The sequence below is a fragment of the Phascolarctos cinereus genome, unplaced genomic scaffold, assembly GCF_003287225.1.
Source record: "Phascolarctos cinereus isolate Bilbo 61053 unplaced genomic scaffold, phaCin_HiC Scaffold_4;HRSCAF=312, whole genome shotgun sequence".
NCBI lineage: Eukaryota > Metazoa > Chordata > Mammalia > Diprotodontia > Phascolarctidae > Phascolarctos > Phascolarctos cinereus.
The window spans coordinates 711,143,310-711,431,667 of record NW_027555847.1 but is presented as its reverse complement, the minus strand read 5'-3'; the positions used below and the strand labels follow the sequence as shown (position 1 = coordinate 711,431,667).

At 45.6% G+C, this 288,358-nt stretch overlaps 4 protein-coding genes across 7 annotated transcripts in view; 2 read left to right on the top strand and 2 right to left on the bottom strand.

Moving 5' to 3' along the window:
- The window catches only part of USP30 (ubiquitin specific peptidase 30), a 30,094-nt gene extending 11,544 nt beyond the window's left edge, over window positions 1–18,550 (bottom strand). Inside the window, exons 1-6 of one of the 2 annotated variants that reach the window (XM_021007914.2) lie at window positions 18,378–18,550; window positions 13,370–13,479; window positions 7,036–7,218; window positions 5,359–5,474; window positions 1,080–1,178; window positions 261–306 (exon numbers count right to left, since the gene is read on the bottom strand). In XM_021007914.2, coding sequence (XP_020863573.1) covers window positions 261–306; window positions 1,080–1,178; window positions 5,359–5,474; window positions 7,036–7,218; window positions 13,370–13,469 — 544 coding nt within the window. In that variant the 5' untranslated portion in view covers window positions 13,470–13,479; window positions 18,378–18,550. Of the gene's footprint in view, window positions 1–260; window positions 307–1,079; window positions 1,179–5,358; window positions 5,475–7,035; window positions 7,219–13,369; window positions 13,480–18,124; window positions 18,259–18,377 lie in introns of those variants that run through there. The other variant, XM_021007913.2, reaches the window with a different exon arrangement.
- Window positions 18,551–51,229: 32,679 nt separating this feature from the next.
- SVOP (SV2 related protein) lies at window positions 51,230–104,226 on the top strand. Its single transcript, XM_021008046.2, has 16 exons — window positions 51,230–51,598; window positions 65,178–65,338; window positions 67,580–67,665; window positions 68,415–68,513; window positions 69,527–69,598; window positions 75,623–75,747; window positions 83,116–83,179; window positions 85,249–85,374; window positions 88,838–88,966; window positions 89,748–89,821; window positions 92,540–92,616; window positions 97,929–98,036; window positions 99,382–99,493; window positions 100,987–101,068; window positions 101,322–101,411; window positions 102,404–104,226. Exons 1-16 carry the CDS (start codon window positions 51,564–51,566, stop codon window positions 102,608–102,610), a joined length of 1,647 nt encoding a protein of 548 aa, XP_020863705.1. The 5' UTR covers window positions 51,230–51,563; the 3' UTR covers window positions 102,611–104,226.
- Window positions 104,227–113,734: 9,508 nt separating this feature from the next.
- DAO (D-amino acid oxidase) lies at window positions 113,735–149,716 on the bottom strand. Of its 2 annotated transcripts, none has more exons than XM_021008055.1 (11): window positions 149,560–149,716; window positions 136,827–137,022; window positions 131,994–132,108; window positions 130,042–130,118; window positions 129,466–129,531; window positions 128,106–128,160; window positions 124,627–124,731; window positions 123,643–123,725; window positions 121,050–121,167; window positions 120,077–120,175; window positions 113,735–114,821 (listed from the first exon to the last, which is right to left on the bottom strand). In XM_021008055.1, the coding sequence occupies exons 2-11, from the start codon at window positions 137,012–137,014 to the stop codon at window positions 114,690–114,692; spliced, it is 1,038 nt and encodes a 345-aa protein (XP_020863714.1). In that variant the 5' UTR covers window positions 137,015–137,022; window positions 149,560–149,716; the 3' UTR covers window positions 113,735–114,689. The 2 variants fall into 2 exon arrangements, with proteins under 2 accessions (XP_020863714.1, XP_020863715.1); XM_021008056.1 differs by having other exon boundaries at window positions 149,576–149,716.
- A 12,535-nt stretch (window positions 149,717–162,251) lies between these two features.
- On the top strand, window positions 162,252–264,933 carry SSH1 (slingshot protein phosphatase 1). Of its 2 annotated transcripts, XM_021007977.2 has the most exons (15): window positions 162,252–162,811; window positions 177,292–177,329; window positions 212,213–212,316; window positions 217,489–217,553; window positions 221,376–221,497; window positions 227,013–227,081; window positions 227,858–227,923; window positions 230,075–230,269; window positions 231,203–231,296; window positions 235,351–235,479; window positions 240,063–240,109; window positions 245,326–245,472; window positions 249,912–250,112; window positions 253,493–254,045; window positions 256,805–264,933. In XM_021007977.2, the coding sequence occupies exons 1-15, from the start codon at window positions 162,743–162,745 to the stop codon at window positions 258,077–258,079; spliced, it is 3,174 nt and encodes a 1,057-aa protein (XP_020863636.1). In that variant the 5' UTR covers window positions 162,252–162,742; the 3' UTR covers window positions 258,080–264,933. The 2 variants fall into 2 exon arrangements, with proteins under 2 accessions (XP_020863636.1, XP_020863640.1); XM_021007981.2 differs by lacking the exons at window positions 162,252–162,811; window positions 177,292–177,329 and adding an exon at window positions 205,880–206,006.
- Window positions 264,934–288,358: the final 23,425 nt, after the last annotated feature.

Sequence of the window (288,358 nt, the reverse complement as noted above, 5' to 3'; positions counted from 1 at the left end):
ATTCATCCTTCAAGGAAAATGAAAAGCCCTGTCTGAAGCATAAATAGCCCTGCTAGAGGAAAAAGGAAGAAGGTGAGCAGGTTTCAAAGTTGCCTCCAGGCTTTGAAAGTTTTCCATGCAAGACACAATGGCCAAGGTCTTTTAAGGCCTCCTAGGGGGAGCCCAGCTGGACTGCATGCCCCAGGGAGACCAGCAAATGATGTAATGATCACATCCAGAAAACATGTCTCACATGACAGACACCAAGAGAAAATTACTACCTCGTATTCGGCAGCTTATTTGCTGAAGGGTCGTTTCTGGCTGCTGCTGCAGAGGAAAAGAGAAAAAAGAGACAGACTGTCTACCTACCTTCCCACCAAAATCCCACCCCTTACCATACACTGTATAGACTCCCACACTGACATCAACAACACAAATTGGCATCAGAAAAACAAATCCCTAACTTTTAAGACAGTTTGAACTGTCTTCACTATAATTCATTTCCTTATTCATTCATCTTACAAATAATAAAATACTGACCCCCTCTCTACCCCCACTCTCCCCTCCTTTCATGGATAAGAATCCCAGCCTCCTTGCGATGCCCCCTCTACCCCGATGCTGGCAGCTGGGGATTTCCTCCCTTGAGTGTCTGTCCTTGAAGCCCACCCGCGGTCCTCAGCCGAGGGGCCCTCTGTCCACATGCCACAACACATCCCCTGGTGACGTATCAGGTTTTCATCTTTCACAGGAGCACAGAGTTAGAGCCAGGACCATGAGGAGTCACCCAGGCCACCTCATTTTTACAGATGAAGAAACCATGCCCTAGTGAAATGAAGTGACGTCCTGAAGGTCTCTGGGCCCTGTCCTCTGACTCCAACACGAATACTCTTTATACTGCATGTGAACAAGGAATTATTTTTAAAATATTCTGAGATCTCCAACTGAAGAATTTCATGCTTGGGAAAATAAATAAAAAATGTTTCTCCTCAGGCACTGGCCTTGGATGGATTAAAGCTAGATTTATTGCAACTGTGCTTCCTACAGCTTTTCCGCAGGCATTTACTACATAAAAACACGGGAAAATTGTCTTCAAGTTTTACCTCCAAAGAATGCACATCGAACAGATGCGCGACCCGAGGGTGGCGATCTCTCTCATCTTCCAGCGATGACGTGATGACGTGGAATAATTCGTGTGCGTCCTAGCCAAGAGGGAGAGGTCACTCAGGAGGGGACAGAACATGGCAGTGGCAACAACTGCTCCCCCTAACCCCACTCCAGCTGACTGTATAAAATCAACAGCAGAGTCAGGCTCAGGATGGGAGGGCCCAGAGTCCAGGCCTGGCAGCATCTCCCACACTGGCAGTCTCCAGGCCTTTGGGCTGGGGCACCTTTATCATGCGCACTCCCATTAGGTGTCTGTCTGGTTATTTACACATTGTAGACACACACTATGCTATTAGTAATTATGTGCAATGTGAAACTTGGATACAAAATGTAAATTCAAAAGGACAACTTAAAGTGGAACACAATTTGATGCTGGAGCTGACTAGGGGAGTGGCGTGATCAGACTGTGCTCTGAGAAGGTCCTGGGCCAACTGAGGAGAGGACGGAACAGGGAGGGGAGGGGCCCCAATCAGGAGGCCAGTGTGACAATGCAGGCGAGAGGTGGTGAGGGTCGGCACTAGGGGAGCGGGCACATGAGAGAAAAGAAGGGGACAAAGTCCAGAGACGTGGCGGGGGCAGAAACCACAACCCTGACATTGGTTAGATTGGTGGGATGAAGGAGAGAGAGGTGCTGTCGTACCCTGAGGGCCTGGAAGGACTGGGGGGGGGGTGTGGAGTTCAGAAAAGGAGGTGAGTTTGGGGAGGAAAGATGACACAAGGAGAGGAGGGACACAGAGAACAGCCACGCATCCCTGCTCATCCTGTGAGACTCCTTTGGTCACACCCAAAACAAAAAAGGGACATGGACTCCCAGTCCCTGCCTCGGAGGGGCACCTGCTGTACCCCCAGGACGAGCGCAGGATCTGGAGTGGCTCTGCAGGGGCAGGGGAGCACATTTCTCCAACGGTGCTTATCTAGTCGCTGCTGGGAAGGCCCCACGGCCTTGAGGGGTCATTACCTGGCCCAACAGCAAGGGCAGGTAATGGTGGGAAAGTGGGGTGGGACATAGAAGGATACAGAAGGGTGAGCCCAAAGGTCTGGGACCTCTCACACCCTCTACAGGAAATGGACAACCAACACAAAGGAAGGATTCCTCTTCACTGGAGGGCACGAAGCAGAGGCCAGAAGATCACTCGACAGGCAGGATGGAGCAGGCTCAGACTAGCTGACCTCGATGCTCCCCTCCAACTCCGAAATTTTGTGTGTCTGTGGTCTGCTGAGCGCCCACCTTGTCAAAGCCCCCCCTGCCAGGTGTCGGGGATACCAAAAAGGCCTAAGACGTGGTCCCTGCAGTCAGGAATCTAGCTGGGAATGCAGGGCAGAGGGCAGAAGGGCCTTGGATCCAGGAGACACTTAATAAATGCGTCTTGGGTTAGACTGGTTTGTAGAGGGTTAGGCAGTTTAGAACCATTCTCGTAGGCCTTCTGGTTTGGGGAGGGATCAAATTCTTTACTAGATACACTCTCCCAATGACTCATTTTGTTAAAGAGGGGTTTTTAAATTCTTGGATTAAAAGTATTTTACCACTTTACACGCGGTAAACATTTAAACATGTAAATGCTTTATTTAATAGGGTGCCTTTTAAAAAAGTATAGATGAGGGGGCAGGTAGGTGGCGCGGTGGATAGAGCACCGGCCCTGAAGTCAGGAGGACCCGAGTTCAAATCCGGCCTCAGACCAAATACTTGACACTTACTAGCTGTGTGACCCTGGGTAAGTCACTTAACTCCAACTGCCTAAAAGAAAGTGTAGATGACCCTATTTCCTACCAACAGTAAGGCAACAGCAGCCAAGCGCTTCACATCACAAAGAAGCATAAAAGTGCCGACATCTAAGAAAAGAAGGAAACAGAAAAGAGCTCTGGCCTCGTTCCTGCAGGCTTTCCAGAGAAGTGCCAATGATGCTGGGCTGGGGCGGCGGCAGGGGACAGAGCTAGGAGCCCTCCCAGCTGCCTGGCTCCGGGGGCGGGGGGGCACCCGGTGGGAGGGGCAGCAGGGCCCGGCCAGCCCTTGGGAAGCGGCAGCACGCTTGGGGCCCCCTTCACTCACTGGGGTTTGGGCAGGGGAGGGACAGTGGGACCGCCTCTGGGTATGGATGGGGACAGGCCCAAGGCCTGCCCTTGGCCAACTGCTCCAGAGTCCAGACGACCTTATGGCTTGGCTGGCGGGACCCTCCGCACCGACACTGATGGGACTTAGCACGTGATGGATAGAGAGCTGGCCTCAAAGCCAGGAGGACCTGGGTTCAAGTTCCATATCTGACACTGACTGCCTGAATGACCCTGGGCAGGTTGCCTAAACACTCGGTGTTTTAAGCAACAAAGACTAAGTCTCAGAGGGGTGCTGACCTGCACTGGTAGAGGGAATTTCCTCAACCTGGAGTTCCCTATACCAATAAAACCATCACAGGTATCTCTCTGTCCCTTTCCCTTATCAATACATATCAACTCAAAGCCTTGAAACTTTCTCAAATCCTTCTATCCAGCCTTCATCTCTCTTCTGAGCTCTGGTTCCACATCACCGGTGTCCAGCAGTCATCTCGTCCCTGCCGGCCGGTGTCTACACCTGGCCGTCCAGCAGGCATCTCATCCCAGGCTCACCACTGTCCCTTAACAGGGCTTCTAGCCTCTCTCACTGCACCCCCCACCCTCCAACTCTTGCCTTTCTCCTCCCACTCCACATCGAATCAGTTGCCATGTCTCATCGATTCTTTATTCACAATCTGTTGTGTGCATCTTCCCATTCTCTCCACTCACGGTCACCACATTTGCTCCGGCCATCACCATTTCTCATCTGGACACACCTGGCAGTCCAGCCCACCTGACCTTGCTGAAGTTCTACCTCTCATTTCCTTGCCCGGAATGCACACCATCTCCACCTCTCCCTCTCCGGATCCCTCGCTCCAGTGCCGCCTTTTACACAAGCCTTTCCTATTCACCTCAGATGCTAATGCCTCCCTCAAATTACCTTGTACTTATTTTTGTACAGACATAAATTCTGTATCCACTTCTACATGAACATGTTTCCTTGATCATAAGCTCCTCAGGGCAGGCAATCACCTCTCTGTCTCTGTGTCCTCAGTGCCTTGCAGAGCGCCGGCCCCCAGGGGACCCGGGACAAACACTTGCTGACAGACCAACTGATCTTCCCCCTCTCCAACCCCTCCCTCCAAAGAGCTGCCCAATGACCCTCTTCTGCATCTACAATCAGAGGGTGAAGTGTTTCTGCTCTTAAAAGATCAATGTTAACTTTTCTAACGCCAAACCCATTCAGTTTGACTGTGGTGAATAACTTTTCAGAATAGACTGATGTGGTTTTTTATTATTTATTGCTGTATTCTTTTTATTTCTTCTCTCTTCTGAATTCATCTTGTCCATTTTATTTAAATCTCTCTTTTTTAATTAGGTTAGCTAAAGGTTTACTAATATTGTTAGTCTATTGTTTTCCAATTTATCTATTTCTCCTCTAACTTTCAAAATTACCTCTTCCGGGTCTACACTAGGCTTCTTTGCTGACTTTCTCATTTTTAGTTCATTCATCCTTTCTTCCTCTATTCTGCTAACGGTACCTTCTCAGGGGCCTAAATTTTCCCACAAGGCTTGTTGAAGACTTCTTAAAACACAGGTCTGACCTTGTCACTGACCTGTTCAGGAGGCTTCCCTAATGGCTTCCAGGAAGAGGCACATGCTGGACCCCCGGCCTCACAGTCTGGCTCCAGCCCACCTTTCCAGACTCACCCACTCTTCCCTCCAGCCAGACTGGCCTGTGTGCTGCCCCCTGCCCATATGAGTCCACCTCTTGCTTCTGGCTGTCCCTGAGGCCAGGAACGTGATGCTCTCCTCACCTCTGTCCCCTGGCATCCCTAGCTCCATTCTAGCCTCATTTCAAAAGCTACCTCCTACACAAGGTATTTCCTGACCCCTTCAGGGTCACACACGCACACACATATACATATACACACATACACACACACACACACATACATACACATATACATACACACACACACACACGTCCCCCAGCAGAACATATGCTCCCTGACTGCTTTTGTGCAGCCCAGGCCCTAGGCTGGACAGGCTCTTCAAGAAACGCTTTCAGAACTGAGTGGAAAGCCTCTGTGGAGAGCTGGAGCTGCCCAGGACAAGCCTCTGAGCCTAAGCTGGCCTAACCATTCCTCCGGGCGGGGCAGTGCAGATGGGGCTCTCCCCACTTCTCACCTGCTCCTCGAAGGAGGAGATCTGCCACCTGTGCATCCGCAACACCTCCAACAGGCGGCCGGCATCCAGGACTTCCTCCTCCTCCTCACCACTGGCGACTTCTTGGCAAGACAAGGCTAGCAGTGAGACAGAAACGATGGGATAGGTCTGCGGTGCGGGCGAGGGGCAATCATGACGGATCAGAAGCAGAGCCGTCACCTCCGGCCTGCCGTGAGGATCGCCGGCGTTACCCACGCGCCTGAGAGCGCCGTGGCTCACCCAATCTAGCTCATAACTTCCTTAGCCACCCCAGCGGACCCAGCGTTCCCGAGCCCAAGAAGGCCCCCAAGGAGGGGTGCATCTCATCTCTCCCAGCATACCTGGCAAGGCCGAGCGCAGCAATGGGAACGCAGGTGTCCCACCCACAAATGCAGTTCTCGCTTCCGCATCGTGACCTTCCCCCTTGTGGTTTCAATATATCACAGGTCGGTGTAAGAAATTAAATGTGAATTTGGGGGGGAGTTTTGCAGAAGCCACAAGTTTAGAGACTCAGAAATGTATAAAATATATGGATAGAATTGCATAATATTGACCCAAATTTTATAATAAGGTACTATAAAGACCCCATAAAAGAAAAAAAAATTCAGACTTCTCTGGTATGAAGGGAGGGCCAGAACATTTTATGTCGATTTTCCAAATCGAAGGGGTGCCACACGCCCTCTCCCCGTCGATGTGGAAGGGATAACTATATTTGTCCAATGAATGAAGATTAATTCTCACAAGGCTACAGAGCTTTTTAAAACTGGTGTTCCCATGCTCTAAGAGAAAGATCTACACTCCAACAATACAACCTTGGGGTCCACATTGAGGCTGTATTGTGTGGAGTAAACTTGAAGAATAAAAACAACTTGTTTTGACCTCATAAAAATGACTGAACACAAGCAACCGCCCCGGCGACTTTCTGTGGCCAAGAGGATTAAGGGCGTTCACAAAGCAGGTGGTTGTTGCTGGGCGGCTTACTCCCTAGTCCCATGTGGAACCAGGACTGACAGACAGACATAAGTTGTCTAAATTCATGGGGCTGACAGGCTCAGAAGGATCTACAAGAAGGCCATGCATGGGCTGCGCCTGTCTTTGGTATTTAAGCTGCCTGATGCCGAGGACTCCTCAGCCCCATCTTCCCATGATTCCTTCATTAACGTTCACTTTAATAAAAAGTGTCTGGATAAAAGTGTCAGGAGGCAGAGGTTGTAGCAGTCACATGACCTGCTAAGGACCCCGTACCCTGATCCATGCAGGGAGGGCTTGGCAGGGATTCAAGCTCCAATCCTGCAAGAGAAGGAGAAATACCAACACTGCTAACAACGACAGGAACCTCTGCTCGGGACCCCCTTTTATTCACATTATAACTTTTATCTGCAGAGGCAGAGTGTGGAATAATGATCAGAGGGCCCGCTCTGGAGGCAAGAAGACTGAGCAATGACCAGGAGTGGGACTGTTTGTTCTCTGAAACACCACAATTATCCTTGAATCCTCTCGTAGAAGAGAACAATCTGACTCCAGGGATGTTAATCAGGTGCCTAGCCTGGGCAAGGCACATTCCATCAGGATGTTACAGCTCCCGCTACGCACCCGTGACCCTAGAACAGAAGAAATGCCTGTGCGGCAGAGCCCCTGCGTGTCCCCACGTCTCTGTACCTTTCAGGAGGTGCAGCAGGGTTAAGGATAAGTACTGGGGCTTGGCGGTCTCTCTCTGATCCGCAGGGTACTGGGCAGTGAATTCCTCCAACCACTTGATGAAAGTCGGGCAGGCGGACAGGCCTTGCAGCAAGGAGTTCATGAAACAGGTGTTTCCTAAGTTGAGGAGGCCAGGAACAAGCCCTAGAGGAAGGGACGGAGCAGAGGGTCAGCCACGACCATCTCTTCATCTTAGTTCACTCAGTGAGGTCGCTACACAGAGCCAGTCACTCGATGCACCAGGGATCGCTCTGGGAGTCCCTGAGCTAACAGAAAGCGCTCCAGGCTCGTATGCCTGGCTCCAGACTTGAGCTCGGGAGCCAAGGGCTGCTCTCACCACCAGGTCCGGCCAGACTGGCATCCAAGCAAGCCGGAGCACGGAACGGGAAATGCAGGCTTGGAGGGATCCTCTAAGCAGCCTGCTAGACATTACACGGCTCAGAGCCTAGACCATGCAAGGAGAGGAACAGCTTCACTGCATGGTCTCCAGACTCTCCTCACATCTGTCAGACAATGTTATACACAACAGCCAGAGCAACTCTGAAAGAGGAATCTGGAGGTGGTCCTACTGATGAAGACAAGGCGCAGCGAGAAAGCTACAGTAGGTATAAAAGGCTTAATGATAAAAAATGGTCTGTTGCTTACAGCTGTATTTTAGAAGAAAGGCCATCAGTTTATTTATGCCAATAAAACTGAGAATGGAGAATGTCCACTGTCAGGAAGATTTAAAAATAAAATTACTATGAACTTTAATATCAACAGACAGAAATATTTCAGTATACAAAGAACAGAAAGGAGGATCACATAGAAAATTGTTAACTTTTGTTCATGTGGTTTTTTTCAGCGAATATTAAATTTAACATGAGTTGAAAACACTTCCTTGTTTGTGTCCCATTCCGAACTTCCCTTCTGTGTATTTCTGAATGGTTCACTAATACACTTTTCTTTTTTTTTTATCACCCCCCTCTGCACCCTCCCCCCAACCTCTACCTTGTAACCAATAGCTGTAGTCATGCAAGGCAAGCAACCCCAGCTCCTTCTGCAGCTGGAGTCCATCAGCCTTGTCTCTGCTAAAAGGGGCAAAGCCCACCTCATCACCAGTCTTCTGAAGTCCTGGTGGGTCACTGAATGGACCAAAATTGTTACGTTTTTTAAGGTTATTTTCCTTTACACACTTTACTGTGGTCGATAGATTGGCACATTCCTCTTTTGTCATCTCTGTAAGTCTGACAAATTCAGACCAGTGTGAAACTGAAAACATTCTAAAGAACAGAAGATACCCTAGCATGTCGGGGGCGGGGAGGGGGCGCATTTGGGAAGGTTGGGGGGTTTTTTCCTCCCATTTTATATAGTTGAGAACCCTAGTGTATTTCAGGAAGCAAGTGGGCCCTATTGCATAAAGCTCTTGGAATTTGGCCCTGCAGTCCAGTGATGCCTCCCCTTCCTTCCCATCCCCCTTTTCCTCAGTCCTTTGTCCCACCAATCCAAGGCCACTGGCCACTTCTAATAATCTTCTCTGTCTGGCCCTGGACACTGCTTACTGTACCCTCCTCCTATATACACTGGCTGCTCTCTGTATCAGAAAAGCAACTGCTCTGCTTCTTCTTCCTTCAAGGCTCTTTCACCAGCTTCTCTTCCTGCCTCATTAAGGTGGGCATGCTCCACCAGGTTCTGGACTCAGCCTCTTCTCTTTCTACACTCTGCCCTGTGTCGATCTGACTATCAACTCTGCTGGTGACTCCAGACCTACATCTTCAACTGCGTATGGGACGCCCGCTCATGAGTCTTCCACAGGCACTAAAATTTAACACATCTAACATCTAACAAAAACATACTCCTTCGGACAACTATAGTGACAATACCATTTACTGAGGCACCCAGATTTTAAAACTTAAAACTTTATTTTCTTTGATTCTTCTTTCTCCCACCCTGCCACATCTAAATAGATATCAAGTCCTATGGGTATTACATCTAACATCTGGTCCCCTGGCTAACCAGAGTGCCTGGCCCTTATGCCTACCTGTCTTGGCTATTTCAGGAGCCACAGTTTCTAATCTGTTCTGTTAATTATTTTCATTGTGTATGGATCTTAAATGGCTGTATTTTGATGTTTCTATCTCTGAATTTATTTATAATTTCTCTGAACACAATCTGTTTTTGTAATGGTTCCAGGGTAAAGCTAAGTAACACGAATTCTTTAGTGCTCCCAATCAGAAGATGTCATATGTCTTTCAAACGCAATTTCAACTAAAGTTTAGTTCTGTATTTTCCTTTTCATTTATCTTTGTTCAATTTGTTCAGCACTGAGTGAGGAATATTCAAAGTGTCCTATAGTTACTGTATTGTTATCTTTTTGCAATTCAGTTAACTTTTCATTTATGAAGGGATGTTACGTTATTTGGCACATATACATTTAATATTGATACTGTTTCATTGATAGCTTTAAGCATGATATACTTTCTGTTTATCTCTCTTGTTTTTGCTTTGTCTGATGTTCAAATCCCACCTCAGATGCTGACTGTGAGAACTTAGACAAGTCATTTAATCTCTGCAGGCCTCAGTTTCTTCACTTTTAAAATGAGGGGATGGGACTAGATATTCTCTGAAGTTCCAGATCTATCACAATTTTTAAAAATTATATTTAGAGGGGCAGCTAGGTGGTGCAGTAGATAGAGCACCGGCCCTGAAGTCAGGAGGACCTGAGTTCAAATCCGGCCTCAGACCAAACACTTGACACATACTAGCTGTGTGACCCTGGGCAAGTCACTTAACCCCGACTGCCTAAAAAAAAAAAGAATTATATTTAGATATTACAGAAAAAAAAATAAAATCCACCCCTTTAAGTTACACAGTGCAAAATGGAAGCACCTCATTGTTTCAAAGGGGCAAAATCAAGAAAAAATGCGTAAGCACGATAAATGTACTCAAAATTATTGTAAATGATATTTCCTGATAGACTGTAGTTAAACAATACATGAAATCAGGTTATAGCAGACTTGAGAGGGGAAGAAATCAGTTTTTCCTTCCAACTTTAGCTATAAATAAATGAAGAATTTTGTTCTGGCATCTTCTGCAATTTCCTCAATATCTATGTCTTCTGTTCTTTGCCTTTCAGAGAAAACACTGCATTGTACGGCTGCTGCCTTTTGGGACGGGAACCTGGGTCGAGATCTTCCTTCATGTACACCCTATCCACGCAATCTTGAGTTGAAGGAAATCCACCTTCCCAGAAATTCTCAGGCGTGTTAGCAGACATGTAACAGAAATGGTGTCTTGAACAAGAGGCTGGTTCTTTTCTCTTTCTTCTTCTGGAATATGTGCATAACAAATTTCACATGTGCATCTGAGCAATTTTCTCCTCTCTTCTTTTTTCCACACCACCTCAGTGTGAGGGAAATTTTGCAATGTGGTCTTTCTCCCGTCATCTTTCAGATGAGACTCCACAAATGCTTTCTGTCTGACTTTATCAGGTGTATCTTTGTGACTGTTTGGCTTCTTTGCAGTACCAGCTCTAGACCTATGAGAATGTGAATACCGCTGTGCTGAGGTTCTGCAGGAGCAGATGAAGCTCCTGCTGGGCTTCTCAATCGCCTGATACAAAAGTAAAATTTTGTCCGAGCTCCTCATTTTCCTTCTGGATGACTTTTTTTCTTTTTCGGCTGGGTTTCTTACATACAGCAAATTACTGGATTTTGTCCTTCTCCCCCACCCTCCTTCTTAGCTCTAAATTTTCTTTTTTCTTATGAACTTAACATATGTCAACAACAACAAAGAACCTAAAGTGTGGCTTTGACAATTATTACATCTAAGTGACTTCCCTTCTCCGGGTACTAGGATCCTTCTCTACAAGCATTTGTATAGGGGCAGCTAAGTGGTACAGTGGATAAAGCACCAGGCCTACAGTCAGGAAGATCTGAGTTCAAATCTGGCCTCAGACACTAGCTGTGTGACCCTGGGCAAGTCAATTCACCCATTTGCCTCAGTTTCCTCATCTATAAAATGAGCTGGAGAAGGAAATGGCAAATCATGCCTGTATCTCTGCCAAGAAAACCCCAAATGGGGTCACGAAGAGTCAGACAGAACTGAAACAACTGAACAACAAAAGCACCTACTATATGCCACGCACTAGGTGCTTTCTCCCCACCCCCAATATTATCTCATTTGGCCCCCACAACAACTCTGCAAAGGAGGTGCTATTATTATCCTCCTTTTACAGTTGAGGAAACTGAGGCAAGCAGAGGTTAAGGGATTTATCAGGGTCACACAGCTAACCAGTGTCTGAAGCTGAATTTGAACTTAGGTTTTCCTGATGTCAGGCCCACAGCTCTGTGCACTGTGGCCCCTCGTAGCTGCCTTTAGATCAGATCATGGCTCTGTGTCTAACGATGGAGAAGTCTAACCTCGAGGCTGAAACCATACAGCACGGGCTAGACTCCACGGCTTCTGAGGGCCCCTCCGGCTCTCCCATTCTGTGATACAGTGACCTGACCAAGGAGAATGTTTTCCTAAGGGAATTAAGAGGCACTTTCAAGATTCAGTTCAAATGGCAGCCGCTCCCCAATTCTTCTGCTTCGCCTCCCACAACAGCCTGGGGTGCGGCTTCTCCCACACATACTGTGGGCTCCACCACTGTTTTCTAACCAAAGAGAGCTGTAGTGGACGCTGGCTGTGTCACGGTCTGGGCACGACACTCAAGGATGTTTACATCCAGAGGAGGCCACCCCGAATGACGCGGGAATGGAGGGCCATGCCATGTAAGGAATAGGGGATGGGGCCTGAGAAGGACACCCTAGGAAAGAGAAGACTTTGGGTGGAAGGATGGGGCTTTCATGCCTTCCACAATCTCAAAGACCATCATGTGGAAAAGGCCACAGGTTGCTTCACTTGTCTCCAGAGGATGGAGCTGAGGGCTGAATGGCTGAATCTGGACTTTGCTGATTACTGCGAGATCCTGGGCGAGTAAACACCCCTCTGCTTGCCTCCTTATCCATAAAATGAAGTGGATTAGGCTAGACTGCAGAATCACTGACCAAAAGCCAGGAGGGGCTCAGAGGATCTCTAGTTCAGTACTCCCATTTTACAGATGAGGAGGCCAAGGCCCAGGAAGTTAAATGACTGGCTCCAGGTAACACGAGTGACAGAGCTGGGATTTCAACTTAGCTCCAGCAAAGAGTAGAAACTAGTAGAAACTAAAGAAAAACAGAAGTAAGGCTTTCTCTCAGGGAAATCTTCCTAACAACAATCAGGGCTGTCCAAAGTCTGCGAGTGGAGGCTGGACAGAGCCCTCACCATGGAGGTCATGGAGGGCCCTCGTTCAGAGAGGTGGGAGGAGGGAGCTCATTGGAGCTTCACACACTTAGCCGAGGCCCCAGGGCAGGTCTTCAACACACTGACTGTACTTTACGGACCACTGGAGAAAGATGCCCCAGGAATGATCCAGCCACACCTTTCCCAGGAGAGATGAAAGGACACAAGAGGGAGAAGGAAGGCAGAAGGACTCTCCATGACTGTGAGAAACAGTGTGCTCACAGGAGCTCCAAAATGATGCCAACAGACAGAAAGGACAGGCAGGACTCGGGACTCCATGTGCACTGAGAACTCCGAAGTGAGGAGAGCCCTTCACTGAGGCAGAGTGGCACCTTCTCTCAGCTCAAGGGTCCTGAGAGCTGCCCGAGCATGGAGACATCCAGTGACTTGCCCAGGGTCACCAAGCCAGTCTGTGTCAAAGGAGGATTTGAACCCAGGTCTTCTTGCTATGAGATTGATTCTCTGTCCACTCTGCAACAATGCTTCCCCTGGTAGCATGGCATAGTAGAGAGTTATAAACTAGGAGTTTTTGTAAGATTATAGAATTTTTATGAAAGAGATGACATAAAACTTTGACCACTGACTGAGTCAGCCACCGAGCCCATCCCTGCACACTTCAGTAACTAATAATACGAAACATAAGCTGACAAATTAATGTGAGAAGTGGACAACTATGTCATGTGCTAGTCTCATTCAAAAGCCTGTTTCGGACTCAAGTGTAATGAGATTAACTTACACAAAAGCCTTTTTTACAAGAGGACATAAAATGCTGTAACAAGTCATTAAAAATTTACTTCCTCTTGTCAGCTCCTTCAAACAACGGGCTGGCATCCAAACTTCAAGCTCTACAGTTAAAGAGACAAGACCAACTCCCCAAGAAACAAAAAACCCAACACGTCAACTTTTTAAGATCTGCTTTCTCGCCCAGGCTGCCAGGCCAGGATCTTGCTCAGGACTACAGACAACCCCCAGGCTTGCCATCTCTTACCTTTCCGACGTTTCTTCCTCTCGGTAATGGGACCCCAGAGCACATAGATGCCTGCCGCTAGAGCCGCGGCAACCCCGCCGAGGACTCCCCAGTTCTTCATCACCTTATACCTAAGAGGGGACAGAAGGGGGCCGTCATCCACCACCACCAGACAAAGGCAAGGACGCAGCTGCCGAGGAGCCGGAGCCCACCCAGGCAGAACACACGGGCACTCAGAGGACCAAAAGCCCAAGACCAAGGCCAAAGGGTACCTCGAGAGGCTGCCTACGGGATCCCTGGGGGAAGGTGGCTTCATTAATATTGCCAGACAGGAGGAAACGGATGGGACTTATTACTGGCTTAAAAATAATACTGTATTTTGTGTGGGTTGGCTAATTGGAACCCAAGTCATATCCATAGAGCTGTTTTAATAACAGCCAGCAGGGTGCGCTTCAAGGTTCACAAAATGTTTTACAGATATTATCACACTTGATCCTCACACCAACACTGAGGTGCTAGCATTACCCCTACTTTGTAAATGAAGACACTGAGGCAAACAGAGGTAAAGTGACTTGCCCAGGGTCACACAGGTCTCCCTGACTCCAAGTCCTGTGTTCTACGCACAGCTGCCAGATTCAGAGCTGGAAGGGAGTTCTGAGGCCTAGGACGCTTACATAACATGCCCAAACACACAGAGGTGGTAAAGGGCAGAGGGGAGATTTGAACTCTGGTCCTCTGGTTCCCAATTCAGCGCCCTTTCCACTGTACAACACCGCCTATTTCAGATGTCAGCACACCAGAAATATTCCGAAAGGCTCAGAGGGGAGCGAGCATAGCTGCTCTTTCCTTGACGATGCAAATCTCTCCTTTGGCATATTAACTTTCTCAACCAGATCCGTAATACACAAGGTTCTCAAAATATTTACAGATAGAACTAGTTGATATTTTTGGGACATGGTATAAAAACTGAACCGCATTCATAGTCACCTTCAGAAAGAGAGGAGAGAGAGAGAGAGAAAGAAAACACTCAGGTAATTTAGCCAATTAAAAAAAAAACACAATAGCAGGTATCCCTGCTTAATTATTACATAAATAAAAGTATATAAGAATACCAAATTCTTAACCCCAAAATTGGGTATACAGAGAGGATGTGGGACATGACAGAGGCTCAGTAAATGAGTGGATGGCATCAGCCAATATTTCCCTTGATCGATGGCTGTTACTCAATGCCAGAGAAATCCATCTTCATTCCTAAGTGACTCTGACAGCTGTGGTCATGTCACCGGGTGACTACCAGGAGCCTCTCCAGTGAACGGGTCGCTACTGTTACTTACTTCCCCATCTGTCTGTGGTCTGGGAGTGTTTCTAACATTGGCTCACACAATACTTATTACTGAAAAGCCGCTGGTCATATCCCGGCCACACGTAACTACCCCCACACGGCGCCTTCCCCTGTGACAAAGGACAAACAGCCCAATGACACCAATCTTGGCACCTCTTCCACACATAAAAAGGGAACCTGTTTCATGTGCTCTCCTGAACCCAGATTAGGTTTTATCATGATCAAGAGTCTAGCTGCCCTGCAGGACAGTTTCACTGGCAAATGTGCTTACCAGCCCCCAAGACTGTCTAACACCCTTGGGCTGGGGGAGGGGGTATTCCCATATTCTGTACAAAAAAGAAACGTGGCGAAGGAAACTGAGGCAGAGCCAGCAGATAGGCCTGGAAGGGGCTAGGAAAGCATGACAGCCTAAGGAGAGATGGGGGTCAGCATTCATTTCCAGGGACAATTCCCGAGACAAACGACTCCTCGAGGAATTGAGAAGTGCCTCGCGACCATCATGATGACCAGTCCAGGACAGAACTTGAAAACCCGCATGCTCATCGACCATGAAGATCCATCTCATCTGCTGGGAAGGAAGCAGCAGCTGTGTCCGACACTCCTGAGGTGACCCCAGGCCTGGGATGAGAGTGCAGGGTGCCTCGGAGGGCTTGAACCAAAGCCCAACCCTGCCACTTACTGTCTCTTCCAGCCTCAGTGTCTTTATCTGCAAAATTAGGGGATGGGACTCGATGACCTTTGAGGCTCTCGGTCGGTAAACAGCAGAGCTGGGATTGGGTCTTTGTCTGGAGTCCAGATCCAGGGTTCTTTCATTACAAGTGACTTCCCTCTCTGTGACTCAATGTCACCTCCCTCACATGCAGTGCGGAAGAAATCCCCGTAGCCTGGTAAAGCTATCAAAAGTGCTGCAAGATTGGCCAGGCCTGGGCCACGCCAGGCCATGCCCTGCCTGGTCAGCCAGGTCTAGATTCAGACCAAATGTGATGTGGCTGTGCTAAGAGACACACACCAGGCTCCAGACTCATCCGATGGTGCTCCCAGGCATGAACTCTGTGTTCTGGACAAACTGGTCCTGCTCCGGCCCTGAACTGAACATGCCATCTCCCACCTCTGTGTGCTCACCTAGGTGGTGTCCACCCCCCTGCATGCCCTCTCCTCTTTCCCTCAGGTGCTAACCCCTCCTCCACCCCCAACCTCTCTGCTAGAAAGCAAGCAACTCCTGGTTGAGTCTGGATGGTGTCCTGGCACCCCTTAGCACAATGCCTGGCGATCAAACACCAACCAGCATCTATTAAGCGCCTGCTGTGTGCCAGGCAGTCTGCTAGGCCCCAGAGATACAAAGACAGACACGAAGCAGTCCCTGCCCTCCAGGAGCTGACATCTGACAGGAGGCACAAGGATGTGGACAACTCACACACATAACATTACAAACAAAGTAATCAAACACAGGCAGCATGAGGGGGAGGCACTCACTGGCTTCATGCAGAAAGAAGACAGCCAGTGGAGGTGGGAGACAGGCGAGGACAGAGAGGAGGCCCAGCTGGCAAGCTGGGCTGGGGCCGGGCCGTACAGGACGTTAGAGGCTAAAGAGCTGAGCTGACAGTTTATCCCAACAGCCATTGGAAACCCCTGGCACTGGAGCAGGGGAGTCACACGCTCGGGTTTAGTTTGGAAAGTCACTCTGGCAGCAGCATGCAGGGTGGACCGCGAGGGTGGGAGACAACAGGAAGAGTGTTCATTCAGTACTTAATGGATGTCGGCCCTTTGCCAAGTGCTAGCGATACAAAGAGGGGTGGGCAAGATGGGGCCTCCTTTCTAAAGAGGGAAGGGAGAAGTAGAAGGGAGTTAGCAGCATAGGGGCAGGGGAGGCTGGTCTCCGGTATCCCGGCCAGGTGGAGGAGGAGGGGATGGTGGCCAGAGGCCACAGATGCCTGTGCCAGGGGCGGGGAGACCAGTCAGGAGGAGACTGTGGCAATCCCCTAGGGGAGTGGGGACGAGGCTGGGCAGTGGAAGAATGCCATAGAGACCCCAACCCCCGCAGCTGATTCATCCTCTGGGAGGAGGGGGAGGAGAAAGCCCCTGGGTGTGCGGGCTCCCTGGGCAGAGCTGCCTGGGACACTGGCTGTGCCCTGGAGACCACTAGAGACCAAAGGGGAGGTTCCTGTGGTCATGCAAGTGGGGGGAGGGGAGAACAGCACCCATCTGTCCATCAGTCGGTCAGTGAACACTGATGGGGCCAAAGGCAGCCCCTCCTCAAGGGGAGATCCTGCACACTTTCCAGGCTGGCCCAGCTGACCCCTCCTCCCCAGGGCGTCTCAGCTTCCACCTGGTCCTTAGCTCAAGGGCCACCTGTGACCCACCCAGCTGGGAGTGACTCCTCTTCCGAGTATGCAGGAAGGCCAACCTGAAGCCAGGAAGAGCTGGGTTCAAGTCTGGCTGTGGGACTATGGTCAGTGAGGCCCCAGGCCTAGGTACTCCCTCCGGGGCTGGCAGCACGTCTACAACAGGCTCCTAATACGCGCTGGCTGACAGGTGAGGGCTGCCCTTCCTCGAGGCCTCCATCTCCGACATAACCCGACATTTACATGCGGTCTTCTCGATCGGAAAGGGTGCTGCCCCAGCGGGGCACCACTGTACACAGAACATCAAGCCTGGAGCCGGGAAGACCCGAGTTCAAATTCGGACTAGCTTTGTGACCTCGGGCAGGTCGCTGCACCTGTTTGCCTCAGTTTCCCCAACTCTAAAATGGGGATAATAACAGCACCACTTCAGGGGGCTATTGTGGGGGTCAAATGAGAACGCGGTATATAGTAGGTGCTGTATAAATGCTCATGCCTGCACCGCTTTCCTTTTTGTCCCAGTGCCGGCAGCTCCTATAACACCGTAGGAGCTTAATAAATGTTGGTTCAGTAAAGAGGGAGTTGCATTGAGAGTCGCTAGCGCAGCCCCCGTTGGCTGGGGGGGAGAGGACAGTGACCTGCCCAAGGTCATACATGGACTAAGTGGCACAGCCGGGATTCGATTCCAGGTCCTCTCAATCTAGCTCCGCGCGCTGCCCCGCCGGGTAACATGCCGAGCCGGGACGAGCTCCCTCCCCAAACAAGGGAATCAGGGGGCCGGGGGCGCTGGGCGAGAGCTCCCAGCGCCCCTTGCGCCCAGCCCCGCCTCCCCCAACGCGCGTTCCTGGCCCCGCCCCCTGCGCTCCGAGCTCCGCGCCCTCTGCCTCGCTCCCCTCCCAGCAACCCCCCAGCCTCCTGCGCCTGCGCACTGGGCGCCCTCTGCCCCGCCCCCCTCCCAGCGCCCCCTGCGCCCACGCGCCCGGCCACCTCTACCCTTCCCCCCGCCCCGTCCTCGAGCGGCTTCGCACCCTCACGCCCCCACCCCTCTCCCCGCGGCTGCGCCTTCGCGCCCTCTCAGGCCTCAGCCACACTGACCTGAGTGCGGCCCCGGCCCGCAGGAGGCGCCGCAGGCTCCGCTCCAGCGCCGCCGCCGCCTCCTCGGCCCCAGGGCTGAACATTGCCCCGGCCCGCTTTGGGGGGGGGGCCGCCCAGCCCCGCCCAGCCCAGCTCCCCGAGCCGCCCCCCCACCCTCGCCCCCGCCCCCGCGGGGCTCAGCTCTGTCAGCGTAGGGGAGCGGGCGCCGAGTCTGAGCCCGGGGAGGTAGGGGGGACTCGGGATAGTGACGGACCGGAAGCAGGCTTCTGCCGGAGGATGAAAGTCGAAGGACAGCAACCACCACCTTCCGGCCCCCTTTAGTCCCACCTTCCTTAGCAACGGGCACGCGCACGCGCCGGAGGGTTCGAGAGCTCGTTGCTATGAGGAGAGCGCTCAGGAGTGGGGGCGGGGAAGGCGAGACTGGAAAGCTTCTTTTGCGCAGACTCCGAGATCCTGGGCGACGTCACCACTGGGAGGAGCCCCAGAGTCTAGAACTTTAGAATTTATGTATTTCTGCTTTTCAACATTCATTTCCATAAGATTTTGAGTTTTTAGTTTTCTACCCTTCCCTCTCCTCCCCCGAGACGGCATGCAATCTGATATAGGCTCATCTTAAGCATATTTTCCCATTAGTCATGATGTAAAGAAGAATTAGAACCAGTGGAAGGAACCAGGAGAAAGAAGAAACAAAACAGAGCAACAGAAGAAAAGGAGAGTAAATGGTCTGCTTCCGTCTGCATTCAGACTCCATCAGTTCTTTTTCTGATGTGCACAGCATTTCCTATTGTGAGTCTTTTGGAGTTGTCTTAGATCCTTGCATTGCCGAGAAGAGCCAAGTCTATCAGAATCCATCCTTGCACCGCGTGGCTGTTCCTGTGCACAACATTCTCCTGGTTCTGCTCACTTCACTCAGCATCAGACCATACAAGTCTCTCCAGGTTTTTCTGAAGTCAGCCTGCTCATCATTTCTTACAGCATGATAGTGTTCCGTTACATTCACATACCACAACTTGTTCAGCTGTCCCCCAAATGATGGGCATCCTCCTTGTGTGGGATGCCACCCAGATTAAAGAACACACAGAGGTATCCAAGGAGAAACAGAAAGTTAATTTATTAATATTATATCAAACCTCGAGATTTGGGTGTCCCTCCACTAGAATACTCTGATGAAAGGAGACACAGACGGACGCAAAGGACCTGATTATATACCCTACTGGACAAATTCCCCCTTCCCACCAACTGTCCACTATTTGGCTCACAATCTCAATGTGCATAGGAACTGAAAACAAAACAATGAACACGATATACATATCTATATTTCTTAGTTTGCTGAAGTAATACCAGAGAAGCAATTAAAGATGTGCAGTCAAGCTAGACACTGTACTGTGTAGCCAGGTCACCATGACCAAAATATAGCAACAGGTGCATCAACAAAATACGCGGGGGGGGGGTTCTTCGGGAGTTTCAGGCTTGGCAAACTTTAACTACTTAACAATGGCATGGGGAGGGTACTTGGGGTTGAATTCCCATAAATCAGGTGATTTCTAATAAATTGAAACTTAGGCCTGTCAGGCTGCTATGCCTGCCTTGAGTCTAATACAATTTCTATTTATTCTTCTAAGAAGTTTTCTCGGGACCCTCATCCCACTCAGCCTTATCCCAAACCTTAATTACACTGAGGAGTCTTCACTGGGACATCCCATTCACTGCTCAATTTCCAATTCTTGGCCACCACAAAAAGAGCTGCTATGAATAATTTTGTACATGTGGGTCCTCTTCCCATTTTTATGATCTTTTTGGGATACAGCCCTAGAAGTGCTCTTGCTGGGTCAAAGAATATGCAGTTTTATCGCCCTTTGGGCATAGTTCCACATTGCTTTCCAGAATGGTTGGGTCAGTTCACAACTCCACCACAATGCATGAGTGTTCCAATTTTCCCACATGTCTAACACTGATCATTTTCCTGTTTTGTCATATTAGCCAATCCGATAGGTGTGTGTGGTACCTCAGAGTTGTTTTAATTTGCATTTCTCTAATCAATAGTGATTTAGAGCATTTTTTTCATATGACTATAGATAGTTTTAATTTCTTCATCTGAAAACTGCCTGTTCATATCCTTTGACCATTTATTAATTGGGGAAGGGCTTGTATTCTTACAAATATGACTCAGTTCTCTATATATTTTGGAAATGAGGCCTTTATCAGAGACATTGGCTGTAAAAATTGTTTCCCACTTTCTGCTTCCCTTCTAATCTTGGTTGCATTGGCTTTGTTTGTGCAAAACCTTTTCAATGTGATGTAATCAAAGCCATCCATTTGCATTTCATAATGTTCTCTAGCTCTTGTTTGGTTATGAATTCCTACCTTCTCCATAGATCTTGTGAGAGGTAAGAAATGATTGTGTTTCCATATAAGGAAAGTGAGAGAAAAAGAAGCTCAGAGGTTGTAGAACCAACTGAAAATGGATGAAACTGGTTGTTTGATTAAAGAGGCTGGAAGTAGGATAAAGGGTAAGTTTTACCTAGCGTGCCCACGCGGGATAGGCTCATTAATATTAACTTCTCCTCCCAGAAGGGAAGCAGTAGCGCAGCACTAGGTACATTTCATGTGTTAGCAGGAGGAGGAACATGTTATGAAGTGGGAGTATCAGGAAGATTGTAACCCGGAGGGACAGGGACCCATCCCGGCTCTGAAGGGAGGGACAAGAAGGCACTAACTGCACAAAAGGCTTGCTCCGGCGTCAGTCCAGGTGTGTTATCTTTTTTGGGGGTACCACTCACATACCGGATTCTGGCAAGAATTGTAAATAAATGTCTCCTTTGCTCACTTCAGTTTAAGTTTTGTTTCTTAAGGGAGGATGGAACTCTGCATGATATGTTTCTAGGGGAGCAGTGAGTTGCAGCTGCTAACCCTGCCAAGGAGTGATTGAACCACGTTTCTCACAGTCTGATAGGTAAACCAGAGTCTAGAGCTTTAGAATGTCCATCCGTCACCTGATAAAATTTAGCATTGATGGTGCTTTAAGGTTTGCAAAGCATTTTACATATGTGACCTTAACAATCACCTAGAGAGCTAGTTATTACTATTAGTTAATATTACTGTTATAGTTATTATTATCCTGTTTTAGAGATGAGGAAATTGAGGGAAACAGAGGTAAAGCGACTTTCCTGAGGTCCATTCAGTTAATGAGTGTCTGAGTCTGGATATTTGCATGCAATTCTACTGAGCCACCTAGCTTCTTTTATTTTTTGAGGAGGCCATTGGGGTTAAGTGACTTTTGCCTAGGGTCACACAGCTAGTATCAAGTATCTGAGGACAGGTTTGAACTCAGATCCTCCTGACTCTAGGGCTGGTGCTATGTCCAAGTGCACCACCTAGCTGTCCCCACCTAGCTTCCTTTAACAAAAGTCCCCTGCCCTCCAGGAGCTTACATTCTATCCCATAGAATTGAGGTGGAATATAACATTCACACACCAGCAAATACAAAAGCAAATGGAAAGTGATTTAGCTGTATGGAATGGGGTGCTAATAGAGGAACCCGGAAAGGTGACTTGTGGGAGGTGGTACCTGAGGTGAGCCTTGAACGGAGCTGGGGGTGCTGAGAGGTGGAGGTGAGGAGTATTCTAGGCATGGAAGACACATAACTTGTGCAAAGCAAGGAGTTGAGAAGAATGTTCTGTTCAGGGGAAGAGTCAGTAGGGCTATACTGGCTGAAGCTTAAAAATGAGTGGCTGGGAATAAGGGGAAATTAGCTTGGAGAGATAGACTGGAGCCAGGTTGTACAAGGCTTTAAATTCCAAACGTGGGACTTTGCATTTGATCTTAGAGAAAATAGGAAACTTCTCAAGCAGGGGAGTGAGAAGGTCAGACCTGTGTTCTAGGAATATCAATTTGGCAACTGTGAAAAGGATGGATTAGAAAAGAGAGAGACATGTGGCAAGGGGGCCATTAAGAAGGGTACTGAAATACTCCATGTGAGAGGTGATGAACTCCAACGAGGATGGTGACTTCGAGGAGGTAGAATTGACAAGAATTGGCATCCCAATGGATGTGTGGGGATGAGGGAGAGTGAAAAGTTGAGGATGATTCCTAGGTTGTTAGGGGAATTGGAAGACTGTGGTTCCTTCCAAGAAAATAAAGAAGTTAAGAGGATGGGTGGCTTTGTTGTGGTGGTTCAGTTGTGTCTGACTCTTCATGACCCCATTTGGGGTTTTCTTGGCAAAGATACCGGAGTGGTTTGCCATTTCTTTCTCCAAGCTCATTTTACAGATGAGGAAACTGAGTCAAACAGGGTGAAGTGGCTTGCCCAGGGTCACACAGCTAGTAAGTGTCTGAGGCTGGATTTGAACTCAGGAAAATGAATCTTTCTGACTCCAAGGCTGGCACTCTATGCACTGGGCAACCTAGCTGCCTATGGGTGGGTTTAGGGGGGATGATAATGAACTCTATTTTGGACGTGTTGAGTTTGAGATGAATCCAGGAGATCAGGCTATTGGAAATATAGAACTGGAGTTCAGGAGAGAGGTGAGGGCTGGCTGTTTGGATCTGGAAGTTATCTGCGTAAGGAGGATGGTGGGATCCATGGGAGCTCTTGAGATAGCCGAGATAAAATGTAGAAAGAAAAGTCGAGGGCACCTAGGACAGAACCCTGGGAGTGCACCCAGCAGGCTTCAAGAGACATAGGGAGCGGGATGTGAGCGATGACTCTGTGAAGGAGCTTGAAAACAGAGAATGTTGGAGCTGGGAGGAACCTTAGAAATGTCAGTGCTGGAAGAGCCTTTAGGATATAAAACATTAGAGACAGGAAGAATCATCAGGGTAACTCAGTGCTGTCTAGTGCTGTCTTCCAGGGTCACCTGTACTGAAGAAAGATACACAATGGCATTCTGATGCCTCTTGGGTCCATTACAAATTGATATTGTGTAATCTCAACTGGTCTCTCACTGGCAAAAGGCAATCCTTTCATGTTTCCCTAATTCCCCTCCTATGTCATGCTCCGTGGGCTGTTCCAAACCTCTTCTCCTCTCCTCAAGCCTGAGAAAATAGAAGGGTGCACTGAGCTTCCTCTTCCCTGCTCTCATCATCTCCCATTCTCTCCTTCAGTCTCTAATGAAGATGGGGTTCTTCTCCATGTCAAGTCCAACCCCTTTGTATGCAGGAGACAGATCCCTGATAACACTATTAAGTATGGCAGATAGATGGAGAAGGATTAGGATTGGGGGTAGGGATGTTGCGGCCTGAGAGGTTGAGAGGTTGTGACCCCTCAAAGACTGAAGTACAGGATGGGTCATCTGGAATGAATTCACAGACTCCAGCGTTCTTTAAGCCAAAGTGGCAAAGTTTATTGTTACGCTTTTCAGGGGGCAAGGATTCTTAAAGGATCCTGCAACCTTAGAGAGGTACAGGTAAAGTTTATATAGGATAAAATGCAATAAAACATATGTCAAATATGCTAACTAGGGGATTCAGGGTGGGATTAGGGAGTGGTTAAGGAGTGGTCAGTTCTTAAAAGAACATGCACTTCTTGTACCTACTGCATAGGCATTTTACTCAGAGTTCAGTAGGAAAAGCCCACAAGGGGGGCCACATGGAGGTGTGGTTTTAGGCCTCCTACGTCATTAAGTCAGCCAGAGTTCAGGGTAACTGAGAGTTGTCCAGTCTGCCACCAATCAATGTCTTGTTTGACAAGATAGATGTAGGGAGTTATACATATGTCTTAAGTCTAGAATACAGTTAATGAGGAGCCCAGGATGTAGATAATGAGGTAGGGCGGTAGGATAGTATAGTAGCGGGTAAGAATGTCTTTATGACCCAGTGCAAAGCCAGTTGAAACTAATAAATCCTTCAGGTGCTGTTTGGAACTGCACCAGGGGGAGAGATAAGGGTCTTGCTGGGGCCCACTCTTGAGTAATTGCTAAGCACAGGGTCCTTGGGCTGGTGAGAAATTGTCAGGGACAGTGTTTCTGAGGCTAGGGGGAAATTGGGGTCCAAGCACAAGCACCCAAACACAAGCACCCAAGCACCCCGTCAGGGGAATGATCTGATTTAGCAATTAGATTATTGGTAACTTTGGAGAGAGTAGTTTCAATTGAGTAATGGAATGAAAGCCAAGTTCAAAGAGGTGAGAAGTACATAGGAAGAGAAGTGTAGACACAGCAAATGAAGACAAATGTTTCAAGGAATTTGGCTGAGAAAGGGATAGGTTTTGGGAGTTTTGGGGTTTTTTAAGGATGAGGAAGACTTGCAAATGTTTGAATGTAGTAGGGAAGGAACCAGTTGATAGGGGAAGAGGTTGAAGGCTCCAGAGAGGAATGACTCAGTGATTGAAAATGCAGCCTTCTGGAGAATACAATAGGGACATACAGCAAGTACACACTGGGTGGGTTGGCCTCGGCAAGGAGAAGGGCTTCCTCTTTCAGAGACTGGGGTAAATGAGAGAATGGAAGATGATGCCCCGGGTTTTGAGATGAAGAGAATGAGAGAAGAGGTCATTTGTGTTGAAGAGTCTTAATTTTTTAAAAACAAAGTAAAAGGCAAATTCATAAGCTGAAAGAAAAGGAGGATGAGGTGTGGGGAGGGGAGAGAAGTTTCAGAATAGTTTCTGTCAAAAGTGAGACAGGTTATCAATTAGCAAGGAATAAAAAGCCTCCATTAATGTAGTAACCGGTTAGCACAGGTATGATTTCTAACAACTTCATTCAGCAACCCCTATGTTGGGGGAGAAGAGGTAGATGATGGGAATAACCCAAGGCTGAGGTTTGGCAAGAGAAGAGCGGGGGCAAAGGATTCAAGAGTGGAGGATGGTGGAAAGTTGAAACTGGGGAATGGATGAACAAATCATGCATAGAAATGTAATAGACTATTATTACATCATGGAACAAAAACTGGAGGAGTTTAGAGAAACATGGAAAGACTCATGAACTGACGGAGAGTGAAGTAAGCAAAACCGGGAAAGCCATTTATGCAATGACAGCAATGAAGTTAATGAATCAATCAGCTGAGTTTGTCCCAGGTGTCAACATTCCTAATTATGGCACTGCACACAAGTGACCCTGGCTTCTCAAAGACAAGATTGTGCCTGCGAAATACAAGTTCTTTCAGGTCCTACAGAGCTGGGAAAGTTTTGAGTACAAACTTGGCAATGGACTTGTATGTGTCTTGCCAGCGGACCATCTCAGAGAAGCTATCATCTGAAATTAGATCTAGACTCTCTATTATAGTGAAATCTTTGCCAACAGTTGGCTGTAACTGCTCACCAACACTCATAAAACATCAGCAGGTATGTCAGCGAGTGTAAACAAAAGAAGAAAAAAACCTCACGTGATGACAATTTTTTTCTCTGTATCTTTGTCCCATTCTTCCCCACCAGACTGACTGCTTAAGTTATTGTCTTCATTGGCTGGTGCCCACAACAAACCTGGGGTCTAGCCAGTGCAAGTACAGCTGCCACTGAATAATAGATGTTCTTATAAATAGTGATGTATTATTAATTTATAGTGAAAGTGGTGCACTGAGTGGCCATCCCTACACTGTACTGCCATACATCAGACAGAAAGAAAAATCTCCTGGATGTCAGGAGACAACAGGGTCACAGGGTCAGTATCTCTCAGGCATGGCTATTGATGTGTTAATGCAATCTAAAGCATGTACTTCTGTGTTCCTGGGGAGAGAGAAAGCAAATGAGAGCAACAAAGTGCCCAAAGAGCATTTTTGTTCTCTGTGGATTTTTTATCTTTTGGTTTTAAGATGGGATCCAGAGTTACGGCCTCAGAATGGGGCTGGGGAATTACTGAAATTTCTTGAGAAAGGAAGTAATACGTAGTTCAGCCCTTCGGAGTTGTTAAAAGAAGCAAACCAATTTTGCTAGACCTCCTCTGAGTGGGTATTGCCATGGCCAGGGAGCACAGTTGGAGTCTAGAATTCTGTCAGATTCACTTTTCTGCATAGATCTATCTGGTCATGCTTTTCTGCTCAGACATCTTCAGTGGTTCTCCTTGTTCCCCTGAGTAAATCTGAACCTCTTTTATGTGGCATTCATTGGCTCTTAGGCTCAAAGTATCATAAATTTAGAGGGAAAGGGCCTTAGAAATCTAGTCATTTTACAGATAAGGGAACTCAGTGCCTTGCTCAGGGTTTTACACCCAGTTAACAAGCTAATCTAGGGTCACAGAGCTAGATTTAGAAAGGATCTCAGAGGCCTCTGATGAGGGAAACACAGACCAGGAATTCGGAGAAATGTGAGAAGACACTGCAGTATGAAGAAAGCAAAGCAAGAATAGTTTACACAGCAAGGCTATACGGGGCAAAGTTGGGGTGTTCGTGCCGTTTGTAATCTGGCACCACCCCATAGTGCAGGGGGAGTTCACCTTGTTTGTGGCATGGTCCCTTTGGGCAGGCAGTCTGGTGAAGCCTGTGGATGGCTCAAATTATAGGGAAATATTGTTACCAAAAATTTGGTTTTAAGTTCACATGCCACCCCTACCCTCCCCACCAGCCTGAACATGGTACCTCGAAACAGTGGTGTAATTCTTTAAGATTTGCAAAGTTCTTTAATAGCAGCTCATTTGGCCCTCCCGATCATATAGAGAGGCATTATTCTCCCCATTTGACAGATGAAAAAACTGAGAGACGTTTAATATTTGCTCGGGGTCACACAGATTTTGGTGGGGATCTGAAGCAGGATTCAACCTCAGGGCTTTTTGACATTTGTCACTTCACTATGACTCGCTGCCTCTCACTCTTCCTTTCACTTGATATTCCTGCTCTCACATTGCTCTTTGCCTTGAATGCTGCACTCCAGCCAGCTGGAAAGCTCTCTGTGCCCCAAGTGTGCTCTCACACTTTCATGCCTTCCTCTTTCTCTCTTCTCTCTTTCTTCTCTCCCTCTCTTTTCTTTTCTCTTTTCTTTTCCTCTTTCCCTCTCCTCTCTTCTCTCTCTCTGTCTCTCTCTTTCTTCTCTCCCTCTCTTTTCTCTTTTCTTTTCCTCTTTCCCTCTCCTCCCTTCTCTCTCTCCGTCTCTCTCTTTCTTCTCTCCCTCTCTTTTCTTCTCTCTTTTCTTTTCCTCTTTCCCTCTCCTCTCTTCTCTCTCTCCGTCTCTCTCTTTCTTCTCTCCCTCTCTTTTCTTTTCTCTTTTCTTTTCCTCTTTCCCTCTCTCTCTTCTCTCTCTCTGTCTCTCTCTTTCTTCTCTCCCTCTCTTTTCTCTTTCTTTTCCTCTTTCCCTCTCCTCCTTCTCTCTCTCCGTCTCTCTCTTTCTTCTCTCCCTCTCTTTTCTTCTCTTTTCTTTTCCTCTTTCCCTCTCCTCTCTTCTCTCTCTCCGTCTCTCTCTTTCTTCTCTCCCTCTCTTTTCTTTTCTCTTTTCTTTTCCTCTTTCCCTCTCTCTTCTCTCTCTCCGTCTCTCTCTTTCTTCTCTCCTCTCTTTTCTTTTCTCTTTTCTTTTCCTCTTTCCCTCTCCTCTCTTCTCTCTCTCTGTCTCTCTCTTTCTTCTCTCCCTCTCTTTTCTCTTTTCTTTTCCTCTTTCCTCTCCTCCCTTCTCTCTCTCCGTCTCTCTCTTTCTTCTCTCCCTCTCTTTTCTTTCTCTTTTTTTCCTCTTTCCCTCTCCTCTTCTCTCTCTCCGTCTCTCTCTTTCTTCTCTCCTCTCTTTTCTTCTCTCTTTTCTTTTCCTCTTTCCTCTCTCTCTTCTCTCTCTCCGTCTCTCTCTTTCTTCTCTCCCTCTCTTTTCTTCTCTCTTTTCTTTTCCTCTTTCCCTCTCCTCTCTTCTCTCTCTCCGTCTCTCCCCCTCTTTCTCCATCTCTCTGTCTCTCTTTCTCTCTCATTCCTACCGTCCTTCAAAGTCAAATGCTATCTTCTCCAGCAAATCTTCTCCCTTCCCCCTCAAACCTCACACAGCACTTTGTTCTGCAGCCCTAATCCACTTGTTTTATGAACCTATCGTATCTGTTATTATTATTATTATTATTATTTTATTATTATTATTATTATTATTATACCATAAGCCCCTTAAAGGCAGGAACTTCATGTTTTAATTAAACTTTGAATCCCCACCAGCACTAGCACAGGAACCACAATCACAGCTGACCTATATAGCACTTTAGGGCTTGCAAAGGATTTTTCCATATGTTATCCCATTTTATTCATACAACAGTCTCTGTGAAGCAAGCACTACAGGGAGGCACGCTCAGGATGGTGTGGCTAGGACAGTGCCTTGGACACTCACCAGCCAGGCGATCCCTGGGCAAGGCGCTGGACCTCCCTCTGCCTCCTCTCAGGCACCCTATTCATAGGCTGAGCTCCATGGCCTTTGAGAGCCCTTCCACCTCTAGATCCACGATCCTTAGAGATCCTATAGTCCAAGCCCTATATTGTACAAATGAGAAAACTGAGGCCCAGAGAGGTGATGTCATTTGCCCAAGGTCACACAGGTGAGTAAGTGGCAACACTAGGTTCTATGACTTCACATCCAGCTCTTGTTCTTCTGTTCCATGTTACCTCCCCAGGGAAGAAAGAAGGAGCAAACAAACCGCACAATGCTTTATTTCTTAAGAGTAAGGGCTTTGGGGCAGCTAGGCGGTGCAGTGAATAGAGCACTGGCCCTGAAGTCAGGAGGACCTGAGTTCAAATCCAGCCTCAGACCAAACACTTGACACTTACTAGCTGTGTGACCCTGGGCAAGTCACTTAACCCCAATTGCCTAAAAGAAAAAAAAAGAGTAAGGGCTTCCTCTAAGGGCTACTCCAAAGGGCTTGGTAGGTCTGTCCAAGCAGGTGTGTCTGGACTGTAGTTTCCATTAGGGATAAAGCATCAGCTCTGCCTCTTCCACCACCTAAGCATGAAGAGCTTGGCCCAGGCCTGTGGGCAGACATAGGATGATTCACTGAAAGAACAGTGATCCCAAGGGTCTGGGCCTGAAAGAGGGCTTGGGGAGAGCTCAAGACGTCATCAGTTAGTTACTTTGGCAAACTCATCTCTCCAGGCTGCTCCCAAAGTTAATTTCCTAAAGTACAAATCTGCCCATGTAACCAGCTCCTCCTCCTTCTGTATTCAATAGCAACTTCCTGTTATTACTAGAGTTGAATATGAAGTCCTCTTTTTGGCATGTAAGATCTTCACAACCTGGTCACACACACACACACACACACACACACACACACACACACACACACACACACACACACACTACAATCCAGACAAACTGTCCTTATTCCTTATACAAGTCATCTCCTCACCATTGAGAAATACCATCCTGCAAGATGGAATCAGCCTTGGTACTCCCACCTCATCAGTAGCCTCTGCCCTTCTAGTTGGAGGGCGGAGCCATGAACTCTGAAACCTCCCTTTAAAGAGGAGGGCCAGAAGTTGCCCTTTCCTCATTTCCCACCTGATTACACTACCTTAAGTCGTCTATGACTTCTCCACCAAGTCCTTGGACTGATCCTTTCCTACCCTCCCTCCTTCCCCTTTCAGCTTTCTTTTTGTGAATTGTCTTCCCCTCCTAGATTGTAAGGTCCTTGGGCGCAGGGACTGCCTTTCTTTTTTGTATTTGTGTTTTCAGCTCTTAGTACAGTGCCTGGCTTAATAAATGCTTATTGACTATTTTTGACTTTGCGTTGACTATCCCCATTGCCTGAAATTTACTTCCTTCTCAACTCCATCTCTCAGAGTCCTTCAGCTTTCTTCAGGATTCTGCTCAACGGGTACCTTCTACGTGAAGCCTTTCCAGACCACTCAAGGTATCAGGACCCTCCCCTTCCCTAATGCTCTTTCTCTTTTGTATTCATTCTCTCTATACTTAATACATGTGCATATAGTTTCCCTCATAGAATACAAAGTCTTTGAGGCCACGACTATTCAACTTGGTTTTCGTATTCCAAGTCCCTACCAAAAACTCTAGTTCTTTTTCATGGGAACTGCAAAGAACTGTTGGGGTGCTTGGGTGCTTATGTTTGGGGGCTTGGACTTGGGCCCCAATTTTTCCCTAGCCTCAGAAACACTGTCCCTTGATAATCATTTAAGATCAGTTGAGACCCAATAAGGGCCAAAAACCTAAATTAATCTTTTTCTCTCTGAGTGAACTAAAAACACCCCTTCCGGTGTCAGCAAATTCCAGGACCAGCCAGAGCTGATCAGTATTCTTCCTGTTTGTTACCACTGGGCCCAGGATGTCTGGGACCAGATACTCTCTTGAATAATGGGACTTTTCTTATCTTGAGTTTCAATTGAGAACTGACCACTCCTTAACCACTCCCTAATCCCACCCTGAACCCCCTAGTTAGCATATTTGGCACATGTTTTATTGTATTTTATCCTATATAAACTTTACCTGTACCTCTCTAAGGTTGCAGGATCCTTTAAGAATCCTTGCCCTCTGAAAAGCGTAACAATAAATCTTTGCCACCTTGAATTAAAGAATGCTTGAGTCTGTGAATTCATTCCAGATGACCCATCCTGTACTCCGGTCTTTGAGGGGTCACAACCTCTCCACCTCTCAGCCCGCAACAGAACCAGGCTTTGCCTTTTCTTGTATTTGTGTATTTTGTGTTTTTAGCCTCAATTCAGGATTTTACACTTATTTATTTGTTAAATTTCATCTTGTAACTTGGGGGCCCTTCATGTTTGTTTAGCTCCTCTTGAATCTCAGTTCTGTCTCATGCTACATTGCCTAAGCAGCTTTGATAAGCATGTTGTCTAGTCATTCAAATAACTCAGCTAGCCTTTATTAGATGCTTACTATGCTAGGTACTAGATATAAAAGACACAAATGAAACATACTCCAGCCTCAAGAAACTTACATTCTATTGAGGGGCACTCCACAGATCAACTAATTAAATATAAGGAAATTTGAGGAGGAAGACAACCCTAACAAGGCAGGGGGGACGGGGACAGAAAAGGCTTCGTGAAGAAGATGGCACTTGAGATAAGCCTTGAAGAAAGTATGAGAGCGGAATTCTAGTGAAAAGAGCACTGGATTTGGGCTCAGGACAATCTGGGTCCAACAATGCCCGTTCTACTCTTTACTATATAACCTGTGCAACCCTGGGAATATTTACTTAAAATCTTTGGGCCTCAGTTTCTTATAAAATAAGGTTGGATTGGACCAAATGATCAACCTTTCTTTCTGGTCTAAATCTGTGATCAGAATGCTAAGAGGTGGGAGATAGAATGTGTAGCCAGTCAACCAGTTCAGCACTAGAAAGGACCTCAGAGGTCATCAGAATCAATCTCTACCTTTTACAGATGAGGAAACTGAGGTTAGGTGGTTTCCCCAAGGTTGTGATGCAAGTAGTAACCGTCTGAGGTAGGGATTTGAACCCAGGCCTTCATGACCCCGAGTTCAGTTCTCTATCCACTCTACCATTGCTGCCTCTTCATGAAAGGGAATAATGTGAGATAAAGCTGCAGAAAGTGAAGGGGACCACGCACCTATAGAAAAGTAGGTTGAAATCAATCCATTAATCAGTACACTTTGAGTCCATGGGAATGTATCCAGCTATGAATCTACTTAGATATGCTGTCCACTGTAGAACAATGTGGACGATAGCCCATAGTTCCAGATGATTGTCCCAAAGAGCATCAAGAAAGACTTTGTCAAATGCCTTGTTGAAAGATACCTTGAAGGTACATTAAGTCAATGGCTCTGTTCTACCCATTTAATTAACCCTCTCAACCAAGGAAATGAGCTTGTACTGGCTCTTACAGACACTGCTTTCTTTTTCTAAGTTCTGTTTAAGATTTCTTTCATGATTTTGCCAAACTTACCAGTCTGCCACTTCCAGAAGCCACCTTTCCTTTCCCTTACTTTTTTGAAAATGGAGACAACACTGGTCAATCTTCAGTCTTCTAGCTCCTCTCCTGTTTCTCTTCACCACCAGTACCATCACCACCATCATCACCATCATCATAATCAACAGTAAATAATTAGTGGACACCTGCTGTGTGTAAGGCATTGCCCTGGGTGCTGGAAGCAAGAGTCTGGCCTGAGACAAACAGGTGTGGGAATTGGACCAAGGCGTCTTCTGTTTGGGGGTATGGTCATGTGGGAAAGGAATGATGAGTTGTGTTTGGTAGGATTTGTAAATAGGTTCCTTTCCTTGGGTGGGTGGTTATTCTAGAAGTTCTGAGCCATTCTAAGCCAGATGATCTGATTCCTCTGACATAGCAGATTCCCTCTGCCAAGGCAGGACAGCCCCTTTCTGCAGTTTATATTCTTACAGGAGTGCCAGAAACACTGAGAGCTAACCAGGGTCACACAGTTAAGAGTTCTAAGAGGCAGGATTTGAACCCAGGGCTTCTTGGCTACAAGGTCAGTGCTCCATGCCCCCCAGTACAGCACACTGCTTCTCAGATTCAAAAGTACAGTAGAAATTATACAACCATAAACATGCACAAAAGCAGTCCCATAGTTGTGTGTGTGTCTATAAGCTATATATACACAAACTACTCCAAAACACCCCTATAGCCATATGTGTATGTATATGTATGCTTACAAGCTGTATAGATACACACACATATACACACATACACATATGTATACAAAAACTTGCTCCAAAACAGCCATATAGCCATATGTGTATATGTTACATATGCAAAATAGCTCTATAGCCATATATATGTATGATATTATTTTATATGTAAATGCATTATACAGATACATATATAGATATAGATATAGATATAGATATAGATATAGATATAGATATAGATATAGATATGTAGCCATATATATATATGACTACACTCATATAATTACCAAGTGTGTCTGGGCCATCTCCAGTCATCCTGACAAATATCTGGCCACTGGACCCAGATGGCTCTGGAGGAGAAAGTGAGGCTGGGAGACCTTGCACAGCCCTACCTCACTCAAATCAAAGTCAATGGCAAGTCATGTCATCACCTCCCTGATGTCATGGTCCTCTTCCAGAAGAAAAGGACAAAAAAACACAATAACCAAGTGTGTGACCCTAGGGAAGTCACTTCACTTTTCTTAGTCTCAGTTTCCACATCTGTAAAATGGCACCTACTTCCCAGATATGTTATGAGGACAAAAGGAGATATTATCTATGAAGCACTTTGGAAGCTTTAAGACACTATATAATTGTTTATTATGATTATCACTACTACTTTGCCACTGACCCCTTTGGTAGTCTAGTAAAGCCTATGGATCCCTTTTCAGAATATTTTTTTAATCCAAAATTAGAGGAAATATTAAATTTCAGTTGTCAAAAATAGAGATGTAATTTTTTTCCCATTCCAGTTCATGGCCCCCTGAAATCTGTCCACAGACTTCAAAACCCTAGAAGCTATCTATCCTCAGACATAACCTAGAAAGCAATCCACAGACCCTAGAACCACTCTTTTTTTTGGAGACTGGATCTTTCTATGCCACCTAGGCTGGAAGTGCAAGGCTACTCGTGGGTCTGACAAAATTACTGCTGTTCAGCATGGAAGTTTTCATTTTACTCCATCTGTCTAACCAGGGCAGATTCACCTCCCTTGACACAGTTGGTGGCTAACAGGTCCCAGAGGCTCACTGTGTCAGACTTAGTGGGGTCCCCAGATCAGCTTTAGCTCTATTGAAGCTCAAAACTCCAGAACTTAAGCAATCCACCACCCTCACAAGCAGGGAATATAGGTCTACACCGCCAAGCCTGGTACAAACCCTTGTTTTTACACATGTATAATCCATATCAAATTATTTGACTCTCAATAAGGGGGGACGAAATGAAGGGAGGGAGGGAGAGAACTGGGAACTCAAAGTTTTCAAACAGGAATGTTAAAAATTGTTTTTACGGGTAATTGGAAAAAATAAAATATTGAAAACTTGAAAAGAACCTCTTTTCTAAGCTCTCTTCTCCAGGATAATTCTTCAGATACCTAAAGACAGCTATCATGCCCTCACTGGGTCATTTGACAGGCATTTTAAAGTACATTTTTAAGTAACAGTGTGCCAGACCCTGAGCTAAACACTGGGAAGAAAAAGAGAAGATTCTGTGGCTCAAGGAGTTCACATCCTGTGCCTTACTCTGGGGAATGCCTAGCCTAGTGCTGAGGAGGTCTGGGATAGCTACTATTTTATACCTCATAGGAATAGCTGTGCTCATGGGGGGGGTGGGGAGGGCAGGGAGTGGGAATGAGGGGACTAGATGGTGAAGAATTTTGTCTCCATGGCTATGGCTGGAACCCGGGTCTGGTAACCTAACTGCTCTGATCACCTCACCTGCCCCTACCTCCCAGCTTCCACCCAGGGAAGGCAATCAATATTGAGAGGATGTTGAAAGGAGTAGACTAGTAAGTGGTGTTGGAGTCAAGCCCAGGATTGGCTATGGGGAGGAGGAGGAGGATCTGTCAGTCAGTCAATAAACATTGAGCACCTACTATGCATCAGTTGCTGGGGTCACAACAAGAGACAAATGACAGTCTGTCCCTCGAGGAGCTTACAGTCTAACGGAGTAGACAACACACGAACATCTCTAGACAGAAGGAATAGGAGACAATTCACAGAAGGAAGGCACCGGAATTAAACGGGATAGGGAAATGGCTTCTGGTAGAAGGTGGGCTTTTAGATGGGACTGGAAGGAAACCAGGGAGGCAGGAAGCAGAGATGAGGAGGGAGAGAATTCCAGACATGGGGACAACAGGTGAAAATGCTCAGAGTAGAGGGATGAAGAGTCATTGAGGAGCCGCCAGGAGGCCAGTGTTACTGGATGGAAGAGTACTGGGGCGGGGGCATGGGGCGTAAGAAAACTAGAAAGGAGGTGGGGGTTCCAGTAATAACAGACTTTGGCTGCCAGACAGAGGATTTTAGATTTGATCCTGGAGGCAACAGGGAATCACTGGAGTTTATTTAAGCAGAAGAGTGACATGGTCAGATCTGAGCTTTAGGAAAATCACTTTAGTGATTTAATGGAGAATGGGCTGGGGTGGGGAGACTTGAGGCAGGCAGACATCCCTCCTCAGCAGTTGTCGCAATAGTCCAGGTGTGAGGGGATGAGGACTTGCACCATTCGAGAGATGTTACAAAGATGAAATCAATGGGTTTGGGCAAGATTATTTATGGGGAGTGAGAGATAGTGAGGAGTCAAAGATGGTGCCTGTGAGCCTGAGAGGATGGTGATACCCTCAACGTTCAACCCATTTTCTCACCTTCTGATTGGACAATCACATCCCCCATGGAGTTCAAGCCTCAGCCTGAGGTCACGGCCCAAATTTTTTTATTTTTTTGAGGCAGTTGGAGTTAAATGACTTGCCTAGAGTCACACAACTAGTGAGTGTCAAGTGTTTGAGGCCACTTTTGAACTAAGGTCCTCCTGACTGCAGGGCAGGTACTCTATCCACTGCACCACCTGGCTGCCTCTATTGCCCAAACTTTGGAGACCGCTACTCTGTCCCATGTCATGACATACTTTATCAAACACTTGGCTAAAATGTAAGTAAGCTCTATCTTTAACATTCCCCTCATCTACCAGGTTGGTAACCCAAAGGACCTAACCTGCCAGGACAGTGCACCTTGGGCCACTGAGCCTAGAGGGAGAGTTACATTTAAGAAGTTGGGATGATTGCCCTTAGACATAGGAAGGACGGTGGTATCATAGATCTGTGATACCTCTTCCATCCTGCAAAACCATTCATGCCGCATTAACCATGGCAAAGATATCCACATTTTTTCATGGCTAGGAAGTGTCACTCACACACTATTGTCTGATGGTGGACATCACTGTGACTTTTGGATTCCTCGAAGGGTCACTGGTGAGTGTAAAGCTCCCTGTTTTATGCCTCACCTGATCAGAATAATCAGAGCGGTTGTCAAATCAAGTTCACCTGGTTATGTCGGTAGCCCCTCAGCTCCCTGGGGCTATCACCTAAACAAGGCTGTGCTGGAGCCAGCTCAAATTGGCTCAACAGCTGATTGTTAAATTTTCGATGTAAGCACTTACAGGAATTGGCAAAGGCTACAAATGAGGGCTTGATTCGTTGTTTGTTGTTTGTCTAGACTTAAGAAAATGAAGGGGAAAATGTTAATGATGCTAATTAAGTTAAAAGTGTGTCTTGTGCACAATTTTTTCTTTCTGGAAATCTGGGCATTAAACATTCACCAACATACCCTTGGTGCCAACTCACATTTATTACTTCTGTTACCTGCCCCTTGCATCCTACAATTTCTGAAAATGGTTTGGGGATTCATAATTAATCAGGGAATAGCTGGCAATCAGCACCCTCCCCACCTGACGTGTTTTATAGAATCTTGTGTGATTTGAAGAATTGTAGACTCGTAATTATGTTATCATTTCAGAGCAATTTTATCTTCATTTCTGATTTATCTTCAATAAAGTCTTCAGCTTGACATTTAAAACCCTCCACAATCTGGCTCCTTATGACCTTTCCAGGCTTATTTTATGATTCTCACCTTCAGGCATTCAATAGTTCAAACCAGCTGGTCTACTTGCAATTCCTGTTGCACAGTACCCTGTTTCCCATCTCCTTTTCATAGGCTACTCTCTACCTCCTCATCCCTGTCTCTTAGAGTCCTCAGCTTCCTTCAAGGGGCCACCTCTTGTTAGAGGAAGTCCTTTCTGATACCTCTAGTGATCTCTTTCTGTTCAAAATATGTCATAATTATTTAAATGTTTTATATGGAGTATTCTCCCCCTTCCTCTCTGCCTCCTGACTCCCCTGGCTTCTTTCAAGTCCTAACTAACATCTCATCTTCTACAAGAAGCCTTTCTCAACAAAGGTTAAAAATTGTTTTTCACATGTAATTGGAAAAAAAATAAAATATTAATTTTTTTTAAAAGGAGCCTTTCCCAATTCTTCTTAATGCTAGTGGCTTCTTTCTGTTGATTATTTCCAGTTTCTCCTGTCTCTGTCTTGTTTGTATATAGTTGTCTTCATGTTATTAGATTGTGAGCTCCTTGAGAGCAGGTCTTTTATCTTTCTTTGTATCCCCAGAATTTAGTGCAGGATCTGTGGCACATAGGAAGGGCTTAATAAATGTTTTTTTGACTGTTTTTCTGCCTCCTCAAATGGTAAACCTGAAGGAAGGAACTGATTTTCAGCTAATCTCTGAATTCCCAGAGCCAAGCCCAGGACCAGGCACCAAACAGACCTGCTTAATAAATAAATACTTTTTGAATGGAATTAAAGTGGCAAAAGCTCCAGAGCTTTACCTTTAAGATTCTTTTTAATCAAACTCTCTTTCAAAGCAGTTAATGAAATGGAGACTCAGAAGGTTAAGTGACTTTCTAAGGTTAAACAGGATGACCCGGGCCTAGAAATCAGGTCTCCTGAGGTTTAATGCTCTTTCTACTGCAGCACACAGACTGAAGTCTTATAAGTCAGATAATCTTTCATGTTTGTAGGTGTTCTAAAAAAGGTTGTCCACTGCTTCTCAGTCTCCTTTGCTGGCCCCTCCTGCACATCATGCCCTACAACTGTAGGTATATCCCACAGAGCTCTGTCCTGGGCCTTCTTCTCTTCTTTCTCTATATGACTTTACTTGGTGATCTCAACAGCTCCTGTGGATTGAATTAGCATCTCTATGCTGATGATTCTCAAATCTTCCTGTCCTATCCTAATCTCTCTGCTGACCTCCACTCTTGCATCTCCAACTGCCTTTCAGACATCTCTAACTGGGTATCCAGTAGACATCTTAAACTCAATATGTCCAAAATGGAACTCATTCTCTTTCCTTCTAAACCCTCCCCACTTCCAAACTCCTCTATTACTATTGAGAGCAACACCATCCTCCGAGGACCGAACTGTGCCTATGCTATCTCATTTGATCCAAATAGCATTTATTTATTAGATACCTACTATGTGCAAGGCACTGTGCTAGATGCTGGTAATCAGCAATAAAACAAAAACCAGTCCTGTTATATTCTACTGAGAAACCTTCCCTTGCTCTCTCTTCCCTCTCCAAGTAATCTTTCCCTCCTACCATTTTACTAGGGCACTTTGTCTGGATTTCTCCTTTGTATCCATCCCATCCTTTTTTGTATTATGCTTATATGTAGACAGGTACTCTCTGTCAAATGTAAACTCCCTGAGGGCAGCCAGTGTTGTTATTTTTCTGGTCGGTATGCCCAGCTCCTAAATGGGCATTATAATACCTGTACACTTAAACTCCACAAACATAGGGTCTTGCAAATGCTAGGCATTTATTTAATAGCTGCTTGGTGAATGACTAAATGCATTAGAGGCACATTGGATATCCTTTTGTAACAGGGAAGGTCTAAATACTTACATCAGAAGTTGAACAGAGAGGGGAGGAAGTCAGGAGTCTGTATAGATAAGATTCACCCAAAGCAGACCAGCTGGGGCTGTAATTCCTTCCCAAGGTTCCTGCAGTAACTCAGACCACTCAAGCTGCCTTCTGGTTTATGACACACTCCCAAGTTCTTGACAGAATTATTGGCCCTTAATTCACCCCTTCCTGTTATTTACTTTATGGCTAACTGGACAGTCTGTCTGAGGCATCATGGTTATTACTAACATGGTTTCTGTAGCTTATCTTTTTGAGCTCAGAGAGGTCCTTTTCCCCTCTGAGCCTCTCTTGAAAAGATTAACTGACACCCATTCCACGTGGCAACAAGGGATATTTGTTTCTTTTCTTTTCTTTTGTGCATTTCTTTCCTTTTTTTTTTAATTGACTTTTCTTTTTTGTCTTTTTTTGTTTTTAAATTGAATTTTCAACAAGGGGCTTAACTTCCCCTCTCAACCTCCCTTCCTGATCCAGTATCCAAGTCATAGGATTATAGGACCAAAGATTTAGAATTAAAAGATTATCTAGTTAATTTATAGATGAAGAATGGAGACTCAGCAAAGTTAAGTGGTTTTGCCCATACCTAGGTAGTGCTAAAGTTAGGTTTTAAACCTAGGTCCTTTGATCCTAAATCTAAAGTCAGAGAGAACTGATCCTGGCACAGGACACTGGTATCTTATAAATGAGAATAGATTCTGTGTGAGTATCATCCAATTATCAATGCCTGTGGGAATCTGATCCTATGAGGATGGTAGAATCAGGATGTCCCTGCAAATCCACTCTACTTGCCTCCAGAATAAAATACAAAGTCCTCTGTTTAGACTTTCAAGGCTCTACATAGCTTCAACCAAATTTACCTTTCCAGCCTCACTGGACACTACTCTTTCTCCTGAACTTTGGGGTCCAAGCAAACTGGCCTTCTCTTTGTTTTTCTCATATGATCGAGGCTTATTTGTATCCTGACTTTGGCCCCTCCTACCATCTCCTGCCTCTTTACTCTGGCCCTAGCCATTCTCCGCTCCTGAAACGCACTCTCTCCTTCCCTCTTCCTCACAGAGTCCCTTTCTTTCTCTAAGTCACAGATCCACTTTCATCTTCAACATGGTGATCCCCAGCATGAAGATCAACATTCCTGATCCCCTCAACTGCTGATGCCTGCCCTCCCAAATTTCCTCGTGTTTAACTACTTTGCATATATTTGCATTTATTCACTTCATATTTATGTGTATGTATTTTCACATGTACTCATTGTCTCCCCATTAGAATGGCAGTTCATTGGGAGTAGAGGTTGTTTCATTCTTTGCCCTTGTCTCCTTAGTGCCTAGAACAGTCCCTGGCAAGAGCAGGTACTTAACAAATATTTGTTCATTGATAAATAGGTGATTTCAATGTTGTTATAGCAGAAAGAGCATTGGATTTAGGATCCATTAGAATGTAAACTCCTTGAGGGCAGAGATTGTTTTTCATTTTTTCTTTTTGTACCCAGTGACTCCCCCTCTCTTTCGTATAGTCCAGACTGATGATTTCAACAGTGTGGAGATTCCCTCCACCAACATAAATCAGCAAAACTAATTTGTGGATTATAGATTTAAGAATTTGCTTGGGGAAACCAAAAGATAGAGTCATTTACCTAAGGTCCTATGGACCTTATGCCTTCTGCCTTGCACATACAGGTACTTAATAACTGTTGGTTGGATAGGAATTTATTGGATTGGGTTCTCTTTTCAGCTCAATTCCATAAACATTTATTAAGCACCTCCCATGTACAGAGTACTAAGTTAGGTGCTGGGGATAAAAAAACTTTAAAACACAATCCCAATCCTCGAGGAACTTATGTTCTCCTAAGGGAGTTCTTTGCTTCCATTCTGACTGATTTGATGATACTGCAGAATATGGGTCTTTGCTTGAGGGCCAGCTCTACATGGAGATGGGCATATCCATTGTTGGTCTGCTTGGAGGCAGTCAGTCAACACACCTACTGTGTGCCAGGCACTTAGCTAAGCACTGGGGATACAAAGAAAGGCAAAAGACAGTCAGTCCCTACCCTCCAATGAGGGAAGCAATATGTAAACAATTATGTACAAAAAAGGTCATAGAGAAGATAAACTGGTGATCACAGGAGGAAGGCACTGGAAAGATGAGGGGTAGGGAAGGCTTCCTGTAGAAGATGGAATTGTAGTTGAGACCTAAAGGAAGACAAGGAAGTCAAGAGGGAGGGATGCGGAGGGAAAGCATTCCAGGGACAGGGGACTGCCATGAGTGTCTTGTTCAAGGAACAGCAAGGAAGCCTGTGTTGCTGGATTGCAGAGTTGGGGGGTGGGGAGCAAAGGAGGAGAAGAATAAGGTATAAGAAACCTGGAAAAGTAGGAGGGGGGCTAGGTTATGAAGAACTTTGAATTCCAAATAGAGAGTGTTATGATCCTGATCCTGGTCCTGGAGTTTATGGGGAATAACATGGTGGGGCAGCTTGGTGGTACAGTGAATAGAGCACTGGGCTCGGAGTCAGAAAGACTTATCTTCATGAGTTCAAACCTGGACTTAGACACTTACTAGCTGTGTGACCCTGGGGAGGTCACTTAACCCTGTTTGCCTCAGTTTTTCTATATGTACAATGAGCTGGAGAAGGAAATGACAAGCCACTCCAGTATACTTGTCAAGAAAACCTTAAACAGGGTCACGAAGAGTCAAACACAACTGAAAAATGACTGAACAACAACAAAAACATGGTTGGCCCTGTGCTTTAGGAAAATCACATTAACAGCTGAGTGGAGGATGGGTTGGAGTGGGAAGATTTGAGACAGGGAGCCCAATCATCAGGGTGTTGCAATAGTCCAGGTATGAAGTGATGAGAGACTGTGCCAGGGTGTGGCAATGCCCAAGAGGGGAAGGGAGTGCAGCCGAGAGACCTTGCAAAGGTAAAATCTACAGGACTTGGCAACAGCTTGGATATGGGGGAGTAAAAGAAAGTGTGGAATCAAGAATAACACCCAGCTTCACAACCTACCTGTTAACCTTGACGGTGGTGCTCTCAGCAGCAGCAGGGAATTTAAGAAGCGGGTAGAGCATGAAGGGAAAGTTAATGAGTTTGCTTTTGGACTAAGATGTCTAAGAGCCTGGAGAAGATGTGACACTGAAGGCTAGGGCTAGATAAGCAGATCTGAGAGTCACCAGCATAAAGATAGTAACTCAATCCATGGGAGATGATGAGATCCCCAAATGAAATAGAGAAAAGGAAATAGAAGAGGGCCCAAGATAGAGCCCTGTGGGATGGCCGCAGGGTAACCTATGAACCCTTATGTGTGACCTAGACATAGATCCTGCAAAGGAGGCTGAGGAGGAGAATCAGGATAGAGCAGGGTTACAGAAAACTAGAGAGAAGAGAGTATGAAGGATAAGGGAGTGACAAACAGTGGTCAAAGTGGTCAAGAAGGATGAAGACTGAGAAAAGGCCATTGTACTTGGTAACCAAGAAGTCATTGTTAACTTTGAAGAGAGCAGTTTCAACTGAATGATAAGGACAGAAGCCAGCCTGTGGGGAGAGAGGAAAGGAAGTGGAAGCATCACTTATAGATGGCCTTGTCAAGGAGTTTAGATGCAAAAGGGAGGAAAGATATGGGATGATAGCTAGTAGGACTGGAGGGATCAAGTGACAATGTTTTTGAGGTAAGGGAGACATGAGTGTGTTTATAGGCAGTAGGGAAACAGCCAGTAGACAAGGAGAGATTGAAGATAAGTGATAGTGGGCTGACAAAGTGGACACAGTCGACTCCTGGGATTGGAGCTGCTTCTAAGATAAGTTGCTGATTGGGACTCTGAATGGACCCTTGTCAGAGAATCTGCCCTGCTCTATAGTCTACAAAAACTCTCTGTCTCTCTCTAATCTTTTCCTTCTCTCTTTCTCCTTTTTCTTCTCTCTGTTTTTGTCTTTGTCTCTCTCTTCTCCTCCTTCTCCTCCTCCTCTTCTTCCTCCCCCTCCTCTTCCTTCTTTTTTTTTTTTGATTTTTGATTGCTTATACTTCACACGGTGTCTTGGGGTTTGGGGAATATATTTTCCCCCTGCTTATTTATTATATCTTTTTTTTTCCTCTCAAAAAGCTGGGATAATGAACTCTGTCTCATGTAGTTTTCATTTGTGATTTCTTCCTTCTTTTTTGGGGGGGGTGGGTGGGCAATAGAGTTAAGTGACTTCCCCAAGGTCACACAGCTACTAAGTGTCAAGTGTCTGAAGCTGGATTTGAACTCAGGTCCTCCTGACTCCAGGACCAGTGCTCTATCCACTGCAGCTGCCTAGCGGCCCCTTCATTTGTGATTTCTTGAAGTATAATTCTGGAAAAACAGGCTTTGAAAAAGACCATTGTGATTCAAATGGAGCTACTTGACTTTGTCTTTAAACCCAAATCACTCTGGCTTTCCTCGACTAGCCAATAATAGGTTCCAGATCAAGCCTCTCTCGCTCATTATTTGGGTTTTGATTGTTCAGAGTGAGTGTAAAGAGCCATTGTTTTCTGTTCTGAACTGAAGCTCTGAGGATCTTCCCCTCCCAGATTGATTCTTCTGTGATGGCAAACTAGTCCATCTTTAATCACTGGATGGGGCATTGCCTCAGACCAACTGAGACCTGGGAAAGACCTTAGCTTTAAAAGCCCTAGGTCTCCCACTTCATCCTGGGCCATCACCAGTTGTCTTAATTTATGTCTTGTCTCTGGACTGCGAAGACTCTGGAGGAAGAGAGTGAGGCTGGTGACTTTGTACAGCCTTGCCTCACATTTAAATCCAATTTACTTGCAAGTCAAAACATCACACTGCTGATGTCATTGGTCCTCTTCAAGAATGAAGGACAAGGGACAGCTAGGTGGTGCAGCGGATAGAACACTGGCCCTGGAGTCAGGAGGACCTGAGTGCAAATCCAGCCTCAGACACTTGACACTTACTAGCTGTGTGACCCTGGGCAAGTCACTTAACCCTTTGCCTAGCAAAAAAAAAAAGAATGAAGGATGTAATGCAGAACATTATTTTACCATTTAGGTAGTAGGGTCCTTTAGGCCATGGAAAGCAGGAGCTGCTGCTTAATCTTGCCCCAGACCTCTTTCCTCCTAAATCTAAACAATAGTGAAATGTTCTCTTGCATAGCTCAGCACAGCCCGTACCTCCAACGCAAATGGATAAGAAAGCTTGCAATATAATTGCTTTAGATAATTATGTTTATACCAGAGACCAGGACACCTGGTCTGGTTTGTGTGATCTCTGACCCGTAATAATGGGGTACTCGGGTGCTTGTGCTTGTACTTGTGCCCCAATTTCTCCGTAGTCTCAGAAGCACTGTCTCTAACAACCACTCCCCAGCCCAAGGACACTGTGCCTAGCAGTTATTCATGCATGGGCCTCAGCATGACCCTTATCTCTCTCCCTGGTACAGCTACACAGAACTGGGCTGCTCAGGCCCCAGCCCTGAGATCATGTCTCTGGAAGCCTCCCAATTCCTTAGTTGTGAGAAAGCTTTCCTTTGTTGCAGTGCATTCTCACGTCAAGACAGAGGGACAGGGGTGTCCTTGACCAGCCCAAGAACTCTTACTCTTGCCAGACTTCAAAGATCCATCCCCCTCCCTGTCCTGTATACTCCCTGTACTTTCCCATCCATAGCCCCCAAAGACACCTGCATCTTTGGATTACCTCATCAATGTTCCTCGCATTTCTTTCCCATGCTCTTTTCTACATAAACCCTAGCTCGATCCCTGATGGGGGCTGCTTGATTTGGATGTGCATCCCCCTTGCAGCCACGTACTAATAAAGTCCACATCTTAAATCACGTCTGGGTCTCACTCGCTGATTTCTTGGTACAACAAAGGACAAACAACAACTGTCTCTCTCTGGCTCTGTCTTTGTATTTCAGTCTCTGTTTCTTCAAGAAGATGGACCAGCACACAGCAGACTGATTACATTCGTGATGGATATGGGAGGGGAAAATCTGCGCCTATGCATAGTTCCCTCCCTAGGGAGGAGTCTCAACCACAGTGTAGTGCTCCAAGTCTGGGGAAAAGTATAGGACTCTATAAGAAAGTAACCCACTAGAATGTCAAAAGCTTGTTCCAGCAGCACCTTTCAGGGAAGCTTCCTTTCTAGGAGAGCTGATGGATTATTTGAGTGCTTTTTGACATTATCTTTATTTGTTTATGAGATTTTGAGTGTCCTTTACATTTTATACATTTTCAATATATTGAAATTTTTTTTAAAGGCAATTGGGGTTAAGTGACTTGCTCAGGGTCACACAGTTAGTATGTGCCAAGTGTTTGGTCTGAGGCCGGATTTGAACTCATGTACTCCTGACTTCAGGGCTGGTGCTCTATCCACTGCACCGCCTAGCTGCCCCTCAATATATTGAAATTAAGGCTGTCCTATACCCCATGTGCATTTGCCATCTTGAGGGCCTTTGTAGGAGCTAAGCAACTCTAGAGACAGGAAATTTTCTTAGAGTAATTCTAGGTGGGGGCAATTAGCAAAAAAGAGAAACTTACTCTCTTGGGGTCAGCTTCCATGTTTAGACTTGAGTCTATATAAGCCCAGATGGAGTCCTAGGATTGCTGTGGGCCATGTGTTACATTTACAATGCAAAGGTACAGGATTTTGTTGGGGTGGTTTCCCCAACTCTTCTATGACTTAGTAGTTGGTCTTCAAGAATGGTTGTGCCCAAAAAATTAAATACCCTGAAGCCAATCTCATGATGATTACTTATCCATAAAATGCATCATTATATTCCAGTTTTTAAAAAGAAATTATTATAATCAAGCATTTCTATCTTCTTTCTAATAATTCCTTTAATTCATTCAATTAGTTGAATAGGAAGAAAGTCATCTTCCTACCACAACTGAGATAAATACATTATTCCATTTCCTTCTACCTTTTTTTAATGTTTAAATCATCCATTTGGCATTCACTGAGGTATGTGGTATGAGATGTGGGTAGAAATCCATTTCCTACCTGAGTACCAGCTGATTTTCCTGATACATTTGTTAAATATTGAATTCTTTTCCCAGTCCTTATTTTTATAAGTTTATCAAATATTAATTCTTCATATATATTTGGTTGGACATCTGGCATATCTCCATTCCAATTCATTGGTCTACTCTTTTGCCTTGTTCCAAATAATTTTATCACTGACTTTTAATAGATTATAAAGGCCAGCCTGTCTTTACCAGATCTCTTAATTTTTTTCTTCTCCATGCTCCTTGTAGACATCTTGTTGTTCTTGTCTATTTATTTTTCCCCATAAATTTAATTATAACATATCCAATTCTATGGTAATTGGATTAATATTGTACTAGACATGTGGAGTAATTTTGGAGTGCTGTTGTTTTTGCTATTTGTCTGACTAATCTATGAACATTGATTGTCCTGTCCTTATTTCCATCATTTTCAATTTTGGGTTGTCTTTATAGAAACCATATGCCTTCTTAATTAGGTTAATTCTCAAATATTTTGATGGTTTTAGGGTTTCTACTACACCCGTTCTTGAATGATGTCAAAGTTATTTAATATTTCATGGTCTTTTACATTTTCCCCATTACATCCTCTGACCATGGATTCGCCCATGCTATTTGCTTGATGTATAAAGTCAAAGTAATTTAATTTAATTCTTTTTTGTTTGTTTGTTTGTCTTTTAACCTGGATCTCCTTATCTTGCCCATGTTGAAAGGGCAGTCATCCTATAGGCCTTATCCCAATGCTGTTGGTAAGGATGCTTGAACCTGCTATTTTTCTTACCTGGGCCAATATGTCTTTCTTTAAGTAACCTGGTTACCGTTTGCTGTGAGGGGCTCACCATTTTGGCACTTGACTTATCATAGAGACCCAATCAGTTTTAGAACTTCTGGAGTGCAAAACTCCCAAACTCAGACTAATTCACTAACCTTAACCTCCCCAGCAGTAGGGACTACAGAGATTGACCACCACACTTGACAAAGCAATTTATTTCAACAAACACGTAATTTCTAGAACCACTTCCCAGCTTGCACAGTAGGTTTCCCCAATAAGGCTACTCTGGACCCCCAATAAGAGTCCACGTCTTTTCAGAACCACAGTTCACAAGTCCCCACCAGTGTATTAGATATTTTTTATTCAGCCAGAAGACACAATTAATTCTAAGCAAAGCATTTCATGAAATAGCATAACAAGAAAAGTAGCAATAAAAAAATTTTCCACGTCAACCTGGGGCATACTTTCCCGTAAATATACATCACCAGTGGGAAGAATGGGCACATGATCGTGGACCTTCTTACTGATTCTGGCTTCTGACTTGAACTGGAGACCTTAGCTGAGATGCCACCTCATCTCCACAAGAAGGAGAATGGGCTTTGCCATCATAGTTTTTGTATATCTCTTTTTCAAAAAGCAAAGACCTCAGTTTTCTAGTCACTGGATTCGGGAAATCCTATAGTTGTTTTTCCTCCTATTATGAGAACTGCATATTTTTTCTGAGCCTTTGTTCAAATGGGTGTTTTCTCCAGGAGGAAAATTGCTCAGTTCAGTGCTAATATCTTAGGGAGATAGAACATCTTCGGCTAACTAATGCCTTCAAGTTTAAGTTTCTTTTTTAATCTCAATTTCCTGGTCACCTTGGACAGGGTCTCAGTCAGAGACCTTATATGCACTTAAGGTTAGAAAGTCCTTGTGGCTTCCCATTTAATTTCCATTGTTAATCTCCACCCAGTCATCATTAGTTTAGTGGCTATGTTTCCAGAAAATTGCCACGGCTTCTCTGGATTATGGGTCTCCCAGTTTTTTTACCTTGAGTCTCTTTTGGTCTCCCATGCTCCCATGGTCACTCCTATTTAGGAGGGGAGAAAACATAAGAATTAACTAATTCTAGAAGATAAGATCATAATTTCCCCCCATCCCAAGTATATGTGGTTGACAACAAGACACCCTATGTCTACAGCTAGGTGACAGAGTCTATAGAACACAAGCCTGGAGTCAGGAAGACCTGAGTTCAAATGTAGCCTCAGATATTTACCAGCTATGCGGTTCTGGAAAAGTCACTTAATTTGCCTCAGTTTCCTCATCTATAATATGGGGGTAATACAGCAAGAGCCATAGAAATGTTAGCTGTTATTATATTCAGAACACTGAGTTCTTGGGAGAATTTCAATATACCTTTACTGTGGCTTCTTAAGCAAGGACTTTTTGGTGTTATGTACTTAATAATTTCTACCAAAGAGGTAGAGCTGGCCTTGGAGTTTCAGGAAGGCCAGGGTTCAGATTCTGTCTGTGACATACAGTCTATGTGACCCTGGGGAAATCACTTGACCTCTCTGGGTCCCAGGCAACCCTTAGGCTATAAGTGGCAGAGTAGCAATTGATCTAAATTGTAGAGGGATTTTTCTCACCAGGAATCCCCTAACCCAATCAAATCACAAGTCCCTAATTCAACTCACTCACTCATACTGGATGCTGAATTGTGCATTTCAGGAATATTGATGGAATTAAATAATCTCTAGTTGCTGAACCTCTATTTCTAGTATCCCCCTCGACTCACGCTTCCACCTCAATTCACTTTAAGTGGCAGCACACTGCAGTGGAATGAGAAATGTACTCGGAATCAGAACACATGGGTTTGAATCCCACTCCCTCATATTTGCTATTGAAAAGAGTGCTGAACTCACAGTCAGGAGAGGTCTGCATTCCACACCTTCACACTAGCTCTGTGACAATGGACAAGAGTCAGGCAGTCAGTCAGTGAGGCATTGAGGCAGGTCAGTGGATATAGCAGTAGGCCTGGAGTTGGGAAGACCTGAGTTCAAATCTGGCCTCAGACACTTACTAGCTGTGTGACCCTGGGCAAGTTACCTAACCCTTTTTGGCTCAGTTTCCTCATCTTTAAAATGAGCTGGAGAAAGAAATGAAAAATCACTCTAGGGTCTTTGCCAAGAAAACCTAAAATGGGGTCACAAAGAGTTGGACATGACTGAAACAACTGAACAACAATAAATTGTTAATAATCACTTTACCTCTTGAAGTATCAGCTTCCTTATCTGTAAAATGGGTATAGTAATGCATATATGTTAAATTTCACAGGATTGTTGTGAGGGAAAGGCTTTGTAAATCTTTTTTTAAAAAAGTTCCCCCTGTATTTATCCAAATGTAGCATGGAAAAGTTGTAAACTGAATTATTGCAGGGAACTCAACATGTTGAGATCAGACATCCTTTGGAATATTTGAGACTTGGAGATTACTGACCTGGCAGAGCTGTTGTGAGGCTTAATTGAAATAAGGTTCAAGAAAGCGCTTTGCAAACTTCAGTCATGATGTCAACTTTAGGCATGATGTCAACGTCAGCTATTATATAGACACACATACATATATACATATACACATGCCTATATATACACACATTTACACACATATGTGTGTGCACATATGCACCATGATACACATATGCATATACGTGTGTGTGTGTGTGTGTGTGTGTGTGTGTGTGTGTAGAAGCACTGACATCTTTCTTATGTGGCTTCAAGGTGGGTTTGCCCTCCACCAACATTTCTACTCCTGCCCGTCTATAAGCATTTTCTTTTCATCTTTACAGTTCTTTCCTTTCTTCCATTCTAGCCTTTGGTGGTGGGCTTTATGCAGTCATATCAACCTGCCTCTGGTTTTCCATTGTCTAGCTACTTTGCCCACTTGCACAAGCCAGCCCATTTCCCAGCTCCATTACGTTTCATCAGCTGTCCTCAAGGCCTGGGATGCACTCCCTCTTCAACTTTACCTGTTAGTTTCACTAGTTTTCTTCAAGACAGCTCAAATCCTCCCTTCTACAAGAAGCTTTTCTAGGTCTCCTCAGCCGTTGGCGCTTTCTGCTCTGAGATGACCTCCCAACTCTTCTGTGCACATCTTGTAGTGACCTGGCTATTTACATGCTGTCTTCTTCATTAAAACGTGAGTTCCTCAAGGACAAGGATTTTTTTTTGCCTTCTTTTGTGTCCCCGATGTTTAGCACAGTGCTTGGCACATTAGTAATTACTTAATAAATATATGTTGACTAACTGACTGACTGCCTGACTCTTGTCCATTGTCACAGAGCTAGTGTGAAGGTGTGGAATGCAGACCTCTCCTGACTGTGAGTTCAGCACTCTTTTCAATAACCCAATTTTCCTGATGGCAAGGATAGTAGAATTAGTATAAAATTGGACTTTCTTTCCTATTCCATTATATGTCCATACCCACTACTACCTCCAAAAAATTAGCATGGCTTGATAAAAAGAACCCTGGCCTTGAACTTGGTGTCAGGAAATGTCTGGGTTTGAATGCTGGCTCCAGCACTTTCTAGCTATTGATTCTTGAACATATGGTGCCAATTCTCCCCAGCCTCAGTTTCCTAATCTATAAAATGGGGATACTAATAATTACATGACCTATTGTGCGGGTCATTGTTAGGAAAATACTTTGTAAGCCTTATAGGAATGAATTATCATTGATGGCCTTTAATGAAAGAATTATGATGAAAATCATTTCACTCTAGATTTATGATCCTATGATCTTATCATTTTTTTTCTTCCTGAGCCTCAAGTTTCCTCATATGTAAAATGGAAGGTAATAAACCACTTCACTTTTTGATGTCACCTCTATAAAATGATATGGGCAAATTATATGGCTTCCAAGGTCCCTTATATCTTCAAATTTTGATACTACGATCTTAAAAGTCAAATCTACTATAGTGTGTATACGGGGGCAGGCATTTGGTTCCCCCACCCTTCTGATTTACTTGATATAATCAGTTGGAAATATGTCCCAGAGGGGGTGCTATGCCAGCAAGTGTCAGAGATGAGATTTGAACCAAAGTCTTATTTGCCTTCAGTCCAGCAGCTGCCTCAATGGTAATACTAACTCCCATAGAGCTCACATTTTTACAAAATGCTCTTTTTACCTCAGCTCTAAGAAAGAAGTAAGATAAAGATTACTAGTCTCATTTTACAGATGAGGAAACTGAGGTCCAGAGCCTTCCAGGATCTATTCCCAGTCACATAGCCTAGTCAACCACAGGGCTAGAATTTGTTTTGTTTTGGTTTTTTGGCTAGGCAATGGGGTTAAGTGACTTGCCCAGGGTCACATAGCCAGTAAGTGTTATGTGTCTGAGGTCAAATTTGAACTCAGGTCCTCCTGAATCCAGGGCTGGTGCTCTATCCACTGCACCACCTAGCTGCCCAACACAGGGCTAGAATTTGAAATCAGTTCTCCTGATGTTCAAGCCAACATTCTTTCCAAAAATATAGAAAGCCTTTCATCAAGCAAGCATTTATTAGGTCTTTAGGAAGGCCTAAGTTCAAATTCAGCCTAGACACTTATTAGCTGTATGATCATGGGTAAGTCCCTTCACATTTGTCTGCCTCAATTTCCTTAACTGTAAAATGGAGATAATAATAGCATCTACCTCGCAAGGATGTTGTGAAAATCAAATGAGATAATATTTGTAAAGCACTTAGCACATAATGGAAGCTGAATAAATCCCTTCCCTTCCTTCTTTCCTTCCTTCTTGCCTGCCTGCCTGTCTGCTAGGGACTGTACTAAACACTTGGAGATGCAAAGAAAGCCTAAACCATCCCTGCCCTCAAGAAGCTTACATTCTAATGGTATGAATAACATGGACGTAAATAACAGGGACATAAACAGGAATATACAAGATTTATACAGAGCCCTGATGCATTTGTATCGAGACGACCATTTTATGGAATACGATGCTACAGGGGAAAATCAACATTCCAAAAGCTCCAGTGTGAAAACAACGCGGGAGCAGGGGGGGCGAGGGGGAGGAGAGAAGAGGGGGTGGGAGGAGAGGAGGGGGCGGGGTAGTTGAGTGGGAGGGAATGGGCAAGTTTCTGTTAGCAGCAGAGCTATCTCCGCCCCCTCTCCATCTAGCAGCCTCCTCTTCTCTCCCCTCTCCTCTCCTCTCCAGCTGCTGCTATTGCTGCCGCTACCCTCCTCCTCCTCCCCCTCTTCCTCTTCCTCCTCCTCTTCCTCCTCCTCTTCCTCCTCCTCCTCCGCTGCTCTCCCCTCGTCCGCTTTGTCTCCAGGGTACCCTAGCTGCTTCTGGGTAGCGGTGGGGAGCTGTCCAGCAGCCCCGCTCCTGAAAACCTTCCCAAGCCCTCCATCCCCTCACCATGTAAGAGCCATGAGAACAGCGCTCCCCACCGCAGCCTTGCCATGGAGGATGATGTGTTCCAGCTGAGACAGCTGCCGTGAGTACCACAGGGGGATGTGGGGAGACAGACAGATGTGCGTGCGTTTGGAAAAAGCCAGACCGCTCCAGGAAGGCGGCATCTGGGTTGTTAATCGCACGGAACCGAAAGGAGCCCCGAGAAAATGAGTTAGGCCCCAAGGAAGCAGGCCATTTTCTCGGATGGGGAGCCCAAGTTGGGTATCTCTGACTCAGTTCAATTTCCCCCCGCTGGCAATCAGGAGATAATATGGGGAGCCCTATGGCAGGGATATTGTCTGAGGTTCTTCCCAGTCCTGGAGGGATGGATTAGCAGGCATCTGTCAGGGCTAGGGTTTAAGGAAGGTGGAGCAGCTTATTTCAAATGCTGATAGCCTCTTAAAAGCCTGGACTTTTGCCCTTAGCAGCTCTTCACCTCCACAATGAATGACTCCCAGCCTCTGAAATCTTTCTGCAAGGTCTGTCAGCAGGGAATGATAAGGATGTTTACAAACACCATCCCCCCCTTCATCGCTACCCCTTCCCACCAGGATTGCCACTAGAGAGGAAAAGATGGGGCAAAGGGCTGTTGTTTATGAAGTGTGTGAAGGGTAAGTCTGGACTCAGAGCTGATTATGCCAGGTATTATCCCTAGAAATCTGCTTTCTTTTGAATGAGTGGAGAGAAGAATTTTTAAAAACCCAGCTGCAATGAAGCCCACCTTAATCCACTGGCTAAAAAAGCAGTAGAAATCCACTGCTTAGAAGAATGATTGCTTCAGGGTAAAACAAAATTGCCCTGGAACCCTGGGGAACACTCTAAAGCAACTGGTCAAAATTGCTGCCTTTGGAAGGGACAGGAATGTGGGGTGGGGGTGTGGGATAGAGGGGATTTCCTTCCATGCAGATTTTCTAAGAGGGGAATAGAACTCCAAGGAGAAAGCAATTCTGTGGCCATTCAGCCAAATCTCAGCTTGCTGAATGAAATTCCGTTTCGACCTGTCCAAAACCATTGCTTGTTATGCCTTCTGTATGTCTTTTTTATCCATTCAGCTTTATTTTTTTTAAAAAAAATGTTTCTCTGTAGCCCTTAAGTATCCTCCAAAGCCACTTTGGGTGTGGGTGTAATTGATTGGATAGTCAGATATTTCACACAAATGCAGCTTTCCAAGGTGATGAGGAGCAATTGCATGAGGATTTCACCAAAGAGGGTCCCTTGTAATTTCTGTTTCCTCCCCAGTGTAAAATGATTACATTAGATGGGGCAGAGAAGGGAAGGAGAGGGTGGCTGTGCTGGATGTGACACGAAAGCTTTTATTAATAGAATGATGCTAATAGACATATATTTTATTGTTGAATATAGAATGATTTCATAAATAATAATCACATTGGACATTATACCAAAGATGGCCAGTTATAGCTGCCAAAGGCTGGTTGTCAGATGAGATATGAGAATACAGAAATACAAGTACCTGAGTGGAATTTATATGACTGAGTTACAGAACTATGGAGCTTGCAAAGGACCTTGGAGACCAGTTTACAGAGGAGGAAATTAAGGCCTCTAGAGAGGGGAAGTAATTTGCTTAAGGCCACACATTTACTGTGGTAAGAGCCACAACTTGAACCAATTTCTTTTGACTTTGAACCCAGTGCTTTTTCCACTCCATGTTGACTACACAAAACAAGTACTCTCTACTCTAACCAAAAGTCAATTCTAAGGGCCAATAGAAAAACAATAGCCCCAAATTAAATCCTATTTAATAAACATGGGCTCCTGGTGGCATAAGAGAATATGTCTGCCAGAAATATGCAGAATCAACATCAAATTGTAATTTTAAAACTTTGTGTTCTATAACAGATCTGACCACATTGCCCACCTCATTCAAAAACCTTCAACAGCTCTCTGTTGCCTCTAGGATAAAAAGAAATTTTCATTGGCTCCTTATTATCCCTAGGATATATATTTTTTAAAATCCCCACCCTGGCATTTAAAATTTTCCACATTCTGGCTTCCACCTGTCTTGTTAATCTTATTTTGTATTATTCACCTTCACACATTGTCCACTACAGTCAAGTTGACCTATCCGTGTAGGATATACTATGTCTAGCCTCTTTGCCTTTGCACAATCCATGAAGCATGGCTAGAATAACCTCCCTCCTCACCTTTGCCTCTTGGAATTCCTAACTTCTTTCACAGCACAGCTCTGGGGCCCCCTTCCATGTGAGGTCTTTCCCAATCCCCCACGTTGTTAGCATTCTCTGCCTCTTAAAATCACGCTGTGTTATTTTGCATACACTTTGGTTTACTTCTCAGGATACATGTTGTAGCCCTAGTGGAATGGAAGTTCCTTGAAAGCAAGGATTTTTGCCTTTTGTCTTTGTATCCCTCTCTGCCTTGCTCATAGCAGGTTTGTAAGAAATATTGGTTGAAATTGAATACAACTTTAGTTTCTAAATATTATTGGAAGGTGGCAAAGTGGATAGAGCACTGGGCTTAGCGTCAGGAAGATTAGAGAGTCCAAATCCTGCATTAGAGACATAATAGTTGTGTGGCTCTGGTTAAGTCACTTAACCTCCCAACCTCAGTTTCCTCATCTGTAAAATAGGTATAGTAATAGCACCTACTTGACAACATTATTAGGATTAAATGAGATAATATTTGTAAAACATTTTGCAAAATTTAAAGTACTATATAAAGGCTATCATTACAAAAACAAACAAATATGGAAAGCATGGGGGGGAAGTGTGGGTTTTTGTTCTGGCTCTGTTCCTCACTAGTAATGTCACACCTTAGGCAAGTCACTTTCCTTCTCTGGTCCTCAGTTTCCTTTTCTGTAAGTGAAGGAGTAAACAGGTAGGTAGCACAGTAGATAGAGCACTGGGCTCAGAATCAGGAAGACTCCTGTTCATAGTTCAAATCTGGCCTCAGACACTTACTGGCTATGTGACCCTGGGCAAGTCACTTCACCCTGTTTGCCTCAGTTTCCTCATCTGTAAAATGAACTGCAGAAAGAAATGGCTAATCACTCCAGTATCTCTGCCAAGAAAACCACAAATGGGGTCACAAAGAGTCAGACACAACTGAAACAACTAAACAACAACAAAATGAAAGGGTAGATAGTGTCTAAGGGCCCTCCCACCACCGACATTCTATGTTCTGTTTTCTAAGGTCCCTTTCAGTCCTAGCATACTGTGTTCTAAGGTGCCTTGTGGTTCTATCATTGCATATTCTAAGGAACCTGTTATCTCTGGGGTTCTGTGTTCACTCACACACACACACACACACACACACACACACACACACACACACACACATCTGGAAGGGCACACAGAAGCCATCTAGACCAACTCCTTTATTTTCCAGATAATGTAAAAAAGTCCCAGGGAGGAGAAATGAGTTGCTCACCCTCACATAGCTAGTAAGTAAGTAACAGAGTTGAGATTGGAACTCAGTTCCCCTGATGCCAAATCCTGTGCTCTTTTCCCTGTGCAATGCTGCCTCCCAAGCCTCTTCTAGTCTGAATTCAATGTTCTATGTCCTAAGGTTCCCTACAAGCATTAATGGTCTAGAAACAAAACACAAACACAATATCCACAGAACAGTCTTTTAATGATTTTCTGAAGAGTGAATAGATTTCAGCAAGTTTACAGCACTTGAGAAATTCACAGACAACTCAGGGGATGCCTCCCTTAACCAAAGAAGTTGCATGAAGTTAACTGGACATGTCCATACTGAATTAAAAAGAACTGACCATAAAAATAGAAGAGCATTTCGAAAAGCAAACAGTAAGCACGTTAATTATTTGTTGTTCAGTTGTATCTGACTCTTCCTGACCCCATTTGGGTTTTTTTTGGCAAAGATACTGGAGTGGTTTGCCATTTCCTTCTCCAGCTCACTTTACAGTTGAGGAAACTGAGGCAAACAGGCTTAAGTGACTTGCCCAGGGTCACACAGCTAGGGAGTGTCTAAGGCTGGATTTGAATTCAGGTCTTCTTGACTCCAGGCCCAACACTCTGTCCATTCTCCACCTAGCTGCCCATATTAATTATACAGGCCCTCAAAGAGTAACTGGAATATGTTCATATTGTATGTATGTGTATATGTGTATATGTGTATATATATATATATATATGTATATGTATGCACACATATAAACTATATCAAAAACTGGAATATACAAAGCTAAAAAACATATACATTTAATAAAATCAACATGATTTTGGGAATATTTGGCAGTAATTTATCCTTAAAATTCAGTTCAAAGAGCCATGCTATTCTGTGTGCCACAGTGACTCCTGACAAATACCATTTATGTCATCTCTCATGTATAGTGTAGACAGATTGCAGACTGCAGATTTCCTTGAAATGTGGTATAATGGAAATACTGCTGTATGTGGAGTCAAAAGACCTGAGTTGAAATCCCTCTCCTTAGTAATTATGTGACATTGAAGAAAGGAAATAAACATTTATCGAGTGCCTACTGTGTGCCAGTCACTGTGCTCAGGGCTTTACAGATATTATCCTTATATTATTTGTGTTATCCTTCACAAATAATATTCTCTCAACAACTCTGGGAGGTAGGTGCTATTATTTGCCCCCATTTTATAGTTGAGGAAACTGAGGCCAACAGAGCTGAGGTGACATGCTCAGGGTCACACAGCTAGTAAGTGTCTGAAGCAGGATTTTAACTCAGATCTTCCTGACTCCAGGCCAAGCACTCTATCTACTGTGCCTCCTACCTGCGTTGAGCAAGGCACTTAACCAGCAAGCATTTACTACGTGCAAGGAATGGTGGTTACAAAGACAAAAATAAAATAAGAAAAAAGTAGAAACAGGCTTTGCCCTCAAGAAGCTTACATTCTGTCAGAGCAGACAATATGTACATATCTAAGTGCAGTCTGATTCCCAAAGCCCATTCTTATGGGCTCTTTCCTAATTAGTGGAAATCAGTGCCTGAGCCTACCTGAGAGGCAGGTTAGAGTAGGTGAGAGTGGGAGAGAGGGGAGCACACAGTCCAGTTCCTTCAGTCTCTTTGGCCTCTGCAGTAGCTTTGGGAGATCACCTCACTTCAGGTTGCTGAAGGGAAAATAAGAGTCTGGGAAGAAGCCAACATGAGAGGAGTTGACTGTGTCCATTGTGTCCCTATCCCCAGCTTTCTACACCAGAGACTTTGGAGAACTTCCTTTTGAGTGACATTCAGCACTCTCTTGATTGAGCTGACTTAACTCACTCCCAATAGGAGAGCTCATTCACTCCATATTGTCTGATGTGTATTCTCCTGTGTATACCTTCTCTGATTTTTGTCTTGACAAATGGGTTTCTTTCCTAAGTGTGTGTTCATTGTGTAACTGGTATTTGATGGGAAGGGATCAAGCCTTGCATATAAAGGTTGGGTTCTCCTTACCCCATTGAGAAATCACTATCAGAAGTTTAGTTTGAACCTGAAAACCACATCCCCTAGAGTAATAATATTTAAAGGAGCAAATAAATATAATTCTAGCTAGGTTCTCTGTGTCTGTGTCTGTGTCTATGTCTGTCTGTCTGTCTATGTCTGTGTCTGTGTCTCTCTCTGTCTCTGTCTGTCTGTCCCTCTCTCTCAGAGCTTATGGCCCCAACCTCTTGCCCTCTGGAAGGAATTAAAGCTTCCCTTGGAGAAGGATGGGGGAAGAAGAGGTGAGAGAGATGTCTATTCTGCCTCTCTTCAAGCTTCAGAAGGGGAGAAATAAGACTGGAAAGGTAGAAGAGGGCCAGGTTGTGAAGAACTTTAGATGTCAAAAAGAATTTATATTTGCATCTAGAGGTAAAGCTTAGGTATGGAATATGGGATGGACGTGGTCAGGGAAGAATGTGACCTCAATTTGGAGGGAAATGTTTTGTACCAATGCTTCTTGCTATAAGTAAATCCCTTTTCCAAGAGCTACTGGAGTTCAGATGACTGATTGATAATGGGCCACATACCAGTGGGAGCTCATGAGCATCAGTAGTAGAACCCCTCAGCCTCTTGCTGTTACCCCTAAAATCCTGAGTGGAGGAGTAGTCAGCTTCCCTTTAGAGAGCCTAACCAATGAAGAGGAATGCCTTCTTTGGGGAGTGGCCTCAGAAAGGGGGTTACATCAAGGCCTGAATATCACATTTTTAGGAAGGACATTGATAAGATGGAGGATGTCTGGAAGAAGGTAACAAGGATGATGAAAGGCATCCAGATTGTGCTATTTGAGGAACAAGTGAAGGCGCTGGGTGATGGTGAGCCAGAGAGGACAATTAGGGCCATGAGATCCAGGGACTGTCCCATGGAAGATGCAATAGACTCATATTTAACCTCAGAGTCCAAAGTAGGAAAAATAGACATCACAGAGACAGAAATAAATTTAGACTTGATGTCAGAAAATGTACTAATTTTGAGAGCTATTCAAAAACAGAATCAACTGTCTTAGGAAGCAGTAATTTCCCACTCACTGAAGCTCTTCAAGCAAAGTCTAGTTGACATTTTTTCAGGGAATTCTGCTGAGGCATGGGTTGGGCTAGATGGTCTCTGAGGACATTTCCAACAGTGAGATTCCATGATTCTGAATGGAGTCAGAGGGGGAAATTCAGGAGGGCCAGAGCAGTCAAGGAGAGCTTCCAGGAGGAGGCAAGCCTGAGAAGCACAGAACAAGTATTCCCAATAAGGGAAATGTGAGCAAAAGTAGGGAGGCAAGACTAAACATGTCATGGTGGTGGTACAATGAGGTGGTCCTGATTAGAGCTGAGGAAGCATTTTAATGAAGAGAAGGGAACACGCATACTACTGTGTGCCAGTACGTCAGAGGCTGGATTTGAACTCAGGTCATCTTTTCTCTAGGTCAAGCACTCTATCCACTTCATCATCTAGCTGATAACTCACTTAATTTCTCTGGGCCTCAGTTTCCTCTTCTGTAAAATGAGGGAGTTGGACTGAAAGTCCTCTGAGGTTCTTGCCAGCTCCAGATGTATAAGCCAGTGAATGTCCCAGTGCCCCTGCCCAGCTCTCTATAAACAGATTTATTCGCTTATAATTTTATTACTTATTTATCAACAGATAATTGCCAGAGGAAATTTTTTTTTTCAACAGGGTAAACAACTTACCCCAGTAAAACCACAGGGGTGTGTAAAAAAAGAAGAAAAAACTGATCTGGGAGCTGGGGATGCAGGGATAATTGATGTAATATAGGAGAAAGAGTCCTAAGACCTGTGTTCAAATCTTAGCTTTGTCACTTGGCTTTTCTGTGCCTCAATTTCTTCATAATAATAAAAGTCAACAATAGCTAGCATTTATTTAGATATTTTTGAAGTACTTTATATATATTATTTCATTTGATCCTCACAACAACACTGTGAGATATGTGCTATTGTTATCTTCATTTTACAGATAAGGAAACTAAGTCACAGAGAGGTTAAGTGACTTGTAAAATAAGGAGGTTAGACCAAATGGCCTCTGAGGACCCTTTCAGCTCTAGATCTAGGGCCCTGAATTCCTGCTTTCAAGGAGCTTACCTTCTTCTGAGGTGTAGGGTGAGGTGGGAATAACCTATACACAGATAAATAATGGGTCATTTGATCAATGAGGTCATTTGAGGAGAGAGAGAAGGTGGAAGGTGAAAATTGAGTCACCTGTGGAAGAGGAGGGTTCTGAGGGGCAGAAATGAAGAAGGATGCTTTCCAGAAATGGGGGACAGCTCAGACAAATATGACATCAGGCAATGGGAAGCTGAGCTTAGGAAACAGCTCATGATCCAGTTGGGCTGAGATGCAGTTCAGGAAGGGCAGTAATGTGACATGAGGCTTCACAGGTAGGAGGCTCTTAACTACCCAGCTCAGGAGACCCTTTTATTGTAGGGGCAGAGATGAAAGGTCTCTGAATAGAGTATTATTGTTATTGTTCGGCTTATTCTTACCCTTCTTCTCACGACCATCCTGTGCGTATGTAAGGGTGTGAGGTGGTGACTGCACTTACTCTCCCAGGGCAAGGCCAGCTGTGTGGAACAGGGGATAAAACTTCCCTAAGACTTTTGGGACACCTTATATATACAGTGATCCCTGACACATCATGACTTTCCCCATCACAGTTTTGATATATCAAGGGTCAGCATAAGAAATTAAATGGGAATTTGGGGGAGTTTTGTGGAAGCTGCAAACCACATGTGAAGGCCAGCAGACTACATAAAAAAAGTTTAGAAACTCAGAAATGCATAAAATATATTTGTAATGTTGTATGATATCAACATACTTTATCTTTTAATACCATCATAATTCAGATTTCTTTTCTGGTACAAAGGCAGGGCCAAAACATTTTACATGGATTTTCCAGATCCTGGAGGCATTGCACCCCTAGCCCCCTCGATGTGGAAGGGATAACTATACTCTTGTCCACCAGGTAAAAGTAGCTTTGTATCTCTCGGTCATAGAACTGTCTCTTTCTAGCTTCAAGAGAAGCCCTTAGCTTTGGAGCCGGGCATGCTGACTTCCATTCTAAGCAGGGATGCCCTGCTGATGAAGGTCAAGGGGTCTGCCATGGTCCTTCTATCTTAGCCACCAAAGCTCCACAGCTGCATCCCTGCCTGTGGCCAGCCATACAAATGTCTCTAGCCTGAAGGCTTTGACTGTACCGTTGCTCAAGGGCGTCCAAATGGCTTCCCTGGCTCTGATGTACTTGATGAACCTTTCAAAAGCTCACTGCCCAGCCTGAAAGAAGTTCCCTGTGAGACTGTCTGAAGGTCATGGTCGCCAGCCTGGTTTTTTATGTAACGTTCTGCATTCATCCACCTTCTCTCACCTTTTGCTAACACTTAATGGTTTGAAAATGGCTTTCCATGCAAGATTAGTTCAGAAGAGGAAACTGAGCCCCAGAGAGGGGAAGTTGCCTAGAATCATACAGACAGAAAGTGGTAGAGGGACCAGAACTCATATCTTCCAATGCCAAGTCCTGATCCTACTTGTTCTTTGACTATGCAACTTTCAAGATGAGTTTCCTCATCTGGAAAATGAGCATAATCATACCTGATGTCCCTACCTCCCAAGAGAGTTGTGAAAATCAAATGAGATCATGTATGTGAAATTTTGGGGAAAAGTTAGTGCTCTTCAAAAAAAATTTGGAACTCAAAATTTTATTAAAAATGAATGTTGAAAATCATCTTTACGTGTAACTGGAAAAAATAAAAAACTACTAAAATTTTAAAGTTAACACTCTCTACAAATGTCAGTTATTATGATGATGATTCATTGCATTCTTTTCATATTGTTCAATGATATTTGGCCAGAAGCAGACCAGTTCAAGTTTCTCTCCTTCTATTATTTTAGATTTTATGCTCTGTGGGATAATATATGGGTGGATAAAATATCTGCTTTTTGGTAACTGGATGTTATTATTATGTTAGGATCCTAGAGATAGAACTGGAAGGTAGCTTAGAGGCCATTGGGTCCAAATCCCTCATTTTACAAATGAGGAAACTGAGGCAGAGAAGTGAATCGACTTACCTAGGATCACACAGGTAATTAAATGTCTGAAGTGGGATTTGAACCAAGGTCTTCCTGACTCCAATTCTAGCACCCTAACAACTAAGTAATGCTACCTTTCAGTATCATCATCATCACCATCATCATCATTATCAAAATCTCATTTGATGGAGTTCGGATATAAACAGTCCTGGGAAAAGCTGCTCTTCTAGATCATTCTTTTATGTTTCATGTTACACAGACTGTTACGAGATAGAAAAAAAGTTTTGTTATTACTCTTATCTTATTTGCATCTTTTTCAATAAGGTTCAGATACAAGTGGTCTTGGGAAAAGTTGACTTCTCATTCCTTTATATTAAGTAATGCAGGATGATAACACAGGTAAACTACTTCTTGGTGTTCACTACAAGTGGGAAGATGTCGATTCATCCTTTGCAGACTCAGTGAAAGCATCCTCCGCAGAACAGCAGTAGAAGACAGGAGGATGGGGATGGTGTGCATCTCAGCTTAACCATAAGATTTTGGTCTCTTCAGCCAGCTTTCTATACTTTGAGAGTGTTATTGTCACTGCTGCTGCTGCTGTTTTCCCCATGGAGCCTGGTGATTCTGTTAAGTTTAGGGGATGATGTTATTTAGGGATGTATGGGACCCAGTTCACACCAGCTCATGAGAGTCAATTATTAATTTTTCGGAGTGAGCATTTATGCCTTAGAAATCAGCAAACACTATAAATCAGGACTTGGTTTACTGTTTTGTTAATTATCCAAATGTAGGAAACTGATGAAGAAAATATTAATAATGCAACTTCAACATAAAAGTATTTCACGTACATGTTTTATTTTTCAGAGAGCCAGTTGTTAAACACCAGCAGACCTCTGAATCTTTTAAAAACATTGGCCTTGAGTTTTTATGAATCAATGTTATGTAAAGGTGATTGTGGGAAACAATCTGATCTGGAATAATGATCTGGTCTCAGCCCACTGTCTGAGTTCTCCAGGATATTATGAAGGCTGTATTTGTAGTATGTGGAGTTATAGTCTGTTAGTCAGGGAAAGGTAGATGTATAATTCTGCCATATAATTCTAACCACCAGGTCTTATCTTGCTGGATAGTTGGTAGGTGTTAAACCCTTACAGTTTACAGTGAGGTGTTGCATCATTTCCACCATTATCTTGCATAACCTACATTGATCACTAAGGACAGTTCCATAAGAATTATCCCCTAGTTTCTTATGGCAATGACCTGGTCCTGAATGGCAGTCAGAAACCCTTCCATTTCCACAGACGAATCCACACGATTCAGCTGTTCAGTCAACGTTTCTTTAGCAGTTTATTGTTGATTGAATCACTCACAGAGAGCCTTTTGACTCCACTCTTGGATATCAGTTGTTTCACTGGCCCCCATCCAGAGGTAAACCACTTTCAGTTATATTTGGAAAACCCAATGATATTTTTTATTATTGTTGTTATTGTTAGTATTATTATTACCCCCGAGATTCATCTAACATGCCAGTCCGATCCAATTCAATCCAATCTGAGAAGCATTTATTAGGCTTCTCCTTTATACAAGGTACTTTGCTAGGTTCTGGGCACACAAAAATAGAACAGAAATTGGTTCTTGCTCTCATGAAGGTTTCATTCTCCCAGGACAAAGTGGTTCCTCACAAGTACATTCTGAGAAATGTACCAAACCCAAAGATTTCTAAGCATAAGCTTTGGAAGGAAAAGGGACTTCAAAACATATATGTATGTATTTGCTCTTTTTTTTCTGTTTTGTTTTGTTTCCTCTTTCTTGTGGTTCCTCCTATTGGTTCTAATTCTTCCTTACAACATGACTAATGTGAAAATAAAACAAAACAAAACAAAAACATATATGTATGATTCTATGTGTGTTTTGCATATGGATAATAACATGCATATTGATGTTCTCATTAACCCAGTGTGTTCATACCTAACTTCTCATATAGCAATTTCAAAAGTATGGTGTGTTCATTGCACTTTTTAAGCTTGAGGAATGGTCTGCACCAGAGCCAAGCCAGGCTGGGGTGATAGGGGATCTGCCCCAGGGCGCCAAGTTTACAAATGCTGACAGCATTGGGAGTCCTTTGGGAAATTCCTCCCCCACTCTTCTCTGCTCCCTCCTGGAGAGGCCTCCCCAGTAGCGGCCTCACAGCAGAGTTCCCGGGTCTCTGTGACCCTAATAGTATAGTGTCACGCAATCATTCCCCCCAACTGAGTGCCTTTCAAGCCACTACCTTTAAATACAAAGATCTCTAGTAATGGTTCCCTGGCCACACTATTTTGAAAAATTCTCTTTGAGGAGGAGGGTGAAATCTAATGCCTAAATGCCAAAATAATACTTTGTATTTGTAGAGGATTTGCTTTTCAAAGCATTTGTACAATGATTTTCATAATTGATTCAATAGTACTATGAATTTGGAAGGATTGGATCTACCCTGTCATATGAGGATCATTTGAATGAACCGAGAATGTGTAGCCTAGAGAAGAGAAGATTTAGGGAGAAGATGGGAGCCTCCCCACGCATCTGAAGGGCTCTCGTGCAAAGAGAGCTTTTATTTGTTTCACTTGTCTGCCAAGGACAGAGAATGGGTAAAAGTTACAAAGAAGAGAATTTGAAATCGGTGTCCTAATGAACACAGTCATCTCAAAGTGGAATGGGCTGCTTTGGAAGGTGATGAGTCCTCCACCTTGCTGGTCCTCAAGCCGAGGCTTAACCACTTTGTAGAGACGACTCTCGTTCAGGTACGATTTGTACTTAAGGCAGCTAGATGGCACCATGGATAGAGTTCTGGACTTGGTGACAGGAAGACCTGAATTCAAAGACAATTGCTAATTGGGCAGCTAAGTGCACCAGCCCTGGAGTCAGGAGGACCTGAGTTCAAGTCCAGCCTCAGACCCTTACTAGCTGTGTGACCCTGGGCAAGTCACTTTACCATTTGCCTCACTTTCTTCATCTGTAAAATGAGCTGGAGAAGGAAATGGCAAACCACTCCAGTATCTTTGTCACAGAGAGTTGGACATGACTGAAATGACTCAACAACAAAAAAAAAAGGTGTGTGACCCCTGGGCAAGTCACTAGACCTCTCTCTCAGCCTCAGTTTCCTCATCTGTAAAATGAGGAAGTTTGATTTGATGGTCTCTAAGGTCTCTTCTATCTCTAAATCTGTCATCCTCCATGTGACTCTGAGGTAGTTTTGGTTCAATTCAATTCAGCATGCATTCATTAAATACCTACTATGTTCTAGGCGCTGGGGATACAAAGACCAAACAGAGATTGCAATCCCTTTTCCTCAAGGAGCTAAGCATTCATGACTCTGTGATACTCTCATTCTTATAATATAGATGAGGAAATTAAAGTGTAAAGTTAAGTGACTTCTCCAAGGTCACATTAAACAGGTTATATGTCCTGAATCAACTATTTTATTTTTAACTGGAACATAATAATAGCCATCTCTTGGGCATGCATTTATGGGCAGAAATGCCAATATCTAATTTTATCTTACTATTCTTGACAAGAATATTATGGCCAAGAGTAAATATATCATGGGATAATTTATCTAGAGCTGGAATAGACCCTCAGAGACCATCAAATCCAGTCTCTTCATTTGTCAGATGAGGAAACTGAGGCACACAGTGGTTAAGTGACTTGCCCAGGGTCACACAATTTGTAAATATCTGAGGTAGGATTTGAACTCAGGTCCTCCTGACTCCAAGTCCTGTGCCCCCATCCACTTGACTTCCCTGTGACATGCCCAAGGTTACATTGGTAGTATCAGAAATGAGATTTGAACTCTGACTTCAGAAATAATGTTCTTTCTCTTGTACCACAGTGTCTCAAGGACCTGACAAAGACACACTCTTATTTTCTAATTTTCTAGCCACTCATACTCACCCAGTTCAATTTTTTGGTCAAGTCAGCTAGCATTTATTAAGTGCCTAACTATATGCCAGGCACTGTGCTAATCACTGGGGATACAAAGAAAGAAAAAAAACCAGTCCCTGTTCTCAAGGAGCTCACAGTCTAATGGTCAACAAAAGAAAGCCTTTTATATTTAACCAGATGTGAGATTTCCACAAAGGATCTGAGTCAGGTAAACACCTCCCCACATAACCATCCCTGGTTTTCTCTAGAGTGGTCAAGTTCCGAAGAACAGGAGAGAGCTCCAGGTCTGATGATGACGCCATCTCAGGAGAACATGAAATCCAGATTGAAGGGGTCCGGTCAGAGTTAGAGGCTGTGGAATTAGAGGATGGAGCTGCAGTGCCCAAAGAGTTTGCCAATCCCACCGACGGTGAGTAGGGTAGTAATAACAACAACAACAATCACAATTTTATGGTGATTTAAGGCTTGCAAAGCACTTTACTTATATTGCCTCATTCAATCCTAACATCAACCCTACGAAGTAGGTGATATTATTATCCTCATTTTACAGATAAGGAAACTGAGGCTGAGAAAAGTTCGGCAATTTGCCCATTGTCACACAGCTAGTAAGTGAGTGAGGCGGAATTTGAACTCAGGCCTGCCTGACTCCATATTCAGTGCTCTAAAGCAACTTGGCTTTCAGAATCTATCTGCTATTTTTTTAAAAATTGAGATAAAAATTTTTTCAATGAATAAAAATGTTATCTTTTCTCCCCCAACTTTTTCCTGTATTGGAAAAAAGAAAAGAAAAACAAAACCTTTGTCACAAGTATGCACAGGCAAGCAGAAATAATTCCCATATTGGCCATCTAGCTGTTTTCTTAACGGCTGAAGTGAGATATTTATGGAGGCTGAGGCTCACTTATGGGTTAACCTTATCAAAATCTGCCCAATGCAGACATACTTGCTTCAGAGCTTACTACGTCTAGATGGGAAGGCAATGGGGACTAGAGGTGTCATTAACAGTGATTTACTGGGGTCAATTTCAGCATCTAGGGATCATGGACCAATCCCTACCAGACATCTTGTTGGGGGTTTTTTTCCTATTCAAATGATTACCGATACATTTTTTTGACATTGCCTTCATTTCCAAATGTCTTTTTTACTCTTGCCACCCCATCCGGTGATCTCTCTTTTACGGTAAAAAAAAAAAAAAACAGAAAGAGAGAAAAAAATCAGTTCAGCAAAACTAAAGAACATGTTAACCATTTCTGACAGTACATATGCTGTTTCATATCCATAGTCCCCCCCCTCCATCTCTACAAAGAATGGAAGAAGGGATGTTTTTGCATTTCTTCTTCAAGGCCAAGTTTGGTCATTACAATTACACACTGCTCAGTTTCATTTTTTTTCCTTGTTTTTTTCAATATCTATTGTTGTAGTCATGTATGTTGCTTTCTGAGCTTAGTTTCCATAAGTCTGCATCAGTTCACAAAACTTCTCCCTTGCTTCTCTGAATTCCTCACATTTATTGTTTTAGTGGGGGGGGTTGTTGTTGTTGTTGGTATTTTTGGTTTTTTGCTTAATTTGGTGAGGCAATCAGAGTTAAGTGACTTGTCCAGGGTCATGCAGTTAGTAAGTGGCAAGTGTCTGAAGTCAAATTTGAACTCAGGTCCACATGACTCCAAGGCCGGAGCTCTATCTCCTGCACCACCTAGCTGCCCACATTTATCGTTTCTTATAGCCCTGTCCCAACGATCTTGTTTTGGATAATCTTGGACTATAGTGGAACGGGGTCTGGATTATTGAAAAAAAGGAATTTGGATGGTGCTTTACAAAGCCAAGTGTACTCTAAGGGGAAAATTCTTCTTCTCCACCTAGTTCTATGAGATAACAGCAACACTAGTGGGAAAAATTAGATATCGTATATTTATATAAAGCCTGCCAATGTTGACAGTTCTGAAGAGTCAATCACATTTTATTTTACTTTTATTTTCCAAATGGTTTATTGATTCCCTCTAGGTTTTTTTTTAATCATAGTTATTTCTCAGTGTACTAGCCCCTTCACCACTTGTAACAAAGAAAAACTGTTAAGCCAAATTGACCTATGGAGAGAGCTCTGATATGTGCAGCATTCCACTTGAGTATCCCACTTCTCAAGAGGAGGGGAGCGTGTTTCATCCTGGGTTCTTTAGGTCACTGGAAATAATCTGAATTCAGTTCCCTTTTAGCATTGTTTCTATTTGCCTTATTATGGCCATCCTATACATTTTTCTCAAGGTTCTGCTGTATTCTTTCTACCTCACTTCATGCATGTCTTCCCATGTTCCTAACCTTTATTTTCCGTGGCCCGATAATATTCCATTCCACTCATATACCACAATTGGTTCAGCTATCCCCTAAATGATGGAGCGATAATATTCTCAGCAATCATTAAACCTTAATTAAGTGCCTGCTGTGTTTCTGTCACTGTGCTAAGCAGGAGGTGGCAGTTATGAAGATGACCAACCCTGAAAAGGAAGGAACATGGAGTGAACTTTATTGCATACATAAACCTCCACCATCTTCCAAATCATGTATTATGATGTTTCAATTTAACTTCACAGTGACCTTGAAATATTCTCACCCTAGGAAAACTATAGGGAAACTGACTTCTTTATCTCATTCTCAGATACTTTCATGGTGGAAGATGCGGTGGAAGCCATCGGCTTTGGGAAGTTTCAGTGGAAACTGTCTGTCCTCACTGGATTGGCATGGGCAAGTATTTGGAATGGGGCAGTCCAGTGTTTCAAAGGCAGGGTTTTTTTTTATTCTAAATTTTGCTATTATTACTTTTTTGGTTAGTTTTCAACATCTACTTTTATAAGATTTTGAATTCCAAATTTTTTTTCTCCCTCCTTCCCCTCTCCCCTCCCCAAGATGGCATGCAATCTGATACAGGCTATATGTGTACAATCACATTTAAACATATTTCCACATTAGTCATGTTATGAAAGAAGAATCAGAACAAAAGGAAAAAAACCATAAGAAAGAAAAAACAAAACAAAACAAAGAGAAAATAGTCTGCTTTGATCTGCATTCAGACTTCATAGTTCTTTCTCTAGATGTGGATAGCATTTTCCATCATAAGTCTTTTGGAATTGTCAAAAGTAGGTTTTAAGTGATCCCTACATACCATTGAGGTGTTGGGTGCTTTTTGACCAATAATGAATGAATGAAAAAGCATCTATTGTGACTACCACGTGTCTCTTTCCATGAAGAAGAACTGAGGATTTTAACTAAATAAAGCACACAATGGATGGAGCATTTCTACCCCTCTGTCATGGCATGGCTGCATGAGTAAATTTGGGAACCAGCTTCCTCATTCAGCCTGTTGACTTCCCTGAAGCATGAAGAGACAGTCTTGGAAGCTGAGGATGAGGAGGCAGAGTCAGTCGACACCAATAATCAGTGTGTCTGCCTGCTTTCCCTTTCCGTGCACTTCTCACACTTTCTCCTTCTTCTAGATGGCAGATGCAATGGAAATGATGATTCTCAGCATTTTGGCGCCCCAACTGCACTGCGAATGGAGACTCCCCAGCTGGCAGGTGGCCCTGCTCACCTCGGTAGGAGCACCGTGCATGTCTACTGTCTTCATATGGTTTAATCTGCCTACTACTCTTATGGTCCATGTGGAGTTGTCTCCATCATTCAAGCCCAGCAGAGGAGATATGAGCCTTGGCTGGGAAATCTGGTAGGGAAATCCAGGCTACAGTCTCTTCCTGCCTACCCCAGTACAACCTTCCTGTCTCTCGACCACCCACAGTGGAACCCACTTAAGAGGATGAAACTTACTTTCTTTTGCTCATCATTGAGCTCCTGCCCCAGAGTTATGGATTATAGTAGAAAAAAAAACAGTGCTGGAATTGGGGAGGCCAGAACCTGCCTGTACATGTCACCTCTGCCATTTACCTCTGTGTCCTCAAACAAGTCATTTGTCCTATGTGTGTCCTACTTTTTTTTTGTCTTGTCTCAGACATTTGCTATCTGTGTGACCCTGAACATGTCACTTAACCTCTGTTTACCTCAGTTTCCTTATCTGGAAAATAGGAAGGTAACCAGTAAGTGGATTCAGTCTTTAATGAAGCTGACTTTGCTGTGACTTAGGCCTAAATACTTCTCTTTGGATCTCACCTCCTTTCTTTGTAAAGTGAGGAAGGAGGCCTGGATCATCCTCAAGGTTTCAGCTCTGACGTTCTTTATTCCAAGGTGTCTCACACCCCAACCCCCCCACCTCTGACATTCTATGTTCTAAGTTCACCCCAAGCTCTAGTAACTTCTATTCTAAGGTTCCTCACTTCCAGCTCTGGCATTCCCTGTTCTAAGGCCCCTCACTTCCAGCTCTGACATTTCCTATTCTAAAACCCCTTGTCTAAGACTCCTGACATTCCATGTTCTATGACCCCTCCAAGCTCTAAAAAGCTCTATGAATCTAAGCAACTTCCCTAACAAATGTGGATGGAATCTTTGGAGGTTTTAATTTTAATGGCTTACTGGGGTTTTTTGCGGGGGGGGAGGGGAGTCATTCTTGGGGATCCTGAACTTATCTGTAACAGAAATTGTTTCTCACATCCTGCAGGTGGTGTTTGTGGGAATGATGTCTAGTTCCACTCTTTGGGGAAACATTTCTGACCAATATGGACGAAAGACAGTAAGTCAACTATAATCAGGATAACTTGTGTGTGGGTGTTCCCCATTTTATTCAATCAATCAATAAGCATTTATTAAGTGCCTAAGTCCTAACTATTGTGTGAAGTGCTGAGAATATAAAGAAAGGCAAGACTATTTCCTGCCCTCAGGGACCTTCCATCCAAATGGGGAAAACAACATATACCACAGGAGATACACAGAGAGTAGACAGAAGGTAACCTTGGAAGGGAGGGCACTCACAGCTGGGGAGGATTGAGAAAGTCCTGCAGAAGATGATGTTTGAGATGAATCTGGAAGAAAGACAAGGATCCCAAGGGTGGAGTTGAGGAGAGAAGAGCGTTTCAAGCGTCAGGACTGCCATTGCAAAGATGGATTGCAGAGGGAGTAGAAGGGAGTTACACGTGAGGACCCTGGAAAGATCAGAATGGGGAGGTTGGGGAGAGCTTTAAATGTCAAACACATGAGTTTATTGTGCAGGGCAGTGACATGGTCAGACCTATGCTTTAGGAAAATCTCTGTGGCAACCGGGCAGAGGATGAACTGGCATAGGGAGAGACATGAGATAATGGAGACCCATTAGGAGGCTGCTGCAGTACTCTAGGTGAGAAGAACTGAAGCCAGATGGTAACTGGGTGAGAGGAGAGAAAGGGTCAGATGAGGAGAGATAACTAGGAAGGCAGAAATGGCAAGATTTGGCAAACAAGTGACTAGATGCGGTGCAGGATAAGGATTTGGGGATCCTGCTAAGGGGATGATCCTGGAAGAATGGAAAGATGGTGCTGCCTTCAACAGAAGATAAGAGATTTTTATCTAGTGGGGGTGGAGGAATGGGGTGTCATGGTCAAATTGGAGATTAAGGAACTGGGGTCTTCTGACTCCCAATCCTGCCTTCTTTCCCCTTTTCCTGACTGCCTCTGAGTCATACAGACAGTGGCATTGTCCCAAAGTTAGTGAAACCAGCATGTGAACCCTGCTCCTCTGACGCTTAGCCCCAGACTCTCTCCTCTTCTCTTCCACCAAGCTGTTGCTAGTCCGGGATGCCTTGGAGACACCGTTCCTTGATGAATCACATGTGCTGGGAAGGGGGAGGCTGAAAAGCTTCCTCATCTCCTCCAGAGACAAGTCTCTTTCCTCCTCCTTCGCCTTCCCAGGCTGGCAGAGCGCTGCTGCCTGACACCTTCCTCCTACCTCCTGTCCCCCTTTCGGTTCAGCTGGTGACATTTGCCGGCTTGAAAGTCTGTGCCCTGGCACAGAAATCCTAATTGTCGTTCCCTGAGATGCCCCTTTCTCCATCCATCAGGGACAATTCCCTTCCTTTCGGATGTCATTCGTCCTTTCGGGAAGCTTCATTATGTTTTGGTTTTTTCAAAGAATGAATATGGGGAGGAGACATAGGCCCTGCTGAGTATTTATTCATAGGTCCCTCTTGTGACTGGGCAGGAAAGAAATAACAGTCACTAATTTGTACTATGCCTATAGTTCCTATTTCTCATCATCATTGTGAGTAAAGCACTTTATGAACTTTAAATGGCTATAGAGATATGAGCTATTGTTACTGGGACTGGAGGTAGGGAAAGTTAGGTTGGATCAGTGGAGGGTCTGGGTCGTTGAGTTATTTTTAGCGCACTTTATTTATGTTTACCTAGTAACCCTGATTGGCCTGACAAAGTGTGGCTATGTAAAAGCCCTCAGGACCCTGCCTTAATGAAGGAGCCTGCTTTAATCTTTAGGTGGAAGAGCTCTCAGAGTCCATCTAGTCCAACCAACATCCCAATAAGAATTCCACTCCTCTCCCTCCAGCATCCCTGGCCAAAGAGATCACCTAATCTTTTCTTGAAGACCTTTACTGAAGGGGAACCCACTACCTGCTAAAGTTACCCATTCCCCTTTGGGGCGGATCTTATTGTTAGGAAATACTTCCCACATCAAGACAAAATCTTCTGTGCAACTTGGGAGCCAAGAACAAGTCAGTCAAGCCATAAATATTTATTAAGCACCTGCTATATACCAGGCACTCTAATCTGTCTTTTGAATGACAAAGTATCATAAATGTAAAGCTGGAAGGTGCCCTCAGGCCCTTTGAGTTTAATCTTCTCATTTTACAGATTGGTAAACTGAGGCAGAGAATTTAAGTGACTTGCCCAAGGTCACACAGCTAGTATGTGTCTGAGATGAAATTTGAACCTGGATCTTTCTGACTCCAAATCTCCTGCCTGATCTGAGAGGCTGCCTCAAACCCTCGAAGACATCTGTCATGGCCCCCCAGAATCTTCTCTTCTCCAGAGCAAATGTTCCAGTTCTTTCAAACGATGTTCATTTCGTGCGGTTTCTAGGTCACTTGCCATCCTAGCCACTCTCTCCTGGATGCTGGCCAGCGTACCCGAGAGATAAGAATGATTTGTAATTGGCCCATCAGTTGTTTTGCGTAAAGAGGTACATTAAGAATTTGAGGATAAGAGAGTAATCTGTTCCTTTGCCATAAGCCCTGGGATCACCCATCCACCGTTTATTTCCCATGAGCAGCGCAGACATCTGTCTGGCTCCTGGTCCGATTATCACAAATTCGAACTGAGCTGGCTTTGAGAATCTCAAGCTGCTGCTGCACACAGCTTCAGAAGTGGAGCAAACTGGTAGGCCTGGCCCTCCTCTCTTTCCTTCCTCTGGTCTACCCCCCTTTTCTCCTCTCCGCCAGGATTCCTGCTCTGTCCATTGTATGGGACTAGTTTTGTTAGTGGCCTTGCTGGCCTTTCTATGTATCCCCAGAAATTAGCGCAGTGGATGGTACACAATCGGTGTTTAATAAATGCTTGTCGACTGCCCATTAACTGACAGCTGGCTCAGTAACAGACCTAGCCCACAAAAGACTTTGGGCCTAGGCCCTTCAGAATGACTTTGGTCATTCATTATTATTCTACAAGTGTGGGATGGTGGGGTGATGTTTAACAATCAGCTCTCCAGGGAAAAAAATGTAAGCAGGACCCACTTTTAACCTGTAGTACTAACTTTTGTCCATCACTTTCTTAAGCCCAAACAATCTACAAAACAATAAGTCAAGCTCTGGGCTGTTTAAATAATAAATCCAGCTGCTGATTCCTGAGGTGTAAGTGCTTGCTCTGAAAACTTAGCGCTTGGCTCCAGAACTCCCATAGCTGTGGCCAATATGGTACCCTCAGAGAGGGAAGTCTGCAGGTTTTATAGTCTTTCCTGGCAGCTCCTGAAGGGAAAATCTAAAGGGGAGAACTATAAAATGAACCACCTACTGCCACTGGCTGGTGAAGTGGATAGAGCGCCTGGCCTGGAGTCAGGAAGACCAGAGTTCAAATCCAGCCTCAGACACTGACTAGCTGTGTGACCCCGAGTAAGTCACTTCACCCTGTTTGCCTCAGTTTCTTCATCTATCAAATGAGCTGGAGAAGGAAATGACAAACCACTTCAATATCTTTGCCAAGAAAACTCCAAATGGGGACGGGAAGATTCAGACATGACTGAAAAGAACTGAATAACAACAAAGTTTTCATTAATCCTGCAATATGAATCCTGGGAAACAAGCAATCAAAGAGTAGCTTGTAATAATGGCGAATAATAATAATAGCTAACATTTATATAGTGCTTGCTATGTGCCAGACGCTGTACTAAGAGCTTTATAAATATTCCCTAATCTGATCCTCACGACCACCCTGGGAAGAAGATGCCATCATTATGCCCATTGTACAGATAGGGAAACTAAGGCAAACTTTGCTAAGCTAACTGAGCTAGGCACTGGGTATACAAAGATAGAAAAATGAAACAGGCCTTGCCCTCAGGGAGCATAGATTCTGCAGACGATGACTCCAAGTTACTTCCTTGGCTAATTACCATGTTTGTACGCCTCAAACAAGGGCTTAGAACAAGGAATATCAGGACTGGGCAGGGCCTCAGAACAGGGAATGTCAGAGATGGGAGAGACCTTAGAATATCAATGTCAGAACTCACCTTCACCCCTATTTCTCTTAAAATGTAGTACCTTCAGGATGAGTAATTGTGGTCAACAGATTTACCTAAGATCCCACAGGTAATGACAGAATCAGGTTTCAAACCCAGATCCTCGGACTCCACCTCCCCTGCTTTCTGGTAGTTAAGTGACCTGGCCAGGAGCTGGAACCTTGCTCTTCTGACTCCAGGACCAGGGCTCTCTCCACTGCACTACCCTATCTTCATAATAGATTCTCCTACTTTGCTTGGAGGGACCTTTATGTTTCTCAGGGTAAATCACCAGGACATCCATCAATGGCACACACCATGCCCCAGACCCTTACTTGGCCCTTTTTTCTCCAAACGTAATAGAAAGTTAGCTGGCTTGGCTTTCTCCTCATATTTCACTGAATTTCTGTCACGTTGCAGAGGGAATTTCTTGGTGATGCTACTGGCTCTCTCCTTGTCGTCAGAAGGCTGGCTCAGGGGATCCTGGGCAGGAAGCAAGCTTAACAGATTTCATCCTTCCCATATCAACAGGCCACGTGACTTGAATCTGTTTTTATCCCTGGCTGGCCTGGAGGGGAAAGATTGATTTGGCAGTTTCAATCTGGGCCTCGGTGGCTCAAAGTAGTCAGGGTCTCTTATCACAGAGCCCTTCTGATGTCCCCTTCCTCCACTTCCACCCAACCCCAGGCCCCTTTCATTGATTCCTCCTCATTTTTCTCTAGGATCAGGGGATTCAAAGGAATGTTCATCTTAAGACCTAATGGATCAGATTAGGAATCAGTATGGATTCCCCAACTTTGAAAATGCTTCTCCCCCTGGTAACCCCCCTTGCTAGGGGGTAAGGACCCCTTTCCTAAGCTCTCTCCAGTGTTGGGCTTGAGGAGAAACGACCCCATTTTTGGTGAGAAGATCGAAGGATCATAAATGTCCATCAGCCCATGATAATAGTAGCTAATATCTACATAATACTTTTAAGTTTTACTGTCTTTCCACCGTAAGAGGTGGCCTTCTTTTTCCCCTTTCTTTGTCATCCTTTTTTATAAGGGATGACTTTCTGAATGAGGTGGTGGGGAATGAAGGTGATGTAAAAACAAGAGATAGTCAGAAGGTGCTAAGATTCACACAGGTGCTCAAATTGTCGACAAACTTTATTACTGTTCTAAATGGAGAAGGGCAGTGTAGTACAGTGGGTGGGGAGGAAGACCTAGGTTCCACTGCCACTTCTGACACATGCTGGCTGTGTGACCCTGGGCACATCACTGAATCTCTGAATGCTCTAGGGAGCTAAGTTGAAAGGCAAGGGGGATTGGGGGATCTGCATTGATACACCTGGTATAACTGGGACATTCTTCACATGGGAAGTTCCTCATACCAGTGAAATCAGAGAGCTCATCCTTATCCCTACTCTAAAAGTGAGACCTCTGTCCAATGACCCACCAGTGGACATATTGGGCAGGGAAATGAATGGTATCAATCTTGATGGTTTGGCTACAAATGAAAAGAAGAATGAAGGACATTTTAGCCCAATAGAAGGAGGGCTCCGAGGTCTGCCTTGGAAAGGCTAAGAAAGGAATTGGCCAAATGGGTTTTCTCATACTCCCAAAAGCTACAAGAAATATTATTTCATGAGACATTTTGTCAATACACATACCCAGTTTTGAAAAATACTTGCGTAAAGACTGCCATGAAAAATAAAAGATGTCAAAAATTTTTTCAATGAGGCCTAAATATTTTGTGTCCATTATTAATGTGATATTCATTAACATTAATATTATCCTAGGAAAAGGCAGCCTGGGAGAATTACACCATATAGACATAAGAGGCCTGGACCGGCTATTAGGAGCCCTGGTCTAGTCCTGATTTTCCCTCTCTAGACCTCATTTTCCCCATCTGTCAGATGAGGACATTAGACTATGGGATCTCCTTGGGGGAAGGGGGATTCTTTGGCTAACTCATCCTAAGCTCCCTCTGCGACTCCAAAGCCAGAGCAGACTGCCTGCCAGGTGGCGTGGGGGTGCTGTTCAGTCTTGGAGTCTGACCTCCATTCTGCCTCCTCCCAATGCAGGGGCTGAAGATCAGCGTGCTATGGACACTTTACTATGGAATCCTCAGTGCTTTTGCCCCCGTGTATAGCTGGATCCTGGTCCTCAGGGGCCTCGTGGGCTTTGGGATTGGAGGAGTTCCTCAGTCGTAAGTAAATATTCATACATTCATTCATTCATTCATTCATTCATTCTCTAGAGACTCCAACACCTCTTCACAATGTGGAGGTGACCCAGGGCTCCCAAAAGGTATGTCACTGGAGTGAAAGCTGTGCGATTCTGTGCGTGTCATTCAATTTCTCTGCCTCATTTCCTCACCTATAACCAAATGATCAAAAAGCATTTATCAAGCACCTGCCACACACCAGGCAGTGTAGTAAGTGCTGGGAATATGAAGATATAGAGATGGGAAGCAAAGTTGGCCCTACCCTCAAGGAGCTTACAGTCTCCTGGGGGAGACCACATGTCCATATATAAGCACATGCAGTAAATACATATTTGTATATAAGCACACGTGTGCATGTATATAATGCAAGGTAGTTTGGAGCCGCTCCAGGGATGAGGGAAGACTTCATGTAGAGGGCGGTGCTTGCACTGAGCCTCGCAGGAAGCTCTGACTCCAAGAGACAGAGGTAAGGAGGGAGCGCATTCTAGGGGGAGGAGACTCTTCTGCTACTACTACTACTACTCCTCACTACCATTACTGCCCTTATTTTTACTATCATTACTACTGTTGCTACTACTACTTTTAATACAATTATTACTGCTAATCTCATTACCATTAATACTACTATTCTTACTACCATTACTACTACTGCCTACTATACCTCTTTCTACCATTACTACTACTGCATGCTACACCTCTTACTCCCATTATTGCTGCTACTAATCTTACTACCATTAATACTACCATTCTTTTTTTTTCTTTTTGGTAAGGCAATCAGGGTTAAGTGACTTGCCCAAGGTCACACAGCTAGTAAGTGTCAAGGATCTGAGGTCAGATTTGAACTCAAGTCCTCCTGACTCCAAGGCTGGAGCTCTATCCACTGGGCTACCTAGCTGCCCCTGATACTACAATTCTTACTACCATTACTACTATTGTTACTACTACTCCTCTTACTACCATTATTACTGCTGCTATTATATCTCTTACTACCATTATTACCACTACTGCTCTTACTACCATTACTACTACTGCTACAGCACCTAATACAACCATTATTATTGTTACTACTATTCTCACTACCATTAATTACTATCTCTTACTATCATTACTACTATTTTTTTGGGTGGGTGCTAGGCAATGGGGTTAAGTGACTTGCGCAGGGTCACACAGCTAGTAAGTGTTATGTGTCTGAATCCGGATTTGAACTCAGGTCCTCCTGAATCTAGGACCGATGCTCTATCCACTGCGCCACCTAACTGCCCCCTATCATTACTACTGTTGCTACTACTACTATTATACTACTCTCACCACAATTACTAGTAGTACTCTTACTACCATTACTACTACCAGTACTCTTACTATCATTACTACTACTTATCTCGCTACCATTATTACTGTTTCTTTAATTATTACCATTATTACTACTATTCTTACGACTGTCATTACTACTATTACCACAACTGCCATTATTACTACTAGATTTCACTACTTGTTGGTGTTGTTCAGTCCTGTCTGACTCTTTGTGACCCCATTTAGAGTTTTCTTGACAAAGGTATTGAGTGTTTTGTCATTTCTTTCTCCAGCTCATTTTACAGATGAGGAAACTGAGGCAAACAGGGTGAAGTGACTTGCCCAGGGTCATATCGCTAATAAGTGTCTGAGGCAGATTTAAACTCAGAGAGATGAGTCTTCCTGACTCCAGGAAGACTCCTGGCACTCTATCCACTGAGCCACCTCGCTGCCCATACTTTCACTACTACCACTGCTACAATTACTATTACTAATGTTACTACTTACTATTACCACCACTACTATTGCCAGTACTACCATTTTTACTACTATTATTGCTACCATTACTACTGTTACTTTGACTACTACTGCTATTACCATTGTTACTACAAGTCTTACTATCGGTACTATTATTAATGCAATCATTACTTTTAATGTTACCACTATCATTATCACTACTACTGTTACCACAATTATTACTATTACCAATACCACTATTACCATTATTACTACTTCTAATCTTACTACCAATCAATCAATAAACATTTATTAAGCATAGACTATGTGCCAGGCACCATGCTAAGCTCTGGGGACACAAAAAGAGGCAAAAGACAGTCCTTGCCCTCAAAGAGCTTACAATCTAATGGAGGAGACAACATACAAGCAAACTATATAGAAGACCAATAGGAAATAATTGGCAGAGGGAAACTGGAATTACAAGGTGTTAGGGAAGGTTCCTGGAGAAGGTGGGATTTTACTTGGGACTAAAAGAAGCCAGAGAGTTCAGTAGTCAGAATGAAGAAGGGAGAGCATTACAAGCATGGGAGAACCACTACTACTATTATTACTATGACTATTACTATCATTATTACCATTACTAGTAATTACAATCACTATTACAACTACCATAATCATTATTACTCCTTAGCGGTCTTACCACCGTTATTATTATTGCTACTTCTACAATTACTATTGCTACTAGTCTCACTACCAATACTACTACTACTTGTTACAATTCAATCATTTTTCAGTTGTGTCCAACTCTTCATGTGTGCTATTTCCTTCTCTAGCTCATTTTAAGCATGAGGAAACTGAGGCAAACAGGGTCAAGTGACTTGCCTAAGGTTTTACAGCTAGTGTCTGGGGCCAGATTTGAACCAAGGTCTTCTTGACTCCACACCCAATGTTCTATTCACTGGGCCACCTAGCTGCCCCAACGACTACTATTACTACTACTCCTATTACTATAATTACTCCCATTATTACTGCTTCTATTATTGTTACAATTACCATTACTACCACTATCATTATTACTACTACTGTTACTCTTACTACCATTGCTACAACTACTATTATTACTTCTGCTATTACTACCACCACTACCAGGTCCTACCAATCTGGAAAGGTTTCTTCCATGAACTCGATGAAGCTGGTATAGTTGTTGTTGAAGACCATGTCTAGCTTCCAGTTAAGGGAGGCTGTGGACTCAGTTGGCTATAGAGGGATGAATGGAGGGGACCTGGGGTAATAGCAGCTCCCAAAAACCATCTACTTGATTACCAAAGGGCTGCTATCTGCATTGGTGGAGAAGGTGCCCAAACCAGCAAAATCACAGAGGCTTAAGTTGTAAAGTGGAGAACTGGAGAGTTCATTCATTTCACAAATACATGCTGAGTACCAGCTAGGAGCAAGACTCGGGGCGGGGGGGGGAATTCTGAGAGGTAGAAGACTCATTTTCTGCAAAATGAGGAGAGTAATGTAGTTGATCTCTAAGCTCTAAATCCTATGATCTCATGAGATCTCTTCTGGTTAGAGTAAAAGCAGGGAAAGGTCATGAAGGAACTGAGCCTGGGAGGATTAGCAAGGATGTCCACAGAGGGCAGATGCAACCCATCCCCATCATTCTGGGCTTCTATGGTCCCAGGGAAATGAAGGCACTGGGAAATTTACCACCAGAGCATGTGGCAGTCTATGTTTCCCTCCCCTCATCCATCCTCATTCGTTATTGATCCTTCTTCTAAGGCTCTGGCTGATTGAGCATTGGACAGCGGATCCTGTCAGGGGTTAGAGTTGCCTTAAAAGCCCCTGTGACTGGAAGCCAGGGCTGGGTCTAGAGCTCAGGTCGCAAATCTTGGGACTAACTCACTCGGCTGCCATTTTGGCCTGGCTTCCTTCCCAGAGCTGGGCCATCACCCTGAATGGAATGATAAACGTTCCATTCCCAGGACTTTGTTCATTGACTACAGTGCAGCCATCCGCTAAGGGGTGACCAGACCATGAGGATGCTCCAATTTTCCTCTTGTCCTCAAGTGAGGAATAAGCAGTGTGGCAAGGCAGATCAAGAACTCACTGCTTTCGGAGCCAGGAAGACCTGGACTCGAGTCCCACTGCTGACCAAGCTGGCTGTGTGACCCTGGGCATAGCCTCTAGTCCTCACTGAGCAAGTAGGTCACTTAGGACAGGAGGCAACTTTTAAAGATTATAAATTAAAAGGAAAATAAGTAGACAGATTTGTTCATCTGGGAGCTCACTCCATCAGTGCAGCTGCTATCACTATCCCTCAAGTGAAACTGCAGAATTCAAGGCTTTAAAACTTGGAAAGAAACTTACAGATCGTCTAATCCCAATTCTCAATTTTACAAACGAGGAAACCAAGATTCCAATATGGGAAGTGACTTGTCTAAGGTCACACAGCATAAGGAACAAAACTGGGTTGAGCAGTCACATGTCAGTGCTTCTGGCCTCTACTGAGATTGTACGGGAAATGAGCCTCAAGGCTGGTTTTTCCTCTGAAGCACAATGGACCCCTCTTGCCTCCAGAATAAGATTTAAAATGGTGGTGGTGGTGGTTTCCGACTCTCTGTGATCCTTTTTGGGGTTTTCTTGGGAAAGATATTGGAGTAGTTTACTATTTCCTTCTCTAGCTATTTTACAGGAGACTGAGGCCAACAGGATTAAGCGACTAGCCCAGGGTCATACAGCTAGTAAGTGGCTGAGGCCAGATTTGAACTGAAGTCTTCCTGACTCCAAGCCCAGCGCCATGTCTACTGAGCTATCTAGCTGCCCGTTGTCTCTAGGATAAGATAAAAAATTCCTAGCCTGGTATTTAAAGCCTTTCACACTAGGGCTCCTATCTACCCTTCCAGGATTATTTCATATTACTTCCCCATCCCAGCCACATGAGCCTGCTAGCTGTCCCCCATGTCTCCATATACCCAGTGGTGATCACAGTATCTGGCACGTAGCAGGTGCCTAATGCATGTTCGTAGAATGGAATTGAGTTGACCTCAGATGACATGGCTTCCTCTTCTCAAGCAGAGTGGCCTACATGAACTCTCCAGTAAGAGCTCACTGTAGACCCAACAGTGAACATCAGGAAATTATGTCAGAATTAGCCACAGACGGCTGCTCGGTGCCTGCTAATTTCATTGCTCGTTCATCTGTCTCTCAGCATGATTGTAATCATGACAGTGCTCATCGCCAAGTGAACGCGGCTCATCTTTCTCAAGCCTCAAGCAGGGTCTAAAGCCTAAAAACAAGATTGACTTTCTCACCAGAAGCCCCGAGATGACAACTGTTAGGAGCTGCTTCCTCCCTCCCCAAAATAATTACTTATATTTGATCCTTGGGACAATAGGGAGTCCCTGGTGTTCACTGAAAAGGGGTGAGGGGAATGACGTGGTCAGAGTGAGCGTCAGAAAAATCACATTGGGAGCTGAGTGCAGGCTGGATCAGGGTGGGGAGAGAGACATAAAACAAGACTGGTTGTAGTGGAAAGACCCATAGACTTTCAGGAGACATGGGTTCAAATCCCAGCTCTGACATGTGCTACCCAGGCAACTTTGGGGACCTTTTGAAGTCTCAGTTTGCCCATATGTAAAGTGGGGATTGTAATATTTGCATTTTTCTACTTCTTAAAGTTGCTGCGCATATAACCCAGAATGCCAAGCTCTGATTTGGACTGAGCCAGGCTAATCTTGAAGAGCTCTCAAAAAAAAGTTTTTATATATACCTATATATACACACATGTATATGTATATGTGTGTACATGTATGTGTGTATGTGTGTATACATGTGTGTGTGCACGTATTTATGTGTCATTCTCTTTGGTTTATGACCCCACTCAAGGTTTTTCCTGGGAATTTCAGAGGAGGGCATGTTTTACCACAGGGAATACTACATTATATCTTTTGTCTAGATCTTCACATATGTAAAATCGTGGACTCAGTCAACATGTATGTATTATGCACCGGCTCTGTGCCAGGCACAGTACTAGGTACTGAGGGTACAAAAGAGTCTCTGCCCTCAGGAGGCTTCCATTCGATCAGGAGAGACGTTAGTGAAGGGCACCACATCCTCTGAGCCCCTTAGCTCCCCTCTCTCATCCTCTCTGATGAGGCTGAGTGCCTCAGTGGGCCTGCCAGGTCCCCTCAAGGCCCTGAGGTGTGAGGGGGTTGTCCTTCTGTTGTGTTCTCACCAATAGTAACACTAGCAATTCGGACCCAGCATCATTTAACCAATTAATACCAAGTAGCTTTTACAAAAAAGATATTTATTGAGGAGATTTCTCAATTACTCAAGAATCCGGGTGCAGACATATTCTCCCAGAGCCCCAGACCAGTTCTTCCCTGTACCATCTTAGTGCCTGGGGAGAGTGGGCTTAAATTAGAATCTATTTCAACAATGCATTGGCTCTGCCAAGCTCATTTCTGAACACAATTTGTTCACTTGTGTATGAGGCTGAGCATCTTGGCTCCTGGGCCTGTCCGCTGCTGAGCCAGGTGGTTAGACCAGGTTTGGCTGGCCGAAAACCCTGTCATGGATTCTGGCTCCCAGGCCCCTGGGGGCTCGCCACTCTGACCTTGCAAAGCTTAGAGGGTCATGGCCTTTTCTCATACTCTTTCCCCTACGAGCAGTAAGAAACGATCAATAAGAGACGAAGCACAGAGGCCAGTACAGATGGGCCCTATCAGCCCAGAGGGGGAGGGTCAAAGCCTCTCCTCACCCAGGGGTGTACAATGCATCTCTCTAACTCCAAAGGTTGTTGAAGGCTTTCTGAATGCAGCCTGGGTTTGGAGTCTGCAATCAAAAGGCCAAGGTAAGCAGACTGAAAATAATACCTGGGCACACTCAAGTTCACGTGGGGACTTCAAGAAGGGTGTGCTGCACCCACTCAGAAAAACTGAGCCTGTTGGCTAGTCTCCTGTTATAGATATACCTACAAAATGGGGACAGAGGGAGAGAGGCTGGATCTGTGATTTCACTGGCATGGGGAACTCTCATGTGAGAAAACTCCCTCCACCAATACAGGTTAGCACCTCCTCTGCAATTTAGAGTTGCTTAGAATGCTAACAGGTTAAGTGACTTGACCAGGGTCACACAGCTAGTCAGTGACAAGTGCCTGAGGCTGAATTTGAACTCAGGCCCTCCTGACTCCAGGACTGGTGCTCTATCCACTGCGCCACCTGGCTGGCCCAAATAATCCATACCTTTGAATTTTATTGTCCCTTCTAGACTATGGGTCCTTCATGATCTTAACCCTCACTTGAATGAATGAATGAATGAATGAATGAATGAATGAATGAATGAATGAATGAAGTTATTAAGTACTTTTTATGTGCCAGGCACCATGCTAACTATGGGTACCAATATGAACACAAGACCGTCCCTGTCCTCAAGAAATTTACAATCTAACAAGAGCAGAAAACACATAGAAGAGAGAGGTGGCCAGGGAAGGATCCTGTGGTCTGACGAGTCACAGGGATGCCGAACCAATCAATCTGATTGGCACTTCCTCCTGTCTATCATTAATCCATCTTTTTCTGATTTTGTTTTCCACAGGGTAACCTTGTATGCTGAGTTCCTCCCAATGAAGGCCAGAGCCAAATGCATCTTGCTGATAGAGGTATGGAGCTGCAGTCCCGAAGCCTAGCAGAGGAGAATGCTGAACACTTAGCAATCATCTTCAGGCCTCCAGATCCTTCTCCCCTTATCATCTCACTCCATCTCTCCAGCTCCAGGAGCAGTGTCCTTCCTAAGCCTAGTGACATTCCACCATGTAGTGCGAGAGGAAGGGAAGGAATGTAAACTGGAGATCAATGGGTTTTAAGAAAACTCTGCAAATCTATTCCACATTCACAAATGATCCATTATTTGGGTTGTAAAAGGATTCTTATAACCAGTGTGACTGGGTGAAAATCACTTCTTCTTGGGGCCTCAGTTTCTTCCTCTGTTAAATTTGGTTTAGATGGCTTCTGAGGTCTCTTCCAGTTCTGCATTGATTGATCTTATGAAGAAGTAGCAGGTCTGAGAGGGACGGTGCTGAGCGGCCCTAGAAAACAGTGGTGTCTGGGAGCCATGGTGGCACTGGGTAAAAAGCACTGGGTTTGGAGTTAGAGAATCTGAGTTCGAATCCTGACTCTGCCACTTATAAACAATGTGACCTTAAGTTAATGCCTCTCTCTGTCCTCAGTTTACTCATCCTAACATGAGAAGTTGGTTGAGGATCTTTCTCAGATCCTTCCAACTCCAAGGCTTTGGGTCCATGAATGAGTTATTTAATGTTTTGTGCCTTAGTTTACTTATCTGTAAAATGAGGATGTAGGATTGGATGAGCTCTAAGGCCTATGCTCCTTTCCACTCCTTTCCCCCCTTCCGATTTTATATCCAGAGCCAATGTTTCACACCTGGTCATCTTTGCTGCAGGCCTTTTGCTAACAAGAGAGTTAGCTGTCATCTTGGAACACTCATTCCAGACCCCATTGGCATGATCTCAGGCCCAATGTTGCTGAGAAATGGAGGGAGGGGTTCCCCTTCCCTATGTTCAGTCATTTTTCAGTTATATCCTACTCTTCACGAGCCCATTTGGGGTTGTTTAGTAAAAGATACTAGAATCATTTGCTATTTCCTTCTCTAGCTCTTTTTTTTTTTAACAGATGAAGAACTGAGGCAATCAGAGGTTAAGTGACTTGCCCAGGGTCACATAGCTAGGAAGTGTCTGAGGCTGAATTTGAACTCAGGTCTTCCCAACTCCAGGCCCAGTGCGCTATCCAATGAGCTGCTGAGCTCCTCTTCTCCTTCCCTATGCCCCTCATTTATTTATGTGCCCCCATAACAGCTTCAAGAAGAAAACCTAGGGACAACTTCTGCCTGGTACCTAATTAGGCAACACTGACTGCACTGTGCTGCCCATATTGTCCCCCCTGACACACTGACGTCCTGACCACAATGGTCGTCCTCTTCATTTTGGCCATCCCAACTAGCTGACTTTCCCATCTCCACCGACCTTCTTATTTGCTCTGACCCTGCTGAGCACACTGACCACTCAGTCCCACACTAGGAGTCAGCCTGTTCCCACTGACCATCTTCCCACACTGCTGTCCACACTGAGCAGGCTGACCATCCTGTTCACCCTGTCCAGACTTACCATGCTGGTAACACAGTCGACCCCATTAACTAGTGTGGTACAGTGGGTAGAGTCCTAGACTTGGGGTCAGGAAGACCAGAATTCAAATAAGTCCTCCAACATTTGTTAGCCATGTAATTATAAGCAAGTCTCCTCACCATGAAATAAAGAAAAGGGGCCTGAAATCAGAGTCCCAGGACCTGGGTTCAAATCCAAGCTCAGCTGCTTACTACCTGTGTGAACTAACACAAGTCTCTTAACCTCATTAAGTCTCAGTTTCCTAATTTGTAAAATGAAGGAAGCTGAACTACATGACCTCTAAAGTCCCTCCCAGCTCTAGCTTTATGATCCTACCACTTTTCTGGGCCTCAGTTATCTCATCTATAAATTGGGGCTAAGGACAACTATGGGCTTAAAGTCCTCTCTACCTTGTCATCAGGCAAAAAAGGGAGATTGGGTGGGGGGCACAGATGGCAGCTGTTGTCACCTGGCCCATTCATTCCTCCTTTCTTGTTCTTTCTGACCGTGCAGCCTTCTACTTACCTCTGATTTCCATTCTCCTGTGGCAGGTGTTCTGGGCCATTGGGACAGTGTTTGAGGTCGTCCTGGCCGTGTTTGTTATGCCCAGCTTGGGATGGCGTTGGCTGCTCATTCTTTCTGCTGTGCCGCTGCTCCTGTTTGCTGTCTTGTGCTTTGTAAGTACCTTTTTGGTTTTTTTAATTTAATTTTTTTTCCCCAGTCAACTAAAATCCACCTTTGGTCCCTCCTATTTGTCCCTCCCAACTTGAGAAAGAAAGAAAAACAAAATCCCTGCCACAAACCCATATAGTCGAGCAAAACGAATCCCTGAATTGGCCATGTCCTTCATTTCTGTTTCAGGAAGTGGGCAGGAAGTTTCATCACCTGGAATCACAGTTGGTCCTTACGATGGTTAAAGTTCCTGACTCTCTCCAAGTCATTTGTCTTTACAATATTGTCAGTGGATAAATCATCCCTTGGCACAGCCCACTTTACTCTGTTTCCATTCATATAAGTCTGCAGGTCCTTTTCTGAGCCCACCCAACTTTTCTTGATAACTCCTGCAGAGACAGAAAGTGGGCTGAGTGCATGAGGACACCTGAGCCCCCATCATGGAGGCACTGCCGTGCCATGGGAAAAGCCCTGGGATGGGGCAGGTAGAAGTGCTCATGGGGGGTGCCAGGACCTAGTCAAGTCACCTCTACTCCCTGCACTTCTGTAAAACAAGGGAGTTGGACCAATGTCTTGTCTATTCAACTCTATTGTTCTCCGTTCTATCTTCTAAGGTCCACCCCTCCAACTCTCAGTCAAGTCAATGAGCATTTATTAAGCACTTATTATATGCCAGTCACTGTATTGGGTCCTTGTTATACAAAGAAGTATAAAGGCTCTGACATTTCTTGTTCTAAGGCTTCTCTCAGCCCTGACATTCCCTGTTCTGAGGCTCCTCCCACCTCTGACATTCTCTGTTGTAAGGCCCCTTCCAGCTCTGACATCCCATGTTTAAGTCTCCACCCAGTTCTGACATTCCACATCCTGAGCACTGAGTAATAGAGATGGGAAGTTCCAGGGTCCAGATTAGCCTGATATTTCCTTCTCCCTCCTTATACATCCCTCTGCACCAGCTCCACTTACTGGCTAAAGATCAGACAGAAATTCAGCCCCTTGATTTGTAAATTGCTTTGGTGTTTGGCTGAAAGGCTGCAGTATTTTCTGCTGAAATGCTACTACGTCTATCTACAAGCGTTCACTTTTCATCTGCCAAACCTTTTTCAAATGAAAAAGTCCTGGGTAGGTATTAATTTCTTGGCCGAGTTAAAGAGAAAACTCAACAGAAACAAATCCTCATTGGATACCTGCCTTCCCGATACCAGAGTATCTGTTCTGCCTGTAGGCAGGCAGGCAGCAAACATTAATTAAGCACCTACTGTATTCCAATTGCTGTGCTAAGGGCTGGGACACCAAGAAAGGCAAAAACATGGTCATCTCAGTCCCTCACTCAGATTGTGAGCCTAGTTCTCAGATTACACGAGGATTCTTACAACATCATTGGAATTGTGGTCAAAAGACACCCTCCTAATGAGACATCAGAGGCAGAACTGGGAATTTTTGCACCTGGGGCAATTACCACAAACCACACAGGCTAAGCTCACTCTCGGGGGAGGGGGAGGGGGAAAAGTGGGGGAAGGGAAGACCTCATGCCAGTCTGCCATCCGGCAGCTTCCTATTTTAAGGAATTAGTCTTGCTGAACTAAATTCTATTGTTCCTATGCCACAGGACTGCCAGTGCGGTTAGAGCCCTTTAAATTCAGCGTTTCCTGCCTCCCCCTCCACCTCTGCTCCACCCCAAGTTCATCGCCCAGGGATAACAGTCTGATCTCCTTGCCTTAGTCACAGCTCCCACCATACATCATCAGCCCAAAGCAGGACCTCTATGAGCTTTTAAAAGCACGGACACCTGAGTCCAGGACTCCCGACTCGTTGGTGAATGGCGTGGGTTGTGCTACATCCAGGGCAGGCACATAGATTGTGCTGCTTAGAGCGAGTGAGGCTTGCACCTGGCATTCTGAGATAGATCTCCCATGACAGTCCTATTTGGTGTGTGGCTTAGAGACTTCCACAGCCATGTTATTTGAGAGCCCACGCCTTCCTTCTGGACTAGATGTGACAGTAACCATTATCTGGGTGCTACATTTATTCTGCTGTTCGGCTGCTTCTAGCTATGTGTCATTATTTTTCAGGAATTGTCTGCACTAGGAATAACCATATCTCACACACACACACACACACACACACACACACACACACACAGAAAGAGAGAGACAGAGAAAGAGACAGAGAGACAGACAGAGAGAGACAGAGAGAAAGAGAGAGACAGAGACAGAGAGACAGAGAGAGATAGAAAGTCTCTACTAAGTATACCCAAACTGAGTCCTGTCCAGAACTGGAAAGAATTATTAGCAAATCAATGAAACCATTTTTTATTTTTATTGTGAAGCGTAATCAATGGTCGGTTTAAGAAAGACCTATGGAATGGGGATGATAATACCACTGAGGATCTACTTCACTGGGCTGTTAGCGAGGCTCAGAGGAGACAGTATGTATAAACCCGTTTGTATACCTCAAAGGGCTATGCAAATAGCAAGTTTTAAATGATAACAAATGCATTGGTTGAATCTGGATCCAGACTTTGGCCGAGTGGAAAGACAGGGATTTATTTGAAATCAGCAGACCTGATGTTGCATCTTGGTTCTATGACTTCCTACTTCTAGAACCTTGAGCAAATTACCTAACCACTTGGGGACTTTATCTACTAAATGGGGTTCTCTGTGCGCTATGAAGATATCCTAGAAGATCCAAGGTTCAAACTCTGAAGAAATCCATTAGATTGTAAGCTCCTTGAAGGCAGGGGCAGTCTTTTGCCTCTTTTTGTATCTCCAGTGCCTGGCACATCATAGGCAGTTAATTGTTTATTGATTAATTGATTGGAAAGCCAAACATTATCATTTATATAAATAGAGCATTTTTGGCAAAAATAAATGATTCACCTTGACAATAGAAGTATAAATGAATGTACTAACTTCACTCTAATGCTTCAGATCTTGTCCCCCAACCATCACAAGTTTATTGACTCACACAGTCAGACTTCATGTAGTGTAGCCAAAGTTTTAACTCAGGATGTACTCTACTTGGCATTTTTCCTTGGTAGTCAGGTATCCGAACTCAACCAAATTAAGCACTTATAGATGCCAGATACCATGCAATGCTCTGGAAATGCAAAGATAAAAAGGAATTAGTCTCTGTCCTTAAGAAGTTTCCATGTCAAAAGAGCCTCTGAGGGCCAGCTAGGTGGCACAGTAGAGAGAGCACAGGCCCTGGAGTCAGGAAGACCTGAGTTCAAATCCAGTCCTTAGACACATGATATTTACTAGTTGTGTGACCCTAGGCAAGTCACTTAACCCCGATTGCCTCATTACAAAAAAAAAAGAGCATCTGGAAGGATTTTCAGGGACACATTGGTGGTTAGCTGGGATTGACCTGGATCTTAGACACCAGCCCCACATATTGGGGCTCAGCTGGAAGTCTGTGCCTAGTCTCCCCCTGACTCTGCTTTGGGTTTGATCTTCTCTGCCTTCCCAGTGGCTTCCTGAAAGTGCAAGGTATGATGTGCTATCTGGGAACCAGGAAAAGGCCATTGCCACCTTGAAGAGGATTGCAGCAGAGAATGGTGCACCAATGCCTCTGGGAAAATTGATCATTTCCAGACAGGTCAGTGCCCTGAATGAGCTGGTCCAGAGTGTGCTGCAGCTGAGGGGGATTGGGCGTGTTAGGGTGGAAAGACAGCTGGTTTAGGAGTCTTGAGGACCTGAGTTCAAATCCCTGTTCTGCTATTTACTACCTGTGTGACTCAGGGAATTTATGGAACCTCTCCAGACCTCAATTTCTTCATCTGTAAAATGATTAGCAGAAGTACATTCTCACTCCAAATTTGTGATCCTATTATCTCAGAATCATTTTCATGATTCAATTTTCTAGGCTCCCCAGAGGGATAAGCTTGTTCTGCCCTGTGTGTCTCAAGAACACAGGACAAGTGAGAGCCAATCCTGGCTACCTTTGCTGCCCAGTGTAGAGTTTGAAGTTTTGGAGGACAAAGGGGACCCCATGGACTGAATATTTATTTATCCCATAGGTGGTATAGGGGATAGAGCATCAAGTCTGGAATCTTCCTAAATTCAAATCTGATCTCAGACACTTACTACCTGTATGACCCTGGGCAAGTCACTTAACCCTGTTTGCCTCAGTTTCCTCATCTGTAAAATGAGCTGGAAAAGAAAATGCAAACCACTCCAGTATCTCTCCCAAACTGGGTCACAAAGAGTTGTTCAAGACTGAAAAACAATTGAAAGTGACAAAGGCTAAGTTAGGGACATTTTCTCCATGAACCTGTCCACTCCTACTGATTTTAAACAATCAACCTGTTCCCTGTTCAGACAGCAACCTTATTTTGAATTTGAGAAATGTAAACCGATTTGTCTTTGTTTTGAAACAGGAAGACCGGGGCAAAATTAGGGATCTTTTCACACCCCAATTTAGATGGACAACTTTATTGCTGTGGTTTATATGGTAAGAGATTTTTTTGTACCAATATTTTCCCCCCACATATGTTCCATATTTCTGCAAATCTACTCCATTGACCGTGTGGCACAAAAGATTTCCGTGTGTCTTGAAGACAGTCTTATTAGCAATTCCCAGGCTGCTGCAGTGTTCTCATTTCGTTAGGTGTCAGTAAATAGCCAATGCACTAGGGAGATAAGTTGGTGTAGAGGAAAGAACAATGGACCAGTCCCAGCCCTACCTCCAGCTACCTAAGTGGCTTTGGGCAAGTCTGTGACTCAGTTTCTTCATTTATAAAATGTGGGGATTGGACTCAACAGCTTCTGAGGTCCCTTCCAGCTCTAAATCTCTAATCCCTCAGTCTTGAATATTTGAATCAGTGGGGAAATTTGCTGGGAGAAAACAAATCCTCCATTTATAGTAGAAAGCACTGAATTTAGAGGGTGAGGTTGAATTCCAATTGGGGCCATTGTATTCCATGTCTTGAATACTGGAAAAGGAATTTTTGACCAAGTATGGATTGGACTAGATGATGTCTGGGGTTCCTTCTGACTCAGCTTCTGTGGTACTTGCATGACCTTGTAACTCTATAAAGACCTTTAAGTGCTCTGGGCCTCAGTTTCCTCATCTGTAAAGTGAAGGGATTGGATTAGATCACCTTCATGGTGCCTTCTGTATAGAAATCTAACCTCCTTTCTTAATCCCAATGTTTCGCTTTCGCCCTTTCTTTCCTGCTTCCTCTCTCACCAAACCTTGAAACAGGGCTATTCACACATAACCAAAAAAAAATACCGTTGCTTCTCTTTACCACTTTTTAATCACCTTTCCTCTTCCTTGCTCACTCTCTGGGAAAGGTGCTATTCACCTGTGAAATGAGCAACAAGAGGGAGAAGAGGTTGGCACCCTAAAGAAGCCAATGAATGATCAGCGCCTGAGTAATGGACAGTTTTATTCCCGTATTCAGTCATTCATAATAATCATACTACGTAGCATCTATACAGGGCCTATTATGTGCCAGGCATTGGACTAAGGGCTTTACAAATATCTCATTCGATCCGTACAACAACCCTGGGGGATAAGTACTATGATTATCATCCTCATTTTACAGTTGAAGAAACTGAGGTAGACAGAGATTAAGTGACCTGCACAAGGTCACACAGCTTATAAATGTCTAAGGTATGAGCCACTTCTGGGGGAGCCACTGTGTGGCAGGAGAATGGGAAGGAGGACAGCCCACTCTACCCTCTGATTACATCTTATTAGGACTAATTCTCACAAACTGGGCACTAAGCTCTGTTATTTCTACATGATGAGGGAGTTCGTGGAAAGAACACTGGAATCTCACCTCTAATGTTTACCTGTGTGACACATTGGCGGGTCATTTAACCTTTTGGGCCTCAGTTTCCTCATCTGTAAAATGAGGTGTTAGACTATGTGGCTTCCAGCTCTAGATCTAAGATTCAAAAAATCAGATTCCCTCAGTTGAAAGGGGCCTCAGAATCCATCTAACCTGGTCTGTACGTGACCAAGAATCCCCTCTATCATATCCCGGACACGTAGTCAGACAGCCTGTACTTGAAGACCTCCAGGGAAGGGAAGCCTGCTCCTTTCCTAGAGAGCCCATTCTGGGAGCAGCTAGGTGGTGCAGTAGATAGAACACAGGACCTGAGTTCAAATCCAGCCTCAGTCACTTAACCCCATTTGCCTCAAAAAAAAATTTTTTTTGCTTTTATATAGTTTTAATCGTTACGTTTTTCCTAACATTGGGAGGAAATTTGACTGTTGGCAACCTCCACTCAGAATAAGTCTATGTGAGAGCCTGTGACGTGCTTGAACACATCTATATGTATGCTGGGAATACCCTCTAAATTCAGCACCCTAGGGGAAAGATTCATTTGCCCTGCTCTAGTTATACTCTGGTGGTAGAGACCACCACAGTGTGGAGTCAGGGTGATAAACAGAAGATGTAGTCAGTCTCTACCCGAGAGAGGGTATTTTGACAGATAGAGTGTATGGGGTGGAGGAGGGGTGGGAAGAGGAGGAGATGAATTTCAATGCGTGAAAATGTCGTTGTCAAATGTGTACCAAGCAGAATTTGTCATCGTCAGTGGCGAAGGGTCATTGTAAATGATTTTCTAGAGATGGGAGTATTTAATAGGGACACAGAATGTGTGACTCTGGGGAAGCCCCTTCCTTTTTCCAGGCCTCAATTTTCTCATCTGTAAAATGAGAAGATTGGGCTAAATGATCTCTAACGTTCTTTCCAGTGCAGACATTATGTTTCCATCCATGTGTCAACCAATAAGCACATATTGTTACATAGCATTGTTACATAATATTTATATTATGCTGCTGCTATGTACCTGTGGACCAGGAACTTTGCTGGTTGGGAATGTAGCGGTAAAAATGAAACAATCTCTGATCGCAGGGAGCTTGAGCAAAAGAAAGCTTTTAATTTCTCCTGGGTAGCTCTGAATAATGTTTTCTGTCGTTGAGAGCAGCCTCCCCCTCTGTTCCTCTGGTTCACTTTAAGTCCTTGCCTGCACATAATGGCTTAGAACCGCCACATTAACACAATCGGCCCCGCGTGCCCTGAGAAGTCATGGGTCTCTGGAAGGTGGGTTGTGCAAGGAAATAGTGATAGTGTGTGGATGAAGGGAGGGGTGAGAAGCCTTCATCCCCAAGCCTCGTCACAGGAATCAACCATTTTCATTTGTTCCCTAACAGGTTTTCCAATGCGTTTTCATACTATGGATTAGTTTTGCTAACTACAGAGTTCTTTCAAGAAGGAGATGTCTGCAACAGTGAGTAGTAACGCTTTTTTCTTCTTATTTTCCAGAGATTTGTAGAATCTCAGAGCTGGGAGGGGCCTCAGAACAGGGAATGTCAGAGCTGGGAGGGCCTTACAGCAGGGGATGTCAGAGCTGGGAGGGGCCTCAGAAAAGGGAATGTCAGAGCTGGGAAGGCCCTTAGAACAGGGGATGTCAGAGCTGGGAGGGCCTTAGATCATAGAGCTAGTAAAGACCATAGATATCATTTAGTCCAACCATTTTACAGATGGAAAAACTGACTCAGAGAGAAGGATGTAATCTCTCACAACCATCCCCTTCTCTTCACTCACACAAACCCACCTTAGTTCAAGCCTCAATTCAAGGAACTTACATTGTATTGGTGAGGGGGTTGGGATGGGGAGGATAGGGAGAGAGGATAAAGGCTGGGCCTGTGATCTCATTGGTATAGGGAATTCCCAGGTAAAAAACTACCTCTACCAATGCAAGTCAACATCTTCTTCATAACTTGGGCTTTTAGAGAATTGCCTAGAAAATGACTTGCCCAAGGTCACAGTCAGATCAGAGATGGTACTTTGGCTCCAAAGACAAATCTCTACCCACTCTACCTGGTTGCTTCTTGTTGGGGGCGGGGAAGGGTGTTAGGAAGGAGGAAGGGACAGGATGCACAACCTGTACAAACATAATTAAATACATAGATATGAGGGACTTGGTGGATAGTGGTGTCCCTGATGAGAAAAGTGAAGTCAGAGGGCATCCAGGCACCACCTGCCTCATTTTATAGATGAAGAAAGAGGTCCCGTAAGACTCAGTGTTGTGCCCAGAGTCACACATTATTAAACAGCCAAGGTGGGATTTGAACCCAGACCTTTTAAGAACTGAAGATCCAGTGTCCTTCTCCCCGTGCCTTCCTGCTTCACTTGTGGCTGTCCAAGGTCACTACTTACACTGTCCAGAGGGCACTGGCCTTGCCTTGACCATGGCAGGGAGGGAGACTCTTCTGACCCCTGCCCTGGTGGGGACAGAACATCCTGGTCTCAAAGGCGCAGCAGCTGAAGGCCTTCCTTCCAGGCTTGGTCGGCTCAGAGGTCTAAGGGGAAAGTAGAGTGCTCAGCTGTTGAGGCTTGAAGTTAAGCCCCCCAGGCCTTGCGTCTGAGTCCTTCATCAGAGTCCCCTGCTCATCAGGGTATCAGGCCTAGTCCCAGCCTTGGGCAGAATGGGAGAAGCTTTTTCATTATGCCTCATTGCCCTCTGCCAAGCCTCTGAGACTTCATCACAGAGCGTGGGGCAGCTGTCTGGCTGAGGAATCACTGTTTAGAACAAGGATCCATGAGCTGGGGGAGGGGGTGCCTGCCATTGAAGCATGTGATTCTATGGCCAAGGAAGGATGGTGGGTGAAAGCAAGGCTGCCTGTCTTCTGTTCATGGAGCTGCAGTGGGGAAGGCATCTACTTAGTCTCAGCTCTGACCCGTGGCCCCTGGCTGAACGGAAGGAACCCATGGCCCTGGCTTCACCTATTACCCATCCAACTGATTTGTTTGAATTCTGCCAAGAAGAGACAAGTCCAAGAGACATTGCAGAAGGCCTTATTAATGGTGCATGGGCACTTGTTAGCACTGTCAAGTTAGTGGGTAGACAGCGGTAATTCCAGAGACAGTCGGGGCAGCAGGAGCAAAACCCACCTGGGGACAGGGAAGAGGAAGAAGAGCAGAGCCTGGCGGAGTCACCTCCGGGGCTTTAGGTGATGCCCAAAGGACTGGGAGGTCTCTTGGCAGCCTCTGGACCTGCTCTATCCAACTTCTCAGGGAATGTCTAAACATAATGCGTCTGCTGTCCTAGCCAGGCAGTCACCGACCCTTGGACAGGGTGGCCTGGGCAGCCCCTCTGCTTCTTGGACTCCCCACCTCCCTTCAAGGGGCAACTCAGGGGCCCCTTTCTAGGAAAGGCCTCTCCAGGCTGTAGAGCATAGATCCGGAACTAGAAGGGACCTCGAGAACCAGAATCTAGTCATCTTATAGGTGCAGAAACTGAGACTGAGAGGGTGTTATTACATATGAAATAAATGTTTATATATAAATATATCACATATGTATTTATGTATAGTCATATATTTTGATATACACATGATATTTATATATATATATCATATATTTGTATATAAATGTATCATAAACTACGTATTGTGGTTAGTACATGTGATAGTACGTATCATGTATTAAACACAAAGTGATTTGGACAAAGTTGAACAGAAACAAAGTGTCAGAGGCAGGAATTAAAAATTAAGTTTCAAGTCCCAGTGGTTACTGTTTCCCAAGATTGCTGTGTATTAACATTACATAGACTTTATATTTCCTTATATTTACATTTACTATACTGAGAGAGCTAGGTGGTACAGTGGATAAAGGGTGGGGCCTGCAGGCAAGGAGACCTGAATTCAAATGCAGTAGAAGACTCTTCCTAGCCGTGTGACCTTGGCCAAGTCACTTAAACACTATTTGCCTTAATTTTCCCATCTGTTAAATGGGGATGATAATAATACCTACCTTTCAAGGTGGTTGTGAGGATCAAATGAGATAATTATAATGTGCTTAGTACAGCGCCTGGGACATAGTAGATACTACATAACTTACCTGTTATTACTTCTCTGTATACGTGTTTCTACACACAATAGAAAGCAACCTCCTTGGGGTAGGCACTGCCCTCTTGTCTTACTTTTCTCTCAGTATCCCTAGAGCCAAGCACTTTGCTTGGCGTAAGGGCTTTTTGTTGTTATCGAGCCATTTCAATCATGTCAGACCCTTTGGGACCCCATGTGGAGTTTTCTTGGCAAAGATAGCGGAGTGGTTTGCTATTTCCTTCTCCAGCTCATTTTACAGATGAGGAAACTGAGTCAAACAGAATGAAGTGACTTGCCCAGGGTCACACAGACTAGCTAGTGTCTGAGACTGGATTTGAACTCATGAAGATAAAGAAGTCTTCCTGATTCCAAGCCCAGAGCTCTGTGCACCATAGCACCACCTAGCTGGCCTGGCATAAGGACTAGGAGCTTAATAAGGGCTTGCTGGATTAATCAGATAAGACAGTATCAAAGACATTAAGTGCTTTGGCATCCTTAAAGCTCTAGACAAGTTGCACAGTTCTCATTATCGTCACTATTTCCTTCACCTCATCTTGTTTTACAGAGTTCAGGTAGAAATGGTCCTGGTGCCATTGGCCCTCCTGCTATTTTTCTTTTATGTTTAATGTTCCAAGGACTTTTGTGAAGGATAGGGTGACTGCCTTTGTTTACATTTTCCATCTCATTTTTATTGTGGACTTAACAAACACCCAGTAAAATGGGCCATTCTTTCCTCATAGCAGAATAGGGAGTACTGTACGCTCTCTGCCGTGATCTGCAGCTTGTGTTTTCTTTTGAAGCAAATAATAAGTTCAAGAGGTAGCGTCCAAAACTGTCCTTCTCTCTGATTCCCTCTGGTTTTCCTTCTCTTCATTTTTCTGTGTTAAAAACAAAAACAAAAACTCAAAAAATGCAATTTCTACTATAACATCAATACCGGAAAAACAAACAATTAACTCTGATAAACGTGATGACCAGCCCTGATTTCAGCAGACCAATGGTGAAGAAGCTGCTCATCTCAGGACAGAAGTAAAGAACCAATATGCACAATGAGAAGCATTTTGGGGCATGGCCAACGTAGGAACTGGGTTTGCCTGACTATGCTTCCAGGATGGACAGCTAGGTGGTGCCATAGTGCATAAAGCGCTGGGCCTGCAGTCAGGAAGACTCATCTTCCTGAGTTCAGATCTGGCCCCGGACACTTACTAGCTGTGTGACCCTGGACAAGTCACTTCACCCTGTTTGCCTCAGTTTCCCCATCTGTAAAATGATCTGGAGAAAGAAATGGCAAATCACTCAGGTATCTTTGCCAAGAAAACCCCAAATGGGGTCATGAAGAGTCAGCCATGACTGAAAATGATTGAACAACAGTAACATCCTATATGTCTTCCTTTTTTCTTACTTTCTTTTTCTCCAGTTGGGGTGGAGGGAATTGGAAGGAGAGGAAATAAATGCTTGGCAATTTAAAAAAGTTTTTCAAAACAAAAATAAAAAGATGCAGCCTTTCCCAATTCCTCTTAATGTCAACGTCTTCCCTATATTGTTGGTTCTTATTAGTCTGTTTATATGTTGATTGTACATAGCTCTTTGCTCATTATCTCCTTCATTAGATTGTAAGCTCCCTGAGGGCAGGTACCGCCTTTTACCTTTCTTTGTATCCGCAGTGTTTGACAGAGTGTAATAGATATGTATGGAATAGATACTTAGTAAATGTATGTTGACTGACTGCTTCCTATTTGCCAGCACCCTGCTATTAACCCTCCCGATAGGAAAAAATATAGAAAGCCTTTGTAACAAATCTTCAGAGTCAAGTGAAACAAATTAACCAAAAGTATACAAATGGCTGTTTTTATAATTTAATAAAACCATGAGAATATAAGCTCTTCTTCTGTTAGTATCCTTGGGAGACCCAGACTACTGGACAGGATGATGGAGACAGTGTGTTCTTTGCCTGGCTCTCACATGGTTTCGATCATCTTTGTTGTCATAGTCAGTCATTTTTCAGTCGTGTCCAACTCTTTGCGACCCCATTTGGAATTTTCTTGGGAAAGATACTAGAGTGGTTTGCTATTTCCTTCTCCAGCTCATTTTACAGATGAGGAAACTGAGGCAAACAAGGTTAAGTGACTTGCCCAGGGTCACATAGCTTGTAAGTGTCTGAAGCTGGATTTGAACTCAGGTCTTCCTGACTCCAGGCCTGGTGATCCATCTGCTACACCACCTAGCCTCCCCTTTGTCTGATTCCCACATGGTTTCCTTCTCCTCTTGGGTTTCTATATTTTGGAAGGTTTTTTATTCCATGTAGTTTGGAGATTATAAGTATTTGACCTGGTGACATCTATCAGGCAGCTAGGTGTCACAGTGGATAGAGTACTAGGCTTGGAGTCAGGAAAACCTGAGTTCAAATCAGACCTCAGAAACTTAATAGCTATGTGACCCTAAACAAGTCACTTAACCTCTGCCTCAGTTTCCTCATCTATAAAATGGGGATAATAATGACCTACACCCAGGGTTGTTGTGAGGAGCAAATGAAATAATACTTGCAAAGGGCTTTGTGAACCTTAAGATGTTATCTAAATGTTAAGTAAGTTATTAATAAAATGTTGTTGATTGTTACTGAATTGAAAACAAGAGAGTAGGTAGTCCTGAAAAGTCCCAGCTAAAGCATTTTAATGTTACTTTCCTCGTCTCTCCCTTCCTCCTGCCCCAGTGTCCAGCAGAAGGAAAGCTGTGAAGGCCAAGTGTAGCCTGGCTTGCGAGTACCTGACGGAGGAGGATTACATGGACCTGCTCTTGACCACTTTATCAGAGTTTCCTGGTAAGTGACCCACCTGCTTACAGGGAGGGGGCCTAGCCAGAGACAGAGGGCCACTATCTGGCTGACCTGTGCTGGTACTACTCCCACATCCGGAACAGACATGAGCTCATTTATCTCTCACTTATCTGTGCTGATGTGAGGTGGTGCAGTGGACAGAACGCCGGGCCTCGAGCCTAAGTACAAATCTGGCCTCAGACGCTTACTAGTTGTGAGACCCTGGGCACCTAACCTCTATTTGCCTCAGTACACTGGAGAAGGAAATGGCAAACCACTCCAGTGTCTTTGCAAAGAAAACCCCACGGGGTCCCAAAGAATTGGACACAACTGAATGACTGAACAACAAGAAGAAAAGAAGCATGCAGCAGAAAGAAGGGAGATGCATAATTCAGAAGGGGGTCAGATGCTGCTACCATCCAGGGCACATGGTTGAATGTTGAAGACTTTGAATCAGAATCTTGGTTCAGGATCAGACTGTGATGAAGGGCAGAAGAACATAGATACAAAAGAATAAGGAAGGAAAACGCTAGAACTTATTCACCAAGTCTAAGCTATAGTCTTTTAGCAGGAGCTCCATCCACAAGAATTTGGGGAAAGAAAATGGCTGAGAAATACTGAAAAGGAAAGAGTTAACAAGGGGCATGACTGATTAGCCAAGCAAGGATCTGGTAAAACTGCTTTTCTCAACATTACTTTTGACTCTTAAAGACACAGTAATGATTTTTCCAGTGTCTGTGAAAGGTGTTTCAAACATGGGCTACATGGAAATTCAATGTTCTACCATGCCAGACTTAGGTCCATCATGAGCAAGTGATTGAGCAAAAACTCAGGAGGGTAGAGGGCACTCCCCTTCTGGGAGCAGATGTGGAGGGGCCCCACATCCGGAGATGAGCACAAACCAGTGCTGGGTTGTTATCTTGCTGTCTGCGGAGCATTGAAATCCAAGGGGACTTTGATAAGTGGGAAAACCAGGTTCAGGGGCCATTTCTGGCCTTGAGGTCAGGAGGGAAAATGTCAGGAGTGTGGGAAGAGAATTTTTTGTATGACTCAGCCTGTCTCCCCAAAAGCCACCATCTTTTTTATGGTGACTGCTTACCTGCCTTGTTCTGAGCTGGGAGACTGGAATGGTCCTGACTGGGGATCTTCCATAGCTCCTTCTGACTTTACCTTCTCAAGTAGGCTCTGTTTAAGGAGACCAGGATGAATTCTATAAATCTGGCATTCATAAAATGGTGCTTACAGCCAACTCAAGGGCTGGGAAGAGCCACTGATTATCTTCCCTGGTCCCCCAACACCTCCCCAAACCCCAGTTTGTCAGGCCTCAGGCTAATGGTATTCTTCTCTATAGGCATCCTTGTGACTCTGTGGATCATCGATCGCCTAGGCCGCAAGAAAACAATGGCCCTGTCCTTTTTCGTCTTCTCATTTTGTAGTCTCCTGCTGCTCATCTGTGTTGGAAGGTAGGGTCAAGGATGGATAATGGTGTAGGGGCCAGCCATCCTATCTCCTGGCCACCACGTTGGGAAAGGCACGTATGGCATGATGGATAAATTGTTGAACTCCATATCCATATCCTGCCTCTGACACTTCCTAGGCTTGTGACCACGGGTAAGTGGTTCTCTGAGCCTCAATTTCTCCATCTGTAAAATGGGAGCAATAATACCCACGCAGCCTGACTCACAGGGCCATATACAATAACATGCATAAAGAACTTTGAAAACCTAAAAGTGCACAGAAATGGCAGGTATTATTGTCATGATTACATCTGAAGGTTGATGACAAAGTTAAAGGATTTACTCAGTTAATTGATTAGCATTTATTCAGCTCCGACTATGGGCCAGGCAACTGTGCTAAAGTGCTGTGGATATAAAAAAAAAAAGGCAAAAGATAGTCTACTTTCCAGGAGCTCACAGTCTAATGAGAAAGACACCATGCAAATATGCTAGGTATGTACAAGACACACACAGGGTAAATTGGAGTTGATTTCAGAGAGAAAGCTCACAGACCTTCAGACTAGCTCAAACATCATCTCCTACGTGAGGTCTTTCCTGACACCTGCCCTGCCCCCTCCCAAAATTGTGTTTCTTTTCTATGTATCTGGACGCGTCCTAGTTTTCTACCCCTTTAGAATGAGGGCAGGGACTGAGTCATTCTTTGTATCCCTAGTTCTGTTCCTGGCACATAGTAGGTACTTAAATACTTGTTGGTTGACTGATGATACTTGCAGACACCTCCTGGTTTTCACACAAAGATCATGCCCATTGCTGGTTATTTGAGCTTCCTGCCCTGCCCGCCCTGTGGGGTCCCTGCTTGCCTGCCTCACATCCCTTCTGGCTGCTCAGCCTCCCCAGCTAAACCACACTCTGGTATTACTCGGGATACTTGAAGACAGTGATGATGCTGAGGTTAATTTAATATAACTACCATTATTTACATAATGCTTTTGAGTATTCAGAGTGCTTACCATGCATTATCTCATTTGAGCCTTGCAATGACCTTGTGAGATTGATGCCACAAGAGGGTTACATAACTCAGTTAGGGTCACACAGCTATCATCAGTGGTAGATTTGAACTCTGCTCTTCCTGACTCTGTGTCCAACACACACAAGACCACAAGTTCAGCCCTCTAATTTTCCAGGTGAGTGTCACAGATGTTAGGTGATAAGTGTCAGAGGCGAGACTCCAACTTAGCGCTTCTTTACTCCAGGTTCAGCATTCAATCTCCTTGACTTGGAGACCACCCACCACCTCTCCTTCTCCCTTTGCTCACCCCAAGGGTTACCCCCTCCCATCCCTGCTCTTTGTGAAATGGTAAGGATGACCAGAGCAGGCTTTGGGAACGGGAGATGGACCTAGAATACACAGAGCGCCATTGCTGCTTTCCAGTGTTGATGAAAGCTATTTCCCTGCCAGACCAACTCCTGACCAAGCATCTTTCTCTTTTTTTCCCTAGAAGTGTCCTCACTGTGCTTCTGTTCATCTCAAGGGCTTTCATTTCAGGAGGGTTTCAGGCTGCCTACGTTTACACTCCAGAGGTAGGAGGGTCTGGGCGAGAGGGGGGCAGCTTTGGTGAGCAGAGGGTGCGGGGGCTGGCTGCTGCCAGGCATGGAGACACAATAACTGTATTTCAATGCAATCAGTTTCCTTTGTGGTCCCATGTTTTTTATTTTCTCCATTGAAAAGCGTCATCACAAAGAGGGGTCCCTGGCCTTCACCAGACCGCCAAAGGGTATCTTTAGATAAGATCCCCTGGACAAGAGTTTAACATCTGGCTCCTCTCTTACTCAGGTTTACCCCACAGCTACCCGTGCCCTGGGACTGGGCACCTGTAGCGGCATGGCAAGGGTGGGTGCCCTCATCACTCCGTTTATTGCTCAGGTAGGTGACGTCGTGGGCGGGAAAAAGAGGAAGACAGAGGGTGGGGGATGGGACGGCAGGGGCAGGCCCTTCATCCCAAGCAAGTCTGCCCTCGTGAGAAGGCCAGGCAGAGCTCTCGATATTATTTTTTTCATGCCTAGGCCAGCCTTCACAAAACGCACCCTCAAATCCCCTTTTTAAAATAGTATTTTACATGCTGGAAAATGCTGTCCACATCCAGAGAAAGAGCTACAGTGTCTGAATGCAGGTTGAAGCACACTATTTTTCTTTTTTTTTTTTCTTTCTCATGGTTTTTCCCTTTCGTTCTAATTCATCTTTACAACATAACTAATGTGGAAATATTTTTGATATGATTGTACATGTATAGCCTATATCAGATTGCATGCTAAGTTGAGGAGGGGGGAGGGTAGGGAGGGGGAGAAAATTTAAAGCTCAAAATCTTATAAAAGTGAATGTTGATAACTAAAACAAACGAATAAATATTTTTTTAAAAATGAGTAGTATTTTGTTTTTCCCCCAATTACATGTCAAGAAAATTTTTAGCATTCATTTTTACAAGATTTAGAGTTCCAAAGTTTTCTCCCTCCATCTCTCCCCTCTGCTCTTCTGAAAATGGTAGGCAGTTTGATCTAGTTTATATATGTACTGTCAAGTAAAAAAGATTTCCACATTAGTCACAGTTGTGAAAGAAGAAACAGATTTTTAAAAAACCATGAGAACTCAAATCCACTTTTAAAGACAAGCTCTGAAGTCCGAGAGATGAAATGATGGGGCCAAGGTCATAAAAGTTCTAAGTGCTGGGGTCAGGATTCGAACTCGGTTCCTCTCATTTCAAATCCAATGCCCTTTTCTCCCGGGCTGCCTCTCCAACCACATCTGGAAAAGAGCTTTGAGCAGAAAAACATGACATCTAGATTTAGAGCATCACCATCCATAAAGGCCCAACTTCCCAAACGAGTTGTCACCAGCATCTCGTATCTCTCGCTCTGCAGGTGATGCTGGAATCGTCTGTTTACTTGACTCTGGTGGTATACAGTGGCTGCTGCCTCTTAGCTGCCCTCGCCTCCTGCTTTCTGCCAATTGAGACCAAAGGCCGTGGTCTGCAGGAGTCCAGCCACCGGGAGTGGGGTCAGGAGATGGTGGGCAAAGGCTCCCACAACATGGGTGTGACCAGGTCAAATTCTGGATCGCAAGAGTGATGGCGGCTAGAGAGGCTAGATGCCCGGGAAGACCGAGAGGGAGGAGGTGAGGGTGATTCCCAGCGGGATCGGGCTGTCACTGCCAACGTCATGGGTCGAAGTTCCAGACCTGTGGATTTGGACCGAAAGGAATTTGTGTCTTTAATACCGTTCACTCATATTCATCCAGCACCACCTCGGGGATGGCAGGGGACGCATCTGTTCTGGGGGCTGCTCTGTCTGTGTGATAGCAGGGTGAGGTTTGTTAGTAGCTGGTCATTCTCACTTGGCCCACTGCCGAGCTCCAAAGGTCCAGTGATATCATGAGCCGACCAGATGCCATTCGGATCCAGGTGTTCGACGGGAGAGCCAAAAGCCAAAAGGTCCCTGGAGGTGACCCAATCCAGGACACATTCCGCAAGGAAGAGGACTCTGCTGGATCAGCCTCCACCACCAAGCAGCCAGTTGGGTCCTGGGTCCCAGCTCAGTGGCAGTTCTCCTGGGCATCACAGACGGTCTGGGCTTCCAGAGGAAGCGCAATCCAAAGCTCTTGGGCACTAAGCAACCTCCCAGCCCTTTGTTCAGGTCCAAGCAGTGCTTCTGAAGCTGGGGATGGGAAAGGGTCAGCGTCTCTCTGCTCAGAGCTCTCCCGGCATTGCTCACTGCCCAATCACATCACCAGGTGGTATCACCATTGCTGACCTTCAGGTCAGGGCCCCGCCCCTCCCCCCGGCTCCCATATCCACACTGCATGGGGGCAGGTGTGTTTTTGTCCATTGTACCCAGGCTTGTTCCCAGCATTGACCCTTTCTCACTGGACAGGGATCAGGGATCCTTCTTATCAGAAAGCCACCTCTCACGACTGCCTCCAACTGGGCTGGGATATCAGGACAGAAAGGAGGGATGGAAGGAGGGCTCTTGCCTCTGGCTCCTGGAGAGCTCCAGGAGGGACTGGGCTGGTGACCTCCTTTCCGCCTTCTGGAAAGGCCCAATATCTTGAATTGCTGGCCCTTCTATGGGGGTCAAAGGTGGGAGAAGGAAAGGGCCCATTGAATGGCCTCTCTTTATCCAGCACCAGCCATGATGGGGGATTCCGATTTTGAGCCTGGCCAGATGTACAGAGAAATCAGAACATGTGTCCACACACATCTCAGTATTATTCCGAAAGCTGAGGTTGGGAAGCTGAGTTTTCAGGTCCTCATCCCTCAGCTCCAGTTTCTTTGCTGCCATCCCTTGCCAATGCTCATGACATCACCATCCCAGGGGTGGTCTGGGGTGCCATTCATGCCTCCTGAGGGGAATGGTGGCCCTCTTTGGTGGACAGAACATGGGAGGTCAGCGGGGAGAGCCTGCCTTTTTGCAAAGGCCAAACTCAGCTGCTTCTGGGGCCAGGAGAAGGGGACTAACTAGATTCCATGTCAGCGTCATACATCGGCCTGCAGTATTTGGTTCAAAATGTGATGTTTCCCATTGTGAAAGCAAGAGGACTGCATCAGGAGGAAGAGCATCCCCAGTTCCCATCAAAGGCCAAAGAAGCTGCTGACATGTTTTTGCTTGGAGATGTCTGTTTTCAGTAAACATTGCAAGGGAACAAAGTCTGTAAGTTCATTTATTATTAAAACATGTTGGTGATGGACCTTGGTGAGCTCTACATCTCTGACTGTCCCCTATCGTCCTCACAGTGGTCGGGGTTAATCTTACTGGAAAAGATTCTACAGCTGGGAGTCTCTTCAATGGAAAATTAATGAAAAAACGTTTAATAAGCACTTACTATGTGCCAGGCACTGTGCCAACTTTTAGCTGGGATATAAATAAAAAAGCGAAACACAATCTCTGCCCTCCGGAAGCACACATTCTAATTGGGAGAGATGACACACGCAGGCAGATTCAGCTTCAAGGTGTATAGCAAAGCCTGGGAGTCCTTAGGATGTTTCACAGTGCCTGCCCCACAGGGCAGGGAGCCTTGAGGGAACCCATCATCATCAGTGGGAGGGAGGTGGAAATGGAGCTAACGGCTGGAGTAGAATAGGGATTCTGGATTGCTCCTGTCAGGGCTGAGAATGAGGAGTAAATGTTTGGCCATTCTCCAATCTAACAATCCAAAGAGCATTTATTAAGTGCCTACTGTGTGCATGGTAACAAAAAGACTTATAAAGCAAAGCAACCCCCTCCCCCCTAAAAACAATCTTCACCTTTGGAGACTTACATTCTACTATTGGGATAGAACCATTTCTTTACTTTCATCTTTTTTTTTTTTTTGCTGGGAGGGGCAGGGAGGCAGGGTGTGAGGCAATTGGGTTTAAGTGGCTTGCCCAGGGCCACACAGCTAATAAGAGTCAAGTGTCTGAGGCCACATTTGGACTCAGGTCCTCCTGACTCCAAGGCCACTGAGTCACCTAGCTGCCCCTACTTTCATCTTTAACTTATTCTCCATGCTGAGCTTCCAATGACTTAAAAGGCCACTGGATCAGTGACTTCTAAACATATATATTGATTTCATTTCTTTAAATCAATCACCTTTATTTCAGAGTATATTGTTTCATTCCTTCTCCCTCCCCTTCCCAGATAGCCACACCTATAACAGAAAATTAAAAAAGAATGAGAAGGGGGGAAAAGTCAGTTCGACAAAACTAATCCAAAATGTTAACCAATTCTGACAACACATATGATGGTTCCACACCCACAGACCCCACCTCTACAAAGAAGGCAGGAAAGTGTTTTCTCCTTTTTTTTCTCCAGGACCTCGCTTGGATATTATAATTACAAAGTATGTAGTTTGTGTGTGTGCACGCACGGGCTGGCATATGCCAGTGGTGATTTTCTTCTTTTTCACTGGTTTTATTAAATAGATTTTTATCGATAGCTTGTTTTCACATTGCCTCTTTTAGAGAGCCACCCCTTATAAAAAGGAATCTGTTTTTAAACAAAAGAAAAAGAAGAATAGAAATGAATTCAACAAAGCAGATCAATATATCCAAAAAGGCTGCCGCTCGCTGGGGAGGGGGGTGCTCCACTCTTGTGGCCCCCACCTCTGCAAAGGAGTATAGATGAGAGGGGAAAGGTTGTCTTCTCACAGCTCTCTTTAGGACCAGACTTGTTCTTTATAGTTTCACAACATTCAATTTCCATTTTTATTTTTGTGGTGGCTGTTTTTTCCATTAATGTTGTTGTAGTCATTCTGTAAATTACTTTCCTGCATCTGCTTCTTTCTCTCTGCATCAGGTCACCTAAAATTTTCCATTTTCCTCTGCAGTCATAACCTGCCTCATTTCTTACAGCAAGGTGATATTCTACGACGTCCACGGGCAACAGCTTGTTCGTCGTTCCCCAGCTGATGGGCATCTTCTTTGTTTCCAATTACTGTTGTTGGTTAGTTGTCTTTTTAAGTCCCGTCTGATTCTTTGTGGGGTTTTCTTAGCAAAGACACTAGAGTAGTTTACCTTTTCATTCCCAGCTCATTTGACAGATGAGGAAACTGAGATAAACAGGGTTAAGTGATTTGCACCAGTAATGGTTTTCAGTCAATCAACATGCATAGACTAAGCGCCCACTAAGTGCCTGGCACTGGGCCAGGTGTTGGGGAATGAAACACTCTGCTCTCAGAGAGCTTCACTCACCTTTGCAGATGGACCTACCTGAGATGATGCATCCTTCCAGCAGCCCCAGGCTGGAATGAGGGTTGTTCTTTCCAGTCCTCTAGAAGCGAGGCAAGGGGGTTCAGCTCCTCAGATCACATTGAACCATCCCATGTCCCCCAGGTAGGATCAAAGATTGAGAAACAGAGGGGACCTCAGGGGTCACCAGTCCAGCCCTGTGATTTTATTGATGAGGCAATTCGGAGGATCAACAAGAAGGTCATGGAGGTCATGGAGATGAAAGAGACCTCAGAGGACATCTGGCCTAACCCCCTTATTTTACAAAGGAGGAAATTGAGGCCCAGAGAGGTCAAGGGACTTGCCCAATGTCATAAAAATCACCGGATCATGGATCTGGAGCTGGAGGTGACCTCAAAAGCCATTTGTTACATTTTGGAGCACAGCCAATGAAAGAATCTGCTTCATCCAACTGTACAATTTTGTTATAAGAGTTTTGTCTTTCTCCACCAGAGGATGGGAGAGTGAAGAGAGAATAAATTTTTGTTAATTGAAAAAAAAAATTAATGTAAAATAAACCATGTAGTCCAACTCTTACATTTTGCAAATGAGGAAATGGAGGCCTAGAGAGATCATGTGACTTGCCCAAGCTTATACAGGTGGTAGGTAGCAGAGCCGGGATTAGAACCCAGGTCTTCCAGCTTCAACTGGGTGCTCTGTAAGTAAGTGAAGCCACAAAGACAACTCCCAGCACAGGCAGCCAAAGACCCGGTCTAGTCAAGTCTCTCTGTGTCTCTGTCTCTCTCTCCTTCCCTCCCCTCCTCTCACTTTCTCTCTTTCTTCTTCTTCTTCTTCTTCTTCTTCTTCTTCTTCTTCTTCTTCTTCTTCTTCTTCTTCTTCTTCTTCTTCTTCTTCTCTTCCTCTTCCTCCTCCTCCTCTCTTCTCTCTCACTCTCTGTTCTTTTCTCTCTTCTCTCTCTCCCCTTCTTCCTCTCTCTCCCCTTCTTTCCCTTCTTTCCTTTCTCTCTCTTTCTTCCTTTTATCTCTCTCTTCTTTTTCTCTGTTCACTCTCTCTCTCTCTCTCTCTCTCTCTCTCTCTCTTTCTCTCTCTCTCTCTCTCTCTCCTTCTCCCCCCTCCCCCTCCCCACCTGTAGGGATGCCCAGCAGCTTGAGTTGAGGCTTGACAACATTTCTAATCATGACCGGATGATTGAGCTCTCCTAGGTAATGTGAGGCATGTGGGTTTTCCCTTTAGAATAACAGCTGGCGATAACAATACTCAGATGCATGGGTCAGCTCAAAGGCTTTCACTACACGGAAACCAGTATTTCATGGCAATGTTGCCTATGGTGGGTGATAGGGTTTTTGTGGGAGGGGAAGGGGGCAGGGATTATGGCGAGGACAAGAGAACGCTTCTTTCAGTATCCAGAGGATAAAAAGACCTCATCTATTCTTACCTCCTCATTTTACAGAGAAGGAAACAGGATGGGGGACTCCACAGTCATCTTTTTCATTATTCCACAGCACGTGGTTTTAAGCTGAAAAAAGTATAAATGGTGTTAACCAATACTGGCCCTAGATGCCAGAGGTGGCACAGTGGATAAAGTGCTGGACCTAGACTCAGAAAGACCTGAGTTCAAATCCAGCCTTGGACACTTCCTAGCTGTGTAATCCTGGACAAGTCACTGCCCACCTCAGTTTCTTCATCTGTTGCTGTTGTTTGTACTTCATTCTGGAAGAGGACTGATGACAGCACAAGTGTTATATCTTGACTTATGCACGAATTGGATTTTAGTGAGGCACAGCTGTGTAAAGTTGTCAGTTTCACTCTCTCCTCCAGTGTCATTGAAGTCTGACAGTAATAATAGTACCTCTCTCCCAGAGTTACCGTGAGGATCAAATAAGGTGATATTTATAATTGTTATTGTTCAGTCATTTCAGTCATGCTCAATTCTTTGGGACCCTATTTGGGGTTCTCTTGGCAAAGATACTGGAGTGGTTTGCCATTTCCTTCTCCAGCTCATTTTACAGATGAGGAAACTGAGGCAAACAAGGTGAAGTGACTTTGTAAACATAAAAGCCTTAGATAAATACCAGTTGTAACTATCTGAATCACAAATCGCAGTTTGGCATCTGAATAACTTCAGTGACCATCCATCCAACCCGTACTTGAACAATATTCCCCTCTAGAGAATCCCTATAAATATCTATCCAGCCTGTGCCTGAAGGCCTCCAATGAGAGAGAACTCCCTACCAGTCAAGCCAGCCCATTCCACTTTTGGACAGCTCCAATTGATAGAGATTGTTTCCTTATCCAAGACTCCATTTTTCTCTTGTCAATTTCCATTTGTTTTTCCTGGTTCTATCCTCTGAGACAAGTCAAAGAAGACCAATCCTTCTTCGATGCAACAATCCTTCAGGTACTTGAAGACAGCCACGATGTCACTCCCCCCAACCCCTAATAATTTTCTGCTTCTCCAGGCTAAACATCCCCAGTTCCTTTAACACATGGTGTGGTCTCCAGTGCCCTCATCATCCTGGCTGTCCTCCTGTAGGCACTCTCTAGTTTATCAAAGTCTTTTTAAAAACGTGGCTACCTTCCAAGGCAAGGCAAATGGATGACAGACTAGTAAGAAATCCCAGAATCCTAGAATTTAAGAATTGGAAGAGTCCTCAGTGGCTATTCAAGTGAAACCCCTATCTAAAAGAAATCCCCATAACAATATTCTTGACAAGGGGCCATCCATCCTCTACTTGAAGACCTCCATTAAGAAAGAACCAGACAAGAGCTTGTGGGAGCCAGCTGGCACAGACTTGAGAGAGCGTTTGGTGTGAGCATTTATATCTTGGGAATAGTCTTGTCAAAGGCTACAAATCAGGGTTTGATTTATCGTTTCACTGATTGTCTCAAGAAGGTGTTGGAGAAAATGTTAAAGAATACAAATTAATGTGAAACATGTGTATGATATATGTAGGGCATTCATCTCTTACCACCCCCTCATCGCACTCCACCTCACCCCACTCCCCCAGCCATTTGTTAAATATTTCCCAGCACAACCCTGGAGGGAACCCATCAGCTCTAATAGTGGCCCCTTTCTCCTTTGGACAGCTCCGAATGCTAGCAACTTTTTCCTGACTTCAACTACCCATTCTTCCTGGTTCTGCCCTCTGGGCCAAGCAGAATAAGTCTGATCTCACTTCTATTTAACAGCTTTTCAGATAGCTGAAGACAGCTATCATGCCTACCTCCTCTCCAGTCTTTTCTTTAGGCTAAACATCCCCAGATCCTTCAACTGACTTCATGCTATGCACTCAACACCCTTCACCACAAAATAAGATAATATTTGTACAGCACTTAACATAGTGCTTGGCATACAGTAGGTCCTTAATAAATCCTTCCTTCTCTTCTTCTCTCCTTTTCTCCCTTCCTTCCTTCCCTCCCCTTTCCCTCCCCTCTCTCCTTCCTCTTTTCCTTCCCTCTTTCCTTTTTTCCCTTCCTTCCCTCTCCCCTTCTTTTCCTCCCTTCTTCCTTCCTTCTTCCCTCGCTCCTTTCTTCCCTCCTTTTCCTTCTTTCCACTTTTCTTCCCTCTCTTCCTTCCTTCTCCCATTACTTCCCCCGTCCCTTCCTTCACTCTCTTCTTTCCTTCCTTCTCCCCTTCCTTTTCTCCCTTCTTCCTTCCTGATTGTCCTCCTCTAGACACTCTCTGGCTTATAAAGACCCTTCTTAAACTGTGATGCCCAGAACTACATGCAATTTCCCAGCTGTGGTCTGAGGAGAGTCCAGGACAGCAGACCTCTCACCCTCTTGTTCCTGTCAGTGATGCCTCTCTCAATGCCAGTCAGAATCACAACAGCTTTTTGAGGACTGCCATATTACTTTGCTAACCCGTAGTGAACTTGTGGTCCTCTAATACCCCCAGATCTTTCTTCTTTCTTTCTTTTTTTATTAGTTTATTTTGATTTATCAACAATCACTTCCATATGCTTTTGAGTTGAAAATTTTTCTCCCCCTTCCTCCCCCCTCCCACCCTCCCCAAGACAGCGCACAATCTGATATAGGCTTTACATTTACATACCCATTAAACATATTTTCACATTAGTGAAGTTGTAAGTAAAAATTAAAACCAATAGGAGGAACCATCAGAAAGATGAAACAAAACTCAACAGAAGGTAAAAATAAGTGATAGCAATTCGACTTCCATAGTTCTTTCTTTGGATGTGGACAGCATTTTCCATCCCGAGGCCTCTGGAAATGTCTTAGATCCTTGTAATGCTGAGAAGGGTTCAGTTTAACAATCTTAGTCATTGCATAACGTGGCTGTTATTGTGTACAAAGTCCTCTTGGTTCTGCTCACTTCACTCAGCATCAGACCATATAAGTCTTTCCAGGTTTTTCTGAAGTCAGCCTGTTCATCATTTCTTATAGCACAATAGTATTCCATTACATTCATATACCACAACTTGCTCAGCCATTCCCCAATTGATGGGCATCCTCTCAATTTCCAATTCTTTGCCACCACAAAAAGTGCTGCTATGAGTATTTTTGTACATGTGGGTCCTTTTCCCATTTGTTTGATCTCTTTGGGATATAGCCCTAGATCCTATTGCTGGATCAAAGGGTATGCACATTTTTATAGCCCTTTGGGCATAGTTCCAAATTGTTCTCCAAAATGGTTGGATCATTTCACGACTCCACCAACAATGTATTAGTGTTCCAATTTTCCCACATCTTCTCCAACATTTATCATTTTTCCTGTTTTGTCATGTTGGCCAATCTGATAGGTGTGATGTGGTACCTCAGAGTTGTTTTGATTTGCATTTCTCTAATCAATAACGATTTAGAGCATTTTTTCATATGACTATAGATGGCTTTAATTTCTTCATCTGAGAACTGTCTGTTCATATCCTTTGGCCATTTATCAATTGGGGAATGGCTTGTGTTCTTATAAGTTTGTCTTAATTCTCTATATATTTTAGAAATGAGGCCTTTATCAGAGAGACTAGTTGTAAAAATTCTTTCCCAATTTTCTCCCTTCCTTCTAATCTTAGTTGCATTGGCTTTGTTTGTGCAAAAACTTTTCAATTTAATGCAATCAAAATTATCCTTTTTGCTTTTCATAATGTTCTCTATCTCCTGTTTGGTCATGAATTCTTCTGTTCTCCATAGATCTGATAGGTAAACTATTCCTTGTTCTCCCAGTTTACTTATGGTATCAGCCTTTATATTTAAGTCATGAACCCATTTTGACTTTATTTTGGTATATGGTGTGAGATTTGGGTCTATGCCTAGTTTCTGCCATACTCTTTTCCAGTTTTCCCAGCAGTTTTTTTTTTCAAAGAGTGGGTTCTTATCCCAGAAGCTGGGGTCTTTGGGCTTATCAAATAATAGATTACTATAGTCATTGACTACTGTGTCTTGCATATTTAACCTATTCCACTGATCCACCTCCCTATTTCTTAGCCAGTACCAAGCAGTTTTGATGATTGCTGCTTTATAATACAACTTAAGACCCCAGATCTTTTTCAGACAAACTGCTGCTTAACCTGGATGAACTGATTTTTTTGAGCCCAAGTTTAAAACTTTAAATTTAAATCCAAGTTTAAGACTTAAATTGAGCTTTGTTGAATCTCATCTACTTAGATTCAGCCCAGTGTTACAGCAGGACAAGATCTTCTGGGATCCAGCATGTCATCTCAGCCTTAACTTTGAAGTAAATATAGATTAAAATTTTAAAACAATGTTTCACAATGGAACAGAACTTTGTTTGGGGAAAGGAAGACTCCCTCTTAGTTCATATTATTCATAAAAGGCAGTAGCATCAGAAAGATTTCAAAGAGCAGCTGGTTGATTGTGAAACTCAACTTTTGGGGAATAAATCAAAAAGCAGAATGACTTGTGGTATTGAACACTGGAGTGAGAAACAAAGGACATGATGGGATAGCTAGGTGGCGGAGTGGATAGAGCACTAGCTCTGGAGTCAGGAGGACCTGAGTTCAAATCCGGTCTCAGACCAGACGCTTGACACTTACTAGCTGTGTGACCCTGGGCAAGTCACTTAACCCCAGTTGCCTCACCCCCCCCAAAAAAAAAAGAAGAAGAAGAGAAAGAAAAAAAAGAAAAAAGAACCAAAGGACACGGATTTGAATCCTGGCTTTGACACTGACTACCTGTGTGATTTTGGGCAAGTCACCTAACCTCTCTGGGCCTCAGTTTTCCCACTGGTGAAATAAAGGGGAGGGGGAGTGATAGAACTAGATGATTCAAAAAAGCCTCTTCCTGCTCTTAGCCTCCTAGCATTTACACGCTGTGTTTTATGAAAAGCCTAGGTTTTGGGAAATGACTCCATAGACTCTCAGCTTACAGAAAGGTCCCAGATAGGGATGCATCCAGATTGAGTCCTCCCTGTCCTTGGACCTGGGGTGCCCATTCTTGAGGGTTTCCCATTAAGGACTAGTTAGCTAGTTCAGATTCACCTTCCCCCACATATTTGATCTTAACAAAATAAAAATTAAGTGTTTTCTCAAAATGATCAGATGTAACTGCCTCCTTCTTCTAGATGCCAGAATGTGGTTCATCCAGGCCCCTTGTGATAACTTCTGTGGTCTGTGCCCTGTGGTTACCCAATAGTGGACAGACTCGGTTCTTCACAGATGTTTTATCAGCTCATGCAAGGACTGTTACCGCAAGAAGCCATTAAGAATGTGCAGTCTCAGGGCACGACAAGACAGATCTCTCCCATAGGACCATTGGACATTTGCCCAGTGACCTGTGGGGTCAGGGGCTAAGACTAGGAGGGCAGTGGGAGAGGTAGGAAGAAATGAAAGCCTGAGGGTACAGAGGACAGATGCCAATCATCTGGGGTCAGAAAAACTGGCCTTGAGTCCTAGGTCCCCCATCAATGACTAGCACTGTGAGCTGGAGCAGTACTCAATTCCTGGGACTCCATGTCCCCATCTGTAAAATAATGGGATTAGACTAGATAATCTCTAAGGCCCCTTACAGATTTAAGATCTATGTTCTAAGTTAAGTCTAAGCTTGAACATCAAGATCATTGGATTTAGACCTTCGAGGACCTTAGAAAACATCTAGTCCAACATCTTCATTTTACAGATGAGGAAACCGAGGCCCAGAGGCTTACATACACATTTGCTGTTCTAAGCCCCTTCTCAGTCCTGACATTCCCTGTTCTAAGGCCCCTCCCAGCTCTGACATCCCCTGTTCTAAGCCCCCTCTCAGCTCTGACATCCTCTGTTCTAGGGTCCCTCCAAGCTCTGACATCCCCTGTTCTAAGCCCCTCTCAGCTCTGACATCCTCTGTTCTAGGGTCCCTCCAAGCTCTGACATTCTCTGTTCTAAGCCCCCTCCCTATTCTCACATTCTGTGATTGTATGAGGGAAGCCAATTACACCCCAGCGGTTAGCAGCAGGGCTAAGGGTTAGTGATGGCTGCAAATTACTCGCTGAGGGAGCTCCTCATCCTCAGATGCTCCCTCCTCTCTGTCGGGCCACCCAGAGGCCTCATGATAGGCAGCACCTTTTGCTCCAGGAAAGGGATCATTTCTTCAGTTTATTTTTTGGTTAAACATGCAGGATCCCATTCATCATCCCCAGTGGTGCAGGGCCAGAGAACGTTAATTCCTGATTCTCAAATAAGGAAGGTATTTAGCAAGTTAGTTTTTGTCTTGCTGAAGTGTTTCCATGTGGAACAATACTTCCAAGGGGTTGGAGTGGGGTCCAGGGGAGAGTTAGGAGGCACTGCTGGGGCTATGAGGCTGAGTTGGCTGGCTCAGGACCCCAGGAATCTAGGGCAGGGGACGGTCCTTCTCTGCCGCTGGCTCTAGTGTCTCCCCTTCCCTGCCCTCCCATTTCATTAGAGCCTGGGACTTCTGGCTCTGCCCTCCCACCAGCCCAATGTGCAATGGTCCGTAATAAGTGCCCTCACCTAGTGAAGAGGTTGGCATTCTAGAACTAGCTGTGTGACCTTCCAACAAGTCAGCTTCCCTCTAGGGGCTCAGAGGGCCTCAGCCTCCTCATCTGTAAAATGGGAGCATTGCAGAAGATGGTCTCTAGGCTCCCTTATGGCTCGAATAGCCTGTGATTCTGAGTGCCAATCCATATCCGACAGTATTTTTCATCACTTTCACCTCTCTGGCCTCAGTTTCCTTATCTGTACTAGATTGCCTTCGCACACTCCTCACCCACGAAATCTTTTGGCAGACAACCAGCCATATCTCATTTTGCCCTTCCCGATGTCCAGCAGAGAAGTCTGGTCTTCAGTGCTGAGCCCAGGGAGCCACGGAATTCTAGGGTTGTGTATTCTGTCTAGCAGGAGAGCCCTCTTCATTCCTCATTTTTCTCAGGCCTGGGCTTCTTGGCACAAAGGGCTGGAGATGGGGAGGAGGGGGGTGGGAGGAAGTCATCTGGATTCACAGGTAGATTAACTGAGTCAAGGGGAGGAGGTGGGGATGGTGGAGGATGATTGGCTTGGGAAGCTGAGATCCAGGCACCTTCAGAGGTGGGATGGAGGAATACTGGGCAGCTTCCTTTCTTCTAGAATTTGCCCAAAGAGCCTGGCAACCTCCAGGGCACAGCCCCAATGGATGGTGAGCCCATAACCACCATGGCCATAGTTATGAATGACCTGAAAGAACCAAGAGATAAGGTGATCACTGAGCCTGCTGTTGGGAGGTAGCGGAAGAGGAGAGAAAACATCTCTGGCACACAGAGATCAGTGCAGTCAGAGAGTGCCACTTACATTGGGGTGACTGACCCCAGGCAAGTTGCTGAATCTCTCTGAGCCTCAGTGGCCTCATCCGTGAAATGGGAATAGTAATAACTTGTATTTGTGCAACCTTCCATATAGTGTAGTTGTGTGAAAACATTTTAAACCAGCTTCGATAGTCTATGCTCTAAACACCCTCCCAGCCCTGAGATTCCCTGTTCCAAGGCCCCTCCCAACCCTGACATTCCATGTTCCAAGGCCTCTCTCAGCTCTGACATTCCCTGTTCTAAGGCCCCTCCCAGCCCTGACATCCCCTGTTCCAAGGCCCCTCCCAGCTCTGACATCCCCTGTTCTAAGGCCCCTCCCAGCCCTGACATGCCCTGTTCTAAGGCCCCTCCCAACCCTGACATTCCATGTTCCAAGGCCTCTCTCAGCTCTGACATTCCCTGTTCTAAGGCCCCTCCCAGCCCTGACATCCCCTGTTCCAAGGCCCCTCCCAGCTCTGACATCCCCTGTTCTAAGGCCCCTCCCAGCCCTGACATGCCCTGTTCTAAGGCCCCTCCCAACCCTGACATTCCATGTTCCAAGGTCCCTCCCAGCTCTGACATCCCCTGTTCTAAGGCCCCTCCCCGCCCTGCCATTCCCTGTTCTAAGGCCCCTCCCAGCCCTGACATTCCATGTTCCAAGGCCCCTCCCAGCCCTGACATCCCCTGTTCCAAGGCCCCTCCCAGCTCTGACATTCCATGTTCTAAGGTTCCTTCCAGCTCTTGCCTTTTTAGTTGTGGCATTCTATATGACCCAATAGATAGAGGGCTAGTTTTGAAGTCAAGAAAACATGGGTTCAAGCCTCGCTTTTGACCCACACTGACTGAGTGACCCTGGGCAAGGTCATTTAAACTCTAAGACTGTCAGCTGGGGCAGCTAGGTGGTGCAGCGGATAGAGCACCAGCCCTGGAGTCAGGAGGACCTGAGTTCAAATCCAGCCTCAGACACATAATACTTTCTAGCTGTGTGACTCTGGGCAAGTTACTTAACCCCAATTGCCTTGCAAAAAAAAAAAAAGACTGCCAGCTGCAGAGAAGGGCAGGACGATACTGGAAGAGGGTGCCTTCTCATCCCCAAGCTCCCAGGTCTCAGATGTTCTCTAATTCAGCCTAATGTGCCACTCTCTCCTGCCCTGGCATCTCCATTTCTGGGCACCTCTATCTTACTTCATGCCTTAGCTCTGAGTGTCCTGTAGCCAGCCACCTTTGATGGATTGGGGGCTGGGGGAGGGGCAGGGAGTGGATTATCCCTCTCTAAATTAATCCTGATTCCACTTAGCCTTCTTTGGAATTCTGGTGCCTTTCCAAGCATCATGACTCAGGGTCATCTCCAAGCTAAAATAGGAATAGGTTTTCAACTCAATTCACTCATACTCCATGGGGCCCCATTTCATTGCATTTATCGTCTTTTCTTACAACTAGTTTTTTACTTCTATTTTAAAAAATCATACTACACTGCTTTGGTCAAGCCCTATCTGGGACGAATGAGAAGTTTGGTGGGCCTTCTCAGGCACCTCCACAACCACTCACCCCCTGTCCTGGAGACCAGAGGCAGTTTGTTTTCATCTAGAATGGAAGCTCTCTGAGCCATCCCAACACTTTCACTTACTTGACCTTGGACAAGTCATTCCCCCCTCTCTCTGAGACTCAGTTTCCTCATATATAAAATGAGGTCATTGGACTACATGATCTTTAAAGTCCCTTCCAACTCAAAAATCCATGATAGCATCATCAGAGATTTCGAGTCTGAATCTAGCTGCCCCATTTTACAGAGGAGGAAACTGAGACTGGCAAAAGTTAAATTACTTTCCCAGGGTCACACAGCAAGTAAGTGTCTGAGATAAGATTTGAACCCAGAACTTTCTACTTTCAAGTGCAGTCAGTCAGTATGCTGAAGATGGTGGATATCAGTAGTCAGATCTGGGAACAGTCACTATAGCACAATGTCTCCCTGGGTGAACCTATGGTCCCCCTGGTACTAAAACAGGAAGAGGGCAGGATAAAGGTGGAAGAATAATGAATGAAACTCCTCTAGGGAGCCTGGGCCCCAGGGACTGGGTTCAATTGGTCAGGACAGATCCTCTCCAACCACAAAAGTAATTCAAGCAAGTGCCTCCCCCCCAAAAAAAAATCAATTCATCTAAAGACCAGTGGCTTCCTTCTACAGATGCAAAATCCCAGACACCTCAAATCTTAGCATCTCTGACTAAGAGGGACCTCTGGAGCCATCTAGGCCCACCTCCCACCGTACACAAGAATCTTCTTTATCCCTGAAGGCGACTGCCCAAAGAATCCATGCCATCCCATTTCTCCTGTTCAGTCCCTGCTTTCCCCGGGTAGTATGGTACGAAAGAGTACTGGGTTTAGTGTCAGAGGCCCTGGGTTCAAATCCTCACTCTGCTCCTTAATGCCTATATGAGCTTGGGAGCGTAACTCCGCCTCTCTGGGCCTCAGTTTCCTCTTCTGTAAAAGGAAAGAATGGGACTAGATGAGCTCAGAGTATCCCTCTCCAGGCCTCAGTTTCCTCTTTTGTAAAATGAGGGGAACTTTGAGGTCCCTTCCAGTTCAGAATCCATAATCCTATGATTCCAAAGGTCCTAGGACCCCCACGGCCTTTCTACCTTTCCATCAAAGATTTCTTTACATTACCTATGATTTGGAAAAGGAAATAAATTCATTCCCCCAAGGTGGAAAGAGCCTAGAATTTGGAGTTGAGAAGACCTGGATTCAAAATCCCAGCTCTGCTCCTGGCCTACATTTGTGACTTTGGACAAGTCACTTAGCTTATCTGGGCCTCAGTCTCCTCATCTGTAAAATGGAGACAATGATACCCATAAGACATATTGTGGCTGTTGTGAGATCATGGATGTGAAGCTCTGGGCCATGGAAATATCAGTTATTAATTTTTAGGATCCCAAATACAGGGTCAAAAGGGACCTTAGAGGCTCTCCCAGACTATTCCTTCATTTTGTGGATGAGGAAGTACTTTGCCCCAGGCCCTTCAGGTATTACGTAGCCAAGATAGAAATGAAAAGCTGAACAAAAATCCAGTCATCCCGTACACCACAGCACCTCTGAAAGTTCATGGATCTCAAACTGAATGGAACCTAAAGGCCATCTATTTCAATCCCACTTCTGTTTACAGATGAAGAAACTGAGTCTTAGGACCACTGAGTGAGTTACCCAAGGTCATACAGGTAGTGGATAGGAGAAGTGGGATTGAAACCCAGCTCTTCTGCTTCCAGGGCCAATGTTCTTTTTCCTAAGCTTTGACTGAGGCCAAAGCACGTTGGTATGGACCAGAGCTCAGGCCCCGGGCTCCTGTAGACATCAGTGGGGCTGGTTCAGAAATCTAAATCTTCATAAACTCAAGAATACCCAGGGACCATCCACCAATAGATAAGCAAAGGATATGAGCAAAAAATTCTCAAAAGAACCACAAAGTATTCACAACCATGTGAAAGAATGCTTAAAATCACTAGTAATAAAAGATATGTAACCCTGATGTTTCACCTCACACTGCAAATTGCAAAGGTATCAAGAGATGGCAACAGTCAACATTGGTGAGGTTGTAGGAAGATAGGCACACTAGCACATTGTTGGTGGAGCTGTGAATTTATCTAATCATTTTGGAAAGCAATTTGGAATTTTACAGATAAAGTGACTAAAAGGTCATAACTTTTGACCCGGAGATTCCATTACTGGGCTTCTGTATCATGGAGGCCATTGATAAGAAGCAAGTCTCCTTATTCACCAAACGTTTGTGACTACTTTTTGTGATAGCAAAGCATTAGAAACAAAGTAGATTCCCATTGACTGGAGGATGGCTAATTGTGGTACGTGAATGCAATGGAATGTTACTGTGTGGTAACAAATGATGTGACGAGCAGCTAGGGGGCTCCATAGTGCATAGAGTGCTGGGCCAGGAGTCAGGAAGACTCAATTTCCTGAGTTCAAATCTAGCCTCAGACACGTACTAGGTGGGTGACCCTGGACAAGTCACTTAACCCTGTTTGCCTCAGTTTCCTCATCTGTAAAATGAGATGGAGAAGGAAATGGCAAACCACGCCAGTGTCTCTGCCAAGAAAACCTCAAATGGGGTCACAGAGAGTCAGACATGACTGAAATGACTGAATAACAACACAAGGATGTGTGTGATGAATACAGAGAAATGTGGGAAAGATCGACAAGAACAGATGTAGAGTAATGTCAGCAGAACCAAGAAAACAATATACACAATGACCACAACAATGGGAATGGAAAGAGCAAATACACATGCACAGAAGTCAACAGTGAATGCTGCAAAATCTAAAAGAACAATTATGAAGAGAACAAGCATTTATGTAGCCCTACTATGTGCCAGGCACTATGCTAAGCACTTTACATGTCTTTCATTGTCACAACAACCCTGGGAGGGAGGGGCTGTTATGGTCCGTGTTTTAAAGTTGAGGAAAGCGAGGCAGACAGTAGTGAAATGACTTGTCACACAGTCAGGAATTATCTTTAGCTGCATTTGAACTCAGATCTTCCTGACCCTAGGCTCTATCTGCTGCCTGCCTACCACACCCCTTTGCAAGAGTGGGAGGTCTATAGGTGTTGCTCATTACACATATTTTCAGACTTTTTCAACACATTTATCTGTTTTGCTGATTTTTTCCTCCTTTTGTATTTAAAAGAATACTATATGCTACGTGGGATGGCTCTCTGGCAGGAGGAGGCAGAAGTATACTGAGGGAAATTATGGAGATGTAAAAAAAAACATGAATAAAAAACTTATTTCAATGTTTTTCTTTAAAAGAATACCCCCGGAGCAACAGAGGACCTGAGTTCAAATCTGGCCTCAGACACATAACATTTACTAGCTGTGTGACCCTAGGCAAGTCACTTAACCCCATTGCCTAGCCAAATAAATAAATAAAAGAATACCCCGGTGATCCCTTTGTTCACCACCCCTCACATTCCCATCTTATGACTTTGGGCAAGTCACCCTCCTGGGGCCTCAATTTCCCCAACTAAAGAGTCTTCTATTGCCTTCCTACTTCCCAGGGATGGATGTGAAAAGTCCTTTGGAAGGAAAAGTACTATGGGTGACAAGTGGCATTATTAATCTTCTGGCTCAGGAGACCATACCTCTGCCTTGAAGGGTCCACATGATAGCTTCTCTCTCTCCAGCCGGACTTGGGGTCGGACTGGCCGTAAACCACTCCATGTACTCACGATGTGTGCATCCTGAAATGAAATGCTTCAGTAACGGGTTTTTTCATGTTGTTGTTGTTGTTGTTATTTGGGGGAAAGGAAATGTGTGTTGTCACTTATTTCTTCCTATTTAACTTTGGGCAAGTCACTTAGCAGCTCTGAGCCTCAGTTTCCCTTTCTGTAAAATTAGAGGGTTGAACTTGATGGTTTCTAAGATTCTCTTCAGTTCCGTGATGAGAATGGCATTAAGAATAGAAATACCCCTGGGGAAGGGGAATCAGTGTGGATTGATGAGATTCGCTAGCAGGCTCATGGGAAGAGGACTCAGATACCACCTGGACTTGGGGACAGCTCTTGGTCACGACCACATTTATAACTAGGGTGGAGCAATAGGGTCTTTTCCCCAGGTGTTGAAACTTAGAGTGTGCCAAAATTGGGGGATCCTTCTTCCCTCTGTTCACCATACCCAGCTGACTCCCACATCTACCTCCCCAGTACAGGTCAGTTCTTCAGCAGAGTAAAACCCTCATTGAGTCCCAGATATACTTCCTCTCCTTGGTGACCATGCCCCAAGAGAGCTCCCCACAAAAGCTCATTTTTACAGGTGATGAAACTGAGTCCCCTGGAGGGAAAATTACTTGCCCAAGGTCATACAGGTAGTTTAATGGCAGGTACCTTTCACTACTACCCCAAACTATCCCCACCTCATTCTAGTTGCAAAAAATTCCTGATGACAGCCCTTAGCACTGCACATACATCATTGGTATGTTCCCAGCTTGAAGAAAATCAAGCTCCTTTCTCATCCCCATGAAGATTCACTCCAAGTTTTAGTGCCTTCCTGTGGCTTCAGGGGCCCCAAGGCCAGGACATCAATTTGGAAGTGGAAGGACAATTGGTCCTGCCTTACCCGAAGTGTGGGATCCAAGTGGCAGCAGCCTTCCCAAATGGCATTGTAGTCCTGGGAATCATTCTTCTCATTCCAGTTCCCCAATTGAAAGATGCCACCCAGAGTGACTGTCTGGCTCCTGGGTCAGGAGGGAGAAGGAAGTGGAATGGTGGGCTCTGAGCCCCCAATCACCTGCTCTCATCATCTCTCCTACCAACATTATCTCCATCAGCCTCATCACCACCATTCAAATTGTATTACATTTGCTAAGTATTTACTGTGCGAAGAGCATTTTGCTGGGTTCTGGAACAGACAGGATTGTTAGATGAGGCATAGCCCTTATCCTCAAGGGCTCACACTCTTTGTAGTAGGAAGACAGGACACACAGGGATAAATAGAATAGCTTTACTTCTTACTATATGAACAAAGTCCTTTCCTTGAAGACTTTCTATACGGTGAAAATCCATGTTAAGAAAACAGACCACAGGGGCAGCTAGGTGGCACAGTGGATAGAGCACCAGCCGTGAAGTCAGGAAGACCTGAGTTCAAATCCAGCCTCAGACCAAACACTTGACACGTACTAGCTGTGTGACCCTGGGCAAGTCACTTAACCCCAATTGACCCCCTCCCAAAAAGAAAAGAAAAAAATAAGAAAGAAAACAGATCATGATCTGTCCTCAGAGAGGAGATGCTTTGGGGGATTGGCATCAGGGCTAGGCTGGAACCAGCTCAAACTGGCTCACAAGTGCTGATTGTTAAATTTTTAGTGTAAGCATTTACACCGAGGAAATCATCAAGTGAGGCAAATTGGGGCTTGATTTATGTTTCATTATCGTATAGACTTAAAGTGAAGGGGAAAATGGTCATAATACAGATTAAACTCAAAAGTGTGTCATGCACACATTTTTTTTCTGGAGAGCTGGTTGTTAAACATTTATCAGCACACCTCTGCCTGGCATCATGTTTTTGCTCAGGTTTCTATAATGGAAAAGAATAGTTCATGGAATGAAAAAATGATAATTATTGTTTATTAAAGTAAAAATTTATGAGTATCCATGTGCCAAGGGACGGGCATTTATAATACCTTATAAAAGGTCCATAAGAAAGGTGCAAGTAAAGAGCTCTGTGAAGGACAAGGGGAAAATCATCATCAGCCAAAAGGAGGACTTCATGGAGGTGGAGGCATTTGAGTTGGGCTCCAAATCATGGCAAGAATGTAATGGGCAGAGAGTGAGCAGAATATCCCAGCTATAATGAGCAGTGGGAGCTGAGGAAGAGAGGTGGATAAATGTGGAACAGTGAGTCCAGCAACTTGACTGAAGTATCAAGTATATGGAAGGGAGGAGTATGAGATCTGTCTGGAAATGCAGCAAGGAGATAGAACAGTTGGGGCCTTGCATGCCTATTACCACCATCATCATCACTGGCACCACCACCCCTATGACTCCCATCACCACCAACACCATCACCACAGCTAACCCTATCGCCACTCAGTAACACCATCATCTCTACCGCCATGACCATGACTATCACCTCCACCAACACCATCACCACAGCTAACCCTATCGCCACTCAGTAACACCATCATCTCTACCGCCATGACCATGACTATCACCTCCACCAACACCATCACCACAGCTAACCCTATCGCCACTCAGTAACACCATCATCTCTACCGCCATGACCATGACTATCACCTCCACCAACACCATCACCACAGCTAACCCTATCGCCACTCAGTAACACCATCATCTCTACCGCCATGACCATGACTATCACCTCCACCAACACCATCTCCACAGCTAACCCTATCGCCACTCAGTAACACCATCATCTCTACCGCCATGACCATGACTATCACCTCCACCAACACCATCACCACAGCTAACCCTATCGCCACTCAGTAACACCACCATCTCTACCGCCATGACCATGACTATCACCTCCACCAACACCATCACCTCCATCACCACCACCACTGTGGTTATTATCATCACCATTAATGCCATCGTCACTACCAGCACCATGACTATACTGATCACTTTTACCATCAATGCCTATATCACTACCAATGCCACCAACTGTCACCCCCAATACCATCACCACCACCATTATGACTATAACAATCACTGTCACCACCACCATCACCATCACCAACACCGTCACTACCGCCATCACCATGACTATCATTGTCCATCGCCATTGCAATGGATTTGCTCATTGTTCAATCTACCCCTGTTCCAAGAGTCTGATGGGCTGGGCCTTTCTCACCAATTCTACTTGGTCCTTGAGGGGAGTAATGAATGGTAATTACCAAAAGGAAACTTCAAGCTTGAGGTCAGGAAAAGACTTCCTAACAATGAGAGCTATTCAAAAGGAATGGGCTGCCTGAAGAGAGGTGGGCTCTCACTCCTCCACTGGAGGTCAGCATGCAGAGGCTAGAGGGAAATAGCAGAAGTCCCTTCCCCCTCTGACCTTGTGTGGGTCTGGGGGGAGGGTAGGTCCAGCTGGACTGAGGTCCCCAGCCTCTGAGGACAATTCATGGAGTAGCCCCATCATAAAAGGGCATGAAGGCCTTCCTTGCCCTACCCCCACCCCCAAGTTGGTACCTTACCCTGGGATGATATATGGGGCCTTGTACATCCCAGCATCTGGATCATGAGTGACAATGAAGTGCTTCATCCAAGGGGCAAAGACCTGGACGGAACAAAAGGGAAAGATCTGTGGATGGCCATGCCCCACCCACATGCCAGGACCAGAGACTCCCTTCCTGGGCTTCTAGTAGGACTGCATTCCTTAGTCTCCAGTGCCCTGATGGGCCCAGCTTATGGAGAAGCTCACACAGGCTCCACACTCTAGAAGGTCCTGCTTCCCCGGGAGCATCCTCTCCCCAGCACTGACAATAGGCAGAAGCTTACTCTAGACCTCCTTAGATGGAAAGCTATGGCAGAGCCAGAAAAAGTCATTAGCATTTCCTTGGCAAGGACGAAAAATTCCCAAACCCTTCCCAACTCCACCTAGTAGGGTATGACCTCCCACCAGAGCCTTCACCATAATCCTATTTCTGTAGTGCTGTGAAGTTTACAAAGGGCTTTCCTTATAACAACCCAGAAAGATAGGTAATTTTTTCAGAAAAGGAGACTGAGGTTCAGAGAAGTGACCTGACAGCTTATAAATATCAGATCTCTCCACTCTGCCAATCTGCCTTCCTCATATGTCACAGCTTGTCACAAAATACGTGTATCTGTGTCCTGAGAAGTGGGATTTTCTGACCCTGAAACTATAGGTATTCATTTTTTAAACTTACCTTTGGAAGGGTCCCTTCTTGCACTCCCATGGAGTAGTACAAACCCCAGGTAGCTGCCTACCCCATGGGCCCCCAGCCTTGACTCGGTGTCCTGAACCCTAAGGTGCCAGCTTTAGCCAGCCCTCCAGCGTGGGCCCCTCCTTCCCAAGCCAGCCCTTTCTCTGGGCACCTTGATCATTCTGTTTAAAAGACTTTCCACAGAAGTCCTCAGAGGCCTTTGACCCTTGGGCTGTAGTCAAGGACATCTCCTTCACCACCACTGCCCCCCAACACCATGGTCACCAGACCCACCTTGAGGATCTGTCCCCGTGCAGGCTGCAGCAACGGGTCGGCTTGCAGCTGCCCAGCCCACACTCCAGTGCAATTGATGATGATGTCTGCCCCTTCCCTCGCCACCTGGGGACAAATGGCACATGGGGAGGGGAGAAGAGAGGGCTGCTGAGCACAGCCTCCTGAACATCCCTCTGGGGATCCGAGAAACCCCAGGAGGTAGGAGCAGAGAAGGAGGGGGGCCCAGCCCAGGCCCTGCTCCTGTGGTGTCCGCCCCCGCCCCCATCAAGGTTTGCCCCCAACCGGGAAAGGAGCATTCCTAGGAACTGGATCTGATGTTCCAGCATCCTTTAAAAAATTATTCTGAATTTAAACATTTAATGTTGTGATTAACCACTAGATCTGGCAATACCAGTTAACTGTAAGCTCTTTGAAGGCAGTGACTGTTTTCTTTATATTCTCTATGCCTGGCACACATTAGGCACTTAATAGATGCATATTTGATTGAACCAAGTTGAAATGAAGTAAAAGAGCCAGCACAAGGTTCTGTGTGTTTAATGATAAACAAAATAATCCACAAATCCTTGAGCCATGTGGGCAAGCCCCTTAGTGTAGGAGTCTCGGTTTCCTTCTCTGTAAAATAATAATAATAATAAAATGATAATAACTAGAGTTTCTATAGCATTTTAAGGTTTGCACAGTGCTTTACATATTGATTCTCCCAATAGCCCTGTGAGGGAGGTGCTATTAGTACACCCACTTTGCAAATGAGGAAACTAAAGCTCAGAGGTGAAATGATTTGCCCAAGGTCACACAGCTAAGTACTTGTCTGAGAGCAGATTTGAACTCTGGTCTTCCTGACTCCAACCTGGAAGTCTACCACTGTAACACCTGACAGTCATATCTCTGGTACCTAACTGATGGGGAGCAGCACACCACATCATGCGAGGGGCCGACCTTGGGCCCCAGGCTTGTGGAGGATGCTCCAGAGTCACTGGTGTGTCACACAGCAGAGGACTTTGTAATGTCGAATTGAGCTGCCGTTTGGTCGCTGGCACTGGGGTTAGTGCTAAGGCAGATCTGAGGGTTCCACTGGCCTCACTCTGGCTTCTTCTCCCCATTTTTGGGTGCCCGGTTTCCTTACTTTCACTGAGTTTGGAGCGGGGATGGCAGGCACGAAGCGGGGTTGGGCATGCCGTCCCTGCGCATTTGGCAATATCACCTTGGAACAAAGACAGAAGAGCCTTAAGGGGATGAGACAGAGGGCAAGACCATAGCCAGGGACCTGAAGGGCCCTTGAGTCCAGCCTACTCATTTCACAGATGAGGAAACTGAGGCCCAGGAAACTTAACTGACTTGCCCACACAGGCAATGACCGTTAAAGGTTGGATTTGAACTCAGATCCTTGGACATAAAATCAATGCTCTTTGCTTTATTCCCCAGTGGCCTCCCAAGTCACTTGGCCTTCTGAGTTGTAGCGTTCTCACTGTAAAATGGAAACTCATCGTGTTCATAACATAGGGTTGTTGTAAGGTTTAGAAGAGAGGACACTTAAAATAATCACGCAAGCTTTAAAAGCACAGTAGGATGGTATTTACTGCACTATTATCCAAAGCCACTTTGTGGTTGTTGTTCAGTGATGTCTGACTCTTCGTGACCCCGTTTGGGGTTTTCTTGGCAAAGATACTGGAGTGGTTTGCCATTTCCTTCTCCGGCTCATTTTACAAGTGAGGAAACTGAGGCCAACAGGGGAAGTGACCTGCCCAGGGTCACACAGCTAGTAAGTGTCTGAGGCTGGATTTGAACTCAGGTCTTCCTGACTCTAGGCCTGCCACTGCACCACCTAGCTGCCTCAAAGTCACTTTAAATATACAATATAATATGCAATACCCTTCCTTCGTTCTACTTTGCTATGGAAATGCTTAGGGCAGAGTTGATTGTGTGTGTGTGTGTGTGTGTGTTTGTTAAATTTAGAATAAAAAATGTAAACACTGTGTAGATGATGGTTATTATTGTCCACCGTTACATAAAAAAGGAACAGAAGCAGGACTTGAATCAGATCTTCTGATTTCAGAATCAGTATACTTGCCACTACAAGCATTTATTAAGCACCTGCTGCACTTAACATGATCCATAGTATTGCTTTATGGGTTTTTGTAAAGTCCATGGGACAGGGTTTTTGTTTTGTTTTCTTCCTGAGGCAATCAGGGTTAAGTGAGTTGCCCAGGGTCACACAGCTAGTAAGTGTCACGTATCTGAGGCAGGATTTGAACTCAGGTCCTCCTGACTTCAGGGCCAGTGCTCTATCCACTAAGCCACCTCGCTGCCCCGGGACAGGGTTTTTAAGGAAACAATTCTTTGTTTACCTCTGGGTAAAGAATATGTATGCACCCAGACAGTGTCATAAACTGGTGGCCACACAACAAGGAAAATCCATGCCTGAGTTATAAAATAGAAGAGCAGACAGGTGTAATTCTTGTTCCAATTAAAGCAAAGATCAGCCCAATGGCTTTCATTCCATTTTAATCATTGACGGGGAGCTTTTCTGACAGAATACGATGAAAAGTACCATTTCACTGACGTAGGCACTGTTTCAGAACTTTACACTGATGGATTTTTTTGTACTTTTTAATCCAAATTAGCACATTTCGATTTGTTCTTGCTGTATTTTAAGAACTTGAGCCTTTTCTCTGCCCTTCCTTAATCTAAAGACTATCGAGCATCCATTTTGGGACAATGTTGTAAACACAAATGTATGAAATAAAAGAAAGCAAACTCCCCCCCCAAAAAAAAAACCCCAAACCGCAGCCCTGTTAAGTCCTAGGGATACAAAGAAAGGCAAAAACAGTCCAACAGGCCTGTCCTCAAGGAACTCTCAGTCTAATGGGGGAGCCAGCACACACATAACTAGGCAAATACAAGATATATACACAGTAGATATTAGTCATTTAATCAACTAGTATTTATTAACACCTACTATGTGCCAGGCTTGGAGTCAGGAAGACTCATCTTCCTGAGTTCAAATCCAGACTCAGGTGCTTACTAGCTGTGTGACCCTGGACAAGTCACTTTATCATGCTTGCCTCAAAAGAAAAACAAAAAAAAAACCAAATCATGTTTGCCTCAGTTTCCCTGTCTATTAAATGAGCTGGAGAAGGAAATGGCAAACCACTCCATTATCTTTGCCAAGAAAACCCCAAATGGCGTCACAAAGAGTTGGACACGACTGAAAGATTTACTAACATGTGCCAGGTATCATGTTAATCTCTGGGGTTACAAAAAAAGACAAAGGCATCCCCTTGCCTCCCAGGAGCTTCCAGCCATAATGGAAAGTACTTAGAAGTCAGGAAAAAGGGTTACTGGAAACCAGAAGCTTCTCCTACCCTCCCCTGCCCACCTTGGAGGGTTCCCAGTGACTGGGGAAGGGAGGCAGCTAGAATTAAGAACAGCACTGGACTCCCTCCCAGCTTCAGCCAATCTATTCTTCTCCCTTGATTTACCTCCTCAAAGGACTGGACTTTTCTCAGGAAGAATTTGACTCCCCGTTCAGTTAACCTGCAAGACAAGGTTTCAGCAGGAGAAGGTGGTCAGCGAGTCAGAAGGCTGCAGCCCTGCCCAGTCTTCTTCTTCACAAGATTTAGAGTTTCAAGATCATCCGGTCTCATGCCCTTGTTTTATAAATGGAGAGACTCAGGTAGAACTTTTAAAGTCCAAGAAGCTCATTTTACAGATGGAGAAACTGAGGCTTGGGAAAGGGAAAATACAAGTAGCAAAGCCAAGGTTAGAACCTGGGTCTTTTGTCTCCAAAGTCAGAGTTCTTGCCACTGCAACACACTGACTCTCCCCAGTTCCCCAGCAGTTATAAGGGGTCTCTGGTCTCCTGTTCATCCAGCTAGTACTAGGTCATTTATAGGTTCTTCATCTTTTGGGGGGTCATGGACTCCCTTGACAGTCTGAGGAAGCCTACAGACCTCTTCTCAAAGTCATATTTTTTAAATTCATAAAATGGGATGCATAGGACTACCAAAGGAGAATGGAAATAAAAGTTCTTGAAATATGAAAAAACAATTTGCAGACCCCAGGTTAAGAACCTTGGAGGCCATGCAGTAGAGCACTGGGGAGTCTGAGGCTGTAGAATCTCTGGAGCTCAGGAGTTCTGAACTCGAGCAGGATTTAAGCCAGTCAGGCTCAGTCAGACTCAAACCGAGATCTTCCTGCCTCCAAGACAGATATTCTCCACCTCTCCATCACCCACGGCCTCTCCATTGTATCCAAGGACACCAAGACACATGAAACAATCCCTATGCCCAAGGGACTGGAAACTCCAACGTTGAAGGGGCCTTAGAGGCACCTAGTCCAACCCAGACCAGAATATCAGGTCCCACAAGTGGCCGTCCTCGATGGGTCTGAAGCCATCTAGGTCTAGTGAGGAGGAAGCAGATGCCTCCTGAGACGGCCCAGATTGAGAAGGCTCTGACTGTGCCAAGCTTAAAGCTGTCTCCTTGTAGCATCTACCCCCTGCTTCTATTTCTGCCCTTTGGATCCAGGCTGAGAAGATGGAATCATGCATGGATCCTTGAAGTACAACCCTGTATTATTACCTTTTTTTTTTTAATTTGGTGAGGCAATTGGGGTTATGTGACTTGCCCAGGGTCACACAGCTAGTAAGTGTCATGCGTCTGAGGCTGGATTTGAACTCAGGTCCTCCTGACTCCAAGGCTGGAGCTTTATCCACTGCACACCTAGCTTCCCCTACAACCCTGTATTATTGTTGGGACAATGGATGACGATCTTAAGCCTGAGGGGCTGAATTCCCCCCCCCCCAAGCCATGCCCCTGATGGGGATGAGGCAGCACTCACCTCTGGGTGAGCCAGGGCAGGTATTTATTGCCTTCCAAGATCAATGCAGTGTTGAACCATCCGTAGCTAACACAAGAGGTGAGGAGCAAAGGAATGGCATGGTTAAGAAGGAGCAGGCCCGGCAATTAATATACATTTTAAAATCATTTTACTGTCATTTACTCTGATTTCTCCTTTCTGTGCATATACATTTGAAATACAAATAGTTGCAAGCAGAGATTATCATTTTACTTTAAATTAAAGATTTTCATCCTCCTATCTCTATTTTCTCTTCCTTAAGGATTAAGAAAAAATGCACTTCATGAACTTAAATTCCTGTCCTTTTGATGTTGGAGGAGAAATCTCCCCAAGCTCCAGGCTCTCCTCAAAGTAGGCTGGAGAGAGGCCTACCTACATGTGCAAGCGGGTAGAGTGAGGCTTGGTGAGGGAGCCCACAGCAATGCTGCTCATGGCTCCAGAGGGGAAAGTACCAGCCAACAGTGCCTGCCACCGTACATCAGCATTTGGGGGGGGGGGAAACGTTCTGCTCTGCCTGAAGCAAATCCCTCCCTTGCCCAATGGTCCCATCAGTCCTACCTGTAACCAGGAAACAGCTCAAGCTCTCGGGGTGTCAGTTTCCGAAACCCCAGAACCGTGTCTTTCCAGGAGGGATCCTACAGAGGGAAAAATCATGACCCCATGAAATCCAAAGGGAGCTTCTGATTCAGACTCCTATCCACTCTGAATTCCCTGTATCAACTAACCAAAAAGCATATTGCATATGGGCTCTTGGTATGCTAAGCCGGGCCATAGGAAGAAAAGGCAAAAACAGTTCTTGCCCTAGAGAAGCTTCCATTCTACCGGAGGAGACCATGTGATCACATCTAAATGTATATACAATGTGTTCAAAATAGATACAAAGGAGCCTTGGAAGGGAGGACTCTCAGAGCTAGGGGGATCAGGGCAGGTTTCGTGAAGAAGGTGGTACCTGAACTGAGTCTGAGAGGGAGCCAGGGATTTCAAGACATGGAGGTAAAGAGAAAAACATTTCCAAGAATGTAGTGGGTACAGAGTAGGGAGCGGGTCAGTATGGTTTAATCACAAAGTTTCTAGATGGAGAGCAAAGTGTAAGACTGGAAAGGTAGAAAGGGACCACCTCACGAAGAGATCTAAATGTCAGATAGAGAAAAGCAGTCACCAGGATTCTACTTGAATATTTCCAGTAATGGGAACCTTACTACCTACCGAGGTAGCCCAACACATTTATAGACAACCCCATGAGGACCTTCTTTCTTAGTAGCTGCCCTTTCTATAATGATTTAAAGTTTACAAAGTACTTTTAATTAATTTGTCTCGTTTGAGCTTCACCACAACTTTGTGACTTTGATGCTAAGGGTATTATTGTCCCATTTTGCAGATGAGGAAGTTGAGAGCCGCTCAGAAAGGTTAAGCAAGTAGCCCAAGGTCACACAGCTATACAGTCATGGATCTAGAGCTGGAAGGGACCCAAGGAGCCATTTAGTCCATTTGGGCAAACTTAAGCCCACCAAGGTTAAGTGACTTGGCCAAGGTCACACAGGTAGAAAGTGAAAGAACTAGGATTTGAATTTCAGTCCTGTGACTCAGTTTAGTACTTTTTCCTCTCTACCACAGTAAATTTCAGAAGCAGATTTTACACCCATGTCTTTCTGGTTCCAAACCCAGCTCATACATGTTTGTAATTGTCCCTAAATCTGTGTCTTAGTATACCTTCTACTCACTGGCACTAATTCTACTTTCCAGAGCTATACAGAATACAAGCAATACTAGAATCAGAAAGACCTGAGTTCAAATCCTGAGTCAGACACTTACTAGCTTTGTGAACCCAGGCAAGTCATTCAATTGCTGTCTGCCTCAGTTTCCTCATCTGTAAAATGGAGATAATAATCACACCTCCTTCCCAGGGTTGTTGTGAAGATAAAAAGAGACAATAATTATAAAACAGCCTAATGGCTGACACATGTTAAGTGCTATATAAATGTTAGTGATTATAATGATAATATCAATATTAAAGCCCTTTGTAAGCCTTAAAGTTCTGTGTAATTGCTAGCTATTATTGTTATTTGCACCCTTCTTTCTACTCACAGCCACCACCTAGTCCAGATCCTCATCACCTCGTGAGTATGTTATTTCGCTAGTAACTGCATCCTGACTACATCACCCTCTAGCCAGAGGTGAGCAGCATGTTTCATCTTTGGTCCTCGGGAATGGCGATTGGATACTGCATTGGTCAGAGTCCCTTAGTCCTTCAGAGTTGTTTATTTCCACAATAATGTTGTCATTGTGTAAATTGCTCACTTCACTTTGCATCCATTCATAAAAGTCTTCCTAGGTTTCTCTGAAACCATCCCCTTCATCTTTTCTTACAGTACAATAGCATTCCATCACGTTTTCATGTGCTAATTTGTTCTGCCATTCCCCAGCTGATGAGTTTCCCTTTTAGTTTCTAATTCTTTGCTGTTTCCAACAAACGCTCCCTCCCTCCCAGGACAGAGGTCAAGCTGACTTACTGGGACAACTCTGGAGAAGAGGTTGTAGCCTGAGAGGAGGAATAGACCCATTTTCTTGGCTTCTGGAGAATTGATGTAGCCCAGTAGGTAGTCAAAGGTCTTTCGGTTCCAAGCCCTGTGAGTACAGAAACACACAAAGGGGTGGAAAAACCCCTGGGAGTAGTTGCCAACTCTGAGAGGGACCCTCAGTAGAGCTGTGAGCTGGCTAGGGCTTGGTCTGAGAAGGGGGAGGGCTGGAGGAGACCTTAGAAATCAGCTAGGCACGTTCAAGGGTCATTGGATCCTAGATCTGGAACTGGGAGGTAACTTGGAGGGCATTGAGTCCAACCCCTTCATTTTACAGATGGGGAAACTGAGGCCCAGCCAAATAAAGGCACTTCACTAAGATCACAGGACCCAAGATCTGGAGTCAGAGGCCATGAAGTCCAAGCTATCATGTTCCTCTTGTGGACACTTGGCTCTATCAGAATCTCTCTGCTCCCATCTTGTGTACTCCACCATAAGCTGACATCACTCACCCATGCCCAGCAGCACCCAGGGCATGTCTCCTAGAGGCAGTATGGTGCTGTGGGAGAAGAACCCGCCCTACAGCCAGAGGACCTGGGTTCAAACATTTGCTGCTTACCATCTGTGCAACATTAATTGTTTTTTTTGTTTGTTTGCTTGTTTGTTTTTTGGCTAGCCAATGGGGTTAAGTGACTTGCCCAAGTCACATAGCTAGTAAGTGTTATGTGTCTGAGGCCAGATTTGAACTCAGGTCCTCCTGGCTCCAGGGCCAGTGCTCTATCCACTGTGCCACCCAGCTGCCCCTTGTGCAACATTTATTAAGCACCTATTATGCACCAGGCAGCATTGTATTGGGTACTGGGGATAGAGACAAAGAATGAAAGATCTCCTGCCCTCAAGGAGTTTATATTCTATCGGGTATATATACTGACATGGGAGATACTGGCCCAGCATGGTGCCCTCATCGGGGAAGGTCCTGTGCTCTATGAGCAAAGCAGAATTGGAGTGGCTCAAAAGAAAAGCGAGAGGCGAAAATTGAGAGAATCCACCCCAAATGATCCCATGGACTGTTTGTGCCCGACCTGTGGTAGAGCGTTCCATGCTCAAATGGTCTGGTCAGCCACAGTCGGACACACTGTACCTTGGCTCCAACATAGTGATGCCATTTTGGTCTTCTTCAAGACCGATGGATAATCACAATATACCGATGTATCTATATAGATATATGTATATAAGTATGCATGTATATATGGATGTGCATGTACTTATGTGACTATACACAAAGTCAGTGCAAGATGATTTGGGAAGGGAGTTCACTAGTATCTGAGAGGATCAGAAAAGCCTTCATGTTGAAGGCAAGTCACAGCACAGCTCTGGGCCTCAGTTTCTTCATCTGTCAGATGAGGATGTCGGACTCGAAGGCATCTCAGCTCTGAATCTGTGAGCCAGGGGTCCTAACTCTAAATCCCTCTCTATCTCCCTCTCCTTCTTTGTTAAAATTCCCTTTCCCCTGTTCTCTCAGCTTATGTGTCACTAAAGGATAGGAACTCACTCTCACTAAAGTGTGAATGACTGATTTGGACCTTAAAGAGCTAGGTTTAGAATCCTGTTTCCACTGCTCTTTGCCTGAATGACTATCAATCCCTTAATTAACTGTACCTTAGATAATGTGGTTTACTCCTGTGAAATTCCTTTAAATAAAATGGGGATGATAAAAAGTTGGTCTGAATAGACACTGTCCTTCCACTCATTCTCAAAATATGGCCTAGAGTAGCAATTCTCAAAGGTTTTGGTTGCAGAACCCTTTACCCTCTTAAAAGCGATTGACCCCAAAGATCTTTTATATAGGTGAGTTATTTGGAGCAATACTTCTTATTGCATTAGAAATTAAAATGGATACCATTTAAAAATATGAATTTATTAATTCATTAAAAATAATATTAAACTTATTACATGTTAACATATTTTCATGAAAAGTAGCAATGTTTTCTAAAACAAAAATAATTAATGAGAAGAGTAGCATTGCTTTGCATATTTTTTGCAAATGTAATATCTGGCTTTAGTAGAAAATAGTGGAATTCTCCTATCTGCTTCCGCATTTAATCTATTGTAATATGTTTTGGTGAAGGACATAAAGAAAATTCAGGCTCCCACAGATACACAGTTGGAAAAGGGATGAGTATTTTAATAGGAAAATAGTTTCTTAGCATTATTATGAAAATAGTTTTGGGCAGCTAGTGGATGGAGCACCGGACCTGAAGTCAGGAGGACCTGAGTTCAAATTCGGCCTCAGGCCAAAAACTTGACACTTACTAGCTGTGTGACCCTGGGCAAGTCACTTAACCCCCAACTGCCTAAAAAAAATTGTTTTGATCTTGTTAATTTATTATTGCTCAGTGGCATCTGACTCTTTGTGATCCCATTTGGGGTTTTCTTGGGAAAGATGCTGGAGTTGTTTGACATTTCCTTCAGCTCATTATACAGATGAGGAAACTGAGTCAAACAGGGGTCACACAGCTAGTTTCTGAGGCTGGATTTGAACTCAGGAAGATGAGCCTTCCTGTCAAGCCTACCACTCTGTGCACTATGGCGCCACCTAGACGCCCCTTTGACCTTTAGGCCCCCTAAGTAGATCTTGGGGAATCCCCAGAAGTCTACAGACCACACTTTGAGAACCTTACACAAAATCTGAGTGCAGGGAGGTGGAGGAGAGAACTAGAATCAAGTGAGATAACAACAATGGAAATAACAAGATGAAGATGTGAATAGTAGTGTTAGGGGATAAATTGAGAAGATGGTGCTGGTTTGACTTAAAGAAAGACAAGGAGGAAAGGGCACAGGATTTGGAGTCGGGAATACCTGAGTTCAAATCTAGCCTTGGACACGTACCAGCTGTATGACCCTGAGCAAGTCACTTAATCCTTTTGCCTCAGTTTCCTCATCTGTAAAATGGAGATGCACTGGAGAAAGAAATGGCAGTCCACTCCTGCGTCTTTGCCAAGAAAACCCCAAATGGGTCATGAAGAATTGGATATGACTAAATAATAACGTGCTTTGTGTGACCTTGGGCAAATCATTTCATTTGTCTGGACCTCAGTTTCTTTATCTGTAAAGAGAAGGCGGTTGGGCTTCTAAGGCCCCTTCCATGTCTAAATCTGCAATCCTCTAAATGGAAAACAACCCTGTCACACAAATATGTATGTTTCCCATGGTAATTTGGTTGAATTTTTTTGGTGTCTGTCTCTATATATTGCTTTCCTGCCAAAAAGACAAAGTTGAGAGACACGTTTTCTATTTGGGGATTCAGGCCTATTTTGAGGTTGTCCCCATCTCTCAGAGCCCTGAGGCTCACTTGCATCAGGCTCCCTCTCTTTTGGACACATTCCTCTTTTTCTGCTTTTTTCCTAGAAACTTCTTTGCCGCTCAGCACTCGCATTTCCTTTCTTACTGACCTCTCTGGCCAATACCTAGCATTTCCTCACCTGAGATCAGAAGTGAAAAACCACTCAAATGAGTCTGAGCAAGAATCCATCTCATCAAAACTGCAAAAAATGATGACCTTTGGGCCTTTTCAAGTTGCCCTATTGAGGGGGAAACAGAGGACCCCAGGCATCCCCCATCCTGACTGGGAAGAGCTTGGGGGAGTCACAGGGTCAGTGATCTAGAGACGGAAATGCCCTTAGAGGCCACTGAATCCAACTCCTTCATTTTACAGCTGAGAAAACTGAAGCCTCAGGGAAGTTAGGTGACCTGCCTGGGGTCACCCAGCTAGTAAATGGATGAGGCAGAATTCAAACTCAGGTCTTCCTGACCTGTAGCATTAGCTATCTAATTTGGGTGTATTCAGCCCGAAAATGGGTGACCTCTCTGACTTTCACTGATGCCCATCCCTGATGTCCACTGCACCTGAGGCCCCGGTGACTGTCACCTGCCCCAGCTGAGGGCTCGGTAGAGAAGCCCTGTGTGAATCCACCCTTCTTCAACAGCTCAGGCCCTTTGTACTGGGACCTAAATCTCTTTCCCCTCATAGCCAGTCTCCTTCCCTACCCCTCCTAGCCTCATTTCATACCTTGGACTTAGAGGTTAGACACAACCCTCAGAGGTTAAGTGACTTGCCCAGGGTCACATAGCCAAATATGTGTCAGAGGCAGGATTTGAACCCAGGGCTTCTTGTCTCTGAGGTCATTGCTCTATCTGCTAGACCACACTGCCCTCATGTGAGTTAAAATTTGGCATAATAAAGGTCCATTTGTATCTTAGGATCATAGGTCCCAAGAAACCGAGAAGACACCTCAGAAATTATCTAACCCAACTCCCTCATTTTATGGAGGGAGAACCTGAAACCCAGGGATGTTAAGTGATTTACCCAGGGAAGTATCAGATGCTGGAAGGGACCTCAGACATCATCCAGCCCAACTTCCTCATTTTATAAAGAGAGAAACTGAGGCCTCTAGAGGTAAATGACTTGCCTAAGGTCATATAGATAGTAAATATGAAAAGCAGGATTTGAACATAAATTCTCTGTCTAGTTCTCTGAACTAGTGTTTTTTCCCCTATCTCTGGACAGTTCAATTCTTTTCATAAAAAAAACTTTTCCAAGTTCCCAAATAGCCAGAAAAGCTGATACATGGGCCAGCACAATGACCCCCACAGGGTCAGTAGAAATGGGCGTTGCTATTTACCGTGGCATCAGTCAGAGGAGATTTCTTGCTTTGGAATGTTCAGTGACTAAAGGCCAGATGGACATGATAAGTGCTTGCCTCTCCCAGCTAGAACCACGCCAGCTGCTGGCCCCACCCCCACCCCACCCTGGGATTCCTTGCTCACGTCTCCTGTGGTTCCTCAGAGAGGTAGGGCTGCCAGAGGCCTGCAGCCCCATCACTAGTTGTGAGTGGAGTGAAGCGGTCGGCATACACCTCGATGGACAGGGGCCGAAGGGTGTGGTGGTAACGTTCATGGATGCACAGGGCAGCGGAAAGTCCAATCACTCCTGCCCCAATTATGGCCACACGCATTGTGGAGGCTGTAGGGAGTGGAGACAAGAGGGACAGCCTCAGAAATAAGACAAAATGGGAACTGGCTACTTTCCAGCAGAAAAGAGCAGATGAGTGGGACTCGATTCCCTTCTTCAGAAACTGAGGGAGTTTGACTAAATGGCCCCATTCTATGATATAGCTCTTACACTTACTAGCTGTGTGACATTGGGCAAATCACTTCCCTTCTCAGCTTCCCCATCTGTGAAATGTGAGGGTTCCACTAGATGGCCTCTGAAGACCCTTCCATGACTAGAGGGACGTATGAGAGCAAGTCTCATAACATCTATGGGCCTCAGTTTCCTCCTCTGTAAAGTGCTGGGATTGGACAAATGACCTATGACACACCAGCTCTAGGTCATCAGCCTAGATCACCTCAGTGGATTTATCCAAATTATCCTGCATGTAGCTTGTATGTATATAGTGGTTTGCATGTTATCTCCCCAATTAGACTGTCAGCTCCTTGAGATCAGGGACCATCTCTTCCTTTCTTCGTATCTTCAGAACTTGGCACGATGCCTGGCATAGAGTACGTGCTTAATTAAATGTTTGTTGACTGACTAGCTGACCTAGTCTGGCCAACCAAAATGTTGTTACATTCCAGGTGCCACAAAATAGGAAGGTCGTTGATAAGCTGGATTGTATGGAGGAGGGCAGTCTTCAAGGTGAAGGCTCTTGAGATCATGCCGTAGGAGGATGGGGAGATGCCAAGGAGGAACTAACCTTGTTTTGCTTGGCCCCAGGAAGAGAAGAGCCAACGACAATGAATGGAAGATGCAAAAAGGCAGATTCCATTTTGATATCAGAGAAATTTTTCCTACAATGAGAGAGGTCCCAAAGTGGAATGGGCCGCTTGGGGAGGTGGAGGGTACTTCATCAATGGGGGTCTTCCAGCAAAGACTGGATGACATTCGTGAGGTATGTTAGAGAAGGAATCCTTGTTTAGGTATGAGTTGGACCAGATGGCCACCAGGCAGTCTTCTAACAGTCAATCAATCGGCATTTATTCTTAGCTCTGGGTTTGTCTTCCTCTGTAAAGCTGGTAGCTATCTGCCCTTTTCTGAAAAATCTTCACAGATGGAAATGCCATTTCCCATGTCTCTGAGCTTCACCACCTTTGGAGGAAAAAAATGGAGTTGGGAAGAAAACAAAGAAAAAAGAAAAGTTGGAGGGAAAAAAGGGAGTTTCACTAAAACTGTATTGTTCTCTAAGCCAGGTGACTCCAACTGGGTGGTCATGGTCTACTGGTAAATGTTCAAGTGTAACTCAGTGAATTGCAAAACTGGCCAGTGCCATCATACCTTGTCGGCTGGGCCAGATCAGAAACTCCTAGATCTCTCATGGGGAGGGACCCCAGAGGCCATCAAGCCCAACTACCTCATTATTTTACAGAAGAGTAAACTGAGGCTCAGAGAGTTGTGCGACTTGTCCAAGGACACACAACCAGTAAGTGTCAGAAATACAATCGGGTTTAGCACTGGAAAGGACCTTTGAGGCTAAATCCTTCATTTTACAGATGAGGAAACTGAGACCCAGAGAGTATAATTTGCCCAAGGTCATACAATTGTTTTAGGAGAGCAGACCTCCAGCGTACCTTGTCGGTCTACATCTGACCCTTTTCCTCTACCTATAGATCCATCACTTTAAATGAGACCCTCATCACCTGTCAGTTCCCTGCCCAAAGTCTCTCCTCTCTCCAGCTCATAGCTTCCAAAGTTATCTCCTTCATTGCAAAGCTGACTGGGTCATCCCTCTCCCCAATAAACTCCAGTGGTCTTCTGATGTCTCTAAAATCAAATATTAACTTCTCCCTTTAATTTTTTAATTCCCAAGTTCAAATCTGGCCTCAGACACTTTATCAGCTGTGTGACCCTGGGCAAATCACGTAAGCTTATTTGCCTCAGTTTCTTCATCTGTAAAATGATCTAGAGAAGGAAATGGAAGACCACTCCAGTATCTCAGGAGCTCCATTTAAATTTGAGGAGACTTCTGGATTTTAGGAGAGTAGCAGGCTCCCAGCTAGGTTGGAAGATGCATATTTTATTATGCACTGTGTTATTACTAGAAGTACTATTTTTTTATTATTAATTCTATGCTAAGAGTTAAAATAAGCTGTATACATCATTTGGGCATGTGTCTTCTACAGAAAGCCAAATCCATTGTGCCACAGTCACCTGACCAGCACTCACTGAAATATAGGAAGTCCCACAGACTTGCTCTAAGGCCGGGCTTCCCTCCTGACCTCTGGGAGCTCTGAACCACTTTTGATTGGCTAGATCCACGTGTAACAGCGGACTGGCCAATAAACGCAGTCCTAATACACTGAGCATGCTGGCTGGATGCAGGCTCCTCAGCCTCTTCCATGGGGAGCTGTATCAGCCACTGCACAGGGTCATGAGGTCCGGGCTTATTGGCCAAGCCTTCTTACACACAAACAGACATACCCCTTGACGAGGAATCAGGCCAGCGCTATAGAAAGAAGCAGAGCTGAAGGATGAAGTTTGCTGACTGGTCATCCTAGAAAGCATGTTTTCGAATGTTTCCATCCAGTGAGACACATTCCCCAGTGATGGTACTATCACCGCCACCTGGTGGTTAAGGTGATAGCTAACACTTCTACATCACTTTTCAGAATTCTTTACATAGATGATCTTGTTTGAACCCCAGAACCCCATGAAACAGGTTCATATAATACTAGGAGCTCCTCAGTTCTTCCCCTGGTGCAGATCACTACCCAAACATGCCTGTTGTTGTTCAGTCGTTTTTCAGTTGTGTCCGATTCTTCATGACCCTATTTGGGGTATTCTTGGCAGAGATACTGGAGTGGTTTGAGAGAAAGGAAGATGGCATGGTTCTCTTCGAGAAGAAAAAACAAACAGAAAAGCAACTGGAGTGGTTTGCCATTTCTTTGTCTAGCTCATTTTATAGATGAGGAAACGGAGGCAAACAAGGTGAAGTGACTTGCCCAGTGTCACACAACTAGTAAGTGCCTGAGGACAGGTTGAAACTCATGAAGAGTCTTCCTGCCTCCAGGCCCAGTGCTCTATGCGCTATGGCACCACCTACCTAGCTGCCCAAATGAGATAATAATTGTGTATTATGTGCCTGGCACATAGCATTGCCGTACGGTCATTCAGTCTTATCTGACTCAATAACCACGTGGACTTGTCCATGGGATTTTCTTAGCAAAGATACTAGAGTGGTTTGCCATTTCCTTCTCCAGTTCATTTTATACACAGGAACTGAGGCACACAGGGTTAAGTGACTTGTCCAGGGTCACACAGCTAGTAAGTGTCTGAGGCTGGATTTGAACTCAGATCTTCCTGACTCCAGGTCTGGTGCTCTAACCACTGTACCACCTAGCTGCCCATCCTGTATTCCTCTTGTCCTAATTGGCTCTGTGATAAATTATGAGCTGCATTTAAAGCCATTTACAATTTGGCTCCAAACTCTTTTTCTAAATTAAGCATATGTTACTCCCCAAATGGCTTACTTAAGGTTACCAGACATGTAAGTGTGCTGGAGCCAGCTCTAACTGGCTCCTAAGAGCAGATTGTTAAATTTTCTGTGACAGCATCTATCATATCACTCCGAAATTGGCAAACGCTGCAATTCAGGGCTTGATTTCGTGTTATGTTGATTGTGTAGACTTAAGAAAATCATGGGAACAATGTTACTAGTACAGATTAAAACTTAAAAGTGTATCATGTGCACGTTTCCCCCCCCAAGAGCCAGTTGTTAAACATTTAACAGCACACTCCAACCTGTGCATCCTTTACATAGGTAGCCAATTTTATGCCTCAGTGCTCTCCTTCCTCACCATCACCTTGTAGAATCACCAGCTTCCTTCAAGGCTCAGCTGAAGCTTCCTACATGGGATTTGCTGGTCTTCTCCCTACACTCCAATCCCTCAAAATTCCTTTGTATTTGCACTGTATATATCTTGTATATACTTAACTGTATACATGTTATCGACTCCCCTACCCCCACTTCCATAGCATGTGAATCCCTTGAGATATCTCATTTTTCTTCTTTATATCTGATGCCTGGCACACAGTAGGCCCTCAATAAATGTTTATTGACTTAGATCGCCATCCCCCATGCCCACAGTTCAACTGTGGGACATCAGGCTAGTCAAAGGATGCCTTCCATTGAGTAGAATCATGGCTATGTCCTACTCAGATTTGTCCTGGGGGCTTCGTTTTCCCCCGAGGAGGGAAATGCCCCAACAGCTGTCACTGACCAAAAACACCATGGGACAGCCCAATTCAACTTTCCCTCCTCTATTCTCCAAACTCTCCTCCCACAGACCCCACCTCCTGGCAGCTTGGCCAGCAGGGCCCTGAATGGGGCTTCTGTTATAGTACATTCTTTAAAAAGGTCTTTTTACCACTGGGTGGAGAGTGTGGGGGGGAAGAGGGGGCGGGGCTTGATAAAGGCTCTAGTCCACAAAAGCTGGACGCTGGACAGGCTTCCTCAGCCAAGTCTCCAGCAGAAACAACAACCCAGGAGGCTTCATCATGGTGAATTGTGAGCATGCGTGGTTAGGCTCCCTGTCCACCAGGACTCTAGGCAGACCAATCCTCCTCTCCCCCTAGACAACTCCTCTACTTGGAAGGAGCACACAGAAAACATCAACAAAGACAGAGGGAGTCAGTCAGTCAACAAACACTTATTAATTTCTTACTACATGCCAGGAACACTACTGAGTGCTGGGGATCTGAAGAAAGGCAAAAAAACAATCAGTTCATGATGAACTCTGAATGCAGATCGAAGCAGACTTTTTTAAACTCTCTTCATTTTTACTGTTTTATTTTGTCTGTGTTTTCTTTTGCAAGATGGCTAATATGGAAATCTGTTTTGCATGACTTCACATGTATAATAGATATCAAATTGTGTGCCTTCCTGAGGAGGGGAGGGATGGCAGGAAGTGGGGGAGGGGGGAAGAGAGAGAATTTGGAACTCAAAACTTTTAAAAATGATTGTTACAAAATTTTTTACATGTAATTGGGAAATATTTAACGAAATAAAAATATTTTTTAAAACTAAAAGTCAATCAACAAACATCTGTTAAATGGCTAGTATGTGCCAAGTGAAGGCAAAAGACAGTCCTGCCCTCAAGGAGCTTACATTCTAAGGTGGGGGGGGAATGATATATAAATAACTAAGTATATACAAGCTATAGACAGAGTAAATGAAGGTAGAGGCAGTTAGGAGTGACAAGCCTGGGGTCAGGAAGACTCATCTTCCTGAGTTCAAATCCAGCCTCAGACACTTACTTAGTGTGTGACCCTGGGCAAGTCATTTCACCCTGTTTGCCTCAGTTTCCTCATCTGTAAAATGAGCTGGAAAAGGACGTGGCAAACCACTTCAGTATTGCTGCTTAGAAAACTCTAAATGGGGTCACAGAGCCACACAAGACTGGAAAACAATTCAACAAGTCCAACAAAATGAAGGTAATCTGAAAGGGAAGGTTGATAGCTGAGTCAGAGCGCTGGTTTGGAGCCAAAGATCAGAGTTCTTAGGCGAGCTTTGCCACTAAGAGACTGAGTAGTGGACTTTATGATTCACTCCCCACCCCCCACCCCCCACACCCAATGTCTACATGTAAGGAAATGGTTGATCAGGGGAATTCCCACGTCAACCTAATGAGCTTTCAGCAAATAAGATACAAGTGCCTTGAGGACAGAGACTGTTTTATTTTTGCCCTGGGTCTCCCCCTTCCATATGGCACATAGCAGGTGCTTAATAATTGCTGATTCATTCATTTCAGGGTTTGAGGCTTCGTTTTGGAAGTGGTTTTCCCTGTGGAAAGCAAAACATTGGCTCTTAGGTCCATTTATGCCTTATTTACAAATGATTGATTGACCCAGCAATAGCACTTCTAGGGCTGTATCCCAAAGAGATTATAAAAACGGGAAAAGGACCCACCTGTACAAAAATATTCATAGCAGCTCTTTTTGTGGTGGCAAAGAATTGGGAATTGAGGGGGATGCCCATCCATTGGGGAATGGCTGAACAAGTTGTGATATATGATTGTGATGGAGTACTATTGTGCTAGAAGAAATGATGAGCAGAATGCTCCAAGGCTATTCCAAAGGACTCGTGATGAAAAATTCTCTCTACCTCCTGAGACAGAACAATGGAGTCTAAAAGCTGATCAAAGCAGACTTTTTTTACTTTGTTTATTTTTCTGGGGCTTCTTTTGGTCTGTGTTTTCTTTTACAACATGACTAATGTGGAAATATTTTTTCATGACTCTACATGTATAATCTACATCAAATTGTTTGCTTTCTCAAAGTGGGGGGAGGAAGGGAGAAAGGGTAAGAACTTGAAATTCAAAATTTTTTAAATTAATATTAAAATTGTTTACATGTAATTGAAAAAAAATTTAAATATATATGTATATATGTATATATATATATATGTATATATATTCTCCTGATACTATGCTATAAGAAATGATGAGCAGGATAGTTTCAAAAAAACCTGGGAAGATTTATATCAACTTTTGTAAAGTAAAGTGAGCAGAACCAGGAGACATTGTACCCAGTAACAGCAACACTGTGTGATGATCAGCTGTGATTGACTAAGTTCTTCTCAGCAATACAATGATCCAAGACAATTCCGAAGGACCCATGATGAAAAATGCTATACACCTCCAGAGAAAGAACTGGTGGAATCTGAGTGCAGATCGAAACATACTTTTAAAAACTTTTTCTTTTATCTTTTTGTGTGTTTTCTTTTATAACATGGCTAATAAAGAAAAATGTTTTGCGTGACTTCACACACATTTTGTTGTTCAGTTATTCAGTCACACCTAACTCTTCATGACCCTGTGGATTATAGCATAGCAGTCCATGAGATTTTCTTGGCAAAGTTTACTAAAGTGGTTTGTCATTTCCTTTTCCAGTGCATTAAGGCAAATAGAAGTTAAGTGATTTGTCCAGGGTCATACAGCTAGTCAGTGTCTGAGGCCAGATTTGAACTCAGTCCTCCTGACTTCAGGCCCAGAGCTCTATCCACTGAGCCCCAAGTGTATAATCAATATCATATTGCTTGCCTTCTCCATGGGTGAGACAGGGGCAAGAAGGAGGGAGAGAATTTGGAACACAAAACTTTAAAAAAATGAATGTTACATACATACATACATATATATATATATATATATATATATATATATATATACATATACACACACACACACACACACACAATTGGGAACAATTTAATGAAATAAATAAAAATTTTAAAGTTTTTTACATGGAATTGGGAAATATTTAATGAAATAGATTTTTATTTCCTGGATTTCCTTCTTATACAATAGAAAGTGATGAATTAAAGAATGAGGACATAAGGCAGGTGTCCAAGAAGCTGCAGAAAATAAATGAATTTGGACAGAGCAGGAATAGCAGCTGGAATGTTCTTCATTTCAAACTTCTGGCTAAAATCAACATAAAATGTCAAGGCTGGGGAGATGGAGTCTGCACCTCCCCAAGAAAGGTCCATGGAGGGCTTGGGAGAGGGGAGAACGATAAAATTCAGCAACCCCTTTTCTCCAAAGGTGGCATAGCAAAATAGGGTCTATTGCAGACATCAGAGCTGGAAGGGACCCTTCAGATCATCTGGTCCAGGGCTGGGAACCTTCAGCCTTGGGACCACATGTGGCCCTCTAGGTCCTCAAGTGTGTGAATTCAAACAGGTTTGAATTCCATCAAAGGGCCACACTTGAAGACCTAGAGGGAACTGTGCGGCCTTGAGGTCACAGGTTCCCCAACCCTGTTCTGGTCTAATCCCTTTATTTCTTTTTTTTTTTTAAACTTTCTCTGAAGTGAACAGTTTTGAACTTTGAAGATAAATAATCTCTATAAATTTAAAAAAACATCTGAACCTAACAAATGACAAAATTAGTTTAAACAGAGACAGATGATTGTCCATGCAACCCCAAATCTCTTTCCCGCACAGCTTGTTTTTCCTTTTAAGAACATGATAAATTTAGCATGTCACTCTTGAAACTGTTCTGCTTCTCTTCTGGTCTTCTTTCTGTTCTCTTCTGTGCATTTCTTTAGGCAGTTGGGGTTAAGTGACTCGCCCAGGGTCACACAGCTAGTGAGTGCCACATGTTTGTTCTGAGGCCAGATTTGAACTCAGGTCCTCCTGACTTCAGGGCCAGCGCTCTATCCACTGCGCCAACTAGCTGCCTCCTTCCGTGCATTTTAAAAAGCACTTCAATGACCCGCTTTTAAATTTTGGGGGGCTATCCTATTGCTGCCCCATTAGATTGTGAGCTCCTTGAGGGCAGGGACTGTCTTTTGCCTCTTTTTGTATCCCCAGGGCTTAGCATGGTGCCTGGGACATAGTAGGTACTTAATAAATGTTGATTAGTTTTTGATGATTGCTAGCCTTCCCACTTTTTTCCACCCACTATCCAAAAGAACCCCTCAGAACAAATAAATATGGATAAGAAAAACAAATTCCCACCACGTCAGAAAATGCACGTCTTGTTTGGCCTCATGAATCCATAACCTCCCTGTTAGGGGCAGCCCTGTATTTCATAGAAGAGGCAACAGAAGCTTAGACTCACAGAACTGTGACTCAGAAGTTGTCTCATCCAGCCCATATTAAACAAGGATCCTTTCTACAACAAAAGGGGTTATTGAGGTTTTAAAGAAAAATGTCCAGTGATGGGGAGCTCACTACCTCTCAAAGCCACCCTTTCTATTTATGAAAAGCTAGCATCACCAGTAAGTATTCTTTGACCTCAAACCTAAATCTGCCTCTTTGCAGCTTTCCTGCACTGCTCCTGCTTCTATGTGCTAGGGACAAGGCCAATCCCTCTTCCAGGCATAGCCCTTACAATACTTGAAGAGATTAGAACTATCTCCACATTTCTCTTATCTGCACCCCACTCTCCAGTCACACAGCTACCACCTCATTTCAGGCCTCTCTTCACCTCTCTTCTGAACTACTGTAATAGATTCCTAACGGGCCCTCCTTCTACAAGACTCCCCCTGCTCCCCTCTGCTGCAAAAGTGATTTTTTTTTCTTTTTCTGTAAGGTAATTGGAATTAAGTGACTTGCCCAGGATCATACAGCTAGTAAAGTGTCAAGTGTCTGAGGTCAGATTTGAACTCAGGTCCTCCTGGTTCCAGGGCCAGTGCTCTATCCACTATGGTGCCACCTAGCTGCCATACAATTTATATATGCCTTTATATACATTTTCTTGGCTAGACTGTAATGTCCCTGAGGTCAGGAACTGTTTGCCATTTGTATTTGTAGCCCCAGTGTCTAGCACAAGCTAGTAAATCCTTGTTCATAGATCAATTGCAATATGGCCATTCAGGGCAGAGCCCGTCACCTCCTTAGGGATAACTCTAAGAGAGCTTGAGGTAGTCCAAGATCCCACCAGTTTTGGAGCCAGCCGGGTCACCCTGAGGATTCATGCTGCCACCAAAACTCCCCCAAGTCTTTTTCCTACAAATTGCCAACTATCAATAGCTTCTTCATCTTTTATTTATAAAATTGATTTTTTGAACCCAAGGCAAGACTTTACATTTACCTCTATTAAAATTTTCAATTCAATTCAGCAAACATTTATTAAGTACTACTATGTGCCAGGCAGTGTGCTAAGTGCTGGGGGATAGGATACAAAAAGGACAGCCCTTGCCCTCAAGGAGCTTATAATCTAATGGGAAAGGCAGGAAACAACATGCAGAACTATATATATATATACATATATATATATATATATAAAATAGGAAATAATTAACAGAGGGAAGGCGCTGGAATTAAGAGGGGTTAGGAAGAGGGGGGATTTTAGTTGGGACTTAGAGGAAGCCAGGGGCAGCTAGGTGGCACCATAGTGCATAAAATGCCTAATAAGGAGTCAGGAAGACTCATCTTTCTGGGTTCAAATTCTGTCTTAAGACACTTCCTAGCTGTGTGACCCTGAGCAAGTCATTTAATCCTGTTTGCCTCAGTTTCTTCAACTGTAAAGTGAGCTGGAGAAGGAAATGGCAAACCACTCCAATGTCTTTGCCAAGAAAACCTAAATGGGGGTCATGGAGAGTCGGACAGGACTCAATAACAGCCAAAAGAAGCCAGGGAGGTCAGGAGTGGGAGTAGCGGAGGGAGAGCATTCAGGCATGGAGAAGAGCTCCAGCCCATTGCTCCAGCCTGTCAAGGAGTTCTCGGATCCCAGTTCTGCCGTCCAGAGTGTTAGCCCTCTTTCCCAGCTTTGGGCCACCTTCATACACACTCAATAAGCAAGCCTTCCATGCTTTTATCCAAGTCATTAATACAAATGCCGAACAACATGAAATCGAGGGGAACTGTCCCCTGGAGACCCCCTAAGTTAACACTGAACCCTCCATTAACTCATGATGACTCTTTGGCTCCAGCCATTCACCCAATTTGGATGGAAATCCTTCTAATTGTAATCACCTAGCACACATCTCTCTGTCTCTTCCCTAAGAACAGCATGAGAAGCTTTGTCAAATGTTTTACTAAAATCAAGGTAAACTATAGCTCCAGCACCCCCCTGGCCTGCCAGTTTTGTGTAAGATTAGTCAGAGACAACTTGCTTTTTTGATGATTCTTTTTTATTTATGTTTCCTGTTTTCTTTTTCTAAATGTTCATTGTTCGCTCATTTTTTCAGTCCTGTCCAACTCTTTGTGACCCCATTTAGGGTTTTCTTGGCAAAGATACTGAATTGTTTTGCCATTTCCTTCTCCACTCATTTTACGGATGAAGAAACTGAGGAAGACAGGACTAAGTGATTTGTCCAAGGTCACTTGACTACTAAGTGTCTAAATCCAGATTTGAACTCAAGTCTTCCTGAGTCCAGACCCAGTGCTCTAACCACTGTGCAATGTGTTCATTAGGCATACCTTTAGTAATATGTCCTTGGATTTAATTTGCATATTCCATCCTCTTCCTCACTTCTCTCTTTTTTTTTTTTGAGCTTTGGGAGAATTTTGGCCCTGCTCTCATCCTGTGGTCCCTGTCTGGGTCTCCACACTCTCTCAAAGGTCCCTGACATTGGCTCACCAATTGGAGGGTACAGTTTAATTCATGAAAGTCAGCTAAGTGTTTTCTGATAATGCCCTTATTTATCTTAGGTATCAACGTCCTATTAACTATATTTGTTCTGTGCTTTTCAGTCCTCAAGCCATTCTCCTTGGTAGAAAAAGACGGAAACAAAGCAGCTCAGCCTTCTATCTGTCCTCAGCAACTATCCCAAAGAGCAGTCCTGTGTCTTTTTAATCTTCCTCTTTTCCTCTCTACTGGCTAATACAAAAATGGAAGAAATAAACAAAAGCTCCCCACATAATTCTTTCTATTGTTCTTAGCTTTCTTGAGCAGGCACAGTGGACGGAGGGCTGGCTTGGGAGCCAGGAAGATCTGAGTTCCAATCCAGCCCCAGACCCTTGCTAGCTGAGTGCCTCAGGTCGAGTCACTTCATCTCAGCTTGCCTCAGCTTTCTCGATTATAAAATGGAGAAAATAAATAAAAGAACGTATGTAAAACACTTGGAAACCTAAATATCAGTCATTATTATTAGCACTTTTGCAGCTAGGTGGCACCATAGTGCACAGAGAGCTGGGCTTGTAATCAGGAAAACTCATTTTCCTGAGTTCAAATCTAGTCTCAGACACTTACTAGTTGTGTGACCCTGAGCAAGTCACTTCACCCTGTTTGCCTCAGTTTCCTCATCTGTAAAATGAGCTGGAGGGGGAAATGGCAAACTACTTTAGTATCTTTGCCAAGGAAACCCCAAAATAGGGTCAAAGAGAGTCAGACACAACTGAAACTAAACAACTTCAATATTATTAGCACTTTGGCTTAAATGAGAAAGTGCACCCGCGGTCATACGGAGGTTGCATTTTAGGACCATTCGGTGATTGCCAATTGGACAAGCTGATGGAGGGAACCAGCAAGAGAGACCTAGACCTGGAAGCCTCAGCAGTCATTTAATCTAGCAGGTTCATTTTACAAAAGTGACAACTGAGGCCAGAGAGAAGGACAACTTGCAAAGGCCATAAAAGTGGCTGAGCTGGCTTTATATAATCCAGTTTCTCTGCCTCCAACTCCAAGTCAGTCCTGCCTGGACCCTCTAGAGAGACCCTGCCCTAGACCCTACTCTCCTGACTGGGGACTCCCTGCCCAGGAGACCACTTAGAATAATGCCTGGCACAGCATAAGTGCTTTTCTGGCTGGCTGTCTAACTACCTCTCTCTTTCCCAATCCCATTGTTGAGATGCAAAGCACCTCAACACAATCACAAGGGCTTTCCCAAGGTCAGGAGCACAGAGCTCATAAGAGGCAGAGGTCAGTCTGAAATTCAAATCTTTCAATGCCAGGGTCTTTCCCATTTCCCTCTACCCCCACCACCTCCTTTAATCCAAGGTCTTTCCTAGAAGCCATTAGTATTGCCTGGAGATGGGCCACTCTTTCCTAGGTCAGATCCAGGAGCCTCCCATCCTTGCAGGCACTCCCCCGCCCTCCCCCACTGGTCACCACTCACCTGCTCACTTGCTCACCTGCTCTCCCGCTCTCCTGGGAACAGAAGAGATCAGAGTAATCCGTCAGTCAAGGACCTCTCCCCTGCCTTGCTCTACTGCGAGGGTCCCAGCCTGGCTTTGGAAGCCTCTCTTACCCCCTGCCAGGGCTGCCGAGGGAGGTCAAAGTCTTCCAGTGACTGCAGTGGCCCAAAGAGCCAGTCAGAAGCAGGGCAGGGGCTGTGGCTGAGGTGGAGCTGAGCTCTTTGGCCTGATTTTGGAATGAAACTGGAATTGGGCCCAGCCTTGGGAGATCTTCCTCCTCTCTCTCATCCATCCCATGAGTGGTGACTTGACATCTCTGGCTTCGTGGGGACAGCTGGCTGTCACTAAGCCATCTCCTGGCTGGCTAGTTTGATTGGGGAATGGGGTGGAGGGGGGTGTACAGGGGAAGAAAAGAGGACAGAGAGGGGGGCTGCTTCTTGAACTCCTCTTCCCAGAGTTGGAGGGGGATGGATCTCAGCTCCCAGAGCCAACACGGGCCTGGGCTCCGGGAGGCCAGAAAGCCGGGCCACAGGATACCCAGGACCGTCAGCCAGGGGCTGCTCCCTAGGAAGAGCCCGAGAAACGGCATGCCACTCTGGGACAATGGGGGGGCCCAGATCCTGTGTGCCCAGGAAGGCGCCTGACTGTGCTGAGGAAGATGTGTGGGCCTCCACTGCCGTCTCCCAGAGACACTTGCCATGGAGCTGACCTTGAGTCTGCTCTCTGGCCAGCTTTAGGCCCGACCTTACTTTGCCTTAGGTTCTGAGGCCTAGGAACACGGGGTTCTGCTGCTCTGTCTGGGGGCCTGAGCCCAGAGATAAGTCTGGGTTATTACCAATTATTCCCATTTATTTTTAAAAATACAAGCTTCCCACCCTTCTGCCCACGTACCCACAACCAAATGAGGTCAACATGTCTGCCAGATGGAAAGGCTCTCGGAGGTCATTCCCTCCAGACCACTCGATTTATTTTATTTTGTTTAAAAATAAGTTTTATTGATACTTTTTCTACTTAGATCTCCATCATTTCAGGATAGAGATCCATCTGCCATCAGCATTCCCACCTTCCCTTGTCACAGAGAAAAATAGCTATGCAAAATCAACTGACACAACTATGATTTGACAATGTATACAACATTACACACCTGTAGCCCTCCACCTTTCTGCTAAAAGGTGGGAAGTGTGCTTCCTAGGATCATAACATAACCAAAAAACATTCGTTGCCAGGTCCAACAGGACTGGAATGTTTGCTCTCTTCTTCTCATGGGGCCCCTAGCTCTGGATCTGTGCTCAAGGCCCAGGTTCACTCCTAGGAGACAGCCTGGCATCTAAAGACAGAGGTCAGGTTCTTTTTCTTAACTCTAAGACTTTACAGGCCCATGAGCCTGGGAAAAATCACTCTAAGCTTAGTTTTGATTCATGTCCAGGGTCTACCCAAAAGGGTGAGAGTACTAGATATATAACATAGATCAGATATAGGTCGGCTATTTATTTCCTCTATGCTAAATCATAAAAGACTCACAAGTGTACATTAATAAATCATTAACAATTTATAGCAGCAACTTATAACTACTCTTGTTCTCTACTGGGAGGTTGATATTAAAAACAAGAAGCATTTATAGGTCTGCTAAATAAGCATTTCACATTATATTTGGGTCCTGCAGTATCTCCCTTGAGGTCCATGCCTCCTGAGGGGTTGAGCTCATCCCCCCATCTTCTCCATTAGCATTATAATGAATGTAGGGGATACCTCCGATAGCCCACAGACTGTCTCAGCTGAAGGACTCGGAAACTCCCTACCTCTCAAAGTCCAAAGTTTGTTTTCACTGCTAGAAAACTCCATCTCAGGATCCTGTTTGGTCCCCCATCTTCAGACAAAGAAACACAAAGCTGAGGTAGCCAGGGGCTCAAAGCCCAGGCTCAGGCCCACCCGTGCAGATACCTGCCTTAGCGGCTATGTGAGCACAGTCATTTCTGGCAGGGTGCAGAGGGCAAATTGCCCCTCCCCATTCCCTCACAGGAAGTCTAGGCCAAAGAACCAAGGGAGCACCCAGGGCTTGCTACGTCACCCCAAAATGGTGATGGTGAGCCCCATGTGTCCCCAGAAGTTACCAGAGGGAGCTCAGGGTCTTTGCTCCATGGGTTGAGCTACAATCCAACCGATGGGACAAATAGTAGCCTAGATGTAGACTGGAAGGGACCTCAAAGATCATCTCCAGGGGTTCTTAACCTGGGGTCCATGAACTTTTCAGAAAAATATACTTTGGCAACTATATTTCAATATAATGGGTTTGCTTTGTAATCCTATGTATTTTATTTCATTCATTGAGCAATATTATTCTGAGAAGGGGACCATAGGCTTCACCAGACTGCCAAAGGGGTCCATAAGATTGGGGGGCACGGAAGAATAAGCATCTGTAACAGCACCTACTGTGTGCCAGGCACCATGCTAAGTGCTTTACAATTCTTATCTCTTTTGATCCTCACAACCACCCTGGGAGGTCGGTGCTATTATTATCCCTATTTTACAGATGAGGAAACCAAGGCAAACAGAAGTTAAGGTCACCCAGGTAGTAAATGTCTGAAGCTAGATTTGAACTCAGGTCCTCCTGACAGCTAGCCCAGCATTCTATCCATGGTGCAATAATAATATTATACACAGATATACAGCTGCCCCCTTGAGGACAAGGATAATTTTTTTTTTTAGTCTCTGTATCCCCAGCCCTGATCATAGTGCTTGGCACACAGTAGGTATTTAATAAATATCTGGTGAGTTGAGTTTAATTGAATTGTTCACAGAATCTCATCAGAGTTGGAAGGGACCTCAGGACACCAGCTAGTCAAACTTATGTCCTGCTATGTAACCTACCTGGGCTCATCCCACCTTTTGTGCTTTGAGATCCCCACAGAGGGACTGACCAGTGCTCCCTGAACCCCATCCTCCCCATTTGGATAGCTCTGATTGTTAGGAAGGTTTGGGTTGGTTTTTCCTGACTTCAAGCTCACCTGCTTCTTGTTATTTCCACTCACACTTTCTAAACCAAGGATGGGGAACTTGTGACCTCAAGGCCACATGTGGCCCTTTGATTTGTTCAGTGAAGTTTGGGTTCAGTCAAAGGGCCACACTTGAGGACCTAGAGGACCACATGTGGCCTCGAGGCTGCAGGTTCCCCACCCCTGCTCTAGACCTTTCCTCAGTGACCAAATAGGGCAGCCCTTCAAATACTTGAAGGCAGTTTTCTGGTCCCACCTGAGTCTTCTCAATCAATAAGTCAGCCAAGTAGCTTTTATTAAGCACCTACTGTATGCCAGGTACTGTGCTAAAAACTTTAATAACATTTTCTCATTTGATCCTTACAGCCTGGAGGGCAAGGGCTATTATTATCCTCGTAATGATTGTTTCTCTCTCATATTAATAACTAATTATTGAGTCAGGATCAAGGTTTTCCCCTTTTCTACTTCTTCATCCAGAAATCAACCCACGCAGGGAAATCTTTCTCAAAGACTATTCCTGCTCACTGTGTTTACTCAGACAAGTCTGGGAAAACGTGGATTCTCTCTTTTGTCAGACAGGTAATATGGAAATTGATAAATCTCTATGACCAAGACCTGGGTTGTCCAAGTCACGTACCCCCATGACCCTTACTAGAAGATAGCCCAGGGGCAGCTAGGTGGCACAGTGGATAGAGCACTGGCCCTGAAGTCAGGAGGACCTGAGTTCAAATCCGGCCTCAGACTAAACACTTGGTGCTTACTAGCTGTGTGACCCTGGGCAAGTAACTTAACCCCAATTACCTAAAATTTTTTTAAAAAATAAAAAAAAAGAATATAGCCCAGCCCCTTATTGTAATAGCCATTTTCTCATTAATTCTTAACCAATCAGAGCTCATTGCCACCCTCAGGAGCACCTGCCCTTCCAAGGGCATATAAATTGTGAGCCCACTGCCATGAGGGGTCTTTGGCATTTAAGAGTACCACTGAGCTCTTTTTATTAATAAACATGCTAGCCTTATTAATAAAATGATTAAATTACCCAGAAACTGTGTCTCTAGAACTTTTTAAATGCCACACAGATGAGGAAGTGAGGCAAACAGGGTGATGTGACTTGCCCAGGGTCACACGGCTAGTAAGTGCCTGGGGTCAGATTTGAACTCAGGAAGATGGGTCTTCCTGACTCTAGGTCACCTTCATCATCCATGGGTAGATCCCAGGATCCTAGATTTGGAGACCAAAGGAACCTAAGAAGCATCTATTCCAAACCCCTAATTTTACAAGAGAGCAAACTGAGGTCCAGGGAAATGAAATAACTTGCCTAAGGTTATACAGGTAGTAACTATCAGAGATAAGATAAGTCCTTGAAGGTTGAATGGAGTCCCACCAGGAGAAGACACCTCCCTCTCCCTCAGGGAGACATGAATAAGACATTAACTAACTAAATTTTTAAATAAAGGATTAGACTAGGTGCTCTCCAAGGTTCCTTCCAACCCTGATATCCCCTGCTCTGAGGCCCCGCCCAACTCTGACCTTCCCTGTTCTAAGGCCCCTCCCAGCTCTGACATTCCCTGTTATGAGGCCCCTCCCAGTTCTGACATCCCCTGTCCTGAGGCCCCTCCCAGTTCTGACATCCCCTGTTCTAAGGCCCCTCCCAGCTCTGACATTCCCTGTTCTGAGGCCCCTCCCAGTTCTGACATCCCCTGTCCTGAGGCCCCTCCCAGTTCTGACATCCCCTGTTCTGAGGCCCCTCACAGCTCTGACATTCCCTGTTCTAAGGCCTCTCTCAGCCCTGACATCCCCTGCTCTGAGGCCCCTCTCAGCTCTGATATTTCCTGTTCTAAGGCCCCTTCAAACTTCACTGATACTCTCAGTGGACCCTGTTCACCTCCACTCTGACATTCTGTGCCCTAAGACTCCTCCCAGCTTTGATAGTCTGTGTTTTAACATGTCACAAAGCTGACATCCCCTCTAATTAATCCCAGATTAGTCCCCTTTCAACTCCAGAGATCTGTTCTCCTTTCTCTTGGCCAAAATCAGGAAGAATGTTCTTACTTGGCTGAATTGGGAAGAGAAGACACATTCAAAGACAAGCCAAACAGAAGCCCGGTGAAAGGAGAGAGGGAGAGAGAGAGAGAGGGAGAGAGAGAGAGAGAGAGAGAGAGAAGAGAGAAGAGAAGGAGAGGGAGAGGGAGGGAGAGGAGAGGGAAGGGAGAGGGAGAGGGAGAGGGAGAGGAGAGGAGAGGGAGAGGGAGAGGGAGAGGAGAGGAGAGGGAGAGGGAGAGGAGAGGGAGAGGAGAGGGAGAGGGAGAGGGAGAGGAGAGGGAGGAGAGGAGAGGAGAGGAGAGGAGAGGAGAGGAGAGGAGAGAGAGGAGAGAGGAGAGGAGAGGAGAGGAGAGGAGAGGAGAGGAGAGGAGAGAGAGGAGAGGAGAGAGGAGAGGAGAGGAGAGGAGAGGAGAGGAGAGGAGAGGAGAGGAGAGGAGAGGAGAGAGAGAGAGACAAACGGAGACAGAGGCAGAGAGAGAAATACAGAGAGAGACAGAGACAGAGAAAGCAAGCACGTACCCTGGCGCTGACATTGACTCCACACCAGAGGGCCCAGGCTGCCTGGTAATTGCAGTGCCCATCAGATTCCTCCCTGGAGAAATTCCTTGGCAGGGACCGTCACCCTGATCTCCTTCCAGAAGCAGGCAGACCACTGAGATCCAAACAGCTGCTGCTTTTTCCTCACAGAAATCTGCTCCCTGCACATCTGTGTCTCTATCCTGATGAATTTCAAGTTGGGAGCCCTGACATGGCAGCAACTGGAGACAGAAGCTTGGGAGGTTTGTTAGGGAGGCAAAAGGGTCTCCCTGTGGCTGGCCCCCCTGGCAGGGCCTAGACTAAATGCCAGAACAGGCAGAGGGAGCTGATATAATAATAACAGCCGTGTTGTTAATTGTTTTTCAGTGTCTGACTCTCTGTAACCTCTTTCTGGGCTTTTCTTGGCAGAGATACTGGAGCAGTTTGCCATTTCCTTCTCCAGTTCATTTGACAGATGAGGAAACCGAGGCAAACAGTGTGAAGTGACTTGGCCAGGGTCACACAACTAAGAAGTGTCTGAGGTCACACTTGAACTCAGGTCCTCCTGACTCCAGGCTTGGTACTCTATGCACTCCAGCACCACCTAGCTGCCCAATAATAGCCATAGCTGACATTTATTTTAATTTTGTCCATTTTTATTGATATCTTTTGTTTTCACGTCACTTTTGTTTCAAAGTCTCTCTCTCCCTCTTTTTTTTTGGGGGGGGCAAGAGAATTGGGGTTAAGTGACTTGCCCAGAGTCACACAGCTGGGAAGTGTTATGTGTCTGAGGTCAGATTTGAACTCAGGTCGTCTTGACTCTAGGGCTGGTGCTCTATCCACTGCACCACCTAGCTGCCCCTACTTCTGTTTCTAAATATCTGTTCTCTCCCTATCCACAGAGCCCATCCTTGCCTAAAGATTAAAAAAGAAAAAGGGAGAAAAAATAGTATTTCAACAAAATCAATCAACACATCAATTGTATCTGACAGTATATGTAGTGTTTCACACCTGTAGTCCCCCACCTCAGCAAAGAAGGGATTGAGACATGGTTTTCTCAACTCTTCTCAGGGGCCAAACTTGGTCATTTAAATTACACAAATTGCTGGTATTTATATAGAGCACAGGGTCAGCAAATTATGGCCCACAGGCCGAATCAGCTCTTCCCTTATTTTTGTGTAGCCTATGAGTTAAGGATGCTTTTTACTTTTGTAAATAAGGTAGTCTTGTATTAACACAAAGACAGGCCTGAGCCAATTGAAATGCAAGCTGAATGAAAGCCTCCCTTGGAGAAGGGGGATGGGGTGGGGTGGGAGAGGCTGGAGGTGTTTATTTTGCCCCACTTTGAGCCACCCAAGGACAGAGTCCTCACCACCTGTGGAGCCTCAGGACCAGTGGGCCCCACCCCCACCCCCTCACTCCACAGATAGGAGCAAAGTCTCATTTTGAACTCTAGGACCTGACTCATTTATTGTTGTTCAGTCATTTCAGTTGTGTCCAATGCTTCATAACCCCATTTGGGGTTTTCTTGGGTAAAGATGCTGGAGTGGCCTGCTATTTCCTTCTCCGTCCAGTTCCTTTTACAAATGAGGAAACTAAGGTAAACAGAGTTAAGGGACTTGTCCAGGGTCACACAGCTAGGAAGTGACAAGTGTCTGAAGCTGAATTTGAATTCAGGTCCTCCTGCCTGCAGGGCCAGTGTTCTATTCACTGCACCACCTAGCTGCCCATTGTTAGCTATAATTGATATTATTAAATGAGATAATGATTGTAAAGTTCTTAGTACAGTACCTATATAGCACATAGTAAATGCTATATAAATGTTAACTTTTAATATTCAATGAGATAATTATAAAGTGCTTAGCACAGTGCCTGGCACATAGTACGTGCCATATAAATAAATGTTAGCTATTGTTATTAAATGGAATAATATTTGTAAAGTACTTAGCATCATGCCCAGCACATAGTAGATGTTATAGCAATGTGAGTTTTTATTATTATTCAATAAGATGATAATTATATAAAGGGCTTAGCAGAGTGCAGGGCATACAGTAGGCACTATATAAATGTGAACTGTTATTATTATTGTTAGTGAATAAAGGGTAAATGGAAGAAGTTGTAGGTATTACCATAAGCACACCAGAGTATTGGAGGGGCAGTGCCCTCAAGGGTTAGAAAGACTTGGGTCTGCCTTTGACCTCGCCCCTTACTAGTTGTGTGATCATATCCAAGTCCCTTTGCCTCTACCCATCTGTAATGGGGAAAATTGTACCTGATTCACAGTTATTGTGATTTTTTTTTTTAGTGAAGCAGTTGGGGTCAAGTGACTTGCCCAAGGTCACACAGCTAGGCCATGTCAAGTGTTTGGTCTGAGGCCGGATTTGAACTCAGGTCCTCCTGACTTCAGGGCCGGTGCTCTACCCACTGCGCCACCTAGTTGCCCCCCATTGTGATTCTTTTATGAGATAATCTACTTCAAGCACTTTGCAAAGCTCCAAAGCTAATATAATTTCAATTATATTATTTCCTTTAATTAATTTTTGATGAACTGAATGCCACATGCAAGTACTGGGCCAGGCACTGGAGATTCAAAGATTAAACCAAACTGCTTCATGACCTTAGTCATCAAACATTAATTTATTAAATAACTGCTATGTTCCAGGCAAGCGAAGTAGTGGGAATACAAAGACAAATAAAAAGAAAGACAGTGTTCCCCCTCACAGAGCTTCTGTTCTTTTTTTTCTGCTACAACAAAAGGAACTTTACTTAAAAATAATTTCTTTAATGTTTTAAAATTAATTTATTTTAGTTTTCAACATTCACTTCCAGAAGATTTTGAGTTCCAAATTTTTTCCCCCTTCCTCCCCAAGACGGCATGCAATCTGGTATAGGCTCTGCAAATAATATTGTACCTATTTTCACATTAGTCATGTTGTAAAGAAGAATTAGAACCAATGGGAAGAACCATGAGAAAGAAGAAAAAAAAAAGAAAGAAAAAAAAGAGCAAATAGTATGCTTCGATCTGCATTCAGACTCCATGGTTCTTTCTCTAGATGTGTACAGCATTTCCCATCACAAATCTTTTGGAGTTGACTTAGAGACTTGCATTGCTAAGAAGAGATAAGTCTATCAAAGTTAGTTATTGCACATTGTGGCTGTTACTGTGTACAATGTTTTCCTGGTTCTGCTCATTTCACTTTGCATCAGTTCACATAAGTCTTCCAAGGTTTTTCTGAAACCATTCTGCTCATCATTTCTTTGTTTTTGTTTTTGTTTTTAGGCAATTGGGGTTAAGTGACTTGCCCAGGGTCACACAGCTAGTAAGTGTCAAGTGTTTGGTCTGAGGTCGGATTTGAACTCAGGTCCTCCTGACTTCAGGGCTGGTGCTCTACCCAACTGTGCCACCCCATTTCTTTTTTTTTTAAATTAATTTATTTTTAGTTTTCAACAATCACTTTCATAAGCTTTTGAGTTTTAAATGTTCTCCCCCTCCCAGCCCACCTCCCTCCCCAAGGCAGTGTGAAATCTGATATAGGCTCTACATATACATTCTTATTAAACATATTTTCACATTAGTCATGTCGTAAAGAAGAATTAGAACCACAAGAAAGAAGAAACAAAACACAACAGAAGAAAAAAGAGAACAAATAGTATGCTTGATCTGCATTCAAACTCCATAGTTCTGTCTCTGGATGTGGATAGCATTTTCTATCACACTGCTCATCATTTCTTATAGCACAATAGTATTCCATACATTCAGATACTACAATTTGTTCAGCCATTCCCCCTAAAAATAATTTTTTTTGGCAGACTTGGGTGAATAGGGAAAAGCTCTTTAGTTGGCTATGTATAGGAATGAAAAATAGTTAATAAATAACATTAGTGTAACAGACCTCTAAACATTAACAATGCATTGGCAGACAAAGTGGACTTAACCCAAAATGAATCTTAAAGCTCTGCTAATTATTCAAGGAGTTTCCATTCTAATGAGGGAAGACTATGGTTAGTGGGGGGAAGGTGACCATGTTGGGTGGGACATGCTGGAGAAGACAAGAGAATCAGGAAGTCAGAAAGCAGAGGCAGGGAAATGAAGGTATGAATGTGTTCGGTCCGGCTCTAGGCCCTCCATAAAATGAAGGGTCTCCAGGAACTGCCCAATCGGAGGAAGAGGCCAAGGAATCTGCCATCTTGAGATGGCTGCTGGAGAATGCACAAAAGAGGGACAGGCCAGTACTTCAATGGCTGTGGGCTACCATCCATGTAGGTCTTGTCTCCAGTGGGAATCATGGAATCTCAGAGTCGGAAGAGACCTCTGAGGCTGTCTAGCCCAATATGTGTCCAAACAGGAAACTCCTCTGGCATTTCTGGCAAGTGGTCATCTTCCAACTTCTGCCTGAGGAACTCCATTGATGGGGAACTCACTACCTCCTAAGGCATCCCAGAACACAAGCCATTCACACTTTTTAAGCCTGGTCACCTCTTGTCCAGGTCCTCCCTTAAATCTGCTCCCAACATGCGAGAGGGCTTTCCTCTAACTCTCCTAGAATTACATGAAGACCAGAGCTGCACACGGGCTGTCCATCTGATAGCCAGCCCTCTCACTACATGACCTGCAGCTTCCTCTTCACTGGTATGCTCCTTGATGATGTCACCCTTTTGTGTGCTGTTGGCCATTGGCATATACTGTATCCTGTTTATGTGCACCAGGGGTTCCCATTGGCCTTTGGGGTTCTGGTTAATTTTGTTTTCTAGCTGTCACTGGATCTGGCCTCTGTCCTCTCTGGGCAGGTTTCCTCCACCCAGTTGTCAGTGGACTTCCCTTCGGTGCTTCTTAGACTATACTCATACAGGGAGATTGTCTATCCCACCCCAAGTAGAATGTGAGTGTGTGTGTGTGTGTGTGTGTGTGTGTGTGTGTGTGTGTGTTTAGCACCCCGAGATGGATTACTGCAGATGGGCACCTTCTCTGAAACCTTAGAGCCCCAGAGCTAATTGTAGAATTGATTTGAATTGAATCAAAGGTGGGTCCTCTTTGCACACTAAACCCACAGACACCTTACCTTCCTGTTCATTTCTCGTCCAAGATCTTCCTGGTGCTGGGGCTAGGCCAGGAGCAGCTGTGAGATCATGGGAAGGGCCTTAGAACATCAATGTCAGGAGTGGGAGGGACCTTAGAACAGGGGATGTCAGAGCTGGGAGGGGCCTTAGAGCGGAGTCAGAGCTGGGAGGGCCTGTTCAGAGCTGGGAGGGGCCTGAGAGCAGGGGATGTCAGAGCTGGGAGGGGCCTGAGAGCAGGGGATGTCAGAGCTGGGAGGGGCCTGAGAACAGGGGATGTCAGAGCTGGGAGGGGCCTGAGAACAGGGGATGTCAGAGCTGGGAGGGGCCTGAGAACAGGGGATGTCAGAGCTGGGAGGGGCCTGAGAACAGGGGATGTCAGAGCTGGGAGGGGCCTGAGAACAGGGCATTTCAGAGCTGGGAGGGACTTTAGCATATAGATTTCAGGGACTGGAAAAGATTTCTACCTCATAAATTTAGAGCTAGAGTCAGACTACGAATCATCCTATAGAATTCACCTGTTTTGTTGGTGTTCAGCCATGTCTAACTCTTCAACACCCCATTTTGGGTTTTCTTGGTAAAGGTACTGGAGTGGTTTGCCATTTCTTTCCTTAGCTCATTTGACAGATGAAAAAACTGAGGCAAACAGGGTAAAGTGACTTGGCCCAGGTCACACAATTAGGAAGTGCCTGAGGTTGGATTTGAACTCAGGAAGGTGAGTCTTCTTGACTCCAGGCTGGGGGGAGACTCTACCCACTGAGCTACCTAGCTGCTCAGTTAAGTCCAAACCCCTTATTTATGCAAACAGGGCCAGTGAGGTCTAAATGACTTGCCCGAAGTGACCTGAGAATACTGAATGTTCCAAAGGACCTTAGAAATCTTCTGTTCGAGGCTGACTTCAGAAAAACCTGGAAAGACTTATATGGTCTGATGCTGAGTGAAATGAGCAGAACCAAGAGGACTTTGCACACAATAACAGCCACGTTATGCAATGACTAAGATTGTTAAACTAAACCCTTCTCAGCATTATGAGGATCTAAGACATCTCCAGAGTCCTCGGGATGTTAAATGCTGTCCACATCCAAAGAAAGAACTATGGAAGTCGAATCGCCATCACTTATTTTTACCTTCTGTTGAGTTTTGTTTCATCTTTCTGATGGTTCCTCCTATTGGTTTTAATTTTTACTTACAACTTCACTAATGTGAAAATATGTATCATGGGTATGTAAATGTAAAGCCTATATCAGATTGTGCGCTGTCTTGGGGAGGGTGGAGGGGGAGGAAAAGGGAGAAAAAAAAATTCAACTCAAAAGCATATGGAAAAAAATAAATTTAAAAAAAATCTTCTGTTCATAACCCCGATTGCCATATAAGCTCCTGGAGGGCAGGGACTGTTTACTCTGGGTAAGTCACTTAACCCCAATTGCCTCACCAAAAAAAAAAAACCCAAAAAAACGCAACTTCAGTTCCAGTTATTCCCACACACACACACATATTGTACTCTCAGCACCCATCACGGGGGCCTGGCACATAGAAGGTGCTTAATAAATGTTTTTTGACTGCCCAGAAGAGGAACCTTGGCCTAGAGAAGAAAATTGATGTGCTGAAGGTCACATCACAGACCCAAGACCAAAATGATCAGTTTCCTTGCTAACTTTACACACCTTGTTGCAGCTTGGGGCAATCTTAGCCCATCCTCCCCTCCCCAGGTGGAGGACTCCCCTATCAGATTGTGAGCACCTTGAAAGCAGAGACCATGTTTTTGTCTCTGTTGCATCCTCTCGCCTTAGCACAGTGCCCGGCACACAGTAGGAGCTTATTACATGTTTGTTGACTATTTGGTGTGGGGGGCCCAGTCAATCAAGAAGCATTTATTAAGTGCCTACTATGTGCTAGGAGTTGTGCCAAAGGGTGGGCATGTACGTTCAACTGAGTTCATCCTCCCGAGCAGTTTCCCCACCGGCGATCCCTAGGTAGCACGGGGCAGGAGGATGGGAGGGGGAAGGGCGTGGGGCGGGGGCGGGGAGCTTGTGTGTAGGTCGGTGTGTTTGGGTGCTCGTCTGGGGCACGGAGAGCCAGGCGAGGTGGGGGCCTCGGCGCGAGGATGCGCAGATGTAGGCGAGGAGGCGGCCCGGCAGGCAGAGCCCCGGCCGCGGCCCTGGGTGGGGAGTAGGAGCGGAGGGAGCTGCGCCCGCGGGGCCGGTCTGCGGCCCATCGCGCCGCCCCTTTCCCGGGGCCCTTCCGCCGGCCCTGGGCACTCGCCGTGCTAGGAAGCCTGCCCGCCCCCGGGCCGGGGGGAGCGCACCGGAGGAAGAGGAAGATCGAGAGCGGCGGCAACGGCGGCGGCCGGAGGAGGGAGGAGAGAGGGGGAGCCAGAGGAAAGGACTAGCCCGCGGCTGCAGCCCCCGCTCCCCGCCGCGCGATGGAGGCCCCGGAGCAGCAGCAGCGGCAGCGGCAGCGGCGGCGGCGGCGGCGGCGGCAGCAGCAGCAGCAGCAACAGCGCAAGCAGCGGCGGCGGCTCTAGCCCGGCGGCCCCCCGCCGCGTGCGCCAGTGGCCATGGCCTTGGTGACCCTGCAGCGATCGCCCACGCCCAGCGCCGCCTCCTCGTCCGCCAGCACTAGCGAGGTGAGTGAGGGGCCGAGCCCAGGGCGCCGAGGCCCGTGCGTCCCTCCCGGGACAGCCAGGCCCCTGCTGCAGCCAGGCCGGCCAGCCCCCCGGCTCGGCGGCGTCGCCCTGGCCCCGGGCGTATCTTGGGGGCCCTTCCTGAGCCGCGGGGGGCGGGGGGCTGGGACCCTCTGGATCCGTCTGGGAGACTCTGGGGCCGGATCTCAGTGTTCCCGGGTCTCTGCCTGAGTCTCTCTCTGTGTGTCTGTATCACTGCGTCTCTCCTTTAGTTTCTATGCATCTCTTCCCGAGTCTCTCTGCGTGCCTGGGTGCCTCTGGGGGTCCTGGCTGAGAATCTTGGTCTCTCTCTTAGTTTCTATGTGTCTCTCTCTGAGTTTCTGTGCCTGTGTCTGTGTGTCTGTATGTCTGCATCTCTTGGCTTCTCTGTGTCTCCCTGAGAGTCTCTAAGCCTGGGTCCCTTTGGGCTTCTTCCTGAGTCTCTCTCTGTGACTGGATGACTTCCTCTTCCCTCAGTTTCTCTGGGTCTCTTTCCGACTCTCTGTGTCCCTGGGTCCCTCTGGGCTCCTTGCTGAATCTTTCTGTGGGTGTCTGTATGACTTGGGGTCTCCCTGGATCCTTCTCTTAGTCTCTCTGGGTCTCTTGGGGGTTTGAGTGCCTCTGGGTATCTAACTCTTTGTCTTTCTGGACCATCTCTGTGTGTCTCAGTCTCAGTGTGTGCCTGGATCCCTCAGTTCCTCACTGGATCTCCCTTTGTGTGGGTCACGTCAAGCTCATCTCTTAAGTCTCTGTCTTTCTGGATATCTCTTTGGGCCTGGTTCTCACGGGTATGGCACTCAATCTTCTCTGGATATCTCTGGGTCATTCTGGATTTCTTTCTGAGTCTCTATGCTTGGGCCGCTCTGATCCTTCTGTGGTTTTCTGTATTACTCTGGGTCTCCCTCCCTCTGTGTGTCTCTCTCTAGGTCTCCATGCGCGTGTTTCTGGGATCACCATTTGTCTCTCCTGCTTTCTGTGTCTTGAGCTCTCTGGTTGTGTCTGTGTGACTGGGTCGTTCAGGGTAATTGACTTTTAGTCTGTATCTGCATATTCATATATGTGGGTTTCTGTGCCTGTGTGTGTGTGTGTGTGTGTGTGTGTGTGTGTGTGTGTATGTGTGTGCTTCAGAGAGAGAGAGAGAAAGTAAGAGGATGGGAGAGAAAGAGGTCAATCGCACCTATGATTCTGTATCTTTCTTTGCCCCTTCTTTCTTGGGGGAGGATGGGTCAAGGAGAGCAGGGCACAGGTCAGAGGTTCCTCCTCCGGAGCTGAGTGAGGGATACTTGGTGGTAGTGGGCCAGTGAAGAGCCCTCTGCCCCCCATGGTCACCCCCAAGTATCCACCACTGTCCACTTGCCTTGAGAACCTCTGCCTAGGCTGCCTTCAAGCCAGAATGCTTACCCTGTAGACATTCATAGGTCTGGAGAGGGATATAAGGAGTGTACTGTCCTGAGGAGGCAGGGAGGCTTAGAAGAAAACCTGACCAGGCTAGGAAATTGCCTGGTGACTTTTGGAGGACTCTTGTTTTGGGAGGGGGGGGGATTGCCTGAGGACTTGGAAACTGTGCATTTGGAAGGCCAGCCTCAGTCTCTTGGCTTCTGGCCTCTGTTTTCCTGGACTTTGTGGGTATGCCTGTATGAGGAGGCCTGGGTTCAAATACAGACTCAGATAAACTTCTCTAAGGTTCATTTCTTCATCTCTAAAATGGGGATAATGGGGGCAGCTAGGTGGCGAAGTAGATAGAGTACCGGCCCTGGGATCGGGAGTATCTGAGTTCAAATCCAGCATCAGATACTTGATGCTAGCTGTGTGACCTTGGGCAAGTCACTTAACCCCATTGCCTAGCCAAAAGAAAAGAAAAAGAATAAAATGGGGATAATAATAATAATAACACCTGCTGCATAGGGTTGCTGTGAGATTTAGGTGAGACTGGACCTGGAGGTTCCTAAGGAACTCCCAGCCTTCTTCTGTGCAGCTTAGGGCTTATTTTGAGAGTTACCCAGGGTCACACAGTCAGTATGGGTCAAAGGTGACCTCTGAACCCAGCTCTTCCTGGGTCCCCAGCCAGCTTTTAATCCAGTAGGACATGATGTCTGCAAGTGAGAGAATATGTGTAAAGCTCTTGAAGGACTGTATAAATGTCAACTAATTATAATTAATTATTGTTATTCTCTATCAAAAGGAGCTAGGGCTCAACTTGGCTGTTTCTGGGACCTCAAAAGGGAAGCAATAGGGAGTAGAGCCCTGGACTCGGAGGCAGTAACACCTGAGTTTAAATCCCAGCTTTACCACTAACTACCTGTATGACCCTGGGCAAGTCACTTAAGCTGTTAGGGCCTCAGTTTCCTCATCTCTCATAACTCTAGACCTATGGGCCTTAGAAGAGAAACCAGCTTTAGCAGCCCCATCTGAGGCTGTGATGGTGAGGTCACCTGAGATGATACACTAGCCTGTGACACCCTTCTCCCCCTTCCCTCCAAGAAGGGGCTTTTCTTAAACCTGTTAAAATTCTCAGCTCAGTACCTATTGCCATCCACTGCTGGCTGGCCTCTGGGCCTATCTTGGGTTAACATTCTTAAAACTACCATTGGCAGATTATTTTTATTAAGTTCCAGAAACCCAGTGGCCCCATGAAGAAGGTACAATTAGACTTCTTTCCTGCTGCTTTGATCAGAATTCTGATGAAACAATAAGCTTCAAAGAGGATGGGGTGTCCCAGACTCTGAGAGAAGGTGGGGTGCCCCAGGCTCTGAGAGAGAAGATGGGGTATCCCTGGCTCCAAGAGAGAGGATGAGGTGTTCTGGTCTCTGAGAGAGAAGATGGGGTGTCCCAGGCTCCGAGAGAGAGGATGGGGTGCCCCAGGCTATGAGAGAAGATGGGGTATCCTGGGCTCAGAGAATATGGGGTGTCCCGAGGTCCCAGAGAGAGGATGGGGTATCCATGGCTCCAAGAGAGAGGATGGGGTACCCTGGGCTGTGAGAGAAGATGGGGTATCCTGGGCTCAGAGAGAGAATATGGGGTATCCCGGGCTCCCAGAGAGAGGATGGGGTATCCATGGCTCCAAGAGAAAGGATGGAGTGTCCCTAGCTCCAAGAGAGAGGATGGAGCACCCCGGACTCTGAGAGAGAAGATGGGGTGTCCCAGGCTCCCAGAGAGAGGATGGGGTACCGCAGACTCTGAGAGAGCATGGGGTGTCATGGGCTAGAGTGAGGGATAAATATTATTAAATGGAGGTGAACATTCCAAGCTCTGGGCTGTTTACCAGAATCTCTTCTGGACTTTGGTGGTCACTGAGGATGTCTTGTCTCCTCTGGTAGATTGTTGTCTCCTGGAAGGGAGAGGGTGGAGCTTTATTCAGTCTACATGCCACCCCTTCCCACAAGAGCCATTAACTTACCCATGCTCCCTGAGTGTTCATAGAATGAACGAAGGCACAGGTGCTGTTTGAGCAAAGGAAAGGAGATATTTGATCCTGTCTTTGGTCAAGAGGACATTGTTCTGAGCACACCAGGGGAAGGAGAGCTGGCCGAAGAAGGCGCCCCCTGTCCTGCACTCGGCAACTGTGTGACCTTGGGGGAGGCCTTGGGGGCTTCATCTTCTAAGGAATGAGAAGGTTGGACTGGATGATTATCAAGGCTCTGACATCCGCTGTTCTAAGGCCCTCCCAACTCCTATGTTCTATATTCCCTCTCCTTGAGGCCTTCCCAGCTCTGACATTGTATGATCCCATCATGTAGCTCCCTCTTACCCCTAAACAAGGGCCTGCGGTGATCTCTCAGTGTCTGTCCTGCAGGGACCTCAAGCGGCCGTAACTCTGACACACCTCACCATCTCCACACAAAGTGGACTTCATGCAGCCCTGAAATGCTTTCTGGGGTGAGACAGAACAGACTCAGGCCTCAGACACAGCAGCTCTGAGCCATCCCCCTTCTTGGCAGCATCTCTCCCTCCCCCTCTCTCTCTCTCTCTCTCCACTCCCTCTATTCCTCCCTTTTCTCTCTCTCTCCCTCTTTCTCCTCTGTGTCTTTCTACCTCCCTCCCTCCTTCTCTCTCTCCCTCTCCCTCTCCCTTTCTCCTCTCTCTCTCCTCCCTCCCCCCTTGTCCCTCTCTCTCTCCCCCTCCCTTCTCCTTCTCTCTCTCTCTCCCCCCCTTTCTCCCCCTCCCTCCTTCCTCTAGTCCCTTTTATCCTGTGTGAGTGAGTGACATCCCCCAGCATGGGGAATGGGGGATAGAGACAAGACACTGCTTCTCTCCTCTGCTTGGGGCTGAGTTTGAATTGAGGCAGCAGGGAATGATTGGATAGAGAGCTGGACTCCTCATCCAGAAGACCTGGATTCAGTTCCTTCCTCTGACATATAACTATGTGACCTTGGATAAGTCACTTCCCTTCCTCAGGATTCCAGAGTAGGAGCTGATCTGCTGTTGGTTGAGGATATTTTCTCGCTAGAGCTTCCCTACATGGATAAAATCATTCAGTCAAGGCATTTTAAAGTACCTACTATGTTCCAGCCACTATGCTAAATACTGAGAATACAAAAACAGGCAAAGCAGAGGTGGGGGGGAAAGGGCAAGGGAGTGGGGAGGAGGGGCGTTTGAATATTATTATTTTTTTTAGGCAATTGGGGTTAAGTGACTTGCCCAGGGTCACACAGGTAGTAAGTATCAACTGTCTGAGGCAGAATTTGAACTCAGGTCCTCCTGACTCCTGCACCGGTGCTCTATCTACTTACTGTACCACCTGCTGCCCTGCTGAATTCTTAAAAACAAGAATTTCTACAAATAGATACCAACGATTACTATTGCAGCAGACATCTAAGGTGTTAATGGGAATCATATTTGAAAATTTACTCCATGGCAAAGCTTGAATGGCATTAGAAATGATCTTTTCCAACTGCCCATTTTATAGAGGAGAAAACTGAGTCTCACAGAGAGGTGGGGTAGCTTGCTCAAGGTTGCACAGATTGGACATAACAGACTCAGGATTCAAACCTGTTCCTCTGATTTCGAGTACAGTGGCCTTTCCCCCTTACCATATATTGCCTCCATCTTCCAGAGGGATAAGCTGAAGCTCAAAATGAGATCAATTCAATTCAATAAACATTTATTAAGTGCCTACACTGTGCTGATCAGAGAATCATCTTTCAGAATCCGAAGAGAGTTTAGAGATGGCCTCGTCTAACCCTATCATTTCACAGAGGCCCAGAGAAGGGAAAGGATATTCCCAGTGTCCCGCAGGTCAGTGAATGGCAGAGTTCCTGTCCAGCTCTCCTTGTCTGACAAGGTTTTCCCATTTCTCTGGGTGTGGCAGGCCAGGCAGTAGGCGCCAAGCTTGGGTGTCTCTCATCCCAGCTGGGCCTTCTAACCTTCTCCCTTGGAATGAGATCCCCAGCCGACTCCCTGGGCAGCTTGGCCTCTCCTGGCTGGGTGTCCTATTCCTCCTCTCACAGGGGAGCCCGTGGCCAGCTTCCCTCTCGGTTCAGCCTCCCATCTCTTCCAGCCATCACTGCTTTCCAGGTTTCTCTTTCACCTCTCAATGGGCACCTCTGTGTGACGGGCGGAATATGCCAAGCCCCAGAGGGCTGAGCTGTTGGGGATTTTTTTTCTTTCCGGTTTTCTGTGTACGGGGCAAAAATGAAGAAAAATAACTCAAGGGCACAAAAAGCAATAACTCCTGACCGTTCAGAAATCCTTTAAGGCATATTAAATATTGCTTGTCTTAGTTTTACATAAATAAACCAACCATTTAGAATGTTTCATAGTTCACATCTCTGTGATTGTCAAGACAATTTTAAGTCCTTTTTTTTTTAATGGAAAAAGCCTTTGATTTGGACTCAAAGGACCTGAATTTGAATCTGTTGTTACCAGGATTCGATTACTTGGGCAAGTGTCTTCCTCACTTTCTGCCTTGGTTTGCACATCTGTAAAATGAGAGGGTTGGTTTTGAGAGCCCTCTGAGGTCCTTTCTAGCTCTAGATCTGAGCCTGTATTCTTATGACTGGAATTCAAGGCTCAGCCCTACCGTTTACTAGGTGTGTGGCCACAAGAATCACTTCCCTTGTTAACTAATGCCTCAGTTTCTTCATCTGCAGAATCAGAATGTGATAATCCTTGGTCTGCCTCTGAGACCAGAGGGCTTTATAAATCTAAATGCCCCAGGGAGCAGGAGCTGTCCTTCCTTCTGACTTCACTCCCGATTTCTCTTGTCTCTAGTCTGTTTGTCCAGAGGTGTTTGCATGTTGTCTTCCCCTTTAGGCTGTGAGTTCCATGAGGGCAGGGACTGAGTTTTGCCATTCTCTGGATTCCCAGCCTTTAGCACAGTGCCTGGCACATAACAGTCACTTAATAAATACCTGCGTTGATGTCAATTATCTTTTCAGATAATAATGATAACCGATATTTCCTCATGTTTTTAAGGTTGGCAGTGTTTTTAGATACACTCTTTCCTTTCAGACACTCTCATATTGTGTCTATCTTAAAGACCATGGTAGGGAAGGAGGGGTACTTCTTTTTTCTTTAAAAAATTTTTGTCTCGTTTTTACATTGCCTTTCTAAATATATCTCCTCCCCTACCCACTTCAGAGAGCCATCCATTTATGACATAAAATACAAAGGGAAGAGAGAGAGAAGAGGAGGGGGGAGGGAGAGAAAGAGGGGGTAGGGGAGATGGGGGTAGGAGAGATGGGGGAGGGGGAGAGAGAGAACAAAGACAGAGAAGGATGGGGGAAGGAGGGGGAGAAGAAAGAAGGGGGGAGAGAGAGCGCGAGCTTGCAGTTCATCCAAACTAGCCAGTGGATCAACTCAGTCTGACAGTGTATACCTCTATCACATTCCCTAGCCTTCTACCTCTGGGTGGTTGTCTTTTCAGCTGATGCTTAGAATAGGAGAAAGAACCCTGGACTTGGAATCCCCAAGCCCTGGATTCAGGTCCCAGCTTCACCCCTCATTAGCGGTATGACTCTGGCCAAGTGACTTTCCTTCTTTGCCTCATTGTGCTCATCTGTAAAATGGGGTTGATCACGCCTTCCCTGTTTTGTCTCACGGGCTGCTGTGAGGATCAAAAGAGATAGTCATGGAAGTCTTAAACGTTTTAGCTCTATAAAGGGCCTTAGAACCCATTGTGGGAAAGGCCTGGATTTGGAATCTGGAACCTTGGGCTCCAGTCTTGGCTCTATACCTGAATGCCCATAGGATAATGACCAATCCCAGCACTTAGCACAGTGCCTGGCATGCATGTAGGCAAATGTTTGTTGACTGACTGACTGACTTACTCATGTATACAGTGATCTGGGTAGACTGGATAATGTCAGGTGCCCTTTGTAGCTCTTAATCCTTTGACCGTGCAGTGCTGTGGCCAGACGGACATGGAGCCCTCAAACTTTCTGTACGACATCTCTGACAAATGGTCGTTCAGCCTCTCCTTGAAGACCTCCAATAAGGACTTGCTCACCACTTCTTGAGGCAATCCATGACCCTTTGAGACAGCTCTGGTTGTGAGGAAGATGTTGCTGACATCAGGCTGAAAGTGGCCTCTTTGAAACTTCGAACCATTAGGTACTTAGATGATGTTAGTGGACAGGGGGCTGGATGTGAAGTCAGGAAGACCTAAGTTCATATCTTGCCTCATGCACTTGCTGGTAGTGGGGCTCCAGGCATGCCAAGGGGCTCCTTTTACAACCTTGAGCAAGTCCTCCCCACTCCTGGCCTCGAAGGTCTTGCCATGCTCTAGAACCAGGCTCCTATGACCCTGCTATGGCTTACAAAGGACTTTCAAGAGACTTTGCTCTGTGAAGTGAGCAGAACCAGGAGAATGTTTTACACAGTAATAGCCACGTTGTCTGATGACTAACGTTGATACATGTGAGTTGGACTGTTTCCTTCTTACTCTGACATTCTGTGAAAGATGATTCATTTTCTCCTTCAATTCTTGGAGTGACCAACTGATCATCACCTTTTAAAGCCATGATAATGAGGTTGATGATATTAGCTTCTCTTTATAGGTCAATCAGTGAACAAGCATTTATTAATCACCTACTACATGTATGCCAGGCACCATGCTAGGTGCTAGTGACACAAAGTTAAAGAATGAAACAATCCTTCTTCTTAAGGAGGAGCTTGTATTACCCCTTGTGTAAGCTTGAGCAAGTCACTCCCTCCTCTTGGCCTCAGTTTCTATAGAATAAGGAGGTTAGATGAGCTGGCCTCGAAGGTCCTGCCAAGCTCTAGATCCAGGCTTCTAGGATTCCTCTCTGGCTTAAAGCACTTTAAAGAGACTTTGCTCTTCCAGCTTTTCTTCTCTGTAAACTGAGGGAATTGGGCTCCATGTCTTTCTGGCTGGAATATTCCATGGGGCATAATAATAGCACTCACTTTGAGAGAGAGGTTAAAATGAGATCATATTTGTAAAGTACTTTGTAAACCTTAAAACATTATATAAATACTAGCTATTATTATTCCTACTACTGTCTTCTGGGCCCAAGAAGACCAAGTCTCTTCTCTCTTACATGTGACAACCCTTCAGATACTTGCAGAAAAATGATAACTGGATTGAGATTAGATAGCATTGATTTGTGGTGGACCCAGTTGGGAAAGTTTATAACTTCCTCCAGGTCCATTGTCTTCACATGAAAAGGAAGCAGATAGTGGGATTTATTTAGTCAATAAGCATTAAGTGTCTACTATGTACTAGGCCCTGTCCTAAGTGCTGGGGATACAAAGAAAGGGAAAAAACTGTCCCTACCTCCAAGGTATGGGTCAGACAACAGGTAAGTAGGTATGTACAAACAAGCTATCTCCAGGATATAATGGGGATAATCCACAGAGGAAAGGTGTCCTGTAGAAGGCATGATTTTAGCTGGGACTTGAAGCCAGGAGGTGGTGATGAAGAGGGAGAGAATTCCCAAGCACAGGGGATAGCCAGTGAAAATGCCCAGTCAGGAGATAGAATATCTGGTGGGAAGAACAGCCAGGAGGCCAGTGTCACTGGATTGAAGAGTACGGTGTAAGAAGACTGGAAAGGTAGGAGGGGGCTGGGTTATGAAGGGCTTTGAATGCCAAACATCATTTTGTATTTGCTCCTGGAGGTGTTAGGGGGACATTGGAGTTTATTGAGGAGGGGGTGACATGATCAGCCCAGTGCTTTAGGAAAATCCCTTTGGTGGCAGAATAGAGGATGAATTGGAGTGGAGAGAGACTTGAGGCAGGCAGACCCACAGCAGCTATTGCAGCAATCCAGGTGTGAGGTGATGAGGGCCTGCACCAGGGTGATGGCAGCACCAGAGGATAGAAGGAGGTGTATTTGACAGATGCTGCAGAAGTGAAATCAAACAGAGGTGTTGCAAAGGTGAAATGGACAAGAAATAGTGCAGAAGAGAAATTGAGGAGAGATGCTGCAAAGGTGAAATAGACAAAAGATGCTGTAGAGGTGAAATTGATCAGAGGTACTGTAGAGGTGAAATTGATGAGAATGGTTACAAAGGTAGATATGATGGAGTGAGAGATAGTGAGGAGTCCACGGTGACTCCTAGGTTGGGAACCTGAGGGACTGGGAAGATGATGGTGCCCTTGACAGTAATACGGAAGGTGGAGGCAGGGAGAGGATTTGGGGGAAAGATAATGAGTTCTGTTTTGGCTGTGTTGAGTTTCAGATGTCTTTGGAACGTCCAGTTTAAGATGTCCAATGGGCAATTGGAGATGTGAGACTAGAGATCAGGAGAGGAGTTAGGACTGGATGAGTTGATCTGAGAGTTTGAACATAGAGATGATAATTAAATCTATGACAGCTGATGAAATTATCAAGTAAAATAATATAAAAGGAGAAGAGGGCCCAAAAAAGAGCCGTATGGGACATCTATGATTAGAGGTCTAGATGAGGATCTAGCAAAGGAGACAGAGAAGGAATGGTCAGATAGATTGGAGGAGAACCAGGACAGAGCGGTGTCCCAAAAACCTAGAGAGAGGAGACTATAAAGGAAAAGAAGGGGATCAGCAATGAGAGGTCAAGAAGAATGATAAGTGAGAAAAGACTGTTATTAGATTTGGCAATTAAGAGATCATTGGCATCATTCCCCATTGATAAATGGTCAAAGGATATGAACAGGCAGTTTTCAGAAGAAATCAAAGCTATTTATAGTCATATGAAAAAATGCTCTAAATCACTATTGATGAGAGAAATGCAAATTAAAACAACTGTGAGATGATACCTCACCTGTCAGATTGGCTAACATGACAGAAAAGGAAATGACAAGGGAATGTGGGAAAATTGGGACACTAATGCACTGTTGGTGGAGTTGTGAACTGATCCAATGGTTCTGGAGAACAATTTGAAACTGTGCCCAAAGGGCAGCCAAACTCTGAATACTTTTTGACCCAGCATTGCCACTGCTAGGTCTGTATCCCAAAGAGATTAAAAAAAAAAAAAAGGGAAAAGGACTATATATTCAAAAATATTTATAGCAGCTCTTTTTGTGGTGGCAAAGAATTGGAAATTGAGAGGTTGTCCATCAGTTGGGGAATGGCTGAACAAGTTGTGGTATATGATTATGACGGAGGAATATTGTACTGTAAGAAATGACAAGCATGATGGTTTAAGAAAAACCTGGGAAGACACATGAACTGATGCAAAGTGAAGTGAGCAGAACCAGGAGAACATTGTACACAGTAACAAAAAAAAATTCTGATTATAGTCAACTGTGAATGACTTAGCTATTTTCAGCAATACAGTGATTCAGGACAGTTCTGAAGGACATATGATGAAAAATGTTATCCGCTTCCAGAGAGAGAACCTGATGGAATCTGAGTACAGATTGAAGCATTATGTTTTCACTTTCTTTATTTTTCTTGCTTTTTTTTTGTGCCACATTGCTAATATGGAAATAAATTTTGCATCATTTCACATGTGTAATTGATATCACATTTCTTGCCTTCTCAAAAGGTGGGGGTAGAGCAGGCAGGAGGAAGAGAATTTAGAACTCAGAATTTTTTTTAAAAAAATGCTAAAAATAAATAATAAATCTGGTTTTTGAAAAAAGAGAAAGAGATCATTAGCAACTTTGCAGAGAGCAGTTTTAGTTGAATGGAGCCAGACTGAACAGAGTAAGAGGAGGAGACAGACACTAAGTGTAGATGGCCTTCCTAAGGAGTTTAGCCATGAAAGAAAAAAGAGATATAGGACAATATAGCTTGTGGGATTAGATGGATCAGGTGAGGGCTTTTTGAGGCTGTAATCCAGGGTTGGCCTTTGACAAGGCCTGATTGGTGAAAAGACACCACAGCAAGTGATTGGAGAATAGAAGGTGATGTCAAATTGAACTAGTTCACCAAGAGCTTGACATTGGGAAGGGAAGAGAGTACTATCCTTCTGTGGGGATATGCCCATTCCTATCACTTTTTCTATTGCTGATGTGATTGCTACTTCCCAGAAAGGCTGTGATCAATCCAAATTTTGCTTGTGGGGCGAAGCATCATGTACAGTGGAAAATTCACTGGATTTAGAGTAAATGGCCTTGCCTTTGAATACTAGTTCTACTGAAAAAAAAAATCAAACATATTTGCAGATAGATACTTCTTTTCTCCAGGTTAACTTCCCCAGTGCCTCCAGTCACTTCCTATGGTATGAGGTCAAGGCCTGTAGGCATCCTGGTCTCCCTCTTTTAGACACTATGGATCTGATCATAAACTGTGGCTCCCAGAACTGAGCCCATTAATCGATATGTCATCTGATCAGGTCATGGAACGGCGGATCATCACCTCCCCGGTGCTGGCCATCACGCCTCCCTCCCTTTATGCGTTTGGAGGTCAGATCAGATCCTTGCCTGCCACTGTGGACGGTGATTGAGTTTACAGCCCTCCAACCCTCCCAGATGGTCTTCAGATGAACTGCTCCAAGTTTCATTGGAGCATGACCAAAAGAAGAATTGGAAGAAGCCAAATAACTTTGGCAGGTGGAGACTCCATATATTCTTTTTGCTTACAGACAGTGCCAAATAGGAAATGTTCACAAGTTCCAGAAATTAATCTCCTGTGTTGTTTTGAGAAAAGGGTGCAGTTTTAGAGACCATTGGGTCATAGATTTAAAGCTGGAAGTGATATTAAATAATCGAGTACATGCTCTTCATTTTAAAAATGAGGAAACTGGGGCATCTAGGTGGTGCAGTGGATGAAGCACCAGCCCTGAAGTCAGGAGGACCTGAGTTCAAATCCGGTCTCAGACCAGAGACTGGACACTTACTAGCTGTGTGACCCTAGGCAAGTCACTTAACCCCAATTGCCTCACCAAAAAAAAAAAAAGGAGGAAACTGAAGCCCAAAGAGTCTAAGTGGTCCAGGGTCACACAGCTGAGTCTGAGGCAGGATTTGAACTCAGATCTTCCTGACTCCAAGCCCAGCTTTTTGTTGTTCATTTGGGTCAGATTCTTTGTGACTTCATGGACTTATCCATGGGGTTTTCTTAGCGAAGATAGTGAAGTGGTTCCCCATTTCCTTTTCCAGTGTGTCCCCATTTTACAGATGAAGAACTGAGGCAAATAGAGCTTAAGTGACTTGCCCAGGGTCACAAAACTATTAGGTATCTTCAGCTGGATTTGAACTTATATATTGCCTGGTGGTCTGTGCACTATGGTGCCACTTAGCTGCCCCCAAGCCCAACTCCTGAGCAGTATTCCTTGGTAGTTACTCAGATGGTCAGTAGACCAATATTAGGATGAATAGTGCTTTTTAAAGTAGGGGCAGTCATTGTGGGGTAGTGGGACAGGAACTACTGGGCTCAGGGGGCCAGAAACCTGGCTGATCAGATGCTACTTCTCAGTGCGAACTCTGGGCCTCAGTTTCCCCATCATTAAATGAGGTTGTTGGACTAGGCTATTGGTTCCTGCTCTATGGGCCCTGAACTCTGGGACGGGGGTGGGAAGGGTGGGGATGGCGATGGTATGCTAGAGTTATTACAGCATTATCGAGCACATTTGTGTCCCGGCCAGACCATCAAGTGACTCAGAATTAGTGTAGACTGAATACATCATCTGGTTTACACACACACAAAACCATTTTTCAAAGGAATAGAAATACTTAATGCTGAATAAAGTACAGTTTCACTAGTACAGGTCTTCTTGTATTTTCTGAGATGACAAGTACTATCATGGGGATAGAGGAGAGGGAGGGAGGTCTGAAACCTTTGTATAGGTTGGGAACCTCTGGTCTGTACAGTCTCTAAGGCTCCTCCCAGCTTTGACATTCCCTGTTCTAAGGCCCCTCCCAGCTCTGACATTCCTTGTTCTAAGGCCCCTCCCAGCTCTGACATTCCTGTTCTAAGGCCCCTCCCAGCCCTGACATTCCCTGTTCTAGGCCCCTCCCAGCCCTGACATTCCCTGTTCTAGGCCCCTCCTAGATCTGACATTCCCTGTTCTAAGGCTCCTCCCAGCTCTGACATTCCCTGTTCTAGGCCCCTCCTAGATTTGACATTCCCTGTTCTAAGGCCCCTCCCAGCCCTGACATTCCCTGTTCTACAGTCCCTCCCAGCCCTGACATTCCCTGTTCTACAGTCCCTCCCAGCCCTGACATTCCCTGTTCTACAGTCCCTCCCAGCCCTGACATTCCCTGTTTTAGGTCCTTCCCAGCCCTGACATTCCCTATTCTAGTCCCCTCCCAGCTCTGGTGTTCTCTGTTCCAAGGACCCATCTTGACCTCATTCTCCATGATTCTTTACAAATATTGATTAAGCGTGTACTGTGCAGAGCCTTCGGTTTAGCCATTACGGAGTTTAAATAAAACATGGCTGCTATATTCAAGGAAATCACTTGGTAGGGGGTTAAATATAAGACCATTAACAGATTAGACGCCCTTGAAAGGTGCACAGGATGCCATGTTGTTAGTATGGAGCGTAGAAGGACCGAAGGGTCCTTGTGGAATGTTGGCATGTAAGCAAAAGGCTGGGGCAGGGGGAGGGGTGCCAGATTGGGGAAGGCCTTGAACGCCAGGCAGAAGATTCTTTTTTTTTTTTCCCGGTTAGGCAGCGAGGTTAAGTGACTTGCCCAGGGTCACACAGCTAGTGAGTGTTATGTGTCTGAGGCTGGATTTGAACTCAGGTCCTCCTGAATCCAGGGCCAGTACTCTATCCACTGTGCCACCTAGCTGCCCCCAGGCAGAAGATTCTTATAGGAGACCTTAGAGGTCAGAGTTCAGCCCCTTCATTTTCCAGGTGAGCACACCAAGACCCAGAGAGGTTTCTGAGACAGGATTTGAACCCTGATCTTCCTGACTGCCGAGTCCCACGCTCCCATCTCTGCAGCACCATGCTGCCCCTCACCATTCTCTGTAGCCACCTCCTGAGATTTTCCTCCTTATTGCTGAGTGATATTTGGGGGGTCAGGGTGGCACCTGCCACCTGTGATTACCATCCAGCCACGACTCTTTCTTTCCCTCTCTCAGTCATTCTCTTTCTTTCTCTCTTTTCAGGAGGTCGGCAGTGATGAAGACCGAAAATTAAATCTCAGGTAAGTGTCAAAATGGCATCATTCCCCTACCCCGTGCTCCTGCCTTAAGTGTGTCCATAATCCCAGGCTTCCAAGGACAAGCTTGAGCCAGGCCTGCCACAGACATCCACATCCAGTTACAGGGTCCCTTCTTCATGTAAGAACCTCCAAAATTGTAGCCATCTGTTTTCCTGGCTCCTGGCATTTTCCTGAGTTTGGGAGAACCCAGCTTTCACTGCCCTTTTTATCAAAATAAGCAAACCAAAAAAAATTGAGCTGTAACCTCTAATTATCATATGTGCTAACACAGGGACATAAGTGCTTATCCTTTGGTCAGCAAGCCCCGTCCTGTGGTTTGGGTCTGTTTTCTAAAAGTCTCAAGCTTTGCTATGATCAGGGCCTGGGAACCAAAGGGAGAGTGGAGGGTCTGTGTGGTGCTCAGGAAGGAGGGCTGGAAAGAAGCCCCTTATCTCCTCTCTGGGACTCAGTTTCTTCATCTGTAAAATGGAGTCAGACTAGATGACCTCCCAGGCCTCTTCTGCCTCCAAATCAATGATGCTCTACTCCTACCTATGTTCAAGTGACCTTGGACAAATCACTTAACCTCTGGGCCTCAGTTTCCCCCTCTATAAAATGTGAGAGTTGGACTACAGTCAGTCAGATCAGTCGACAACAAGTAAATATGCCTGTGTGCCAGGTGCTATAAAACAAAAGGTTTGCATTAATTGACCCCTAAAACCCAGGGCGACGAGGTGGTGGTACATAGAAAGCCAGGCCTGGAGTTTGAACCTGAGATCAAATCCAGCCTCTTACTATATGTGTGACCCTGGGCAAGTCATTTCACCCTGTTTGCCTCAGTTTCCTCATCTGTAAAATGAGCTGGAGAAGGAAATGGCAAACCCCTTTATTATCTTTGTCAAGAAAACCCCAAATGGGGTCAGAAAATGTTGTGTGAGACTGATAATGACTGAACAGCAACAAAATCCCATCTGGGATGGGGATTATTGGGGAGAAAAGGAGGGAAGAAGCATTCATGTAGTATCTGTTGTGTGCAGGCACTGTGCTAAGCACTTTTTACAGACATCTCATTTGTACCTCACAGTAGCCCTTCAAGGGAGGGACTGTTATCCCCATTTTACAATTGAGGAAATTGAGGCAAACAGCAGTTGGGTGCCTTGAAGCCACATTTGAACTCGGGTCTTCTTGACTCTAAGCCTAACAGTCTACCTACTACATCCACTAAGTGCCTGAGACTGAAGTGTCACTGGTGGCCTCTTGAAGGAAAAGCTGGTCTCATTCTGTGAGAATTGCATATTTCAAGCCAGAAGCGACCTTATGTGTCCTTTATGGAGTCATTTACAGAATAATGGAGGTGGAGTTTGAACCGAGGCTGTCTGTGTTTAGAGCTCCGAGGTTGGTAGTGCATTGAAGAGACCAGTGTGACCCTGTGGAATGAAGCTTGGGGCAGCCTGGGAAGAGTGTGTGTGTGTGTGTGTGTGTGTGTGTGTGTGTGTGTGTGTGTGTGTGTGTGTGTGTGCGCGCGTGCGCAGAGGTGGGAAAAAATTATCTTTGTTGTCAACTTTGCACAGAAAATATCTTTGGCTCTCCTGGATAGGGAGAGTCTAGGACATCAATAAAGTCTGTTTTCCTTTGCTCGGGCTCCATGTTTTCAGAGTGAAAGAACTCTAGACCCAGGATTAGCCCCACCCTTGAGCTCCTCTGGAAGTTCAGAGATGGTGTAGAAACTCTGGGACACTGAGATTTCCGAGGGAGGGCAGTAAGGGACCACAGTAGAGGTGGCCAGAAAAACTTCCTTGATGACTTAGTGTATGGGAATGAGGGTGGAGGGTGGAGCATAGAAAAGCAGAAATCTGTTTGGGAATCTCCTGATCTTTATAGAGAAAGAGGAATTGGGAGTGGGGCCTTGGTAGAAAAATCTGTGGCTGGGAAAGTTAAGAAAGGAGAGTCTTCAGGCCAAGTTGACCATCTCGCCCTCTAAGTGAGTCAGTCAGGTTTCAGTTTCTTCATCTGTAAAGTGAGGGGATGGACTCTGTGACCTCTAAAGCCCCTCCCAGCCCTGACATCCACTGTTCTAAGGCCCTTCCCAGCCCTGACAACCCTGTTCTAAGGCCCCTCCCAGCCCTGACATTCCTTGTTCTGCGGCCCCCTTGCTATCCTCCCAAGCTCTGACATTCTTTGTCTTAACACCCATGGAGAGTCTAGCTCTGGTATCTTCTCTTAATTGCCCTGGCAGATTATCAGAGTTTGGGGTCCCTTGGGTAGTCTTGACCTGTCCCTCTCTGTCCTGTCCAAGAGACATCTTTGACCGCCGCATCAGAAATACCACAGAATCACAGAGCTGGGGGGCTGGACAGGACCTCGGCAGCCATCTTGACCAACCCATACGCTAAGGGAATCCTCACTATTTCCGAGCATTATTTTTGCTTGTAGAAAAACCTCACTTCACTAACAAGTTTGATTTAAAACAAAAGAAAAAAAAGGAAGAAATGACCATCAGTACTGAGTTCTTAGCTGAGCCCTGTGATACAATGATGGTGGCCTTGTTCTCTGAACTTACAGTTTAGAACTAGAAATCCTCATTTTTTCAGAAGAGAAAACTGAGACTCAAAAAGGAGAAACATTCCCTCCCGCAATTCCCCAAAACAGAGGATATCTAGACCATCCCCTCCCGTCCCTTTCCGCCCTGCTTCCCAGACACCTGGGGTGAGGCTCCTTCCTCCCAGTGACTTTGAATACCACTTAAACTCTCTGGGTCTCGGGTTCTTCATGTTAAAAAACCACTATGTTGTATCACACTGGAAAAGTCACTTAACCCCAACTGCTAAAAATTAAAAAAAAAATTTAATTAAAAAAGAAAACACTATGAAAGAAACATGGGAGAGGTGCTCTATTTCCAGTCCAGATCTTGGGTTCTAGAATCTACACCTTGTATGACACTGGACAGGTCATTTCGTGACTGACTGACTGAATGAGCCCTTATGAAGCCTTTATCACGTGCCAGGTGCCATCCCCAAGCCTTTGGGGATGAAGAATCAAAGCAAAGACGATGCCTGCCCCCCAGGAGCATCCTGTCTGTTGGGGGAGCCCGCGCCTCTTGGTACCAGGGATGGATAGTTCAGTTTAGAAAGTCACCAGGCTGGGGAGTGGACCCTTAGGGAAGCAGATTGACCGCCCTTTGGGGCAGGGGCTGTCCTTTGCCTTTCTTGGTATCCCCAGTTGGGCAGAGTGCATGGCACATGGCACCGACTCTCCATGACCCCATTTGGGGTTTTCTTGGCAAAGGTACTGGAATGGTTTGCTATTTCCTTCTCTAGCTCATTTTACAGATGAGGAAATTGAGGCAAACAGGGTGAAGTGACCTGCCCAGGGTCACACAACTAGTAAATGTCTGAGGCTGGATTTGAACTCAGGTCTTCCCGACTCCAGGCCCCAGCTCTGTGCACTTCTGACTCAGCTCAAATCTCACCTTCTTCAGGAAGTCTTCATTCCCTCTCCTCCCCATAGTGTCTTCCCCCTGAGATCACCTTCCATTTGCACTCTGTGTGTGTGTGTGTGTGTATGTGTGTATAATGTACGTAGTTGTTCACATGTTTTCTCACCCATTAGAATGTCAGCTCCTTGAGGGCAGGAGCCATGTTTTTGCCTTTCTTTTTACCCCCAGCTCTTAGCACAGAGCTTGGCATATAGAAAGCACTTAACCAGTGCGTGTGGATTGGCTACCATCCACTCTGCCCATCTCATTTCTTGTCACTTCCTTGAACACAGTCCCCATTGGGCCAGCTGGCCTGCTGGGATCGGCGATTTCAAGCTGGGCCATCTGGTGCCTCATTTTACTGAGCAGGCCCAGAGAGGGAAAGAACTTGGTGAAGGTCACACAGCCAGGATGTGTCCTGTGCAAGCCGTTACCCACTTGTGAACCTTTGCCCAGGTGGAGGTGAGAACAGGGAGCCTGCTGGGCATGGGAGACCACCTGGGCAAAGGTGGCTGAAGCTCCCACTTCTTACAGGAAGCCTGTCCTCATTCTCCACCTTTGTTAACACATTCTCCCTCTTAGAATAAGTTGGTGTTATTTTTTTATACATTCAGTATTTGTTAACCTCTGTTCCTCTTGTGGTCCCCCGGTAGGATGTGAGATTCTTGAAGGCGGCAGAGACTTTATCAGCTTTGGGCTTCATCTTCCTGGCCCGTATCACAGCGTTTGGCATATAGTAGGTGCTTAATAAATGCTGAATGGGGGTGGGGTGGGGTGGGGAATAGTTCTGGAGATAGCTCTTCTTCACCAGGTAAGCCCCTGCCTCCTCAGTAACAAGTGAAGGGATATTTAATGCTGCCCCCAGTCTGGTAGAATGCAAATTCTGGTGGAGTAATTTAGAGTTTAGGCAATTTCTTTAATCACTTTGCTGTTTGAGGAACAGCTCAGCCTAGATGTCGCCTGAGTCCTGGCAGAGAAACAGTATTCTCTCTCTTCTTCCTCCTTCCTCCTTGACCTCTTCCCTACCTTCTCCCTTCCTTCCTTCCCTGTGTTGCTATCTGCTCCTGAATATGCCTTTTCAGAGGTTGGCATCCTTACCGCCCACAGGTGTTGAGAAGCAGATGGTCCTGCTGGTAGCCAGGCTCCGGCTTCCTTCCCATCAGGGCACTAGTCAGGGTTTGGTGGGAAACGTTGTTCTGATGTAGTCAGGGCGCCAGGAAGTCGAGTCAGGTACGGAGCCATAGGAGAGTGGTACCAGGATTGGGCTTGGCTCTTCCCTCAGCACTTCTAGGTCATGTGAATTTAGAAAATAAACTATTCATGGGACACATTTCCTCCTTTTCTTTTTGAAACCTGGGCCAGGAATCTTTTGGCCCTAAAACCTCTTTAGAGGAGTTAGGATTGAAGACTGGGGCCGTCCACCTACTTTACAGATAAAGACACCAAGGTCCAGAGAGGATAAGTGACTTAAGATCATGGATCACAGGGGCAGCTAGGTGGCGGAGTAGATAGAGCACCGACCCTGAAGTCAGGAGGACCTGAATTCAAATGTGACCTCAGACCAAACACTTGACACTTACTAGCTGTGTGACCCTGGGCAAGTCACTTAACCCCAATTGCCTTGGGGGGGAAAAAAAGATCATGGATCACAACTGGAAGGGACCTCAGGGGCTGACAAGACAAATCCCCTCATTTTACAGAGGGAGAAACCGAGGCCCAGGGAGCTGAAATACACTGAGAGGCAGCTTGGTGCAATGGCTAGAGTCCTGGTCTTGAAATCAGTTGGATCTGAGGTTGAATCCCACCAATGATACTCACTGGCTGTGTGATTCTGAGCAAGTCACTTAACCTTTGTCTGCCTCAGTTTCCTCATCTGTTAAATGATGATTATAGCACCTACTTCACCTGTTTGCTGTGATACTCAAATGAGACATTATATGTAAGGGGCTTTGAAAACTTTGAAGTATTATTATTATTTAAAAATATATTAATTTATTAATCATTAAAATTATTTAAAGTGTTGTTATTGTTGTTGTCATCATACAAAGAGTAAATATTTAGCAGGGCCAGTATCTGAACTCAGATGTTGTGAACTGTAAGTTCTGTACTCTCTCCACTGATTTTGCACAGGCTCTGAGAATTCACTCAGTCCTAAGTGGGAATTATTCCAGTCTTAAAAGAGCAGAGCCAAGTTGGGATTCCCAGTGAGCTTCCCCTGTCTCCCCTCAAATCCTGTCCCTGGAGCCTGGATGATCATGAGGTCAGAGGAATGTTATAGATGAAATTCACGGGCCAAGGAAGGGTGAATTAGGCCAGATGATGCCTAAGGATTTGATGTTCTAGGAACACTGTTTAATCATCTGCGTTCCCAAGATTCTGTGTTCTGGGGTTCCAAGAACCTCTCTTCTTCTTCTTTTTTTTTTTAAGCATCAAGATTTCTTTATTAGGCTATCCTGTGTGTGCCCAGACTTTGGGAGTACCAGCTCCATCTGGCTGCATTGCCCACAAGGGCTGGGCATGGGTAGAAGAAACATGCAACTCTAGTCAAGGGAAAAACAGAAGTTGGGGATCTTACGCCTCAATGTCCAAGTTAGTTTGCAAAAAGGCAGGTACAGGGTTTGGGGCAGATTCTTTCAAAAAGGGCATGCCATCTCCCAACAGTGAGAACATAGAAGAAGAAGGGATAGCTGGAATCCATTGCTGCCCAAGTGCTCTTGTATTTTGTCTATTTCCAGGCTTATACAATCCAGGAGACTCTGTTTTTCAGAATCTAAGACCCTGGATCTTTGTTTCTTAGATTCTAGGGGCCTAGAGTTCTGGATTACAGGATTCTAAGATTGTATATTTCAGGACTCTTTCTATGATTCCAAGACTCTGAAGTCTGTTTCTTAGATCTTTAGGGACTGGAGGTTTTAGATTTTGGAATAAAAAAAGAAAATTCACTAGCTTTTATCATTATTTTTTTAGATTCTAGGTGCCTAGAATTCTAGATTCCAGGATTCTGTTTGCAAGATTCCAAGAATCTGAGTCCTTGTGGGTTTTTTAATGGTTCTAGATTATTAGGGGGAAAGAAAGTTCCTACTAAAATTCTGGGTTTGAGATTCTGTCCTTTGAGGATTCTAGGGTAGTAAGGGTTTGTTTGTTTACTTGTGTTTTTGGTGTCAGCAATTCTAGATTGGGGAAATATCTAATAATTTAGATTCTGGGATTCTGAGATGGTGAGGGCTTTTTTTTGTATCAATGGTTCTAGATTGGATACTGCTACAATTCTAGGTTCTGGAAGTAAGTTTTTTGTGTCAAAGGTTCTAGATGTGAAAGGTGGATAATAATTTAGACTCTGGGATTCTCTGCATCTTGGATTCCAAGGTATCTGTCATTCTAGATTCCAGGATTCCATGTTTCTTGGATTACAAAGCACCTACCATTTCTAGATTCTTATTGTTGTTGTTGAGTGGTGTCTGACTCTGTGTGTCCAACTCTGGTTTTGTTGGCAGATACTGGAGTAGTTTGCAATTTCTTCCTCCAGCTCATTTTACAGATGAGGAAACTAAGGCAAACAGGGTTAAATGATTTGTCTAGGGTCACACAGCTAGGAAGTGTCTGAGGGTGGATTTGAACTCAGATTTTCCTGACTCCAGGTCTGGCGCTCTATCCACTGTACCACCTAGCTACTTCCAGTCCTTGATTCTAGGATTCTACCTTTCTTTAATTCCCAGACACCTATCATTCTAGAATCTAAGATTCTTCATTTCCTGTTCCAAAGCACCTATCAAATGATTCTAGGGTTCTAGATTTCTTGAATTACCGAGCATCTATCATTCTAGGTTCTAGGGTTCTGAGGTCATAAGTCCTTGTTTTAAGGCTATAGTTTTTTTTTGGGGGGGAAAGGTTGGAGATTAGGATTCTGGATTCTGGAGTTTCTAAGATGCTACGATTCCTAGACTCTTAAGATCCGATGTTCTTAAGCAGCCCAAGATTCTAAATTCTTGGATTCTAGGACTTGAGGGTTTTATGAAAGAAAGAATTGGCAGTTGTATGAGCCATCCTCCTATTCTCTTTGCTGGTCAGTTTTAAGGTCTTTCCTTGCTCTTTGAGGTTTATTTAAAATAATAAGACTCCAAGAATTTGGCCCATCCTTCTCTAGATGTTCACAGGAATCTCTTTGCTTAATGGGTAGCAGCCTTATTTCCATGACCCTCAACTCTGTAATTTTGGGGGACGAGGTGTGTGTGTGTGTGTGTGTGTGTGTGTGTGTGTGTGTGTGTGTGTGTGTGTGTGAGAGAGAGAGAGAGAGAGAATCTTATTGTTGGCTTTCCCTTTTCATTTTAAAACTAGGCTCTAATCCTGGCAGTTTTTATCAGGGTAGGGGATTTGAATTGAAAATCGGCTTTGTAAACATGGTACATTTAAAGGAAAAACAGAAAGAATCCTCAATTCAGCAACTTCACCGGCCAACAACAGGCTGCTGTCCTTCCACCTGTAGCTGGGGTCAGAGGAGAAGAAACCTGGGTGAAAAGTTAATTTTTAAGTTGACCCTGTTGGAATTTAAACCCACTTCTAAGGGTCATCTGGAAATGTGTTTGGAAGCAGAGAAATCCAAGGGAAGAGGTAGTCCTGTCTGAGGTCCATCAGGATTCATTAAATTACTCTCATGCCTGGACAGTGACTAGGACGTACTGTGCCTGGGGATGCAGAGAGAGGTTTGAGTGTTTATGTACGTGTGTGTGTCTGTGTAGATAAGGTCTTCAACTCTCTTTACATCCATGATCACATTTGTGAGATCACATATGACACCCCTGCAGTGAAAGCATGGGACTAAGGAAGGGAGGTTTTATTTTTTATTTTTTTTCTTTTTAGGCAATTGGGGTTAAGTGACTTGCCCAAGGTCACATAGCCAGTAAGTGTCTGACGTCAAATTTGAACTCAGGTGCTCCTGATTCCAGGGCCAGCCTAGATGTCCCTTGTCTTTGTATTTTTAACACGCAGTGCCCCGAGGTGCAAGGAATAAGCTGAACTTTCTATCTTAAAGTCCTGAGTTCAAATTCTACTTGTGCCACTAACCAGGCTGTGTGTGACCATGGGCAAGTCACTTTCCTCTGTTGATTATCTCCTATTTCTAGGTGACCTTTGGGCAACCCTGTATAATTACTTTGCTAACTCTAAGACACTGTACAAGGCTTAGCTGTTATTATCATTGCCATGTAGTTTAGACTGGACCAGAACTGAAACTTTTCCTGCCTAAATGGGTCTCTTTGCCTTTCTACTCATAGCTTCTCATTCTTAGCTCTGATCCTGGAAGACTTGGATTCAAATCCTCTCTTAGCTATTTACTGGCTATGTGACTTCTTTTCCGTCTGCCTCAGTTTCCTTTGGAATCCAAGAAATGTAGAATCCTGGACTCTAGAATGACTTGGAATCCAAGAAACAGAGAATTCCAGAGCTAAGTGCTTTGGAATCCAAAGAGCTGCTGGGAGTTCAAATGAGGTCCTGTTTGTGAAGCACTTTGCAAGCCTTAAAGCAGTCCGTGCACGCTTGTTTTTATCATCCTCAGGCTTGTCATCATTATTTCCCATGACGTCCCTTCCACTACTTGAAGCCAGCTCTCATGCCCTACCAGACTCTCCTCTTCTCGAGGCTGAATGTCCCTGATGCCTTCTTCCGCTTGCCCTTGTCCTTCTCCCTCTGTGGCGTGAGCTCGGACCCTTCACCGCTTTTGTTGCGCCACTGCCCCCCTTCCCTGCTGACACATCCCAAGTCCTGTTGTCTCAGGGCCCAGGCTGAGGACTGGAATCAAGAGAACAGAGCTCATCCCTGGGAAATATCACAGTTTGTTTACATTTTTTAAAGCAGGGCTATTTTGGGAACAGTTTATGGGTTTGGGTGGTTGGATTTTTTTTTTAAGGGTTCCTGTTGTCTGATCAGTGAGTCGGGAGTGAATATGTTCTGTTCCATGAATAATTAATCCAGACTGGCAGCTGTGGCGGCGAGCTGTGCCCAAGAGGCTATGCAGGGCATCGGAATGAAGCCGGGCCCAGCCCTTGCCCCTTCCTCACTGGCTCGTTCTGGAGCCCAGCTCTGGCCTCTGCAGAAGAGACTGACCCTTCTGTCCTCTTGGGTCAGAGTTCATGCCTTAGATCTGGTAACTATTGCAAGCATCCTTCTGACCAGCTCTGTAACCCCCTCCAGTCACTTGACCCCAACTTAGCCTCCCCATCCCTGAAATGAGGAAATGCCAGAGGCCATGACATAAGACAGGACTGACCTTGAGCACAGTGCCTGGCACAAAGCAAGCCCTCAATAAATTCTCATTGGGGGTGGGGGTGCAGCTAGGTGGTGCAGTGGATAGAGCACTGGCCCTGAAGTCAGGAGGACCTGAGTTCAAATCCGGCATCAGACCAAATACTTGACACTTACTAGCTGTGTGACCCTGAGCAAGTCACTTAACCCCAATTGCCTAAAAATTAAAAAAAAAATTTTAATAAATAAATACATGCTCATTGGCCTGACTTGATTTAGCTCCTCTGAGCCTCAGTTTCCTCATCTGTAAAATGAGTGGAAGAGATTTGGGACTCTTCAGCCTCTGAGGTGCTCCAGATCTGGGATCATGTGGCCTCTAAAACTCCAGATGTGATCCGAAAGAAGCATCACAGGACTGAAACTAGCCCTCTTCCACGTGGAATCCAGGGGATAGAACTCTGAGCCCTGGAGTCAGGAAGATCTGAGTTCAAATCCCACCACTGACTTTGGGCACAGGACTTCACCTCTCTTACTAGGTTTTTGACCCAGACAAGTCACTTAATCTCTGTTTGCTCCACTTCCTGAGGCCTCAGTTTCCTCATCTGTAAAAAAAGAGGGGACTGGACATCCTGCCCCTTTACTATATGCCTTTGAATAAATTAAATATCCTCATTTCTCTGCATCTTAATTCTCTAATTTGTAAGATGGGGGCAATAAACATTTCCCTACCTAACTAAAGGTTTGTAAACTCCGTGTATGTGTGTGTGTGTGTGTGCGTGCGCGCGCGCGCATGTGCACACTGCTATTTTCTGACTTTTCTTACTCATTTGTCTGACAAAGGCCTCCTTCGTAGAGGCGTTTGGAGGCAGCATAGGGCGGTGAGAAGAGGACTCGTGTGAGGACTTTTCTGCTGCTTACTGGGTGATCTTGAGCATGGCCTTCCCCTCCTTGGGCCTCAGTTTCCAAATCTACAAAATGAAGTGGTTGGACTCGATGACCTGTCAGGTCCTTTCCAGATTCCCTGAGCCTGGCAGTCCCTGTACCCAGTTAGAAGGTGGAGTCCTCGGCGGGCAGGGCAGGGGCCGGTGAGGGCAGTTATCCCAGACATCGTGCAGAGTCTTGGGGGCCCCCCGCCCCCTGGAACCCCCCCCCTTACCAGCCCTTGTATCTTGGTCCTCTGGGGGTCACACAGGAGGAAATGGTAGAATTCTGCAGCTGCCCTCCCTCCAACTTTCCCATTCTGGTGGCAGGAACACCGTTTTGTTTTAGATTGTGATGCTACAGGGCTCATACATCTGTGGGAGTGGAGGAGGCCTCTGATAATGCCATAGGATCATGTATTCATGGAGTGTCAGAGCTGGGAGGGGCCTTAGAACAGGGGATGGCAGAGCTGGGAAGGCGCACTTCCACACTGTGGTACAGTATACTGTTAGAAAGTCTTTCTTAACATCAAGCCTAAATCTTCCTCCCTGCAGCTTTCAGCCATTACCCCTTGGTTCCTCTGTGGCCCCCAAAAATCACAAGCATGTATGAATCACCTTCTGTACACCTGGCCTTGTACTAGGCACTGGTATACTGGGCCAAAGAATGAAATAATCCCTACTTAAATAGAGCCAGGAGATGGAGAATCCCAGGAGGCCATTCACTGGATCTAAGAGCACGTCTGGGGGAGTGAGGTGTAAGAAGCCTGGAAAGGAGGAGGGGGCCAGGTTGGGGAGGTGATCTGGGAATCGTCTGTCATGGGAGTCCCCAAGAGGAAGGGTGAAGAGGGCCTGGGGGGAGCCAGCACATTTAGGGAGTGTGATGTAGACAACGAGGTAACAAAGGAGACTGGGAAGGAGGGGTAGGCCAGATGGGGGAGGAGCCAGAAGCAAGGGTGGCCTGGAGAGGGTGACGGGCAGCGTCCCATCAGCAGAGAACCGGAGAAGGGCGAGAAGCTGAGAAAGGACCATCCGATCTGGCCACGGAGAGAGCTTTGGTGGCTTTGCAAAGAACGGTCTCAGTAGAGTGACTCGATTGGAAGCCAGATTTCAGGGAGTGAAGAAGAGAGTTCACGGGCAAGAAATGGAGGCAGCAAGTGTGGACAGCTCTGTCGATCAATCTAAGACAATCAATAAGTCGACAAGATGGTAGAGAATTTTGAAGGATTTGTTTTAGCGGAGTAGAGACAGGCATGTTTAAAAGCAGAGAATGAGTCAGTAGTGGATTGAGTGAGGTTGGAGATTAGTAGGAGGTGGGGTATCTGTGAAAAAAAGGAGGGAGGGGGTGCCGTACAAAGACTTGGCGAGGAGAAAGGCACCGTTGCTGTCAGAAGCTGGGGAACAAATCTGATCCTTCCTCTGTGGGCCAGCCCTTGACATCCCTGCAGGCAACTCTCCTGCCCCCTCCCCCCAAATCTTCTCTTACCATCCTCCCTCCTCCCCCATTTCTCCAAGCAGTCCACTTTCCAGTCTTGGCCTTGTGTGGTCTCCACTCTCTGGGCTTCACTTTCTTAGAATGAAGATTCTTCAAGATGGCATCCAAGATTCTCCCGTGCCCTCTTCCCACTGTAAATGCTAGTAACATTTTAGGAAAGGCTGGGTTATATTTCTAGGAAGTTTTATTGGGGTGACTCATTGTTTAGAGACAGAAACAGAAGCTGCTCGTAGACACATCCCCACTTCCTGGCAGAGGCCAGACTAGAACCCGAGACCCTTGAACTCTTCTCTGTCTGGGCTCTGACTTCTCAGAAGCCTAGAGGAACAAAGTTGGGAGAATCTGTCTTTGGAATGATTTTGTTGTTTTAAAACCATTTCCCGTTGGGGCCTGTTGTTTCTGGCAGGCTGACTGGTTGGCACTCTCTGTGTGACTCTCATGTCACCCTCTCTCATTGCTCTCCTGTTTTCCAGGGTACAAAGCACTTTCCTCCCAGTGGCCCCGTAGGGGAAGGGGGTACAAATGTCATTACAGATTTGGGGAAACTGAGGGCCAGAGAGGTAATGTTTCTTGCTTAAAGTCACATGGGTAGGAAGGGGTCAAGCCAGAAATTGAACCGAGAACTTCTGCCTGGGGGCAGCCAGGTGGCATGGCGGACAGAGCGCTGGGGTTGGAGTCAGGAAGACCTGAGTTAAAATCCAGCCTCAGACGATTGCTACCTGATCCTGGACAAGGCACTTAACTTTTTTTTTTAAAGGCAGTTGGGGTTAAGTGACTTGCCCAGGGTCACACAGCTAGTAAGTGTCTGAGGCCAGATTTGAACTCAAGTCCTCCTGACTCCAGGGCTGGTGCTTTATATACTGCACTATCTAGCTGCCACTGGCACTTAACTCCTATTTGCCTCAGTTTCCTCACCTGTGAAGTGGGGGTAATGAGAGCACCAACCTCCCAGGGTTGTTTTGAGAATCAAATGAGATGACTTAGCACAGTGCCTATTTCTACAGAAGGCCTCTAGAAATGCTGGGGCAGCTAGGTGGCACCATAGTACATAGAGTGCCAAGCTTAGAGTCAGGAAGACTCATCTTCCTGAGTTCAAATCTGCCCAGATACATACTAGCTGTGTGACCCTGGACAAGTCACTTCACCCCATTTGCCTCAGTTTCCTTATCTGTAAAATGGGGAGATACCGGAGAAGGAAATTGCAAACCTCTCCAAGGTCTTTGCCAAGAAAACCCCAAATGGAGTCACAAAGTCAGACACAACTGAAATAACTGAACAAAAACAGCAAAATATAGATGCTATTGATGTTGTGCTGACTTATCTGTGTCTGTGCTGGTCCCACACTTCCCCTCCCCTACCCCAATAGAATGTAAGCTCCTGAGGACAGGGGCTGTTTCTTTTCTGTGTTTGTGTCTCCAGTGCCTGGTAAACAGTAGGCCCTTAACTAATTCTTGTCAAATGTTTTTTAATGAGTGCTCTGGTTTCCCTGTCCAGGCCTGTTCTCTGAGTGCCCATGGGAGCCACAGTATGCCCAATCCAGAGGTCATAGGAAGAATGATTTAGGGCAGCTAGGTGGCGCAGTGGATAGAACTCTAGCCCTGGAGTCAGGAGGACCTGAGTTCAAATCTGGCCTCAGACACTTGACGCTTAACTAGCTATGTGACCCTGGGCAAGTCACTTAACCCCATTGCCTCAAAAAAAAACAAAACCCAAAAACAAACAAGAATGGTTTAGAGCCAGAAGAAATAATAATAATAATAATGATAACAATAATAATAATAATTGCTGGCATTTATACAACACTGAACTTTACATATATAACAATAACAATAATAATATGGAATAATCATAGTAGTAACGAGAGAGGCATTTACATAATGCTGAGCTCTGCACATATTATCTCATTCTCATAAAAACTTTGGGAAGGAAGGGAGGAAACAAGCATTTATTAAGTACCTACTGTGTGCCAAGTACATACATCCTGACAAATATTATCTCATTTGTTCTTTGCAACAATCCCAGGAGGTAGGCGCTGTTATTATCCCCATTTTACAGGTAAGGAAACTGAGGCAAGCAGCAGTGAAGTGACTTGCCCAGAGTCACACAGCCAGGATTTGAACTCAGGTCTTTCTGATTTGTGGCCCAGTGCCCTATTCCCTGGATCAGTCTAGCTGCCTCTAAAATGAGGTGTGTCTTTGTTATTACCTGAATTTTAGAGATAAGAAGAGTGAGGCCAAGAGAAACTAGTGACTGGCTCAGTCTTCTGTCTCCAGCACTCTGCCCTCCAGGCCACCCAGTTGCTGTCAGAGGATGGCATTAGAGGCCCTTTAGTACAGATTTTTTGGTGATGACTTGCCCCCAGGTCCTAAGCGGCAGAGCCGGGATTCAAACTTGGGGCCCCGACTCCTGTGTCCTGTAGACCTGAAACCTTGTTTGTACCCCAGTGGGCCTGTCCGTGACCCCCTGCTGCCCTTCCCCATCAGTGTGAAGTCGAGGCCTCTGGCCGGCCCTCACTATGAATGTCCTGCAGTGTCTGAAATGTCTCTGGACATTCCTTCGGCCTGAGAACAGCCCACGCCCGTCCGCCAAACAGTACATGCTAGCACGACAGAAACATTTGTCCTGCAGCCTGCCAACATCTCTGGCTCATGACCCCTATTTCCTCGAGCCTGATTCCCCAGCTCCCGGGGCTGCACGGGCTCCTTGCAGGCTCAGGGCCAGGCGTGACGTTGGGAGTCGGGAGAGTCAGGAGTCTCCGGCTTTTTGTCTTCTGTCCCCCCTTAAGGAAAGCTGGCACCAGAAGGACCTGGCTTCTCATCTGGCTCTGCTAATGGTGACATTGAGCATGATGATAGAAAACTGGTCTCCAAGTCAGGAAGGCTGTGGTCTCACATCCTCACTGTGTGACCCTGGGCAAGTCCCCTGCCTTCTCAGAGCCCCCCAGCCACTCTAAGGCTCTAAGTGGAATAGGTCTTTATTATCTGCCTGTCCTGGGCAGTGGGACAGAAGATGGTTGGTAAAGGAGATAGCGTCATAGCAATCAAATGGTCACTTGACAGACATCTATTAAGCATTTACTATGTGCCAGGCCCTGGGCTAGGTGTGGGGGATACACAAAAAAAGGGTGAAACAGTCTCTGCCTTCAGGCAGCCTACATTCTGTCAGGGAAGACAGTATATGGGTACGTCTTGAGTATTAAGCTTAAAACTTTTTTGAAAAAAATTTTTTTTTCAGGCAGTTGGTGTTAAGTGACTTGTCCAGGGTCACATAGCTGATAAGTGTCTGAGGTCAGATTTGAACTCAGGTCCTCTTGACTCCAGGGCCAATGCTCTATCCACTGTACCACCTAGCTGCCCCTTTTTTGAAATTTTAAAGCTTACTACACTAAAGCTTTTGGGTCATCAAATGTCAATCAAATAAGCATTTACTAAGCACCTGCTATGTACCAGATACTGTGCTAAGTCCTGAGGATACAAAGAGAAGGAATGAAATGGGACCTGCCCTCAGGAGGCTTACGTTCTATCAAAGGAGCCAAACCTATATAAAATCTATGTAAAACAAATATAGTGTAATTTGGGGGATTTTACAGATAAGGAAACTGAGGCAGACACTGGTGAAGTGACATATACAGCAACTGGAGGCATAAGGAAAAGCTCCATGTTGGAGGTGACCTTTCAGCAGAGCTTTGGAGGAAGCTAAGGATTGTAAATGGAAAGGTCAGGAGGGAGGGCATCTCAGGTGGGGGAGGGACAAGCTGTGTAAATAGGCAGGAGATGGAGGACTGTGGGTGAGGTGCATTGGGAAGCCAGTTTGGCTGGACTGTAGTCCAGGCATTTGGTGATGAGAGCCTGCATCAGGGTAGCAACTCTGTGAGTGTAGAAAAGGGGACGTTTAAGAGATGTAGCAAAGGTAGAATTGACCATGTTGGGGGGGAGGGTGAGAGAGAGGGAGAAGGTGAGGCAGACTCCTAGGTTGTGAGCTTGGGTGGTGAATGGGAAGATGGTGCTACCCTTGGCAGGAATAGAGATGTTGGGGAGAGGAGAGAGTTTGGGGAGGAAATGAGTTCTGTCTGGGGAATGTTAAGTTTGAGATGCCCACAAGATGGTTGGTGATGGGAGACTGGAAGTTAAGAGAGAGATTAGCTCCAAATAAGTAGGTCTGAGAATCATTTGTGCAGCGATAGTAAGAGTTGAACCCTTGGGAGGGGAAGAGATCACTGAGAAAGATTGTATAGAGGGAGAAGAAAAGAGGACCCAGACAGAAATTGGGGAGGAATACTCATGTTATTGGGTGTAGCCTGGAGGAAAATCCTGCAAAGTAGGTAGGAAGAGAACCAGGAGAGAGGGGCATCCCGAAAACTAGAGAGGAAAGAGTATCAAGGAGGAGAGAGGGATCGATTAAAGAGGTGGAGAAGGATGAGGGAGGATTGGGAGAAGACCTTTCGTTAAGTTTGGTAATTAAGAGAACATTCGTTTTTTGAAAGAGATCATTGGTGACTTTGAAGTTGAATGATGAAGTCAGAAGCAAGACTGCTGAGGATTTGGAAGAGAGTGGGAGCTTTCTCATGGAGGTGAGCTGAGGATAGGAGGTGAGACAGAGAACAATAGCTATAGACCATGGACCAATCAGGGGACGGGCAGACATGGGCATGTTTGTAGGCAGTAGAGAAGGATGCAATAGACAGAGGCAGATGATTGAAGAGTCAAGAGAGAATGAGGTGATGAAGGGGGCAGTCTCCTGGAGAAGGTGGGATGCCTTAGCAAGGAGAAGCCCGCCTCTTCGTGTGAGGCAGGGATGAAGGAAGAGAAGCTGGGAAGAAGCCATCTGATGTAAGGGGAGGAGGAGAGGGAAATGGCCTCCATTTTTTTTAGTGAAATAACGAGACCAGGTCCTCTTCTGAGATGGTGGGAGGAGGGAATGCCAGGCTAAGCTTGAGGAAGGATGAAAAGATGTGGAATAGCTCCTATAGTGAGTATGTGAGAGGTGGCTAAAGGATTGCCTTGTTGCAGTGAGGACCCATTTGAGATTGTGTTACATTAATTGGTAGGGGACCCAGTCACCTCAGTTGACTAACTCTGCTGTGTTTAGTAGCATGGTAACAGGAGTAAAGGCTGGGGATGGTGTTTGGGGGGTGGTGAGCCCTATGGGACATCCATTTGGAGATGTCCCAAAGACTGTCGGTGATGGGAAACTAGAGGTCAGGAGAATAGATCGAGGCAGGTCAAGATCCACAATAGGCTAAGGAAACAAGGGACCGGAGAGTAGAGGACAGTTTAACTGGTTTCCCAAGGGGTCAAGATGGAGGAGGGAGAAGGAGGGAGCCAGGTGAGGGGTGATGACTTGGGAAAGAGCATAGAGGTGGAGGGATTGGAGGTAGAAGAACCATTAGGAGTCAGAAAGTAGAGGGAAAGATGTAATCACATATGATTGTCACATAAAGGAATTTCAGAATTCGTGAATGTGGAAGTGCAGCCCTTGTTGGTGAAGATGGGAAGGTCCGAGGGGTGACCATCTCCATGCTTGGCTGAAGTTCAGTGGAGGTCAGGGGGATGAACTGGGTGGCCACAGTAAGTAATGAGCTCTCCATTCCTTCTAGTCATCAAGCAAAGACATGACAGAAGGGTACTTTTTATAGAGGACACTGTTGTTTAGGCATGGGTTAGACCAGCTAGTTCCTAAGGTTCCTTCCAGTCAGTCAGCAAACATTTATGAAGCATCTCCTACATGCCAGGAATTGTGTTAAGCACTGGGGACACAAAGGAAGGCAAAAGACGATTCCTGCCCTCAGTGAGTTCACAGTCTAATGGGGGAGAGGGGGGACAGATGCTGTGATCCTTGGGGAGGGGAAAGCATTTACAAACTCTTCAATCAGTCAGTCAATCAGTAAATATTTATTAAGTGTCCACTGTGTGCCAGGCACTGTGCTAAGCACTGAGGAGACAAAAAGAGTTAGAAGAAATCTCTGACCTCAAGGAGCTTATAATAAAATGGGGGAGATTGTGTGCCCAAAAAAGCAAGCTCTGTGGAGCGTATGGAATTGTTGTTATTTGACGTCTTGTGACAAGAAGCTCAGTACCTTGGCAGATCTGGGAGAGGGAATGAGAGAGCAGTCGCTTTCCCAAACCCAATAACTCCTCCTTCCACACTGTCTCCCTCCTCTTTACACTGCCTCCACTGTACTCTATGCCCTGCTCTCTCCTGGCGTGGACAATCTCTCCCATCATCGGCTCCCCGCGGCCGAGGCGGCTCTGGGGTACAGTTATACAGTGGCAAGAGCCTGTAGAGGCAGGCTCTGGCATCAGATGGCCTGGCTTCCAATCTCATCACTGATGCTTATACCCTATGGGACCCTGGGCGCCTTCCTTAGGCAGCACTTTCTCTCCCCTGCCCCTGCCCTGGTGGAGAAGCTCATCCCCTCGCACGTGGACCATTGCCATAGAATGTTGCCAGTCTCTGCCAACTCCAGCCATCCTCCAGCCACCAAAGGGATTTTCCTCAAGTGCTGGCCTGATCCTCACACACACACACACACACACACACACACACACGCGCGCACGCGCACACACATATATTCTGTCAGCTTCAGAGCCCTCTCTTACCTCCAGGATCAAATATAAAATCCTCTGCCTGGCTTTTAAAGCCCTTCCCACCCTGGCCCCTTCCTACCTTTCCACCAAACTCTCCCCCACCCCCACGCCCTCCATACTCTTCTGTTCAGTGAAATTGGCCCCGATTTCCACGAACAAGATACTCCATCTCCCAACTCACATCCTTTTCCTGACTGTCCCCCATGCCTGGACTTCTCTCCTCCCCACTTCTGCCTTCCCTGGCTTGCTTTATACACATGTGTTTGCTTCTTGTCTCCCCCATTAGACTATAAGTCCCTTGAAGGCAGGGACTGGCTTTTGCTTCTTTTTGTATCTCTAGTGCTTAGCACAATACCTGGCACATAGTAGGCACTTTATAAATGTTTACTGATGAATTGGTACCATCCCGCCTTCTCCAACAAGTCTTTCCCAATCCCCCTTAATGCCTTCCCTCCATGGATTATCTCCCAATTGATCCTGTCTGTATGTTGTTTGCGTGTTGTCTCCCCGTTAGACTGTAAGCTCCTTGAGGTCAGGGACTGTCTTTTTGCATTTCTTTATATTCTCAATGCTTAGCCCAGTGCCTGGCACATAGTAGGCACTTAATAAATGCTTGTTGACTTGATTTTCCTCATCTGTAAACTTCAGGATGGCCTCTAAGGTCCCTCCCCTCTCTAGACATGAGAGCCTCTATGAAATGGATTCTTCTCAAATATGGCGCCAGTCAAGGCACTCTACTACTTAGAAATGAGATCTTCAATCTCTCAGTTTGTCTCTTGGTTCAAATACAAAATCCTCCCCCTGGCATTTCCGGGTTGAGCTTTCCTCAGTCTGGCTCCCATCCACCTCTCCCACCTTTCCCATACTGCTCCTCTTCACCCTGTCTCCTTTACAGTCACACTGGCCTGCCCCCCCTGTTCCCAGTAGATGACCATAGAAATGACCAAGAATGCCCTCCCTCTTTCCCTTTTCCTCTTAGAGCCCAGGTTAAGCACCCCCTCCTAGAACTCAAGGCCTTTCCCACTTACCGGTGCTCAACCGGGGCCACACCAAATTACTTTGCATTAAGTGTGACTGGGTTGTCTGTCCAGGGCAGGAACGTAAGCTCATTTGAGGGAATGGAGTATTTTTTTTTATTTTGCTGTGATCTCTCCAGTGTCCTGCAAGGAGAAGGCCTTGAAATATTGATTGGATTGAACTGAATGGGAGACGGAGCTGGGTTGGAGTGTCCCCGGGGTCTGCTTTATTTCTTGGCTCAGCTCATCCCACTTTGCATGTACCCGATGCTACCACACCCCAGCGTGGGCTCCCTGGGGTGTTCATTCGGCACCTGGCATATTTTCGTAGCTGTTTCCTCATCCATCATTGTCACCCACAAGCACTCGCTATACCCCTACAACGAGGAAGGCATCCTTTGGATCGTTGGTGGAAGAATGGTATTTTTAGCAATTTTGTCATCAAGTCATAGGCTCAAACTGGGCAGCTGGGTGGGGCAGTGGCTAGAGTGCCTGGCCTGGGGCAGGAAAACTCATCTTCCCAAGTTCAAATCAAGCCTCAGACACTTACTATCTGTGTGACCCTCACCCTGTTTGCCTCAGTTTCCTCATCTGTAAAATGAACTGGAGAAGGAAATGGCAGACTGGTCCAGGATCTTTTGCCAAAAAAAACCCAAATGGGGTCAGGAAGAATCAGACCTGACTGAAACATCTGAACAACAACAGCTCAGAGAATGTCAAAGCTGAAGGGAATGCTGGGGGGTCATCGGACCCAGTCACCTCCATCTCCTCTGTCCTTAAAATGTGAGGGGCTTAGATTAGATGGGGTCTAATGTCTTTTCCTGCCTTAAAATTCTTTTTGAGAAGGTACAGTGGACAGAGCATTGGGCTTGGGAGTCTGAAAGACCTGAGTTCAAATCCTCCCTTAGACACTTATTAGTTGTGTGATCCCAGGCAACTCACTTAACCTCTCTTAAGCTGTAAGGTAGGGATACTCGTAGGGTTTTTGTGAGGATTGACAATTATATCTGTAGAAGCCTTTGCAAATTATAAAGCACAATATAAAATTTAGCTATTATTGTGTGCTACAGCTCCTCCCAGCTCTGACATCCCCTATTCTAAAGTCCCTCCCAGCCCTGACATTCCCTGTTCTAAGACCCCTCCCAGCCCTGACATCCCCTGTTCTAAGACCCCTCCCAGCCCTGACATCCCCTGTTCTAAGGCCCTTCCTGCAGCTCTGACATCCCCTGTTCTAAGGCCCTTCCTGCAGCTCTGAATGCCTTCTCGGGATCTCAGCCCTTCCCCTTCCTGGCAGGGCTGAGCACTGGCCTTTCTAATTGTCCTCTTGGCTTGAGGAAAACCTAAGGCCCCAGAGTTTTCTCTCACTGAGAAGTTCTGATCGCCTGAATCATCACTTTTCTTTGTTTGCTTTCCATAAATAATGGATGAGAATGCTGGGATGACCAGCTCTGTGATTAGTCTTTTTTCTGGGCTTTTAATGACCCCGCCTGTAATGGAGCTGAAGCCATCACTCTGCAGAAGGGACCATGAGGCGCAGTGCGGGATGAGGGAAGGCACCGTGACTCCCCCTCTGGGAGCTCCACTGGGGACACTCCGTTATCTAGTGCTACTCAATTACCTTGGAATGTTCTGATTTTCTAAGCCAGTGGGTGACTTGATTGAACTGAACCCACAAGGATACCAGGAGCCTCTGGTTGGAGAGTGTCACCATGACATAGTAGTCAAAAGAGAACTGAATTGGCAAGAAAGGAAGGAAAAAAGGAAAGAGGGAAGGGAGAAGGAGAAAGAAGAAAAGGAAGGAGGAAAGGAGGAAGAGAAGAAGAGAGGAAAGAAGAGAAAGAGGGAGGGAGAAGATGGGAAAAAAGGAAAGAGAAGGGAAGGAGAGAAGGAAGAGAAGGAGGGAGGAGGAGAAGGGAAGGAAGGAAGAAAGAAAAGAGGGAAGAAAAAGAGAAAAGGAGAGGGGAAGAGAAGATGGGAAAGAAGGAAGAGAAAGACAGAAGGAAGAGAAGGGAAGGAAGGAAGAAGAGGGAAGAGAAGGAGGAAGGAATGAAGGAAGAAAAGGAGAGAAGGAGGGAGGAAGAGAAGGGAAGGAAGGAAGAAAGAAAAGAGGGAAGAGAAGAGGGAGGAATGAAGGAAGAAAAGGAGAGAAGGAGGGAAGGAAAAATATCATGAAAGGAATGAAAGTAACTTTTCTCTTAAGAGACCACTGCAGAGGTCCCCGTCTCCAGCAGTTAGGTGGTGCAGAGGATAGATTCTTAGGTTTAGAGTCAAGAAGACCTGAGTTCAAATGTAACCTCAGATAGTTACTAGCTGCTTGACCTGGTCAAGCCACTTTAACCTCTGTCTGCCTCAGTTTCCTCTTCTGTAAAATAGGGCTAATGCCAGCGCCTGCCTGCAGGTTGTAAGCACTCAGCACACTGCCTGCGCACAGTAGGCGTTTTATAAATGCCGGTTTCCCTCCTTCCCCACTTAGTTGTTTGCTGTCATTGTGTATTCAATTAAGCTAATTTGCATAATGTTTGGGCACTTAAAGGCACTTGAGGTTTGCCGGTGATTGTTATTCCAGAGCACCAAACGTTCCATTTCCTGTCTCTTCCTCCTCCTTTTAATTCCATTCCTTTCAGTGTAAGTGGAAGCTTATGCTCAGGGAAGTTAATTGATTTCCTCGTTCAGCTCGGTTCAGTTCGACCCACAGGAAACCTAGAAAGTGGAACAGACCTTCCTGCTGTGGTCCTCTCATTTCCCACAGAGGTCAGAGGTCAGATTGCTAGAGGTCATATGGAGAAATGGTGGCTGAGACGGGATTAGAACCCAGGTCTTCCAACTTTCTGGCTCCTCCTTCCTAATTCTTAGTCATGAGCCGTGATACTGGGCTCAAGCACATGTTCCTTGTGTCCGTTGACCAAGGCTGAACTCCGTGAGTCAGAGAGCTTTGAAGAGCCCAGCCAGGGATGCTGTCATGTTCAGGCAGCAGCTGTGAGTGACATTGGGGCTGGTTTTGGCTTTGGGCTTTTAGGTTTTTTTCCCCAAAAGGGCCATTCATCTATAACTTCCTTGCCGCCCGTGTCACCCTGTGGCGCACTGAGCTAAAAATCGGCTGCCCCCCAAGGAGCTTGGTCCACTTTGTGGGCCAGTGTTCCATCCGATCTGTCCAGCTTTGTTTCTTCTGCTGTTGAACAAATATGATGGAAAAACATACAAGGTGCTTTAGAAATACTAAGTAACGGACTCATCGGCAACATATTGTGAATAGATTGTGATTTATAATTCAGAACATCGGATGTTCCTACTAGGACTAAGTCAACTTAGGTCTTAGAATGTTAGAATTGCAAACAATGTCAATGTAGAATGTTTGGACAAAGAACATTAGACCACAGAACGTTAGAGTGCAGCCCATTAGAGCTGAAATAGACCTTAGAATGTACAGTACTAGAACCCAGGCCGTCACAGCTGGAAGGAACCTTAGAACATAGTGTATTAGATCATAGATTGTTAGAACCCAGGCTATCAAAGCTGGAAGGGATCTTAGAACATAGGATATTAGATCATAGAATGTTAGAACCCAGGCTATCAAAGCTGGAAGGGGCCTTAGAATATAGGATATTATTAGATCACAATGTTAGAACTCAGGTTATCAAAGCTGGAAGGGGCCTTAGAATATAGGATATTATTAGATCACAATGTTAGAGCTCAGGCTATCAAAGCTGGAAGGGGCCTTAGAACATAGGATATTATTAGATCACAGAATGTTAGAACCCAGGCTATCAAAGCTGGAAAGGATCTTAGAACATAGGATATTAGATCATAGAATGTTAGAACCCAGGCTATCAAAGCTGGAAGGGATCTTAGAACATAGGATATTAGATCATAGAATGTTAGAACCCAGGCTATCAAAGCTAGAAGGGGCCTTAGAATATAGGATATTATTAGATCACAGAATGTTAGAACCCAGGCTATCAAAGCTGGAAGGGACCTTAGAACATAGGATATTAGATCATAGAATGTTAGAACCCAGGCTATCAAAGCTGGAAGGGGCCTTAGAATATAGGATATTATTAGATCACAGTGTTAGAGCTCAGGCTATCAAAGCTGGAAGGGACCTTAGAACATAGGATATTAGATCACAGAATGTTAGAACCCAGGCTATCAAAGCTGGAAGGGACCTTAGAACATAGGATATTAGATCATAGAATGTTAGAACCCAGGCTATCAAAGCTGGAAGGGGCCTTAGAATATAGGATATTATTAGATCACAGAATGTTAGAACCCAGGCTATCAAAGCTGGAAAGGACCTTAGAACATAGGATATTAGATCACAGAATGTCATAACCCAGGTTATCAAAGCTGGAAGGGGTCTTAGAATGAAGACTGTTAGACCATAGAATGTCATAATTCCATGTGTTAGAGCAGGACAGGACCTAGCTTGAAGGAACTTGGAACATGGAATTCTAGAATAAAGAACAAAAGTTAGACCAAAGAATGTTAGAAACCAGACCATTGGAAAGAACCTTAGAACATAGACTGTTAGAATTGGAAGGGACCTGTAATAATCAGCTAGTTCAAGCCTGTATGCTATTCAGTGGGGCCCTTTTTATCTAAAGGGGTCCAAGTTGTCAGGGGACTTGCTTTTTGAGCCTCAGCTGGTTTTTTTCACTCCCCCCCCCCCAACAATATCCACTGAGCTGCTTTTAAGGCTAACAAAAAAAAAAATCTGTAGGAGGAAAGTGATTTGAGGAGCTCCAGCTGCCTGCCCCTCTCTGAATGGCCCTCTTTCATCAGGAAATGTCAAGACAAGTGCATTTTCAATCCCAGATAACAGGCAAAGCTGCCATCCCCTAAGAGCCATTTGCCTCTCGGCAGGGAGGGTCTCCAGACCCGGGTCATCTTGGCTCCTGGCTGAGGAAGAAGTGAGCTGATTTCTGTCCCGACCTTGGGGCTGCTTTGTCGAGGGGGCTGGGGAGGAGAGTCCATCTGGAAGGATGTGAGGATGTGCAGGCCTTCCGGGATGAGCCCCTTGAACCTGGCTGACTTCTGCCTCTCTCTGCAGCCAGCACCGCACCCTTGCTGCCAGGAGCTTCCTAGACTGCGTCTGTACGTATGCACCCAGCCCTCAACCCTGGCTCTTGACTGGGACTGGCTTCCCGGAAGACTAGGCCGTTGCTGCTGACATGCTGAGGGCCGTGGTTTGGGGAAGATGGCCGCTGGGTTTTTCACTTCCTTCTTCTACAGCTTTTTGCTGTAACTTGAATCCCATGCATTTCTTAGAGAAGACAGTGGCTGGGGGGTTGGGGGGTGGGAAGCTTCTTCCCTTCAGGCAAGTCCTTAACCCCAGTTTTTCTCAGTTTCCTCATCTGTAAAAGGGGACAATACAGCAGCTGTATTAAAGATCGGATGAGATAGAAAATTATAAAGCATTTAGCCCAGTTAGCTAGTATCATTATTGTTATTATTATTATTATTATTAAACTCAGGATGAGGGCTGTGAGTGGAGTAGTGGAGAGGACACTGACTCTGGACCCAGGAGTATCAGGTTCAAATCTCTGTTCTGCCACCTACCACCTGGGTGGCCTAGGGCAAGTCACTTCCTTTGGACCTCAGTTTCCTCAACAGCAGAATGTTGGGGTTGGACTCGACAAGTTTCAGGGATCTCTCCCAGCTCAGAATCTATGATCCTAGAACAACGTGGCGTATCTCGGACGGAGCAGGAAGTAGATGGGCCCATTACTGGATGCTTTCCCCCACCAAGTTTTCACATACAGAGAAATGAGAATGTTCTAGATGTATTTCCCTGAGTCTGGTAGGTTCTAGAGCATTTGTGGGAGCAGACAAAAGCCATTCATGGGAGATCTGGAGAAAAGATGTTAAGAGCTGGGTCAGTGAGTCTGTTTCTTTAGGCAGACGGGCCAGAATTTTACACATGTGCCCATGTGTGCATGTGTATGCTCACGCTCGCATGGAAAAGCTAAGTTAACAACATAGGGCCATATCTAGTCCTCAGTTTTCCCAGCTGTAAAATGAGAAGGTCAGGCAAAGAGCCTCTGAGGTCCTTTCCAACTTAATATCTCGGCTTCTTTAGGCAGTGTATGTAGAGGAAAGATTTAGAATCAGAAAATGTAGGCATCTGCCATGTTGTTATTCCTCACTCCATGATAAAGGCATAGACCCTTTCTCAGTCTCAGTTTCCCTAACTGTAAAATGAGGAAGTTAAACTAGATGGATCCTAAGGTCCCGTCCAGCTCCATAGGCCCATGAGGCATGGTGGTGTTGGGAGAGAGATCTGGAGACAGAAGCCCAGGGATAGGGCTGAGTGGTTCCTGATGACTTGAGTGGATTTGACTGAATGCCTTATCCTTATTTGGGCCTCAGTTTCCTCATTTGTAAAAATGAGGATATGGTACTAAGAAGATGACCACTATCCTGCATCCGAATAGAATAATACTTTACCTCTGGAAGGGACCTTAGAGATCGTGTAATCCAGTGCCCCCATTTTACAGATAAAGAAACCGAGGCTCAGATCCACTTTCTGAATATATGGAAGAAGTTGTGGAGGGTTTTTCAGCTCTTCTATGTCCATGTACGTATGGCAGTTAGAACCTTCTTCCTTTAAGGTCCAGCTCAGCCATGAAGCCTTTGCCTTCGCTCTAATCCCCACACACCCACCCCTAGTCCCAGATGAAGATCATTACTGTTCTGACTGCTGACCTCTCTGGCTTCCTCTAAATCCCAACTCAAATCCCACCTCCTACAGGAAGCCTTCCCCAGTGCCTTCCCTCTGTTCATTATTTCCTATTTGTCCTGTATATAGTGTGCTTTGTATATGTTTGTTTGCGTATTGTCTTCCCTGTTAGATTGTAAGCTCCTTGAGGGCAGGGACTGTCTTTTGCCTCCATTTGTATCTTCAGCGCTAAGCGCAGTGCCTGGCACGTAGTAGGTGCTTGCTTGATTGCTTGATTGATGGGAACACAGATCTTGAACTAAAGGCACCTCAGAAGCCATTCAGCCCGAGCCCCTTGTTTTACAGATGAGGAAACTTACCCAAGGAGGCTAAGTAACTAGGGTCACGCAACTAGTAAGCACCTGAAGCAGGATCTGAACCCAGGTCTTCATGCCTGAGCCCAAGTCCCGCTACAGTGTCACTGGTACGTGTCAGAATTGAATCACCACGGTCTCAGGCATGGCTGGGATCTCAGCGGTAACCTGCCTCCTCTGTGCAGCCCCTGAACAAGAATCCTCTCAACTCCTCCCCCACAAGTGGCCGTTAGTCCGGTCTGGGGAGGTAGACCTTCAGGGAGGGGAAACCCAATGTGCTTTGAGATGCGTCTCATTGTTGGGCAACTCTTTCCTGCCGAGGAAGTCTAAGCACATTTGGGGCTCTCAAAGCACTGTCCATCACCTAATGAGGTCCAGTTTATCTCCTTACGCTGTTCTTACTTTCTAGGTGTACTTGGTATCACTGCTTCTTTTCTCAGATTTCATCTGCTTTGAAATTCTGGGTGTGTCTTCTAACGTTGTAGCTACCTTCTATGTATGTATAGAATCGGTGTTCTCCCTTTGTGTGTGTGTGTGTGTGTGTGTGTGTGTGTGTGTGTGTGTGTGTGTGTGTGTGACAGATGAGGAGAGAGCAAGGGAGAGAAACAGAAACAGCCAGAGAGAGAAACAGCCAGAGAAAGAGAAGGAGGGAGGGAGGGAGATATATATATAGATATAGATATATATATATATATATATATATATATATATATATATATATATATATAGAGAGAGAGAGAGAGAGAGAGAAGAGAGAGAGAGAGAGAGAGAGAGAGAGAGAGAGAAGAATTATATGTATTACAGAGCTAGGGAAGTGTGGGCTATCAAAAGAATGCATTTTTCTTAAGAGACTCCATAAAAGGGTGCTTTGAAATCCTGATGAATTAAATTACTGTTCTTCACTGGTAAGGAGAATTCCATGAGGATCCAAGTGTCCATCATGGTTAGATCCATGCAGCCACTTAAGAAGCTGGTCCTCTTGGTGAGCTCAGTGCTGAAATCTGGGAAATAGGGCAGCAGCGAGGTTAGCTGTCTCGTTGTCCCAGAATCCTGTGGCTGACTGTTCTCTGCTTTTGTGTGGTTGGTCCATCCCCCTGAGCTCTCAAGATGAAGAGTGACCTCACAGCCCTCGCTAATGTGCCGTTCTGACTGCCTTGCCCTGTGAAATGTTCTTACAGTAAGTGGCTCTCATTGATTGCCTAGGAGAGCAGAGGCAGCCAGTTAAAAGGCAGTGATCAATGAAGTCTGCTTGCCCTCCCACCAAATGGAGGGGAGCGCCCTGTACTTACTGGGCTTGAGGTTGGAGCACAGAGGGACTATCGGCTTTGGCATTGAGAGCAATGGATTTTTAATCAAAGAACAGGGGTTTAGATCCCGGCTTTGCCACTGACTGTGTAATCTTGGGGCCATTTGCTGAACTTCCCTGGGCCTCAGTTTACATATCTGTTAAATGAGGGAAAGGGGTTGGATTAGATGACCTCTGAAGTCATTTCCGGCTCTAGAGCTATGATCATGGGACAGAATGAGCTGATTCCTTCTATGTTGGAACATTTCCTTTGGGGGATAGGGGAAGGAAGGGAGGCCAGGGTAATTTTTATCCATGATTCACAAAGCAGAGGTCACTGAGAATGGTTTATAGGGCTGGCCATTAACAAATGGGCTAGGGTTTTTTTGTTGTTTTTGAAAGTCCCGAACAAAAGAGATGGGTGTTGGATTGGAAAGCCTTTTCCTCCCCTCCCCTCTCTCCTTCCTTCCGCATCAACTTTGATGTACTGGGGCAGGCATGGAAGGATATTGTTTGTTCTCATCAGACTCTGGAAGCCTTGTAACAGAGGTTCTGGGTGCCCAGTGTCATCAGAGACCTGGGCTCTGAAGAAGACTCATTCTGATGAGCTTGACCCTCCAATCCCAAAGAGAAATGGTAGGCCATTAGGGGAGAGAAAAGGGGAGAGGCTGGTGGGAGGTCCAACAGCGAGGAAATGAGCCGCTCTGTATTAGTCATCCCAGATGGGGGCTTGGAGACTTCTATCTCCCTCGTGGGTGAGTGGGAGGCTGCAGAACAAGGAGGATTTTTCAGTTGCTCTTCCTGTTTGAAGACTTTGGATAACTTGGAACTAACAGAGAAAGGTGTAAGTAAAAGGGTAAAAAATTAAGATAGAAGATATGGGTTCTAGTCCTGCTTTTATCACTGGCTTCATTTATTGGCAGTAGGGAAGTCCCTTCTGCCCTCTGGGTCTCACTTTTCTCCTGGGAGAAATGAAGAATGTTTGTCCTCAAGTCTGACTTTCCTGGGTCTCAGTTTCCCCATGTGTCAGATAAGGAGTTGGACTAGATATGGCCTTTGAGCCTTCTAGCTCAAAATCAAATGCAATAATATTGGTAATACACATAGTAGGTGCTTAATAAATGCATATTCCAGTCGCGTCCCTAGGTCAACAAACCCATGACCCTGTGCTGACTTTGTGATTCCTGTGAGTATTTGGAATAATGAATGGTACACTGGAGTAAGGTATTACCATGGACCATGGCCTCATAGAATGGAAGATAGGTGGAAGAGGCCTTCCATCGAGAGGCTACCTGCTTTAGCCTCTTCATTTTCCAAGGGAGGAAACCAAGGCTCAGCCACTTGCCTGTGTCAGAAGTGGGATTTCATAGGACAGTAGACTCAGAGTTGGGTGGGGCCTGGGAGGCCATCGCATCCTGCCCCCTTGTTTTACAAAGAAGGAAACTGAGGCCTGGAAAGGTTAGTGGTTTGTCTCACAGCTGGTCTTGAACTCTGTTTTCCCTGACTCCAGGGCCAACATTCTGCTTGATTATACCCTGAAGTTATTTTGTTGTCTAGAATGACACCAGTTACCTAAAATAATTCAGGGGCCCATTCAGTATTTCTTGAATTGAGAAGAAATGAACCCAAACATGCATTTGTTTGTTTATTTAATCCAGACCTGCTTTTATAAAAAACCAGTGTAGAGTTTTTTATAAAAAACCGGTATAGAAATGCATTCCTAAATGATTTGTTGGCCTAGGGTCACCCAGATGGGATGTGTTAGAGGCAGAGCTTCCTAAATCCAGAGCTGGCCCTTAATCCACTAGCCTGCGCCACCTTGGTATTACTCTGACTGGTTGTTCACATAATAAGTTTAGATCTAACTTTGTAGATTAGAGCCTTAGGGCCAGAGATGGAAGGCATCTCATCTCGTCTAACCTGGCCCTGGAGCATGACTGCCCTTAAGAGCATCTGTGATGGGTCATCATTGATCCTTGTCTTGATGACTCCCAATGATGGAGACCTCCCCCTGACACCCCCCCCCATTTTATAATCTACTATAGAGGATGGGGTGGAATGGGGGGGCCACACATGTGTGTTGTTGTCTAGTTGTTTTTCAATCGAGTCCGACTCTTCATGATCCCACTTGGGGTTTTCTTGGCAGAGATGCTGGAGTGGTTTGCCATTTCCTTCTCCAGCTCATTTCACAGATGAGGAAACTGAGGCAAACAGGGTGAAGTAAGTGACTTCACCCAGGGTCACACAGCAAGTAAGTGTCTAGGCCAGATTTGAACTCAGGAAGTTGAGTCTTCCTGATTCCAGGCCCGGCGCTCTAGCCACTGTGCCACCTACATAGAAAATCTAGAGAAAATGAATACAAGTAATTTTCGGAGAGGTGAAATGCTAACAGGTGGGGGAATCCCCAAAGGCTTCTTGTAGAGTTAACACCGGAGCTGGGCTTAAAGGCGGCTAGGGTTTGGTTTTGTGTCTTCTTTCTTGTGATTCCTTTCATTGGTTCTAATTATTCTTTACAACATGACTTATGTGATAATAGGTTTTATAGCAATGTGTATATAGAGCCTATATCAGATTACATGCCGTCTTGGGAGTGGGGAAGGGGAGGAAGGGGGAGAAAATGGAAAACTCAAAAGCTTGTGGAAGTGAATGTTGAAAACTAAAAATAAATTAATTAAAAAATAAAGGGAGCTAGGGATTCTGAGGCGTGGGGAGGCAGGCGCGTTGTACATAGAGGACAGTAAGGAGGCTGGTTTGGCTCAACCAGAGAGTGTATGAATATATATGTATATACCAGCCAGCATTTACGTAGTGCTTACTGTGTGCCGTAAACACTTTATAATTATCTCATTTGATCTTCACAACAATCCTGGGACCTAGGGGCTGTTATCACTCCCATTTTACAGGTGAGGAAACTGAGGCAGGCAGTGTGAAGTGACTTGCCCAAGGTCACACAGTGAATAAGTGTCTGAGGTCATATTTGAACTCATGAAGATGAGTCTTCCTGACCCCAGGCCTTGCGCTGTATCTGCTAATCTGCAGTAAGCTTAGATGGACTTGGAGCCAAGTGGTGAAGGGCTTTAAATTCCAGACAGGGTAACACAGAAGATTTTTGAGGCAAGGTGACCTTTAGCTAATGGTAGCTACCTCTTTCTAGCCCTTGAAGGTTTCAAAGCATTTACTGAAGGAGAAAAAAAAATCCCCTGGAATTTAAGGTAGTGTGAATGTGTTTTTTATTCCCATTTTACAGATGAGGAAGCTGAGAGTCTGACAGAAGGTGTCAGAGGTGGCATTTGGAGCCTCGTGCCCCTGGCTCCAAGCCTCCTGCTCTTCTCCCCCGACCCCACAGCTTCTGTTCATTCTTAGAATTCAGATCTTTTATTTTAGATGTCTGTCTTTGTGGAAGCCTTGGGATGGAAAGAACTCCTTGTCCTTTTTAAATGGCTGGAGCTTTCTTTATCTCTTCCCTGAGCAGGCAGCTTGGCCCACAAAGCGGGTAGGACTGTTCTTCCAAGATTTCCCTACTTACACAGTCCAGTATGAAGACTGCTAGAATGTCGGTGAAGACATATGGCGGGGCGGGGGAGGGGGGGTGGAGAAGGAGGCTGTTTTGTCTCCTGCAGTAAGAGTAAGACCTTCTGTATGGCAAATTGTTTGTACTATAACGGGAACACCCTGGGGCCAGCTGCAGCCAAGATCTCTCATTCCCATTATGTGGAATCATGTAATGAGCTGGGAGGGCCCCTAGGACTTGGAATGTCAGAGCCAGGAGAGGCTTTAGAACAGGGAATGTCAGAGCCAGGAGAAGCTTTAGAACGTGGAATGTTAGAGCTGGGAGGGCCCCTAGGACTTGGAGTGTCAGAGCCAGGAGAGGCTTTAGAACATGGAATGTTGGAGCTGGGAGGGCCCCTAGGACTTGGAGTGTCAGAGCCAGGAGAGGCTTTAGAACATGGAATGTTGGAGCTGGGAGGGCCCCTAGAACTTGGAGTGTCAGAGCCAGGAGAGGCTTTAGAACAGGGAATGTCAGAGCCAGGAGAAGCTTTAGAACATGGAATGTCAGAGCTGGGAGGGCCCCTAGAACTTGGAGTGTCAGAGCCAGGAGAGGCTTTAGAACAGGGAATGTCAGAGCCAGGAGAAGCTTTAGAACGTGGAATGTCAGAGCTGGGAGGGCCCCTAGAACTTGGAGTGTCAGAGCCAGGAGAGGCTTTAGAACAGGGAATGTCAGAGCTGGTAGTTTAGAACATAAAACAGTAGGCACTGAAGCATTGGGCTAGGAATTCTTTTCAGACTCTCTTTGTATACAGATATCTTTATGTCTGCTGAAATTCGAATTCTCTGTCTGAAATCTTCGCCTGAAGCTTTACATAGACTGATGCTGTGCTGAACATTCACTGAAGCCGCTTTAGCTTCAAGGCATATGGTCTGATGAGGTACTCCCCCTAATGACGCTGTATATGGTTTCTTGTATACCCTTGTCTGTGTACAGTCAATCAGTAAACATTTATGAAGCACCTACTGTATTCCAGGCACTGTGCCGAGCTCTGGACTTATGGCTCCTCTCATGGAGAATATGCTGCGTGAGGGCCAGGACCGCCTCCTTTTTGTACATCCGTCTTCGGGGTCTAACACAATTATGTAGGCACTTAAATGCTTGTGGGTTGATCTGTGTCTGGGGGCCTCGGTTTCGGCGCTGGCCTCACCAGTCGTCTCACTGGGACTCACACAAGCATGAAGCTTACATTCTAAAGGAGAAGATAGCAAGGACCTATAGAAATACATACAGCCTCAGTGTAGAGTGACTCAATACAAACGTATGTAGAGTAGTCAAGTGTGACTCCCCAGACTTCCTCACCCCTGGCCCGGCAGCCTCCTCACCCCGGAGAGGCCTCTGCCTCCAGGCTCCCTCCCAGAGGGTGCCCAGGCCATCCACATTCACTTCGCTCCCAGCTCTGCTCCCGACCTCCATGGACGTTCCTCTCCCCCTTTCCCTTTTCCTCATTTTCTCCATCTGTATTATTACAGATGTGGCGTCTCAAGGTCCTTGCAGTTCCAAAGTGATGACTCAGTCAGGGATATGAGCTAGTTTGTTCTCCCAAAGCTTGCAATCAGCTTCCAGCTTCATGAGACAAAGTTCCACTGTACGTTTGGGAGCACAGACTCGTCTGCAGATGGGCTCAGATTTAGGTGATGAGGAACGTAAGGCCAGGAGTTTGCAGCGTCATAGGTCTGGAGCTGGAAGGCCGTTTAATCAAACCCCTTCATTTTACAAATGGGGAAACTGAGACCCAGGGAGATTGGGACTTGCCCAAGATTCCACTGGTAGTCAAGCATCCCATGTGAGATTTGAACTCTGGTCCCTTGACTCCCAAGCCATTCCTCTTTCCAGTACATCCTGCCCTGTATGTTTTCTGTCTGTGGCCTTGTCAAAGCCAGGTCCTGGATCCCATAAGTTAGATCCCAGTAGGGATTATTTCATTCATTGTATTTGTGTCTGTACCGCCTAGCACAGTGCCTGGCACATAGCAGGTACGTGAGGGAGAAGAGGGTACATATACAGCCCCTACTATGTGCTAGGCATTGTACTAAGACCTTTACAAAGTTTATCTCATTTGATCCGCCCTGGGAGGTAGATGCTATTATCTCCATTTTACAGTTGAGCAAACTGAGGCAGACAGAGTGACTTGCCCAGGGTCACACAGCCAGTAATTGTCAGAGGCCAGATGTGAATTCAGGTCTTCCTGACTCCAAGCCTGGCTGCCTAGTATAGATTACATACATTATATGTGACAACAACAACAATGATAATAATATCAAAATAACATAGTAACTTGCATTTATATAATACTTTGTGGTTTACAAAGTACCTTACAAAGATTATCTCATTTGGGGCAGCTCGGTGATACAGTGGATAGAGCACTGGCCCTGGAGTCAGGAGGACCTGAGTTCAAATCTGACCTCAGACGAAACATTTGACACTTACTAGCTGTGTGACCGTGGACAGGTCACTTAACCCCAATTGCCTAAAAAAATAAAAAAAGATTATCTGAGTTGATCCTCACAACCACCCTGGGAGGTAGGTGCTATTATCCCCATTTTACAGATGGGGAAACTGAGCCAGACAGAGGTAAAGTGACTTGCCCAGGATCACACAGCTAGTAAATATCTTTGAGATCCCAAGTCTTACCCTCTATCCACAGTGTCATCTAACTCCATAATAAATATTGGTTGATTAATTGATTAATTGCCAACTACAACATTACCAGTTCCCCAAGGTCACCAAGACTTGAACCCAGGACCTCTGCCTCCAAATTGACTATGTGGCTCATACCTCACTTCCCAATGACGTGAGACTCCAACCTGGAACGTCTAGAACCAGGCAGCTCAGCTCTAGCACTCTCCAGTCCATGAAACGTTGGCTATATGGGGCAACAGGGAAGAGCTGAGTTTAGGTCAGGAGACCCAAGTTCAAATCCCAACCATTTTCCTAACTTACTAACTAGGTGACCTTGGGCAGGTTGCTATCCCTGTCTGAGCCTCAATTTCCTCACCTGTTTCATGAGGATGCTGAAGATTTGTGTTCTTGACCACACAGGCAGTTCCGAGGCTCATATGCAGTTAATGGATGTAAAAGATGGTTGGGTACTCTCTAAACTTGGCGATTATGAGGTGGGAGTGGAGGGAGGTTATCCTGGAAGGCTGGGCCTGGGCTGTGGATGGGGGCCACTGGTTTACCTTTCAGGCCCGGATCTTTCCTTCGTAGGCATCCCCCTGCATTGGCGCCAGGGCTGTGTCTTGGGGCAGATTGACTAATTAGGGTGTTTTGTTTTGTTTTTTATGTCTTCCAGCCTCAGTGAGAGTTTTTTCATGGTGAAAGGCGCTGCTCTCTTCCTGCAACAGGGAAACAGCGCCCAAGGACCGAGGAGCCTCCAGCAGCCCCACAAGCACGCAGGTAAATGCTCGGCCCCAGGCTATCATCATTCTCCTGCTTCCCCAGGTGTACAGAAGACATCAGTCACGCACGTGGTCCCGTGGGATCCTAGCTTAGAGGCCGTCTGGCCCAAGGTCTCCTTTTATGGAGGAGGAACCTCAATAGAGCCCAGACAAGCCAGCCCCGGGTCACTTGTCCAGGGTAACCCGGGAAGTGTCAGAAGCCAGATCTGAATTCGGGTCTTCCAGAGGCCAGCGCCATTTCTCTCTCCATTGCCTTGCCTCAGTTTCCTCATTTATAAAATGATGACATTGAATTAGATGAAAGGTTCATGATGCTATGAGCCTGTGATGCCCAAAGTCACACAAGGTCACTGATCCACCTTCTTTCCACTGCATCACAAAACAGCCAGGAGAAATATTCCCTGTGGGTAGAATACAGGACCTAGAGTCAGGAAATTCTGAGTTCAAATCCAGCACCATCTGTGTTACCTTGGGGAAGTCACTTCTCCCTCTGACTCAGTTTCTTCATCTGTAAAGTAGGAATAACGATAGCACTCCCCCACCCAGGATTGTTATGAGGATCAGCATTTGTTGAGTGTTTTATAAATCTTAAAGGCTAAAAAAATGCAATCTGTTATTATTTAGCCTTGATGTCAAGAAAACCTTCCTAACGGAGCTGTTGTCCCCAAGCACATCGGCTGCCTTGGGGGGCCGTGTGCTCCCATCACCTTTTTCAGGGGTACCATAGAGGGGATTTTTGTTGGGGTACAAGTAGTCTCTGAGATCCTTTCCTCCTTTGTGATCAAAGTCCAGTCAACTGAGAATGGCCAGAAACCTGGGATCCAGAGGCCTATGGCCCATTCCCTTCTCTGCCTTTGACTTAAGGAACCAAGGGTCAACTCACTTGGTGGAAAGAGGGCCAGAGACCTTGAGAGCACCCAGAGAATCCTGTGGTGGGAGCCCAGTGTGGAGCTCTGTATGCCTGGTACTCAGTAAACACCTCAGAATAACAAAGACTGAGCGTGGGGACCAGGCTCGGGCTGGGATTTCCATCTGTCAGCACTTCCATAAATCAGCCAACAACCCACTGAAAGAATTTTATCCATATGGAAAATATCCCTTGTGTGAAACCATTTGTCAAGTGTTGGGCTGGGCAGAGGTGGGCAGTTCCTATTAGTTTTTATCTCACTCCACTCTATAATTTCTTGAATCATGGCCATCAGTAGTCACTTCTACTGAATTTAAGGGTTATAAGGTAGAAGTGAGGCCAGGCCTGTCTCTGGATAAGGAATAGGTAAAGCCACTTGCTTGTGGTCATTTGGGGGTAGCTAGAGGTAAGTCAGGAGCTTCATAGCATTGATATAGTAGCAAGGCACCTGCATTTGCAGTCAGGAAGGCCTGGGTTTGACTCCTACCCAAGACACAGTGGTCACCCCTCACAAGTTATAGGCCTCAGTTTCCTCATCTGTAAAATGAAAAGGAAGGTTTACTAGCTGTGTGACCCTGGGCAAGTCACTTAACCCTGATTGCCTCACAAAAAAAAAAAGAAAGAAAAGAAAAGGAAGGACTTTTTGACCCTTGAAAAGCCTCTTGCAGCCTTCTTAATCTGTGGTCCTAAATCTTATGATTCTAGGAGATATCATTATGAGATGATATCATTGCAGTGTGAGGCCTGATAACACGTGGTTTCTCCATGTTTCCTTTGAAGCAAGAAATGACATTTGAGTATCCTGTATGAACTTGAGAGATAACATGGCAGAATGGGTAGAGGACCTGGGTTCCAATCCTGCCACAACTACTTATAAGCCTTGACAAATCACTTAACATGTCTGGTCCTCAGTTTCCTTGTCTGTAAAATGGGAGAGGAATTTGGACTCAGTGGTGTGTCAGGTCCCTTCTAGCTCTAAATCCATAGTCCTGTGATTCCCATCCTTGAATACCCTACAGTACTTTTCTTGAACCTCTTTTTCCTTATAATATACATTGGAGCGTGAAAATTGTTATGTGTGCCTTCTACATATGTCATCTACATATGTATATGTACGTGCCTTCATTCATATATACTTACATATACACACATACATATATATACACATACACATGTACATAATATATGTATTGTGTGTATGTACACATGTGTGTTTGCAGGTACATGTAAATGACATTAAGACTTTTGGAACACATAAACATGCAAATCTATGTATGCTTTCAATATATGGGGGGAACAGGGGGTGTTTTTGTATACAGGCTCTCCCTAAAGTCAAAATAGAGCTTTAATTCTTAATTAATAATAATAGCTAACATATATATAGCACTTACTATGTTCCAGGTACTGCACGAAATGCTTACAATTATTATTTCATTTGATCCTCTCAACAACTCTGAGAGGTTGATGCTATTATTATCATCCCCATTTTAGAGTTGAGGAAACTGAGGCAAACAGAGTTAAGTGACTTGCCCAGGGTCACACAGCTAGTAAGTGTCTGAGGCCAGATTTGAACTCAGGAAGATGAGTCTTCCTGCTCCATGGCGCCTCCTAGCATCCCATTAGAGATACAAAGACAAAACTAAAAGGAACCCCAGCCTTGGGGGAGCTGACTTTCTTCTTGGGGCATACAGCCTATAAACACAGGATAGAATCATAGATTTACAATTAGCAGGAAACCTAGGGCCATCAAGTCCAATCCCCTCTTTTTGGGGAAACTGAGGCCCAAAAACTTGAATGGCATGCCCAGGGTTACAAAAGTCAAGATTCCAGCTGAGGTCCTGCTCTGATAAGGAGGGAGAAAGTGACCAGAGCAATCAGGGAGGACTCCCTGTAGGAGGCAGCACGTGTGTGCCAAGCCTTGGAGGAAGCTGGGGAGATTCTCAGAGGAAGAGCATTCCAGGAGGGGATGCATGGCAGGCCGCTGTTATTAAGATGAATGAAACAGTATCTGTAGGCCGTCTGATACATGGTGGGCCCTCTATAGATTTATGTTACATAACCTCAGCTGGGTCCTCAGTGCTGCTCAGCAGTCCTACTACTCTGCCTTTCTTATCATCTCACTCTTTCACTCTCTATAGTGGGTCTTCCAAACCTCCCATGAGTCCCCCCTCCCTTTACCCTCTCAATTAGTACCTGTTGCCTCTTATTTTACCAGAAAAAAATAAGCATTTGCCGTGAACTCCCTCTTTTCCCCTCTTCCTCATCTCCTATCAATTATCTGCCACCATCTCCTCCACCCCATGTCACATGATGAGATGGCCTTACCCTTTAACAAGGCTAACTCCTCTACTCGTTCAAGTGACTCCATTCTATCCTGTCTCCTCCAACAGATTGCCCCCTCTGTCTTCCACACTCTCACTTATTTTCATTCTCTCTCTCTCTGCTGCCTACTGCCTACAAACGTGCCCATGTCTCCTCCATCCTCAAAAAACCCTCACTTGATTCTTTTATACCTGATAACTATTGTCCTATGGCTTTATAGCTAAACTCCTCAAAATGGCTCTCTATAATAGGAGCCTCCATTCTCTCTCTCTCTCTCTCTCTCTCTCTCTCTCTCTCTCTCTCTCTCTCTCTCTCTCTCTCCCTCTCTCTCCCTCCTCTCCCCCCCCCTTAACCCCTTAAATTCTGGTTTTGACTTCATATTTCCACTGAAACTGCTTTCTCAAAGTTACCAATGATCTCTTAGTGGCCAAATCCAATGGCCTTTTCTCAATCATCATTCTCCTTGACCTCTGCAGCCTTTGAAACTGTTGATCACTCTTCCTTAATGCTCTTTTTTCTCTAAGTTTTCAGGGCACTTCTGTCCTGGTTTTCCTCCTCCCTCTCTGACTGCTCCTTCTCAGTCTCCTTTGCTGGATCCTCCTCCAGATCATGTCCTCTAACCATAGGTGTCCTTCAAGGGTCTGTCCCAGGCCCTCTTCTTATCTCCCTCTATACTACTTTACTTGGTGATCTCATCAGTTCCCATGAATTGAATTACCATCTCTATTCTGATGATTCTCAAATCTCCCTTTCCTGTCCCAGTTTCTCTGCTGACCTTCAGTCTCGCATCTACAGTGGCCTTTCAGGTGTTTCAAACTAGATGTCCAGTAGACGCTTAAACTTGACACATCCAAAGCAGAACTTATTCTCTTCCACCCAAACCCTCCCTTTCCTATCTTCCTTATTACTATCGAGGGTACCACCATCCTTTCAATTCCTCAGGCTCCCAACCTAGGAGACATCCTGGATTCCTCATTCTCTCTCATCCCCATATCCAATCTTTTGCCAAGGCCTGTTAATTTCACCTGTGCAGCACCTCTTGTCAATCAGAATCTCTCATCAATTTCACCTTTGCGGCATCTCTTGTCAATTTCACCTGTGCAGTATCCCTGGTCAATCAGCATCTCTCATCAGTTTCACCTGTGCAGCATCTCTCTAACATACACCCTTCTCTCCTCTGAGCTGCCCTCACTCTGGTGTAGGCTTTCATCACCTCACATCTGGATTATTGTAACAGCAGCTAGGGGGTCTGCCTGCTTCCCTCGAGTCTCTCCCCACTCCAATTCTGAAATCCAATGAAAATTCTGAGAAGGGTATTTGACTTCTCTCTGGAAAGATGTGATGATGGGGCAGCTAGGTGGCACAGTGGATAGAGTACCGGCCCTGAAGTCAGGAGGACCTGACTTCAAATCTGGCCGCAGACCAAACACTTGACACTTACTAGCTGTGTGACCCTGGGCAAGTCACTTAACCCCAATTGCCAAAAAAAAAAAAGAAAGATGTGATGAGTATGGGGGCCCAGTGTTTAGACATTAAGGAAAGCTTCAGAGAGGGGAATGGTACTCCTAAGGTGAGCCTTGAAGTATAGGAAGAATTTAAACAGGTGAGGCCTCAATGATGTAGTGGAAAGAGTGCTGAATTTGGAATCAGGAGACCTAGGTATGGATCCCAGCTCTGCCCCTTACTGGCTCCAGTGTGAGCCCCAGCTTCCTCATCTATAAAACAATGATAGTAACACCATCTGTACCCTACCTCCCAGGGTTGTGAAAAGTGTTTTGTTAAAATGTAAGTTCATTAGAATCTCAGTAACAGGTAGAAATGGTTGGGGGGTGGAGGGGATAGGTTGGCATTTCAGGTCTGGGGGTTGGCCATGAGATCATTCTCTTATCTGTGGCCCATGACTTTCTATCTTTCTAAACCCTCTTTCTGTGGGTCCCATAGGTGACTTGCCCCAACATCTTCAAGTAATGATCAACCTTCTTCGTTGTGAAGATAGAATCAAACTGGTAAGAAGACGTAATTGGGTGGTGAGCAGAGGTCCCAGATTGACAGGATTCCTTGCAGCTGAGTCCTTGGTGGGGGATGTTGGTCTGAGCCATTGAGGGACACAAGCCTTAACCCACAGAGAGATTTCCCTTCACAAAAACTGATCACTTGTCATTTGGGTCCATTTCTTTTGCTAAACTGTTTTCTTTTCTTCTTTGCTATAAGGAAAGTCTCATTGGGGGAGTGGGAGGTGGGTTGTCCACAAATGGCTGAAGTGAAAACAAAAAGATATCAAATAAAAATTAAGTTAAATTAAAAGCTGGTCAAAGTGGGAATTTACCCATTTTGATGGGAAAGGAGCTGAAATGAATGAATGGCTAAGACAGATGGGTGGATGGATGGATAAGCTGAATAGATAACTAGATGGATGGATGAATAAATGAGTGGATGAATAAGATGGATGGATAAATAGATGGTCAGATGAATGCATGAATGGATAAGATAGATGGATGGATAGACAGATGGCCAAATCAGATGGATAGATGGATGAGATGGCTGACTAGTTGGATGAGTGGGTGAATGGTTGAAATAGCATTTATTAATGACTTACTACATATTAAGCACATTGTTAAATGCTGTGATTTCAGACAGGAAAAAAAACCCCCAAACATTCCCTTTCTCAAGGTGCTCATACTCTAACAGAGAGAGAATCAACATGTAAGGGAAGTTCTGATGAAAAGATGGCAAGATCCCAAGGCCCTGATTAAGCGTCCATGAGGGAGATAGCAGGACCCAGGAACTCTTTGTGTGTGTTGGGATTCCTGCTCTGCTGTATAGAGAACCTAAAGGGGATTGGCCTGCCACCTTGGGAAAGGGAGAGTGGGCCCAAGATTTGGAATGGAGCAAGGATTCTGGGGTCCTTCTGACAGTGGTAAGGAATATGGATATCAATGTCCAACCAGAAGGAAAGGGGGAATTGACAGGAAGTTTTGAGATGGGGTCTTGGAACCCTGGGGAAGTGAGAGGACAGTGCTGCTTGATGCCAGACTCTAGTTGGGCCTTCCATGTGCCCCTGTATGAGTTCTAGAATAGCTCAGGGCAGAGAAAGAGAACCTCAGTGATGTCATCCTGAGCACTTTTACACGAAGACTCAGTAGGAACAGCTGAAAGAACATGTTGACACTCCTGAGAATGATGCAGAACAAGCTGGAACGGTGATCATAGAACCTAAGAAATGAGAGGGGCCTTAGAACAGGGAAGGTCAGAGCTGGGAGGGGACTTAGAACAGGGAATGTCAGAGCTGCGAGGGGCCTTAGAACAGGGAATGTCAGAGCTGGAAGGGCCCTTAGAACAGGGAATGTCAGAGCTGGGAGGGGACTTAGAACAGGGAAGGTCAGAGCTGGGAGGGGCCTTAGAACAGGGAAGGTCAGAGCTGGGAGGGCGCTTAGAACAGGGAAGGTCAGAGCTGGGAGGGTGCTTAGAACAGGGAAGGTCAGAATTGGGAGGGCCCTTAGAACAGGGAATGTCAGAGCTGCGAGGTACCTTAGAACAGGGAATGTCAGAGCTGGGAGGGCGCTTAGAACAGGGAATGTCAGAGCTGGAAGGGCCCTTAGAACAGGGACTGTCAGAGCTGGGAGGGGACTTAGAACAGGGAATGTCAGAGCTGGAAGGGCCCTTAGAACAGGGACTGTCAGAGCTGGGAGGGGCCTTAGAACAGGGAAGGTCAGAGCTGGGAGGGGCCTTAGAACAGGGAAGGTCAGAGCTGGGAGGGCGCTTAGAACAGGGAAGGTCAGAGCTGGGAGGGGCCTTAGAACAGGGAGTGTTAGAGCTGGGAGGGGCCTTAGAACAGGGAAGGTCAGAGCTGGGAGGGTGCTTAGAACAGGGAAGGTCAGAGCTGGGAGGGGCCTTAGAACAGGGAAGGTCAGAGCTGGGAGGGGCCTTAGAACAGGGAACTGGGAGGCAGAGAGTTTTGCGATTGAAAGGAATCTTAGAAATTCTGTACTCCAGAATTTTCCAAATTGTTTTCCTTGGAACTCAGGTGTTTTTGCTTTGTGAAGAAATTTGGACATTAGCATTATTTTCCTGACTAAAATGCTGAATTTGAAATTATATCCGTACCATTCAACATTGTTGCCGTATTTCTCCCCTTACCAAAGAGGTCAAATGCTGGCTGACTAAGATGGTTTTTTATGCTCTTTTATTTGCTTCATTGTTTACTTGTTAAACTTTTCTACCCTATTGTGTCAGTGTCCTTTCATTTATCCATTTCCCATTTTTTGTCACCAGTAACTTTAAATAGGTCAAGCTGCAGTCACTTAGATTGAATGCTATAAAGTAGGCTTAGCTTGCGATTTTTTGGTCTCGAACCCCTTTAATTTATGCTTTCAAGGCACCCTAGACCATTGTTTATCAGACTGCTAGGTAGCTCACTGAATAACACACTGGTCCTGGGTTCAGGAAGACCTGTGTTCTAATCCCAGCTCAGATAAGTACTAGTTGTGTGACCCTGCATAATTCATTTAACTTCTTTTTGCTTCAGTTTCCTCATCTGTAAAATGGGGATAATAATAGTAATAATAATAGCCCCTACCTCCCAGGATTGTTGTGAGAATCAAATGAGATTATCTTTGTTAAGTACTTAGCACAGTGCCTGGCACAAAATACATGCTCAATTAAAATGCTTGTCCCCTTTCCCTCCTTCCATCAGTTTACTTCAACCATAAAAATGTTTGGTGGCCAAATTATTCTGGGAAACGTTGCTCTGATCCAGATCTCTTTATTTTGTAGGTGGGTAAACTGAGGCCCAAAGAGTAAAAAGTAAATCGCCCAAGTTTAGATAAGATGTTAGTAGCAGAGCCAAGTCTGCATCCTAGGATTTCTGATTCCCTGTTTACTTCTTTCTTATTTTTAAACTGTATTTAATTATGATCTCCACTCTTTAAATTTCGTATGAATTTCCAATTTCCAAATCTATGAAAGGAAAAAAAGAGAGAAACAAAGCCAAGTTTGTCCATTTTCCCCAAGAGCCTGGCAAGGAACTTTGCTTATTCTGGAGATCTGAATAATGGTGGGTGGGTGGGTGAGGGGGTGGATGTGTGGGTGGATGGAAGGAAGGGTGGGTGAATGGTAGGATGGATGGGGGATGGATTGGTGGATAGATGAGTGGATAGAAAAGTGTATGGATAGATGGATGGACGGATGGATGAATACATAGATGGATGGGTAGATAAATAAATGAATTTTCCTAATTCCATATGATAACATTTTGCAGAAGGAAATGACATCCCCTAGTTGTTAGTGATTCCCTATTCCTCAAATAATTGTGTCTGTATTTATAGGATAGGAGACCTAGAACTGGACAGGAACTCAGAGGTTATGTAGTACAAATCTCTCATTTTGCAGATGAGGGAAACTGAGGCTTAGAGATATTAAATGAGTTACTCAAGAGTTACCCAGTTAATAGATGTAAAAGGCATGATTTGAACCCTAGTTAGAAGCAGTGGCTTTTTCCAGCAAACCATATTGTTTCCTGTCTTATCTTATTCATTTTATGCCTTCCTACTAGGGTGTAAGTTTCTTGAGGGCAGGGATTGCTTTGGTTATGTCTTGGTGTCCCCAGCCCCAAACATAGTCAGCATTTAATAAATTCTAATTAAATTGAATGTTGTATGTTGCAGACTCTAGTAAAATGTAAACTCCCAGAGAGCAGGGATTTTCTTCCTTTTGTCCATGTATTCCCAGCTCCTAGCAGAGTGCTTGGCTTAGTAAATACTTACTGGATTGGTTTGCTTCATATCTCAGGCCTGTCCAAAAGACATGATTGCATCATTACTTCCTTGCAGGCGGTACGCCTGGAGAGTGTGTGGACGGACCGCGTCAGGTACATGGTAGTGGTGTACAGCAGCGGGCGACAGGACACGGAAGAGAATGTCCTGCTGGGAGTGGACTTTTCCAGCAAGGAGAGGTGTGTTTGGTTGGAGGTGGGGGGGGGGAGCAGGCAGTTTGGAGGGGAAAATTCAAAAGCAAGGTTTGAGTATTTTTAGCAGGAGCTCTGTGCACTATGGCGCCACCTAGTGGCCAGATGTGAATGTTAATTATTACTACTGTTAGCTAATGAAGATGCAAAGGTAAGTCGGAGCCACATATGCCTGGTGGAAGAGTCTTTAGTAATAAGGAGTCTCTGGAGTTTACTGAGCTGGGCAGTGACAAAATCAGATGTGTGTTTGAGCAATGTCCCTGTGGCACACTTCATGATCCCTTTTGGGGTTTTCTTGGCAGAGATAATGGAGTGGTTTGCTGTTTCCTTCTCCAGCTCATTTGACAGATGAGGAAACTGAGGCAGAGTGAAGTGACTTGCCCAGGGTCACACGGCTAGTAAGTGTCTAAGGCCAGTTTTGAGCCCAGGAAGAGGAATCTTCCTGACTCCACACCCAGTGGTCTATCCGCTGCACCACCTAGCTGCCCTTTAGCTAATCCTTCTAAACATCTCTTTAAAAACTGCATTTGGAGTTAGAGGACCTGTGTTCCAATCCTACCTCTGCTATCCCTTTGAATAAATCATGGTGCCTCAGTTTCCTCAACTATAAAAGGAGAGTTGCATTTAATGATCCCCTGGGTCCCTTCTCGCTCCAGATCCGGGATCCCTTGGATTCTTCTCTTATTTCTCTCCCCTACACACCCAGTTCCTTTAGCTGATCTTTGGGTGGCATGAATTCTAATCCCCTCGGCTTTCTGGGGAGGCAGTGTGGGTACAGTGTGGAGAGACCTAAAGTTGAAATCGCAAGACCTGAGTTCAGATCTCAATCTGCCATTTACTACCTGTCTGACCTTGACACATCCCTTCTCAATTTCCTCAGCTGTAAAATAAAAAGCAATAATAATTAATCATATAATAACTTTGTAAGGATCACATGGGTGTGAGATACTTTGAGTTTGACTGTGAATGTCACAGGATTTAGAACTGAAAAGGACAGGTCTCTTAGCCTCTTTCCAGACTCAGTTTCTCCTCTGTAAAATGAGGAGTCTGGATTCTGATCTCTGAGCTCCCTAGTCTCAACTCCAGTGAAAGGGATGGGGGGAGGGGGAATACTGTTGAATAAAAATGCAAAGAAAGCCAGTTTTCTAAGGCCCCCTCTGAACTCTGACCCACCTGGATTTGAACCCCAGCTTGGCCGCTGTGTGACCGTGGGCAGGCCCTCTCTGGGCCTCAGTTTCCTCACTTGTAAAAGGAGATGAGTTGGACCTCTCCTAAGCCCCCTCTGGCTTGACTCTAAATGCTGTGATTTTATTCATCTCCTGATCCTTCAGGATGTTGAGGCTGAAGTTCTGTCTCCCAGCTGAGAGTGTCCGGTTGTCTTGGACTCTGGCTGTGGCAGGCAGGGAGTCGCTGGGAGTCTGAGCTCCCTGGCAGGTAGCTGGGAGCCAGATTTCAGTCTCACTTGGCCCCGGGGCACCTTCTCTGTGCTGGTGGAAAGTGATTCTCTGGGGAGCCCATTAAAAGGTAACCAGGATAGAAGACCCAGAGGCCGTCGGGCTGGCAGCGCTGCTCCCTGGCATGGCCACAGAGCTCTCTTAGAAGCCTAGTTTTTCCACGTCCAAACAATTTTCATCATCAACTGAGAAGGCTTGATGATTTAGAAAACAGCAACAAAAATAACAAAAGGCCCTGCAGGTAGCACTGGACCCTGCCACATCTGGGTTTTATTTCCTCAAAGGTTAAGAGACTCCTTATGGGACAGCAAAACAAAACCAGGCCGGGCTAGGGCTTTTTAAAAGAGCTGGAGTGTCCAGACAGGGCCCCAGGGTCCTGAGCAGGGCTAGGCCATGTGCCAAGGGGCCCTGCTGAGGCTGCCGGACCCTGTAGTACTTACCCCGATGTAGGACCCCTCCTGAAATTGGAACCTGGGGCCACGGCTGACGTGGCCCAAGCTGCCTCTGTCCAGGGTTTCCAGTGTGCCAGCCTTGGGGTACAGAACAGTCGTCTCAGTTCAGGGTCTCTGAGCTGGGGGGAGGGGAAGGAAATAAGCATTTATGTGGCACCTACTGTGTACCAGGCACTGTGCTAAGCATTTTTTTTACAGATATTATCTCCTTGGATCCTTACAACAGCCCTGGGAAGTAGGTGCTACTGTAATCCTGATTTTATATATAGGAAACTGAGGCAAACAGAGGTTAAATGACTTGCCCAAGGTCACAGAGCTAATACATGTCTGAGGTTGGATTTGAATTCAGGGCTGCCTGACTCCCAGGTCCATTGCTATAGCAACTGTGCCACCATTATGTCTGAGCTGGGAGGGGCCTTAGAACAGGGGATGTCTGAGCTGGGAGGGGCCTTAGAACAGGGGATGTCAGAGCTGGGAGGGGCCTCAGAACAGGGAATGTCTGAGCTGGGAGGGGCCTTAGAATAGGGAATGTCTGAGCTGGGAGGGGCCTTAGAACAGGGAATGTCTGAGCTGGGAGGGGTCTCAGAACAGGGAATGTCAGGGCTCAGAGAGACCTTAGAACAGGGACAGTTCTGAGTTGGGTTCAAATCCTGTCTCTGACACTTCCTAGCTATGTGATCAGAAGCATATTATTTAATCCTCCTGAGCCTCAGTTTCCTCATCTATAAAATGAAGGGGTTGGACTTGGCCCCTGAGGTCCCTTCTGTCTCTAAATTTAGGATCTTAACAATGAAATTACTTTATCCATAAGTCGACAAGCATTTATTAAACTCCTCCTGTATGCCAGGTAACAGGTTTGTTGCTGGAGAAACAAAACAAAAGTGAAGCCGTTCCTGCCCTCAGGATGCTTACATTCTCTCATGGGAGACAACATACACACATATAAACATATGCGTAGTATACATGAAAAAAATACCCAGTGGGTTTTTTAGCCTGGCTGCACTAGCAGCTGTGAGTAATTGTGAAAGTCCTTCTGTAGGAGGTGAAGTTGGAGCTAAGCTTTGAAGGAAACTAGAGATTGTAAAAAGAGAAGATGAGGAGGAAGTGCATTCCAGGCAGGTGGGACTGCCTGGGCAACAGCCCAGTGATGAGAGATGAGCTGTCATGTGTGAAGAACAACAAGAAAGCTCCTTCTTCTGGACGGTTTTTTGTTCAATTGGTTTTCAGTCATGTTGATTCTTTGTGACCCTATTTGGGACTTTCCTGGCAGAGATACTAGAATGGTTTGCCATTTCCTTCTCTAGCTCCTTTGACAGATGAGGAAACTGAGGCAAACAGGGTGAAGTGACTTGCCCAGAGTCACATGGCTAGGAAGTGTCTGGGGCTGGATTTGAATTCAGGAAGAGGAATCTTCCCCCTCTAGCTCTATCCGCTGTGCCACCTAGCTGCCCCTTCTGTACTGTAAAGAGGAGTAATTTAATAAGCCTGGAAATGCGCACCGCAGCCAGGTGGTAGAGGGCTTTACAGGCCAAACAGAAAATCGTATATTTGGCCCTAGAGGTAATAGGGAGCCATCTGAGTTTATTCAGTAAGGTGGTGACATCACAAGATAGGGCTTTGGGAAAATCACTTTGGCAACTGTGGAGGATACCTCTGAGAGCAGCCAGTGTTAAGACCAATTAAGGGACTGTTCCAATTGGGTCCTGACTTAGGTTGGTAGCTCTCTGTGATTAGAGAAAGGAACGCGCGTGAGAGATGTTGTCAAGACAGAAACAACCTGACTTGGCATCGATTGCTTAGGCAGGTGACTGGGAGGGAAGAGGTGAGATTGTGAGCCTGGGGACCAGAAGGTTGGTCGGACCTTCCACAGAAATGGGAACCGCATGTAGAGCCTATATCAGATTGCTCACCATCTTGGGGAAGGAAGTGGAGCGGGAGGGGGAGAAAAATTTAAAACTCAAAAGCTGTGAGTGTTGTGACGTGATTGTTGATAAATCAAAATAAATTAATAATTAAAAAAAAAACAAATGGGAACCGAGGGGCCGCTGTGGACAGAGAGATAAGGAGTTCCGGCATGGACATGTGGAATCTGGGGTGTCTATGGGACATCCACTTGGAAATGTCTAATCGGTGTTTGGAAATGGAGGAAGGGAACTCCACAGAGGGTTGGATGTGAAATCTGGGCATCGTGTAGAGATGATAATGGGAGCGAGATGAAATCACCAAGTGTAGAGAGAGAAGAGAGGAGATGAGGGCAAGGGAGGGCGGATGAGAGGAAAGAGAAGGAGAAGAGAGGAGAGTTTGGCCTCTAGAGTAGAGGCGTCAAACTCCCGTGGGCCACAACACTCGCTGTAATTGGGAGATATTTGACAAAATAAATAAAAATGCAATAGAACACAGATAATGTTAACATGTAGCTTTCTAAGCAGATGTGTAGTTGGCAGGGACCTCATGTAGGGCTTCTTTCTCCCTCTCCCCATTTCTATTTGATTTTGACGCCACCGTTTTAAAGCACAGAAATTTCAGATCTAGCAGGTGTATTAGAAACAATTTACACTTTATTTCGACCGTCTCATCTTGATGAGGCTCCTGCCAGAATCAGTGCTGACTTGCTCTCACTGCATTGGGTATAATAAAGTCCTTTGTCACAGGCCCCTGTTTCTTTTCATCCCTCGAAGTGGGGTATCTGTCACAAAGCCCCCTTGTGGCTTTGGTATTGTAGCCTCCACAGTGGGAGGGACTTCGGACATATTCAGTCCAACCCATCCCTGGACAAAGTGTCCCACAGATGGGCATCCTGACCCTGCTTAGAAACCTCCAGCTTGGGGCAGCCTCCTACAAATCAAGGCAGTCCTCCCCTCTTAGAAAGCTTCCATCAAGCCTAAGTTAGACTCCTTGGCGCTCCTCCTGGGGCCAAACCCTTCTCTGGGATAGCCGTTCACATCAAAGGGAGAGCTTGGCCCTGTGGAAGGAAGGCAGGATTGAAAGTCCCAGGATTGCAGGTCTAGGAGACCAAGTCACTGTAAAGGTGAGGAAACTGAGTCACAGCAAAGTCCAGTGACTTTCCCAAGGTCACATAGGTGGTAACAGTCAGATGTCAGATCTTTAGCCTCCAGACCCTGTCCCTAGCTGTGCCACATACTGCCTGTATGTTCTAGGGTAAGTCACCTTAATTCTCTGGGTCTCAGTTTTATTTTCTAGAAAGTGGTAGGGTTGGATTAGATGACCTCTAAGGTCCCTTTCTGTTCTAAATCTGTGATATTATGATTTCTGTGGGCCTCAGTTTCCTGTCCTGTAAAATGGACCTCTAAAGTCCCTTTCAGTTCTACACCTATGATCTTTTATTTCTCTGGGCCTCAGTTTCCCTCTGATGTAAAATGGGGGTGGGGAATAATAAATGTCCCTGAGGTCTCTTCTGCTTCTCGTCTGGTTCTTGGCCTTTCCCTTGGTGGTTCCATCCCAAGTCATTGGGACGGTTGGATGTGTTATTCTTTTTCCGATATGAACATGGAGGGCTGGTTGGGGGGCTGGGGTGCAGCAAGGGTGCAAGGGCGTGAGACCCTCTGTAAGCTCTTGTCTGCCTCCTCTTCCCCACAGCACGAGCTGTACCATCGGGATGGTCCTTCGTCTGTGGAGTGACACCAAGATACACCTCGATGGAGATGGGTGAGTGGGGCTGAAAATGGCTCCTTTGAGAAGAGGGCTGGAGGAAGACCCTGTCACCTCTCATTCCGTCCCCTGCAGGAAAGGCCTCCAGCTTGGGACAGCCCACCACTGACCAAGGCAGTGAATGATGTAACCATCATTCACTGGGGCAGAAGTGTGTTGAGGGGAGTGAGCCAGGGTTCCTTCTTGGACCCTTATGGAAGGAGGTTCAGTTACTGAAGAACTTCAATAGGAAATGGAGCCTAAAGGCACAGCCTGGTGGGTTTTCAGAATGAGACCATTGTTAAAATGAGGAAGGGAAGGCGGGAAGGGAAAGAGGATGAGTAGAGTCACAGCATGTTAGGATTAGAAGGAACCTTGGAAGAGTTGGCACAGAGCCTCAGAGCCCAGAGGGGCCTTAGAACAGGAGATGTCAGAGCTGGGAGGGGCCTGAAAACAAGGAATGTCAGAGCTGGGAGGGCCTTAGAACAGGGGATGTCAGTGCCCAGAGGGGCTTTAGGACAGGGGATATCAGAGCTGGGAGGGGCCTGAGAACAAGGAATGTCAGAGGTGGGAGGGGCCTGAGAACAGGGAATGTCAGAGCTTCTGTTCTACTCTACCACTCTGCAGTTCTATCCATTCCCAGAGCACTAGAGGGCTCCCCCTTGTGGCCACACCTCTGGCACTGCCCCAGCCCAGCATCAGACATGTGTCGCCCTGTCCCAGTCCCAGCCTGTTTGTTTAGGGAGTGTGATTTCTCACATAGAGCAAGTTTATTTTTTCTTTCTTTTTCTCAGTGGATTCAGTGTGAGCACAGCAGGAAGAATGCATGTCTTTAAGCCGGTGTCTGTCCAGGCCATGTGGTAAGTGTCGATGCACATTCTCATGGGCTGATGGCAGAAACGGGGGAAGAAGCGTCATTTACCACCCCCACCCCATCCCCTAGGCTGCCTTAGCTCTCCTGGGTGGACATCGATGGGCAAGGTGTCAGTCCAGCAAGCTAGACTTTGCTCGGTGGTTTTTCTTCAGTGCCCATTAGAGGTTTTCCTTTTCAGGCACCCGGTGGCATCCTATAAGACGTGAGCTGGGAGGGGCCTCAGAACAAAGAATGTCAAAGCTGGAGGGGCCTTAGAACAGAGAATATCAGAGCAGAGAGGGACCTTAGAACAGGGATGTCAGGGCTGGGAGGAGCCTGAGAACAGGGATGTCAGGGCTGGGAGGGGCCTTAGAACAGGGAATGTCAGGGTGGGAGGGGCCTGAGAACAGGGATGTCAGGGCTAGGAGGGACCTTAGAACAGGGGATGTCAGGGTGGGAGGGGCCTGAGAACAGGGATGTCAGGGCTGGGAGGGGCCTTAGAACAGGGATGTCAAGGTTGGGAGGAGCCTTACTGTGTGTTATTTCTAGAAATGAACTTTTAAAGTGTGTCTAGTCCAGCCATCATTTTCACAAAGAGAAAAGGAGGCTTAGAGCAGTGAACGGATCTATGTCATCTGCATTAGGAAGACCTGATTTCAAATCCTGTCTCAGACGCTTACTGCAGTATGACCCTGGACAAGTCACTCCATACTGTCAGCCTCAGTTTCCTCATCTGTACAGTGAAACAACTTAGATGGCTTTTGAGGTCTTTTTTTAGCTCTATATGTATGATCCAGTTAAAGTGAGATGCTCAGGAAGGGTGGGAGTGTTCCAGAGTCACATGCATACTGAGTCCACCTTCAGAGCGTCCACAGGCCTACATGTGGCCGCAGTGGGTTTTATGGCTGAGTCCAGGAGATCCAGCCCATTTCTGTCCCTACTCCAATGTCACATTCTTATGTTCTTAGTGTCATATTCAGCACGCCCACTTGGGAAGTTCCAGGTGCTGAGGTTTCCGAGCCTCCCTGCATATGTGAGACCAAAGTGACCAAATCAGCCCTTTAGCTTTTCAGCGTGGTTCCACCCCACCCCCAACCCTGACAGCCTCCCCGTCTTTGGTCCCAGCCTGTGTCCCTCCAGGGCTTGCTCACTTCGGTCTAAGTGGCAGCAGGCTTAGGTTAGGAATCCATCATGGCAACCCTGTTGGGTTAATGTGTTCACAATAATGGCAACTTCAGAAGTCACTCTGACTCGTGGAGTTTTTCTAAGGTAAACCATGGCATGAAAAAAGAGAAAAGAATCATAAGTCAGGATCCTATTCTGAGAGACAGTTTGCTCATCTATCAGATGAGAATAATATACCCATTTCACAGGGCTGTGGACAGGAAGCTTGAAGCGTCTTAGAAATATAAAGCAGGATTCAAGTGGGATGGGACTGTCCCACTGCGTTCTGGGGCATGAGGTCAGCGTGGTGTAGGGGCACGAGCCTTGGGTTTGGGGCTGAGATGGGGCCAGGCTGCTGTTTACTGCCTCAAGGACCGTGGGTGCGTGATTACCCTGTTTGGGCCTCTGTACAGTGAGGGGCTTGGGCCAGATGACCTCTAAGGTCCCTTGCACCTCTCAGCCTATGCTCCTATAATCCTAAATCACTTTGAACCCCCTGGGCTTCAGTTTCCTCCTCTGTAAAATGAGCTGAAGAAGGAAATGGCAAACCAGTCCAGTCTCTTTGCCAAGAAAACCCCAAATGGGGTCGCAATTGAACATGGGCCGACCAGCAACCAAAGCTCCGTGAAGGGAGGGATGGTGTCATGTTTGTCTTTGCATCCCCAGTGCTTAGCACAGGGCATTGCACATAATTGGTTCTTTATTTTATTTTTTGCAAGGCAATCAGGGTTAAGTGACTTGTCCAGAGTCACACAGCTAGTAAGTGTCAAGTGTCTGGGGCTGGATTTGAACTCAGGTCCTCCCGACTCCAGGGCCAGTGCTCTATCCACCACGTCACCGAGCTGCCCCAACATAATCGGTTCTTAATAAATGTTTCTTGGGCTGAAAGAAGCCAAATCTCCATCGCTCGTCCATCTTTCCTGCCCTTGCAAAGATACCCCCAGCAGCCCTTGACCATTGCTAGGTCTTGTCTTCTATCTTTCCCCACCTGCAGGTCTGCCCTCCAGATTCTGCACAAGGCTTGTGAGGTGGCCCGGAGATACAACTACTTCCCTGGAGGCATGGCCCTGGTGTGGGCCACCTACTACGAGAGCTGTATCGGCTCCGATCAGAGCTGCATCAATGAGTGGAATGCCATGCAGGACCTGGAGTCCACGAGGCCGGACTCCCCGGCCCTCTTTGTGGACAAGTAGGTGCCAAGGTTTCCCCTTACCCTCCCTCCAAGCCAGCCGGGTGTTCCCACCACATCCCTCATCCCTCCCTTCTCGGAAGAGGAATCCACTCTCTAGCTAGAATGGGGAATGTCGAGTTTTAGATCTAGACAGGACCTTAGAATTTATTAAATCTATAAGAATATCAGTCCCGGAAATGAGTCCAGAAAGAGAACACAACATTAATGCTGGGAGGGGCCTTAGAACAGGGAATGCCAGGGCTGGGAGGGGCCCTTAGAACAGGGAATGCCAGGGCTGGGAGGGGCCCTTAGAACAGGGAATGCCAGGGCTGGGAGGGGCCCTTAGAACAGGGAATGCCAGGGCTGGGAAGGACCTTAGAACAGGGAATGTCAGCTGGGAAGGTTTTTAAAGGTCACTTATCCCTGTTCTCTCGCTTAAGCGGCAGAACTGGGAAGAGCAAAGGGCAGTGATTTGCCCAGGGGCACACAGGTGCTTAGTGGCAGAGCTGAGTCCAGAATCTAAGTCTTCTGCCTCCCAGGCCAGTGCTTCCCAGACACCTTACTCTCCCAGCCCTACCTGGCAGCAGCCCTCAGCCTTGTATCTCTCAGCTGCTCCAACTTGCTTTTCCAAAAGAATCTCTCCTCCTGATTCCATCCCCAACTCGACCCGAGAGTGGCTGGCATCTTTGATTTGGATTCCAGGTTTCTTTTTTTTTGGTTCCCCATTCAGGGCCTCTCAGCTGTTCCCAATGTTTTTGAGGGACTTTCCAAAGACACAACCTACATTTTGACCTCTGCCCTGCTCTCTTCCTGTTAAAAAGTCCTGGCACCTCCAACCAAGGTGTCACAAGCAGGGACCATGGGCGCTCCCAGGAGGCTTTAGTCCAATACCTGCTTCCACAGTGCCCCCCCAAGATTCCTGGGATTTCCTCAGTATTCTTTCTCCCCCAGGCCAACAGAAGGGGAAAGAACAGAGCGCCTCATCAAAGCCAAGCTCCGAAGCATCATGATGAGTCAGGACTTGGAAAATGTGACCTCCAAAGAAGTAAGAGAATGAGCATTCCAGCTTGGGTCTCCATGGTGCCCCATTGTTCACAAATCTCTTTACAATTCAATCCCCATTTTACAGATGGAAAAACTGAGGCTTGGGCAGAGGATGTGACTAGCCTGATGTCACAATTAATAAATATAAGAGCTAGGTTTGTAGAAGCTGAGAAATTATTAAGCTTTAAAAGAAGAAAAAAAAAATTTACCAAGCTATCTTACCACAGAAGCCTTGAGAAAATTTTTATTCTGGTGTTATTTTTCCCTCTAAAATAAAAAAAAAATCACATAGGAATCCAAAAATAACAGCCTACAAAATTTTTTTTCCTGTGTGAAAATGGGTTTAATTTCCTTCAAATTTTTATATCTCCTCTTGCCCTAGACTGTATCTCACGCCTTTGGTCCCCATGGGTGATCATTTGTGGGCTTGAGAATATATTTGAAGCCTTAAATCATACTGTGACAACATGCTTTCAGTCACTTAGCTAGTGGAAATCCCCCCATTTTACAGATGGGGCACCCTCCATGAAATGAGGGGAGTGGACAAGATGGCCTGTAAAGCTACGATCTGCTTCTTTCATCAGCTCTCATGGTTTAGTTAGTATGACTCCCAGATACATCTATCTCTATCTGTCTAGCTAGCTATATGTATATATTCACTCACATGCATATGTGCATACATATATATGTACCTCTCTCTCTCTCTCTTCTCTCTTCCTCTCTCTTCCTTCTCCCTCTTCCTCCTCTCTCTCTCTCTCTCTCTCTCTCCTCTCTCTCTCTCTCTCTCTCTCTCTCTCTTCTCTCTCTCTCTCTGTCTCTTTCTCTTCCCCCCACCTCCATCTCTTACCTGCCCCACATTACCAGCTGGACATTTCAGCAGCCCTACAAACTCAGCAGGTCCACGATGGAGCTCCTCATCTTCCCCCCAGACCCTTGAATCCTCCAAACTTGTGTGTTTCTACCTATCAGAGGTGCCACCATGCTTCCAGTCGGCCAGATGCATGACGTCAGCGTGTACCTTATACCCTCCTTCTCTCCCCATCCACTCCATCCCTCGTTTGCCAGATCAGGCCATTTTTGCACCTCTTCTTTCCTTCCCTTGTCTCTACTAGTGGGGTTACATGGTGTTTGAGACAGTAAGCCTTGAATAAGCTTTTTTTTATTCTTTTTTTATTCTAAACCTAGTGCCCTCCTTCCCTAATTACCTCGCATTTTAATGGCCTTGAATTTATCATTTACTTTCTTTATATTTATTATATATTTATATATATTATATATAAATATATTTCTATATAATATTTATATTATGTATAAATATTATGAATGTAATACTTGTAATATATATTTACATTTCATCTTTGTACTTGTATCCCCTGATATAATATATAAGACTGTTAAGAGCAGGAATTGTTTCGTTCATTGTCTTTGCAGCCTTTCAAAGCCTGGCATCATAGTAGACATAGTAGGCACTTAAGTGCTTTTTGATAATTGATTTATGATCAAACGTTTATTCATAATAATGATATCATAATAAGAGCTGAAATTCATGGAGCTCCTTAAGATTTGCAAAGCACTTTACAAATATTCTCTCATTTGAGCATCACAGCAACCCTGGGAGGGAGATGCTATTATTATTATCCCCATTTTACAGAGGAAGAAACTGAGACAGACAGAAGTGAAATGGCTTGCCCAGAGGTACACAGCTAATGAGTGTCTGAGGGAGGTTTATAACTCAGGTCTTCTTGACTCTACTTGGCCACCTACCTGCCTCCTGTTATTAAGCACTTAATGTATGCCAGGGCAACTAGGTAGTGCAAAATAGATAGAGCACCAGGCCTGGAATCAGGAAGACTTGGCATTTACACCTAAAAAGTAATTGCCACATGCAAAATGTCCACAGCAGCTTATCTCTCCCTCTCTATCCACCTCTCTTTCTTTGCATTATTATAGAATGCTAAGGTATCTCAGTACTACAAATCAGTATATAAAACACTGATGTAGTACATATCATCATGTGTTTGTGTGTGTGTGTGTGTGTGTGTGTGTACGCGCGCGCGTGTATGTGTGTAGAGCAGATCACCTTTTTTGTATCATCACATACTCAGGGTATATTCCCAGTAACAAAGATTATTGAGTCCAAGGGTATTATTATTTTTATGGCTTACCTTCCAAAAAGAATCTTCTAATCCGTAATTCCACCAGCACTGTATGAGTTTCCCTACTTTTCCACAACATCCCTTCCCTCCAGCATTGAGTTGGGTCACTTTTACTTATTCTTGGGAATGTAATAGCTACAAAATGATACCTCTGTGTCATTTTCATTTTTATTTCTTCAGCCGCTAGTGAGATTGATCACTTACTTGGTCAGGTGTTTATTTTCAGTATTGTGTACTCTTTTCTAAATTTTCTGTTCATATCCTTTGACCATTTGATAACTGTGTGTTACCCTTGAAAATGTATCATTTCCTGATAAATTTGAGATATTAGGTTCTTATCTGTTATGATGATGCAATAATATTTTTAAAAATCACATTTTCCATGGTGCTATATACAAGGCTTACAAGCCTTTTCCCCCATAATATGCCTGACAGAAGCAGCATAAGAAATATTGCCTCCATTTTACATTTGAGGCTAAATGACTTGCCCAGAGTCACAGGGCTAGTAAATATTAGAACCAAGTCTTAGACCTAAGACTTCTGTTTCTTTAAAAAGAGTTTTGATTGAACATGTATGAGTCTTGGTACTATGGTAGATTGACTCCCATATATTTCCATTTTATAGCTATTTTGAAGGAGGCTTCTCTTTTTTTTTTCTTCCTGGGTTTTCCTACTGGTATATAGAAATGCTGTTGATTTTTTTTTGGGGGGGGGAGCATTATCCTACTTTGCTGGAATTATACATTTTTTTCTCAGTTACTTTCTCTGTTGATTCTCTGGAGTTCTCTAAGCGTAATGCATCATGTCATCAGCAAATAAGGATAATTTTGTCTCCTCTTTGCCTGTCTTTATCCTTTCATTTCTTTCCCTTATTGCGACTGCTACCATTTCGAGAACTGTATCAAATAACAGTGGGAAAGGGAAGAATCCTTGTTTTACTCCTGCATTCACTGAGAAATCCAGTTTTGTTTCTCTCTCACATCACGTTAGCTTTTTTATTTCAAATCTAGGGTCCTTTCCTCTGTATCTGGCATCCTCAGTGTCCCATAATTTGCTAAGCCATTTGAGTACATTTATGTTGTTTCTGGTTCTTTGCAATTATGTATTATGCATATTTTAATATCTGTACATATTGTACATATTAATGTGAATACTCTTACACATATTTAAATAGTTATCTTTTTTCCTGCTGATATATTCAATGTAGGTCCCTTGGTTTTTTGTTTTACTTTGAAGTTGTAGTGTGCAGGGTATCATGGTCCATGCCTGTAATCGCTGCACCTGGGATAGGCTGAGTCTGCAAGATCAATTGAGCCACAGTGAGCTAAGCCAATCAGATGTTCCCCCTGTCTGGCACCGATATGGGGAGCTCCTTGGAGCCAGGTACCACTAGGCTGCCGAAGGAGGGAAGAACCAGCTCAGGTGGAAAATAGTAGGTCAGAGTTTTCATGCCATTTGGTAGAGGGATCAGACCCATGAGTGGCTTCTGAACTTCCAGCCTGAGCGAGATACAGTTAAACAAAACCAGATGCAATGTGTCATAGTATATCAAGGTCTGTCTCTAGGTAAATAACTAGGTTCAAGTCAAGTCATTTAACTTCTCAATGACCCAGGCATTAGACTATAAATTGTAAGAGGTGCCATTCTGTCTACATGGAGGAAATTTCCCCACTAGGGATTCACTGCTGTCTTATAATCTCTGGTCTAGACCGAAACCCAAAACAACACAAAACTCATTTATAACTTCTGGTAGTACAGGCAATACTCTGATCCTCTCTGAGATGAAAAGAGGCACCACTTTTTTTTTTTAATGGGCTATGGCCTGTGCTATGGTTTTTTCCTTTGAGGAGAAAATTGTCTCTTAATAATCATTCTTCCTGACATTTCCCCACTCCACAGATACGCAATGAATTAGAGAAGCAGATGAATTGCAACCTGAAGGAATTCAAAGAATTCATTGACAATGAGATGCTTCTCATCCTGGGCCAGATGGACAAGCCCTCCCTCATCTTTGATCACCTCTATCTGGTAAGAGGCTCAGGCCCAGATTACGTGTGTGATCTTTTTATTATGATGATGATGATGATTTATAATATTATTATAATTATTATTTATTGTTTGGGGTGTTTTATTATCATTTATTATTATAAATTTTGATTTATCAACAATCAGTTCCATAAGCTTTTGAGTTTTAAATTTCTTTCCCTCTCCCTCTCCAAGACGGCGTGCAATCTGATTTAGGCTATACATATACATTCCTGTTAAACATATTTTCACATTAGTGATGTTGTAAGGAAGAATTAGAACCAATAGGAGGAACCACAAGAAAGAGAAAACAAAACAGAAGGAAAAAAATAGTAAATAGTATGCTTTGATCTGCATTTAAACTCCATAGTTCTTTCTTTGGATGTGGATAGCATTTTCCATCGTGAGACTTTTGGAGATGTCTTAGATCCTTGCATTGCTGAGAAGGGTTAAGTCTGTCAGTATTAGTCACCATACAGCTGTGGCTGTTACTGTGTACAACATTCTCCTGGTTCTGCTCACTTCACTCAGCATCAGTCCATACAAGTCTTTCCAGGTTCTTCTGAAACCCGCCTGCTCATCATTTCTCATTCATCTACCACAGCTTGGTCAGCCATTCCTCAGTTGATGGGCATCCCCTCAATTTCTGATTCTTTGGTGTGGCATCTTTTTTCAGGAATATGGATCAATCCCTGAGGGCCCAAGGGTTTGTAGCAAATCACTGAGAAAGCTGCAGGCTAAGGGGATCAGGGACTTGAGAAACAGATTGTTTTCATCAGGGAGAATCCCCAGTAAAGTTTGAATTCTGGAGAGCGGTCTGTTGGTCTGTTCTCAAGGCAGTTGTTTAAAATGTGGTTCATGACACTCAACTCTTCAACTGGTTGTCATGTTCTCTTCCACCCCTAGTAATATGTGGACTCCTTTGAGTGCCCTCTAGAATGCTGAGGAGCTTTCAGCAAACATTAAGTGAGTGCCATGTTTTGTGCCCTGTGCTTTCTGTTGTGGGAGATTCAGAGATAAAGAAAACAGGCCACCTTCCATCAGAAATCATGTGGTCTAGTAGGGACTGATAAAACCCTTTCTTCGCAGATAAAAATAGTACTGAATAGAATGGAACAAGCGCCCTAAGGTTTACCAAGCACTTTTCTCCCTGTCCCCCTGTGATGGCGATAGGGTATGTATTTAATTCCTATTTTACAGATGAAGACACTCAGTCTCAAAGAGATAATCCAACTTGCCCAGAAGCAAGGAGATTGTCTGAGCCAGGATTTGAACCCCAATCTGGATCCAAATACAGTGCTCTTTCTATTATACCCCCCTGCTCTGTCATCCAGCCCCCTTATTTAAGGAAGAGGAAACTGAGGCCCAAGGAGATTAAAGAATTGGGCCGAGGAAGGATCTTAGAATACAAGAGCTGGGAGGAATCTTAGGACACAAAGAGTGTCAGAACTGGGAGAGACCTTAGAACATGGAATGTCAGAACTAGAATGAACCTGAGAACAGAGAGTGTCAGAGTTGAAAGGGGCCTTAGAACATGAAATGTCGAAACTGGAAGGGACCTTAGAACAGAGAGTGTCAGAGCTGGGAGGAACCTTAGGACAAAGAGTGTCAGAACTAGGAGGGGTCTTAGAATAAAGAGTGTCAGAACTAGGAGGGGCCTTAGAACAGGGAGTATCAGAAGTGGGAAGGGCTTTAGAACATGGAAAGTCAAAACTGGAAGAGACCTCAGAACAAAGAGTGTCAGAACTGGGAGGGGCCTTAGAACAGGGAATGTCAGGGCTGCGAAGGGCCTTAAAAATCATCTACTCCATCCCACTCTTTTAATGGTACAGTAAACAGGCCCAGAAAGGTCAAATGATTTGCCACGGAATTGGGCAACATGGTTTGGAGGAATGTCCCAAATCTGATTTCTCTGCTTCTAGAGGAAATCCTCCTGCCCATTGTCTGTCTCTCCACTAGGTGGCACTCCAGGCTGAAGGAAGGTGGTGGCCTTAACCGGAGTTTAATTACCTCGTTAGCAGGGGTTCGTGCTCTGTATCACTTTTTCCATGATTGTTCCTAAAGGAATTTCAGGATTTGAGCCATTCTTTTTCCCCACCCTTCCCGTTCCATGAAGTGAATTCTGGGTCAGAGTAGCTTAGCAGAAAAAGCAGAAGAAGTTTGATAAAGGAGAAAAGGCTTTGGTTCCTTTTTAGGTTTTTTGTTTTGTTTGTTTTAGGCAAGTGGGGTTAAATGACTTGCCCAAGGTCACACAGCTAGTAAGTGTCAAGTGTTTTGTCGGAGACCGAATTTGAACTCAGGTCCTCCTGACTTCAGGGCCAGTGCTCTATCCACTGTACCACCTAGCTGCCCCTGTCCTGGTTACTTGTAAAGACCCACTTTGGCCTTAGAGAAAACAGATAATGAAACTTCTGTCTTCACCATAGAGAGGTGGGGGGGTTACAGAGTGCTGCATTACACCATCAGGCAGGGACATTCTGCAGACTGCCTGCTTAACTCCTACAAGCTCGGGCTCTGTGTTTGGCAGTTATTCTAACTGGAAATGATGGTAATATGGAAACAAAAGGCATCAGTAAATTTTAACTTCTAAAATGACTGGTATTGGATTCAGAGGATCTAGTTTAAGATCCACCTATACTCTCTGTGCCTTCCTGGGAAAATCACTTTGCCTTCCAAGCCTCAGTTTCCTCATTTGTAAAATGAAGATAATAATGCTCGTACTGCCTGAATGCTTGTACTACCAAAGGGTGGTTCAAGTCGTCCAACATTTATTAAGCACCTGTCGTGTGCTGGGCACACGAGGACAGTCCTAAGAAAGCAGGTTTACATTATTACCGTAACATTATTTTTATGTCCCTAGTAAAATATTAGCTCCTTGGGGGTGGGTACTACTGTATTTTTCCTTTGTATCCCAGGCACCTTACACACCTCACACCTTACTTATGGACATCATAGGCACTTAACAAATGCACGCTCAGTTATCGATTGAATTGTCCTAGCTCTGCCAATACCTTGCCTTGTGGCCTTGGACAAGTCCTTTCCCTTCTTTCAACCTCTGTTTCCTCCTCTGTAAAATGAATCAGAGAATTGGAGAGTCGACCAGAACCTTTATTCACCATCTGGTCCAACCCATACACGAAAGAAATTCCTACTGTAACATCCATGACTCATGGGGCAGCTAGGTGGTGCAGTGGATAGAGCACCGGCCCTGAAGTCAGGAAGACCTGAGTTCAAATCTGGCCTCAGACCAAACACTTGACACTTACTAGCTGTGTGACCCTGGGCAGGTCACTTAACCCCAGTTGCCTAAAAGCAATAAATAGATAGATAGATAGATAGATAGATAGATAGATAGATAGATAGATAGATAGATAGATAGATAGATAGATAGCATCCATGACTCATGTCTTTAAAGGCCCTTCCAGCTCTAAGATTCCAGGTCACAGAACTGTCTCTTTAGACTGAGAGCCAGAAGAAGTCTTAGAGGTCATCTAGACCCTCCCCCCAGCGTGCGCACGTGTACACACACACACACACACACACACACACATATTTTACAGGTGTAGAGGCCAAGGCATAGAGAAGGCAAGGGTAGTAATGGCCCGAGCTGGAATGTGAAGGAATTCCTCATGTTCTCTTTCCTATGTTCATCATTCCACATTGTGATCTAAGGCCTCTTAGGGTTCCATGGAATCCAGTCAGCCCCAGGATAGAGCCACCTCTGTGTGTGTGTGTGTGTGTGTGTGTGTAGCCTTCTGCTATGGTTAGGCCCCCTGCCCCCTCTGGAAGGGAATCCTTTGGGGAAGCCCCAGGACACGTGCTCCTTGGCTCTTGGAGAACCTCAAAGTGCTCCACTTTGTGGTTGCTGAGAATGGATGAGGAACCCAGCACCAAAGTGACACGATTCTAGTCTCCCCAGAAATTCTCTCGATGACCTGAAGAATGTTTTTTTGAGTGAGTTTTTAAAGGACACTTCCTCTGGAAGGCTTCATGATGTTGGAACTAAGAGAAGGACAAGGAAGGAGTGAGCTTCTCTTGACTCTGTGTTTCCATAAAGCTAATGGGCCACGTCAACAATTACATAATGGAGAAAGGGTCTGCTTGGTTCAGGGCTGGAAGAGGGTTTAGGATGGATTTTTTTTTAGACCTAAGAGGAATATTAGAGCTTAGATCAATGGTTTTGTCAGGGCTAGGAGGGGCCTGAGAAAAGAGGATGCCAGGGCTGGGAGGGGCCTGCGAACAGGGGATGTCAGAGCTGGGAGGGCTTAAGGACCATTCCTTCTATTTCAGCCTCAATTTACCAATAAGAAAACTGAGCCTCAGAGGTTAAAGAGATCTTCCCACAGCCAGAACCCACTCTTGCCACCATTGCTCCCTCCAACCCCCCACCAGCTCCTTGGTCCTGAGCATCAAGGACAGAGTGGTGAATTACAAAGGACATTTCTTTGAATCAGACCCTTCCACTTGATACCTCAGCCTTGACAAAACCCTTCCCCAGCAGTGACTCTAGGGCCAGACTATGGGTGTTTCTTGAGGCTACAGCTATCTGAACATATTGGGATTTCTGTGTATTCTCTGTTTCCTAGGGCTCTGAGTGGAATGCGTCCAATCTGGAGGAGCTGCAGGGCTCAGGGTAAGTACATTTAATCAGGCCCAGGGAAGGCTGCCATTGACCTTCAGCCCCAGGAGTAGAGGCCTCCAGTGGCCGGCCAGGAACAGACTATTGTCCGTTCTACCTGTCAGTCCCCCTAGCAGCTGGCAGAAGCAATTAGTAGCTCTGACAAAAGTACTTCAAAATGTCATTCCCTGAATAATTCATGAGTCTCAAATGGTCGGGCTTTCTATTTTTTGGTGTGGAAATGGTTTTTAAAAGAAACCCAAATGTCACAGATGAACGTTGGAGACTGCCACGGTACCTCAGAGCAGGAAGGGGCCTTAGAACATGGGATGGGAGGGGCCATAGAATAGAGAATGTCAGAGCTGGGAGGGGTCTTAGAACATGGGATGTCAGAGCTGGGAGGGGCCTTAGAACATGGAATGGGAGGAGCCTTAGAACAGGACATGTCAGAGCTAGGAGTTCTCATTAGCCTTTCCTAGCACCCTCTTTTCTACCCGGAGTCCTAGAAGCTCAGAGCTGGCAGGGCCCACAGACTGTCTTGTCCAGCCCAGGCCTAGCACTATCCCCTTTGTACCGTCTTGGCCAAGGGGTCATCTCACCTCTACTTGGACGCCTTGGATCATGGGATCAGAGATTTTGAGCTGGAGGGGGCCGTAGTGGGGTCCAGTCCAAGCCCTTGACTTTACAGATGAATGATCGGCAAATATTCTTAATAACTTGTTCTGTGCCTCGCTCTGTGCTAAGCCCTGAAGATAGAAATACAAAAGAGAGACAAGCCCTGCCCTCCAAGAGCTTTCATTCTAATTAGAAAAGAGGCAAGAGGTGGCCAGGGAAGGGAGAAGGCTGAGATGGAGCCCTGGGGCAGTAGAATCATGCACCCTTTCCTGAAGCTCTGGTAGGATTGGCTTGGTTACTGTGCCCAGGGAGAGAAGGAGGAGGATCCAGGAAATGGACTTGTAGGATGAGAGCTTGGACTCTGTGACATGGAAGGACCGTAGGAAGGTGAGAAAGACCTGCTCTACTCTGCACTGGTCAGACAGACCACATCTAGAGGGCCACTGGGACCCAGGACAGCTAAGGGGTCAGAGACCATGCCATATGAATGGATCTGTCAACCAGCATAAGCACAGCTCTGCCAGGCTCAGTACTAAGCTCTGGAGATACAAATCCTTACCTGGGCATTAGTCCCTGCCTTCAAGAAGCTTCCATCTACTGGGAAGATTAGTTGGAAGATGGGCAGATTTTTAGCCTGAAGAAGAGAGGTCTGGGATTCAGGGAGTAGGGATTGGAGGGGGGGGGTCAAGTAGCTGGCCCCAGATATTAGAGGCAGCAGGGTGCCACAGTTCATAAGTCACTGGACCTCGAGTTAGGAAGGCTGAGTTCAAATTGAGCCTCAGATGTTTACTAGGTGAGTGACGCTGAGCAAGTCACTTTAACCTCTGTCTGCCTTAGTTTCCTCATCTGTAAAATGGAGATGATAATAATACCTCCTTCACAGATTTCTTTTTTTTTTTTTGAGGATAAAATGAGAATATTTGTAAAGTGCTTTGCAAATCTTAAGGCATTATATAAATAAGTTATTATCAAAAGGCCCACCATGTTGAAAAAGAATGAGGCTTGCTCTAGAGGAGGAGATCCAGGAACAAGGGGGAAGGTTGTAGAGAGGGTCATTGAAGCTTCCTAACCAAGTTGTCCAAGGGTGGGATGGGGATGGGCAGGGTTATATGGGCTGTCCCTCACTGGGCGCCTTCAGGCACCAACTGGAAGGCAGTTTGCTGGGTGTAGTGTAGGTTGTTTTTTGGGTATGGGTTGAACTGGCCGGCCTCTAAGGTCCCTTCCAGTTCTGTGTATCAAATTATTAAGTCCCTTTGGTGAATTCTATGCAGGGGATCAGATATTTTTTTTTAAAGCTCTTGATGGTTTATGGTACACAAAGAAGGATGTTGTAAACAGAGACAAAAAGGAGAAATCCAGGGAGATTTGAAGGAGGCAGATCCCAACTCAGGCCCCCTGAGCTGAGCTTTGAAATCAGTCAGTCATCAAGCATTTATTAAGCTCCTTCTATGTGCCAGGAACTGAGCTGAGTGTGGGGGATACAAAGAAAGGCCAAAACCAAAATAAACCAGACTGAGCTGTTAGGGAGCTCACAGGGCAATGGAGGTACAACTCAAACCCAGGTCCAAAGCCAGTTCTCTGTCGACTCACCTCCCTGCCTTGAAGAGGGTGGAGATGAGGAGTATGTGAAAATGGCTGAGATGGTTTAGGGAACATCTGGTAGCCCGAGGTTGTAGGAAAGTGGTGTCTTTTGAGGGCCGAGGAGGGCCAAGTGTTAATTATTGTGAAACAAGACAGGAACAGTAGGTTGGATTCAGGTGGTTGAGGACTGCTGATACCAAGTAGAGCTGACACGTTCTCCTAGAGGCTATAGGGAGCTCCAGAAGGTTTTTGAATAAGGGAATAACAGGGTCACCTTGAGCCTCTGAAATCAGTCGTTGAGCATGCCTTTATTAAGCACTTTCTAATGTGCCAGGCACTGTTTTGCTGCTGATCTGCTCTTTTCTTCTTGGGGCTAAGGTATGGTCTTTTCTCCCCCTGGTATGTATATTTTCTTGGGGATGGTCCAAAATTCCCTTTAGAGAGTCTTAAATACCTGTAAACTCAAAGAGCATTGAAGGAATTCAGGATGGATCAGCTTAGGGAGTGACCTGAAGCAGGGAGATCATTTAGGAGGCTGCTGTAATTGTCCAGGTGAGAGGTGATAGGAGCTTGATGCTAAAATGATGTAGAGGGTGAGGGGAGGAAGAAGACAGTTATGCCAAGTAGAAAGGTAGAACCACCAGGTCTTAGCTGCTGGTTGGATGTGGGAGATGAAGGGGATATATGAGTCTAGGATAAACTGTGAAGGCACACCTGAGTGACCGAGACAAAGGTGCTGCCCTCCACCAAGACAGCTGAGTTGGATGGAGAAACCAGTTTTGTGGGGGGAGATCATGCATTCAAGTTCAGGCCATATTGAGTTTGAAATGCCGATTGGGTTTGCCAGAACTGACACACAGGGGAGAAATTAGGAATCTCTAATTACTGTTCACTTGATTCCACGGTTTGGTTTTTTTCTTAAATAAGGTATTTTGGTATTTTTATATCATCCTAATTTCTCCCTAGAATAAATAGTATTTTTAAATACTATATATAGCAAAAAAATAATAAAAGAGAAAGAATGGAAAAAATCAGTATAACTGATCAATACATGGAAAAAGTCTGAAAATATGTATGTACAGCATATAAATTGTATACTGATGGACCTCTCACCTCTGTGAAATGATGGAATTCAGAGTCTTCTCATCTCTGTATTAGAGTCTTTTTTTGATTTTTATAATTTTATAACATTCTTTTCTGATTTTTTTTCTTTGTGGTTCATTCCATTTCTTTTTTTTTTACTTTTCTTTTTTTAAATAATATTTTTCTCCAGTTATATGTAAAGACAATTTTTGGTTCTTTCCATTTCTGTTGTAGTCCTTGTTTATGTTGTTTTCTTGACTCTCCTTCCTTCATCTGCATCAGTTCATGTAGCTCTTTCCATGCTTCTCTGTATCCATTGCATGTATCATTTCTTAGATTGCAGTAAGAATCTGTGACATTCACCTATCATGCTTTGTTTCTCTATTCCCCAGTCGATGGGCATCTACTTTGTTTCCAGTTCTTTGTCATCACCAGAAGTCTTTTCATTAGCTTTTAAGCTTTAAAAAGTGTTGGAGATGTTCTCTTTTCAAAAAGAAAAAACTTGTTTCAGGGAACAAAGATCTATTTTCCTTCCTGTGCCTCACCATTAAAAAAAAGAAAACCTAAGAAGGAAAAATAAAGTCTTTGTAACCAATATGTATAGTCAAACAAAACACATTCCCACATTGGCTATGTCCAAAAAGTAGATGTCTCATCGTGTGCCCACAGTTGCTGGGATTTTCTGAATAAATACTGGCCTCCTGCCTGCCAGCAACAGTGTGGGGAGGCCAGAAGCCCTCACTCCACAGCAGGATGGGAGACAAATGTTCCAATCTGGATTCCAGGGAACAGATGTCTGAACATTGCTATTTTTTTTAAAGGGGGGGGAGAGGGAAAAAAACCAAACAGCTGAAGGAGACCAGATCACCCTTCGGCGGGTCCACCCTCAGGCATCCACAAATGACCACATGTAAAAGTCAAGACTAGACGAATCCCAAAATACATTTCTGGGGCCACTGGAGATGTTTTCTTTCTCTGGAAAGTCTGTTTGAAAAGTGAGGGTGGTGATAAGCCGTGGCTTGTGCCCCCACGCCTAGAAGATGCTTTCTTACGGTAATAACAGCTTACATTTCTGCAGCACCTGATGGGGTTTTATAAACATTAGCTCATTGGAACCTCCTCAAAATCCTGGGCAGGAAGAAGGATAGGAGTCATTACCCATTTTTTACAGGTGAGGCTAGCCAGGGTCCCGGAAAGGTGAAGTCACTGGCTGAATGGCACCCAGCATGTCGGCAGCCAGGCCAGGATTAAAAGATCCAGGGCTAGGGCACTGAGGCCTTTCCAGTCCAGATGAGATCTGAGTTAGGCCCTTTCCCTTCCTTTTTCTATAATTGCTTTGAATTTACAGAGCTCCTGAAATTAGAGGTATCAGCGAAACTAACTAATAAACTAAGGAACTAACAGAAAAATGTGCCCAACTTTTGAAAAACATTTTAAGTGGGTTTTTTGTTCTCATTCTAAAGTATTTCTAAAGTCTGCATGGGTAGAATCATAGAAAGTCAGAGCTGGGAGGGGCCTTAGAACTTGGGATATCAGACCTGAGAGGTGCCTTAGAACAGGGGATGTCAGGGCTGGGAGGGCCTTGGAACAGGGGATGTCAGAGCTGGGAGGGCCTTGGAACAGGGAATGATAGACTTAAAGGGGGCCTTTAGAACTTGGGTGTAGAATGTTAGTGCTGGAAGGGACCTTTAAGGTCTATCGCCCAAATCTGTAGTGTTAGAAACTGAGGCCCAGAGAGAAGTGAGTTGCCTGAGGTCCTCTGGAGCTTGGAAGAGGCAGAACCAGGCCTGGCACCCACATCTCCTGCTGCCCAAGTCCTTCCGTTCATTCCACCTGGTGGATAGTGGTGGAGGTGGGATGGGAGGTGGACATGGGGCATTTGGGAGGGGAGGAGAGGACGGGTTCAGGTCTCGTTCTCACTCCCTCTTGTCTCGTGTTCTTTTTCATCACAGTGTTGACTACATCTTAAACGTCACCAGAGAAATAGACAACTTCTTCCCAGGCCTCTTTGCCTACCACAACATCAGGGTCTACGATGAGGAGACTACGGACCTCCTCGCCCACTGGAATGAGGCATATCATTTTATAAATAAAGCCAAGTGAGTGAGGGGAGGCACACGATTGTAGGGAATCCCTGGCTTGGGCTTGTCTCTGAATTAATCAACATTTATTAAGCAGCTACTGTGTGCCAGGTGCTTCAAAGAGTGTGGGCTGTTCTGGGGCAGGAGCCCAGGGAGAGAAAACACCACGGCAAGTGTTTAGTAAGGACCTCATCTGTGTCAGCCCTCAGTTCGGGGTCCAGGAGGCCAACAATGCCCCAAATGGTCTCTGCCTTTAAGAAGCTTCCATTCCATCAATCCAATATCAGGATCATGACTGTTGTGCCTACTTCCCAGGGCTTTGCAAACTCTAGAGCACTTTGTGAATCCAAGCGATTATTATTATTAACAACAACAACAATAATAATTGAGAGGCAGTGTGCCCTTGAAGCTTACTTCAAGTCTTTGTCAGTCAGGCCCTTTGTGAGCCTGGCCAGCCTTCAGTGCCCCAGGCAGCTCGACTCTCACATTTCACAGCAGGTTGCAGATCTGTTTAATGAACTCCTTCTTCTGGAGTTCCCAGTACCTGATGAAATCGCAGCTCATTGATGGCTTCCTGGGCCATCCTCACTAACGTAAAAGGTGAAGGTCCCAGCAGGCCCAGGGACTGGGCACAGGATGCCGAGATGGTCAGGGATTGTTTATTTACAGTTTGTTTAGATGCACAGGAGCAGAGAGAATTCGGGCCTTTCAGTTTAACATCAGGAGATAAAATAATCTCAGCCTTGGGAGAGCACTCTGGTTCATGAAGCTCTCAGGCCTCATTTGATCAATGAGGCAGCCCTGCAAGGTGGGACGGGGACTCCACTAGTGATTTTCTGGTTCTGGGAACTCCTGGATGAGGAGTGTCCCCAGGTGGCACAGTGGATAGAGTGCCAGGCAAGTCTATAATATTAAAATAATAATAACAGCTAGCAATCCTAGAACACAAAGCACTTTACAACTATTACCTCATGTTGTCCTCACGACAACCCTGGCAGAGGAAGGTGCTATTACTATCCCTATTTTTATAGATGAGGAAACTGAGGCAGACAGAGGTGGCGTGACTTGCCCAGGGTCACACAGCTAGGTAGATTTGAAATCAGGCCTTCCTGACTCCCAAGTCCATCACTCTGTGTACTTTGCCACGCTGCCCCCATGATATTAACAGTTCCCGCCCTCAAGGAACTGACAGTGTCCAGCTGGGGATGGAGGTTTGGTGTTGTGTGGATACACAGCTAAGTGAGGTACCTGATAGAGTGTGTCAAGGGCAGAGAGAAGAATCAGACAAAGAACTCTAGGAAGACTGGGGAAGGAAGCCACCATGTGACTCTCGAAGGCCAAGCTTGGATTCAAACCCAGGTCTGATTCCAGATCTGGCCTGTTTTCCACTTTACCATATGTGCATCTTGGCCCTGGCTCTGACGCTTTCTGTTTGACCTTGAGAAAATCATCCTCTGTGCTTCCCCAATTTTTTCTTTTAAAAAAAGGGGGTGGGGGTGTTAGACTCTGTGACCTCCAAGGTTCCTTCCAGCCCCTGTGAATCCTAACTCTTCTACTTCATGGAGATGTGCCCTTTAGCAGGTCACACAACTTCCTTGTGCCTCCATTTTCTCACCTGTAAAATGGGTATAATATTTACACTACTTATATAAACCTTAAAGCATTATGGATTATCCTTCTTCCAAGGACCAAGATATGCTGGTCTCTTCTTAGCCCAGTTCCTGGCACTGAGTAGGTACTTAATAAATGTTTGTTGACTGACTATATTCACATCCCAATGGGAAGATTCAGAAGTCCCTTAAGAGAGACTCTTAAAGACTTGTGGGCTCCAAAAAGCATTGATTTGGGACGTGGAATTTGAAGGGAGGATGCCGGCACATCTGACGGCCCCCTCCTCCCCAGCCGGCAGAGCAGCTGTGGGTAACATAAACAGTCTGGCTGCCAGATCATTACCTTCAGCCCAAATAAAGTTTTGCCCATTCCTTATTCCAGGTGCTGCCCTTCCTTCTTCTAGCCAAGCAAGCCGAGCCAGGGAGACCTCCCTCCCCTCAGTCCCGCCTGGCATGTCTGTCATAAAATCAACCCTTTCTCCAGATTCCTGAGGATAGTGAAAAGTCTTCATCTGGCCCCAGGCCCCGAGTTCTGGAGCTCAAAGGCTGTTTTGACCTGGAGAAAAAGACCCATTTCTAAAACATACAAACAGTGATTAGAGGAGTCTAGAACTGCAAGAGACCTCACAAGCCTGGTCCAACCTCCTCATTTCACAGTGGAGGGAGCAGAAGCCCAGGGGTCAAAGAGATGCAGGGTCCCAGATCTCAGGCTGGAAGGTCCTTTACCTAGTGACGAGGTTCTAGTCCAACCCCTCTTTTCACAGAGGAGGAAAAGGAGACTGGGAGAGTTTGACTCACCCAAGGTCACACTAGTAGTGAATACCCAGCAAGATTTGAACCTGGTCCTCTGGCTCCCAAGTCGGGGCTGTTCTTCTCCCCTGCCCCACCCTTTCCAAGCATTATGGCACAGAATATTAGACCTAGAAATGCTTCCTGCTACATTGCTATTTATCATAAGGTTTAGAGCCAGAAAGGGCTGCTTCTTTTTTTTTCTTTTGTGAGGCAATCAGGATTAAGTGACTTGCCCAGGGTCACACAGCTAGTTAAGTGTCAAGTGTCTGAGGCCAAATTTGAACTCTGGAGTGGTTTGTCATTTCCTTCTCCAGCTCCTTTTACAGACGAGGAAACTGAGCCAAACAGGGTAAAGTGACTTGCCTAGGGTCACACAGGCAAGTAAGTGTCTCAGGTTAGATTTGAACTCAGGGTCTTCCTGATTTCAGCCTGGCACTCTACACACTATGGCACCACCTAGCATCCCCCAAGAAGGGGCTTGAATATCATCTCTTCGAGCCAAACTGCTCTGCTGCTGTTCTTTAGACACAACATTACACGGCTGTCCCGGATGCCCAGAATGCTCTGCCTCCTCCCCTGTGGGTGGCTTCCCCTTTCTCCAACACTCCGCTCAGATGCCACCTCTTACGCAAGGACCCTGAACCCTGACCCATGCCTCCCCAGCTGTTAATGCTCTCCTTCTAGAAATTACAGTGCAGTCTTTTCTTTCCTCTTCTCTTTCTGCTGCAGACCTCTGACTCTGTAACTGTAAGGTACTCCCAGTGAGGAAATTCCCTTCCCCAGTGCAGATCAGCACCTGCTCTGAACCTTGCCATCTTAACTGAGTTGCCTGAGATGGAATTTGAACTCAGGTCTTCCTGACTCTGAGCCCAGCTCTCTATCTATCCTTATATCTAGCTACCCCAATTCAAATCAATTCAATCATGGCATAGTGGATGGGCCCAGGAATTGGAATTGGGAAGAACTAGGTTCAAATCCTGCCACAGACACTCAAGAGCTGTGTGACCCTGGACAAGTCAGTTTAACTCTATGAACCTCAGTTTCCCCATTGGTACAAAATGAGGAGGATTGACTGTACAGCTTTTAAGGTCCTTGAAACTCTAAAGCTAAGGTCCTATGAACTAAATTGAATTAGAGCCAGGCTTGAGCTGGACCTCCTAAGAAACCTGGCTCCAATTGCTGTTTGGTCCCTTTTCTCTGCAGGGAGGCTGCTGCTCCCTGACCCCCACCTGCTTTTCTGCCTTGCCCGTCTCAGATGACAGACTCCCCTGCAGCATCTGCTCTGGGGCCGGGGACTGACTCCCCATAGGATCTTTTTCAGAGCCTGGGCCTGACTCCCCATAGGATCTTCTCCAGGGCTGGGGCCTGACCCCTCATAGGATCTTTTTCAGGGCCTGGGCCTGACTCCCCATAGGATCTTTTCCAGGGCCTGGGCCTGACTCCCCATAGGGTCTTTTTCAGGGCCTGGGCCTGACTCCCCATAGGATCTTTTTCAGGGCCTGGGCCTGACTCCCCATAGGGTCTTCTTCAGGGCCTGGGGCCTGACTCCCCATAGGGTCTTCTTCAGGGCCTGGGGCCTGACTCCCCATAGGATCTTTTTCAGGGCCTGGGCCTGACTCCCCATAGGATCTTCTCCAGGGCCGGGGCCTGACTCCCCATAGGATCTTCTCCGGGGCTGGGGCCTGCCTCATTGGGAGCTCATCTTCCGGCTGCCTGATTGCTTTGGGAGCCTGGACAAGGCTTCCCAGCTCCATCCCAGATACACCCTTCTTAGACCTGCTCTTGCCCTCGGGCAGAGCCAAAAGCAGCCAGGTCCCTGGGCAGGGCCTGGCTTGGCCTAGCTGATGTATTTTTCAGTTTGGGGGATTTCCTTTCATGGGTGTGTTTGTAACATGTTCTGTAAACATCCAGGGCAGGCTGGCTGGGGTGGGAGGGTGAAGAGGGTGAAGAGGGTGGGGGTGGGCCTGATGAAAGGAAAATCTCCCTGTTTTTCAAAAGCTCAGTCTCGCTTCTTTTCTTCTCCTCACCTGGCCCTGGCCTGCCCTTCCTCCCCAGGAAGAACCATTCCAAATGCCTGGTGCACTGTAAGATGGGTGTCAGCCGCTCCGCCTCCACGGTCATCGCTTATGCCATGAAGGAATTCGGGTGGCCCCTGGAGAAGGCCTTCAACTACGTGAAACAGAAACGAAGCATCGCCAGGCCCAACGCGGGGTTCATGCGGCAGCTGTCTGAGTATGAAGGCATCCTGGACGCTAGGTGAGGGCACAGCCCCCTGGGCATGGACAGCAGCAAGAAGACTTGGGTTCAAATCCACCGCCAGCAGTCACTAGCAGGCTCTCTGAGCCTCAGTTGCCCCGTTGGTGAAATGGGGGTAACTCCACCCAGAACCATCCTTCTAGGGTGGCTGTGAGAATCTCACGAGAGAATGTGTACAAAGTGCTTGGCAAAGCTGGGGAGAAAGCACTGCAGAAACCTCGGCTGTTATTATTATTATTGTACAGGAGATGGGTTTTATTTGATGATCTTTGAGGTCCTTCTAATTATGCATCCTACCCTGTGAACATAGAGCATCTTAGATCTACAGCTAGAGGGGACCTCGGGTCATTGGGTCTACCCTTTGCATTTTACAGTTGGGGAAACTGAGGCCCAAGGTCACACCAGAAGGATCCTAGGTCTAGAATTAGAAAGGACCTTCAGAGGCTTCTCGCCTAATCTAGAGATGGAGAAACTGAGGCCTGGAGAAGCCACAGCAGGATTAAGTAGCAGAGTCAGGTTTCAAACTCAGGATCCCCCCTCTTTGGGGCTACCTCTAACATTCATTCGTCACCGATGTTTATAGAGCACTTTTAGGGTTTGCAGAGATTCAAGGATATTATCCCAACAGCCCTGGGAGGCAGGTGTTACCAATAAGATTGTCTCCATTTTATGGGAGAGGAAACTGAGGCAGATGGCAATGAGGTGATTTGCCCAGAGTCACTTACACAGCTAGTAAGCGTCTCAGGCAGGATTTGAACTCAGGTCTTAATGACTCCAGGCCTGGCGCTGTATCCACGGGGTGAGCCTGGCTGCCTTACTAGCCAGGGGAGGACAATTTTAAGATGACTGGAAAATTTAACATCCCTCTCTAGTTCCTTTCCCCCTGGATGGCCAACTCTTCTGGGAACTAATTTGGGGGGGTTGAGTCCCTGACCCACCCTTTGGGGGCCAGGTGGCTTCCCCCTCCCTGACCTCAAGATCCTCCACTGAAGGTGAGGGCATGATTCTGCCCCCTCCCCCATCCTTACCTGCTTAAAAGCAGTGGAGATGCCCTGAAGTCAGGAGGACCTGAGTTCAAATCTGGCCTCAGACCAAACACTTGACGCTTACTAGCTGTGTGAACCTGGGCAAGTCACTTAATCCCAACTGCCTAAAAAAAAAAAAAGCAGTGGAGACAAATGAGGAGTTATGGATGGTGCCCCGCTGGGCACTGACTCCATGCCCAGTCCCATGTTCATTGTGCTCTTGGGAGACAAGGGATGCTCTGGCAGGGTTAGACCAAGGACAGAGAATATTCCTTTATGTCTGCAGTGCCTAGGACGGTGTCTGGCCTATAGTAGGTACTTAATAAATGCTTGTTGCAGGGACCATTCCAGTAGGTGCATGGCATGTAGTACACATCAACAAACCTAAATGCTGGCAACATGAAGAAAGAAAAGCTAGGCCCTGCCTTCCGGGAGTGCGCGGTCTACCGGGGTTGACGACACACGAACAACTTTGTACGCCCAAGAAATGGATGGACCAGACTGGAGATAGTAGGCAAAGGGAAGGGCTAGTGTTCCAGGCTGTCTGTGATCACAGGTTGGGTGACTGACTGAACCACCATAGTACTCAGTGCTATGCATGGAACCAGTGGACGGCTCACTCCTAGTGCTGCTGCATCTGCTCACTCCCCCTCTTGACTTATGACGGTCATGCTCTTCATAAAGCCGTAGCAGGGATAACTTTGGACAGCTTAGTGCCCTTTTGGGGGCCTCTTTTTTCCCTTCTGTAAAACGGGATCTCTCGCAGGCAGTCCTTCCTGCTCGGAATCTCATTGTTCTAGAGCCCGAGCTCAGACGAGCACCACTGGGAAACCAGATTCCAGAGCATGATCCTCTGGGTCCAGAGATTTAGGACTGGAAAGGGCATTTGTTTTTCTGTCCCTTGGTTTTACAAAGGAGGAGTCTGAGGCTCTGAGGGGAATTATAGATTTAAAATTGGAACAGATGTTCTGGGTCACCTGGTCCCTCCCTTCCTACTGAACACTGTCTTTTCTCATTAGATTATATGCTCCCAGAGGGCAGGGCTGTCTTTCTTATTGGTATCCACAGCATGCGGTAGGTGCTTAATATTGAATTGAATTGAAGATTGAGGAGCTAAGGCCCAGGGAGGGGAAGGATCCTACCCAGGCCTACTGAATATGTAATAAATGCCAGACCTAGGATTGGAAACCAGAAAGCTTGGACTCCAAATGTGAGGCTCTTTCCATGGAACCATTAGCCACGTTGGGCTTGCCCATGACTAGCATTGAACCCTTCACTGTTATCATGATCTCTAGCATTTTCATAGGACTTAATATTTTTTTTTTGAGGCAGTCAGGGTTAAGTGACTTGCTCAGGGTCACACAGTAGTAAATGTCTGAGGTGAGATTTGAACTCAGGTCCTCCTAACTTCAAGGCCAGTACTCTATCCGCTGTACCACCTAGCTGCCTCAGGACTTAATTTTCAAATGCATAATTTCTGGAGATTGTTGTAGTAGCCTCCAAAGGGGGTCAGGAGATTGTTTGTGATGGTTTCAGATCAGGAAACTAAGAAACGGGAGAAATTAAGTGACTTGACTGAAGTCCAAGGGTTGGTGGCAGGGCTAGACTCATACTTTCCTATGCCTGTCCTAATGAGTGAGGAGACTGGGGCTGGTTCTCAGGTGATTTCATCATTCTAGGCCTAAACCCTGAAGGAGGAACATGGCGCCTGCCTAACCTCAGAGCCTGGCGCTAGATTCTGGGGACTCTCAGCACCCTTCAGGAACCAACCTGACTCTTATCCTCGCTGATACTGCTTGGCAGTGTAGACCTTTTGTGAAGTTTCAGTACTGGAAGAGATGTAGAAAAAATATCAAAACTAGAGCTAGCCTCAGAACGGGGGATGTCAGGGCTGGGAGGGGCCTTAGAACATGGAATGTCAGAGCTGGGAGGAGCCTTAGAACAGGGAATTTCAGAGCTGGGAGGAGCCTTAAAACAGGGAGTATCAGAACTGAGAGGGGCTTTAGAATAGGAAATGCCAGAGCTGGGAGGGCCTTAGAACATGGAAAGTAAAAACTGGAAGAGACCTTAGAACAGGGAATGTCAGGGCTGGGAGGGGCCTTAGAATTTAGAACATAGGAGCTCAGAGAAACTCTAAACAATCAAATGTCAGGTCTAAGAAGTTCCTTAGAAGAGAAAGCTAAAGGGAGATAGGACCTTAAGGATCACCTAGGCCAATCCCCTCCTTTTAAGCATGAGGAAACTGAGGCCCAGTAAGTGATGAGGAGGAGATGAGAACTCAGCGTCTCCGAGCGTGCGCGGCCCTTTGAGCACCGTGGTTCCGGGCTGACCGCCCTCTGCCTTTTCTCCCCGCAGCAAACAGCGCCACAACAAACTGTGGAAACAGCAGACAGAGAGCAGCCTCCCGCAGGGGGCTGACGACTCCCCCGGCCCTGGTGCCTTTCTGATGGAGAGCTTAGATGCTGATCTGGAGGCCCGGCTGGTCACCCTGGACAGCCCCAAGCAGCCTGGGCTCCTGGACAGTCAGGCCCCCGGAGGCCCAGCTTTCCCCTACTGCTACCACCAGCTCCCAGACCCCCTGCCCAATTCCTCAGGCAACGGGAGCGACTTGATCCAGCTGGAGGATTTGGAGAGAGGTGCTCTGCTGGGAGAGGCAGTGCTGGAACCAGCCAGGCATCCCCGGAAAGGGTCTGGTTTGTGCGACAAGGAGGGCAGGAAGAAGCTGGAGTCTGGGGTCCCCGGGGCACCAAGCGGCCCCCTGGCCCAAGTGGAGGAGATGGAACGGGATGAGAACCCGGGGGCCGAGAGGCGGGCCCAGCCCCTGAGCCAGCCGCCGGGAAACCGCCTTCACCTCAGAGAAAACATCAATAACAACAACAGTAAAAGGAGCTGTCCCGAAGATTTTGGGGTACGCTAGGGAAAAGGGGGGCACGCTGCTTTCCCCCAGCCCTCCGAGCATCTTTCTTCCGGCTCTGACGCTTGATGTGACCTTGGCCAAGTCACATCTCCACTGCAGTGGTAGCCGGGTGTGGGAGGTGGTGTTGGAACTGGAATCGTGAAGCCCTGGGTTCCAGTTCTGCCTCAGACACTTAGTAGCTGGGTGACCTTGGGTTGGTCACTTCACATCTCCTTCTTTGTAAAATGAAGGGACTGAATCTGAGGCCTTTTCAGCCTTAAATCTATGATTCTGTGCTGTCTGCCTCAGTGGAAAGAGGGGATGGCCTCAGGTGATCTCCAGGGCCTTTTCTTCCCTCGTTTCCCTGACAGGTCCTGTTTCTGAAGCAGCTGAAGGTTTTGCCAATTACTTGCCCCCACTTAGGTGTCGAGATGGAAGTCTGTGAATCCACTGGGATTTATGAAGTCCCTGCTATGTTCCAGGCGTGGTGCTAAACACTGCATTTGGAAAGGAATTAGCTTCAAAGCCCAGCTCTGTGACTAATTAGCTGTGTGACCTGGAGCAAATGATAGACTTCTCCAGAATTACAATCCGTGCATTCTTTACCACATTGGGCCGTCCGGTGCACAGTAACCACAGCAGTATGAATGGCTAGCCTTTATGGGCTGCTTGAAGATTCTCAAAGTGCTTTATAAACAATTAGCTCATTCGATTCATTCTGGGACGTAGAAGCTATTATCCCCATTTTACATGTGAGGAAACTGAGGCAGGCAGAGGTTAAGTGACTTGCTTAGGGTCACACAGCTAGTGTCTGAGGGTAGATTTGAACTCAGGCCTTCCAGACTCTAGTTCTGTCATCCATTCTTATCTGTCAGATCTTTTTTTCCACTTGCAAATGAGTCGGGGTATGGGGCAAAGAAAGGTATAAGAGCCCCTGGACTCCTACTTCTTGCACCAAGTGCCTGGCTTCACTGCCTCATAGGCATCTTAAACTCAATATGTCCCCTCCTCCCTGTTACCATCAAAGGCAACACCATCTTCCTCATCTAAGGGTCACCCTGGATCCCTCACACTCTCTCACCTCCTCCCCATAGTGATCAAGTCTTATTGATTCTGTCTTCATAACATCTCCCGAATGCGCCCCCTCCTCTCCTCTGAAGCTGCCCTCATGCCATGCAGACCCTCATCACCTCCCCTCTGGGCCACTGCAGTAGCTGCTGGGTGGTCTGCTTGTCTCAGGTCTTCTCCCACACCAGTCCATCCTCCATTTAGCCATTCAAGTGATTTTCCTAAAGCTCACGTCTGATCATGTCACACCCCCTCACACACTCCATAAACTCCAATAGCTTCCTAACCCCTCCAGCATGTTTGCCCTTCAAAGCCCTTCGTAACCCAGCCCCCTCCTACCTTTCCAGTCCTCTCACACCTCACTTCCCAGCATGGACTTTTGCATTCAGTGACGCCGACCTCTGGCTGTTCCTTGAACAAGACTGCTCTGGTCATCTCAGGCTGTCCCCAATGCCCACAAAGCACCCTCTTCTCACCACCTCCTAGCTTCCTTTAAGTCCCAACTAAAATCCCACCTTCTACAGAAAGCCTTCCCCACCCTTTCTTAATTCAGTACTAATCACTATACTACCTGGTGCCTATCTTTTGATGCTTTCAGTAACCTTTTGAGGTAGGTACTGATGTTATCCCCACTTTACAGTTGTAAAAACTGAAGGTCAGATAAGTTGGATAACTTTCCTAGAGTCATACAGCTAGTAAGTGGCTGGAGCAGGATTTGAACCCAGGTTTCATAGGCTCATAGACCCAGAGCTGGAAAAGACCTCTGAGGCAAAGAAACTGTTCAGTCCTGGATCTAGAGGTTAAAGGAACCTCTAAGGACATCTAGTTTTATATTTGAGGAAACTGAGGCACAGAGTGGTTAACTGACTTACCCAGGGTCACCTAGTTAGTACATATCTGAGGTGGGATTTGAACCCAGGCCCTGGGACCCCAGAACCACTTCCTCTGCACCAGGCTGGCTTTAAGTTCAATCCTCTATCCATTGGACCTGGCTCCCTCCTTAGGAAATAAAATAAGGAAGGTGGGCTGGAGCAGTGGAAAGCCTGCTGGATTTGGAGCCAGAGCTTATATCCTGGCTTTGTATGTTACCTGTACGACTTTGGCCAAGTCACATCATCTCTTTTTGACTCAGTTTCCTTTATCTGCAAAATGAGATTGGACTAGATGATTTCTAGCTGAGGTCCCTTCCGACTTCAAAACTACCATTCTGGGTTATATTGGGCCTTGGAGAGGATCTTCAAAATTATCAAGCCCAGATCTCCCATTTTCCATTTGAAGAAACAGGCCTACAACAGTAAGTGACTTGTCCAGGGTTATACAGCTAATATGTAGCAAAGGTGGGTTTTGAACCTGGGTCTTTGGACTCCAGAGACATCCCTTTCTTTGTATCTTATTATATTGATTGGGGCCTCATGACAGCCTCATGAGGGAAGTACCACAGATATTATTGTCCCCATTTTACAGATGGTAAAGTGGATGCTCAGGGTCACACAATAACTGAGGGTCAGGAGGTAGAATTTGGACGCGGGTCTTCCAGGCTGCAGTCCAGCCCACTGGCCAGGCTGCCTCTCTGATGTGAGAATTTCCCACCTTCCCTTCGCTAGGAACTAGTTCCGTTTTGCTGCTCGGTAGAGGATTGAACACGTTTGTTCTCCGTTCAGATGTTCCCGTGCCCTGTCTCACTGCGCTTTATTTCCTTCCAGCATGATGCCATATTTGGAATCCTTAACAAAGTGAAGCCTTCCTACCAGTCCTGCGCTGACTGTATGTACTCCACCCCGAGGGCAGCACCAGAGACTTTCGGGGAACAGTGCGAGAAACTCAGCTCCCCTGCCATCTGTACCCAGCCCTCCCTTCTGCCCCATCTCACACCTTCCCCAGTGGACCTAGCATCCAGCAAGTCCCGGCTTCTGGAGAGACCCTCTCCAAGTCCTGGAGAGAGCTCCCCAGCCCTGCTCCCGGCTTCCTTCGGCAGACTGGATGCTGGCAGCAGCGGCAAGCCTGCCGAGGAGCCTCCAGGCGGCCTCTCGGACCCTCCCAAGGAATCTCAGAAAGTCCTGGCAAAGTCACTAGGCCTCCTGAAGAACTCTCACTGTGAAAAGAGCCTCCCTAGCCTGGAGGTGGTCAAAGAAGACCCAGCCTCCAAGAAGGAGGCCAAGGCCACCAAGGATCTGAGGCTCCTCTTGTTCAGTAAAGAGTTGGCCAAGCCCACGGCCAGCAGCTACCTAATGCAGCACCAGGAGTCCATCATCCAGCTACAGAAGGCGGGCTTGGTCCGCAAGCACACCAAAGAGTTGGAGCGCATGAAAGGGATCCCCGCCGAGGCCGCGTCCCCGCTCCGAGACAGCCTCACCAGCAGCAGGCTGGAAGCCAGCATCCCCGAGGAATGCCAAGAGCTGCTTCCCCCCCAAGGCGGGGCATGCCCCTTAGCGTGCCCTCCTTCCCCTGGCGAAGCGGGGGGTGACTCTGAGAAATTGGAGGCTGCCCTCCCTCTGGAAGGGGCCTCCCAGAAGAGCTCCGGGCCCTCCTTCCTCTACCGGCTGGATCACACCAGCAGCTTCTCAAAAGACTTTCTCAAGACCATATGCTACACTCCCACCTCCTCTTCCATGAGCTCCAATCTGACGCGAAGCTCCAGCAGCGATAGCATCCACAGTGTGCGAGGGAAGCCGGGCCTGGTGAAGCAACGGACCCAGGAGATTGAAACTCGCCTCCGGCTAGCCGGCTTAACCGTCTCCTCTCCGCTGAAACGCTCCCACTCCCTGGCCAAGCTCGGGAGCCTCAACTTCTCCTCAGAAGATCTGTCCAGCGAGGCAGACATGTCAACCGTTGTGGACTCCCAGGACACCCAGCTAAGTGAATCCTCCTTCTCACAGGAGCCCCATTCGGCCCCTAGGAACCCACCCATGACCTTGAAATTGTCCGGGAAGCCTTCTCCAGGAAGCTTGACAAGTGCCCCGTGGATGGGCAGAAGCTGACCCTGACTTTTGTCGGCCTTCCTCCCCGCCCCTCTGACTCATATTTTCACATGTTCTCCCCATTTCTTGTGGTCAGCTCCTGACATCTCGGTTTATTATCTAAAACTGAAATTATTTTAAGATTCCCTCCTCCTCTCTCAGGCCATAGCTGAAGGGGTTCGTGGGTGGGGAATCAATAACAAAATATATAGCACAAGAAAACTAGTAGACACCGAATAGTCTGGAAGATCCAGGAATTTCCTACAGGTCACACAACTGAAATACCCAGGCTGTCCATTTCCAGAATGATGGTATTGGAGAAGCAAATCACTCATCAGTACCCCACTGGGTTCCAGAGCCTGCTGAAATGCAAAGTAATCACGGTGATCCCATCATGGTGATCCCATCATGGCGATCCCATTATGGTGGCCACAGGGAGCCCCACCTCATTTGGGCTCTTGTGGGAAGACTCTTCTAGGGCGACATCATTTCTACCTCTGTTCTGGCAGGGTTTTGTTATTTTGTTTTTTGTCTCATTTTGGGTTTTTGTTCTTGTTTAAAAAACAAAGAAACAAAAACAATATTCTGGTAACCCCCAAGGCTCGTTCCTGAAAATGACCACATCAGAAGGGACTTTTCCAAAACAAGCAAAAAATGTGGTTTTTCTGGTACCCCAAATCATGTTAGAGACAGAACCTCTCACAACGTTTCAGAGTAATGATGATAGAAAATGAAAGGAAGATGTGGGGTACTGGGGTGCCTGGGCATTGCCCAGATTGGTTGGCCAGGTTTGATCCCATTGAGGAGCAGCATCTGGCGTGCAGGTTGTATTTTTAGAAGAGTAGGTGGGCAGGGGGATGGGTGCCACCTTCTAACACTGTCAACACTGGCCACCCAGGCTTGGAGGTGAAGAATCCCACCATCTGGTCTCTCCTGAATTCTCTTCTTATACTGATCTGAATGTCTTGGAATTTCATGTTTTGAAAACTCTGGTGTCCCTGGATCAGGGGTCCTGTGGACAGATGAATCCTAGGTTTTCTCAGTCTTCCTGCTGTGGTTTCTTCATGGAGACCTAAGAAAATACCACCCTCAGGAAAAGGGCCAGCCCTCCCCGCTGCATCCCCTACATCCTCCATGAGGGTTTCCATCCTTCCTAACCGATCTGCAAGGGTAGGAAAGGGAGAGAGAAGGGGACGAGCATTTATTAAGCACCTACTCTGTACCAGGCATTCGGCTAAGTGCTTTACAAATACTATCTCATAATCTGTCCTGATATCACCAGGTCCTTGGGGGCACTTCTGCTGCCTTGGGTCATTAGCATTCAGCAGCTCAGGGTTAGCAGTTCACACTGATTTCCCATATCAGGAGTAGATGGAGGCAATTGTGGGGCCTTTATTTGGGTTTTGTTTTGGTTTGGTTTTTTTTGGTGGGTCATTTTTGAATTTCTTATGGTTTCCTCCCAGGGCATCTGGGAACAGATTCTCTGAGACAAACGAGCAGTTCCTTGAAGAACTTCAGAGATGTTTACATATGTTCCCTATCAGCCACAAAAGGAGTCCTTGTAGAATGAGGGGGTAGAATTAGTGACCTCTGCTCCCTTGGTCTCTGACATGCAGGGTTCTGTGTTCTCAGGGCCCTTCCAGATCCAGGGTTCTGTGCTCTGCTGGCCCCAATCCTGTGCTCCTGTGATTCCAAGGCCCTTGATAGTGAGGGCCGTAGGGGTGGATAGTAAAGCTCAGATCTTACTTAAAGTGGCACAGGGGTCGGGTTTGAGATCAGAAACCAGATCCTTAGATTCTAATTCATTATCCCACTGGAGTGTGGTCCAGCATTGCAGGGCTCTGATTATAAAGCCCCTCCCAGCCCTTGACATCCCCTGTTCTAAGGCTCCTCCCAGCCCTGACATTCCCTGTGCTAAGGCCCCACCCAGCCCTGACATCCCCTGTTCTGAGGCCCCTCCCAGCCCTGACGTTCTCTAATGGCCTTTCTAGCTCCAACTTTCTATGTTCTGTAATTCTAAATTCTCTCCCATCCCTCAGTTCTAATGCTCTTCTTTTTCTTTTTCCTCTCTACCTCACTTCATTAAAAATGGATGAAGAACCATTTTTGAGTTGCTGGGATCTGGTTCAGGTTGGGCACTGGGGGCAGGAACACAGACTAAAATGAAGTGACTTCAGGCCCAAGGTCCAAGGGATTATAGATGGAGCAGGGGAGATCTTTAATAGCTAAGTCTCATCAGGAAAGCAGGCTCCCAGCTTAAGCCTAAGGGAGGAAGGTGGCCAAGTAATGCTCAGAGATGTGCCCTATTAAGAGACCTTGAGAGTCATGGGGCACTTACGCTGCCCCAGCCCTGCCCACCACCCTCTTAAGGAAGCGCATCACTGAAGAAAGAATGCCTGGGCCCTTTGCCTGCTCCCCCTGCCCAGAGCCTCCCCCTCTGCAAACTTTTCACCCATTGTCTTGGCTTTGTGTTGAACGGGCTGCAGGGTGGGTGAAGGGAGCTCCTGCATTGGAGATTTTCCATAATGACATTTTTGCCCTGGGCCAGGAATCTGGAAACTTTCATAAAATAAAGGAGATTGGAGGGCCAAGGGAGCCATCACCCCAAAGGCACCTGCTCTGGCTTGGGAGCCTGCCATTCTGGGGTTCTCCACCCAGCCCTGCAATGCATAGGATTACAAAAGATGCCAATTTTGTTTTAGTACAGTTATCAAGATTTTTAAAAACAAGTTCATACCCGCAGTTAAGAGCCCCTGAACTCAGTGATCTTAGGAGAGTGAAAAAAGGAAAGGACCCAAGTGCCCATCTCTGCTCTGCTCTTTACTGCCTGTATGACCTTGAGTAAGTTACTTCCCCCTTGGCCGTAGAATGAAGATGTTTGAGTAGATGTTTTCTGAAGTCCCTTCTAGCCCTTACTTTCCAATCCTCTGCTCCTTCCAAAACACCATGATTCTAACTTTCTGCTTCTCTTATTTCATTTCTTTTTTTGTTTCACTGTGTCTGGCTCTTCATGACCCCATTTGTTTTTTTCTTGACAAAGATACAGTAGTTTGCCATTTCCTTCTCTACTTCATTTTACAGGTGAGAAAACTAAGGCAAACAGGATGAAGTGGCTCGAGCAGGGTCACACAGCTAGTAAGTGTCAGGCTGGATTTGAACTCAGGTCTTCCTGATTCTGGCCTGGCACTCTATCCACTGTGCCACCTATCTGCCCCAATTTTCTATTTCTGTTCTACTTCTATTATTCTTTTACTATCCTATGTTAGAAAGGCACAAAGTCTACAAGAAAGTGTCTAATCTAGACAGAAAGTGTGGCATGCTGGGATGGCTAATGGCAGGAATAGCTAATTCTTCAACTTGACTTGAGCTATGACCTCTAGGACCTTCCCATCCCCATCTTATTTTTAAAACATCCATTTCCCCCCCTCCCCAAATTTCCACTTTTCCCATCTTCCCCTTATATTTAGTCCTGACTAGTGATTTTATCGGTTCAGGGACCTCCACCCATAGAAGCTCTTCCCACTGGCAACCATGCAAGTTCAAGCCTCAAAAGAGTTGGTTGACATTGAGAGGTGAAGTACCTGGCTCATGGTCACAGGGCTAGTTGGTGTCAATGGACTCGAACCTACATCTTCCTGAATCTGAATCTGAGCCTCCATTCACTGTAGTGTGCCCTCTTGAAACCCCCATAGATGTTTTTTTTTCCCTCCATCAGCCAAAAAATAATAAGAATAAGACTGTTCTAAGTAATTTTACCAAATTACTTCTGAGAGTAGAATGATTTTCAGGTTAAAATAGTCTTTAGAAAAAGGGAGTGATGGGAAATTTGTTCTCCATCCATGGCCCTGTGGGTGAGAGTGAGTTATTGTCCAAAGGCGTTCAGTGGGAGAGCTGTGTAGCTGCTCTACTGTTAAAGGAAGAAGGCTGTTGTCTGTGGGTCCCCTTACTCTGTGCGGACATCGCTGCCCGTTTGGAGCCAACACCTCAAGGACACTGACCTCAGCATCTGTGAACCTGGCACCCAGGCTAGAGATGGAACTGATGTCTTGCTACTTCCTCTCGGGTCTTCTGGGTGAGAGCAAAGTGAGGGACTTGAAAGCTTCGCACCATCCAGAGAAAGGGGTGGGCTGGGGAGGGGGGAGCCTGTTTAGCATTAACAGAGCAGAGACGAGAAGGCGTAGATTAAGCACTGACCTGGGCTAGCGTCCCCAAGGCCTCCTTCGGATAAACCTGTGTCAAAAAAGGAAAAAAAAACTGAATGGGCTGGAAACAGCTGAGTTCAGCTCATCTCTTGGGCAAGCTCCATCTTCTCTCAGGGTTACTATTGTTCAAACCGCATGATATCCATTGGTAAAATTTGAGGGCCCTGATTTGGGAGTCAGAGGACCTGGGTTCAAATCCTGCCTGTATTCACTGGGTGTGTGACCTTGAATAAGTCACTTCCCTCAGCATCAGTCCCTCATCTGTAAAAGGAGGGGGTGGGACTAGAAGATCTTGTGGGTTCCCATCCAGACCTAAATCTGTGGTCCTATGCATATTGCCAATATATTTGGGGTTCCCTTCTCTGGCTCACTGTAAAGCTTTGGAGAGCTCTGGGGATGAGGAAGAACTCACATTGGATATTGGGGACCAGCTTTGCCTTCCTTTGGCAGACGTAGGCTTTCATTTCTTCATTCTGACCTCTACAATGCCACTCACTTGCCTCAGTTTCCCCAGTTGCATTCCTTTTCAAGGATGGGTCAGTTGCGTCCTCCTTCCTGACCTGCAGCTGCCCCTGTTCTCAGCACAGAATCAGGGGCAGCGCGCAGACTCAGGGGTGGGAAGGAGCTCTGGAGAGGCCAAGTTATCAGTGAAATCATGTTCCAATACTTGGACTCGCTGCCTGCTTTCTCCACCATCCCTTGCAACTTCCAGCTCTCATTCTCAGCCTCAGTCCACTCAGCTTTTCCTGCAGACAAGGCAATAGGACATATCCCCATCTCCCTGAAAAGAAAAAATTTTTAAATTGCCTCCCTCTCGTGCTTGCATCTCATTGTAGGATGAGCACTGACCATCTTGTCCGCTCTTTACATGCCACAGCACTAATTACTCTGGTAATTTGTCGTAATCAACATAAACACACACAGAGCAAAATACTCTTTGTAGAAAAAAGTACAGCAGTGCCTCTGTGTCAGATCCCACTCTTGACCCCTGCAGCCCAGCCTGGAGACATTGACCTCTCCCTAGAGAAACAGAGACAGATCTCAACCATTGGTGGGCTCTTGCCAGCCAAAATAGAGTTAGGCAGTCTCCTCATCACACCATGGATGCTTTGGCCATCCAGCGCATGCCAAATGATGCTGCTAGATCCCCCATGTCCAACCGTGTGTTTTTTAGTCATCTGTCCTTCTGGTGACTATGTGTGTGTGTGTGCACGAGTAGGTGTGGGTTTACCCCACAGATGTGTAGATATACATATACATACCTATATATATATATATATATACACACATATATATACATATGAATATAGAGACAATTCGAACCCAGTAATTTTTCACCATCTGCTCCACCCACATGCTGATCTCTCCCACACACATCACCCTGAAAGATCTCTAGTGATACCATGTTGTGACTCTCTGTCCTTTGGAAATATGGGTTTTTGTAGGGTTTTCATTTTCAACTTTTGTAAAGTAGAGTGTTCAGGTCCAGCCTCTGGCATGGCATCTTTAAAAGGAGTGTCCCTAACTAGATGAGTCCTTCCTCCTCTGTCCCTCCCCTGCTTGGTGGTTTCTTAGCCTCGCTGCATGAGAAGAGCTGTCTCCCCTCCCTCCCTCCTTGTACTGTAATTATAGTTTTTACAATTGAGTGCCTTAATGATACTTTACAAATACTGTGTATTTATGCTAAGCTCTTCCACTTCACTGATCCTATAGGTGATGGCTTTTTCAGTTTCTGGGGGCAGCCCGCTGTTTGGACATTGGCCGTGTCATGGCTCCATCTTTGCATTTCTCCTCTTCCTCCACTGAATTAGGGGTGTACGTACATGTGTGCGTGTCTGTATGGGCTGGAAATTCCAAAGACCTGTCTCTGGAGCTCAGAAGATTCAAAATGACATTTGCCAGAGGGCACCAGTACTCACTGCTAGTGAGACAAGTTGACAGGCACGGTAATGTTTCATTTCTAGATTCCTCATGTAGGGTCCTTTGGATCCTTGAAAGCCACCTTGTCCAGCCTCCTAGTTTGGGCAGAGGTGTGGGTTGTTTCAGGTAGAGGTTGGACTGGAGGTCTCCGATTCAGGGTCTGTTTAATGGCTTGGCTGAGATCACACTGCCAGTATGTGCTCAGTCAAGGCTAGAACTCTAGCCTGCAGAGTCCTAGTCTAGGGCTCCTTCTGTGGTGCCTGGAGGTCATTGGACAAGTGGGGGCTGACTGACCTCTGCAGGACATCATAACTATAGCCTGGTACTTTGCCCAGCCCTCTCTCCCCCAACTCACACATATACCATTTTATTCTTCCTTTGTTATTATCTGAGCCAGCCTTTATTTCCCTTTCTGTTGGTCTTTGGGAGTGTGTCCATGAAGGTCAACCAGTCTACCACCAACCACCTCCCACTTCCACCCAAGCCTAGGCTAATTATACCACCTGACTTTTCCAAAGGGATGAGTAAGTAACCAAAAGAAAGCTGTCAGCAAGCATTGCTCCTGTTATGGTATCAATATTCATCAATTTCCTTCTGGTCTTTTTTTTTTTACTTATATATATTTAAGAGGCAGTATCTTTTGTACTGTGAATTTATGGTAGAAGACGAATAATGCACTTTTTTTTTGGTCCATGTGTATTGTATATAATGTGTGAGCTTCTCCTAAGGAAAATAAACTTTTTTTTTCCTGTACACATGACTTGACAGTCTGTTTCAAATTGTGTGCTCTGTGGTATGGCTGAGCACTCATAGCTAGCAGGGGGTCCCTGCCTGATAGGAAGCCGATCCTCTGGTCCCCAGCCCTTGCCAAGAACAGCTGTCATCAATGTTAGTGACCCTGGATTCCTAATAGATTCTGTTTAAGTGGTTGGAGAGATGGGAAGATACGATACCACAAGCTCAGCACCAGAACCACCATTGGAGCTTGTGAATGAAGTCCCCCTCCTCATCTTATTATCAACTTGGGTTGTATACCCATTGGTTGGTAGACAGTGCAGTAACTAGGATAGGGCAAAGGGGGTCTTTGCTCAGAGTGCTGAAATTTGAGTGATACAGTGGATAAAAATTAACATTATATCCTTGTACTCATGCGTATTTTGTATTTACGTAGGCATGAGTTGGTAATGCCAAATTCCCAAATTCTGAATGTTAGAGAATCTAACCTTTGCCAGAAAGTACTGGATGGACAAGGGATTATTAGGTCGGCCTTCACACTGAACTTTGCCCCTAGAGTAAGCAAGTATAATTAATTAAAATGAGTAGCTGCCAGACAGAGGATGTCTTTCTCCCCCTGGTGGCTATACCCCAGATGAACTCTTTCCCAATCCAACCCCATTCCTACCACTCACAGTTGCCCCCTCCCCAGCAATGACTTCCTAGGGTGTGCTTTCCCCTACCATTAAGACAGGATCCAGTATCTTTTTCTCACAAAGGGTCCCTGAAGTCTTAGGATTCCCCTCCCCCACAACACACACCCCACTCAACTAAATTTGGCGTAAGAAGTTGATTGGCAGACATGTTAAGTGCTGTTCACTCCTAAGCACCAGAACAGATAATTGTATCTCTGCTAGCAGGGAGCCCCGGCTCTCGCCAGCTCCTGACACATCCAGCAGTCATTTAACAAACTTTTGCTTAGCTGCCGCACTGTGCCAGGCTCTGTTCAGCATACAGTCTGTGGGAGCTCCTTAGGGAGCCCTGAGTCTAATAGGAAAGTTTAAGATGTAGTCATCATGACATATACCATCATCTTCCCCTCCTAGATTAACTCTTGCCCCCAAGCCACCAGCTTCGTAGTCATTGACTCTCAAGGTTGGAACTGACTGTGACCTCAGAAACCATCGACTCTAATGTGAAGGTGTCCCCTCTGCAACATCTCTCCCTAACAAGCCTTGGCTTAAAGATGATGTCCAGAGGGAGAGCTCACTACCTCTCCAGGCTTTCATGCCTCTTTTGGATATTTGTAATTGTTTAGAAATGTTTCCTTATTATTCAGTCCTGTCCAGCTCTTCCAGACATCATTTGGGGTTTTCTTGGAAGACATACTGGAGTGGTTTGTCATTTTACATTTACATTTACAGCTTATCTTACAAATAAGGAAACTGAGGTGGCATTAAGGGACTTGCCCAAGGTCACACAGCTAGTAATCGTCAGAGGCTGGCTTTGAACTCAGGTCTTCCGACTCTAGTCCTGGCACTCTATGCGCTGTAGTGCCACCTAGCTGCCTTATGAGAAGTCTAAATCTACCACTTTGCAATTCCTGCCCTTTGGTCCCAGATCTGCTTTCTGGGGCCAAGCAGAATTCTTTCCAAAGATAGCCCTTTAAGAAAATGGAGACCATTGTGACGAGTCTTCTCCAGGCACAGAATCCCTAGTTCCTTCCTTCGCCATCTTGGTTTGCCTTCTTCAGCCTTCCTCATTATCCACCAACTTCCAGCTCCCAGCAGGTAGTTTTCTCTTCTCCCCAGGCTTCCTTCTCTCCCCAGCCAGGACCTTGGACTTCAGCTCTTTTTGCCCCTGAAACTCTAAGCTCTGAGAAGTTAAGCTTTTGTATTAGCTCATGCAGAAGCAGGCCCTTGTACAGCTTCCCAACCTCCTCCACATTACGATGTCTCCCCTGTTAAGTGGCATCGTCCCTCATTAGAAGGCGAGCTCTTTGAGGACTGGGTTTGTCTCTATTTATTTGTATTTACATCCCCAGAATGCTCAGCACAATACCCACTGCATAATAAGTGCTTCACAAATGCTTGACCCATCTTCCTCTCGAACTTTTCTAAAGCCCCTCGTCCCCTTCACTACATACTTTGTACTTAACTCTCTGGGTATCCCTTCCCCCAGAATGTAAGCTTCAGGAGGGCAGGTACTCTTTTTTTTCACTTTTAATAACCTTGCATTTAGCACAGTAAGAGATAAAAATGTTAGGAGTAGTTAGAGATGAGAAGTGACATTTCCATCTAGACCTGATGGGGTGGAACTCAGGAGAACATTGTCTCATCTGGAGAGGATTGGCAGAGAGCAAAGGCATGCAATGGGAAATCCTCCAGCTGACCCAAAATGTGGAGTAGGACCTGAGGGTCAAGTCAAATAAGGTCAAGCATTTATGAGGTCCTTTTCTGCGTGCCAGGTATCATCTAAGTGTTAGGCGTACAAAGAAAAGCAAGTACAGCTCTCCCCTCAAGGAACTTACGGTCTAATCAGGGTGAGACTATGCAGAGAGCTGTTGTATGAGATACACGTGGGGTAAATCGTAGATAATTTCTGAGGGAAGGGCCTAGTAGTGGTGGGAGGAGCCTGGGAAAGACTTCTTACAGAAGGTGGGGTTTGGGATGAGACTTGATGGAAGCCAAGGAAGAAGAGGGAGACAGGAGGAGGAAGGTGGGAGGAGAAGAGGAGAGGGTGGGAGGAGGAAGAGGAAAGGAGAGAGGAAGAAGGAGGGAGAGAGGAGGAGGGAAAGAGGAGGAGAGAGAGCATTCCACCGTGGCAAACAACCAGTGAAAATGCAGAGGTGGGGATGGAGTGTCTTAGTTGAGGAATAAGCAGCCAGGAGGCCGGTGTCACTGGATTATAGAATACATGGAGGACAGTAAGGTTCAGAGAACTGGAAGGGTAGGAAGGCTTTGGAAGTTAACGGATGTTGTATTTGATACTGGAGGTGAGAGAACCGCTGGTGGTTACTGAGTAGGGGGGGGGGTGGCATGGTCAGACCTGCGCATTAGGGGTTTGGTTTGGTTTTGTTTGTTGGCAATCGGGGTTAAGTGACTTGCCCAGGGTCCTTACAGCTGGTAAGTGTCAAGGGTCTGAGGTTAGATTTGAACTCAGGACTCCTGAGTCGTGAGCTCCTGACCTGCACATTAGGAAGATCACTGTGCAGAGTGAGTGGAGCACAGACTGGAGTGAGGAAAGATTCAAGGCAGGGAGACCAGCCAGCAGTGGCTGGTGGTTGTCCTTCCTTCACAGAGGACCAAAACGACATCCCTATGTTGGGGCCAAGGGACAGGGTGTCGGAGCTCAGAATGCTCTACCTCCGATCGGCCACAGATAGCCCACAGAGGCTTCTGCGATAATTCAGGCAGGAAGTAACAGAGCTGCACCTCAGTCTCGGTGTCGTTCAAAGTCCTCCCTTTTCCCCACCAGCCAGACTGTTTTTGCACTTCTTTGGAGCCCTCCATCTGGCCCCAAGTCAGGTACCTTGTCCCTGGCCTTGTCTTATTAGCTTCCTTTGTGTTATCTTCCCCATCAGATTGTCAGCTCCTTGAGGGCCAGGACTCTCCGCTCCCTTTGTATTGGTATCCCCCAGGGGATGTTCTGGGGAGGACTAGCCCCTCTGGGGTGAGGGCTGCTCACCCACCTTTGGTGTCCACCTGTCACCCAGCTCTCACCTGTGGTAGCATGCACAGCAGCCACACCCCAGTAGAACCTCTGTAGACAGGCTAAAACCAGGTTGAAGGTAACTGACAGTCCTCAGACTCACTGGTGAGTTAGAGGGGTGTCTACCCCAAGCATGTGAAGACTTCCTGGGCAGATGAAAAGAACTGTGCCATGAAGGCAGCTGAAGCAGGCACTGTGGAGCACTTAGAGCTTCGTGGGACATCAAAGACACCAAAGCCATCCACTGCACCCTGGGCCATCGCCAGGCATCCAGACTTTGGTCTGCCCTTGGACTTCAGTGACTCTGGTAGAGAGAGTGAGGCTGCCGATTTCGTGCAGCTCTGCCTCCCTGAAATCCAGTTCAGGCACAGTCAAGACATCACCTGTGATGTCATTGGTCCCCTACGGAAAATGAAGGAAGAACATTTGTAATCCCCAGGGGTGCTGCCCAGCACCTAGTAGACAATAAGTGTTCATTGACTGACTGTCGGGGGAGAGAAGTGGGTACAGTCAAGAGACATTGTGCAGATGGGATGGAAGGTGGGAGAGGATGACCCCTAGGTTTGGAGCCCAGGGGACTGGGAAGACAGGGACGCCCCGCACAGTAACAGTGAAGTTAGGAGGAGGGGGAGGGTTTGTGGGGAAAGGTGGTGAGTTCAGTTTTGGAGATGCGAGTTTTTGATGTCAATGGGCAGCTGCCATTCCAAGAGGAGGAGAGAACCCATACAGGAGGGGTCCCCATGGTCCTTAGGGATAGTGGCAAAGGAAATAGTGATGTCATGTTTAGTACCCTTTCCATGGATAAAATCGTATCTATTGAGCCACTGGCTGGAGCTGAGGACTTCACCTGTCTTCAGTAGCTGGGGTGGGGGGCAGGGCAGGGGTGGGTGGGCGGTTTTAGCACCTCCAGAGGAAGGCCCAGAGGGCCTCAGATCCACAGAGGTTGCTCTGGTGGATGGTGACTGGGGAGCTGAGACTGGGGAAGGGACCCTAGCTCCAACTCTTCCCATCCCATCCATCCTCCATTCAGCCACTAGAGGGATCCTCCTTGCCCTCGACTCTGCCAACTCTGAATTAATTGTCAGTGCCAATCCAGTCCGTCTCACCCCCCAAAAAGAAATAACTCCAGAAAATGGTCATCCAGACTCTCTTTTTGACAACCTCCAGGCAAGAGGACCAGGCCACCTCCTGACACAGCAGCCCATTCCATCTGGGGACAGCTGTCCTTAGTAGGAACTTTCTCCTGCCCTCAGGTTCCAGTTTGCCTTCTTTTCACATGTCCTTCCTGACATTCCTTGTTCTAAGGCCCCTCCCAGCTCTGACATCCCCTGTTCTGAGGCTCCTCCCAGCCCTGACATCTCCTATTCTGAGGCCCCACCCAGCTCTGATAGCCCGTGCTCTAAGGCTAGAAGTATAGCTGTAGAGTGTCTCAGCCTTCTCCCTCTCCTTGCTTTTCTAGACTCATTGCCCCCTCCAGGAAGGTGGGCTATTTTCTCTACTGCCTGTCCCCAGGAGCCTCCACCCAATACCAGGCCTGTTTGAGAGTTGGCCTCCTGGGGTCTGCTATCACTTGCTTCAATAAGAAGGCGTAGAGGAGCAGCTAGGTGGCAGCTAGGTGGCGCGGTGGATAGAGCACCAGCCCTTGAAGTCAGGAGGACCCTGAGTTCAAATCCAGCCTCAGACCAAACACTTGACACTTACTAGCTGTGTGACCCTGGGCAAGTCACTTAACCCCAATTGCCTAAAAATAAAAAAAAAGAAGGCGTACAGCCCAAGCTCCCTGAGGTCCCACCCCCTCCCCAGGAAGAAGAGAGAAAAAGGAGATGGGAAGGAGCAAAGAGCCCTGAGGCCTGGACTGAGCCTGAGTCCTTTGTAAGGTGCATCTGCCCCTTCATCCCAGGCCCTGCATTCTGCCTTTAAAGGCAAGCCATTCGTATATCTTCTCCAGGGCTTGTAAAGAGGCCAGTTTGGGCCTTGAAATGGTTCTTTCTGTAAACTGCTGAAGGAAAGACAGTGGCGGTGTTTACATTGGCACAGGGCAGGCTCTGTCTGAGGGTGCTTGGAGATTTGGCATCTGAAAAATGGCCCGTGGGAGGCTTGTAGGTTTGCTGTATCCAGCTCAGATGGATGATGCCTGAGGGACCGACAGGTCCAACTTTTGTAGGGCCTTAGGACTTAGAAATACAGGAATGGAAGAGATCTTAGGACATGGAGGGTCAGAGCTGCGAGGGAGGACCTTAGAACAGAGGATGTCAGAGCTGCGAGGGACATTAGAACAGGGAATATCAGGGCTGGGAGGGACATTAGAACAGGGAATGTCCGAGCTGGGAGGGGCCTTACAATAGAAAACATCAGATCTAGGAGACACCATCCAGTCCACCCACTAATTTTAGAGAAGAGAATACTGCAGCCCCAAAAGGGGAAGCAAATTGTCCAAAGTAGCTCCTTTTAATTCTCAGAATCTGAGGCAGAAGCTCTAGTACTCTCCAATAAAAGGAAATGAACACCAGTAGCTAGATGGCACAGTGGATGGAGCATTAGGCCTGAAGTCAGGAAGACTTGTGCTCGTGAGTTCAAATCTGGCCTCAGACACTTACTAGCTGGGTGACCCTGGGCAGTTACATCACCCGGTTTGCCTCAGTTTTCTCATCTGTAGAATGAGCTGGAGAAGGAAAGAGCAAACCACTCTAGTACCTTGGCCAAGGAAACCCCAAATGGGGTCCTGGAGAGTCGGATATGACTGAACCAAGTGAACAAGAGAAAAGCGAGGCCCATCATTAAGATCTTTTTTTCTTTCAAGGTCCACTTCGTGTGCCTGGGAGGAGGGAAGAGATTGTTTTATTGATGTCAGTATTGGCGCTTTCAGAATGCCCCCCCTCTGGCGCAGACATCAAAGGGGGCTCCAGACGATGGCACTTTGACCTCAGATCTTGGGTCTTCCCAATGAGCCTGCTCCCATGCACTCTGCAGGTCACGGCAGATTCACGGCCCGACTGATCCTTGTGACTCTTGTCCATATCCTTCCATGAATGCCATGAGATGATATGGATTAGAGCAGAGAAGATGCATCGCCCATCACTGATCCCCTGCCCTGCTTATGTGACCAGCCCATCTTTCCATATGATGGTGACTTTTATAATTTTTTTAAAGGAACACTAGAAAAGATTTTCTAACCTATTTGGTTATCAATGAGTAATGGAACGGCGCCACTCCTCTGCCACTCGGTACCCATGTGACTTTAGGTAAATCACTCTGCCTCTCTGTGCCTCAGTTTCCTTCTCTGAAAAATTCGAAGGGCTGAATTGGATAATCTCTAAGGTCCTTTCCAGCTATAGATACCATGAGCTAGATCGTAGAGTACAGTATCTCTTTTCTTGTCACAACCATGGGCCACAGGTAGTACGCACTTTACCACCATCTTTTGGACCAATTGCATTGCTATTCCCAGTAAGGAAACTCCCCCCACTCTCTCACTTACTATCTGTCAAGTCACTTCATCTCTCTGGGCCTCAGTTGCCTCATCTGTAAAATAAATGGTAGGGTTGAACTTCATGGACTCTAAGGTCTGTTCCAGCTCTAAATCTATGGTCTCATAACCTCAGAGCCCGTCAAGTCCTTCCTCCTTCATTTTATAGATGAAGAAACTGAGGCCCAGGAAAGTTCAATGACTTGGCCAAAGACACGTGGAGAGCAGGCAATAGAGTTGGGATTTGAACCCAGACCCTCTGACTCTAAAGTCTTTCCACCGGGGATGTATTTCTTCGTGTTGTTTCTGGTGTATCATTGCTGCCTCGGAGAGTTTCCATGATCTGCCCAAGAACACAAGGGAAGCTAGATTTTACACACACACACACACACACACACACACACACACACACACACAGATACAGACACACACACATACAGATACACAGACACACACATGCATACACATACACAAACATACACATACATACTCACAGACACACTCACATATACAGATATACAGACACACGTTCATGCACACACACACACACACACACACACACGCACACACACACACCCTATGCCCATCCCCTCTCCATCCCTGCCACTGTTTTGACCCCTGAGAAAAGGCAGGTCCCGGTGAGCTGGTACAATAGTGGCCCAGGGCAAGCATCTGGGTCAGACCGAATCCCCCAACTCCCGGGCCCCCTCCTCGCCAGGGAATGGCTTGCCGTCAGGCCCGGGAATGGGGCGGCCCCTTTGGGACAAACCCACAGCAGGGAACACCACGTTACTTCTGGCGGGGAGTGCATTCACTGTTCCCTGTTGGGAGCAGAAGTCACATCCTGTTATGCGGTTGCCATGGCAGAGACTCACAACATCTGGAGTAACAGGCACCCTCCCCCTCCGGGACGGTGGCACTGAGGATATTTATAGGCCTGGTCGCGGGTGTTTCTGGTCCCACACTGAACATCAAAGGCCTTTAATACCAAACAAGTCCCTGGCCCCCATCCTTGGCTGTCCCAGTGGGGAAAGTCCCGGCCCTACCTGGGAAGAATTGCTGACGTTGGTGGAGTACTTTTCAGAGTGCAAAGTACACAATCCTACTACAACCTCCACAAAGCCTTCTGAAGAGGGAGGTAGTGCAAGGGGGAACTGGAAGTCAGAGGTCCTGGGTTCAAATCTCACCTCTGCCACTTGTTAGCTGTAGGACCTTGGACAAGTCTCTTAATCAATTTAGGCCTCAGTTTCCTTTTCTGTAAACTAAAAGAGCCAGACTAGATGGGCTCCAAAGACCCTTCCATCTCCAAATTTCTGCTTCCATGATCCTCTGTGCCAGGAACTGGGAATAGAAAGACAGAAATTCAACCAGTTCCTGCCCTCAAGGAACTTGTATTTTTCCCATGCTCCCTGTGTGACCCCAGAGGATGAAAAGGAATAAGCATTGAGAGACAGAGACAGAGACAGAGAGAGGGAGACAGAGAGAGACAGAGAGACAGAGACAGAGAGATACAGAGACAGAGACAGAGACAGAGAGAGACAGACAGACAGAGGGAGATGGAGAGAGAGAGAGAGCCTACTATGTGCCAGGCACCCTACTCAATGCTTTTAACAAATATTTTCTCCTTGATCCTCACAATAACCCTGCAAGGTAGGTGCTACTATCATCTTCATTGAGGAAACCAGGTGGTTCAGTGGATAGAGAGCCAGCTTTGGAGTCAGGAGGTCCCGAGTTCAAATCCAGCCTCAGACCCTGACAAGCTGTGTAACTCTTAACTTGTTTGCCTCAATTTCCTCATCTGTAAAATGGTTATAATAATAGTAACTACCTCCCAGGATTGTTGTGAGAATCGAATGAAATAATCATTGTAAAGTGCTTAGCACATAGTATGTATTAGCTATAATAATAATAATATTAGCCATAATTATAAACTGAGGTTAAGTGACTTGCCCAGGGTCACCCCACTAGCTATAAGGCCAGATTTAAACTCAGATCCTCCTGACTCCAGGCTCATTTTGCCAAGGCCCCAGCATCTTCATACACTTCTGTGACATACCCAGAGTCAGCCAGTAAGTGTCACAGATGGGACTGCCCTAATCTAGTGAGATGAGTTCATGAGCTTTTGAGTTGGAAACCATCCAGGCCAAACCCCTGATGTTTCATCTTCTCCCTGTCTCTAGGAGTCACTGCCAAGGATGCTGTTTGGGCCCAGCTGGGAGGCAGATGATAATTTCTGCTGAACACATATCCTGACAGGCACAGAGAGTGAAATGACTTTCCCAAGGACATCAGACAGTTGCAGGGCCAGAACCTCTGCATACAAACCCACAGCTCATTCCGTTCTACCTGAGTGCCTCTGTGAAGTCAGCATGTTAACATGGCAGAGAGAGATTAGGGACTGGTGTGACATTCCCATCCCATTTTACAGATGAGGACACTGAGACCCATCTAATGTTGAGAAAATGGGAGTCAGAGACTGTTGTATTGGAATCCCAGCATGGTGTTAGAGCTTCCTTTGAAAAGCTACCTTTAAAATATTTATAGCAGCTCTTTCTGTGGTGGCAAAGAATTGGAAGCTGAGGGGATGCCCATCCATTGGGGAATGGCTGAACAAGTTGTGGTATATGAATGTAATGGAATACTATTGTACTATAAGAAATGATGAGCAGGCAGACTTCAGAAAAACCCGGGAAGATTTAAATGAACTAATGCTGAGTGAAATGAGCAGAACCAGGAGAATGTTGTATACAGGAATAGCCACGCTGTGCGATGACTAACTTTGATAGAGAGCTCTTCTCAGTAATGCAAGGATCTAAGACAATTCCAAAGGTCTCGTGATGGAAAATGCTATCCACATCCAGAGAAAGATCTATGGAGTCTGAATGCAGATCGAAGCAGACTATTTGTTATTTTTTTTTCTTCTGTTGTGTTTTGTTCCCTCTTTCTGGTGGTTCCTCCTATTGGTTCTAATTCTTCCTTACAACATGACTAATGTGAAAATATGTTTAATAGAAATGTATACATATAGCCTATATCAGATTGTGTGCCATCTTGGGGAGGGAGGGGGAAAAAATTTTAAAATTCAAAAGCTTATGTAAGTGAATGTTGACAAATCAAAATAAATTAATAAAAAAAAAAAAGAAAAAAGAAAACAAAAGGTGCCTTTGCAAGAGCTGGCTGTCTTCTTTGTGTCTTCTGTGCTGAATTTGACCAAGTGGCCGTGGTGGTCTTGAGATGCTCTGGCCTGAGAGGCCCAGATCTAACCCTCTCCTCATCATCCCACAAGCCTAAGGTTCTGGTCCTCTGTGACCAGGCCAAGAGAGGCAGTGGAGTGGCCTGGATATGATGTTGGCTTTGGAGTCCAAAGAGCAAAGGTTAAATCCAGCTTTGCCTCTGGGACCTGGGCGGTCACTTCCCTTTTCTGGACATGGGTTTGTTGTTCAGCCATTTTTCAATCATGTCCAACTTTTCATGACCCCATTAAGGGTTTTTTTTTAACTAATTAATTTTTTTTTAGTTTTCAACGTTCACTTCCATAATCTTTTCTCTCTTTCCCTCTCTGCCTCCCTCCCCAAGACAGCACACAATTTGATATAGACTCTACATATACATTCTTATTAAACATATTTTCACATTAGTCATGTTGTAAAGAAGAATTAGAACCAATAGGAGGAAACACAAGAAAGAAAAAACAAGGAGCAGTTAGGTGGCACAACGGATAAAGCACCAGCCCTGGAGTCAGGAGTATCTGAGTTCAAATCTGGCCTCAGACACATAACACTCACTAGCCGTGTGACCCTGAGCAAGTCACTTAACCCCACTGTCTAACAAAAAAAAAATAGCCCCCACACAGTTCTGGCAGACAACCTGATCCTTGGGATCTATACAGAGAGCACAGCCTCTTAGGTTTCAGACAATTTTGACCAGAGAGGTCACTCAACTCTCTGCTGGGCTCCTGGCTGGCTCCTAGCATGAGAGGCAGCAGCCATGCCCCCGTGGCAGGTTAAAGCCAAGATAAACCCAGGGTCAGGGTGTGTGTTTTGGAAAACAAATCACAAGGGTCCAACTGAGGCCGAAGAGCGTGAGTGGTGGTAGCTCCCAGACAAAGAGAGAAGCTGTGAAAACACAAAGAGCCTGTACTCCCCGTGGGGGGTGCCTGTGACCAGCAGCTGTCTCCCTCTCAACAACCTCCACCCTTCTCTACCTCCCCTTCCTCCTCCTCCCCCTCCTCCCTTTCCCCCTCCTCCTCTTCTTCCTCCGCCTCTTACTCCCCCCTCTTCCTCCTCCTTCTTCTCCCTCTCCTCCTCCTCTTTTTCCTCCTCCTCTTCCTCCACTTCTTCCTCCTCCCCTTTCTCCCCCTCCTCCTCCTCCTCTTCTTCTTCCTCCTCTTCCTCCGTCCTCTTCCTCCTCCTTCTTCTCCCCTTCCTACTCCTTACCCCTTGACAAACTATGGTGCCATGGAAGGAACACTGGATGTGGAGCTGAAGGTGGTCCTGGGTTCAAATCCTGATGCTATCACTCCTTGTTTGGACTTAGACAAGTCAAACCTCTGGGAGCCTTGTTTCCTCACCAGTGCAATGAGATACTTGGGCTAGTTGACCTCTCAGTTCTAGATCTATGATCTTCTGCTCTTGAAGAGTAGTTCAGGCTTCTAAGTCATATAATACTGAGCATGATCCCTTCCCTTTCTAGGCTTCCATTTCTTCCTTTGTAAAATAAACTGGTGAGTTGTAGTTGAAGCAATGCTGGAATTGAAGTCAAAAGATCCGCATTTGAATCCTGACTGTGTTACTTACTAGCTGTGTGACCCTGGGCAAGTCACATAACCTCCCTGTGCCTCAGTTTCCACATCTGTAAAATGAGGAGATTGGACTAGATCGCATGTATGACCTCTATTATTGGATTCCAAATCAATCCACGATTAGTAGGCAAAGTGCCTCAGATCTGTCACTTAATATGCATTAAGAGATGCAGAGTGTCGACAACTAAAAAGGTGACAGCCCCACTGTCCTCTGCCCTGGTCAGGCCACATCTGGAGTCTTGGGTTCAGTTCTGGGGGCCACAGTTTGGAAAGGAAATTGATAAGCTCCATCTCTCAGCTCTGGACATTCTCTCTGGCTGTCCCCCCATGCCTGGAATGCTCTCCCTCTCCCTCTCTGACCTCCCTCGCTTCTTTAAGACTCAACTAAAATCTTACCTTCCCCAGCCCCTCTTAATTCCAGGGCTTTCCCTCTATCATGAACAGAGTTTGCATTGTATTTATTTGTTTGTGTATTGTCTCCCTCCCACCCCCAGCCCCATTAGCCTGTAAGCTCTTCAAGGGCAGGGAATGTATTTTGCTTCTTTTTGTATCCCCACTGCTTAGCACAGTTCCTGGCACATAGTAGTTCTTTCCCCACCCCACCCCCAAAATATATTTTTTTAACTTTATTTCCCTCCACTTCCCATCCATGAGAAGGCAAACAATTTGGTATAGATTATACATGTGCAGTCATGCAAAATATATTTCCATATTAGCCATGTTGCAAAAGAAACGCAGACCAAAACCCCAAGAATAATAAAGAAAGTATGTTTCAATCAGCATTAGACTCCACCAGTTCTTTCTCTGGAGGTGGATAGCATTTTTCATCAAGAGCCTTTGAAATTATCTTGGATCATTGTATTGCTGTGAAGAGCTAAGTCATTCACAGTTGATCATCAAACAATATTGCTGTTACTGTGTACAATATTCTTCTGGTTCTGCTCACTTCACTCTGCATCAGTTTGTGTAAGTCTTCCTAGGTTTTTCTGAAAGTGTCCTGATTGTCATTTCTTATAGCACAATGGTATTTTATCACAATCATATACCACAACTTGTTCAGCCAGTCCTCAACTGATGGGCATCCCCTCAATTTCCAATTCTTTGCTACCACAAAAAGAGTTGCTATAAACATTTTTGTAAGTGTAAGTTCTTTTTTTCCCCCATCTCTTTCAGATGCAGATCTAGTAGTGGCATTGGTGGGTATTCACAGTTTTATAATCCTTTGAGCGCAGTTCCAAATTGCTCTCCAGAATGGTTAGATCAGTTCACAGCTCCACCAGTAGTGCATGAATGTTCCTATTTTTCCATATCCCCTCCAACATTTGTTATTTTCCTTTTCTGTTATATTAGCCAATCTGATAGGTGTGAGGTTATACTTCAGAGTTGTTTTAATTTGCACTTCTCTAATCAATAGTAAACAGAACTTTTTTTCATATGGTTAAAGATAGCTTTGATTTCTTCTTCTGAAAACTGCCCATTGATATCCTTTGACCATTTATCAATTGGAGAATGACTTGTATTCTTATAAATTTGACTCGGTTCTCTACATATTTGAGAAATGAGAGCTTTTTCATGGAAATTTGCTGTATTTTCCCCCTAGTTTCCTGCTTTCCTTCTATTCCTGGCTGGATTGGTTTTGTGTGTGCAAAAAAAAAATTTTAATGTAATGTAATCAGAACCTTCCATTTTACATTCTGTAATGCTCTCTATCTCATTTGGTTATAAATTCTTCCCTTATTCACAGATCTGACAGTTAAAATTTTCCATTCTCTTCTCATTTACTTATGGTATCACCTTTTATGTCTACATCATGAAAACTATTTTGACCTTATGTTGGTACACAGTGTGAGATGTTGGTCTATGCCTGGTTTCTGCCAAACTGTGTTCCAGTTTTCCCAGTAGTTTTTGTCAAATAGTAAGTTCTTGTTCCAAATCTTGTATCTTTGCATATGTCAAACATTAGATTACTACATTCATTTACTACTGTGTATTGTGTATTTAATCTATTCCACTAGTCCACCTCTCTATTTTTTCAGCCAATACTAGATTGTTTTGATGATTATTGCTTTGTAATACAGTTTGAGATCTGGCACAGATCTCCTTGCTTAACATTTTTTTTCATTGATTCATTTGATATACTTGACCTTTTGTTCTTTCAGATGATTTTGAAAATTATTTTTTTCTAGGTGTACAACATGATTTTTTAGTAATCTGATTGGTATGGCACTAAGTAAATTAATTTAGGTAGAATTGTCATTTTTATTATATTGGCTCACCCTACTCTGAGCAATTAATATTTTTCCAGTTGTTTAGATCAGATTCTATTTGTATGAAGTGTTTTATAATTGTATTTATATAGTTCCTGGGTTTGTCTAGGCAGATAGACTCCCAAGTATTTTATATTGTCTATAGTTATTTAAAATGGAATTTCTCTATCTCTTCCTGCTAGACTTCGTTGGTAATATATAGAAATGCTGGTGATTTATGTGGGCCTATTTCATATCCTACAACTTTGCTAAAGTTGTTAATTATTTCAACTAGTTTTTTAGTTGATTCTCTGTGATATTCTAGGTATGCCATCATAACATCTGCAAAGAGTGATACTTTTGTTTCCTCATTGCCAGTTCTAATTCCTTCAATTTCTTTTTCTTCTCTTATTTCTATAGCTAGCATTTCTAGTAGCCTATTGAATAATAATGGTGATAATGTGCATCCTTGCTTCACCCCTGATCTAATTGGGAAGACTTCTAGTTTATCCCTTTTACGGATAACACTTGCTGATGGTTTTAGATAGAAGCTACTTGTCATTTCAAGGAAAGCATCATTTACTCCTATGCTTTCTAGTGTTTTTAATAGGAATGATTGTTATATTTGGTCAAAAAAAGCCTTTTCTTCACTTATTGAAATAGTCATTATTTTTGTTGTTTTTGTTATAGATATGGTCAATTATGCAGATAAGTTTTCCTAATATTCAACCAGCCCTGCATTCCTGGTACAAATCCCACTATGTAACAGTGTATTATCTTTGTGATATATTGCTGTAATTTCCTTGCTGTTATTTTATTTAAAATTTTTGCATTGTTTAATATGATCATACATGTGTAGCCTGTATCAGATTGCATGCCATCTTGGGGAGGGGGCGTGGGGAGAAAGGACGGAAAATTTAGAATTCAAACTCTTATAAAAGTGAATGTTGAAAACTAAAACTAAATAAATAAAATAAATAAATAAATTTAAAAATAAAATAAAATTTTTGCATCAATATTTATGAGGGAGAGGCAGTTAGGTGGTGCAGTGGATAGAGCACCGGCCCTGGAGTCAGGAGGACCTGAGTTCAAATCTGGCCTCAGACCAAACATTTGACACTTACTAGCTGTGTGACCCTGGGCAAGTCACTTAACCCCAATTGCCTAAAAATAAAATAATAATAATTTAAAATATATTCACGAGGGAAATTGGTCTATAATTCTCTTTTTCTGTTTTTGTTCTTCCTGGTTTAGGTATCAGTAACATATTTGTGTCGTAAAAGGAATTTGGCGGGACTCCTTCTTTGCCTAGTTTCCCCAATAGCTTCTATAGTATTGGAATTAGTCATTCTTTAAATGTTTAGTAGAATTCACTTGTGAATCCATCTAGTCCTGGGAATTTTTTCTTAGGGAGTCCATTTATAGCTGTTCAATTTATTTTTCCAAGATAGAGTTACTTAAGTAATCTATTTCTATTCTATTCTATTATAATATTCTATTCTACTAATCTGGGTACTTTATATTTTTGGTAAACATTCATCTATTTCACTTAGATTGTCAGATTTATTGGCATGTAACTGGGCAAAATAGCTCCTAATAATTGCTTTAATTTCATTTTCATTGGTAGCAAATTCACCCTTTTCATTTTTGATAGTGGTAATTTGGTTTTCACATAATAGGCTCTTAATAAATGTTGATTGATTGATAAGCTGGAGAGTGTCCAGAACAGGGTGAACAGGATGGTTAAGGACCTGGAGTACATCCTAGATCAGGACCCGGGCATGTTTTTAGCCTGGAGAAGATTATAATAATGCTAAAAATAATAATAATAACAATAATAGAATGTGAGCTCCTTGAGGGCAGGGACTGTTTCATTTTCATATCACCAATGCTTAGCATGGTGCCTGACACTTAGTAGGACTTCGATTGTTAGGATGGTAACTACGTCTGAGTGTTTGAAGGTCTGTCTCATTGAAGAAGGATCAGTCCTGTCCTGCTTGGCCCCAGAGGGCAGAAGCAGGAGTCATAGGGATAAGTTGTCCAAGAGCCTATTTTGCTTTGATAGAAGGAAAAACTTCCTAACAATCAAAGCTACTTTTTCTCCAGGGGCAGCTAGATGGCGCTGCAGTGGATTGGGCAACGGGCTGAGAATCAGGAAGACTCATCTTCCTGAGTTCAAATCCAGCCTCAGACACTTACCAGCTGTGTGACTCTGGGCAATTTCACTTAACCCTATTTGCCTCAGTTTCCTCATCTGTCAAATAAGCTGGAGAAGGAAATGACAAACCACTCTAGTATCTCTGCCAAGAAAACCTCAAATGGGGTCACGAAGAGTTGGACATGACTGAACAACAAAGGCTTCCTCTATCTTGGGATGGAGCCTTGAGACTGAGCCACGGGACAGGAGAGACACTGCACGTGTAGAAAAGAATAGCCCTTTAACATGTGGTTTAGGGTGTGGGGACCAAATGCTTGGAGCCATGAGTCATCTCCTCTACTCCTGGGAAATGATGGGAGGGAAGAAGGAAAAAGAAGGTGGAACATCAGGGTGGAAAACTCGTTAAGGTAGAAACCCCCTTTCCCTAGGTGGCTCTCGTGGAAGAGGGAGGCTCTGACATCACCCCCCGGAGGGGGATTTTACAGACTATGTCTATGGTCTGCTGTCCTCAAGGATGTTCTAGAGACTCCAAAGTCTCTGTTTCAGGCTGATCTGCATCTTCTCTCTAGAACTTCTAAAACTGGGGTTCTCCAGGTTATGTGTGTACTGGTTGGGAGCAGAGACAGGAAGGGCTACCTTATATATTTATTATACTTATATATATTATATTACATATAATATATTATATAGTATCTATTATATATTATATGCCTTGTATACTTATTATGGCGTCACAATCAACAAGCATTTATCAAGTCCCTGCTATGTGCCAGATACCATGCTAAGTATCCAGGACACAAAAATGAAACAGTCCCTGCCCTGAAGAAGCTCACATTCTATTATTATTATTATTATTATCATTATCATCATTATTATAATCTTCATCATTAATCATAAGCATATTAATAATAATACTGAAAGGGTAGCCAGGTATAATGATTAGAGAGCTAGCCCTGTAGCCAGAGTAGACCTGAGTTCAAGTCCCACAATTGAAGCATACTGGCTGTGTGACCCTGGGCAAGTCATTTAACTTCTTAATAGTCTGGAAAACACTCTAAGACAGGGTGCTTAACCTAGGATATCCAAACAAAAACTTTTTTTTCTAATTGTGTTTAAATATAGTTAGTGGCAGCTAGGTAGCTGCAGTGGATAAAGCACCAGACCAGGAATCTGGAAAACTGGAGTTCAAATCCAGCCTCAGACATCTACTAGCTGTGTGACCCTGGGCAAGTCACTTCACCGTTTGCCTCAGTTTCCTCATCTGTGAAATGAGCCGGAGAAAGAAATGGAAAACCACTCCAATCTCTTTGCCAAGAAAACCCCAAATGGGGTTATGAAGAGTCAGACAGGACTGAAAAAACTCAACAACAACAAAGCATTTCTATATAATTGGTTTTCCTTTGTAATCCTACGTATTTCACACATTTAAAAACATTCTGAAAAGGGTTTCATAGGCTTTCCCAAATTGCAGAAGGAGGTCCACAGCACCAAAAAGGTTTAAGGACACCTGTTCTAAGACTATACTTTGTGGCAAAGGTGGCAATCTGCATTAGTAGAAGGAGTTTCCTCATCTGGGATTTCTCTATCTATCCCCTAATAACAATAACCAATAACATTTCTATAATGCTTTGAGGTTTGCAAAGTGCTTAGGGGGAAGGGAAACAACATGTATTTGGAGAGGGCACTATAAAATAGAGGGATAGGGACTGAGCCTGTGATTTCCTTGTTAAAGGTAACTCCCAGAGAGGCATAGTCTCTCCACCAAAACTGGTCAGCACCTTCTCTGCAAGTTAACAATTGTGGAAAGTTGCCTGGTGGCACTTAGAGTTTAAGTGACTTGTCCAAGGTCACACAGCCAAATGTGTCAGAATTAAAATTTGAACTCAGGCTTTCTTGAATCCGAGGCAGCTTTCTATTCACTACCCAAATACAAAGTATTTTTTTTGGGCAAAGCCCCCCAAAAAGGGGAAATCAGAAAAGGCTTCCTGTAGGAAGTAGCATTTGAAATAAGCCTTGAAGAGACATAGGGACTTTTTTTATTCCCCCTTTTCCTTAAGTATATGATTTTTTAAAAATTATTGCTATATTTTATTTTTCCATCATCTCCCTTTCCAAATATATCCAGACCCCTTCACTCCCCATCAGGCTATCCTTTGTAAACCAATACACTCATACCTTGTAACAAACAGATGAGAAAATGCAGGGATGAGGAAACCCCCCTTCTACCCAGTGCAGACTACCACCTGCCCTGAAAATTCTAGTCTTAGGGAACTGTCTACTGTCATTATCCCCCATTTACAGAAAAGACTGAAGCAGGGCTCTGTTAAGTGACTTGTTAGAGCCTGAGATGGAATTCAGTCTCATTTGTTCCCATCGGCTCTGGTTCCTCTTTTGGTCCTTTCCTTCTCTGGAACCAAATTCCTTCCTTGGTAGAAAGGGGATGCTGGGCTAGCTGACCTCTAAGGACCCTTTCAGCTATAAATCTGATGGCCCATGCAGTCCATTGCATGTGCCATCCTGAGAGTCTGAAACCTTTCCTTGGGCACACATCCCTCTTTTCCAGACTCTCCTCCAGCAGACATAGCCTTCACAATGTTGCCTTTTATGTTGAGATCCAGGGAGCAGTCTCTGACTCATGGCAGGGGAGCTCTCCCAGCAGGGCAGCCTGATATCTGCTTCATGGACTCCTCCCCTTAGAGGAGACAAAGAGACACCAAGGGAAGCCAAGGACCCCAGTACCTACCCTGACCATGCATCAGGAATGGTTCACATTTCAAGACAAAAAAAAAATTCATGCTTCATCATGTGATACGGTCGTAAGACAGCTAGCTATGGAATCAAAAGGCAAACTCCACTATATCACTTTCATTACTGCTCCCCTCAGTAAAATGGGCACCTTAAGATTTGCATTCCTGCACTGAAGGACAAAGACAGCTGCATCTGGAGTCAGAAAGACCGAAGCTTAAATCCAGCCTCTAACACTTACTTAACAAATCACTTCGTTTCTGCCTGTGTCAGCTTCCTCATCTGTACAATGGGGATAACATAACTTCCCTCCCAGTTTTGTTGTGAGGACCCAATGAGGTCATTTTTGTAAAGTGCTTTGCAAACCTTAAAGCATTATTAATTCTAGCTATTAGTAGGAAATGAGCTTTGTAGAATTTAGAGGGCTCAGGGGCAGCTAGGTGGCGCAGTGGATAGAGCATTGGACCCGGAGTCAGGAAGATCCGAGTTCAAATGTGACCTCAGACCAGACACTTGACACTTACTAGCTGTGTGACCCTGGGCAAGTCACTTAACCCCAATTGCCTCACCAAAAAAAAAGGGGGGGGCCTTTAGAAATGTGAGTTACTAGCATGATTTGGTTTATAATTCTTTTGTATCCATATCTCATTCATTTCAAAATATATCCACCCTTCCTATTCCCCAACCCCAAAATGACCCCTTTTGGCAAAGATTTAAAGAGTAAAGTCAATATGCATTTATTAAGCACCAGGTACTGTGTGCCAGGTACTATGCTGATGATACAAAGAAAGGCAAAAGTTAGCCCTTGATCTCAAGGAACTCAGAGTCTGATGAAAAAGAGTAAAAGAACAGTTCAACAAAGCCAAGCAAAATATCAACCATGTCTGTCAGTATCTGCAATAGGCTGCTCCCTGCCCATTTCTGCAAGGAAGAGAGAGGCACGTATTTTCTGAACTCTTTTCTCTCTTCTTTACTAAATTTAGTCATTATAATTACACATAATTCAATTTCAATTTATTTCGCTCTTTCTGTTTACACGGTTGAAGTTATTAACCCATCCATCAACATTAAGTACCTACTGTGTGTCATTATGCATAGTTTTCCTAGTTCAGTAATTTCATTCCCTAGCAGTTCAAGTCTTCTTGTACTTCTCTGAATCTTTGCATTTGTCATTTCCTTACAGTAAACTAATATTCTGTTGAATTCATATACAACAATTGGTTTCACCCCCCCCAATCGATGGCACCCATTCCCCCCCCCCCAGTTCTTGGCTACCACAAACAATCCTGCTATAAATATTCACAGGACCACAGATCTAGAGGTGAAGGGCCCTCAGGTCCAACACAGAATTTAGTAAGGGACCCTCTCCACAATATTCCCAACCAGAGATCTTCCAGCAAAGGCTGGAATGTAACATTTCCTCCTCAGACAGTGTTTTCTTCTCTGGGTTAGTTTTTTACAAGGAAACGTTTCCTAACATCAAATTTGTCTCTTTGTAATCTCAACCTTTTACTCTTGGTTCTGACCTTTGATTAGAAACAGAACAAACAAAATCCTTTCTCCCAGTGGGAAGATCCCTTCAGATATCTGAAAAGTTATGTTCTTTGCCATTCCCCTATCAAAACATCTCTTCTACAGACTAAAGATTTTCATTTCCTTCATCCTAGTTGTTTTCTGTCCACTATGTAGATAATAATGATGAGGAGGAGGATAGAATTTGTATTTTTGTTGTTTTTTTAGTCATGTCTTCCTTCCTTCATTTGGAGTTTTCTTGGCAAAGATATTGGAGTGGTTTGCCATTTCCTTCTCCAGCTCATTTTACAGATGAGGAAACTGAGACAAAATGGGTGAAGTGACTTGCCCAGGATCACACAGCTAGTGTCTGAGGCTGGATTTGAACTCAGGTCTGCTCTATCTACTGTACCTCCTAACTGCCCTTGATTTTATATACCACTGTACAACTATTGACTTATTTGATCCTCTGAGGGAAATGGTTATTAAATAACTAATTGTTAATATTGAGGAGACACAGGATTTATCCCTCTCTCAAACCTTATTCTCTACTAGGCTAAGCCAGCATCTCAAAGACATTGCTGCTAATGAGATGGATTAACTTTCTCCTCAATCTTGCTCAGACCCACCAGCTGGGGAGGCCTATTGTGTTCTGCTTAGGTTTGGGTGAGGGATAAATTTGATTAGATTGCCCAAGTCTGGGGTGGGGGGTTGGAAGTAAATGACATGATCAAAGTCACATCTTCCAACCCCTCATTAGAATAGGTCCACCTCTCATTATAATGTTCATTCTCTCTCATTATTTAACTAATCAGAGTCAATTCCCACCCTCAGCAACACCTACCCTTCCAAGGACATTGAGTGAGTTCCATGAAGGGTCTTTGGCATTCAAGAGTGTCACTAACCTTGTTTATTAATTACATACTACCATGATTAATAAAACGATTAATTATCCAGAAATTATGTCTCTTGAACTTTTTTAATATCACAACTCGGAAACAACCCTGGGGGATAGGTGCTTTTTATTATCCCCATTTTACAGATAAGGAAAGAAAGGCAGGCAGAGGTTAACTGACTTGCCCAGGGGCACACAGCTAGTAAGTGGATGAAGCTGGATTTGAACTCAGATCTTCTGAAGTATTGTTTGAGTACCACAGTCAGTGATCCCTGTCAATTGCAGATGTTACCTTGAGAGGGGAATATAAACTCCTTAGCTAATTACCGGATTACTCAGAATCATAACATCAGAGCTTTAATGCTGGAAGAGACTTTAGAAGCCATCTAATGAGCTTCCCCCTCCCATTTTACAGATGAGGAAACTGAGGTCCAGAAGGGACAAGTGACTTACCAGAGGTCACACAGAGTACCATGAGAGGCAGAATTTGAACCCTTTTCCTCTGACTCCAGAGTCAGATTTGCTATAAGGCTGGGCACTAGAAGGCTGGGACAGACATAACTTATAGAATGTTAGAGATGAAAGAGACCTTCAGAACATCAAAAATCAATATTAGAGAGTACGATGTCAAGACCAGGGGTGCCTTGGAATAAAGTATATCAGAGCTGGAAGGGATCTCAGGATCCAGGAGGTAGCAGGGGCCACTGAACACAAAATGTCAAAGCTAGGAGGGGGTCTCAGAACAGGGGATGTCAGAGCTGGGAGGGGCCTCAGAACAGAGGATGCCAGGGCTGGGAGGGGCTTTAGAACAGGGAATGTCATATCTGGGAGGGGCCTCAGAACAAGGGATGTCAGGGCTGGGAGGGGTCTCAGAAGAGGGAATTTCTCTTCAATACAGGGTGACAGAATCCTAGATTGAGACTTGAAGGTACCTTAGAAATCTCTATTTTCTTAATTTCACAGATGAGTAAACCAGGTCTCAGAGAAACTATATGATTGCCCAAAGGCGCACAAGAGAAGGATTAGGATTCAAACCAGGGGTCTCCTGACTCCAAGGCCCAGCACCCTTTCCAGCTGCCTTTCTCCAATTCTCTCATTTTACAGAAGAGGAAACTGAGGGCTCCCTGGGAAAGGCAGGCTGCCGCAGAAATAGCCAAAGCCCTCTCTGGTGAGCGAAGTGTTGGGGGGAGGGGAGGGAGGGGAGAGAGGAGATGGAGGGGATGGGCAGGAGCTCATCCGAGTCCCCCTGGGGAATCTCTCGCTTGGCTCACGGTCTGGGCTGAGGTGAGCAGGCTCTGGAGTCCAGTGTGAACCGTGGGCATGGCCAGGCGGGGAGTGGAGAAGAGAAGCAGTCGGCCTAGGGAGTCCGGAGGCCCCTGCAGGTTCCCCTGAGTCCCTGTAAGGGACGTCGCTCTCCACCCACCTTCTGCCCTGCGCGGGCGCCACTCTGTGCCCCCCCTCCCCAAGCCAAGGACACCTCGCACACCATAAAAGGTCCTGAGCAAAGGCTCTGCTGAACCGGAGAAGCCACGGCGTCCGCGGGGGCTGGGAGGAGGGGAGACCAGAGCACCCTTCCCAGTCAATCCCCCCCCCCCAGATGGATCCAGGGATCCCACAGCCCTTACTGGCTCCTCAGTCCGCTTCACAGTGCTGCAATATACGTTTTGATTAGCGGTCCTCGCTCTCCTTGGGCCTCGGGAAACCTGGGGGTGGGGGGAGGTCCCGTCGATTACACCTGCTTTGTGGATGTCACCTCTCATTCCTCTCCCTCCCTTCCTCATTCTGGCTAGGACCCAAACCTGGCGTCTCTCAGGGAGCAGCCCCTCCTCACTTCAAACTCCCCCTTCGGGAACCCAGCTGCTGCTGCTGCTGCTAGGAGGGGCTTGGGGGAGAGCCCTCCTCTCCCTCCTTACTCCTCCTTTTCTCCCTC

Bases quoted from the DNA above. Each gene is read 5' to 3' on its own strand.
- SVOP (XM_021008046.2), top strand. From the start codon at position 51,564: ATGGAGGATGATGTGTTCCAGCTGAGACAGCTGCC. The intron at 67,666-68,414 runs GCAAGTATTTGG...TCCTTCTTCTAG, and splicing joins TCCTCACTGGATTGGCATGG to ATGGCAGATGCAATGGAAAT. The intron at 99,494-100,986 runs GTAGGGTCAAGG...TTTTTTCCCTAG, and splicing joins CTGCTCATCTGTGTTGGAAG to AAGTGTCCTCACTGTGCTTC.
- DAO (XM_021008055.1), bottom strand. From the start codon at position 137,014: ATGCGTGTGGCCATAATTGGGGCAGGAGTGATTGGACTTTCCGCTGCC. The intron at 130,119-131,993 runs GTAAGTCAGCTT...TTCCCTCTGTAG, and splicing joins TCTTCTCCAGAGTTGTCCCA to GATCCCTCCTGGAAAGACAC. The intron at 120,176-121,049 runs GTAAGGCAGGAC...ATTTCATTTCAG, and splicing joins ACTTGGATCCCACACTTCGG to GATGCACACATCGTGAGTAC.
- SSH1 (XM_021007977.2), top strand. From the start codon at position 162,743: ATGGCCTTGGTGACCCTGCAGCGATCGCCCACGCCCAGCGCCGCCTCC. The intron at 212,317-217,488 runs GTAAATGCTCGG...TGGGTCCCATAG, and splicing joins GCAGCCCCACAAGCACGCAG to GTGACTTGCCCCAACATCTT. The intron at 254,046-256,804 runs GTACGCTAGGGA...ATTTCCTTCCAG, and splicing joins GCTGTCCCGAAGATTTTGGG to CATGATGCCATATTTGGAAT.